Below are 284,154 nucleotides of genomic sequence, written 5' to 3'. Positions count from 1 at the left end.
TGATAGTAACAGAAATCAAACATTTCTACATAACACACGTGATTCTCATGTTCATTCTCTTATGCAGGCGCAGAGCAATCCTAGGAGGTGGATACTGCTGTTCTTTTGGAGGTTCAGAGGGGTTGAGGAATTTCCCGGAGGCCACGGAGCTCATAATGGGCAGGGCTGGGTTTCATTTTGGTGTGACTAGCACTGCCCCGTCTCTGATTTTGAACGCTACCTTTTCTTTTAAGATTTTATTTATTCATGAGGGACAGAGGCAGAGGCTGAAGGAGAAGCTGGGAAGCTGATGCGGGGCTCCATTCCACGACCCCATGACCTGAGCCGAAGGCAGACGCTTAACTGACTGAGCCACCCAGGTGCCCCAGTACCCTACTTTTTTCTACTTGGCATTATATCTGGACATGTTCCATGTCTCTAGAAAGCCCCTAAATCCTCGTTTTCAATCACTGTAACCATTTTCAAATCAATTTACTTACCCATTTCCAGTTTAACATTTAAATTTCCCGATTGGTGAGTGCGGTGCAGAGTCCCGCGCATACAGCTTTTTGCTTCTGCAGAATTATTTCCTCAGGGGGTTATTCCTATTTTCGTTGACTAAACTTCCTGGCAATGTGATAGAATGAAGAAAGCCAGCGACTAGAAATCAGAAGCGCTGGGTTCCAGTCTGAGCTTAGTGACTAAGTTGTTTGATCTTTCTTGGCCTCCGTACCCCCATCTGTCAAATGGGGTGGGTGTTGGGTTAAGTCTGTGGGGATCCTGAGATCTGGCTAGATTTTATCTTCTTGTTCCTTATATTTATGCCAAAAGAGAGGAGACCTGCCTAAAGGCAAGAATTCTTAATCAGATTTCTTCTCCTGTTTAATTGTTTTATTTATTGACTCTTGGTCTAGCCATATACAGAAGTAGAAAGGATCGCTCTCTGCCCCCTTTCCCCTAGGCAGTTATCACTTTCATTTGCATTTATTTATGTTGTAATCGGCATCAGATTATTGCTTTTTCAGATGGCGTCTGGCTCTTGAATAAGTACCTCTTGTCAGTCCCTTCCAAGTCTGAACTGTTGACTTGAGGATTTAAAAGTGTCTTCAGATCCAGCTTTCATTAGGGGCCTGGGTCCAGAGGAATTCTTGAGCTACTTCCCTGAGTCATGCATTGGCCTTTTACGATGCTTCTATTTTTTGTCATACTTACTATCGCAGATTGAAGTTGAGTTTTTGGTGAATAAATGCTAGAAAAGGAAGTCAATGTATATGTAACCGATTGTAATGTGGCAAAAGGACATGATAAAGCCATTTAAGGCAGTTCTGCGTGGGAAAAGCCCCCATAGCTAGTGAGAGCTCCAGTGACCAGCAGCGCGTGTGTCTTCACGGGCGGGCGTGGTTATCTATATATCATGGTGATAGTCTAAGATCCGGTCGACCTTGCTTCTACAGCTTAGCCCCACAGCTCTGACCTCCACTTCCTGTGAAGATGGGGATGTTGACCATGCCTTTGGTGTCTGAAGAGTGGTAACCTGCTCTCTGGTGAGGTGTTCGTTCATTAAACTGGGAAGACCCGCTGTTTCTCATCTCCCTTTTTCAGGGGTAGCCCAGGGCACTCTGTACATAATTCCTATTTTCCTCTGGGGTTTTCTGGTCTTTAGAGCAGTTTGCTTGGAATTTCTCCCTAGGACCCACTGTGCAGAGATAGGGCTGAATATTTTTTTGTATCTGAGAAGGAGGGTAGGTTTTGCTTCCAAAGAAGCGCTTTGCCTGAGATGGAGGCTTCACATTTTCTACCCAGGCTGGTTCTGGAATGTGATTTCCATGCAGGGAAACTGCGTGTCAGACAAGGTAGGCAGTGGGAAGGGGACAGCAAGGAAGGGGTAGAAAGTTGTGGGCAAGCCGGAAAGTTCGGACAGGTAGAGGGGTTAGAGACTGGAGACAGCACTCGACTTTTCAGGCGGGCGAGGGTGGTGGCGGTGATGGGCTTACACACTAGGCCCAGCCCGTCAGGAGAAGCATGATGGGTCCCAGCCAGCTCAGAAATGGTCTGTCGGGGCGCACCTTGGGTGAGCAGTCCTTGCAGTCACTTGAAGTTGCAAAAAATGAGAAGATGTAGCTGCTGAGGTCTGGCTGAGAAACAGAAGGGTCCTTAGAGAAAGACTTGAAGGGGAGGAGAAGGGCTGACTGGTTTGCCCTGCAAGGAGACCAGGAGAAGCCTGGGCTGGGGGGGCCTTTCCCAGGTCTCTCTGAGGGTGTGGAGCTTGTGTCCTGGGCCCAAGTGACCGCCGCTGCCTCCTGACCACAGAGTCTCCCTCTCATCTCATGATCGCTTTATCCTGGACAGGGCCTACATCTGTGGTAGAAATTCCTGACTCCTCCAATCCCATGTGGAATCAGAGTAAGTGCACTGGGGAGGGCACTGGGCTGGAGCAGTTCTGTGCTTGAGTCCCCTGTTCCCCTTCCAATCAAAGCAGAATCAGGAGTGGCTCCCTGCAGCCAGTAATCCTTTAATTGGCGTCCACTTACTCCAGCGCAGATGCGGCCACATCTCCGGTCCCTGGAGCGCCAGAGTGGCCTGCCCATCCCAGAGCGGTAGAACCTGGAGTCTCCACCCTCCAGGGTCCGGGCCTCAGACCCCCAAGCTGGGATCTGTGGGGGGCAGGTCAGGCGAGCACTTCAGAGCATTGCAGATTCCCTAGCAGGAAGGGCAGCTTGCAGCAGAAGGCAGTAGGTCTTCGTGGGGGAGGGGACAGTGGTGGGGGCAGGACCAGCGGAAATCTAGGGCTTTGTTGAGCTCGGGGCTGAGACTTTTAAACGAGTGCAATCAAAAGAAGGAAAAACAGAAGAAAATGGAGGAGTGGATGTGTGTTTGATTCACTTACCCTGCTACCAATGCCTTGCCCTGAGATTGGCCACAGGCCTGGGGCGCTTGCATGACCGGAGTTGAAGCTGATGTTGCTTCGTAAGGAGGATCTCACTGACCTCTGACCTCAGTTCCTACGCCTTCACTTGTGGAAGAGGCTACCTCAGTGTACGTCTACACAGGTACAAGAAGTCTGTCAACCAGAAGGGCATGGACGATATCCGTACTGTGCCCGGAAGAGCTCACAAGTGCCACGTGACGCTCACAGTCCAGCAGCTTACGGCGGGCACTGGCAAGGGGGACATGTTCCCAGGGGGAGCGTCCGGCCTGGTGTAGGGCTCTCCAGGCCATTCCACCCAAGGACCTACTGCAGGAACCTGATAATTCATCAGAAAAAGAGGTGTGTTCCCTGATCAGTATTTTCACAGCTTTCCAGGGCTTTTCTATCAAAAAGACCTCCACTCCAGACTTCCTCTGTGTGGCCTCGGAGGGCACAACAGAATAAGACTCAATAAAAGGAAAAAAGGACAAGCCTCCTGAAAACGAAATGGGCTGCCTGGAGGACCACTATTCCCAACGGAAGGTGGAGGGCATACCACGCATTGACGCATTGACCACGTCCCCTTCCTGCCAACCCCGAGCGGTCCCGCTGACCCCCCACCCCCGTTTCCTCCCTTCCACGTGTCCTTGCACTCGGACCTCTCCCTGCTCCAGGCCAGGGAGCCAGCCCTGACCCCCAGGAGCTCCACTGTAACACCCAGGGCCTGGCTTTTGGCCACTCTTGTTGGGCGGGCCTGGCTCTGACCTCCGCTTCAGCTCATTGGGCTGCTTCTGTCTTGTTCAGGAGGTCAAAGTTTGCCCTTTATAACCTAATTCCGGTAACTCATTACTGCCTGATAATGTGACTGGTTCCCTCTGAGCTCTTCTGAGAGCAGAGGTAGTGAGGGAAGGAAAAGAAGGGGTAAATATGTCAGGGAAAAGCAAACAATCCTCCTCCTAGGTCATGAGGAAGGAGGCTGGGTGGGGGAGGGCAGGGAGAGCTTACAGTAGGCGTTCGAGAACCTTCTAAAGAGCAATGTGCATTTTGAGGCAGAGGTTAGTAGGACTCCGAGATGCCAGCTGGCCTGCCCTCCTTCAAAGTGGAAGTTCTTATCCGATGGTCTCACGTTCCCCTATATTTTGGAGGAACTGTTGGCCACTGCAAGTCAGGAGAGCAAAGGGGACGTTGGAATCTTGTTTGGAGCCGTTGCTCTAGGGAAAGAAAAAGGTCAGCCTGGGGAGCCGGGAAAGGATTGCCAAGCTGCCCGAGACCGGATTGAGGTTAGAAACCAGTTAGCCAGCCTTGTCGCTAGAAGCCACAGCCAGGATTCCAGGTTAGGGACTGACAAGGCAAATTTAGTAGAAGGTCAGGGGCCCAGGGAGATGAGGCCTCTGAGAAGAGTACAGTTGTCGTCAGGGTCCTTGTCCTCCGTACACGGTGCCTGTGTCCAGACGGGGATGGGGGAGCAGTGGGTAAAGGAGCCAAGGAGAAACTCACGGGAGGGCAAGGTAGGGGTCTGGAGTTGCCTTAAAGCAGACAGCAGGCTGAGTAGGGGGAAAGAAAACAAAATGGCATTTTAGAGGTGGAGAAATTCCTCTGCTGAGGTTCAAGTGATGGGCATTTGATTGGGTTGCTACAGGGAAGTGGGGGTGAAGGTCTTCGAGAGGCTGAGGTCAGCGGACCTGCTGCCAGTGCGTTGGCTGAGTTACTAGAAAGGCAGAGCTGATGGCAGGGCCCCAGAGCCTGGTACACAGTGGCGCTCACTGTGCAGTGGCCTGAACTCAGTAAGTTCAGGGGGAGGATGGTGAGGCACGTGGAATGGTGTCCTGGCAGCTCGTAAATGTTGGGTGACGTCTGCTTCAAAGGAGAGCGGAAGGGGAAGAGATGAAACGAAGCTGGAACAGGAGGCGTGTTGGCCCTCACGTAGAGCGCAATGCGAGGGGCACAGTTGGGGGGGGGCAGGTGCCCCAGGAGCCACAGCCGTGCCTAGACAGGGACCAGCTTCCCCAGCCGAGCGACACATGTTAATGAACAGTAGCCTAAGACTTTCCTACCACAAGCGCCCAATTACTGCAGGGCCCTGGGAAGTTCAGAACAACCAGGAGAGGGGGTCCTGGCACCAGTAAGAAATTCCTACAATGCTTTATCAGTACGCGTATCTGATAGCAAACCGGGGACGATGGTTATTGCCAAATGCAGAATAGCATGAGCTTCTCCATAGTCTCCCAGCAGCTTGCACGAACTTCTCTCCGAGGCTGTCTTTCTTTCAGGCTGGAGAGGTGCAGATTATCACCTTCATTTCTCTACCCTCAGCACCTGGCATAATGCCCGGCACAGAGTCGTTAGCAATTATTTAATAAATATGTGCTGAAGGAACAGCCGCGACCTACAGGGTCGTAAAGGGAATGCTTCATTCCTCTTTCCGAAGGAGAAAGCTAAAACTTGGGGACGGGGAGCCATCTGCCCAAGGTCACACTCGGTGGGGAGGAGAATTAGAACCCAAGTGCCTAGACTCCCAGCCCAGGATTTGACAGCCCTCAACACGTCCTCCGTCTCCTGCTAGACTGAAAGCTTAGAGAGGAAAGAGATTGTGCCTTTCTGACCTCTCCATCCCCGAGTGCCTTGGCACCCCTTACTCAGCTCTGCCCCTGTCCTCCTGAAAGTCTGCTCCTGACGTCAGCACACCACGGGAAGCTGGAAGGATGGATCGTACACTAGCTGACAGGAGCAGAAATTACAAAGGTTTAGACAAGAAGGAAAGGGAGTGGGAGATTAGGAAGATGAGCTTTAACTAAAAAAAGGTACAAGTTTGCACTCGGGATTAAAAAAAGACTTTACAACCAGAAGTAGGGAAGACTTAGGTGAACAGTAGTTCGTGCTGAGCACGCACAGGCTCAAAATCGGTGAAATGATTTGGCTGCGAAAACACTGTTGCTAGCGAGCGGGGCCCAAACCCAGGGAGGCGTTAATTCATTTGTAGGCCGCTGTGGGGTGACCTCTGTGTGGGTCACTTTTTGAAAAGGAAATTCATCAATTAGAGGGTCACTTGGGTGATTAGTGATACCAAATCTGTGGTCATAGGGAGAGCTGGCCTCAAAGGGAGGTCTAGCTTCCTGGTGGAGCAGAAAAAACCTTCTAGATCCGGCCTAAATTGTCCATTTCCCCACCTCCTTCACATTTGAACAACATGCCCACCAGGCTCTTCTGTACCTCCATGCCTTTGCCCACTCTGTTTCTCTCCATCTGGAATATTCTGTCTGTCCTCTCCCCCTTGCCCCAGCAGTCTGCTTGGTGAGCTCCTATGTAATTTTCAAAATCCTTCTCAAGTTTACTGCCTTGTGAACTGTCCAAACCCAAACCCCGAGCAACCCACTCTTCTCTCTATACGTTCATGCTTCCTTACATACAGTTCTAAAACTACACATTTCATCTTCGCTGTGTTTTATTTATATGCCTGTTTTTCCGGTTGGACGAAAGTTTCTTGAAAGCACAGATCCCGTGACTCCTACCTGTAGCACACTGCCCTAGCACGATTCAGGGGTGTTCATACAACTTAAATGCACCAAAACTTCAAGCTTGCTTTCAAGGATTTGGATGTGGATGACTGAGGCGCTTTAACACATGCACCTCCAGAAAGCCAACAACAAGGGGACAGGGAGGCATGTGGTCAGGAGACAGATTTGGGCTCCCTGGGTGAAACTGTCTTCTTATTGGTCAAGACTCCCATTCTCCCAACAGAAGCCTGATTTGAAGCAGCTTGAGCAAAGAGAACTTTTTTAGTACACAGATTTGACGAACGGGTCAGACTGCCGACCTACAAGAAGGTCAGGGATAAAGCCAGATTTCAGGAACACCTGCAGAGATGGACCCGAAGCCATCAGGACTCTGAGCCCCCCGCTTTTGCTCCTCTTGTGGTCAGCTTCCTTCTTCCCCGCTGCAGACTGGCCTCCTCCATCAGGCAGGAAGCATGGCTGCTGAGAGCTGAGACCTCATAGCTCACCGCTCCCCAGCACAGAGAGGCCACTTTTCTCCCCCAGTTCCAGTTAAAAAACTTGGTGAAGGACTCCCACTGGCACAGCTTGGGGGTGATGCTTACCTCTGTGGTCAGGGAGCCCGGTACCACGATGAGCCTGGTGTGAGTCAGCTGCCAGCCAGCAGAGGCCAGGGATGGGGTCGTGTAGGAGTCAGGCGGTTGCCGGTGGGACCACACTGGGAGAGGGAGGGAAGAGCCATTTCCAAAACAAGGGGGAATGTACATGTGTGCAACTTCTGGGACCATAGTCACCCAGCTCCACACACTTTCTGGATGCTTCCAAGGATAAAGGAGAAAAAAAGAATGGATAAATATTGGTCACTCCCAATATTCAGAACCAGGATCAGGCAGTAGTGCTTACATTCTTTCTCTTGGAAATCGTTGCATGGTTGAATAGTTTTCTGAGCATTAGGACTCCACCATTTCCCACCAAGGTGCCCAGAAATGGAGGCTGTGTGGAATAGGAGGTCCGATCATTCTAGAAGGGTTTTCTGAGCCCTTCATCTATGCTAGATAATGGAAAGGGAACCCAAGACGCATCCAGAGGGGCTCCGTGGAGATGTGTGGGCTCGTCTAAGTCGTGGACCAACAGTCACTGGCAAGGCGAGGGCCAGCGGAGGCCGCCACCAGGAAGCAGGGACCCGGTCGCCGGCTGCCTCGGCGCCCACCGCGTGGAGTCCAGGCTCCAGGCGGCTCGATGTCCCCAGGCCTTCGCCCGACCGGCTCCACCAGCTCTCGGGGTTTCTGCACCTTCCACTGCGCTAAGGCCGCGGGGCCCGCGCTTCCCCAGCGGCGAAGGGGCCCCGGGAGCCAGGGAAGGAAGCTTGGCAGGAAGCCCGGGTCCTGGGGCCTGGAATTTGGGGCACAGCGGGAGGCCTCCCCAGGCTCTGGCCCGGATGCCCCGGCCGCTCCCGGGCGCATCGGGCCAGCGCTGCGGGGTCCCCGCCTCAGGCAAGGCCTGGAGGCGCCCCCCCCACCCCCGCGCCTCTGGAGGCCGCGCTCCTCGGCCGGGCCGGGGGAGGGACAGCAGCAGGTGACGACGGTCGGGCCGCGGGGCTATAAATAGGGGCGCGCGTCAGCCGCGGGCGGGAGCGGCGGCCGGCAGGGCAGGGGCCTGGGGAGCGCGGCCGGCGGCGGGATGGGGTCGCGCAGGGTCCCCGGGCGCGGCTGGGGCTCGGGCGGGCGGTCCGGGGCGGGGGGCGACGGCGAGGACGACGGGCCGGTGTGGATCCCCAGCCCGGCCAGCCGCAGCTACCTGCTCAGCGTGCGGCCCGAGACCAGGTGCGTGGCGCGCCCCCCGGGGCCGGGCTGGGGGCGGCGGGCGGCGGGCGGGGGCCGAGGCGACGCCCTCCTCCCGGGGAGTGGGGGGGGGGGCGGGCTACGACCTGAGGCGGTGGCCGGGGCGCGGTGGCCCTCTGGGCCGTCAAGGCTCGTCCTGACCCCTCCGGGCCTTCGGGGCCTCGGGCCTCTGGCAACGGGAGGCTCGAGAGCGGAGACGGGCGGTACTCTGGGGGCGATTTCACAAGGGCCCCCAAGGCCTGCCTTACCCCTACCTGGCTTCCGTTCCCCCTCGGCCCCTCGGCCCCCTCACCCCATACTCAGCTACTCCCTGGCCTCGGATTCCACAGTGAGCGATAAGGAAAGGCAGTGGTGAAATTCCTCCCTGGCTGGAAGGGAGGCGGGGAGCACACAGGGTAGGGCCCAGTGTCGGGGGGTTTAAGGAGGAGCATGAGGTGTGGGGTGGGAGGAGAGGCCCACCCTGCCTGAGGGCCACTTAGCTGGGGGGGGGGGTGCGGCGGTGGGGTTCACCGGGAAGAAATAAGTCCCTATTTCTGGGCAAATAAGATGTTCCTCGGAGCCCAGGGCTGGGTCTTCCCCCAGGATCTTCGTGGGGGCTGGGCAGGTACAGGGGTGGGTCGAGGTGCTGCTTGGCCGTGTCTGGAGAATCAGAGCTTGTGGTTCCAAGGGAGCCAAGCACCCTGCCGGTTTGCGGGAGTGGGATGCCAAGGGAGGGCTCCAGCTCATGAGCCCTGTCTGTACACTCCGCCAAGAATTAGGGGTGGGGTTTCTTTGTTTTAGGAGCTAGACTACCCACAGATAGAAAGACACACAGTCAACAGAGAGGCCTACAGGCACTCAGAGGCACCCAGACACCCAGGGACACGTGCCCTGCCACGGACATGGACATTTCCTGTCCGCCTCCGAGCAGCTCAGTTTCCCTCCAACACTGGAGCCCGTTTTCCGAAGGGAATTGTGATGCTTGGCTGTTAGGACAGTGGTTGTGTCCCAGCCCCAGAGCTTGGCTTCTTGTAGTTTATGCAGAAAACAGCCACTCATCTGAGAAGCTGTCTGGGGACCTCTTGTCCTCCGTTTCTAAAACAGCACAAAAACAGACATCAAGGACATTCAGGAAAAGTCCCAGGCACTTCCTCGTGAATTGGCTGAGTTCTGTTGACCTTGGAGTTGGAAAAGTTCAAATGTAACCGGAACCGGTTTCTGCATAAAACTCGTCAAATGGTGTCACATGTCTGGGGCAGGGCTGAGGGCTGGTGTTAGTGACTGAGTCAGACTGGACGAGGCCCCTGGCTGCCAGGAAAGAATGCCCCTTCCTCTGAACCCTTGGCTCTATGGAAAAACTGGAGTGAACCTCAGGCATTTGTTCCCATCTGTGGTGAAGCTGAGTGCCTTGTGGGAGCCTCACACTTGTCTCACACTTGTCACGGCGACTCGACTCGGCCATTCGCCTGGGCTTTGCCTCCAGCGTCTGGCCTTTGTCAACACCAGGAGAACCCACAGAAGCGAAGCCTGATGGAGGGAGGGGTGGCTTGAAAACCAGGCAGAACAGGGAAGGCAGTGGATCTGGACTGGCAGAGAGGACAGCTACCTCACTGAGCGGACATATGGTAGATGATTTTTAATTGCCTACCTGATGAGCAGAAGGCAGGGTCCCAGCCTGAGCACTGCAGGCAGGATGGAAGTGGCTGGTCCAAGTCACCTTGCACCTAAACATGAAAGTTCTTCAAAGGACAGTCTTTTCATCAGGCGTTTGGAGGAGGCTGGGCTGGGGCAGTGGGAGAGAGGGCTCTGTTTTGCCCCTGCTGGCTGGCTCTGGACCCCCACAGGTCCTCAGGGACAGGGAAGTCCAGATTTATCTCACCTCTGGAAAAGCCTCTGGCCAAAGAAGGGAGAATGGAACTGTGAATGGCTGTGTTGGGGTGGGGGGAGCGATGCCTAGGTCAAGGCCTGACTCTCACGTTAGAGCGGGCAACCCTGCGGTCTTCTGTCCCTCGCAATGGCCTGACTGCCTTTGGGAATGGGAAGAGGACCCAAGAGGTGAAGGAGAAAGAGGGTCCCTTGAGGACTTGGCCAGTTGTCCTTGGCTGCAGCCCCCAGATGAACCCTGACTATCCCAGAGTCCTGATGGAGAGGCAAGTTCTTCTCCACGCACTCTTGGCTCCAACATTTTCTGGGTCTATGTCCAGATCCACTGCCTTCCCTGTTCTGCCTGGAGCTCACGAGGCATCATTCTCAGGGGCCTAGTGAGGATGGGCTGCCTCTGGGAGCTGATGGACAGCTGGGCTGGGGGCTGGGCCACCAGAAGCCTTGGCCCAGGTCTAGAACCTGGCTCTCTGTGCCTATCTCCCCTCGCTTAACCCCACGGCCCTGAGGTGGTTTCCAGACTGTAGTCAGCTCAAGGGTATTTCCAGTGCCCACTAGGGTCAGAGGTCCACCATACAGGTAGTTCCTGTATCCCTGTAGGTCCAGCTTCATAGGACATCTGCCCTCTAGGACCTCATCCCTCTAGGAAGTGGGACATGGGGGACTACAGCAGGGTAAGGAGCTATATTCAGGTGGAGAGACACTCAGAAGTTTCAGAAATTCCTACCCCCTCATTTCTTGGATAGCCTGGTCCACCTGGGCTCAGAGGAGCCCTAGAACCTATATATGTTTACTACAGACAGCTTTGGAAGACCTCTTCTGTTCTACTTGGGTCAGGCAAGAGGGCTCAGCCCGAGTCATCAGGCTAGGATTTTCCAAGAGCCTTTTATGTCCCAGAATATGTAAAAGCCAGGATGAATGGGAGACCCTGGTTTCCATAGCCAGTCCTGGCTCCCTCCAGGCTCACGTTCTTGCTTTACCAAGAGAGCCTTCCTTCCTGGGCCCTGCATCGCCGTTCTACACAATGCAGGTGGCATTAAGAACTCATTAGGACTTTTTGCACCAATGTCCGATGCCCTTCGCGGTCAGTAAAAGGAGCCGTTCCTGCTTGGGTGAAGCCCCGAGCCTAGCTTTGGCCCCGTCGACAGGGCATATGCAGAGCTCCCACCCGCTGAAGATAAGGTGCCCCCGTGGCGCAGGACCCCTCCTGACCCGGCTAACAGCGGAAGGGCGAGGCCTAGAGAAAGCCGGTCGGGACAGAGCGGCTCTCTCTAGAGAGAGCCAGGGCGGGGTCTCTGTCCCAGCGCAGGGTCTTATCTGCTTGCAGGGGGCACCTTTCATTTTCCTCTTGGAATTAGAGAGCTGATTATCTCCCTCTCCTTCCCAGGGAAGAAATCCAGACCCAACAGAGGAGAAATCTCTCAATTACGAGGAGAAAGGCAAAGGAAGTTCATGGTCAGGAAAGGATGGAGTTGGCCAGTGTCTTGGAACCATGGGAGGTTCTGCCCACGCAGCCTCCAGAGGATTTTTAAAGCTCTGAGCAAAGGCGGCTGCGCCCTTGCTCTTCCCATCTTCTCTGGAGCAGCGGCTCCCTCTGGGGGGCAGCACCCTTCCTGTTTGAAAGATGCTCGTGCATACCCTCTCTCTTCCTTCTTTCTCTTTCTCTCTCTCTCTCCCTTCCACAAAAACAGCTGTTGAATGCCTGCTGTCTGCTGAGCACTGTGCTGGGAGCAGGAAAGCTACAGAAAGAGCTCGGTCTGGAAGGCAGGGCAGACAGGGTTTAGCGGAGCAGACGGAAGGAGGGAGGGCTTTCCAAGCAGGGAGAATGGACGTATGGGCTCAGAGGTCAGCAGTGGACATGTCCATGGCAGTTAGGGACAGGGCTGGTTCCCGTGGAACATGGGTGTTAGGAAGTAGAGAACTGTAGTGGTCATGGGGGTGTGAGCCGATCGGGGAGGACCTTAATTGCCCAATTAAGGAGTTGAGACTCAACAGGGGGGATTGTCACATCTTTTTCAGGGAAGTGGTGTGATATGGGGGGTGAAGGAGAAGGGGGCCGAGGTGGTCCTCAGAAATGGAGCTCTGGGGGGGTCTCGACCAGGACACGGCAGGAGTAGCGAAAAAAGGAGAAAGAAGGCCAAGCATTGTGGACCAGCTGCACTTGGAAGCTGGAGGAGAGGGAGGAGTCCAAACGGCAGATTTACAGTTGGGAGGATTCTGGAGGTGGCCGCAAACCCAGGAGCCCTGCAGGGGAAGCCGTGTTTTGGGGCAGAGGAGGAGTTCTGGGTGTTGGTTATAGAGGGACAGGCTGTCAGTGGAACATGCTGTAGTTGGAGACGTAGGGACAGCTGAAGGGGGCCAGTGTGGAGGGAATGGCCCCAAGGTCTCCCCAAGGGCCGTGGGACAGTGGCCCTAGACTCTCCCAGAGATGATCATATTAGGAAAGATGGAGAGGCAAGGCAAGTGTCCCTGTGTGGGTCCTCTGCCCCCAGTGGCCGACGTACCCCCCGGCCAGTGTCCACTTTGAGCTGCCCCGGGGTAGGAGGGCTGATAGGGCCTGTGGGCATCATCACGGGCCGTGTGCTGGTCTGACGGAGCTGGGTGCCTCCTGGTTCCCGCTGAATTAACTGCTTTGTCTTTCTCCTCTTCTTTTCTCTTCTAGCTGGTTTGCCTTGTGTGGCCCCTTTAACCATACTTTAACCTATTAATGGGTGTTCTTCCAAGCCACCTGTCTCCTTCTAGGAATGGGGGCTCTTCTCCCGCAAAGACCGAGGGTTGAAGCAGGAGCTGTCCCCCAAGGCTGGAGGGCTGCGGGGTACAGAAGCATGCCAGGCAGCCCTGAGCCCCTCTCTGGGGGCCAGGGACCCAAGTGCCTGGCACGCATTTTTCTCAAAGCGCAGCCCCAAGGAGCCTTCTTCCTGCCTAACCATCCCTCTGGACTCGGCTGCATTTAATGAGCTCTTGGTTTCAGATACACTGGTGTCTGGGGGTGGGGCCACTCGCTAACCAGAGCAGGCCAACTAAGACAGCTGGTCCCTTTTAATAGAAAGGCCTCTGGGCCCCAGATGGTGGCCAATTAATACTCCGCAGAATGTTGTTGGTGTCGCCTCCTTTCCTTGCTTTTTTGGCCTAATGATTCCATTTGCTGTTTTCGCTTAGCTTATCAAGCAACCGGTTGTCTCACCCCAGCTCTGGAAGGTAAACGCACATTGCATTACATTTCTCTGACTGCTTCTTTTTCTTGGGTCTGGGTGTTGAAGGGCCTCCGGGAGACAGCCTGTGCACTATCGGGGGAGGCTGCATGGGGCGAGGGGAGGGGTGGAGGGCGGCGGGCGGGGAGTGTGAGAGGGCACTCTTGTGAGCACGGAAGGGTCCCACGGGGGCCGGAGCTGATGCCTGCATGGGCCACTGAAAGGCATCTGGGGACCCAGAAATAGGCAAGGCTTCCGGAGGTGCCTGCTGCTATGTCTCTGTGCCCCCGGGAGAGGCACCACGGGGCTTGGACAGCGAGCCACCAGGCATGGGACCCACTTCCCAATCCAAGGTCCCCCCTGTGTTTGTCATGCCACATCTAGGTTGCACACCTTATTGCCGATCTTCTGACCATGGTTCCTGCCTTAAATGGTTTCCTCCTGAGTCCCTTAAGTTCTTCTACCGCCTCTTTCTCTTATTCCCTTCTCCCTTGGCTCTGTCCACCCCTGCAGGACCATGCACTCTTTGAGGGCAGGGAATACCGTGTTAGTGCATTACCGCTTTTGCTTGTTCCCAGAACCCGCTGCAGAAGTAGGGCAGGACCCAAGTGGGCCCACAGTCGGGGTTCACCCACAGAATGCCTGTCCTCTCTCTCCTCCCGAGCTGGGGACAGCTTTTTACCACTGGCTGAGCTGACTTTCATAAAGTGGGAACATTTCCTGGCTCTCTCCCACCAGTTGGGCCTCATCCCAGACTGTGGTAGATTTGGGGAGAGGTGCCTACACTTTCTGTACACAGAGAAATAGGCCTGCAGAGCCAGATGGTCCCCGACTAGCTAATAATGTCTACAGACACGCTTGGGACCTACCATGCATGTATCCTCTGCTGTAGGAGAGCCTTGCAGAACCTTGGTTCTTCGGTTGGTACAGGGTCTCGGTGGGTGGAAGAGAGGGCATCACAGCCAAATTCTAAGGGGAGTGCTAAGTGCTAAAAGAGAAAGGACCTTAGAAGTTAAAGCAAGGTAAAGAAGCTAATGTAAGGGCAGTATTAGGTTCCTCCGAACACCACAAAAGCCAGTGATGCTGGTGTTCCTTAGAAACACACGATTAGGCTGTGATCTCCTTATGAAGTCACAGAGTTGGAAAGGCTTGGAGGTGTCAGGGTGGGACCAGGCCATTGCCAGATGTGTGGACTTCTGGCTCTCCAGGACCCTGGAAGCAGCACATCCAGAGTCCGGCAGAGTGGTCCGGAGGAAGGGGACAGAAGGAAGGTGACATTCAGTGGACAGCTTATGCAGGAACTCCCCCGTCTCCTTGAATGCACCCCACACTTACCTCCCAGAGGGCTTTCGGCTAGCCATGCCTTTGAACAGTTAACGTGTGATTTTTCCACGCAAACATTTTCTATAATGTAGCTTAGAACCTAGTGTGGGAAGTTTGAGAAGATGAGTGTTCTTTCCTGTTCAAAATCAGTACGGACACAAAATAACTACTTGCTGCTGAATATTTAGCACAAGCACTGCCTCCGCAAATTTCCTCGAAGCAGACTTTCCCTGCTTTCTCACGGTAGCCCATTTCCGGTAGCTTATTTCCTTAGACTCGTCCAAGCAGCTCCATCCCTTGAGGCTAAGCTGGTATTAGATCCAGGCTCATGTTTACGAGTAAGATAGGATTCAGGTTCTGGAGGGGGGACAGAATGAGGGATGTTTTGAATTAGCTGCGACATCATGGAAGTCCAATTCCTTTGGGCACAGCAGTTTCCTTGGGCAGCTGTCGGTTGGGATTTGGTATGCCCCGAAGTCAGAAATTTGTCTTAGTGTGAGAGCAGCAAGAAACGCCTTCAGATGTTATGTTCCTGAGTGTCCAGGAGGTGAATTCCTGAATGGGTTAGAGAAGGAAAAGTTGCATATGAGAGAGGAGTTCTAGGTAAGGGTGTCCTAGGGAGTGTCCTAGAAGTTGGACTTCGGGCCCAGGTCAAGCATTCAGGGGTGTGAAGAGTTAGGGTCCCCTTTCTGGGTAGTGTTTGTCGGGGAGGGCTACTGTCAACTCCCTGGAGGCCCAGGCATCTGCATTCCCGTGGAGACCCCGTGGCTGGAGCACTTGTTGGTCCAGAAGTCTCACTGCTTCCAGATGTGTTTCCTGGGCTAGAACTTTTCTCCTCAACCTCAAGTCCAGAACGACAGCCACAGAAACGAGGAGTTGAGTGTGGAGGCTTCTCCCCACCAAGCACAGGGTCATAGCCCCTTGGTGCAGCGTTCCCACAGACCCCGCTGCCCCTGGTGGAAGGGGCTCGAGCAGACACGCATTGCCTGGGTGACCTCCCCTCCTCCGAGGCACAGAGAAAGGCAGACCCTCCTGCTTCTGATCACTTCTCCCCTCACCATCCTCACTGCTGCTCACAATGGGCTGTCTGAGTTGGGGGCGTGGGGAGGGCTGGGCACGGCTTGGGCACCAGATGACCTGGCTGTGTGGTTAACGCTTCACGCCTAGGGACGCATTGTGTCTCTGCTGGCCCGTGAGAGGGTTTGGCATGGTGGTTTGCTTCCCACGCCTGGGAAGGAGGGGACCTGATGGGATCAGCAGTGTTGGTGAGTCCACGCTGGACTCCCATGAGCCTGCAAATGCCCTTGAATTTGGGGAGGCAGACCGTCACAATGGAACTCAAAATCCTGGCTTTTGCAGGGGTGGGTCTTTTTATTTGGCAGTCCCGCTGGCTGGTCTCAGAGCTGGAAGCCATGTATCCACGCAAGCATGTGGCGTCCAGAGAGGGTCCAAGAGCAGACTCTCTTTCCTGACACCCCAATGAATGAGAGCCTACCCTTGGATCTGGACCCCGGGCATTGGCTGCCTTATTCGTTGTCTATTATGATCTATGCTCATACATGCGGGGGCATTTCTTCTGAGCCCAAACATTTGGAGAGGCCCCGGAACTGTGTCTCCTTGAGGGTTGAGTGGCTTTCCCTCTTTGGCATGGATGGAAGCCCTGCTGTGCTGGGGTCTTCATCTCCGAGGCTGGGCCTGTCCGAATGTGTGCCACCCCCATGCACGAGCTTTCCTGAAGATAAACGGTAGAGGGTAAAGCAAGGCCCTCTGACAAGGATGGGAAGGAGACGCCAGGGCTGGTGGTTCAGCATGCTTAGGAGCCTGGCCCATGGTCAGAAGCCTGCCTATTGGAATGGGTCTGGATCAGGATTCCATCCAGCCCCTCGGTTCCATCCCTGCCACCCGCCTGGCCAGGACATCTGGCTCCCTCGAAGAAAGACTTGCTCAGGTACTGGAGCCGTGGCCACGGGATGATGGATGGATATGGTAAGATCGAAGTTGCTTTTGGACAACACCAGCCTGAACTGGGCGATACCAGATATCTTGGTGGGGTGTAGGGGGAAGACCACTCTGAAAATTTCTTTGCCTCTCCTAGGAGCACCTTCTGCTCCATCATTGCTCAGCTAACAGAGGAGACCCAGCCGCTATTCGAGACCACGCTCAAGTCCCGGGCTGTGTCCCAGGACAGTGACGCCAAGTTCACCTGCATCGTCACAGGTAATGAAGCCCTCTGTAGGATGCACACCAGGGTCACTGCACACAGAAGGGTCCCGGGGGGCTGTGGGTCCAGGCACAGAAGGGGTTGGCTCTTTGCACAAAACTGGGCAAGTTCATATTAGTTTCCTTAGCTTTGTGTCCAGCTGAATCTCCCTGAGTGGGCTAGGGTCCCTTTCTCCTCCCATTCTGGAGCCACATAAACACCCCACGCTTCTTCAGAACCTATCTTCGGTAAAGGTTCTAAACCCTTGGGCAAACATAGACAACTAATGATTCTTAGTTGTAAGGGAAGAAGCTCTCCAGCTGAAAAAGGTTTTTGAGGTTATTTTCCCAAATATCCCCGTTTTAGAGTTGAGGGTGTTGAGGCTTGGGCGTGTCAAGCCTGGGAGACAGCGATGTCTAGTGCTTCTGGCTGCAGATCACCTGGCTGGAAGGCGCATCCGTCCCCTTTCCAGCTATGTGATACAGAAGAGGTTGCAGAACCTTGCACGACGTTGCAGTGCCTCATCTGCAAAGTGGGGATGATAACAGTAGGAACCTTATAGGATTATTGTGAGACCAATTGCATCAAACCTGCAAAGCATTTGGAATAGTGCCTGGTGTACAGTGAGTACCATGTAAGTGCTAGAGATGAAGACTACTATTACTCGCTTTTCCCTGAGCTCCACGGCCGGATTTGGCAGTACTGGAGGCAGAGTGATGGTCCTTGGGAAGGGAGGAGGGTGGGGTGGGTGTACCCGAAAGCTGGCCCTGAGTATGGCCTCCCCTCCAGACCTCCTGTCACACCAGCCTGACCTGTCTGTGGGCCTGCGGGTCTGCCCCTCCCAGCCGTGCAGCCATCAGACCAAGGGGCCCAGGTTAAGCGTCCCTCTGAGAGTCCCCCAGCTTCCCCAGTAAATCAAAGGCATTGGTGGTTTCCAGGTGTGACACACCCTGATTCTGGGGGACCTGTCTGCCCCAGCCATCTAAACAGCTTCTCTGGGACTGGGTTCCCCCAGGTAGTTCTCACCCTGACCCAGAAGCCTCTGAGCTCCAGGCAGAGAACCCCGTCTGTTCCAGGGGACTCAGACCTCTGCCAATATCCCTTACATTTGCGTGGCATGACCCGTCTTGCAACATTCATCTGTTTCCATTGTCCCTGGATTCTTACAAAACCCGGTGAAGTAAGTGCTATTGTTAGTCCAGGTTTACGGAGAACCCAAAATAGGTTAGGTGACTTGCCAAAGCCTGCGAAGTTGGTGAGAAGGAAATGCTAGTTCTGCTCTCGGTAGCATTTGGGGCTGCTTGCTTACGCCCGCTTTGTGACTTGTGGCGCTAACAGTTTTCTGGACAAACCTGGCTCTTTCACAGATGTATGCTTTCACGTCTGCTATGTTCCCTATATCGAAGGTCCTTCATTCTTCTTTTTAAAGGAAATTAATTTTTATGTAATCAAATGCATACATGCACATAACGCGCATCTTTAAATTACGCTAGCATCAAAGGACAGTGTTCACTCCTCCTACCGGTTTGTCTTTAGAAGCAACTGTTTTCCCCTTTTAGCTATTAGTGTATACGTTTAGCTATAAGGGTATACATTTCCACAATGCTGAGTGATAGTGTGACTGTTGCTAACTTTTGAGACTTCGGGTTTCTATGCTAGCTGATCTTCCTGTTACAGTAGATAGGAAATTAGCTCTGTCTTCATTTTCTCTGTTTCTCCTCACTTATCTTCTCAATGTAATGTAATGTCATAATTTTTGCTTAAATCAATATTTACTGTTTACCTTCTTTCTAGGCACTATTATTCATAACTCAAGATTGTAGTATACTACGATTACATTTCTTTCTTCTGTTCTTTACTTGTTAGTATTTCTTTAACTTTTCATTTAATTGTTTTGTTTTGTTGCTATCTATTGCTAGATTTTCTTATCCCATTCAGTAGCCTCTTAACTATAGTTTCCTACAAGGTGACTGTCTTCAGTATTCTTGTCAGCTGCTTTCCTTGGAGACCTCTCTCTTGGAGATCTCTGTTCTTCTGTTTCAACTGGTGGCCTTTTAGACCCAGACACAGGTTTTTTTTTTTTTTTTTTTAAGATTTTACTTATTTATTTGACACACAGAGAGAGATCACAAGTAGGCAGAAAGGCAGGCAGGGAGAGAGAAGGAAGCAGGCTCCCCGCTGAACAGAGAGCCTGACGCGGGGCTCGATCCCGGGACCCTGAGATCATGACCTGAGCCGAAGGCCACCCAGGTACACCAAGACACACAGCTGTTATCCTAAGTTTTCTCTTTGTCTTTCTCCTGGGTTTGATTCAGTTTCCTGGATCTCATATGTTCCTTTTTCCTGTTTTTTTTCTCTGGCTTTACTGAACTACATCCTTCAATAGTGTCATCACGTAAGAAGACATCCTACCAGAGATGGCACTACAACAGGAGGCGTGGTGATGACACACTTGTCACCTATCTCTCCTTCGAGCCTTTCAGCTCCAGTGTGACTCAGTTGCCTTCTGCACTTGATGCACACTTGGCACCCTGGGACCTCCCTTAACCATCATCCTGTATGTCCCTTTTACCTCTCTCCTGTGACAAATTTCCCAGTTTTTATAGTCCACATTTTTCTTTTTCTTGATTTACATTCTTGTTTTGGTAGCTTCTTAGAGTATGTGGGAAGTAAATGTTAGACAACTCCTGACTGAAAAAATGATTTTTTAAAATTTTTTATTTTACTCTTGATGGAGAGTTTGGCTGGGTATGGAATTATAGGATTCTAAGTTGAAAATCATTGTCCTTGAGCATTTTGAAAGACGTTGTTGCATTGTCTTCTTTCTCCCAACATTAATGTTCAGAGCAGGAAGATGGTTTAACTCCTCATTCTTGACAGGAGACTGGTTTTGTTTGTTTGTTGTTTCCTCTCCGGAAGCTTGTAAGAAGGTTCTGATGTGTCATAAGGATGTAACTTGATATGAGTGTCTTTTCAACCTGGGGCGTGCTTGGACTCTTTCAATCTAGTAATTGATGGCCTCTAGGTCTGGGAAATTTGAGATCGTTTTGATGTTGGCTTGTCCCTCCTGTTTTCTCTTGCTCCTTCCTTCTGGAACTCTCGTTACGTGGATATCTGCTCCCCTGGACTCATTCTCTCCTTTTCTTTTCCTTTCTTCTCCTTTTATCTATATGTCTTTTTGCTCTCTTTCTGGGAGATTTCCTCAGTGTTCTCTTTCTACTCTTCCACTGGGCTTTTAATTTCTAAGAAATTCTTAATTTTTTTCCTGTGGCATCCTGATCTTCATGAATGTACCATCTCCTCTTAGCTCTCTGACACTAGTAATGATAGTTTTCTAAAAGTTTCCTTCTCCCTGCATAGCTTGAGTTCCTTCCAATTAGCTTTTTTTTTTTTTTTTTTTTAATTTGTTTTCATCCTTAGTCTTCTATGTATAGGCTGTCTTCAGACGAGATCGGGCGCGTTCAGGGTGGTATGGCCGTAGACTATAGGCTGTCTTCAGACACCTGGCGATCCTTAGCTGTCAGATAATGGTTAAGAGTGGAGACCAAAAATCTGGTTGTTGGTTCTGAGGAAGCAGGAGGGTCCTGAAAACCTGGGGCTTCCTTGTAGGGAGATCTGGCAGCCACTGTGGGAAATGAGAAGGCAAGTTTCTTTAATCCCTTCATCTTGGGCTAGCTAGCATCCCTAGTGAATACTCTTCCCCTATCTTGCCTGGGGGGGCGGGTAAAGATTTTCCAGGAGCTTGCAGATTGTAGGGTTGGGTGGGCTCTCATCAGAGAGCATTCATTTTATGCACACAATTACTACATTTTCGTTTCCTACAGAGTAGCCGTGCTCTCAGCTGTGCTGGCTTACCCTCGGGGTAAACTTGTACCTTTCCAGATAATCATCCTCACCTTTGGCCATGGGGGTGGGAAGAAGTAGTTACCTAGCGGTACGGAGGGGGTGAGGGGATCCAGAGATCTGATGGTTTTTCTTGCACCTTATAACCTCTCCACCTTTCCCTTTCCCCCAAGTGATTGCTTGCGATTATGCCTTTCGGGGGCTTTTCCAGTGCTCAAAGGGTAGCTCTCTGTTCCCCCACTGCTACGTTAGGGTTCAGCTGTCCAGGCTCTGTAGAGCCCGTGTCCACTGTCCATCTGCTTTCCGACTTCCAGACTGTTGGTCTTCCTGTTGCTTGCCTCATCTGTTCTCCTCTTCCCTGTGGTTTTATGTCTTTTAATTAAAAAAATCTCGTTAGAGTACTCATAGTGGAGAGAGTGAAAACAGGGGATATGCTCATTCTGTCTTTTTACCTCAAAGCCTCCTCCTTTGCTGGAAAATTCCGTCTCATCTTTCAAAGCCCAGACCACATGGCTTATCCTCTAGGACATCATCCATCTCTAGCACTGCCACGGAAATCTCCTGCTGTATCTGTTTCTCTGCTCCTCCAGGAAAACTGTGAGATCTGTGAGGATAGAGTGCAAACCAGGCACACGCTGCCTTTCTGGAAAAAGCACAAAGAAGGCGCTCAGTACCTGTTGGCCAAATGCCTGTTCCTCTCGGTCGCAGCTGCTGCAGGGGACCTGGGCCGCCTGAGAGGGGCAGGCATCGGGGACGGGTCTCCCTTCTCTCCCTCTTCCTTTCTACCCTTCGCAGCCATGGACTCTGAGAGGGATGTTGGAGAAGCCAGACAGGAGTCTGATTTCCAGAATCTTGGGGCATTTTATTCAATACCCCCCATTGTCATTATGAAGCTTGGCCCTGTTTTATTTTATTTTATTATTTTTTTAAAATATTTTATTTATTTATTTGACAGAGAGAGATCACAAGTAGGCAGAGAGGCAGGCAGAGAGAGAGAGAGGGGAGGAAGCAGGCTCCCTGCTGAGCAGAGAGCCCGATGCGGGACTCGATCCCAGGACCCTGAGATCATGACCTGAGCCGAAGGCAGCGGCTTAACCCACTGAGCCACCCAGGCGCCCAAAGCTTGGCCCTGTTTTAAGCCCAACCCAAAGGAGCAAACCTTTATCCCCTCAGTTGAGATATCATCCATGTCTCATGATGGCCAACAAAGGCCACAGTCTTCTTTCTGCTCAGGAGCACCTGCCATGCCCAGGTCTCTAGCACTCCTATTTGGGGCTATAAGATTTCCAGAGCTCTAGGTATTGCTAACATTCATACCTTAGTCCCCTGTTGTCCCTAACTTCCTCCTCCCCACTCCTTGTCCCCCACACATAAAAAAAAATCTCAGGTCACTTGAGTTTTATGCAGTACATTAAGGAGGAGGTCTCTGTGATCGCCATAGTCCACCATCAATAAGCCTTTTCCAGTTAGCAAGGCAAGAATGTGGACTGGATGAGGAAGGAAGGGGGAGGGGGAAGCAGGATCCAGAAAAAGCAGAGAACAAAGGAGACAGGAGCTGAGTCTCCTGATCTGGAGAAGTAGATGGTAGATCGGTCTGTGGCTGAGACCGGCCTCCACGGGAGACTCACGTGGTGATCCCAGCTTGTGTCCGTGGAGATACAATGACCACCTGTGTCTGTCTTCCTCCCACCGTGCCGGAAGCATTCCTTCCTTAAACTGGACTGTGATGAGTCAGCCCCACCAGGGCCCCCTGCCAGCAGCAGGTGATGCTTTCTGGGGGGGTCAGAACCTAGACCGCATGAGGAAGAGGAGTCTGTGCCCCTTCTCCTGCTGGCTGAGCTCTGAAAGAAGTCCTTGTGGTCTTGGAGAAGGATTATACAACCCAGAGTCTCTCCCCTCTTGGAGTGGGGGATGGTAGACCTTGACTCTGCTTTCTGGCTGTCTCCCCCAGGGGCTCCCTTGGTCAGAAAGCTACTTTGATGTTGCCCATCTTTGTCCAGCATGGTGGCCCATTCCCCCACTCTCCTCAACTCTGTGGATTCTGTGTTGGTGTATGTGCCTGTAGGTGTGCATAGACATTGAGGCAGGAGGCGGAAGCAGCCAAAGACACTGGACAGTGACTGAGCCTTTAGACAGAACCAAGTTCCAGAGAAACACCTTTCTTAGAGAAATGAGTCTAATACAATGAATGCTGGGAATACAAACCTACATATTGGTCCCAGAATCCTCACCAGAAAGAGCATCAGTAAAGGGAAAAGGAAGCCAGGTGCCTTGTGACTCTGGCTGTCACTTTACTTCCCAGAGCCCTGTCTCACTTTTGTGTGAAACACAGATCAAACCCCCTGACTTGCCTGCTTTATAGAGAAGAGGGGTCTGAATTTGGTTATTCTGCATATCATTAGCTAGATGATCTTAGGCAGAAGTCTTCATTTCATGGGCCTTAAATTCCTCTTCTTTATTTTTTTATTTTTAAGATCTTATTTGTTTGACAGAGAGAGAGAGAGAAAGCTCAAGCAGCGGGAGCATCAGAGGGAGGGGGAGAAGCAGGCTGAGCAGGGAGCCTAACACGGGGCTCGATCTCAGGACCCTGGGATCATGGCCTGAGCCAAAGGCAGATGCTTAACCGACTGAGCCACCCAGGTGCCCTGAATTCCTCTTCTTAAATTGGGGATTAATAACAGTATATTCCTTGTAGGATTTTTGCGATGATTACATAATACAAGAAAAATGTTCAGCTCGGTACCTGGCCCGTAGTGAGTCCTTAGTAAGTGTGAAGAATCCTCACAGGATTGTGCGGAGGGCCAGACAGAACCGTTCGAAAGCTCTTTGAGAACTCCAACATGGGTTTCATCATTAATGATCCCTACCACCTGAGCTTCTCAAACTGGGGTTGGTTGGGACAAGGCTGCAAGTCTCCAGGTTGGGTTCGAGACTTAGGCCTGTCGCCTGTGAAGCAGAGGTCTCAGGGGGAAAGGGGGAGGGGGGACGCGGAAAGCCCCAGGCTGTGGGACCGCTGCGGGCTCTCCTGGCCAGAGCCGAACGTGTGTGCGTGCCCACTTGTGGACACACATGCATGGGCCGGAGTGTGTATGCAGCTGGGAGGGAAGGGCCGTTCCTGTTGTTTTGTGTGTTTTAGGATATAGTTCATATCATCCATGGCCCAAGGAAATGTTTTCTGTCCAGATAGAAGTGTTTCTAAAAACCCATGACTGCCACGGAGCCCCCAGCTGCCAGGTTGGCCACCGTTTTGTGAAGAGGCATCAGAGGACACCACGGGGGCTGCGAACTCAGCCTTGGGCTGGTGGGGTCCGTTCCGTATCTCCTTCCCTGTCCCAGCTTGATGGACTCAGATGCCCTGGAGGTTAAGGCCCTACTGGGCAGATCATGAGGCTGGAGGCTCTGAGCCCGGCCCTTGGAGGGATGAGGTCATCACACAGGATGGAGAGGACACCTGTGCTGGCCTCGGCCCCGCGCGGTGATGTAACCAGGGGCTTTAGCTCACAGTGGAAACATGGGGCTCGCTTTACAGTCAGGGCTGCCCAGAGTTTGTTCCTGGCCGACTGTAGCACAGCCTCCCCTCCTGTGCTCCCTGCTCCTGGACGCGGTCCCCCGGCATGTCCTTTCTCTCCCACCCCCACACGCTACTGCTACGGCTCCTGTGTGAGGCGCGCCGGCCCCATCTGTCTCCTGCTTGTTTGCTCTCTCACTCCTTCCCTCCCTCCTCCGTCAGGGTTTGGTAAGTGACCGCTCTGGGCCAGGCCCTGACTTAGGTGCCGGGGACACAACAGCAGGGAAGACAGAATTCCTGCGCACGTGGGACGTGGGTCTAGAAGAGATAGGCAGGGACACAGGGCACCACAGGGGCATGACTCCTGCCGTGAAGGGGGGGGCAGACGCCGAACTTGACATTTTCTGAAATTCCGCCCACCAGTTCCAGGGCCGCTCGCACCATAAAGCCTTTGCCATATTCCAGACATAGGTGTTTGTTTGGTCCCCTCTCGGCACCCAGAGCACTTCGTGTATTTGTCTATAAATATTTAATGCGCGTTGGTTCCAGACCAGGCACTATTCTAGGAACCGGGGACACAGCGGTGACTAACACAGATAAGTCACGAACCGATGTTCCCCTGGGGGTTGGCGAGGGTGTCCGCCACCTAACAAAGTCCTCTGTGTGTAACCTGTCAGCTGGCAATGGGTGCTACACACTAAACATAGTGAGAGGGGCAGAGGCGCGGGGGGCGAGGCTTCTGGGAGGGAGAGAAGGCCCCTCCGAGAAGGTAATGTGAGGACAGAAAGTGAGGGAATAGGGGTCCCTGGGTGGCTCAGTCTGTTAAGTGACTACCTTGGGCTCGTGTCATGATTCCAGAGTCCTGGGATCGAGCCCTGCGTCGGGCTTTCCGCTCAATGGGGAGTCTGCTTCTCCCTCTGCCTGCTGCTCTGCCTACTTGTACTCTCTGTCTGTCAAATAAATAAATAAAATCTTTTTAAAAAATTTTAAATTAAAAAAAAAAAAAGAAAGTGAGGGAATAGAGGTGGGTGGCTTGTGCTGTGTGTTAGAGGCGAGCCGGTCAGACCCTGTAGCTAGGGTTGGGGGGTGGGTAGCATCGAGCAAGGCCCAGAGTGGAAGAGTGGTGGGAAATGAGGCAGTGGGGTGGGGGGCACCGATCGGGAGAACCTGCGCTGAATGGGAGCTCCCGGGTGTTTGGAGCAGAGCAGTGCCACGACCTGACTTGACTTGCAAAGGCTCACTCTGGCTGCTGTGTAGATGGGGGTTGAACAGAAGCCAGAGCGGGAGCAGAGAGATCAGTGGGGGGTAATACGGAGACTGACCTGTGAGACGGGGCTGGGGACTGCTTGGTGGTGGGGAGTGGCGAGAAGGGACCAGGTGGTGGATATATTCTGAAGGAAGGGCCCGTAGGATTGTCTGATGGCATGGGTGTGAGAAAAAGAAAGGAATAAAGGAATGCCTCCAGATTTGGGGCCCAAATCAACTTAGAAGGATAAAGTCACTGGGTACCGAGCTATGTCACAACTGTCCTGGAGGGAGGCGCGAGGAGCTGGGCCCGGATGGTAAGTTCCGGACCTATCAGATCTCACAGGGGTGCTGTCAGACACATGTCAGAATCAGGAACCAGGAGTTCAGGGGGGAGGTCTGGGCTGGACGTACGAACGTGGCAGTGGCGAGCACACAGATCTTTAAAGCCCACCGGTCAGCCTCAGACCTCAGGTTATATGGAGAGAGAGCAGGAAGCGGTTCTGGGGCCCGAGCCCTGGGCACCTCCCGCTCACAGGCTCCGGTGTTGAGGGGGACGGATGAAGGAAATTAGAAAGAGTGGCCCATGAGGCAGGGAGAGCGCTCCAGGAGTGAGAAGGTCCCAGGGAGTGGGCATCGACGCCGACAGACTGAACAGATGAGGCATGAGAATTGCCAGGAAACTTGGCGACGTGCGAGTCAGGAGTGACCTCCACGGACAGGATTCTGGTGCTGTGTGCGCACAAAAGCCTGATGGGAGGGGAGGGAGGAAGACAGAGTGCAGAGAACGTTCTTGTAAAACTCATGCAGCAGGCTTGCGTGCCAGGGGTGGTGATGTCACAGAGGGGAACCGTTTGCTGATGCAGGCGAGAGCAGGAAAAATTGTTGGAGAGATGTCCTTGGCGAGGCAAGAGGAGATGGGGTCCAGTGAGGACAGCTTTGGAGAGGCGTGTGCGCTGCGGATCCATCCATGCAGGAAGGTGGAGCGGGTGTGCCCTGACTTAGGTTTCCTACTGGACCGTGGGTTCTCCAAGAGCAGACACCCTGCCGGCCAGGCTTCTGTAGGTGTAATAGCCCTCTCATGGCTCAGCACGTGCCTAATTGGAGGGAAGGCGAGCTAGGGGTCTTTGAATTCAGATCAACAGTGTAAATCATTTGGGAGTCGGCTAGAAGCAGAGTTCACTGGTAAGGCTGGGGGCTTCTTGTGGGACTGATAGGCAGGAAGTCCTCGGGGCCCAGGCAGGGAATGGAGCCAGTCTATGGAAGGATGTTGGGAGCATCTGTCTGTCTCCTATCTCGTATCCTGCCCTCAATATCCCCTTCATTCTTGCTTTTCACCGCAGGCCAGTCCGAGTGGAGGGGTTGGCCGCATCCCTCTGAAGTTCTAGCTCCAGGCCCAAGGCTAGACTGCTTCTAGGTCCTGATTGCTAAAACCTAGGTCAAATAACCAGACTCCGTGAGCTGATTGGGTGTCCATTCCTGGACCCACCAGGCGTGTGGGGAAGGAGGCAGGACAGGTGACTCTAACAGTTGGAAGTGCTCCTTGTGGCCAGAGCTGGACGTCCCCAGAGAAAAGGGGCCACAGCAGTGAATGAGTGGGTCGGGAAATGTGGATGGATGATGGATGGATGGATGTTCTGGTGTGTCAGCAAATGAGGCCAGCATTGCAGCAACCTAGGACAAAAGAAGGAGGTTTTCTCGGTGTTGGGGTACTGGGGGAGACCTTTGAGGATACAGCCGTTACCACAGTTGAGAATGCAGGTCAGGACACTGAAGGAAGGGGGCTTGTTACTACCAGCTGAGGTTCTCTGGAAACGTCTTGCTTCTCTGCTAGGAAGTTTCTCCTCCATATTTGCCTTCCAGCTGCTGAAGGGGAACAGTTTTCAGCCTTGACCTGGGCTAGCTTCTAAGAATAGGCAGAGCCAAATGATAGCCCTTTTCTTCCTGCGAGTGGGGCAGGTAGTCTGGGGAAGCCGTTCTCTCCTGCGGCATCCTGTTCTCTCCTCCCACTGTTTTGGACCTGGTCTTCCTGCAACCCAGTGCCCCGTTTCCTTCCTAGGATACCCAGAGCCGGAGGTGACCTGGTACAAAGATGACATAGAGCTGGACCGCTACTGTGGTTTGCCGAAGTACGAGATCACTCACCAGGGCAACCGCCACACGCTTCACATTTACAGGTGGGGGCACGCGACCTGTCCCGCTCTCTCTGCGCTCCTGGGGGCCTGTGGCCCCATCAGAGATGGGCTTGGCTGTGCGCTGATGGCCCAGGCGGGATCTAGGGGTGCAGGGCGGGTTTCTGCTGCTGAGTTGAACTTGCTGGCGAGCTGCCTGCCTGCCAGGGTCTGGGATCTCCAAAGGCCGGGGTGGGACGACTTCTGACAGCCGGAGATTAAAGCGCAAGCAGAGGAGGTCCCAACCCCCAGAAACATTTTCCATGAGGTCAGCTACCCAAAAAAGCTCCCGTGGTGTCCTTACTTCACAAGTAAGGACTGTGTGGCTGTGTGGGTCACCTGATTCTGCAGGGAGCACTCCTGGGCCTCACCTCTCATCCCTTCTGGAACAGCATGACCTGGGCCAGCTCCCTCCCTGTGGCCAGCCTCAGTTTCCCCAACTGCAATGCGGAGCGCTGTGGCGTCGGAGGTGGGGTGGGGTGCTCAGGGCGGGACTTTGGGGGGCGGGGCGGCATGCTCAGCTCTGGGAGACGCGGGCCGCGGGGGGCGGGGTGGGCCTCCCACCTGGCAGGAGGAGAGAGTGGGCATCTCGCGCCCCTCCCTTTAGGTGTCAAGAGGAAGACGCGGCCATCTACCAGGCCTCTGCCCGGAACACCAAGGGCATCGTGTCCTGCTCGGGGGTCTTGGAGGTCGGCACCATGACGGAGTACAAGATCCACCAGCGCTGGTTCGCCAAGCTGAAGCTCAAGGCTGCCGCAAAGATGCGGGAGATCGAGCAGAGCTGGAAGCCCCGGAAGGAGGTGGTGGGAGACGCCGACACTCTGCGCAAGCTCAGCCCCGACCGCTTCCAGCGCAAACGGCGGCTGAGCCGGGACGAGGCGTCCCTCCCCTCAGCCCCGGCCCGGGAGGCTGAGGACAGGACCCCAGCGGCGTGGCAGGAGGAAGAGGCTGAGCCCGCTCAGCACCCAGCTTTGGGCCTCCTCAACAGCTTCGCTCCTGGAGAAGTGACCACCAACGGGGAGGCGGCCCCCGAGAATGGGGAGGACGGGGAGCACCCCCTGCTGACGTACATCTGCGAGGCCATGGAGCTGGGGCCTCAGCGAGCCCCCAAAGCAGAGTCTGGGGCCAAGAAAAAGAAGAAAGATGAGGAACCTAAGCAGGGTCTCCAGAAGCCAGAGTCAGAGAAGGCGGCTCGAAGCCCAAGGTCTCCTGAAGGCCGTGCCCCTAGTTCAGACAAGTCCGGGATGCAGGGACCTGCGGACGTGGAGCAGGTCCAGACCCGGCGGGGAGGCAGGGCTGCACAGGGTCCGGGGTCCTCTGGAGCAGAGAGCACCAGGAAGCCCGCTCCGGCTGTGGGCGCTCAAGAGCAGGCCCGGGATGCCCCCATCCCAGGCCCAGACCAGCAAGTGTATTTCTCTCTAAAGGACATGTATCTGGAAAGTACCCTCGCAGGCACGCCGAAGGGGGAAGAGGGCTCCCAGACCCCAGGCGGCAGGGCACCTGGAGAGAGGCCCCCCGGGAAGGTACCCAGTGAGGCTGGAGGGGAAAGGGGGGCTGTTGCCCCTGCCCAGCCCACCGCCTCGGCCCCCCAGACAACTAGGCCTTTCAACAGGAAGAGATTTGCCCCTCCGAAGCCCAAAGGGGAGCCCACCGACGACAGCAAGCCCGATCATTCCCCGAGCCGAGCTCCAGAACCAGGGGCCCAGAGCTCAGGGAAGGCCCCATCTCAGGCCTCGGCCCCAGTGCCCACACCCCCTGCCCGGCGGAGACACGGCCCCCGGGACAGCCCCCTACAGGGTCCAGCTGGCCACAGGACTTCGGGAGAGGTAAGTGTGGGTGTTGGGTACCTGGAGGGCCTCTCTGGGAAGCTGAGCTCATGGAAACTCTTGCTCCCACAGCTCGGCAGCCAGTGAGCAGTGGGCTATTTATAGAAGGGGTGAGGTGGTGACCGAGTGCCAGCCGGGAGCAGAGGACCACAGGCCTGGCCTTTGCCCCAGCCAATCTCCAGACGGAGGTGGAGGGAAACTATGTCCTTTGGGGAGGAAAGAGCCAGTGGAGGGTTTTCCTGGGGTTCACTGAGGCAACAGTGTTTCATGGGGAGACTGAGGAGCAGGGGTGAGCTGTAGGGTGTGGTGGGTCTCAACCTGGATGCTTAGATTTCTACAAATATCAACTGTCCAGGAAATTCTGGTTTAATTTGGGTTTTTAATCTAAGATTTCAGAGTCAGGCGTACCTATTTGCAATTCTGACTTTGCTTAACATCTGGTGTTCGGGGCAAGTTGTAAAATCAGAATAAAAATGCTACGTACGTCGTAGGCTGCTGGGAGAGCCTGCTGGCTCAGCGGAGGGCCTGGTGCGTGTTAAGAACTAGTAAATGGCAGGAGGAGTAAGATGATTTCTACGGTGGGTGACAGGTGGGGGACTGAGGCCCCCTTTTTTATCTGGGAACAGGAAGGCCATCATTTCCAGGGGATCAGGTGGCCAATGGAGGGAAGGTAGGGATGGGGGTATCCACTGTTCAAAGAAGAGGTGGGCGACAGCACTGAGAAGTTCAGGGAGCAGAGAGGGAGGAACAGGATTGAGAAGAGTGACAGAGGGAAGTTTGTCCCCTTTGGTCAGTGCTGCATGTCTCAGGAGGCAAAGGGCAGACCGTATTTCATCTTTATTATTATTTTTAAAAATTTATTAGAGAGTGAGCAGGGCAGGAGCAGAGCCAGAGGGAGAAGCAGACTACCCCCCCATACAGAGCGGGGCTGGATCCCATGAACCTGAGTTCACAACCTGAGCCAAGATCAAGAGTCAGCCAGGCCCCCCAAAGGGGGAGGCAGACGGTGTTTCACAGGAGTTTTGGGGAGACAGTTTCACAGTGGGCAGAAAAAAGGCCATATTTCTTCTGAGTGGCAGAAAGGGAACGTGTTTCAAGAGGGAGGACAGACGGCAGAAGGGACAAGCTACCTGCCCCGGGACCTCGTGGGGGACAGAGCTTCATAGGCAAAGGGGGCACTGACCTTCCCACAGAAAGAACTTCTGGCATTTCAAGAGTGGTGCTGAGTTAGTCTGTGGGGACAGTAGGTTCAGAGGGCTTGGGAGGGGGCGGACCTCAAGCCAGACTCTTGGAGGTTGGTGACTCAGCGCTCACACTTGGTCTCTGGGGATGCTGGCAGCTGGTGGACTGAGTTCCTAGTGGCCCTGATGGCACTGCTCCGTGTGCCTGACCCAGCCCACAGGCAGGAGCCCCCAGGGAGCGCATTCGGGAAGTGACCAGGCCAGCAGCCAAGTCTGACGAAGGCGGCCTCCTTGCCCACAGTGGAGGGGACACCAGCGCCAGGCCACCTGCCCCCTCCCAGCAGGGCTCTCCTTGCCTCTCAGAGGAGTGGCAGGTGCAGGAGAGGCGGCCCGCCCTGGTTCCACGGTCCTTGCAAGATGTGTGTGTGACTTCTATTTTCTGTACTTAGAAAATTGTGACATAGATCGCACAGGTGAAAAATGCATTTAACGTCTAGGCGTACGCCAAACCTGCTGCTCTTTCGTGGCTGAATCTGATTGGTTTTTCATCTTCTCATCCTACCAAGTCTTTAAAAAATCTCTTGAAAGACACCCATGCTCGTGGTGACAAATATGGGGGGAACCCTTAAAAATTCAACGGGATAAATAACAGCTCACCTAGAATTCTACCATCGAGAAGCATCGTGATGTAGCTACCAATCTTTCTGTATATGCAGTACAAATTCAGTGTGTCCTGCTCTTCTGATTCAGTCATATCCTGCTTTCTTCCCCTCTCATTCTTTCTTTCTTTTTTAAAGATTTTACTTATTTATTTGACAGAGATCACAAGTAGGCAGGGAAGCAGGCAGAGAGAGATGGAGAAGCAGGCTCCCCGCTGAGCAGAAAGCCCGATGAGGGGCTCGATCCCAGGACCCTGAGATCATGACCTGACCCCAAGGCAGAGGCTTAACCCACTGAGCCACCCAGGCGCCCCTCCTTCTCATTATTTCATGAACATTTTCTCACGGTCCCTAAAAATTTTCTGGAAAACGCTGATGGTTATATAGGCTGCCATTTATTATTGAACCACCTCCCATGGTTTAAGTGTTCCTTCCCTATTCTGAGGTTAGTTGAGTATGAATCTACATTTTAAAAATAATTTTTGTTATTTGAATTTCTCCACTTGACTTTTAAATTAACTTGATGTTGATCTGAGTATGTAGATTCCTTAGATTCCAGACAAGATTGAAAATTTCAGAGAACTAGAAGTTATAAAAAGTGGGATAAACTTAAAAATCAACCAACTGGAAAACCAGAACTGAAAGATACAATAATCAGTATGAAGCTAGTTGTTATAACATTTCCAGTTCTGGATAAGATGGAGCAAACACTCACCCTATATTTCCCATTGAATGCAGCTAAAAAACTTGGGCAAAATGCTTGGTGCAGCTATTTGAGGACTTTGGTAAACAATAGTAGGCAGACTGGGGAAGACTGGACTTCAAAGTACCCTAGAACTAGCAGTGTTTTCCTGTTTGGTTTTTTGCCTTTTAAATCTAGTATTCTCTGTCCTGGTCTTAATTCAATCAGAAACTCAGAAGTAAGGATCAGCTTTACTTTAGGAGAAGCTCTCTACTGTACATCAAGCTTGAGGAATAGGAAAGGAATCTCCTGGTAGTGACAGTAATGGCAGAAGAGGCCACAGGTGTCAAACTTTGAGGGAGGGAATCTTTCTCTCTGTTCAGAGAAGCTGTGGTCTCCCAAAACAGTAGGATGAATCCCTGTTGCTTTTTTTTCCTCTCTCTCTTTTGGGTCTCTTTCTTGGCCTAGGACACAGGTTCATGTGTGAAAGTATATGATGAATAAATGAAGCCCCAGCTATCTGTTCAGAGGCTGAAAAAAAGGAGCCCTAAGGACCCAGAAATTACAGGAGAGATCTTGGAGAAGGAACATTTGAGAAAGTGACTTCATAAGCTGTTTATAAATTCTTGGGCTTGTCCCCAAGCTATTTATGCATGCATGGATCTGGTTCTGCATGCTGTATCAAAAACTTTGAGAATGGAACTAAAAGACCATCATCCAGGTCCCAGACTGGTCCCCAGTGGCATACACACTGGTTGGTCTGAATAGTACTGCGAAGGCATTGAAAAATGGAACTCTCACTGAAACTACAATCTCAACAGGCTGAATGAAACTTGCAGCCTGAACACAACCAAGTAGAGTATCTGCTAAGACACAAACATTAATATTATATTATCCGTAGGATTTATATAAGAACCAGGGTCTCATGATATTCGGAATGTCTAGGATATAATAAAAGTAACTTGGCATATGGAAAATCAAGAAATCTCAACTTGCATGGGAAAAGACAAAGAATGCCAGTGTCAAGATGGCAGAGATAATGAAATTATCTCAGTTAGTGTCAGCAACTATAAGAATATGACAAAATGTAAGGGTAAACATTCTGGAAATAAATAGAAACCTAGAACGGTCTCTGCAAAGAAATACAAGATATAAAGAACCAAATTTTAATTTTAGAACTGAAAAATACAATAATTGAAATAAAAACACTTTCTCACTGGGCACAATAGCAGAATGAAGATGGCAGGAAAATGTCAGTGAACTTGAAGATAGGTCGATAGATATTATTCAACTTGAATAACAGAGAAGGAAAATAAAAAGATAAGAAAGAGAAATAAACAGACCTTCAGGGACCTGTGGTACCATATCAAAACATCTAATGTTTGTGTTATTGGAGACCCAGGAGAGAAGGGTGTGGTACAGAAAAAATACCTGAATAAATAATGGCTGAACACTAGCCAAATTAGGCAAAAGACACAAACCTACACACAAGAAGTCCAGCAAATCCCAAATAAGATATGCCTACAGAATTCCATGCCAAGAAGCAATAAGCAAATTGCTGAGAACTAAAGACAACACAAAGTCTTGAAAGTAGTCAGTGAAAAACAACACATTATAGGGGAACAATGATTCAAATGACTGCAGATTTCTCATTGAAAACAATGGAGGTCAAAAGGAAGTGGAATAATAGACCTGCTAAAAGGAAGTGTCTTTATATTCGTAGATCTACATTCAGCAAAAAACATCTTTCAGTATTGAAGGTGAAATAAAGGCATTACCTGATAAAACTAAGATAATAAATCACTGGCAGACCTGTTCTGAAAGACTGCTAAAGTATGTTTTACCTATAGAAGGGAAATGATACTGGAATGGAACCTGTATCACAAGGAATGAAGGAAGAACTACAGAAATGGTAAATATTGGGGTAAACATGCAGCATAAAAGGGAGAGGACAAAGGGATCTATATGGTGATAAAATGACTACATTTCACTTGAAGAGTTAAATATTGATTCCAAATAGACTGTGGGAAGTATATATACTATAACCCTTAGAGCAAAAATTAAAATACTAAGTAAAAATCACAACATATAAATTGAAGGGGAATACTAAAAATGTTCAAATAATCTAAAAGAAGACAGGATAGGGGAAATGGAGGACAGAAAAAACAGAGGAAAGAAATGGAAAACAAATAATAAAATAATTGACCTAAATGCAAACATATAATTATATTAAATATAAGTGGTCTAAACACACAAATAAGAGAGATTGTGAGAATGGATCAAATAACATTCTCAAAGCTGGGATTTTTACAAGAAATTGACCTCAACTATAATATTACAGGTAGGCAAAAAATAAAATGATAGAAAATATACACTATGCAAACACTAATCTGTTGAGAACTGGAGTGACCCTGTTAATTTCAGGCAACGTAGACTCCAGGGCAAAATTGTGAATTATATAATGAGAAAAGGGTCCGCTCAAGAAAACATAATAAAAAAATGTGTTTGCCTCTAACAACAGAGCTTCAAAATATATGAAGAACAGGAAGGAGAAACAGAAAGATCAGGCATTATAGTTGGAGACTTTAAAGTTCTCTCAGTAATGTCTTGAGTTAATAAACTGAAAATCAGTATGAATAAGAATAGAAAAGAGCAACATTATCAACTGACTGGGTCTAACACATGCATAGGATACTCCATGTAACAACAGAATACTGTTCTTCTCAGGTGCGTGTAAAACAGTCACCCAAATAGATCATATCCTGGGTCATAAACAAACCTTAACAAATAGAAAATAATTGCAATAATACAAAGTATGTTTTCTGTGCAATAGGGACTTAAGCAACAGATCAATGACAGAAAAAGATAACAAGAAACTCTCAAAATGCTTTAAATATTTATGACGCACTCTCATGAGTCAAAGAGGAAGGTCTTAAGGGCAAATGGAAAATATTTTTAACTGAATGAAAGTGAAGATACAACACATGAAAAGTTTGGATAAATAAGTATTTTGAGGAAAATAAGAATTTTGAGGAAAATTTATAACATTAAAATATTTATATTAGAAAATAAGAAAGGTCTAAGTAATCTAAGCTCCCGTGTTGAGAAACTGGAAAAGGAAGAGGTAAATAAACCCAAAACAAAGAGAAGGAAGGAAAGAGTAAAAGAGCACTGGGCGTTATGTGCAACTAATGAATCATTGAACACTACATCAAAAAATTATGATGTTCTGTATGTTGGTTAACTGAACGCAATAAAAAAAAGAGCAGAGGGCGCCTAGGTGGCTCAGTGGGTTAAGCCGCTGCCTTCAGCTCAGGTCATGATCTCGGGGTCCTGGGATCGAGTCCCGCATCGGGCTCTCTGCTCAGCGGGGAGCCTGCTTCCTCCTCTCTCTCTCTCTCTGCCTGCCTCTCTGCCTACTTGTGATCTCTGTCTGTCAAATAAATAAATAAATAAAATCTTAAAAAAAAAAAAAAGAGCAGAAAACAATGACATTGGAAACAGAAAACTATGGAGAAAACAAACCGAAATCTGGTTATTTGGAAAAAATCAGTAATATTGATAAACCTCTAGCAAGACTCACAAAGGAAAAAAATGAGAAAAGACACAAATGACCAGCATTAAGGTAAAAGAAGGGCCTGATCATAGTGATCATTTCACAGGATAGGCATCCCAAAACATCAGGTGGTACACATTAAATTATACAGTCTTTGCCAATTATACCTCAATAAATTTTTAGGGGCACCAGGGTGGCTCAGGCAGTTGGATGTCTGATTCTTGGTCTCGGCTCAGGTCTTGATCTCTTGGTTCATGGGATTGAGCCCTGTGTCTGGCTCTGCACTCAGTGGGGAGTCTGATTGAAGATTCTCTCCCTCTGCCCCTCCCCACCACTCATGTTCTCTCTTTCCCTCTCTCTCTTTCAATCCCTCTAAAATAAATAAATCCTTAGAAAAAAGATTTTTTTTAAAAGGAGTGAAGGGTAATTTCTCTAGAGATCTTGCAAGTACTAAAAGGATAATCAAGGCCCATCATGAAAAACTCTGCACGTAGTTCAACAACTTAGATGAAATAGACCAACTCTTTAAAAACTACAAGCTATGAAACTCTTGCAAACAACGAGATAACTTGAATAATCCTATAATTGTTACAGAAATAAAATTTGTTGCTAAAAATCATCCAAATAGGAAGTCTTTTGGACCAGATAGTTTTCCTGGCAAATCTACCAAGCATTTAAAGATGTTAAAGCCTCAGTATCAGCCCTGGGTCTAGGTTTCAGAGGAAGGAGATTCCAGGTCCTAGACATTGCCCTCACCATTCCTGTTAAGCTCCTGGTTTAGTCCCTGCTTCCCCAAGCCAGCACTCTGGGACCATGTCCCACTCTGAGGGTTAGAAGCCATTGTATTGTCAATTAGTAGTTGATTCCAAAATCTCCTATGTGCTTGAGCCCATGCTGGGTGCAGAGGTGAAGCAGACTGCATCCCTAATCTCTGAGAATTTATGAGGAAGACAGTAGGTCCGGATGGATAATTAAACCTACTGCTCTTCCTTGTAGTGACAAAGCTCATACAGAACCAGCTGGGTTCACCCCTGCTCACACCATGGTTATTTTAAAGAATACATGGCAGTCCTTCTCATATCTCCACATGGTTCCAGATGTAGACGCACACACGCACACATACACCACAGTGTCTAAAGAGGTCATCCTTTGCAGAAGTGTACAGAAATTACTCAACTGATCCTTTACCATAGAGTTACCCAGCAGCCCCTCTAATCCAGGGTCTGTGCTGGGTCCATCTCTTTGGAAGGGAAGGGTTTACACATTAACAGTGCCACCTGGATGAAACCCTACCACACAGAATGAGGGAATCCCGATACAATCAGGTACATTTGCTGTGGGTACATAGCGTAGGGAGCCTCTATTGATTTTGGGGGGAGTACGCGGAAGAGGAGACTCAGAAGTCTTCCAAGAAGAGGGTCTTCTTTCAGGTGGGCAAGGAGAAGGCTGAGACTGTCCAGCAGAGAGAAAACACACCAAGTAGTAATAAAATAGCACAGTGGTCACTACCGTAACTTAGTGGTGTTGGGCAGAGGGACCCAAGAGATGAACCTGGAAGAGAGATCTGGGACACTTATGGAAGGATGGGCTTCGTTAGTCACGAGGTGTAATTGATTTGTTTTCACTTTAAATTGAACGTTGTTGGATATGTGCCCATGTGCATATGGTATAAAATTTAAAAAGTAGAACAGGTATATGGAGAATATTGTCGTCCTCAACTGGACTCCCCCCCCACCCAGTTTTTCTTCCTGAAGTCAGTCGCCAGAACGGGTTTGCTGAGCATACCTCCAGAACTATTTTCCCTGCATTTAAAAATATGTGTCAGTACATTTGCCACACAAAGGTTGCATATTGTCCTTTCTGTCCACACCTTGCTTTTCTACTTGGATATTTATTTTAGTTATTTGGAATATGGATGTACTGTAATTCACCGGGCTGGTTCTGTTGACGGAATTTAGGTCATCGCTAGTTTTGCCGTTATAAACTGTGCTGCAGTGAACATTTTTGTCCCTAAGTCCATTGACGCGTGGAAATACATCTATAGGACCTATTCTTCGTAACGGAACTGTTGGGTCCAAGAGCACAAGCGTTTTTAGTTTTATTAAATGATGCTAAGTGGCCGTCCATGGAGGCGGTGCTGACAGCCTCTTTCCCCAGACCGTGGCCAGCAGTGTTCTTAAACTTTTTGCTCCTTTAGGCTCGGGCTTTTTAGGCTTTATCCTGTGAGTGATGATGAGCCCTGGAGAGGTTTTTAAGCAGGACAGTGTCACAATCCGATCTGTATTTTGGCAAGATCACTTGGCTTGCAGTGAGGGTAAGTGTTGCGCAGAGGCAGAACACTAGAGTTGTGATTGCCAGTTGAGACTTGAAAGGGGTCCAGGCGAGACAGAATTGTTGGCAGCGTGGTTTCAGCAGTTGGCAGGGAAGACAGAGAAGGGAATGGGTATTGAGACCCTGAGGAAGTAGGTTTGACAGGACTCAGGGACTGATCAGGTTTGGGGATGGGGGGGAGAAGAGAGCTTTAATCAAAGGCTGTAGGGGCACCTGGTTGACTCAGTTAGTAGAGTGTGCGACTCTTGATCTCAGGGTTGTGAGTTTGAGCCCCATGTTGGGCATAAAATCTTGAAAAAAAAAATCAAAGAAACTCTGTTCCCATGAGACTTATTCAAAGTCAGCATTTTCTTTGTAAATTTATGGATTTTATGCCCGTGTTAATGCTTCCTAATCCTAGAATACCAGGAGTTAACAGAAAATTCTAATGTATTACTAACCTCTGTCTGTTGGCTCCAAGGGGTTTTTGTCTATTAGTCTCTTACTGGTTGTTGGAGAAGTTAGAGGAGCCTTTTTACAAAAATTCTTTGGCCACTGAGATTATTTGATGGCTTCTGAAAATCACCACACTCTTATTTTTCCCATATTTGAATGAATGGTATCATTCATTCAAAATCCCATATTCAGTAACTTTAAATTCTATACTTAATTCAAATGTAGTTTAATTATATATATTTTAAAGTCTTTCTTTATGCGATCTGTTTCCTTTGGTTTTGTGTGTGGTTCTTCTGATAACTAGAGATATTTGTATGTGGTAATATATAATGTCTATTTTATATTTTATATGATACCATTAAGAATTTCCTCTGTTCAGGGTCTTAATTGTTCATGACAGCTCTGATCATGTCATTTTTTCCCCATCATTTTCCGTCTCATACTAGCCCCACATCTTCTATCTAGGTGATTATCTCTGTATAGTTAGATATCCTATATTTCTGTTACCTGGTTTTTCCAGCTTTGGCTAAATCTTTGGTTCCTGGCTTGTATAGGTGATAGACTCCACTTATCACCTTCTTCCTCCTTCTACTTTTTGTACAAGTTGTATCATTTCTGCCTGCTCAGGGCATAGAACACTGACATTTTCCTCTGCCACTCTAAATCCCTTTGGGTGTGGTCTTGACTATGTAATTAATACATATTTAATGCTCAGCAAGAATTTTGCTGTGGTTCCCCTAAACATCTTCCAGCTGACCGGAGTATGTTCTCTGGTAGTGTGCTCAAGCGGGGCTCATGGGAATGATATTCCCTAAGTCCTCGTGTGTTCAAAGACAACCTTCCTATGCTTAGAGATTTTCAGGAATTTCCTTCAGAAGTGTGTTTTTTTGTGGGTGTTTTCTGAGATAGGCTTCCACCAGATCGTTCCACTCTCCTCTGCCTGTGTCCGCTGGACGTCAACCTTGGGTGTCTTCTGGGTGATTCCCACCCAGCTCTCGGCGACCCCACAGCTCTTGCTGGAGGGGGGCTCTGGCGCTCATCACAGCGGGAGGAGTCCTGTACCCACAGTAACTGCGCTTGGCGGCCGCTCTCTGAGCCCCACAGAACTCTTCACTCTCCGCCTGCCTGAGCTCTCTCACGGTTTCTTCTCAGCTACCTCCCTGCGGCAGCCCCTGCTCCGTTTTTCTTTTCTTTTACTTTTTGTTTGTTTGTTTGTTTGAGACTGTAAGTTTTATATGCCTCCAGTTTCACTCCTGATGAATTTTAATATTTTTTTCTTGTTTTTCTTGTTGCTTTTGATTATATTGGGGAGGAAAAGAGACAACTTGTCTCTTGTGCCGCTATGTTTAGACCAGAAGTCCTTTAATTATATTGGACGGGACGGCATTCTCCTGTATTCTCTCCAGCTTGAAGCGAGACATGGCCGGCTTCTGGGCTGACGTCTACCACTTCCTGTCTGATGGTGGACAATCACCTTCTCTTTTGGCCATTGGTGTGTTCCTACCTATTAGGTTTACTTTTTTTAAAGAAATTTTTAAAAAGATTTTTATTTTTCCATAATCTCTACACCCATTGTGGGGTCTGAACTCACAACCCCGAGTTCAAGAGTTGCGCGCTCTATCGTCTGAGTGACAATGGAGAGCGCTCACAACTACTTCACACCATGAGGAGTAAGTGAGGTTGTGCATGTGTAACGAATAGGGGCCTAGGATAGTGATTTGTAATTAAATAGGGCATTCGAAAGGGTAGTAGCATACACTTCATTGATTTCTCCGGCATAGCTGGTGTCCCGAGTGACGGTAACCTCTGTGTTCGGATGACATCACATGGGTACCACTTGCTCTATGGTAATGGCAGATGCTGCCATGGAGCGCGTTGTCAGGAGACCCTTCATCTCTCTCCGTTGTTGCCTGTAATTCTATCTGGTGGCAGTTAGTGCCAAAAAAGAGGGACAGATCAATTTGCTTAGAAGCCTTGGAAGGGGGACCCTCTCCTCCAAATGGCAGGGATGAGGGGTCTTTCAGGGAAGGCAGGTTTTTCTTCAGGGAGAGGTGGGAAGGGCCAGAGCTAGACCCGGATTCTGGACATTCCTTGGTCTAGACTCTGGGATCAGGGATCAGGATGGGGGTCTTGGGACTTGGCTTGGGACTTTGCCTCCAACCCCTAGCAGGCCTGGAAAACCAGTGGCAGGAATACGGTTGGGCTCATCTGGGTGAGGTCAGAGGAGGCTGGGAAGCCAGGCTGGGAGAGATCCTAAGGCTCACGTGGTCAAGCTCTTCCTCTCCTCCGCGTGTTCTCAGGTCCCGGAATCCCGGGCAAGCCCGGCTCCTACCGCGCTGGCCACCAACACCGCCGACATGGTCTCTGTGGGTTGCAGTGACCCCAGAAGCCGGGGCATCATTGAGCCCATGGACACAGACACCCAGGAAGCTGGGAGGACATCTGCTGACCAGAAACGTGGAGGCAAGAAGAATACAGAGGCTGATGGGAAGAGGCAGGTGGATGGAAGGACCCAGGGAGACAGGACACAGGCCACCCAGATGACACAGGCAGATAGGAAGAGCCGGGTGGACACTGGGCCACGAGAAAGTGAGAGGCCAGCATCCGCCAGGAGGTTCCAGGAGGATGTGGTGGCCCAGGGAGGGGCAGGGACGCAGGCGGAAAGGACACAGACAGGCAGGAGGATGCAGGAAGACAGAGGGACACGGTCCGAGGAGAGCACACCCACAGCCATGAAAGGTCAGTCCGAGAAGGGCTCCGTGAGCAGCCCCGGCCCACAGTCCAGTGAGTGTTTCGACCAGATCCCCGAAGGGCCCTCTGTCCCGGAAGAACCTGGTTTCGTGCTCAGATCTGAAGAAGTGGCAGTCACGGCCCCCGGGAGCTATGAGCCGGCATTGCTGGCTGCCTCAGGAGGCGGTCGCACGCTCCCAGTCCAGCGGCCTCCCCAGGGTGGTCTGGAGCAGCGGGGAGGGCCTGAGTGGCCGGGGCTGGTCAAGGACAAGCCAGAGGATGGCCTGATCCCAGGCCCCAAGGAGGAGCAGCCGAGGGAGGTGCCGTCCATGGATCTGGGTGGCTGTCCTCCAGCTGGCCGGAGCCCGGAGGCGCCCACTCTGCCCTCTCCTCCCAGGCGGGGCCTGACCACGAGCTCGCGGGAGGCTCTGCCCAGCACTCCGGCCCCTGAGCACACGAGTGCGGCTGCCTTCCCGCCGTCTGGGGACCAGGCCTTCCTGAGGCCCGCCCCCCCACTGTCCCTGGGGCCAGGGACCCCCACCCAGAGTCACCCGCCAGCAGCCATGTCCGCCAACACTGAGGGGTCCTGTGCCCCGGGGCCGGATGCGGAGGGGAGGCCCCCGGGTCCCCAGAGCTGCGACCCCGGCCTCATAGACTCCCTGAAGAACTACCTGCTTCTGCTGCTGAAGCTCTCCAGTGCAGAGCCAGGGGGCGGGGGCGCCGAGGCGCAAGGGGCAGCCGCCACTGGGGCTCCAGTGTCCTCGGCCACTCTGGTCCCTGATGTGGAGGTGGCCGGTCTGAGTCCTCGGACGTCCAGGCGCATCCTGGAGCGTGTGGAGAACAACCATCTAGTGCAGAGTGCCCAGAGCCTGGCGCTGAGCCCCTGCACCTCCCGCCGCCTCACCGGCCTCCTGGATCGCGAGGTGCAGGCTGGCCGTCAGGCCCTTGCAGCAGCTCAGGGCCCTGGCCTCAGCACCCTCACTGTCCCTGCCATCGTGGTAGGTGAGGAGGGGGGCCCTGGGCTGGCCTCCGAAGGATCCAGTGAGGGCGAGGGTGAGGGTCCCCCCAAGGGGCCTGGGCTCCCAGGGGCCTCCCCGGAGAGCGGTGCACGCAGGTTGCTGGGGGAGACGGGTGGGCAGACGGCCTCGGGTCCAGGAGCACTCCCAGCAGACAGAAGGGCCCAGGAGCCCTTCCAGGAGGAGGAGGCCCCCGGGGAGGCCCCGACAGGCCTCCCTGCAGCGACACCAGAGGAGCTAGCTTTGGGGGCCCGGAGGAAGAGGTTTCTCCCCAAGGTCAGAGCAGGAGGAGACAGGGAGGCAGCCAAGGCTGAAGAAAGGGAGAGCCCCACGGTTTCCCCTCGGGGGCCCAGGAAGGGCCTGACACCGGGGTCCCCGGGGACCCCAGGACGGGAGAAACGTTCCCCAACCCAGGGTAGAAAGGCAGGTATGCTGGAGGTGCCGCGGGCAGAGGACGAGCCGGCAGCAGGAGACCTGGGCTCCGGCCCCAAGGCCAGCAGTGCGGACACAGAGCAAGTCCTGGATGAAGGCAAGCAGGACGCTTCGGCCAAGTCCAAGAAAGCCAAAGACCTGCTCAAAGGTGAGCAATGGGGAGGGTGGGGAAGGGCTCCAGGGGAGAGGGTTGCACACTGCAGCAGCAGGGGCGCTGAGGGGGCACACCCGAGAGGGGTTTACAGCGCCCCTCCTACAACAGTCTCCTGGAACTAGACCCCCCAGGCTATGCCGTCGGAGGGCTGATTCTCATCCTGGCTCTGCCACGCAGGACGGGGCACAGTACAAACTGTGTGCCACCGAGGGTGAAGCGGGATGGAAGAAATCAGGTCCCGAGCACGGGGCTGCCTTCCCCAGGTGGTGCTAGGTCTGGCCCCTTTGTCCCCGCTGTCCCCTCTGCACAGACCTGTCCCCGGAGGACAGAGCAGGAGGGTCGGGATCCCGATGCAGGTTCCTCGAGTTAGGGCCTAGAACCCAAACTGGAGTCCTCTCTCTCTCTCTCGCTCTCCTGCCACAAGAGCCTTGCGTTTTATTTGAGGAGAAGCTTTATGTTTCATTGTTGTGTTTTCTTTGTTCTTTTAATGAACTCCGTTCCTTTAATAGATGTGAGGCCGCTTGCATTATCTGTTTACTCTTGGCTGGGCTTTCCTAGCCAGTACCATCCAGCGAGTTCTCTCTTTTCATCTATAAAACCAATGTCGGGGCTCATATTTGCCGCAGCGTCCTCTGTGATCCATTTCATACCTGAAGGTTCTGACACAACCTTGGGCATTTCTGATTCTGATCATTTGTGTTGCTGTTTCTTCTTCCCACTTAGGCATTTGATTTCTCATGGATTTTTGTTTTGTTTTGTTTTTAAATTTGAGTATAGTTGTTAATACCATGTATAAGAATGTGTGTATCTATAATATAATGTGTGTGTATAGAAATAACATGGTATCATTGAACACAATGTTACATTTGTGTCACAGTGATTCAGCTGTTACCTATGTCACACTGTGCTCCCCACAAGTGCAGCTGCCCTCTGTCCTCTCTTCTCTGCCATCTGGGTCCTGGGCTCCGAGGCTGTCCCAGGCCTGGGGTGGGGGCCCAGGAGTGGGGCCTTTCTAGCTAGGATGTGTGCTTTGGGGTCAGAGCCAACGGCTCAGAGATACACACGGGGTGAGGCTGGGGGCCGGGAAGGGTGGGTTGGTGCGGGGGCTTGAATCCTGTTTCCTCCCAGCCCGTCCCACTAAGCACATGCAGGGAAACAGGGGTGGGGCCAAGGTGGCGGGGAAGTGGCTTGTCCCTCTCAACTGAGCCCCTGCTCTCAGCCCCACAGGTGATCCGGAAGATTCGGGTGGAGCAGTTTCCTGATGCCTCGGGCAGCCTGAAGCTCTGGTGTCAGTTTTTCAACATTCTCAGTGACTCAGTCTTGACGTGGGCCAAGGATCAGCGCCCAGTGGGCGAGGTGGGCAGGAGGTAAGCCAGCCGGATACCACGCCCACCTGGCCTGGCTCCCCAAGTGCAGCGACAGTAATATGTAATACGTACAGTAATACGGGGCATGTTTCCCCCACTGTGGATCTATCCATCATGCAAGGCTCAGGGTAACCCTATGAGGGAGATGCTAGTATTTCCTTGGTAGGGAGGAGAAAGTTGAGGCTCGGTGGCATCAAATCACTTGCCAAGTCACACAGCTAGGGGGCATCAGGATAGCCACCCAGACCTGTGTGACCCAGGACTACCCCTTGACCATAGTACCTCTCACCCCCCTGCCCGAGCTCTCAGAGCCTGGGTCCACGGCAGCCTCGGAGGGCAGGGGGTGACCTTCCTCAGGACCGCAGTCCGGCCCCGGGCTGTGCACAGTGATGGACCTCACAGGGAGGGTCTCCCTTCTCTGCAGTGCCGGGGACGAGGGGCCCGCGGCCTTGGCCATCGTGCAGGCGTCTTCCGTTGACTGTGGCGTGTACCGATGCACCATCAACAATGAGCACGGTTCCGCCTCTACCGACTTCTGCCTCAGCCCTGAGGGTGAGCGGGCCCCCTCCCACGCTCTCTGTCCAGCCTGGCTCCGGGGCCGGTGGGGGGGCAGCGGTCTTCTGTGCAGAGGGTGCTCTCTCCACGCAGGCCAGCCTGAGGGCAGCCGCTTCCTCTTCTTTTTCTCCACACAGTGTTGTCGGGATTCATCTCCAGAGAAGAAGGTGAAGGTATGATGCCCATACGGGGGAGGGGCGGGGGGGCCCTCATCCCTACTCCTGCCGTCCTCGGGGAGGACCTGCTTCATCCATCCCAAGCGCTGTGTTTACCTCCACGCACAGCTACGCTGGGCCTCCTCGTTTAGGATAGGGCTCGGGATGGAGGATGGGGAGGAGTGCTATTTCCGAAGATTGTGGGAGAAGGAGTGGCCAAGAGGCCCTTCCACAAGAGGTTAATTCAGCCTTGTGCCCTTGGCCCATGTTGGAGCCCTTGACCAAGGGCAGGCCTGGCTACTAGAGCCTGCCTCACGCTGCCAGCTCCTTTCCCGGAGTTTCTCACCGTGCTCTGTGGGTCCCTGCCTCCAGTCCACACGGGGAGCTTGCTAGAAATGCAGTTTCCAGGGCCCTGCTGTTGATATCCTTAATCACAACATCTGGGGAAAGGGACCCAGAAAAGCAGCATCTTCAGCAGGTCTCTGGTGATTGTGATACCCCTAAATTATAAGGCATGTCCCTGAACATTAGAGCAAAAGTCTGGGCTGCTTCTGTAGGAAACACACTGAGAATCAGGACTGTGAAGGCAGCTGGGAATAAATTTTTAGAGCTTTGTTGCCAACAAATGCATTCATCCATTCATTCATTTGTTCATTCACTCATTTAATCCCTCAGTCATTCAACTAGCATCTTTGACCAGTTGTCAAGTGCAAGCAAAATCAGATGGAAGCTTACACCTACACACTTAGCAATAGAGCATTAACGTGCGCAAACGCTCAGTCCCACGTCCCCCGCTGTCTCGTCACGGCTGGCTTACCTGGGCTAGGAATCACTCATTGCTTCAGGCAGATCGATCTCATCTTTAACACATACCTGTTCTTGCTCATGGTTTTCCCTCTTTAGTTGTTGAAGTCGCTTGATGGGTAGGATTTCTTGCAATCTGGATTTTGATGGTTTAATCCCATTTAACATGTTCCTCTTCTCATGTGCTTCTCCTAAACTGGTAATTTGATGGGGAGGCTTGGTCAGATTCAAGTGCAGTTCTTTGTGGGGGTGGGGAGGGTCTGAGTGGGCAAGAACCCATCACAAGGTGCTCTGTCTGACCCTTAGCATCCTATCCGGAGGCACATGATGTCATTGGTTTACTCGAGTAACATTAAGATTGATCTCTGCATTCATTCCGCTGTCTCCTGCCCTCTCTATCCTGTGAAAAAGTTCAAGAACTGTATCTGATACTTGTTCCCCGGGGGTTCTAGCAGCTACCAATTATTGTCCGAATCCACGATTTTGTTTGGGTTTCCAACCAGAGTATTTTAATTCTGTCATTTCTACATCCATCCGTTGAGTTTCTTCTGTAAAGGAGAAATGGTCTTTTGTTGCCTTGAGTTGGTCCCTAGCGTCCTCCAAAGGTCACCATTGAGGTTTGGGGTTTTGTGTGTGTGGCGGGGGGGAGGAGTGAGTTTTTTCCAACTGCAATGATGACTGTGATTTTTGAAATATATTTGATATGTTCACCACATTGTAGAAATCATTCCTTTTGGTTGGTAAAGTTGATCTGCCCCCATGGAAGCCCCTTCCACGGCTCCTGTGTCCTTCTGACGAGCCCCCGGGGTCTTCGTGGCTTCTTCGCCTTCGGGTCAGAGAAGAGGTCCCAGATGCTTTGAGTTCATTTCCTGCCCGAGACCTGGACTCAGCCGTTTCTTGAGGGAGCTCGGGGTCCTTTTGCAGGGAGATGGCTTGTAGGAACCACAGTCTGAGCACTGAGGCAGCCCATGCTTCTGGACGGGTCCTGAAGCCTTTTGTAGTCAGATATGTTGTTTGAGATGGAGACATTTATTTATTTGATCCAAACACCTAACTCCCAAACAAAATCCACACCCGGGTGGCCGCTTCCCCAGAAAAGCTGTGCCTTGCACAGACACTGAGCACATCCTTGCCACGTGAGGGGCACGCTGAGTGCCATCAGACAGCGGGGCCTACATCAGACAGATCCACCGCTGGGAGCTCACGGGCTGGGTTGGGCCCCACGGTGTACGGGCCCCTGGAGAGGAGTCATGGGAGACAGTGAGCGAACCAGAGTCGGGGGACAGGGGACTGTTCCAGCTCTCCCTACCCCCCACACCCCCAACCTTGGTGGGGCAACAATGTCTAGTTTCCTGCACCTTCCCCCATTCCCTTGCAGTTGGAGAAGAGATTGAGATGACCCCCATGGTCTTTGCAAAGGGTCTGGCTGACTCTGGCTGCTGGGGGGACAAGCTCTTTGGACGCCTGGTGAGCGAAGAGCTACGAGGGGGTGGACATGGGTGTGGCCTGCGGAAGTCCTCCCAGGCCAAGGTCATCTACGGCCTGGAGCCCATCTTCGAGTCAGGCCGCACGTGCGTCATCAAGGTGTCCAGCCTGCTCGTGTTTGGACCCAGCAGCGAGACTTCTCTCCTGGGCAGAAACTACGACGTCACCATTCAGGTTCCGTGTGCCATCCCAGATCCCTTCTTCCCCTGTCACCTCCCCCCCTTCCTCACCTTGGGTCCCCTTGGAGGCAGAGGCTGACTGTGTGAATCCTCACGAGGCTGGGTCTGGAGATGAGCTTGGCTCTGTCTTTGGGGCCATGGTTTTCAAACCGTATTTTTCGTAGCAGAATCCTTTCTCGTGGCCTTCATGCATATCATCCTGGAGCCTCTGCTTGAGATCAAAAGAGTGACTGGGTGGGGGGGACAGTCTTGATGTCTCACTCCCCACAGGGTTTGGAAACCACTTTTGAAAACAAGCCCACAGCCTCTTGTTTTGCAAATGAGAAAACTAAGGTGCAGAGCAGGGAGCAGCAAAGGAGTGACCCCCACCTTTCCCAGGGCTGGAATCCCCCCCACCCCCACCCCACTGTCCTGCTGCAGCGGACCCTTCCCCTTAGAGCCGGACCTGATGGAGAGCAGTGGAGCGCCCTTGCTGACCAGACTTGGTTCTCTTTAATCTCCAGGGGTGCAAGATCCAGAACATGAGTCGGGAGTATTGCAAGATCTTTGCGGCTGAAGCCCAGGCGGCCACTGGCTTTGGGGAGGTGCCAGAGTGAGTGCTCACAAGGAGGGGGCGGATGCTGTGCAGACCTACAGACTTGAGCTTTGGCCCAGAGCAGTGATTTCAGGGCCCATTAGCAGCATCCTGAGTTACAGCCCATGCTCGGCTCAATGGTCCCCCAAAATCTAGAAACGAAGCCCTCAAGATTAACCGCCCACTTTAGAAAAGCCTCTGCCCTGGTCTTGGTCTCCTCCTGCTCACCCCAGGTCCCCACTCCTTCGCTTGCAGATGGCAAGATGCTGGGACTCTCCAAAAGGGATGGGGGGCTAGGCCGCTCTAGGCCAGTGGCTCAGGACTCTTCTCTGGCGGGCAGCCAGTGTCCGTGAAGGTTTTTGCAGGAGTCAACTATAAAGAGTCATTGTTTCCATGTTGAGATTGAGCTCTGACTCTCGAACCCTGGGGTCTGGTTGGCACGGAGCACGGTGTGGCTGCCTCCTCTCTAGAGGCCTTCCGTTCGGGTGGACGCATCCAGGTCTGCGTCCCTCGTCCAAGCTCAGGTCCTCCTGGGGCCACAGCACCATTCAGTTCTCATCCCATTGGGCTCAGGGCATGCACAGGACTCAGAAACCAATGGCCTCATTTCCTTCCCCAAGCTCAGGGTGGAGCTGGCCTCCCGCTCCGTCCTTTGGTCTCGGAGCCGAGAATGCTCTTTTGGAAGGACCCTCCTTTTCAACCCAAGAGTGTAGACTTGGTGAGGGGTGGGGGGGGCTCCTGGGCCCGCACTTCCCGCTCACAGCCGAGTGCAACTGTGTTCAGGATCCTCCCACTGTACCTCATCTACCGGCCAGCCAACAACATCCCCTACGCGACCCTGGAGGAGGACCTGGGCCAGCCCCTGCAGCCCTACTGCTCCCGGGAGTGGGGCAGTGCCGCGCCGGAGACGGCCGACGGCTCCGAGGTCAGGCAGAAATGCCAGACCTTCCAGCACTGGCTCTATCTGTGGACGAATGGCAGCTTCCTTGTCACGGATTTGGCAGGTAGGAGTCCGGGCGGGTGTGGGTGCATGTGTGCCCGAGAACGAGAGTGTGCAGAGGGGCAGAGCCGGGTCCCCTGTGCTCCCACATTTCCTCTCCTTTGCTTTCCCCGGGAACCTGGTCAAGGACATCGGCCTCAGCGGCCTCGTGCAGAACTGCTGTGGCATCCCCCGGGAGCACGTTCCAGGCTCCAGTTACAATTAAGAGGGAATTTAGTTCAAGGAACATGACATGGGAACTGATGAAGTTCTAGAACCTAGGTGAGGTTCGGTGGGCTGAGGTCCGGAGCCGATGACCAAGAAAGAATTCTTGAGACATCTTTGGTGCAAAATGGTGGTTTATTAAAGCACGGGGACAGGACCTGTGGGCAGGAAGAGCTGCTGCCCCGGGTTGTGAGGGATGGCAGGTTCTGTACCCTGCGGTTGGGGGAAGGGGAAGGGATGGGAGGTTTCAACAGAGTTTTCACATGCTAAAGAGGGCCGACAGGGTGCCAGGATACCAGAGGCCTTGCCCTTGTGGCTTGATCAATGTTGGCTTGATCAATGTCATCTTTAGGCCAGCCATTTACATCAAGTTGGGAGACTTTTTGGTGGGGTGTCATAATCCTGCTATCAATCGTCTTTTTTAGTGAGATTTAGGACATTTGTAAGCCAAGGGAGACTCCTGTCTAGCAGGATTGTGATCCCAGCAGGTTAACGATCTGCTTATTGTTCATGGCGGTCAGGGCTGCCTGAGGGATGCTACACGTATGGAGGGGAGCGGGTGAAGAGGGGGTGCAAGGCGCCAGCTTCTGCTCTGTCCTCAGCCAGCCTCCTGCTCCCTCATCAGGAACTAAGGAAACACCCGCACCCAAAGTCTTCTCAAAATCTCGCTTCCTCCCCTCCTGGCCTATCCGCTCTGGACGGTCCCCCTCTGCAGACTCGCCACTCTCCCATCCGAGCTCGCTGGCTTTCCTGCCCCTTCTCCTTCCTCCTCATCTCCTCCTCCTCCCCCTCCTCCTCCTCCACTTTTGTTAGCTTTTATTACAGGAATCATCTTAGTCTCGTGACTCCTTATTTCTATCTCCCCCATTCCTCAGAGTCAACCCTCCCCCCCCCATCAAAAGCCAAGAAGCACAGATCTTCCTTTCTCTGACCAGTCCCTCCCAGGCCCGTTCTCTAGCCTGAACCAGGCAGGGGAGAGGAAAGAAGAGTCCCTCCAGAGTGGGAAGAGAGGAACGCTGGGAATATCACCCACGACCTTACCGGGTTCCCCATGTGCATTAGTGGGAAAGCCAAGGGCCAGAGACAGAAAACGGGCTTAAATGTGGTTCTTGCTGGGGTCAAGCTGCACCGTAAACACGGTGCCCCCTGAGGGAGCTCTGTATGTTGAGGGGAGGCTGGTGGCCCGTTAAGCCGTTGCCATGCCTTCTGTTTGTTGCCTCCGACAATCCAACATTGAGCCACTGCTGGGAAGGGGAAAGGGGAATCGGGAACACTCATTGTCTTCCAGAAGCTGTGATAAATGTCCCGGGTTCTAGAAGGAGAGGATAACGTGATGCAGTAGGAAAACCTGGGACTCAGAGTATTCAGCTTTACTCCACATCTCCTGGCTTTCCAGCGGGTCTCTGTAGACCCAGGAGAAAGCCAAAGCTGAGACGGGGCGACCCCCCCAGTCTCCCCGAGCTTTGCCACCCTCTCCCTCCCAGGGAGTGGCGGTCCTTTCCCACCTCCCACACGGGCTGGGAGGACCGAGCGAGGCCACGGCTGTGAGCGATTTCACAAACCAGAATTCTGTGCACGCATCAGGGGCCATGGTTATTGGGGTGCAGCGTGGAAGGTGGCGACCCCCGCAGAGAAATGACAGGGACTAACGTCTACTGTCTGTGTGTGCCCCAGACACTAAGCTAGACACCCCCTGACGCTCTTACTCCCCTGCGAGGCCGGTGGCATCCGCTCCTCTGAGAGCTGTGGACCTAGGGATGGTTCTCGAAGCTCGCAGAGCTCGGAAATCAGCGCCCGTATGCCCTGACTCTCATCCGTCACACCCAGCCCCAGGCCCTGGCAGTGAAAGGCAGGTTCCCAGAAGGATATGACAGCACAGTTTGAAAGTGGGGAGAGGCTCCCCCTCTAATGCGTGGATGCTGGGATGCTGGGGTGGACCGGCCGGGCTGGACAGGCCACTCCCCAGAGCCCGTTCTGCCTGGCTGTGTTCTCCCAGTACCGTCCCCTCGTCTCGGCTTCCTGGGGTGCATGCTTGCTGCCTGTGTGAGTTGGTGGAAGCCAGTCTTCCCCACGCTTACTTTTCTGCCGGCCCAGCCCGGGTTATGTTCTCATTCCCACTTGCCCTCCCTTGCCCAGAGAGGCTAATCCCGGGCAGAAGAAGGGGCAGATGCTGGCTCAGAGCCAGAGGCCAGCCCCGCTTGTGGCCTGCAGTCGTGTGCTAGAGGCAGGATTGCACAGCTGGAAGGGCTTGGGGTCTAGGAGTAAGAACTGAGCCCGCACTCTGACTCACAGCGGCCGCTGCACACGGTCAGTGCACAGTTAGCAAACAGAAGAATGACTGTGACCTTGCTCCAGCCCCTGACCTCTGAGCCCGCCTCCTCACCTATGGGAAGGGGGCATCATTGCTACTAACAACACCTAGACGAGCACACTGCCTGTGAGCCCGGCTAGAAGTGATGGCACGCCCTGAGCCCTGGGACGCCCCCTTCCAGTGATAGACCTGTTTGGGGGGAGGGGGTCGAAACCAACCCGGGCTGCCCCAGCTTCCAGCTCTTTCTCTTTCCAGGGGTTGATTGGAAGATGACAGATGTGCAAATTGCAACCAAACTGCGAGGGTGAGTGACTGTCCGTGCCAGGAGGCCCTCTGAGAATCTTCTCGGGCTATGAAATTGTCCAGGGTCTTCTGGGTCTCCCTCCCTGAGGGGTGGCCTGTGGCCAGATGATCCCAGTTGTAAGGGTGGCCATGTAGCCACATCTTGGGGGCCGCCGCCCTGTACCCTCCATGCCCCTGACCTCAGGTCTGGAGCAACAGTATTGGGACCCCCCTCCCCCACCTGCAACCCTGGTCTCCTCTTCCTTCTGGCTAGAGAAAGCTCATCATGGTGCAGATGAGCCAGGGCCCTGGGAGCAAAGGGGGGACGCAGAGTTTGCTCTCGTCTGTACGAACAAGCAGATCCTCCGCACACCGGCAGTGTGGACGTGACAAACACCTGCACCACCGTGTAGTGGGGCCTCCGTGTGGGATGGAGGTTTGGGGTGCGTCCCCCCGCTGGACTTCCCAGCACCCCCAAAAGGGTGGGGCGTGACACCCTGGCCACGGCCACCCCGCCGCAGGCCCCTGGGGGTTCTCCCTGTGGCTGGGGCTCCCGCTCAGCTCTCACTGTTTGGCTGCAGATACCAAGGCCTCAAGGAGAGTTGCTTCCCTGCCCTGCTGGACCAGTTTGCCTCTTCCCACCAGTGCAACCCCTTCTGTGAGATGCTGGGGCTCCAGCCCCTCAAAGGCCCCGAGGCTGCCCACCCTCCGGGCAAGGCCAAAGGCTCCAAGAGCCCATCCACGGGCAGGAAGGGCGGCCAACTGAGTCCTCAGCCCCAGAAGAAAGGCCTCCCCAGTCCCCAGGGCACCCGGAAGAGTACGCCAAGCACCAAGGCCACCCCTCCAGCCTCAGGGGCACTCGCCACCCAGTTACTGGGACAGCCTCCCACCCAAGAGGGCAGCTCCAAGACCCAGGGCCTGCGGTAGCCCCCGCAGGAGGCTGGGGGCCTCTACCCGGCAGCAGACCAACAAGGAAGCAGCTTGAGGCGATGGAGACTTTCTGGAACTACGGAACTAACCAAAGAAGGTGTGCCGAGGAGGTGCCACAGGGGGCTCTCAGAGCAGCTGTTCTCGGTCCCCTCCTCAGTCTGCCCCTCATCGGACGGCTTTTGTGTGTGGTGGCACCCGGGGGCCCTTCCTGGGTCGCCGCCGGCCGGGGCCCCCAGGCCCCACTCCCAAGTGCCTGGCGGTCTAGCCCCTCCTTGAAGTTTACATGGGCCACTGCTGGAGGCTCCCGAGCCCTCTGCATGAGCTCTGCACCCAGCACCCCAGCCCAGACCCTGCCGTGAATGCCGTACTTTGGGGGCGCGCCGACCAGCGGTTACCCTCTACCTTTGCTTGGCCCCGATCTCTCCCCGTCCTCGGGGCTCCAGACTTCCTGCGCTGAGTCTGGCCTGGTGACTCTCAGGGAGCTTTCTCCTTCCAGCTGCTTGGCCTCTTGCCTCCCAGCGTGTCCTGCGACTAACCTGTCACTGGGCCCACGTGGGGCTCAGGGCCCTTCCAGAGCCTGTCTTGTTCTTGTGCGGTGGTCTTCGGTGATGCGTGTTCTTGGCCTTCCTCCCCACCCCCCCACCCCCCCCACCCTCGTGCTCAGGCACTCACGCACCTGCTTGCTGTGCTCCCTTGTCCCCAGCTCCCAGCCCCCTGCAGCCCACTGACTTTCCTCTGCTGCCTCTCTGCCTGCCCCCTTGCCCCGGTGCTTCCCCAGGCTGACTCTGCACACGGCACCCTGTCCGCCCCTCCCCTACCTCTCCCAGGCCCTCTGCCCATGAGGTAGAGGTGGCAGGGGTGGGGGGCGGGGGGGGGGTTGGGACAGCACCTGTGGCCAGAGGGCCATGTTGACTCGGAGGGATCTTGTGCTCCGTCCTGGAAGGAGGTGCAGTCGCAGCGCAGTTCTCATCCCCTCTAGAGCGGGGATGGAGGGCCAGGGCTGTTCTCCATAGGGGAGTGCCCAGGGCAGTTCTACGAAGGATGCAGTCCACCCACGTGCTGGGTTGAGGGCATCTCTGTGCCCAGGAATGAGGACGCCTGCCCCAGCCGTTAGCTCCTGATCACGGGGCTCCAGCTCTGGGGCTTCACCTATGGGCCCCCAAGGAATTTCTGTGCTCGGCCCAACCCCCCGGGGTCCTTCCTGAGAGCCCCTCCTAGAAGCCTGGGACAGGATGGGCCTGGTGCTAGCCTGCTCCACTTGGAATGCAATAAAGGCAGCCATTGTGCACCCTGCTCGCCCGCATCTGGTGTGGTTGTAGGCGTATGAGGTCAGGGTCCCCTCTCACCAGGTGGATGCTCTGAGGGCGCCCTGCAGCCCCTGGGCCGCTCGCAGCAATGAACCCAGGCTTCGGCTCCTGGATGGATGCGCAGTCTCAGCCTGTGGCCACAGCCGCACGGTCTGTGCTGCTTGTCCAGCTGGGCTGATGGGGATCTGGGGAACACAGAGGAAGGACCCCAGGAGGGAAGAGCAGGGCTGGAGGCATGGGGGCCTGCCTCCCCCGCTACAAGGCCACCCCGGGGACCAGCAGCATCTGCCTCTCAGCTGCTCACCGGCCGTCACCTGCTCCCTAAGCTGCTGAGGCTTCTTCGTCCCCAACAGCCCCAAGCTGCCAGCCGGGCCTTCCTTGCTTGACAGGTAGGCCTCTCGGTTTTGGCACTTCTGACTTCTCTACCTCCTCTCTGTGCTCAGGGGACTCTCCCCACTTGTTCCTCTTGCCCCCATGTGCTCCCGACCGCCGGTCTGCAGACCCGGATTGCCTCAGTGACCTGAGCTGGCGTGTGATCCATTCATGCGTCCGTCCGCTCGGCACACGTACACGCAGCACCTCCTCCGTGCCAGGCCCCCCGGGCTGACAGCCGTGGGAGGCACAGATACGTGAGGCGGTCTCAAAAGAGAAAGGGGTTTCATGGGAAGGGTGTTGGGGCAGCTCCCAGAGTAGCTGAATGATTGGGCTTGAGACGGTGGGAGCTGCTGCTGTGGGCGGATCGACACCAACCAGCCTGACTCCCTTCACTCGAGATTCGAATTCCTGTCCTAGAGCTCAGGGCACTGTGGAGAGGGACAGAGGCCGTCTTCCAAAGGACCAGGATTCTTACCAGGAGAATCGTGGAGAGGAGGAGGGTAGAAAGGACTTGGCGGCAACAGCAAAGATAACCCCCTCCCAACACACACACTATTCTTCCCCCCGACCTATTACGACTCTCCCACATAAAACCAAGGGCAAATTCCGCCCTGCCTGGGCGAGACTGTTCAAGGTCACGTCCGGTGACTAAGTCCAGGGGCTGCCATTCTCCAAATCCAGTATCAGAAGTGACACTCTTCCCTCTGCTATCACAACCCCATTTTGAAATTCTGCAACCTGGCGATAAAAATGAACCATAGTCAAGGCAAATTCTTGAACCCAGCAAAAGAGGCAGCACGGGTAAGGCCCGAGACCATTTCCAGAACAGGTCATGAGAATGAATGCCTCCTGACTAGGGAATTTTCCATCTGTTGGAGTGACCCCAAGCTTCCGTCCTGAAGTCCGGCTCCTTGGTGGTCCTGCCCTTGCGGCAGGTGTTTTTTTAGCACAGCATATGGAGGCCCAGGAAGCACTCTTAGACCCCCCCCCACCCCCACTGCCTCCATCTGTACTCCGGCCCCCTTCTAAGCAGCAGCAATCAAATTTTCCCTTGAAAGGGTTAATCACCCTACTACTCCCATGACCTCCGGCTGTGTGTCAAGCTCTAAGGAGCCTGTACTAGCTGGGTGTGCCTCAGTTTTCAATGCATGTATTGCTATGACATTTTGAGGATGTGTCTCCTTGGAGACCAAAACCTCTGCGCCAGACTTGTCCCCGACCTCAGGCATGGGCAAGGCATCAAGACAGAGCGAAGTCTCTCCCCTCTGCACCTGCTTCCCAGTGTGTGAGGGCCAATGAGCACCAGGAGATGCTCGCCAGTTCCGAGAGCTTGTGCTGCCTCCAGCGGGTCGGTCCCAACCACTCATCTGGCGCCCCGGCTGAGTTTCCCGCAAACCATCTCACCATCCGAGCAAGCTGACTGCTCCCGGACCGCAGGGATCCTGATCCCAAGAGTGAATGCCATCGGCCCCCACCCATTGCTTTACTTCTGCCATAGAGTGTGTCCTTTGGTTGGATGCCCTGTGTGGGGTGTCACAGTGATGTTTCCGGCATCTGATAATTCCATGGATATTGACAGTGGGAGAGGCATGATGGGGAAAAGCAAATCCGCATGCAGATAAAGGGCCCATAGTGGTCGAAACCGATTCCTGCTCTCTTGAAATGACAGACGTAGACTCGGGAGGTTCAGTGTAGAGCAGGAGGAGGGAGCATGGAAGGACATGGGCGGAATTTATGCACGTGGCCTACCTGTGGCGTCAGAGCCCTGTCCTAGAGCATCTCCTTGATGCTCTGAGTGCTTCTGGCCATGGCTCACTGTGGCTGGGTGGTCAGAGAACCCCAGCTCATGAGGGGCAGCACGGCCCCCCGCTATGCTGTAACCAAACATTTAGGCTCCCCCAGAGCCCAGTGGCAAGCCAGAGCACCACGTCTCTAAAGGGAATGGTTCCTTGTTGGCCAGAGAATCACTTGGTTCTGAACCCTGGGTTTCCCTGCCATTCTCTTCTTGTTAGGACTTGCCACAAGCTTCATTAGCCCTCTGTTATGCCACGGGCCCCACACGGCTCCCCAATATGCCACAGAGGGACATATCAAGCCCCCTGGGATCTGTTGGGTGATGGGGCTGGCAGGAGAACCATTCTCCCAGCTGGAGAACCTTCACTTGCTTTCGGCCCAGCCCAAAGCTGGTGGCCCTCTATGTCACTCAGTACATAGGTCAGAACAAGAGGCCCTAAACTGGCATTTTTAATGGAACTGGGTCTTCGTGTTAAGGGACACACAATGCGGTCATCTGTTCTATGTTGTGGAGGAAATATCCTGACCTCATCAGACCGCTCAACCCCTAGAAGCTTTACAAGACCTTTAGACCTTTTTTTTTTTTTTTTTCCATTTTCACATGATTTATCTCCCACCTCTGACTCACATACGTCTTATCAAGGCATCTAGGGAAACTGCTGACTCCAGGCTCTATCAGCACGATGTGGTCAGTGTGAGACAACACTGTGCCAGTAGGGGCAGTGTCCCTGGGGGCCAGGTGGTGGCCCGGAGTGGGTCAGCTAAGATATACTGCCCTCCTGCAGCCCAGCTGAAGATAATCGCCTTCTGAAGTTCTTTGTTCATCAAAATAGAAGAAAAATGAATTCACTAGATCAAAGGATTCGAACTGCACGTGAGGAGCTGGTATGAATTTGCTTGGCAAGAAGGCCATCTCTAGAAGGGCACCTGCCATGAGAGACGTCACTTTTAAAAGACGTCACTTTTTAAAGCTTACAGCAATCCAGAGACTTCCCCGTGTTTTGCGCTGACCAAGCGGAGCCGTGGTGGGAATCGCTAGGACTTCACTCTCGAGCCGTTGGTAGTTACACCGATTTCTACACCCCCCCCCCTGGAAGTAGAGTTCTACCTTTGATTACCGTTTTGGTAGGGAGGAGGATTCCAGTGGCCTGTGCTTGTCGTATCCTACTCTGGTCGCTCTTACCCCACTCATCAGAGCGCCATTGTGGGAGGGATGCTTCTTTCCAAGTCGATCCGTTTCAACCAGTCAGTCAAAACAACCAGTGGCCGGCTTTGAGATTCTTCTGTGTCTACCATGGTGCAAATTCAGTGCAACCATCCCCATGGGTTGGCAGACCGCATGCTTTTCTGTGCTGCCCAGAAACTGGACAGCTTAGAGCCAGTATCCTACGGAACTCCTCTCCCCAGGTTTGGGTATTTTCCTCTTCCTTTTATAGTTCCCAGATAAGTGGATGCAGATCACTTTGGGGAAGGCCAAGGAGGGTGGGCAATATGCATGAAGTGTTAAAGTAAGGTTTCCCTTCAACGATATTTGGCTTTCTCTCCATCGAAGATCTGGAAATTAGTGGAAGATTTTGACTCCATCTTGGCAGCTTGAGACAGACCTGTTTGCCCAACCGCAAGTCTTACGTTATTGGTATAACTAGATGATATATAAGGGACTGTCTGGTCTTCTCTCCTGGGACCCCAGGGTTGATTAGCCACAGCTGGAGGTCTGGTTTCCATGTCCATGACCATTGTGACAACGACTCTACTTTGTTCCTCGTATCCGTCTGAGAACAGGGTGCCCATTTCCATAGCAGCTCTTCCAACCAGCATTCCAGGCCTGGAGAGGAAAGCCAGCAGGGCCTCACCCACGTCTTTCTCATGGCAAGGAGCAAGACCATCTTCTGGGGCCTGTCTGAGGACAGGGAGAGGGTGCGTGGGCTGGATGCAGGCAAGGGACCCAATAAAGCGTTCTTTTCTCCTGAAATCTGTGAGCTCCTGTTTTCTTGGATAGTTGGTTTCTTTCATATAATGTAGCATTGGGTCAACATTTTGGTCCAGATTTGTGTTATCCAACCCCCCCCATGCTGCAATGGTTACAAACTGTATCTGCTGTTTGAGATTCTGCCTTAAATGTAGATTTCGCTGAGCAGACATATCAATAAATACAACCTGAAACAAAATTATATTCCACCTGTTTCGGTCCAGCAGCCTTTAAAAAGCTTCCATAAATTTTCCCTATAGTTTTTGACCAGGTGTATTAGCTATTTAATATAGTTTCTTCCAGGTGTAACTCTTCTTTTTCCTGCTCTGATTCTGCCTCTCATCCCCTGAGCTATGTTGAGTGTGGATTCTGGTTATTGGCCGATCAACAGTGTAGTAGGGGACAGGGTTGGGTCTCCATTTTATGACTCAATGGTGCCAGTACCCCGGCGCTGATAAAACTCAGCAAGGCTGTCTCATTCATTAAGCTTATGAGAAAATGGGATTTGTGCACCAAAAATCCATCTCATTGATTTTTAATGAGACGTTTAACCAACCAGGAAACCAGATACTTGCGTCGACCTGAGAAGCAAATTCTTCCCTTCTTTTTCCAAATGGAAAAGTTGTTAGGCGAGCTTAGAATGAGGGAGACAAACTCGAGTTCAGACCCAGCTTTCTTGGCCAGAGGAGTTGGAACCTGTTGCTTAAATCCCCTGAATTCTGCTGCCTCATCGTTGTTTAAATCCCTTTACTAGGACTTTCACAGACTGCCTATCGTATGTGACCATTATACATTCTGGGTACATAACAGTGAACAAAACAGACATAGACTCCTCCCCCAGGGAGCTTACAGTCTAGTGGGAGAGACAAACATTGAACAAACACACCAATAAACGTGTAATGGTGAATTGTGTGTTAAGTACTACACAGCAGAAGAATGGGGCTGTGTAGAATTAGACTGGGGCTCTCAGGAGCCAACCTGAAGGCGTTGATACATGAGCTGAGATCAGAAGGCTGTTGGTCAGAGGAACGGGAAGAGCGTCCCAGGCAGGGGAAACAATCCGGTCAAGGTTCTGTGTCCAGTTGTAGCAGAGGGGTGGAATGAAAACTTGTGTGGATAGTGCGCGGTCAGTAAGAACACTGTGGTATCGAAATACGAGGCTGAGAGACCAGTGGGGCTAGACATGGAAGGACATTGGCACTGAACCCCATGAGCAGTGGTGCCTCGGTAGGATCAGTGGTTACTGGAAATAGTAGAGAAGCCCTCCCATGGCAGTAGTGTTAAGCAAGACAGAGTTATTTCCTCCTCAGGAAGAGGTCTGTAGGCATTAGGAGATCTGGGCACGGCCCACGTAGGGCTGGCATGGTAGCTCTAGGATGTTGTCCAAGCCAGGGCTCCTCCGGGTCTCCTCCTTCCTGCCAACCCAAGCAGTAGCAACTGACCCCAAGTGCAACGTCATGAATAGAAGAACGAATACAACTGTCAAACAAGAGAGCTGAATTCTCGGAGTATATAGTCGAGTCAACAGAGAATGCCTAAAGTTGACAATAAAAAATAGTGTCTTTGTATTTTTATCTATCAATCATCTATCCATCCATTTATCTGTCATTCGCCTATTTTATTTCTGGAGTTGGCTGTCAGAAGTGAATATGAATAGACAGTCTTTCTGTAGGTCGGGTTGGGGGTGGGGCTGGTCTCTGGTTTTCCTGGTTCTTGTCTCTCTGAGACTGTCCAGGGGTGCGCTCCCTTTAAGTATCCTTTTTTGGTCATTTATGTGACTCTTACTTGAAACAAAAGTACCCACTTTGGGACCCCCAACTCCTTCTGCTTTAGGGACCACCTATCTGAGTCGTATCCCACTCAACCATGCAAATTGGAGCCTCATTGTTGAATTGCAGTGGCAAGGTCGAGGTTGATGGGACTCAGGCTCTAGGAGTCTCTGGGTTCAGGAGGCTGCGGCTGTATGGCTGGAGCCAGCTCAGGGAAGGGGGTCCTGGAACCCATGAGGCACTGTCCTCTGGCCTCAGAACTCATATGGTTCACAAATGGCTCTTATCTATTGTTTCCAAAGGGTAATGAGGAGTAGCAGCTGCTGTGCCCTCAGCCTCAGAGGACATGGCGCATGTGCAGACGGAGGGATGCTCCTGTCACTTTCCATACATCCCCGGGTGGCAGCGTTACGACAGGAGATGAGTCTGGGGATTCCCGGCCTGACGGAATGGTCTAGCCAACTGCTCTGGCCACTGGCTTTTTAATGACTTGTCTAGTACTTCCAAGTCCAGTATGGGATATGGCCTCCATGGTTCAACCGGCTGTTGTCATTTCCAACCAAACTAGACACCCTGGTTTCACACTAAACCACTTTGGTTCTACCAAACCCCCATGAGATTGGAACAAGGCTGCAGACAAAGCCAGGGTCATGTACGGGACCCCCTGAGGCAGGCAGAGGACTGATGGGAAAGACTCTGGGCATGGGCCCAGGCCTGGGGTAATCCTGCAGCCTGTGCCCTGCTTCCAGCAGCCTAGGAATGAGGGTGCCCTGCCCAGGCCCCTTTACTGGGGACCCATCCCCCAGGTGCTGTGAGTTAGTTAGCTCACAGCCGGCCCTTGTCTGAAGAATTGCCCTGAGTCAAATGGAGGCCTCTTAATCCCTCCCCAGTCCTTGGCCCATGACCGACTGGTCTGGCCTGGCCTCAAGGTGTGACTAACCTATGGGCAAGTTCGTGTTCCAGAGCTTTCCTGTGGAACCCAGCTAAAGCCAGATTCTAGTCAAGACCACACTTTTATTTTCACCCTTGCCTCATTCTATCCCTTCCTCCCCTTCTGCCAAGAGCACCCCGTCCCTTGCAAATCACTTGACCAGGAATCCCCACCTCAGGCTAAAGAATATACCTGAGACCATCAGGTGTCCTGTTGTGTGGACTCTGCCATTGGAAGAGAAATTTCACTGGGGCTCTTCTTTTCTTTCAGGACAAAATGTATGTGTTTGTAGCAGTTGGAGTCAGATTACTCAGGTTCAGTGGGTGATTGTCCAGCCTATCAGCCCCTGCAGAATTCTTGCTGGGTCTTAGGAAGTTGCTTAGAGACACAGTGTCCCAGATTTCACGGGGTCTGACCAGAGAACACAATTTAGAGCCATCAGCTTTAAGTGTGAGCCCAGAATCCAGGTGCCAAGCAGCTGGCGAGGTGGAAACATGGGGTGGGCAGTTTGAGTGCCCGACCCAGAGCTCCCAGATACAAACATGTAGCACGATTCCCCATGATTCTACTTGGGACTGTTCAACTTCTCCATGATGGCTCCATTTATGGCGGTGGTCCCCTCATCATCACACACCTGCATGGAGGACAGGTGGGGAGAAACAGTGGCAAATACCGACTTTCTTAGGTTATTATAATGGTTCATCAAGACCACACAGGTAGAGGCCATAGCCCAGCCTGGCATATGCCAAGCTTCTCCCATCTCTTGGAACTATAGAATCCATCTCGGGGCCACTCACATGCTGCTCTTCTCCAAGGTGTGAGACCCTAGTGTCTCTCCCTTCTCTCAAGATGGGGTGGTTGACACAGATCTCTACCCCTGCCCCTGAAAACCATCTTGTCAACACTCATCCTGTGGGAGACACTCAGCACGGCCTCCTGACCCACAAGGTGGCCAATGTTTAGCTCCTGGGATGGGCTCAGGCTCTCCACAAACCCCACGGCCATGGAGTGAAGGGGATTGGATCCAGCCTTTGGAATAAGAAACTTGCTTCTACAGGAAGAGTGAAATGGAAAGGAAATGTTTCAGAATGAGTCATGGTGTGTGACTGGCAGGTACTCACAGGAGGAACAGTTGGTACTAGTCAGAGGAGAGGCAGAGGCGAGGCTATGTCTTTCATTCCATGGCTCGATGTTATCGGTGGAACTCCACCCGGGTGGAGGGAAGCAAGCTACGCCTGGAAAGTTCCAATGTCTAGATGTGACACTCAGACGTGTTCATTTTTGTTCTAACAATTGTATGTAATTTGTGAAGCCCTACTGGTCAGTACCTTTTCCTATAGACACTACTAGTGGTAGATTCAGTTTATTGGCTGCTCCCAGGAGGCATAGGGTCCTCCTTTTGGAAACTTCTATAAAAATATCAGCCTTGGGGCTCCTGGGTGGCTCAAATCTGATTCCAACTTTTGATTTTGGCTCAGGTCATGGTCTCAGGGTACTGGGATGGTCAGTCTCTATGCTCAGAGGGCTGTCTGCTACTCCTTTCCTCTCCTTCTGCCTCTGCCCCTCCCCTCAGTCTCTCAAAAATAAATAAATGCAAAATCTTAAAAAAAAAAACAACAACAGGCTTTGCTCTAAAGCTCAGTGGGGGTCCCATGAGACCACTTCTCTGACAGAGGAGAGGAGGGAACAATGAAGGACTTGTTTTTGCCTATGTAATGAGCCAGCTTCTCAACTGTGACTCAGTGGGAGCTCTGGGCCAGCAAGGCCATGGGGATCCTAATTAGTAGCGCCCATGTCCCCTGCGGATGACTCGTGGAAAATGGTGCACCTCAGAGGGGGGTTACAGCCTTTGGTATAAAATCTGTCAAAGCTAGAGACGTCATCCTTGAAGCCAACGGGATGATGTGAATTACGACCTATCTTGGTTTGTAGAACATCTGAACTTGACCCAACTGAAAAGAAAACATGTCAGCCTCTCCTTACGTAAGAAGCTGACAGGAGGTGGAAGGGGCAGAGGGAGATGGAACAACAAGGGAAATGTTCAAGGAAATGAACCACGAGGGAAACAGACTTCACAAAATAGCAACCAGTGATCTCTTAACTGTTCGGGGAAACTTCCCCCTGCGTGGGCGTGGGACCAGGTGTCCTCCTTTGCCCAGCTGACATAGATGAGCCCCAGAGTCATCCTCTCGTTCTCTTTTGGGTAATGGCCATTTGTGCCCATCTGTTCCCAATGAATGAGCAGGGGTGAGGGGTGGACTCTATATCAGGGGACCCTTGGCGAGTCATGACAAGCCAGCTAGGGTGGTGGTGGGCTGGGGCAGGGGGTGGGGGAAGGCTTTGGACTGCTTCCTTCCCTTGTGAACACCTAGACATGTGGTAGAGTTGCTAGGAAGAATGCCATCCTCTAAGTCTTGGGAGAGTCCATTCCCCAAATTTATAAAATTTATATGAGTTACATTTTTTATACCAGAGGTTATAAAAACCTAAACTGTTTCTTCTGCTTTTGTAGTTTGCCCTGTGTATCTAGAATTTGTATGTGCCTTCGAGTTGGGAATATTTCTGCCACGACTATAGGAAGCCCATCTCTCAGCGCCCCGAGGACAGGAAACGTCGTATGGCATCACCGGCTGTCCTTTCCGTCAACCGGCTGAGGAGTAAGAGACAGAAGCAGGTTTAGGAGAGAAGGATGACAAGCTCCTGTTTATGGAATCTGACAGCGAGAGCCTCTCTTGTTGTGTACGGCCTGGACACGGGAAACGGTGCCACAGAAGGGCCTCGTCTGGGAAGAGCCGGAGTGTGAGCACAGTCATAAGATGAGAGACCGGGGAACACACCTTCTGGTAACGTCTGCCTCTGACCGTTCGGAACAGCTCACTCACCGGCCCTACGAACGTTCTCTTTCTTCTCTCAGAGCCTGGCAGGGAGAAGGATGCTCTCCCCGCTCTGGCCAAGAATTCCCCCGACACAGGAAGTGGCCCCAGGGAAAGAACACCAGAAACAGGTGTGTGGCTGCCTCTGACAGAGGGGTTGGGGGTGTGAGAGGCAGAGCAGGCTCTTCCGTGCAAATCCTTTCAAGTGCTGTTTTGTTTTGATTGGAAGGGAAAACACACACACACACACACACACACACACACACCACCGATATGGGAAAGTAGGTAGATAGAGACCGAGAGAGATGTGGTCCTTGCCTGTGCCCTGGACCCAGCGTCCTCAGCTCAGTCCCAGGCTTCCCTCCCCCATTGCTGACCCCATGAGGGGACAGACCTCCGAGACCACCTCCTCAGGAAGCAGGCATGCAGAGGGCCAGCTGAGGTCACTCAGCCAGAGGGTGGGGACAGCCAGGATGCCCAAGGTCCTCCAGCTCTGGGTTTTTCCCCGGGGATGTGGGAACTGCTCACCCCAACCTATCCAGCTTCCCAACCCCTAGCCTGGGGCTCTCGGCCAAATTCCACCTAAAAAAAGTATTTGACTTCTGGGATCCAGGATCACTTGAGGCGATCTGGGGTCACTCCTCCAGACTCTCTCAGCTTGGAGAAGGTAAGCAGTGTCAAGGCATCCCCGAGATGGACCCTGTGACAGTGGTGACACCCGCCAGCCTGATGGCACCAGGCTCTCTGCCAAACACCTCCCCTGCGTTAGCTCCTTGAAGCCCCATCAATATTTATTTCCGAGGTAGGTACTGTAACCCCCCATATTAACTTGAAAGAAACAAGTTAACTTTCAGAGTCTTTAGGGTCTAGCTCAGGATTCAAACCATGACACACTGCCTATGAAATCCGTGCTTTAGATCAGGGCACACAAAAATGTCAAGGGTTTTAGGTGCAGCATAGGGAATGTTTGGCAGCAAGCTTGGCTGCTGCTGGCTGAGCTCTACCCTGTGGCTTTCCTCTGGGCGCCAAGAGAAACCAAGAGAGAAGGGGGGAGGCGAAGAGGGAGGAGGAAGGGGGAGTTGGAGGGGAGGGGAGGGGGAAGAGGCTAGAAGCAGGCAGAAACAGAGAAGCAGGTGCAGCCTCACCGGGGCTTGACCAGGCCCTCTGCTGGGACGGCTCCAAGCCCTTCCCTGGGGGGCCGCCCACGGAGACGGGCGTCCTTTAGGATAAGCCAGGTGATGCCGTAGACACTGAGTTTACAATCAAGGCAACACAGGAGTCCCCAACAGAGTGGGGCAGGGTGTGGATCTCTGCCCCAGATGGCAAGAAAGCTGGTGTAGTCTCAGGCTCCTTTGAAAAAGCAATAACATAAAGGAAAAGTCTGGAGAACAACCCCACAGACTCCAGGTCACCTTCAGGGGGTTCAGCCTCAAGGGGTCTTTAACTGGCTGTTGTCTGTTTATCTCTACACAGTGTTCCATGAAGCACATGTAATGCTTTGGTAATCACAGCGATGGACAAAAAATGTTTTTAAAGACAAGGGGCACCTCCCCCCATCCATCACCCTCTCCAAACATCTAGAACAACCGGTGTACGCAGGTAACCCTCCAGCCTGTGTTACCAGGAAATGTTTATGCATTACATGGGGTTTGGTCCTGAGTGCACATTATTAATTATTAAAGACATGTCGTCCACCCTGTCAGAACAGTTTAATGTTTAGTTGGGGGACTGAAACATTAATGTGTTTGGCCCTTGACTTCACATACTTTTGCTTAGGTGTTGGCTAAAAAAACAAAAGAAGAAGAAGAAGAAAGAAAGAAATGATTACATGGCATGTTAACTAACTGGAATTTAAATAAAAATTTGAAAAAAAAAGAAAGAAAAAGAAACAAATTACTTATATGAGAAAGAAAGGAAAGAAAAGAAAGAAAGAAAGAGAGAGAGAGAAAGGGAGGGGTTGGGAAGGAGGAAAGAAGAAAGGCGGCCAAACTATGTCATTTCATTCCGTCGTCCGGCCGTTTTGGAGGCTTGGACATGAGCCGCCGTCGCTGTTTGTGACAGCAGCCTGGTTTCCTTACCTTTGAGCGCAGGGAAAGAGCTTGCTGTCAGAATCACTAATTCCGTGAGGAAGGGGCCCTGGGGAGATGTGAGATGACAAGCAAACACACATGATCCTCCAGCCTGGGTGACCTCGAGGGCCGGTGGAGAAGCAGGCCCCGGGCTGGGTGGGGGCGAACCTCAAAGAATGAGAATAGTGAAGACAGGCTTCCTGGAAGAGGTGGGCCCCTGTGGGACCCGGGGAGAGTAGACAGGAGGGCATCTCACAGGAGGAAGGCAGATGAAGTTTAAAAGCAGGAGCCCAGCAGGCCAGGCCCAGAGTGGGACCCACGGGCTCTGTGTCCCTTCTCTCTGAGAGCGGTTGGGGTCCCTGCCCTGGCCACCGCCCCGGGCTCTGGAGAGGGCACTGGACGGAGCTAGGTGGGAGGCCCAACTTCCAGGGTTCTGGACTCTGCCCAGGAACCGGGACTGAAAAGAGAAGACGGGCCGAAGTGCAAGCAGGTCAAAGTCATCTTGTCCCCGTGGAAATACACGCTCCTGTCCAGGCACGAAAGTAACTCGTTCACCACAAATACGTGAGTAGGACGGGGGTCCTGCCTGTCTCTGGTGGCTGTGCGTCTGCGTGTGTGCACTGGTAGCTAGGTACTCCTGGGCTCTGCCTGTCTGTGTGCTTGCACACGTCTCCTTGCTCGCGTGGGCACCCATGTGTATGTGCTTCTCACCGTGTGAGCTTAACCAGGCTGGGGTTTGGATCGAGTAGGGTGCTCCCCAAGGGGAAGAAACAGAGGGGAGACAGGAGTGGAGAGAGATGGGGCCTTAACTCGGGCTCTTATTCAGATGAGTAAAGCCTATGAACTTGAGGGGAAAAAAGGACTATGTTGGCTCTCAGAATTGAAAAGTCCAGTGGAAGGGCTAGTTTCAGGTCTGGTTGGATCCAGGTCCTGGAAGAGTCTTTGGGATATTATTTTTCCAGCTTTCAGAGAATGGAGAGCATAATATGGTGAAGCTATCCCTTAGTGACTGCTTTAGTCATTAACCTGCTGTGGGAGTGCTGAAAGCTAGAGCCTCTTTTACAGAATCCCTTCTTTGACCTCCCCATGAGATGGACAGAATTTGCAAGGGCTTGGGCCCCCCGGGTTCAGAAGCGAGTGCAGGAAGAGGCGCCTTCCTCTGGGGCGCCCCCAGGCACAAGGAGGGTTGAGCTCTGGGATGATCGAAGCAGCACCAGGTGTCCACTCCCCATTTCCATCCGTCTCCCATCCCCCTGCCTTCTCCAGGCCCCCTCCCTGGGTCCTGCCTCACCTTCTGCTTTCAGCTTTGGGTCCTGACTTTGTCTTTCAGCTAGAAGGTCTGACACATGGAAGACAAGACACCAAAACCAGGAGAGTCCATCTCGCTCACATCTGTGGCTAATGGTCTGGAGAACATGGGGGCTGAGTTCTTGGAAAGCCTGGTCTGTCTCCTTCCCCTTCCCTATTTTGGCTTGTGAGAGGGCCCTTTGCTCACCATCTTCCTTCACCCCTCCCCCACGTCTTTGTTTGAAAACTTGGGGAACCCCCCACAACATGTTGGCCTCCTCCACACCGAGCAGCCCCTTTATTTCGCTCATTGTGCCCTTGTGGTGTGCTGGGACTACCTGCCCTGGTTGGAAGGGAGGTTTGAGCAGTGAGCTAAGAAACAAGGAGAGACCATGTGATCAGAGGTGGGGTGGGGGTGGAGCTCTTTTGGGGCTACCGCCTTTGAAAAGCTGGCCATCTTGTCCTCGCTCTGGAATGGCCAAGTAGAGGCCCACCCCCCCAGAACTCTGGAGCTAAATATGGCACCCTTTTCCCACCCCCCACCATTCCCAACACATGCCCCTGCCCCTTCAGCACCATGTGCAGCCCCGGGGTGTTCCTTTCACACTGTCCTCTGTAAGAGGAGCCCTTCTACCCCCCAAAACACAACTCCGCAGACAAACGGAGGGCAGATGGCATCCTGGGGCCATGCCATGAGTTGGCCCCACCTGCGGCTTCCCCAACTGGCTGCCATTGAGCTTCCAGGGTCCCTCCTGCGTGCAGACTATGGGCTCCCTGAGGGAAGGATGTGTCTGATAATGAGCCCAGCCCACAGTAGGCAGTCAATGTGTGCTTTGCAGAATTTAATGAAGTTGTCCTCTAATGACTTCCTGTGTGAAAGCCCAGCCGCCACCCCAGCCCCCTCCTGAGGTGCCCATGGTCATGCAGGTACCAGCCAGGGTCTCTCTCTGCTCTCACTGGTCCCTCTCTGGTGGCTTTAGGAGGAAGGCCGGACCCCTGGCAACGTCTTAAGTCCTGCAGAGGGTGGGGACAGCTGGACGGAGGCCCGCCCGGAGCCCTTCTCAGGCTGGTAGGTGGTCTCCAGGAGGGACCCTGGCCTGGGGCGGAAGTCACTGTGGGGAGCAGGGACAGGAACCTGGTCTGCTTGACAATAGGGAGGGACTCCCAGAACCTTTGTCAAAGAAAGGAGCAAACATGCTTTAGCCAACCAATGAGCACTGTGGGCAGGGGTGACCCAGGCCAGGAGCTCCCAACCTGCCTTGAAGTGGCTGGAACAAAATCCCTGCAGGGACCTCAGTATATCCTGTGGGGCTGTTCTGACTGAAGCTGGCTGGGGGCCCGGAAGCAGCCTGACCCACCCCCAACCTCTCCATCTACCTGCTACCCCATTTAGTCTCTGGGGCATCGCTGGGAACCTCCAGGCTTGGTTTGAAACCCCCTGAACTGATCTGGTCCCCTCATTTCCCATGGGGTGGCTGAAGCCCTGAGAGGAAGAGAGACTGGCCCTGGTCACACAGGCACCAAGTGGGAGCCTAGAACTCGGTCTCTGGATGCCCAGGCTCGCACGGGTCCCCACTGGCCAGATCCTGAGCTGAGGAGAGCGGGAGGAGGAGGGTGGTGGAGGGGAGGTGGGGAAAGGCTGCTTCCCTTAGGAGGCTAGAGTTGGGGACAGGGACAAAAGGGGCGTCCCTAAAACAGCAGCTGGTGGCTGAAGTGAGCACCTCCTCCGTGCCCAGCCTGTGGGGCCCCAGAGGCCATCCCAGTGCCCGCCTTTCCTCCCAGGAATAGACAGGTGGCCCGGTGACCAGGCAAGGGCTGGCATTTGCACTGGGCCAGGAAGGTGGGTGCTGGGGGGCACTGCGGGCATGGAGCGGGCTTTCACAGGCTGCGAGGGGCTGCGACCCAGGTGGTGAGTCTCCCGTCCCCAGGAAGAATGCGGAGCTGGCAGCCTCCCCCACCAACCCCGGGCTCCGCAGACAGGTGGGTCCTGGTTCGCGCATGTCTGCAGCGGCCGATTCGCCTCAGCATCGGGGTCACATCCCTCCCGAGCCTGGGGGCCGTGTTCTGGGGTAGGCGGCGCGGCCGCTCCGGGCCATTCCTCAGTTGGCTCTGGGGTCCTGTGATGTCGAGGCCGGCGCCCCGCTTGGCCCACGCCTGCACCTCGCTGGGGGTGTGCCTGAGTGGCTTCTGCCTGAGGTGTTGGCAGGAGGGGTCTGGGGCCCCTGGCGGACCCTGCCGGTCCCCCCACAGGAGGAGCCTGTCGCCAGCCCTGAGGGCCCGACGCTTCTGCAGGGAGCACGCGCCGCTCTGTCGATGGATCTGCACCGGCCTGCTCTGTGCTGGTGAGCCTGGGGCCCCGCCCCACCTGGGAGACAGCCATACCCCTCCCCCCAGGCCCCCTACCAGCACCCACCACCCAGTCACCCATGTCCCAGTGCACCCACTTCTCCAATAATTCACCACCCCACACAGGGCCGGCTCCAGGCTAGAAGCTGGGATAGCGGAAGGAAGACAGATCAGGTCTTGTCCCCAAGGCCCTCTCTGCTCAGTCAGGGAGAGGGGAGCTAATATTTCCCCATGACGCAGCCAGCCAGCTTGGAACACCGAGGAGGGATGGGAGTGATCGGGGAGGACTTCCAGGAGGAGGTGACATTCAGGCCTCAGCAGTCGAACAGGAGCCAGCCAGGTGAAGCAGCCAGACGATAAGGGGTGAGGAAGCACTCCATGCAGGAGCCCCAGGAGCAGAGGCGAAGCCCGGCACAGTGCGGGCAGGCTGCTCGGGGACCTGAATGTTACCCCAGAGCCAGAGAGCGCCACTGAGAGATTGAACAGGCAGGCGTTGGGCAGGATCCACGCTGGGGAAGCCTGGGAGAGGCAGACAGGGAGGACGAGGAGGTGGTGAGGGCGGCCGTCCATGGGCGGGAAGACGGAGTGTAGGGGACGGGGAGGCCCTCGGGAATCTACTTCTCCAGCAAACCTGGGAGCCCAGCGAATGTGCAGGGTGAAGGACGCCCTGGAATCCGGGGTGCCTTGGCGTTCTACTCAGGCGGTCGGGTGCGTGATGGGACCTCCACAGCCGGGGAGCACGGGAGTAGGCAGCTTGGTCAGGTGGAGGGATGGCCAGTTGTTTGGAACAGGGTGCTGAAGGCACCACAGCCAGGCCTTGGAGGAAGGGAGGGGGTCCCCAGGGACGCCTGGAGAATGAATGGAGAAGCGCGCAGTCTGGGGACCAGCTGCACAGAGGGCGTTGGCAGAGGAGGGGGCAGAGCGAGCCTGGGGGGGTGTGGGGATGGGGGTGGGGGACGGGGGACCCAGGAGCCCCGGGGGTAGGGGTGGTCAGGAGAGGTGGAGGGCTCCTCTGCGGAAAGTGGGTCTGTGGGACAGGGACGGGGCGGTGGCCGGGGGATTTAGTGACCAAGCAGGTCACTCGGGGGCTGGATGGGAGTGAATGGGAGGTGACGCAGGGCGGACAGCAAGGACAGACATCTTTCCGAGGGATTCTTTACGAGGACAGGTGGGAATGTTAACAAGCAGGGTGTGACAGTGTCAGGGAAGGTGTGTGTTGGAGACACGAGACCCTTGGACCACGTTTGTGAGCTGAGGTGGGGGGAGGGGGCATAGAAAGAAGGGGAAGGGCGAGGAGACAGATGGCAGGTGGAGGGCAGCCCCCTAGACCTAGGGGAGGAGGGCAAGGGGCCCGCGTGGAGGGGCAGGTCACCTCGTCCTGCAGGTAGAAAGTGGAGAGGGTGTGGGTGTGGCGGCAGAGACCCCCGACAGGGGGCCAGGCAGGGAGAGGACGCAGAGCGCCATGATGGCCAGGGCCGGGGTCTCCGTGTTGGAAGTGAAAGCAGGGTTGTCTGCTGAGAGGGGCTGGTTCGTGGCCCCTCGGAGCTTCCTTCTAGAGATGCCTGAGACCGTGAAGTCTTCTTTCGGCAGGATCTGAGCCCGGCCTTCTCTGCCCGCTTGCTTCCACCCCCACTCAGACTCACACTGGCTTCTGCTGAAGAAATGATTGAAGTAGGAGCAGCTGGCGGCTCCGCCGGTTAAGCCTCCAGCCCAGGACTGAGGCTCAGATCCCGATGTCAGGGTCCAGAGCTCGAGACCCTCCCTGCTCAGCAGGGCGTCTGCTTGAACCTCTCTCCCTCTGCCCTCCCCCTCCTTGAATAAGTAAATAAATTCTTTTAAAAAGGAAAGAAATGATTGAGGAAGATCATGAAAATGACCTGTCTCACCCTCTCGCGCCTTTGTCGTGGCTGTCAGTCAGTAAATGGTCCTTTACAACGCCCGCTCTCGATTTTCTCCACATTGTCTCCCGCTGTTTGATAACTTGACCGAACGGGGTCTTTTCTGTTGAGGCCCTGTGCGTACTTTCTGGGCATAGGTGTGGCAGAGCTAGAAGGTTATGTTCTGTCACCGTGTGTCTGAGCTGTCGGGGTCCTCCCCTCGCGTGGGCTCTCTCTGTGGGTGTGGAGATAGCCCTGGCCGCTCACTGACAGAGGGCCTTGGGGTCCCCAGTCTCAGAAGAAGTCCCTCTTGCTGGCTAGGTCACCAGCGGTCTTTGATTGCATTGCGTGCCCCTCCCTGGGCTCCCACCGCTAAAGTGGGCTGGACATCACTGGACCACATGGGCTCAGAGTGAGAGCAGACGCGTCCTGTCCCCAGAGGGGTTTACAGACCCTAGAAGAACACAAACAACTCCGAGGACACATCTCTCCACGCCCCGTCCGGGGACTTGTCCATATCGCCCCCTCTCAGAGGCAGACGGACCTAGGTAGGAATTTAAGCTCAGTTCCCTGCGGGTGTAAGTCACCCTGCTTTGCTGGCCGCGTCTCTACCTGGGGATCAGCACAGACCTGGCTGCGGGTGGTTGGAGGCTGTGAGGTGCTGAGGGCGGCCCCCTCCCGCCCCAGCTGCCCCTCCCTCAACCTCCCACAACCTCCCTGGCCCTGCGTCCCAGCCCTGCCCTGCAGAGCCACACCAGAGTGCCCCCCGTGACACCTGTGTAGGTCGGAGGCCCAGGCCACAGGCCTCGGTGTGAGGGGTAGGGAGCTGGCTTTCTTAGAACTCGACTCCTGTTCCGTTTCGGTGATAGGAACTTAATTTCTAGCAATGTGGACTATCCCTTCACCCCTTTCCTCAGGGGTCCCCCAGGTCCTGACCTGCTGAGCTAGTCTGTCCTCCAACTGGTCTGCCCTCTGGCTAGTCTGCCCTCCAGCTAGTATCCTCTGACAAGTCTGGCAGCAGAGGGAGTAGGGTAAGACTTCTACTTAACACACACTCCAATTTTTACCCCGTGGAAGAACCGTAAGTCCTTTCCATTCTTCAGGGGCGCTGACTTCTGAAATCCGTAAGGCAGGGGAGACCTTTTTCCCTCTGCTCTGCTCTGCACTGTCCTATTCCTTTCTCGAGGCAGAGCACAGGTTGACTTAGTGACTCGAAGAGGAGAGGAGCGAGCAGGGTGCAGGAAATTCTAGGAGGAAAACCGTCCGTATTTTCAGAGTAGGATCCTGGCACACCTGAGTGAACTCCTCCCCGGAGTGACTGACCTGTCTGTCTCTGCTCGCCGTGGAACCTCGCTCGTGCGGTCTGGGACAGAGCAGGCCCTCGGAGCCCCCTCCTTACATACCCGCGTCCCTGGTAGCCAGTCAGCAGGTTCACAGCCCCTCCACACACCTTCCTCGGTGACTCCGGACCAACCCTCCAGCACAGCAGAGACGGCTGTCCCCAACTCCAGATGAGGCAGCTGAGGCTCAGAGGTCCTCTGTGCTCTGGGTGGGACAAAGTGGACCTGGGGGGTAGGGCGACCCGTGTCATTGTCATTGACCCCTCTCTCGTTCATTCCCCCGCTCCCAGCGTTTGCTGCCTTCCTGCTGATTGCCAGCCTCCTGGATTTCCAGAGGGCCCTGGCACTGTTCGTCCTCACCTGTGTGGGGCTCACTGTCCTCGCCCACGGCCTGCTGAACAGACTGCTGGGGCCCCCACTGCGGAGGTGTGTGGAGCCTCTGGGACGTGACCGCCTGGGCCTCTGGTTTGAGAGGTGAGTGAGCTCAGAGCCCCAGGCAGGGTGGGCGGGCCGTGGCCAAGGCCCCTGGGTCACCGCTGGCCTGGGTGAGGGGGCCTCGGTCCTTGCCCCACCTGGGTGTTCCTGGGCAATGGAGCACACACCACTCTGCTTGCCTCCCGGGAGCCTTAGTGAACCGCCAGGAGATTCTCATGCAGCCAGCTGTGTTCCTGGACAATAGTCTGAGATCCCCTGGTTTTCAAACTGGGTTCCTTAGAGGTCTAGAACTCTTGAAGGTGCCACATACAGTGGGAGAGATTGGAGGGGATAACATCAACCCCCCCCATCTCCATTTCAACTAGGAAGCACTATTTTATCTGTTTTATAAACTGAGGTTTGCAAAAAATAAAAGTAAAAATAAAAAGCTAGCCGGGAAAAAGGTTTGTGTGGCTTAAAAAAAAAAATCTGAAGCCCCCCAGTCCATTTTAGGACTCCCATTTTATTGGTAAAGAAACTGGTGCTCGGGGTGCCTGGGTGGCTTAGTTGGTTAAGCGACCACCTTCGGCTCTGGTCGTGATCATGGAGTCCCAGGATCGAGTCCCGCAACGGGCTCCCAGCTCCGTGGGAGTCTGCTTCTCCCCTCTCATGCTGTCTCCCACTCTCTCTTTCTCAAGTAAATAAACAAAATCTTCTTAAAAAATCCTCTTTAAAAAAAAAAAAAAGAAAACTGGTGCTCAAGCATGTCAGTGACTAAGCGAGGGAGGTACCACAGCAAAATCATTTGGGCTAGCCTGTGGATGAGCACATGTTTTTCATCTTATTTATATATAAATGTATAATAAATAATAATTATTATCCATAATCATAATTTTTCATAATTTTAAATGAATTAAAGTTTAAAATTAATGAATTACATAAACTGAGTAAAATTTTAAAAATTTATAATTTGTAATAATTAAGATAAATTCATAAATAGATTTTTTTTTTTTTACAATTGGACTTCTATTAAACTAGTACAGTTTTAGCTCTGATTGTGTTATGCTAAAGACACATGTTGTAATCTTTGGAGCAGCTAAAAAAAATTGGTAAAACACAAAAGGGTGTCAGTTGAATACTAATAAAAAAATTAAATAGTTTAATTTTTACTATTATTACTAGTAATATTTACTATTATTACTGTGTGAGAGGACTTATTTTTACAGTCACCTTAATTGTGACAAATCATTGATACTGGTTGTCTATTTGAAGTATAGAAATAAGGTTTTCTTTAAAAAGTACATGCAGGGCGCCTGGGTGGCTCAGTGGGTTAAGCTGCTGCCTTCGGCTCAGGTCATGATCTCAGGGTCCTGGGATCGAGTCCCGCATCGGGCTCTCTGCTCAGCAGGGAGCCTGCTTCTCTCTCTCTCTCTCTCTGCCTGCCTCTCTGCCTACTTGTGATCTCTCTCTGTCAAATAAATAAATAAAATCGTTAAAATAAATAAATAAATAAAAAATAAAAAGTACATGCAGATTAATTAGACATTATGAAAAGTAAAAGCCTTTTTATTCAAAGGATACCATCAGGAGAGTAAAAGGACAACCCATAGAAAGGTTTAAAATATTTGCAAATTAGGTATCTGATAAAGGACTTATATATAGAATTATAGCTCAGCAATAAAAAGACAACTCAACTGAAAAATGAGAAAAGGATTTGAATAGACATTTCTCCAAAGATATACAAATAGCCAGTGAGCACATGAAAAGGTGCTTATCATCAGCCATCAACAAAATGCAAACCAAAACCACATGAGATAACACTTCACATTTACTGAGAAGATAACAAAAAGACAGATGGTGACAAGTGTTGACCCAGTTATGGAAGCCCTGAACCCTTCACCCACTGCTGGTAGAAATGGGAATCCGCAGCTGCTTTAGAAAACATTAGTTCCAGGGGCACCGGGGTGGCTCAGTCAGTTAGGCGTCTGCCTTTGGTTAAGGTCCTGATCCTGGGGTCCTGGGATTGAGCCCCATGTCGGGCTCCCTGCTCAGGGGGAGTCTGCTCCTCCCTCTCCCTTTGCCCCTCCCCCTGTGCATATGTGCTCTTCCCCCTCAAAAAAATAAATAAAATCTTAAAAAAAAAAAAAAAGAAAGAAAGAGAACAGTTCCTCAAAATATTATGCATGGAGTTATATTGTAACTTGAGTTACCATATGTAACAATTCCACTCCTAGGTATATGCCTGACAATTGAAAACATATGTCTATTCAAAAACTTGTACACAGATGTTTATAGCAACATTATAATAGCCCAAAGGTAGAAACAAACCAGGTGTCCATCAACTGTCCAACTAGTCTGTCCTCTAGCTAGTCTGCCCTCCAGCTAGTCTGCCCTCCAGCTAGTCTGCCCTCCAGCTAGTCTGCCCTTCAGCTATTCTGTCTTCCAACTAGTCTGTCTTCCAGCTAGTCTGTGCTCCAGTTAGTCTGTCCTAGAACTAGTCTGCCTTCCAGCTGGCCTGCCCTCTGGCTAGTCTATCATCTAGCTAGTCTGCCATACATTCCAATATGTATATCCATATAATGGAATATTATTTGGCCACAGAAAGGGAAGCTGTTGGCAGTAATAATGACGAAGCTTGAAAACACTATGCGAAGTGAAAGAAACTAGTCACAAAGGACCATTTATATGAAGTGTCCAAATTAGAAAATCTATAGAGACAGAGAGTAGATTAGTGATCGACTAAGGTTGGAGGAGCGGATGGAAGGATTGGGCGTGATGGCTAGAGTGCTGGGTTTTTCTTTGGGCTGATGAAAATATTCTAAAATTGATCATAGTGATGGTCACACAACTCTGAATATACTGAGGGCTATTATATTATATAATTTATTTTATTTTTTTGAAAGATTTTATTTATTTTTTTGACAGAAAGAGACAAGGAGAGAGCACAAGCAGGGTGAGTGGCAGGCAGAGGGAGAAGGAGAAGCAGACTCCCAGCTGAGCAGGGATCCTGATGCAGGACTGGATCCCGGGACCCTGGGATCATGACCTGAGCCGAAGGCAGACGCTTAACCAACTGACCCACCCAGGCATCCCATACGTTGTATACTTTTAAATGGGCAAATTGTATGGTATGTGAATTTTGTCTCAATTTAAAAAACACATGTATTTGATGTATTGGCTTCCAGTCAAGATGGAGTAACAGAGACAACTAAAGAACTGGAACAAATATACGAAACAATAGCTCTTAAAATATTAAGACATTAATATTTTACATATTTTAACATCAGGCCGCAGAAGACAGTGATCCAGGAGAAACAGGAAACAAGGGAGATGCGCCCTATGATTGCCCCCCACTTACTGCATTGAGAGTTTCCAGGCCACGGTGCAGGGAAAGGGAACCAAGGTGGGCCAGCAGATTCCGTGGGTTGAGGATACAGGGCTGGGAAGCCAGGGAAGCCAAGGTGGTGGGAGCTCACGATACAGAGTATGAGAGAAGACAGTGGCACAGAGAGAAAACTCCAGAAATTCACAGAGGGTCCTCTCTGAGTATACAGCTGAGTTCTGATCAGTGAATGCATATGAGAAAACCATCCAAGGCCTAGGAAAGACCCATCAGAAAGGATTAGAGGGAACAGAGCCTGGAACGTGAAGCTGTGCTCATCAAGACAATATGGTATCAGCGTTAAAACAGACAGATACGTCAGTGGCACCGAATAGAGTCCAGAAATGGAGCCACATATATGTAGCCAATTGCCTTTTGAGAAGAATGGTAAGGCAATTCAGTGGAGAAGTAATCATTTCAACAAATTATGCTTCAACAATGGTATATTTATAGTCAAAAGGAAGAAGACGAGAAACGAAATAATAATTCATGCCCCCATCGTATATGGAAAATTAGCTGAAAACGGAGACAAAATGTAGATTGGAAACCTGGAACTATAAAACTTCTATAAGAAAATGTAGGAGAAAATCTTTGTGACCTTGAGTTAACATAAATTTCTTAGATACAAAACCCAAATCACAATCCATGAAAAAATGGGACAAAGGGAGTTTCATGAGAATTAAGAACTTCTGTTCAAAATCATGTCTAAGAGAATAAGAAGAGGCATGGCTATGAGAAAAGTTTTGCAAATCACACGTTTGACAAAGGACTTGTGTCCAGACTCTGTTAAGCTCTCTCAAAACTCGATAATAAGAAAAGCCACCCAATTAAAGAATGGACTCAAGCTGGGAGCAGACATTGCATTAAAGAAGAAATGTAAGTTGTAAATCACCACGTGAAAAGAGGCTCAACATCATTAGTTATGAGGAAAGTCCAAACCGCAAAGACATACTACTGCGTGTCTACTAAAATGACTAGAGTTTGAAAGATTGACCATCAGAAGTGACCAAAATATAGAGAAACTGGAACTGTTATTACATACTGCTGGTGGGGGGTGTAACATTGTGTGGTCAGTTTGGGAAACAGTTTGACAAACTCCCACAAAGTGAGGTCTCCTGTGTGATTCACCCGTTTCACTCCCCCAAGCATTACCCAAGTGGTACTGACCCAAGAAAAGTGAAAGCGTGCATCTGGGCAAAGACTTGCCCTGGAACGTCTGAAAGTTCATAGAAGCTTTATCGGCCACAGCCAAGCAGTGGAAACAACCTCAGCGTCCTTCAGCTGGGGAACAGATAAGCCAGTGGTGACGCACCCCCGCGATGGAAAACTGCTCAGCGATAAAAAGGAATGAGTCACTGATACCTGCAAAAACGTAGAGGAATCTCAAAATAGTTACACTGAGCAAAAGAAATCAGGTTAAAAAGGGATATGTATGGGATGATCCTGTTTATATAAAATCCTGGAAAATGCAAGCTAATCTAGTGACAGAGGACAGATCACTTGTTGCCTGGGGATGGAGGAGGAGGCCAGGAATGACAGAGGGGCGGAAGAACCTTTTGAGGGTAATGGGTATGGTAAGTTCACTCTCTTAATTGTGCTGATAGTCTCAAGGTCATACATAAACTCATCAAATTATATGCTTTTTTCTCTTTGAGAGAGAGAGTGTGTGTGTGTGCAAGTGGGAGGGGGTGGCAGGAGAGAGAATCTCAAGCAGACTCCCTGCTGAGTGTGGAGCCTGGCACAGAGCTTGATCTCCTGACCTTGAGAGCATGACCTGAGCCGAAATCTAGAGTCAGATGCTCAACCAACGGAGCCATCCAGGCGCCCTTCTTTGAAAAAATGTTTTAATTGTACTTTTCAATGTATTCTGTTTATCATATGCCAAATGTACCTCTGCAAAACTGTTAAAAACAAATGACAGCAACAAAAACCCAACCCCAAACACGCACTTGTTATTTTATTTTATTTTAAGTAGTCTCCACACCTAATGTGGGGCTTGAACTCATGACCCTGAGACTAAGAGTTGCGTGCTCTACAGACTGAGCCAGCCAGGTTCCCCTGTGCTTAAGTTTTTATAAAGCGATTTAGCATGAGGAGAAATAGTAAGGCAAGTGCACAGAGATGGGGCGAGAGCTGTGCATGTGGCCCCGGGGGTGTTAGGTGCTTGGAAACACGGGCAGAAGTGAGCAGTGAGCTCTGGCCATGGCCCGTGTGGGCTCTGGTCCTGTGTCTGCCTCTTACCAGCTGGTGGCTGTGCATAGATCTAATTAAGAGGACAGGCTTGCTTCCTGGTGCCTGGGTTAAAATCTCATGTCTGCTACCATTCAGATGGGCGGCTATGGCCAAGTCATTCAGACTCACTGTGCCTCAGTTTCTTCACCTCTAAAATGGGCAGGAAACATACCTCTCTCGACATCCGGTGTAGTTCCTGATATCCAGTAGGTGCTCCATGAACACTAGCCGCTCTCAGGGGTTCCGAGGGAGTTGATGACCAGGTGAGGGGCAGGTCTTGAGCTCCCCGTGCCCAGCCCTCCTGGACAAGCCATCTCCATCCAGGCACAGGGAGGAAAGCATGGCTGTGAAGGTTGCTTCTAGGCCTCGCGCTCAGGCGCTTGGCTCACCTGCCCAGACTGACATTATTGCCTCCGGAGAGCAGAGCCCACGGAGCCGACTGCCTTGTCCTGGGCCACACAGGCCCCCCGTCAGCCTGGCCAGGCTGGGCCGAGCATCATGGCGGCTGTGGGAGCTCCCGCCCCTTGCTGGAGCCCTGTGCTCGGCTCTGTGTGAAGCTCAGTCCCTGCACTCTCCTCTCTCGTCCTCTCAGCAGCCTGCAGATGTGCAGGTCTTTGGCTTCATCCCCCCAATTTCCAGAGAGGCCGGGCAGTCTGTGTGAGGTCACACAGCTTTCTCTCCTCCCATCAACTGTGAGCACACTTTCCCTGCAGCGCTGGGTGCTATCATGTGGGGGTGGGGAGATGCCGAGAGTGGTAGCTTTCTGCCTCTCCCCTGCAGGGGTCTGGCCCTCGCTGCTTGCCTGGGCTTGGTGTTGTGGCTGGTTCTGGACACTTCCCAGCGACCTGAGCAGCTAGTGTCCTTTGCAGGAATCTGCGTGTTCGTCAGCCTCCTCTTTGCCTGCTCCAAGCATCACCGCGCAGTGAGTGCTGAGCTGTCAGGCCCGGCCTGGGCTTCTCTCCCTGCCCTCCTGGGCCTTGCAGCCATCCCCGGCAGCCAGGACCCCTCCCTGGTTCACAGTGTGGCCAGCGTCCCCCTCAGCCTCCAGCCAAGCCTCCCAGAGATCCGCATGCACACCTGAGTTTGGGGACCAATACTAAGGATCATTAAATGCCGAGAGGCAGCAGCCGCCCTCCGGCAGAGGTGTGAGCATCGAGGGAATGGGATCAGGGCAGCCGGAAGCCCTGCCTGTGAAGCAGGGGTGGGGGAAGGTGTGACAGACGCCACAACTCCAGCTCTGCTCACCCAGTGATGAGCAGGCCCAGGGACCATGGCAGGCTGGAGCCTGCTCGCGTCTCGCATGTGTCCTCAGACCTCGCCTCATCCCTGACCACTGCCCCAGGCCCATGGCAGCTAAGAGTGTGGCCTGCTCTGACTCCAGGGTGGAGGTGACCATTGGCCACAGGCCCAGAGTTCTGGCTGGCTCCAGTCTCTGTCCTACAGACCAGCCAAACACCACGCTCTCTGGCCTTATCCCGTGCTGTTCCCTGCAGACACCCCACCCCCACCCCCGGACTGAGCTCACCAGGACCTTTCTGTTGGGTGGCAGGTGTCCTGGAGGGCTGTGTCCTGGGGCCTTGGGCTGCAGTTTGCACTCGGACTCTTCGTCATCAGAACGGAACCGGGATTTATCGCATTCCGGTGGATGGGCAACCAGATCCAGGTACGTAGACGGGGGCCCAGCGCCCTCTGAACATTGGGACACATCTTGAGCTGCCAGGAAATGGAGGAGAGGCTGCTCTGTTGGGGGATGCTGGGTGGTGAGGCCATAGGGAGGGATTGGGACCAGGCCCATGGGTGTGCCCCGGGGCCCAGACCACATGAGCAGCTGGGGTCTGAGCAGCACGGCAGCCACTCCCCTCGGGCCTGGCACCACCTGTGTGGACGGAGCTGTCCCTGCAGAGGCTGGTGTGATGTGGAAGGGTGTCTCCGGACAGGAAGCTTCTTAGGGAACCTGGGCACAAGGCACGTGGCTCTCGGCGGTCATGTGTGATAGGGAATTTATAACACTTAAAAGTGCAAAAAGAAAATTCCAGATGATTTCCTTTGTGTATGTGTGTGCCTATAAATAATGTTCAGTTTGCTGAAGTCCCATTTTTAAATTCCATTGTTTTTGTAGTAAATACACATACCACGAAATCTACCATTTTTGCCATCTTTAAGGGTCACGAAGCTCATTCACATCATTGTGTAACCATCATGAGCTACTCTTTTAAGTATAAAGTATCAGGGGCGCGTAGCTAACCTCACCCCAACCTCGCCGGCTTGGATTTCTCTGTGCCGTCTGGAGGGACTGGGGACATCGGTGTGATCTGGCACCAAGTGTGTCTGCCCGCGTGCCGTGGAGGAGGAGATGGAGCTGTTACCTTGGTCCCCACCGTTATTTTATAGACGGGACTCCTGAGGTCTGGGCAAGAGAACTGACTTGTCCCTGCAGTCACAATGCATGTTCAGGACCAAAAATCAGCTCTGCAGAAGGGTGGCCACCAGCCTGGGGTGGGGACAGGAGGGCGGCTGTGCCGTTGGTCAGAGGGGAGTAAGTAGGTACACAAGGCACCACCGAGGAGAGCCTTCCCCTACGTCTTCTTTGCTTTCCCAAAGCACACTGCCAGCTGGTGCCCCGGCCCCCGTGAGGCCCAGGAGGCCTGCCGTCCCTCCTCTACTGGACTGCCAGACAGGCCTGTGGCTGGCGAGGTCCCTCCAGCTCACCCAGCCCCGGCCTCCGGGCCACCGTTTCTCCCTCCTCACTTCCTGGCCTCCCTCCAGGCTTTTGCTTTGTTTTGTGTTTTGCTTTCAGATCTTCCTGAGCTACACGGACGTCGGCTCCAGCTTCGTGTTTGGGGAGGCGATGGTCAGGGGTGTCTTTGCCTTTCAGGTCAGCTCAACTCTTGGCCCACGAGGCCTTTAGCCACGGCTGCCGGGTGTGTGCAGCTAGCCAGAGTCTGGGCGAGCCGGTGGCCCAGGGGGAGGGGAGGCCACTTGCGGGTGGAGCGGTATCATGGGCAGCAAGAAGCGTGGGCCTCACGGCTGGGTAGGGCCCCTCCAATGTGCTCACCGGCTGGTGTGTTTTCAGTGTACATGGTAACATTTGCAAAGTAAGATAGGTCTGTATTCTTTTCCTTAAAAATGAACCCCCAGATGCTGGAATTGCGTGAAGCTGAGGACAAGAAGGGAGGGTAGGGACATGCTTTTGTAGGACAAGAAGGTAGGTAGGGACATGCTTATGCCAGGAGGGCTGGCACCTGCTTTTGCCTTAGCCGCCACCATGCTGGGGACCCGAGGCCTGTGAAGGACACTTTCCAGGAACCCTTAGTCGCAAACGACCCTCTAGGGCTGCTTCTACTTCAGGGCCCTTACGGGCCACCTCTGCAGGAAGCCAGCCCTGATCACCCGCAGCAGGCTAGGCCACCCTCCTCTGGACTCTCCTGGACCTACAGCCCCTCCCTCCCTCCTTCCCGCTGTTTATTGCATGCCTGCTGCCTGCACAGTATGACAGAGGAACCAGCGGGAAGACTCCAGGGCCTTGTTGTGCGTGGTAGAGCCCCGACCGTGCCTCCAAGCGGAACAGCCTGTGCTGCGTTTGCTGGTGCAACCACTCCCCTGTGCTGCCTGGAAATGTGTGTGTATTTCTGCTTTCTCCGATTGGCTGCCCGAGCACCAACTTGCCTCCTTCCCTAAGACCTCTGCTGGGGCTCCCCTCTGCCTGCCTGACCCCCGAGCTGTCTAAAGACCCTGAAGCCCCCTCCAGGCTTAAGTTCCACTTGTGATGCCAGCGGTGGGGTGGGGAGGGGGGACACTCTGCCATTGTTGCCACGACGCCACGGACGTGATCCCATGCTGTCTACACGCGTGTGCCCCAGACCACTGTCCGTGTGGTGCTGCCGAGTGGGCTTCACGCGTAGGGTTTAGAGGCTTCTGCTTTCTATTATTCTGGCCCTTGTTTCTAGATCCTCCCAGTGCTCAGTGCTAGGGTGGAGGGTGTTGGGCCCCGGAGGCTTCCGGCCTGAGCCATGGGCTTGGCTCTGCCCTGCTGGGCTGATGTTGAGTCAGCTGGTGAGTCTGGACATCTCCAGGTCGGCTTCCCCTGCCACTGGGTGGTGGTGAGGCTGTCTTGGCTTCACAGCGTCTGCTTCAGCCTGCAGCTCTCAGGGAGGTGTCCACTCTCGCCAAGGCGTTCTGATAATGTCAGTGCTGGGAGGAACCTGGTTCCTGTCCTCTCAGGAGTCTGGTGTGCCCTGGGACGAGCTGATCCATCACGTTTCTCGGAGACCAGCTCTGTGTGGAGAGGGGACGTGGAGGGGCAGCCTCTGGCGGCCCCCTCCAAAGGTCTCTGAACTCCATTCCTGTAGGGCAAGGCTCGCTTCACATTTGCATTTCCAAGTGGGGGCCTCCCAGGGCTGCAGCGACAGGCAGAGACTGGATGACTTACTGTGTTCACCAGACAGAGAGACAGCAGCCCGCATCCTCTCAGTCTTTTTTTTTTTTTTTTTTAAGATTTTATTTATTTATTTGACAGAGAGAGATCACAAGTAGGCAGAGAGGCAGGCAGAGAGAGAGGAGGAAGCAGGCTCCCTGCTGAGCAGAGAGCCCGATGCGGGGCTCGATCCCAGGACCCAGGGATCATGACCTGAGCCGAAGGCAGCGGCCCAACCCACTGAGCCACCCAGGCGCCCCTCCTCTCAGTCTTTAAAAGACAAATGTACAACACTCTGCAGCTTGACCTCCCCAGGAAGCCAGATTCAAGTGCAGTTGGCACAAGGAAAAATGCCCAGGCGGTCCATTTAGGGAGGGATGGCTTCCACCGGGGACAGTGAGGATGGCGCCCCCCAGAGGCGGTGTTTGCTGTGGAGCTGCAGGACAGGCAGGACAGGAGAGATCTGGATGGAAGTTCATGGGACAAGCACTGAGGGGAGAACCTGCAGGTGTGTCCCAAGTACAGCTGGAGTTCCATGTGACGGCTCGGGAGCTACTGGGAGGAAAGCATGGGCCAGGGCACAACGCGGACGTGTGGCAGGGCTGTACCTGGAAGGACCCGAAATGCCAGGCAGAGGCCCCTGGGTTTTGTCCCCAGGAAATGGGATCTATTGAAGGTTTTTGAGCAGGGAGGGACTTTTGTGGAGCTTTGGGACTGTTAATGTGTCAACAGTGGGTGGGAATGGATGTAGCCAGGATGCTCGCGATAGAGGACCAGAGGAGGCTGCCTCATCCCCACGTGGCGACCTGGGGCCACCAGGCTGCCACGGTGCAGGAGAGAGGTCACCGCGGGGAAGGGAGGCTGAGGGGGCCTGCAGGAAGCACGTCACTGCTGTTGTAGCCGTGTTTGCATTTAGCTACTGGAGGGCAAGGCCTGGGTCTTACTCCTCCTTGTGTCCCTTGACTGACCCTGAGCCCCACAAAGCCCTGCCCAGGTCCTGGACACTGCTCTTTGCTGAGCAAATGGTGGTTCTTCCCACCCACGGGGGGAATGCTATCCTCTTTTTCACAGATGAGGATACTGAGGTTCAGAGTGGCTGTTACTTGCACAGAGTCACAAAGCTGGTGACTGCTGGGATTAAGATTGGAACCCGGGTCCAAAGCTCCTTGTATTAGCTTCTGTGCCTTGATATCAAAGTGCTTTCCTTGGTAGGCAGTGGTGACAAAGGACCTGGATCTTAGGTGTTTGTTCTTCCCTTCGTTTGGAAGAAAAGAGTATTCACTTAAAAAAAAAAAAAAAAGGTTTTATTTATTTATTCACAAGAGACATAGAAAGAAAGAGAGAGGCAGGAGGCAGAGGGAGAAGCAGGCTCTCCGCTAAGCAGGGAGGCCGATGCGGGGCTCAATCCCAGGACCCCGGATCATGACCTGAGCCGAAGGCAGATGCTTAATGGACTGAGGGTCCCAGAAAAGAGTATTCTTGAGGAGTGTTTGGCTGCAAGGGACAGAGATCCATTTAAAACTTGCTTTAAAGGGAGGAGCGAAAGGAGGGCTGTTTCTGGCCTCACACGTGGGAAGGCGAGGTAGAGCAGGTCAGGCTGGACCCAGGCCAGTCAGGTTCATGGCCCTCAGCCCCACATTTCTGCTTATGCCAGGACATTGGCTTCACTTTCGCACTTTCGCTCACCAGATCCCCCCAGGGCCCCCAGCAACATCAAGGGCTCATTCTCACAGCAAGTAAGGGAGACTCTTCTCTGCCTGCCCAAAGCAAAAAATCCTGGGGCAGGCTTCAGACTGCTCTGCCTCGGGTTATGTGACCATTCCTGGACCAATCGCTAGGCCCAGGGCCTGAGATCCTACAGTGGCCCCAACTGGGACTTGTGCTCTGGCCCAAAGCCGGGAAGTGGGGTGCTCTGGCTGAGGGGACGCCACGCTGAGAAGCTCAACACTGCAAGGAACACAGCCCAGGGGAGCCGGTGCCATCCCTCTGGGACAGAAAGCAAGGCAGCCAGCTCCCTGTGGGGTCTGTTCTTTCAGGGAGCCCTTGTGTTCCACGGGGGTATTTGTGGCCTAATACAGGAGTAGGGCCCAGGTGAGAGCTAGCACACCTGCCTGGGAGAAGCAGCAGTGGCATTGACCCTTTGACCTATGTTCCTCTCAGCCGTATCGTGGGGACATTTGGGAGTCTAGGCTGTGCTGGCTGGGTTGGGTGCTTAGCTCCTGACTTAGTCAGTGGTAAGAGACAAAAACACAAATCAAAAGGGCTTAAGTCAAAAAAAGAAACAAAACAGAACTAAAAAAATCAAGATTGATTTCTGTAACTGAGAAGTCCAGGGGTCTCGGACCCTGCCAGATATGGGTACTGGGCGTCACCTGGGACCCACCTGGGCTGTGTCTTGGTTTTGTGTTCTTGGTGTTGGTTTTAGACTTAGTCTCAGGTAGGCTCCCTTGAAGTAGAGGCAAAGAGATACCAGGTTTATGTCCAACCAACTTAGCAACCTTACTTTGCAGGGAGAGAGAGAGAGGGCGCATGCCTGATTTCTGCTAGCTCTAGCAGGGAACCCAGGAGTGGGTTCTTCTTGGCCTGGCTTGGAGTATATGCCATCTTCAGATTATAGCCAGGGAGGATAAATAGCCTGGATCCATCAGATCTGGAGTCCACAGAGGGAGAGTGGAGGGGGGGGGTCTCAAAGTTTTGCTACCAAAAGCAGCAGGGGAAGGGGGACAGGGCCGGCCAAGAAGTCACTGTCCACTACCTTGCTTCTCTCCCAGTCTGGCACTGAAACGATCACCTGCCTGGTCTGCTGCTGTCTCCATCCGTTTTCCAGTGTTTTCTGTGTGCCCTCCCATCTCTTCTCCCTTTCTGGAAGAACATGTGCACATTGCTACTTGTCTGTCTCCCCAGTCACCCTGTACAACCATGGCTTCATCGACTGTCGGGCCGGAAGGGAGCTCATGGGTCTTTGGGCCCCCCTTAACATTACTGATGGCCAAACCACACCCCAGAAAGGAGTGGTCACCTGGGCACAGTCGCCCAGTGAGTTAGGGCAGAGCCGGGGCTAGAACGGGGTGACTGGACTGCCAGCCAAGTGCCAGTTTCTTCTCACCCTGTAAGGTGAAGTCAGGGCCATTGCATCTCCCTTCCAAATACAAAAAGCAACCTTAATGCTGATAATGTTAAATTTAAAACATATTAAATGGTTGCTAAAGACTTGGAGTTTGGATGTTCAGCCAAAAGAGAAAAAAACAAGGGAGGAGAGTTTATCATTAGCCAGACTCAGCGCTTCCCAGCAAACACTAACTGTTTTTTGGCTCCTGGGAAGCCCTGTCCTCTGGCCAAACTCGTGGTTAGTGGATTAGCCAGTGGCCTCCTTTGCTAAGACAGACCAGATCAGCAAGGATTTAAATGTTCCATGGCCATGGAATTCCCTTCTCCACAAGGTTCATTAATCATGACTTTTCACTTGCCCACCCCACCCCCTCCGTGCATTGGGCACACACACACACACACACACACACACACACACAGGCACAAGTACTTGCTAAACCCTGGGGCTAGTCCTCAAGGTGGGAGTGGTTTTGTTGGTGCTGAGTCGAATGGAAGTCTCGAGAGCTCTTCCTTTGCCTTCTTTCCATGGGTCATGGGACCGTGGTCCAAGGCCTTTGGCTCCTGATGGCCTGGGGAAGTCTTCTCTGAGCTCACTCAGATGTTCAGAATCCACGCTGTTTCCTGCTGGGCCACGGGCCAAGCTCATCACTTCTCCAGGAAGCTGAGCCTCAGCCCAGGCCTTCTGGGTCATCCCTCCACCTCCCCTGGCCTGGAGTCCAGCACCCGTCAACGTGGCAGCCTCCTCTTGGCTGTATCATCTTGATTAGTCATCCCACCTTGGCTCCATCTCCCTTCTGGTAATTTCCCACCCACACGGTCACCTCCCCCGAGGCTCCTGCTTCCTTCCTGGGTCTGGTGGACCCGGTCGTGCTTGCTCATTGGTTCCTACGCTATGGCTCCCGCCTCTGGAACATGCACCCACATGCCGAGCTCAGCAGTGCTGCTCACATGTTCTCCCTGAGGAATAGCTGGGGGAAAGAAAAACCAAGGGTTTTCATCTCCCGATGTAGCCTCGGCCATCCCCAGTGGTCGATGGTGCCACATCTGGCCAAAAATAAAATCGACTAAGAAATGGGCTAAAAAGCACCCACTGTGGTTGACCTCAGTGAGCGTGATTCTCGGGGGAGGGAGTGGAAAGTAAGTGGAAACTGGGGTCGGTGCTAGAAGGAAGGAGGTGGGATGACTGGACTGCGAAGAGCTTCTGAGAATCTGGTGTCTGCAAAGGTCGGGGAAGGAGACTCTGACGGGCAGTAGGGTATAAGGGAGCAGTGGTGAGGTCCTTCAGGGCAAGGGGCAGCGGGAGCAAGAGATCAGGAGGCATGTCCACTTTTTGTGACCATGGAGTAAGTGTCCTCTGCCCCTGTAAGGCATTGGGCCATCTCCTTCCCCAGGGGCATCATCTGGCTTTGCGTTACTGTGTGTGTATGTGGTTGGTGTGTGTGTGTGGTTCTCTTTTTTCTTTCCTTTCCTTCATTTTTTTTGAAGTGTAACTGACATAACACCCTATTCATTTCAGGTATATATTACAGAGCTTTGATATTTTTAGACATTATGACATGATCCCCATAATAACTCATCTTAGAAGTCATCCGTCACTGTACAAAGCTATTATGGTACTATCAACTGTATTCCCTAGCTGAGTATTGCAGCCCTGTGACTTATTTACTTTTAGAAATGTTTTTGTTTTATTTATTTATTTTAATTAAGTTCCACATCTAGCGTGGCACCCAACGCGAGGCCCCATCTCACAAACCTGAGATTATGACCTGAGCAGGGACTGATTAGATGAGCCACCCAGGCACCCCTCTTGGTTTTTTTTTTTTTTTTTAAGATTTTTTTTATTTATTTATCAGAGAGCGAGCACAGGCAGACAGAATGGCAGGCAGAGGCAGAGGGAGAAGCAGGCTCTGCTGAGCAAGGAGCCCGATGCGGGACTCGATCCCAGGACGACGGGATCATGACCTGAGCCGAAGGCAGCTGCTTAACCAACTGAGCCACCCAGGCGTCCCCCCTCTTGGTTTTTTTGATAGCCAATCTGACCAGCGTGAGGTGGTCTCTTGTTGTGGTTTCGATTTGCATTTTCCTGCTGACGAGTGATATTGAGCATCTTTTCGTGTGTCTGTTGGCCATCTGGGTGTCTTTGGGAAAGTATCTATTCAGGTTCTCTGCCCATTTTTTAATCAGGTTATTTTGGGAGGGTATTAAGTTAATTATGTAAGTTCTTTATCTGTTTTTTATATTAACACCTTAACAGATAAATGATCAGCAAATATCTTTTCCCATTCAGTAGGTTGCCTTTGTTTTATAGTTGACTTCCTTCATTGTGCAGAAACTTTTTTTTTTAATTTTTAAATTCTTTTAGGAGATTTTATTTATTTGACAGAGATCTCAAGTAGGAGGAAAGGCAGGCTGAGAGAGAGGGAAGCAGGCTCCCCGCTGAACAGAGAGCCCCATGTAGGGCTCTATCCCAGGACCCTTAGATCATGACCTGAGCGGAAGGCAGAGGCTTTAACCCATTGAGCCACCCAGGTGCCCCGTGCAGAAACTTTAATCGGATGTAATCACATTTGTTTATTTTCGCATTAGTTGCCCTTGCCTGAGGGGACCTCTCCAAAAACATCCCTCAGACAGCGGTCAGAGAGCTCACTGCCTCTGTTTTCTCCTAGGGGTTTACACTTTCAGGCCTTACATTCAAGTCTTTAATCCATTTTAGTTTATCTTTGTGTCTGGTGTAAGAAAGTTGTCCGGTTTCATTCTTCTGCATGTGGCTGTCCGTCTTCCCAGCACTATTTGTTGAAGAGACTGTCTTTTTCCCATTGGATATTTTGCCTCCTTGTTGTAGGTTAACTGACCACATAAACATGGGTTTGTTTCTGAGCTCTCTGTTCTATTCCATTGATCCACGTGTCTGTTTTCATGCCAGGACTGTACTGTTGTGACTACTATAGGCTTGTAGTGTAGCTTGAGATCAGGGAACGTGCTACCTCCAGCTCTGTTTTTCTTTCTCAAGATTCCCTTGGCTATTCAGGGTCTTCTGTGGTTCTAGACAAGTTTTTGTATTATTTGTTCTGTTCATGAAAAATGCCATTGGTATTTTGATGGATTGCATAGGATTTGTAGATAATTTGGGGTAGCGTGGGCATTTTGACAATATTAATTCTTCCAATCCATGTGTGTGGGATATCTTTACGTTTATTTGTGTCATCTTTAATTTCTTTCACAAGTGTCTTTTTTTTAAAGATCTTTTATTTATTTGAGAGAGAAAATTTATTTGAGTGAGCACGAGTGGTGGGGGAGGGGCAGAGGCAGAGGGAGAAGTAGACTCCCTATGGAGCAGGGAGCCTGACTCGGACTTGATCCCAGGACCCCGGAATCATGACCTGATTGGAAGGCAGATGCTTAACCGACTGACCCACCCACCCAGTCGACCAGTGTCTTATAATTTTTCTGATAGCTCGTTATTAGTGTATAGGAGCACAACTGATTTATGTGTGTTAAGTTTATATCCTGCAACTTCAGTGATTCATTTAGTAGTTCTAATGATTGTTTGGTGGAGTCTTTAGGGACATTTTAAATATATAGTATCATATTATCTGCAAATAGTGACAGTTTTACCCGTCCTTTCCAGTTTGGATACATTTTGTTTCTTTTTTCTTGACTGATTGCTCTGGCTAGGAGTTCTAGGTCAAATAGAAGTGGTGAGAGCGGACATCCTTGTCTTGCTCCTGATCTTAGAGCAAAAGCTCTCATCCTTCCACCACCAAGGACGATGCAGACTACGGGTGCATCATGTGTGGCCTTTATCATGTCGAGGTACGTTCCTTCCACATCCACTTTGCTGAGAGTTTTTATCAAGCACGGATGTTGGATTTTGTCAGATGCTTTTTCTGCCTCGGTTGAGAGGATCGTGTATTTTTATCCTTTGTTCTATTAATGGGATGTATCACGTTGATTGACTTGCTGATGTTGAACCACTCCTGCTTCCCTAGAATAAATCCCAAATACTGATGGTGTATGATCCTTTTAACATATTGTTGGGTGACTTTGGATTTTGTGGTTTGGGGTTTTTTGTGGATCTGGTGATAGGGCCCTATCTGTGTGCTTAGGCCTTTAGAGCTGGGGGTTTGGAGGTTCAAGCATCAGGAAGAGCAGTGGTTCTCAGACTGTGACCCCCTAGGCCAGCAGCACCAGCAGCATCTGGCAATGCTCATGTCCAGAACCTCAAGCCCACCCTAGACCTTCGGAATCTGAAACTCTGGGGGTGGCACTCAACATTGGCATTTCTAGCGAAATCTCAGTTGATACTGCTGGTTCGGGGACCATACTTTGAGAACCAGTGGCCTAAACCAGCTAGAAGTCCCCCTTCCTTCAGTGATGGGTGAGCCTCAGCACTAGACGGACCAGCTGGCTGTGGTCAGGACTCGCTCTTGGAGGAGATGAATGCTTCTATGGAGACACAGAAATGCGGATCCAGGACCCGCCCCAGGGAAACCACCTCAGGGTCACAGCAGGGCCTCAGCAACCTGCTGGAGACCAGGAAGGGCTCTGTCTTTTGCAGGTATGTGACCTTGGGCAGGTAACCCACATCTCACACTCTCAGTGTGTCCCCTGGGGAAGTGGATTTACATCTACCGCAGCTGGTGTGAGGACAGAAGAGTCACCACACCCTGGCCTAGGCAGGGCTGCGTGTGGACACACAGGAGGGCTGCGTGTACTTCCCCTCCCTGACCACAGCAACACCGGCTTCTGCTGCCTGTCCCCTCTCCTGGCTCCTCACACACGACATAGGCCGCAGAGTTGTTTCCCAGGCTGAGAGATCCATAGGCCTCAGGGACCTTACTGATTATGAAATGTCCCGCGTGAGAAATTTGGAGGCCACCTCTCTTCCATTGCATTTATCTCCCCTCCCAAGACAGTCACCGTGTAATGCAAAACACAGCCTCCCTTTCACCCCAAACTCCACGTCGCACGGGTAGAAAATGTCTCTCGCTTGCTGCCGGGGGAGAGTCCCAAATCTGCAGTTTGGTCCAGCCGGCCCAGGCTCTCTCCGCCCTGATGAGGGCCCTGCCTGCAGGCCTGCCAGGCTGTCGCCGCCGGGCAGTCCCTCTCATGATAAATTGGACAAGCGGTCTAGACACTACGTGATTGTCTCTGTGTCTGGCTGCGAGGGCGGGTGGATGACGTCAGCAGCCTCGTGCTGGGGGCGTGGCCGGCTCGGGGCAGCCAGGGCAGTCACGAGTCACCAGCAGGAGAAGGGCTCCTCCACGCACAGCCTGTGTTCCCTGTGGGATGACATCCCGCTGCAAAGAGGCTGGTGACGGGCTGCGGGGCGGGGGGGGGGTGCGTGGGCCGGTCCAGAGAAAACCGCAGCGTCCGTGTGGGCTGGGGCAGGGGAAACACCTCAGCTGGGGCCTGATTCTTGTCTCCAGTGGAGCTGCCTGGGATAGAGCCTCTGTCTTCCTCTGGGGCCCTTCTGCAGTCCCCATTCATCTTGAACCAGAGCCCGAGTGTGATTCCAAGACTCCCTTTATTAAAAACAAAACAGCTTCTCTTTTGTCCCTCACCTCTCCTCACAGCCTTTTCTCTGCACAGCTGAGCTTCTCGAAAGAGCGGCCTGTTCTTGCTGTCTCCACCAGGGACCCCTGGATTCCTAGCTGTCAAGGGTCCGGGTCACTCCTCACCTTTCTGGAATGCTCGGACGCATCTGGCAGACGTGACCGACTGTCCTGCTTGAAAAGCTGTCCTCAGTGTCCATCACAGCCCTGGCCTGGCCGTCCTCCAACCTCTCTGTTTGTTCTCTGCCCCCTCCCTGTGCCCCTCCTTCCCTCTCCCCCTTCTGTGAGGCTGACCCCAGTGCCCTGTCCTTCCTCAGTGCTCTCCTCCCTCAGGGCGATATCCTCGGGAAATTACATCTGTCCCGTGGCCTCAGTCTATACTCTTGGGCAAATAGGTCCAAACCAGGCCTGGCCCAGACCTTTCCTCTGAGCTCACGACACTCTTATCCACCTGCCCACTCCACACTCCCCTTGCTCTTTGCACAGGCGTCTCAAACCAGCATGTCCAGAACGCCGCTGATGAGCCTCTCCCCAAACCTCCCCTCTGCCCGTGCTCCCCTCCCTTGAGAGGTGTCTCCGTTTACAGAAAATGACAGGAGCAGATGAAAAATTGGAAATACAGAAAAAAGAAACCGCATTTCCCTAGTCCCAGCACACAGAGCAGCTACTTGCTGTTGGCATGTACTGACTTCCAGCCTTTCTACTATGCTTTTAAGATCTAGTTTCTCCACCTAACATTTTAGGGTAAGGATGCACCTGCTATTACCAATTCAGTGTAACTTATTTTAAAATTGTTCGGAGGGTCACCTGGGTGGCTCATTTGGTAAAGTGTCTGCCTTTGGCTCAGGTCCTGATCCGAGGGTCTTGGGATAGAGCCCCATATCAGGCTCCCTGCTCGGTGGGGAGTCTGCTTCCCCCCATCCCTCTGCTGCTCCCCTCCCCGGCTCGTGCATACACGTGTGTGCGCGCGCGCTCGCTCTCTCTCTGTCAAATAAATAGAATCTTTAAAATAAGAAAATATTAAAATGTTAAAAACAACAAAACTGTTTGCAACAACTAACATATTCTTTTTTTTTTTTAAAGATTTTATTTATTTATTTGACAGACAGAGATCCCAAGTAGGCAGAGAGGCAGGCAGAGAGAGAGGAAAGGAAGCAGGCTCCCCGCTGAGCAGAGAGTCCACACAGGGCTCAATCCCAGGACCCTGGGATCATGACCTGAGCTGAAGGCAGAGGCTTTAACCCACTGAGCCACCCAGGTGCCCCTAACATATTCTTAACAGTACAGAAGGGGACATAGTAAAACATAAGTCTGCCTCCCACCTGGACCCCTGCCTCCTGGTTCCCTCCCCAAGGCAACTGCCCACATTTGCATACCCTTTTAATGCTACTTGGTGCCCACACAGCGCCAATCACCCTTCCTGGCCCAGAGACCAGCACCGCGCACACCCTGTTGCCCTGTTGACACCTGCCCCTTTCCCGTTAAAAATGCTGTCTTGGAAATCATTCCCTGATGGCCCGTGGAGAGCCTCATTCCCATTCCCGCCCTCTCCGTGCACTGCTGCCTGGTCAGCCGTCCACTGACAGACGTCTGAGTGGTCGGCAGCTGCGGCTGTTCTCTGTCAGACTGGAGGGGACACGCGCTGGGATGGCGCCAGGCCCCCGGCGAGGAGGGAAGGGGTGTGAGGGCAGTTTTGAAGGAAGAATTGATGAGGCCTGGAGTAGGCAGAGAGGTGACAAGCCTGGTGACAGGGAGGCGGGTGACAGGACTGCAGGTCCGCCGTGACTCTAGTCCTGAGCTCGTTGGTCTTGATGGGGAGGGAATACTAGAGAGATGAGAGGCCTCTCCTTCAGGCCCCAGGCTCAGGAGGGCGGGTAAGCCCAGAGGCCCGGGCCTGGGACTGAGCTCACGCAGGAGCGGGCCAAGGTGCTGGGCCCTGAGCCCGTTCTTTGCTCCCCACAGCAATGCGGGAAATCGGCATTATCCCCACTTTACAGACGAGGGGATAAAAAGTGCAGGACTCGAGTCCTGCTTCCCCACCACGGCGCAGGCCTCCTCTGTGGGCGGGAGGGGACAGGGAGAGACGGCTAGGCCGGTTGGCAGCGGAGAGGACCGAGGTGCCTCCAAAGAGGCCCCATTTGTGACCTCAGGCACTGAATTCGGACCTTGTTCCTCGACCCGGTCAGGTGTCCGCGTGGCAAGGCCTTGGATCAAGTGGGCTGTCTGGGGTCTCCTAGGCCCTGGGTACCCTGCTGGCTTTCTGCCTCTCACCCCGGGACCTGTGCTCTCCCCTGATAGGTTCTGCCCATTGTCATCTTCTTCAGCTGTGTCATGTCCATGCTCTACCACGTGGGCCTCATGCAGTGGGTGATCCAGAAGGTGAGTTCCCAGTGCCATGGGCTGGGCTGTCCCGGGACCACCTACTCATGGGGCTCATGCTCTCCCAGAAGGGCTTGTACCCAGAGCCGAGACTGTTGCTCACTTCCCAGCTCGGAGAGCCTGAACCTTCCCAGAATCGGGCCCCACACCTTCCCAGAATCCTGCTCCCAGCGTCTATACCTGTCACTCAGAGTCTACTGTTAGTCAAACACCTTCCGCAGAGTCTCCTGTCATGATCCTAAGGAGAAATGGCACCAAGTCCAATGTGATCTTTGTGTGAAGAAAGTTTGCAGAATTGAGGCCACTTTGAGAAGAAGGGAAGGAAAAGAAATCATTTGTACTGAGAAGACCTTAAGAGATGGGAGCAGTGGGCCATGTGGGCCAGACTTAGATGGTGTAACAAAGCCTGTGCTTATGTTCATAAAATGTGCAGCACGGAACCAGGATATAGGAGGTGGTACTGGGCAGGCATTGGACCTGGTGATGAGGGCAGGTCTGAGGTTTTAGCCAATTGAGCTCAGGATAATCAGTCGCAGCAGGGGACCGCCAGAAAGGCAAAACCCACTTGCATTATGGTAGGAGTGCCCAGCTCGGGGCAGGAGGGAGGCAGGTCTCTCCAAATCTAGAGCATGTGTTCAGCCAAGGGGCTATGACACCTGAAGCCTCAGGGGCCAGTGATGGGCCTAATGTCATGCCCTCTACAGGATGGTGGCAAGAAGTAGGGCTGGTGAGCTCTGCTGGGCTGGAGAAGAGAAGCGTAGGGCAGGAGGAGGTGAGGGTAGGAGAGCTGTCTCCAAATACCTAGAGAAGAAAGGTTAGGGGAAGGGAAGCCAGGGAGGTTCCTGCAGTGGGAGAGATTCCAGGGAAGCAGACTTCATCTTGATTGAAAGGGAGAACATTCTTTTTTTTTTTTTTTTTTTTAAGATTTTATTTATTTATTTGACAGACACAGATCACAAGTAGGCAGAGAGGCAGGCAGAGAGAGAGGAGGAAGCAGGCTCCCTGCCGAGCAGGTAGCCCAATGGGGGGCTCCATCCCAGGACCGTGAGATCATGACCTGAGTGGAAGGCAGAGGCTTTAACCCACTGAGCCACCCAGGTCCCCAAAAGGGAGAACTTTCTAATACAATGTTTCCCAAAGGCTTCTTCACAAGACTCCAGCTCCATAGTGGGTTAACACATGTTACTAGGTAAAGGGATCCCACGGTCAAATACTTCTGTGAGGCTGGGGTAGACAAATTTGAACAAGTTTTTGTGCAGGACTTCTCAGAGCCTTTACTAACCTGGTATGTATTTGATAACCTCCAAGATGTGCAAGTACAGCAATTCTCAAGTACATTGGGCCACGGAATGCTTTTGTATAGAGACAGAGAACATGCATTTTAGAAGTGTTACTGTAGTGATTAGAGCTATCCTAAGGTGAAGTGGGGGGGGGGCTTCGGAAATGGTAAGCCCCCATGAGTGGAGGTGTGGAGGGAGAAATGGAGGAGAGGGTTTCCTACGCTGGGCTGGAAGTCAGAAGGAAGACTTATTAGGTGTGTCCACCTCACTCCTGACTCTCTCCTACTCGGGTCTGCGAGTGCCCGCCCGCCCACAAAGAGTGCTCTGCCTCCTAGATCAGCTGGCTGATGCAGGCCACCATGGGCACCACGGCCACGGAGACCCTGAGTGTGGCTGGAAACATCTTTGTAAGCCAGGTGGGTACTGCAGCCCCCTGCCCTCTTGGTCAGCGGCAGCATCCCCAGGGAAGGTGGGTGCCCTGGGTCCCCGGAGCTAGATTCAGTCAGTGGAAGAGGCTCTCAGACCTTCTCCCAGGGTCACCAAAGGCCACTGCCCTGGGGATTCTCCGTCTGGGGAGGCGCTCTTTCCCTGGGTCGCACCGGGGAGGATGGCCTCTATCTGGCACCTTCTACCACTCTAGGCCGCGGAGGTCTTCATCAGCTCAGAGACTCACAAATCGTATAGGTGGCATCCACCTTCCTCCCTTCCAGCAGAAAAAGGCTTGAGGGTGGGAACAGCTTGCCAGGACCCCGCAATGTAAGTCAGGACTTAGAACCCAGCTGCAGCCTTCCTGGGCAGCATTCCTTACAGGACATCATTTTGTCTTCTTTTCTCCCCTTTCTTTCTGAAATGCATTTTCCAAAGTAAGTGTGACTCTGAAAGCACCTGTCAGTCCCGAGCCCCTTTCAGAAGGCCCAACCCTCCTGAGGGTGAGACCCCAGAGCCGGTTCCAGGGACCCAGCCCATTGGACCAACTTTGGAGTCACCAAAAGACATACTTGCCACAGAATGCCATGTTTGAGTCTTTTGGCTGTAGTACCGGTGTGTTGATTTCAAAGGTTTTTTAAAACCCTGTAAGGACAGATGTGCTCCTGTTTCAAATCTCTTCAAAAAAAATTTTTTTTTAAGATTCTATTTATTTCTTTGACAGACAGAGATCACAAGTAGGCAGAGAGGCAGGCAGAGAGAGAGAGAGAGGAGGAAGCAGGCTCCCCGCTGAGCAGAGAGCCCGATTCAAGGCTCCATCCCAGGACCCTAGGATCATGACCTGAGCCGAAGGCAGAGGCTTTAACCCATTGAGCCACCCAGACGCACCCCCCCCTTTAAAATGTTTAAAATGAAGCAAAAATGAAAGAAATACGGAAACACAAAAGCAATTATTTAAATGAAATGTGGCAAATGTGCTCCATGGTTTTTGCTGACAAAATACAAGTTTTCAGGTGAATGGGTTTTGGGCGATGTGGCCGTCTTCTCAGGGCACACTCTGTCCTATAAGCCCCGTGGTTTAACTACTTCAATGTCACCCAGACCCAGCTCCAGTCTGACCCACCCAACTGCCCCTTGACCTTCCACTTAGATACCTAAAGTGCATCTCAAATTCACCACACTAAGTCCAAGTAGGCAGAACCCTGATTCCCGGGGCGTCTGGGTGGCTCAGTGGGTTGAGCCGCTGCCTTCGGCTCGGGTCATGATCTCGGGGTCCTGGGATCGAGTCCCGCATCGGGCTCTCTGCTCAGCGGGGAGCCTGCTTCTCTCTCTCTCTCTCTACCTGCCTCTCCATCTACTTGTGATCTCTCTCTGTCAAATAAATAAATAAAATCTTTAAAAAAAAAAAAAAAAAGAACCCTGATTCCCTCCTCAACACAGCTGCACACTTCCAAGCCTTTTCCTTCTCAGGAAAGGGTACCAGCATCTTCCACAAAGTTGTTCAGACAAAACTCAAGGAGTCTTCCTTCCTTCCTCAGCTTCCCAAGCTTCCAGAAGCCTCTGGCCCATTGGCAAATCCTGCCAGCTCGCCCCCAGACCCTGCCCCAGCCCTGCCCCACTGTCTCTGTCCTTCACCACTGGCTGCCCTCGTCTCTCCCACTAGACAAAGAATCCCTCCTACTCTACCTGTTTCCATTCCTGCCGCTACCCTTTGTCCTTCACGCACATGATAGAGCGACCCTTTAAAAACAGGAGCCAGACCATGCAACCCTGGCTTGCTCCCCTGCCCCTCCCCGCTCCCTGCCCCAGGGCCCTGGCTGTTCACTCCACCTGCAACGCTGTGCTACCAAACCCAGCTGATGGCACCTGTGGTCTCAGCTCTGATGTCATCTCCTTGGGATGGCCTTTGCTTGTTACTCAATTCTAAATACTCTGCACCCACTAGGCATTCGCCCGCACGTATCTCCGTAGCTTTTAGCATCGTCTATGAGACACTGTTTATCTCCTAGTTTCCTTGTTGGGTGTCCATTTCTTCCCATAGCCCACACTCCTCACTACTCCCAGGATAAAAGCTCCACGCGGTCAGGGCTCTATCTTGTTTAATCCCCATCCCTATTCTATGGAACAGTCTGGAACATAGGAGGTGCTCAGTAAGTGTTTATTAAGTGACTACATGAAGGACTCCAGGCTTCCCCAGATGCCCTGCGGTAAACACCACCAAATGCCCATCTCCTTTCTTTCTGGCAAACCCTATGGCTTCTTTAAAAGCTCGGGCCTGGAGTTCCGTCTGCTTCTGGCCCCTTGCATGAACAGAGGTAATTCTCTGAATCTGTCTGATTCTCTGAGTGCTCTCCTGGGAAAGGGGGATGACTACTTCTTTCTCAGAAGGTCATGAGTGACGCATGTAAGGTGCTTGTGGGATGCCAGGACCTAGTGGGCACTTGACCCAAGGGAGCAAACCAGGCCAAGAGGAAGGGCTGGGGGTCCTTCTAGAGAGCAAGGCCAATGCCGAGGTCCAGGGAGGCCCAGCCAAGCACAAACTATGGCCCCAACCCCGTCTCTGCCGCTGGGATCCCCAGGACCCACTGTGATGTCCCCACTCCCGGGGGGCAGAGGGAGGAGACACCCTGGGGTCCACACTGGCCTGGCCAGCTCTGGCTGTCTGACATCTCTCCTGTTTGCAGACCGAGGCTCCTCTGCTCATCCGGCCCTACCTGGCCGACATGACCCTCTCTGAGATCCACGCGGTCATGACCGGAGGCTACGCCACCATTGCCGGCAGCCTGCTGGGCGCCTACATCTCTTTTGGGGTATGTCGAGCTCTCCCTTTGCTTGCTGAAAACCTCAAGAACCTGAAACCTTCCTGGGTGGGAGCCCCACACTGCCCATGGCCAGAGCAACCTAGAGTCTTCTCTCATGGGCTGTGTCCAGAACCCGGGCTGCTGTGATGCCCCTGAATGAAAGTGGGCCAGGTGGGCTGGATCCTTCCAACTTCTCACGTGGCCATGGGGGGCAAGAGGTCCCAGTGTTCCTCCTACTGAGCACACTCACGTACCAGGCAAAGTGCTAGGTATCTTGACATCCCCATTTTACAGATGAGGAAGTTGAGGCCCAGAGACTAGGTGGGATGCCTCAGCCGGGATTCGAACCCACATCTGACTCTAAGACTCCTATACACGGTCCCTCACCTGGGCTGTCCCTGGAGATCTGTCCTACTCCCCCTGCCCTCTTCCCCACACCCTTGCTGGGCGCAAGTCCCTCATCTGCCCTTAAATTATTGCTTGTGCAGCTTTTGAGAGCAATGCATTTCTAGGTCAAATTCCAATGGTGTGACTCGAGCCCTCACCCCAGTCCCCATCCTGCGTGGCGAGCAGGCATGCATCTTTCCATACGTCCCTTACCAAGTGCCTGGTAATAGCCTCCTACATTTGTCCAACACTCTGTACTTCTTTGAGCTTTCACATGCAAATCTTTAAAGATCTTCATGTTTTTCTTAACCATCAAAGAAATTCTTGCTTCTTGCAGAAGCGAAGAAAGTAAAAAAAAAACTTCAAACCCACTTCTCAAGAGAACTGCTTTTACTAGATTAGAAGATTCCAGCAGCAGTTTGACTGGGAGCTTGTTAGAAATGCAAATTCTTGGGCCCCAGCCCAGACCTGCTGAATGAGAAACCCTGGGAATGGGGCTGCCATCCCGTATTATTACAAGCCTTCCAGATGACTCTAGTGCTCAATTTGAGAACCACTGACTTAAAATTCATCATTCCAGATCGGTCTGTGTCATCATTTAAGTATCTATACCTGAATATGCATATACTTGCTTTTTTTTTTTTTTTTTGGCTAAAAATGAGGTAATTCTACCCATGCTTTTCTGCAGTTTGATATTTTCTTGCAAAATCTGAGCATGATATGAAATCCAGAAGTATAAGGGAAAAGGCTGACAGAGCTACTAATAAAAATGAAAGGTGTCTGTATGGTGAAAGTCACAATGTTTAAAAAGTTTAAATGATTGATTAGGTGAAAATAATTCATAAATCATGAAAAGATCTTCCAGCTCACTGATGGACAAAGAAATTAAAACAATAGTAACCTCTGTTTCTTCTGGAAGATGTGTAGCATTTTATATGCCTCTACTTAAAAAAAAAAAAAAAAAACAAAAAAAAAAACCTTGATTTGCCAGAGAAAGAGGGAGCACAGGCAGGGGGAGCAGCAGGCAGAGGTAGAAGCAGACTCCCCACAGGGAGCCTGACTCGGGGCTCGGGCTCGATTCCAGGATGCTGAGGTCTGGACCTGAGCTGAAGGCAGACCCTCAGCAGACTGAGCCACCGAGAAATTCTTTATGTGCTTCTAACTGGCAAGACTATGGGACACTCTTAACAGGAGTGTAATTTGCTGTCACCTTTGGGAGAACATCTGTCAGTTCAAATACTCCTTCCCGGGTGCCTGGGTGGCTCAGTCAGTTAAGCGCCAACCTTGGGCTCAGGTCATGATCACGGGGTCCTGGGATGGGGGTCCCTGCTTGTTGGGGAGTCTGCTTCTCCCTCTCTCTTTGCTCCTCTCCCTCTGCCCCTCCCTGCTCCTGCTCTCTCGTGCTCTCTCTCTTTCAAATAAATAATTAAAATATTTTTAAAGATACTCTTTCCCTTTCATCCGGTTAGGACTATTATGATACAGAAATATTTTCATAAGCGGTTGAAAAATGCCAAATGCCAACATTATTTGTAATAACCAATAACCCCCCCCCCCAAAAAAAAGGGAAGGAAAGAAAGAAAGAGCTACAGCCTAAGTGTCGTCCCTGTCATGTGCTGGGCCTCCTGGTGCCCATGCAGGGGTGTGTGTGTGTGTGTGTGTGTGTGTGTGTAGGTGGAATGCTAGAATGACCCACCCTGTCCCCTCCTCTGGTCCCAGATTTCCCCTGTCTTTCTCATCTCCGTTCTTCCGATTGGGCAGGGCAATGGGCCAACCTGCCCTCAGGGCACAGGGGCCACAGAGGCCACACACACACACACACACACACACACACACCCCAGCAGAGCAGCGGCTGTGGGACTTTCCCAAAAGTCCCCCTGTGCTCTGGGGTTTGGTCTTCTGGGCTTGGCCCTCTTCCAGACCAGAATCTTAGAAATCGTCTGGTTCCCACTTGTATCACCGAGGCCCAGGAGAGCCCCCCTACCCTGAACTGATTTTGGAAGGAATTGGATGTTTCAAAAATGGAAACCCACAACTTCGTTTCTGAAACTTTTGTCATGGCAGCATGTTGTGGGGGGGGTGGTCAGCAAAAGAAGGGCATTCTTCCCACCGTGGGAGCCTTGCTGCCCTGACCGGTCCACTTCCCTTTAGCTCAACAGAATGTGCAGAGGCCGCCAGATCTCCTGCACAGGCCCGGGTAGGAGGCCCCAGCCCCGCCCCTAGCTGGCCCAGGTGGAAAGTGCCCCCCAGACCTTCCTTTCCTCCTTCCCTCCTGGCTCTGGAAGGGCCTCTAGTATGGTATAAGAGAAGCTCTCTTCTGCCCCCACCTGGCTCTTGGCTGCCACTGCAGCAGCCCCAGGGCGGACCCCCCCCCCCCCACACCACAGCAGGGACCTTACACACACACACCGCCCCCCCTTTCTCTCCCACCCCCAGGCAAATCCTCACTGTTTCTTTGACTCTGCCCTCAGCCCCTGAATTCCAGAAGGATCCCTCTCGCACACTCTTCCTTTCTCTCCCTTGCTATCCGAAACCCTGACCACTAGCCACACGTGGATACTGAGCTGCGAAATGTGGCTGGTCTGAGGTGAGGTGTGCTGTGAGACTTCATGCAGGACAAACGGATATATTTTATGGATAAGTTTTATATTGATTGTGTGAAGGGAAAGATAGTTTTAGATATGTTGGGTTTAGTAAAATGCGTTACCGAAAATAATTTTACCTGTTTCTCTTTACTTTTTTAATTGGCTACTAGAGAATTTAAAATCACAGACGTGGTTCTCATTGTATTTGTATTGGACGACACTGCTCTGAGGTCCCAGGGCTCCCTTGACTGAATTCTTTCATTGTGATCTTTTCATACATCTCCCTTTTCTTTTCTTTTCTTGTTTTTGTTTTTTTTTTAAGGGTTTTTCTTTATTTATTTATTTGTCAGAGAGAAAGAGAGCTCAAGCAGCGTGAGGGGCCGAGGGAGAAGCCATATGGGATTCGATCCCAGGACCCTGAGATCATGACCTGAGCCAAAGGCAGAGGCTTAACCTACTGAGCCATCCAGGTGCCCCAGTAAAGTTATTTTTGATGGAGGGCTCATACCCTCTCTCCCTCTCCACATAGGACACCTTTGGGTAGAGAAGAGAAAGCTTTGAGCAGAAGTAGGCCCTGGGATTCTGGAACAGGTGTTCCTGACGGGTTGCCTGCCGGCAGGACTGGAAATGTCACAGCCTGAGATGTCGCTGGCAGTGGGGAATCCGTGTGTGGACTGACCCAGTGCCCCAGGGAGGCCAGCTGGGGCAGAACTCAGCCCTTTCCAAGCTGAAATGACCAGCCGGAGCCCTTGAGGCTCTGGCCAGGCCTGGCCCACTCAGTTTCCAGGAATGTGACACCGGTAGGATGTGTACCCTGCTCAGGCTGGCAAGGAAGAGATGACCTCCAAAGCGCAGTAGGGAGAGGGTCCTGGCTGCTGGAGGGGAAAGCCCTAGATTCCGGTTTGGCACAGTCCCCATGGGATCTGGGCAGCCCCGTGGAGGCTGGTGATGTTCCAAAGCCCAGCCTGGAACGCGGAGAGAAGACCGCTGCCCCGAGGCTGGTCTCTTCCTGCAAAGAGCGGGCCCTGCACAGCCAGGGCCTAGGACAGGTGTGCAGGAGGTGGGCGTTGGTGCTGATACTTGGGTTAAGGGGTTTCTACTCCCCACTGAAAATAAATGAAGGGGGTTTAGAAGAACAGGAAGGAAGAGCCCCTGGGTGGTTCAGTCGGTTAAATGTCCGACTCTTGATGTCGGCTCAGGTCATGACCTCACACGGAGCCTCCCCGTGGCGGCTTGACAATGCTTAGCCGTTCCCTTGAGTTAGATGTTTGGGTTGGTTCTGGTTTTTCCACTTGGTAAATAATACAGTGTTGGAAAAACATCCCATGCATCTCTGGAGCGGAAAACAGGGAAGCAGGGGCTGGGGGGCTCACTCAGTTCAGCATCCGCCTCTGGGTCAGCTCATGATCTTGGGGTCCTGGGACTGAGCCCCATAGCAGGTTCCCTGCGCAGCAGGAAGTCTATTTCTCCATCTCCCTCTGCCCCTCCCCCCCAGCTCTTGCTCTCTCTCTCCAATAAATAAAGAAAACCTTAAAACACACACATACACTCACAGGAAAGGGAAGGGTTTGAGGCCAGAGTGAGGATAATAGCTCAGGAAGGACAAATCCCTGAGGCTCAGGTTGCTGGGCCATCGTGCTGGGCAGGAATTCCGTAGCGTGTCTCCTGTGGACAGACCCAGGGCCAAAGGGGGGCCACTTTGGTAGCTCTCTGACCACAGCAGTGGGTGTGACACGCTGCCTCGAAATGGTAAGCTCCCTTCCCAGTAAGTATTCAAGACAAGAATCCTATAGAGGAAGGACATTCCTCTATCATGAGGTCAAATTAGGTCACAGTTTGGATCCATCCCAACTCCTGTCCTCTGAGCTTTGTCTGAAACCCTCACAAAGCCTTCAGGCGATGGTGGACCAACCTTCAGATGAGTGCCCCAAGGGGGACAGCCCAGAAGGGAAGGAAGAACTCTGAACTTGGAACCAAAAGACATGAAGTTTCTAATTCCTTCTCTGTCTTCCTTCTGGGCAGGTCACATTTAGTGTTGGGGAGACCCCTCAGTTTCCTTGTCCAGACAGTGGGCGAACACTACTTGCTTGGCTCCACTGATGGAAGTCCTGCAGGGAACTAGCATGTTCCGAGAATACAGCCAGAAAAGTGTCCCTACTGTCACCACTGATGACAGCAGTACTGCCAGGATGACCCAATGAGGCAGAGCATCTGTGCACCCAGCTGCCCTGGGCTGCACTCCTGTCTCTCTCTGTCTCCCAGTAAGCCTCACTCCCAACCCTGCAGATCGATGCGGCCTCCCTGATTGCTGCCTCCGTGATGGCCGCCCCTTGTGCCTTGGCCCTCTCCAAGCTGGTCTACCCGGAGGTGGAGGAGTCCAAGTTTAAGGGCACGGAAGGGGTGAAACTGACTGCAGGGTGAGCACTGCGGGAGGGTGGCCTGGGGGGTGGTACGGGGGGCATGCCACGGTGTGGGGGGGAGAGGGAGGGAGGAGGAAGGTTCTGGGGGAGAGAGAGGAGGTTCTGGGAGAGGGGGAGGAGGGAGGGAGGGACAGCAGTGTCTGGTTCTCTCAGCCCAGCCCCAGGCCCTCTCCTTGTTCACAGCCCGGCTTGTGGCTTCACTCACAAAACACTTGGACTCTGTTCCTGCATCTTAACTTCCTGGCTGCGACCAGAGGGAAAGGACCAGCAGGTCCCATGGGAGAGCAGCCTGGTGGTGTGTGTGCTGGGGAGCATCCTGGAAAGCCCCCCCCAACCTGTTCCCCTTGCCTTGAGCCCCCCGACCAGGGGGACCACATACAGACTCAGCACCTCCCTGATTTCCCTCCCCTGCTAACACCTCTCATCACAGCCCAGCAACCACTGCGTAACATGGACTTTGTTAAAATTGTTGAGAAGGCCCTTTTGACCAGTGTGCTTGGGGACACGGCGGGCAGGTCTAGAGCAGTGCTGCCCCATGGAACTAGAGTGTGGGCCCCATCTGGAATGCTAAAGGCAAAAGAAACAAGTGATTTTAATAATATATTTAATAACATTTAATAACATAATCCAGTGTGTCTAAAATACTGTCATTTCGACATGTAATCAATATAAAACATTATTAATGAGCTATTTCATGGTTTGTTTGGGGATTTTTTCTGTCCTGAATCTCTGAAATCTTGTCTGTGTTTAGGCTTACAACACACCTCTGTGTTGACCAGCCTCCTTTCAAGTTCTCCAAAGCCCTAAGTGGCTGCTGGCAGTCCGGGCCTTTCCCTAGTGCTCGGACCAGCCCCTTCCTCCCCGCCGGGGTCTCAAAAACAAAACAAGGTCCCTCAGCTCCGAAATACTTTGTCCAGTTCCTCTCAGAGCCTACAGGATGAGGAGCCCCGCTGTGTGTGGGGACAGGCCCATCATGGTGGTTCTTGGTCCCCCAAACAGAGATGCTCAGAACCTCTTGGAAGCCGCCAGCAGCGGGGCCGCCATCTCCGTGAAGCTGGTTGGGAACATCGGAGCTAACCTGATTGCCTTCCTGGCGTTGTTGGCCTTCGTCAACGCGGCCCTCTCCTGGCTGGGAGCCATGGTGGGTGCCCAGGAGCTCAGCTTCCAGGTACCGCTTGGCTGCCCGCTTGGCCTGCAAGGGGCAGCCCAGGGCCGGGAGGGGGGCGGCCCTGAGGGACACCCGGCAGAGGCCCAGCCAGCCCTGGTCCCAGCAGCTGCCCTTGCCTTGTGTCTCAGCTCATCTGCTCCTACGCCCTGAGGCCCGTGGCCTTCTTGATGGGGGTGGCCTGGGAGGACTGCCCGGTGGTGGCAGAGCTGCTGGGGACCAAGCTGTTCCTGAACGAGTTCGTGGCCTACCAGGAACTGGCCCAGTACAAGCAGCGCCGCCTCGCGGGAGCAGAGGAGTGGGTCGGCACCAAGAAGCAGTGGATCTCCGTGAGTGTCCGGGCACCTCCCTGTGGCGGGGGCGTGATGCTGCTGCTCCCGGGCCCCGGGCAACAGCTGTCCCAGCTCCTGGACAGGCAGAGGACACCCGGAGGTGGTACCCAGCCGCCCAGTCCTAGTGCCCTGAGCGACAAGATGGCCTTGGGCTTTGCTGCCTCCTTCCGGAAGCCTCTTAGGAGGCTTCCGCCCTGTGTTGGAGCCGGCTTTTCCCACCCCAACTGTTAGAGGACAGAAACATCATTTCTGACAGATGCATTCTGACATATTTAACCAACCCCTTGCTGTTGGGCCCCTTGGGTTAATGGTCTCGTTTGGTGATTTTACGCAGTGCTAAAAGGAAGAGCTCTGTGCACCGAACTTCTCCCTCCTCTCAGCTCATTTCCTCCAGAGCTTTCCCAGATGTGGGACAACTGGACTGAATCATGTGGCATGAACCCTTCTGTGGTCGCTCCCAGTAACTTTCCCAAAGGGTGGCACCGACGGAAACCGCCCCCAGCTGGGCTGCAAGCTCTGATTTTACCGCACACCAAACAGCACCGAGCAGCCTCCTTAAAAAAAGTTGTGCTTACTTTAACAGGCAAATAATAGCTCATTGCTTTAATTTGCATCTCTGCAAGCACTTCGAAGGGGAAATATTTTTTCTTGTCTTTTAAATTATGATTTAATTTGTAAGGGAATGGAGCCTTCCGTTTAGTGAGACCACAAGCACAGATCTCCGCTTCCTCCTTATCCTTAACCCCTGTCCCCGTCTCTCTAGAGATAGTGGATGCGCTGCTCCTTTAGAACCTTTTTTTAGGAGCTTTGTTCCTCTAGCAAGTACTGGTTGAGACTGCTAGGGTACCAGGCACTCTGCTAGGCACCAGAAATTTAAAAAGGGGAAGTAGACAGATGTGGTCCTATTGTCATGGAATGTACATCTGGTGAAAAGCCCAAGGAAGCGAAGCAAAAAAAAGTAAACCACAATTTGAATGAAGTTCTACAAAGGAAACAAGAGGAGAAAACAGAAGGGTCTTCCTTGGCTGGGCTGGTCAGAAAAGCCCCCCCAAGGGTATAGCATTTAGGCCCAGACTTGGAGAGAGGCGAAGGGGCCAGGTAAAACTGGGAAGAGCATTCCAGACAAAGAAAAGACATGTGCAAAGGCCCTGGGGTTAAAAAGCATTTGTTTGGAGAACCGAAAGGAGAGAAGCACAGTTAGAGCAGGTGGTAATTGTAGCAGAGGTGGGCCGAGGAGCAGCAGAAAGTTCCTGAAGATTTGACATTTTACATTTTAAGATTCCACGAGCTGCTGTAGAGAGGGGTGATGGTAGGTGAGCAAGCAGGATGCAGGAGCCTTAATATTTTTCCATCCATTTGTGTAAACTCTTTATGTTACAAAGACATTAACCTTTTTCCATTTTATTTTATATGTATATATTTCCTAGTTTTTTCCCCCCTTATTTTTGCATTTGGGGATTTTTTCTTTTAACAGATTTTACACCAAAACTTTTCCTTTGTGATTTCTACTATAATTTCTAAACTTAGAAAGTTATCTCCATTCCAAAAATCTGGTAGGTGTTCTATTCCTGAGACAATGTAGTGAAATACCTAAAATCGTGAGTTTTGCAGCCAGACGGAAGTGAATTCCAGTTCTGACAGAGCCACCTTCTGGCTGTTTGAACTTCCCCAGTTACTTAAACTCTCTGAGTCTCAGTTTGCTCCTCTCCAAAATGAAAGTAATAATGCTACCTTGTAAGGACCATTATCATTTCCCTATATTTTCTATTATTTGCTGTTTAAGATATCCGTATATATCTGCTTCAGTGCTCTAGAATTGATTTTTTTTTAATATGGTGTGAGGTATGATCTAAGCTTTTTTTTTTTTTTTTTTTTTTTAAATTCCAAATCATTCCATTTGGCTCTTAACACCTCTTTCTGGGACATTAGATAACTGTTTCATTGGGAGGGGAAGGAGAATTACTTTGCTTAAATTCTGGTACTCCCCCCACACTGTGTGACCCCTACAACAGCCCTTCAGACAGGTGCTGTCATTCCCATGCTGCAGACAGAGCCAGCAAATCGTCAAGAGGCTACTGACTTGCTCAGTGTGGTCATAGGTGGGGACACGCGTAGAGCCCAGCCGGCTGGGCTCTCAGGGCCTCACTGTCTTCGGAAGCTACACTCCTTCCTCTCTCAGCCTGAAAGCACCTGCAGGAAGACAAACTCTTGTCTACAGGATTCGGAAAGCCAATTCACCAAGTGCCCCCGGGGCCCAGGACATAGTAGGGCCAAAGCCACAGGGCATGGCTACCCTGAATCGGACCCCGAAGGGCTGGCAATTAAGGGAACTAAAGGGCATGGGAAGGGGGCTATTTCTCAGGCAGTACGGCCTGAACGGACCTAGAGGCCAGTTTGCAAGGCCTGGGATTGGGGGTTGGCAAGCACTGTGGGCCGCAAAGATCAAAGACACACAGGGGTGGATGCAAGTAGGGCAGGGAGTCAGGGTGGGAGTCAGGGTGCTGTGGGGGTGTCCGGCCCCATGCGAGGGGCAAGGCCATCCTCACTGCTCTTCTGTTTTCTCAGGTCAGAGCAGAAATCCTCACGACCTTCGCCCTCTGTGGATTTGCCAACTTCAGTTCCATTGGGATCATGCTGGGAGGCCTGAGTGAGTCCTGGGGGCCTCCCGAGCACCCTGGGCGGTCGGGGCCCTGGCTCTGAGACAGCCTTCTGGGGGATCGTTAGGTCTCAGTCCTCCTGTGTGTCCAGGGTGGGGCCTGAGCAAGATGGTTGTGGAGGCTCCTCCCAGTCCCAGGAGACCTTTGTGGCCCCGGGACACCCCAGGGATTAGCACCTGGCTCAGGAGTCTGGGGAGGGAGGGAAGGTGCTGGGCTGGCCTGTCCCCTGAGGCTTTGGCCTGCCGGTTCCCATGGTTCCCATACCCGTGGTGGACAGGCAGCCTCGGTGAGACCTAGGGAGAGCCCTGCACGGTTCTGAGCAGCTCCACTCCTCACTGATCCCCTGCCCGGTGGTGTAACCATGCCATTTTACAGGGAAGGAAACTGGTCATGGAGAAGGGAAGTCATGGCCCCAGTCACTCAGCTCCTAGTGGCTGAGCCTGCATTGACTCCCAGCTCTGCCTGACCGAAAACTACATCTGCCTCTGATGTTGGCCGGTGTGGGGTGCTACCTGGGGGCCCAAGTCAGGCCAAGGAGGACTCCCGAACCCCATAGGCGGTCAGGAGGACGACATCTATCCCTCCGGCTGCCCAGAAGGGGAAAGGGAGCCAGCAGAGGCATCCAGAGGTGCAGACTGTGGGCCGAGGGCTTCCTGGCCCTCAACACCCATTTCCTCGCAGCCTCCATGGCTCCCCAGCGGAAGAGCGACTTCTCCCAGATAGTACTCCGGGCGCTCTGCACGGGGACCTGTGTGTCCCTGGTGAATGCCTGCGTGGCAGGTGAGTGCTGGTCTGTCCAGGGTGGGACACCGGGGCTCCAGCTCTCTGGAAGTTCCCGGCAGGAGTGGGGGTGGGGGGACAGACCCTGCCCACCAGCTGTCTTCCCTGCCCAGGGATCCTCTATGTGCCCCGGGGGGCGGCCGACTGCATGACCCTCCTGAACACAACCATCGGCAGCAGCAGCTTTGAGGTGTACCAGTGCTGCCGTGAGGCCTTCCAGAGGTGAGGCCTGGGCTGGGGGCTCTGGGGCCCTGACAGTGACGGGGTGCAGAGAGCCCAAGTGCCTCGGGGGTGCCTCTGGCTCTGGGGCGAGGTGTAGGAAGGCTCAGGCCGTGGCTGATGTGGGGCTTGAAGAGCGGACTTGGAGAGGAAGGGTGGACCAGAGGCATGAAGCAACTTTCCCAGGGTTGCACAGCCCTTTGTGGCCAGACGAGCCAGGCCTGGAGCCAAACCACAGCCTTTGCTTCTTTGCAGCCCCAGCCCAGCGGTCAGCCAAGAGGCCCTGGACGTCTGCTGCCGATTCTACAACGACACGATCTGCGTGTAGCGGGGACAGCCTGTTTTTGGCCTCCTGGGGGCTACTCTTCCCCATGACACGGCTGTCCCCACCTTTCTCTCTCCAGGACCCCCCTGGTGGAGGCCACGGGGCTGAGACTCCTCTGGGTCACATGGTTGGGAAGGAAGGATGGGGCGAGCGGGCTGGGACTGGGTGGTGTGGACATAGTGGTGGCTGCCCCCGGTCTTTGCCCCCTTCCTGCTCCCTCCCGAAATGCGAGTTCTCAGGGTCACCTCTGCCTCCTCTTCTCTCCCCTCCATATGCAAACAGCACCCTGGTAGTCTCTGTCTCCCCACTGTGCGTCTCTCCCATGCACCCTTCCCTCCAGGTATGGGGTCCGTCACCCTGAGCTTTGCACCCTCCCTCCTCTCACACTGGAATCTTCTGTGGCTTGCCCGGGCAGACGGGTTCTCCTGGGAACCCCTTCCTTTCTTTCAGAGGCTCCCCTGCTGCCTTTGCCCTAAGCATTCCCAAACTGGTGTCCGTGGAACACTGCCCCATGAGGTGTTCAGAAGGTTCCATGACACACCAGGCTTGGAAAACACCGGGCTAAATAAAGCTAGATGGGTTTTTCTTTAGGGTTTGTCTTTGTTTTACAGTGGACTCCCCAGTCTTGATCAAGATGTGATAGGAGACGTTTTCCAATTTTTTTTTTAACTCTAAGAACCTTTTGGACAGGAGCATCTCTTAGGGATCCCATGGAACACAATTAAATAGTGATTAATGTTCGACCTGCTTTACATAATCATGACCCTCTCAACTGTTTATGTGGTACTATGTGCCAGGTACTGTTCTGGGTGCTTCGTACATTCTCCGTCAACCTTAACAACAGCCTTAGGAAGTCAGGTACTATTATTATCCCTGGTTGAGGAATCAGAGGCCCAGAGAAGTTAAGTAACTTGCCCAAAGCAACACAGCTAAGAAGAGGAAGAGGCAAGATTTGACCACGGGCCTTCCAGCTTTCACAAGTGGTGTTTAATCCCTGGGCTAGGCTGCCGGCATCAAAGGAACTGGGCTGTGAGACTTGCCCCAGACCTCCTCCCCTGGCCCTTCCTCCTCAGCCCACGTCTGCCACTCCAGGCGCCCAGGCTTCGCACGTGTTACCTGCCTCTGAGCCTTTGTTCCTGGCATCCCCGTCATCCAGCAGGCCCTGTCCCTGTCCCTTTTGCCTGTGCTACTCCTGCCTCACCTCTCATCTCCCAGCGGCTTTGGCAGAGTGACCTGCGATGCCCCTGTCCCTTTGACCGCTGGGCTGCTGCTCCGTCACTCACCCGTGTCACCCCAGGCTTCCCCGTTGCAGGCAGCCCTGGGCCGAGGTGGGGAGAATACGTGTTCTCAGCTCAGCACTGCTCTGATCAAGGGGCAGGCCCAGAAGGGCTCCTCGGCCATTGGACTTTCCCTCCACCCCCATGCCCCTTGCTTCTCACTGGGCACCTGCAGAAGTCGGGGGCCCTTTGAGGGTAGGATGGCCAACCCCTGCTGGTGCCGGATATGTCTGAGGCGGCAGCTCTGATGCATTCCTACCCCATCAAGATTGGCACAACCCCCTCTACTGGCCCCTTCCACGGCCGTGACAGACATTGCTAATTGATCGCAGCACTCCCACACCGAGTCCAGCAGGACCTCCAGAATCCCCATCCGAGTGGGGCTGAAGGATTCCACCACCAAGGGATTCAGGGTGCCTTTTGGGGAGGCAGTAGAGAACCCGACAGTAGACAGTAGACAGTAAGAACCCGAGTTACCATTGATATTATGTCACTGGGCTGGGAAGGGCCGGGGTTCTTACGAAAGACTCTGGAAACAAAGGGTGTTGAAGCAGAGAAGGATCCTCGAAAAGAAGGAGACCTGTGTCCGGGATCTGTCTGCTCCAGGATTATGCACTGCTCGTTGATTCAGTCAGGGAATGTCCGTGGAGCGCCCGCCACAAGGTACGGCAGGCTGGGTGGCTTAAGCAGACTTTAGTTTTGTCCTCGTTTTGGAGGCTGGAAGCCCAAGTTCAGGGCATTGGCACGATCAGTGTCTACTGACGTCCCCTTGCTAACTTGCAGATGGCCTCCCGTGGCAGAGAGAGACAGGGAGACAGCAAGCTCTCGGTGTTTCTTCTTGTAAGGGCACCCATCCTACCACGGGACCACCACCCTCATGACCTCATGGGACCCCACTGTCATCCCCGAGGCCCCATCTCCAAACACCATCGCCTTGGAGGTGAGGGCCTCAGTACACCATTCAGTCTGTAACACCTAACAAGTGCAAGTTCTGAACTAGATGGGAACAGCAGAGAACCAAAAGCTGAGAAGCTGAAGAACCAGCTTCGAGAAGAAGTTGGCTGGGAAGGGTGCCCCCCAGACACAGGAGCTGACTCCCAGGAGGTAACCTTGAGAAGAGGGAGGGGAAAGATCTTCAGCGCCACTCCTCAGGTGTCCCCAGGTGGCGTGGCTGATGGCATTTTTCAAGGCTCTTAGTATATTGGAAAGTGAAAATACTACCAGAACAGGATTACACATACTATGATTTATACTGTCATATATTTGAACACAGAACACACTGTAATACTGGGTTATCCCCAAGGTAATGACAGGATTTATTTTCAGCTACAGCCCAACCAAAGAGTCTAAGAAGCCATTTTTATTAATCTCAAAAATCTCACTGTGATTGTCTGTTTTTAATACATTAGGTTTCTTGAAATCTGTAGGTTCTGTGCCTTTCTGTTTTTAGTGTAATGGCAAGCCCCATAGAAGATCTAATGATTAGGTTAAAGAAAGTCCTGGTGGGGTGGTCTGCTGATGAATTTTTTCAGCCAGCGTGACTATGTGAATGACCTAATTTGGAGATGTCAGCAGAGGTCTACATTGGAAAACAAAAAAGTCTATATGGGAAAGCCCGCGTGGAAGTGAGGCTCTGCCCGCTGCTGCTCCCCTGCATGTGCCCGGCCACGAGCGAAAGGAATCGAATGGGCTTCAGTCATGGAAAGGCCTGAGGCCTGGAACACGGTGAGAGCAGACCTCTCCCAACTGTCCAGGGAGCTGACAGCAGACTTGGGGGCGGGGAGGATGCTCTCCCCAGGGTGCCACCGAGGGGCTATCCAGCCTGGGGGGTGGGGGGGAGACGGGGCAGGAGGAATGCTCCATAGGGAGAGGTCACACCATGAGCTGGGGCCGGGGGCGGGGGGCAGTGAGGCCCCGGCCTCCGCCTCCCATGCAGGGGGACAAGCACATGTGGGTGTGAGTGAGGGGAAGGGAGAAGCCCCACGACCCAGACCCCATGTGAGGCGCGCACACAGTGTGGCCCACAGTCTGTGCTGAAGACCATTTCCCCCAATCCCGCCTTGAACTCCTCCTGTATAACAGACAACAGAAGTTAGCTACTAGGAAAATAGGACCTACAAGCCCCGGTTCTCTGTTGTCAGCTTCAGCAAACATTCAGTGCCTTGTCAAATTGTCCCGCATGTCAGCTTCTCTATTCATTTATTTATTTGAAAAATTTTTAATTAAATTTAAATTTTTTAAAAATTGCATAGACAGTAGAATCCCAAATAATTTATGCAAATACTTCCCTCAAGGGGTGGGGCAGAGGCTCCTAACCCTTAAAAGTGAGGTGGGCTTAGTGACTTGCTTCCGAAGACTACGGTAAAGAAATGGGGGGAGTAAGAAAGTAACTTTGCTGTGGAGAAAAATCTGGTAAACACTTCCTTAGCCAGGTGATTATGGTTAACATAATCAGTGACAAATCCAGGTGATAACACACATCCTTGATTTGCTGTGTTGAGAGCAACACTACACCTCTGTGGCCTTTCTCTTCAAAGCCCGTAACCCTGGTCTGAGCATGAGAAAAACATCAGACAAACTCAGCTTGAGAGACAGGCTACGAAACCTCGGACCAGGAATCCTCAAAGCAGTCAGGGTCATGAGAAGCAGAGAAAGTCTGAGAAACTGTCCCCTCCCAAGGAGCCTAAGAAACATGATGACTCCGTGTAATGTGGTATTACAGGGGGTGGACTGCATCCCCCTCCAAAAGATCTGCCCAAGTCCCAGCTCTCAGTACCTGTGGTTGTGACCTTAGGTGGAAATAGGGTCTTATAGACGTCATTAGGTTAAAAATCTCAAGAGGAGATTATTCTGAATTTAGGATGAGCCCTAAATCCAGTGACTGGTGTTTTTATAAGAGAAAGGAGAGGGAAATTTGAAATACACAAAGGAGGGGCGCCTGGGGGGCTCAGTCTTTAAGTGTCTGCCTTTGGCTCCGGTCCTGGTTCCTGGGTCCCGGGATCGAGCCCCGCATCGGGCTCCCTGCTCGGCGGGAGGCCTGCTTCTCCCTCTCCCACTCCCCCTGCTTGTGTTCCCTCTCTTGCTGTGTGTCTCTGTCGAATAATTTTAAATAAATAAATAAACAAGTAAATAAAATCAATCTTCGAAATACACCAAGGAGTCCATGTGAAGATGCAGGCGGAGAACGGAGTCATCCCTTGAAGACAGCCCCCACCGTGGCAATGAGCGGGGGAACAGCTGGAGCCACTCTCCCTTGGAGCCTGCGGAGGACTCGTGCCCTACAGGGTGAGGACTTCTGACCTCCAGAACCGTGAGCGCATGGTTTCCGGGTTTGTGGCGACTTGTGGTGGTGGCCCCGGGAAACAGATACAGGTGTCGTGGGTGGGATCCTGGCACAGAAAGAGGACGGTAGAGAAAAGCCAATGAAACCCCATTCAGGCACGGAGTTTAGATACAAATACATTAACCTCAGCTTGTTCCCTGTGACAATGTGCTACAGTAATGGAAGAGGTTAGCAAGAGGGGACCCTAGGGACCGGCTGTATGGGGGCCCCATGCTCTTTGTGCAGCCTCTTTCTCTATGCATCTAAAATTATTCGAGAAAATGAAGAGTTTATTTTAGAAACGGCATCAACACAAGTGCAAGGTGACTTGTAATTCAGCCTGGGGGCGGCTCTGATCTAGACTATGCGTGTCCCAGCAGGCAGCCCACCCGAGACTGCCAAGTGACCTTGAGCATTTCTTCCTTTTCCACCACTTCTCCCCGTGGCCCTGCTGTCACCTCTGCCACCCCCTCTCCATAGTTCCAGCTCGTGACTCCTGCTGAAGATGAATTAGTCCCGCCCTCCTTATGGCCACATAAAGAATATCATCTGCTTGAAATTACTTTTGACTCAGAATCAGTGAGTGCTGAGTTTGGACAGGACCCTCAAGATCAGTTGGGGAGTATCTGCCCTCCCAACTGTTCTGAGAACGTTAACATCCCCCTGCATGGTTGGTCTCTGTCAACAATGATTTTATGTTCGAATCATGAGACTCTACCCCCGCAACCGCCTGTGATCGAACCAGGACTGAACACCAGACTCGGGGGGAGCCAAACCCGGAGTCTTGCCAATGGCCCCTCAGATTCTCAGGAAAGAATGTGAACTAAAAAAATCTAGCAGCAGAGCTGGTAGCTGAGTCACCGCAGTGGGGTAGGCTCCGAGCTGATCTCATTCCTGTCCCTCCAGGAGCCTAGGGGCTCGGCTCAGCTCTCACTGTTGATGAGAGCTGAATTCTTTACAAAAATCCCCTCTAATCTGAGCTGATGCGAGAAGGTTCCTTTTGCTTTGCCATCAAAAGGATACTGCCCAGGCCAGCCACTTTGTTGAAACACTCATTCTGCTTGGAGTCAAGCGGTTATTATTGCTTGAATACCACCAAAACCAGACGCTCACTACCTGTCCGGGCAACCCAGTTCAGGTCGGACAGCTTCTTACAAGGTCCTTTTTGATTTTGTATCAAAAAGAGTTTCACTTTGATCTCAGTTTTGCCATTCTGGGCCATTTGGAACAAGGGCCACCTCATGGATGTATCTTTGTTTAAGTTTAGATTTATTTACCAAAGGGATGCTTGTTCGTGGGCTTTAAAAATCAAATCTTGCAGAAATCTTACAGACGTGCTCTCATCCCTTTTCCACCCGGCAGCTCTTCAACTGTTGGAAGATGGCACGGATCCAGGCTTCCCTTTTCTGAGTAGGACCCTTAGTCCTTTCCTTTGTCTCCGACACAGCACATAATGCTTTCAAAATTTGCCCCAGACCTGACTCTTAGCTGTTCTGCGTTCATATGCAGACAGTGCATGAGTCATGAGCGAGTTCCAGATTGATGCCAGAGCGCAGGGTGAGAAATATGATCTCATGGGTGAAACCAAGATGGTGTGATGGGATCAGAGCCTGGAGGTAGCCTAGGGAGGATATTTAGAAGAGGCAGACCTCTAAGGAGAGTGTAAGAAGCTACATGCCGGCTCCAGAAACACTCCACGCCACGGGCTGGCATGTTGAGGGTGAAATGTCCTGGGGGGAGGAGAGAATTGGAGAAAGTCCTGTCCCAGAGCACAAATGGGATGATTTCCATCCCCGGAGGTAAAGGGAGTCGCTGCTTTTTCTTTTTCTTTCTTCTTTTTTAAGATTTCTATTGTTACGTGATCTCTACACCCAACATGGGGCTCGAACTGATAATCCTGAGACCAAGAGTCGCTCGCTCTGCTGACTGAGCCAGCCAGGTCCTTGTCAGGACCAGGTTCTGACAAGGCGGTGGACGGATGGAGTGGGAGGAGCCAGGGTAGCAGAGACCTTGTGCCTGGAAGGGAAGGGGAGGTGGGCACGGCCGGGCCCTGAGTCACACTGAAGATAAAGGCCACCAGGAAGAAGACTCTGGGGGGACAGTCGGCTCTTGAATGGAACTCTGGCTGTGCTGCAGGAACAACCCCAGTGAGGAGCGCAGACAGAGACAACAGAAGAAATCAACAAGATTATGAATGAGTAGCAGGAACCTGGCTCAGAAGCTCAGAGTTGTAAAATAACAGGCATCAAGATCTGACCCAAGGACACATGACCCAGCGCAGGCAAGACAGCTGCTTGTCCTCCCAAAGTTCTTCTCCCCTTTCCCGTAGCCATCACGAAAGGTCTAGCGGGGGGAATGGCTGGCTGGCGTGAAGACCACATTTCCCAGTTTTCCTCGCAGCTGGGTGTGGCCATGGGACTAGGGTCCAGTCCTTGCCTGCTTCTGAGCAGCCCCCAGATCATGCCCTTGGGGAAGGGGATAGCAAGCTTTCTCTTAAAGGGCCAGATAGGAAATATTTTAGGCTTTGCGGTCTGTACTAACCCTTTTGCAACTACTCAGCTCTGTCCTCGTAGTATGAGAGCAACCTGCCGGCAATCCACAAATGAGAGCGGCTGTGCTCTGACCGAAGTCTGGAGTCGGCTGACCCCTGCCTGAGATGAAGGGGCTCATTGTCCCCGGTATGTTTCGGTGTTGCTCCATGCCATTTGGAATACGGATTGGAAGATGAACCCACTTAGATGGAAACAAATTCCACACCGTAGGGATGGGGCAACCACAGGTTAGGTGGAGCCTGGGCCTCTGGTGGCTTGGCTGAACAGGGTGCCGTGACAGTGCAGACCCCATGTGACCCAGCAATGCTGTTTCTCTTGTTTATGGCATCATCTGGTGTGTCTGTGACACATGCCCTGCCAACGGACAGGAACAAGACATGGCAGGAAAGAGCGGGTTGGCCTCTTCCCCGCGGGGGTCCTGATGAACAAATGGGAGACAGGACATGACTCCCCGGGTGCCTGGCATCCCTGGCATTCTTGATCCTCTGACGGTTTGGAGCTGGTGAATTCCACCGGAGCCCTAAATAGGACCGTTCCCTGTGACAAAGTCCAAATCTGGAATGTACCACCCACCTGCCACCAAGATTTAGATGGAAGAGCGGGCCCTGACACACGTGAGTGGGAATGTGGAGAGAGAGCCACGTGCCCAAACTGCAAAATTTTCCAAGTCAGCTTCGTTCCCCTTAAAAATAAAACTGCCAGTTATTTCACCAGGAAGAGAAGGGTTTATTCGAGAAGACCAGAGAATGGCAACCCAGAACACGCAAGAACAAAGGAGAGGTACGCTCTTGTGTAGAGGAAAGGCCATGGTAAACACGAGGTCCGTCAGCGTCCCCTGGGAGCGGATGCAGGGCGGCTTCTCATGGCGGGAGCGTCCGTCACTGGCTGGGCTGCGGTGGGGGGAGGAGGAGAGCCTTGCCTCCTCCTGATGCGGCAGCGAAGTTGAAACCACGTACAAGGTGAATGAGGTCCGTCTCCTCCTGTGGGATCTGCAGGAGAGCTCCCCTGTCCCCACCACCTCCCGACTCATTCTACTGAAGGCCCCCTCTCTGGATTTTCCCAGCTTCATGGCAGGAAAGCACCAGCAAGAGACAGAAGGAAAGAAGGGGCAAGGCAGGGTCCCCTCAGCTTCACTCCTCAGACCACAGATGCGGGGAACAGGAAGGAGGCTGACCAGTCAGGCAGAATGAGTTCAAGTACAATGACCCGGGCCACGCGTAGCCCAGCCCATAACGCAGCCTCTGCCCAGAGAGATCTTGGCCTCCTCCTCTTGGAGAACAGCGAGATGGAGCTAGAAGAAGGACCTTCCTTCCCAGTCCCCAGCCAGCTCCCCCCGCACACGCCACACGTTGCAAAGTGTAGTCGCAGCGTAAAAGAACAAGGAAAAGGTCATTCCAGAAAGACTAGAACACACCTCATGTCCTCCTGCAGGTTTATGTCACTCGCTCTGCCTTCTCTCCACACAGACACCTTCCCTGTCTTTCCACGACCCTGGCGTCTCGTCTGTAAGAGAGGCGGGGCACAACCACGGGTCACGGCTGTCCACGGTCTGGCACACAGAATGTCACCCATTCCAGGGTGTCAGGTGACAGCCGGAGCCCTCAGCCGCGGGGAAGCGAGCTCGGGGAGGCGGGGGCCCTCCAGCCGGCCACCCCGAATGACCAAAGACACAGTTTTCCCCAAGGAAACCGTTTCTGTTTTTCTTTCCATGAAAAAAAAGAAGTCATTTAGGGACGGGACGGGAAACTCACTTTATAAACTAAAGATGGCTTTTATCTCCGCAGCTTAGCTTCTGAATAAGATTCTTTTCTACTTTTAGAGACATCGTTTGTTTATGTTCTAACCAAACTATTTTTTCCCCCGAAGCCAACGCCTCAGTTAGAGGAGAGATGAACAGTACCGGAGCACATGGCTTTCAAGGGGTTTCTTCTCAGGCAGTGCCCAGAGGGCACGTGTGTCTAATCTCCAGTCTTCTTTTTCTGAGCCTGGAGTGGGGGGACAGGAGCCCTGGGCCCAGTGTAGCCGAACTGCAGGCTAGGCCCAAGGGTCATCTTGTTAGGACAGAACCTAGAGGCGAGAGAGCCTGACGACAGGTATGGAAAAGGGAGCCTCCCGAAGGGTTTCCTTGCCCAGAGCATCATGTTCAAGGACGGAAGCTGCAGAGACTTTCAGGAAACTCAAGTTCGCAGGCAACTCTCCACACTTGGGTCACTTTCGAGGTGTGTCAGAGTCATGCCCTTGTTTCCTTGGAGCAGCGAATGTACTGGACTTTATGGACAATTCACATTCCTAATAAAACAATGTGTAAGTCAGAGTAGTTAGTGACTCAGAATTCTTGTGGCTGCAAAGGAAGAAAACAATTCACAGGAAGGGACAGACTCTGTCACCAGAAAGGTTGCAGAAGGACAGCTGTGGGCACCCGGCCGTGGGACCTCGTGGTACCAGGACCCCCTGTGTACCTCCTGTTCCTGCTTCTCATGCTGTCTTCCTGCATGACGACCTCCTTTCGTTGAACTGGTTTCTCCATAAGTCTGGGATCGTGGCTATCCGAAAATCCTGGATTCGAGGGGCAGCTCGTGTCCCTCACAGGTAGTTGACAATAGAGGGGCAAAATCTCCAAGAAAGTGATCGACTCTCTGGGGTCATGCGCCCTTCTCCAGACCAGTCATGAAGGTGGGAGGCAGAATGTGATGACCCCAGTCCAGCTTTTTGGTCAGAAACTGGAGCAATCACTGGGACTGACTGGCAGAAGATGGCCACTCCCATTTGGACATGTTGGTTGGCCGCAGGGGGGATGAGCGGTTCCCCGAAAGAATGGGGGTGTTGTCCCCTGAAGAGAGACAGCTCTTCTTTCCCTATCTCTGTGAAGATGCGCCCCAGTAGCAAACCTTGGCAAGTCTGAGATAATAGAAATAATGGAAATTTAGCTTCTGAGGTAATGTAAGGAAAAGAGACTACCATTTTCTGAATGTCTCCTGTGGCCCAAGTTCTTCACATCTCCTGCCCTGTGTTATCCTCAAGAAAAAAAAACAAAAAAAAAACAACCCATACTCAAACCCAGTAAGGTAGATGTTATTATCCTCGTGTTGCCAGTGAGGAAACGGAGATGTGGAGAGGGGAAGTGTCTTGTTTCCAGACACACAGTCCAGTGGCTGAGCCAGTTTGAACTCAGTTCTGTTTGATTTTAACCTTAGACTCCTCTCTCTCTCTCTCTCTCTCTCTCTAAGAGACAGAGCGTGCATGAGTGGCAGGGTAGGGGGCAGAAGGAGAAGGAGAGAGAAAATTCTAAGCAGGCTCCATGCCCAGTGCAGAGCCCCATGCCGGGGGCCCCCCTCTCGACCCCGAGATCACGACCTGAGCCAAAATCAAGAGTCGGGCCCTCAACCACCTGAGCGACCCAGGTGCCCCTTAATCTTAGACTCTTAACCATCATAATATGTTGGCTTCCTCATTCATCTACCCAGTGTACACATATATGTGTAAAGTACCTTAAGGTAAATCTTTCTGATTCTGACAAATAGTATTGGGGGTTTGTGGTAGTTTTAAAAGATGGCTCCAAGTTCTGTAACGCTGCTCCCAGCCAGAAGCCAGTGTGTGTCCCCCCTCTCCTTTCTCAGACAGGCTCATGGCCACTCAGACCAACAGAGTCCTGTGGAAATGGCCTTCTGGGCCTTCTGTGGCTGGTGTCCCAGTCAACTCGGGCTACTGTCACAAAACACCACAGCCTGGGTGGTTGATTTCTCAGAGTTCTGGAGCTGGGAAGTCCCAGGTCAAGGGCTGGCAGATTTGGTATCTGGCGAGAGCTCTCTTCCTGGTTTGCAGATGACAGCCTTCTGGCTGTGTCCTCACATGGCAGAGAGAGAAAGCTCTGGTCTCTCTTTGTCTTCTTATGGGGGCACCAATGCCATCATGGGGGCCCCACTCTCATGACCTCATCTAAACCCAATTACTTCCCAGAGGCACCGGGGTGGCTCAGTCGGTCGAGCATCTGACTCGATTTCAGCTCAGGTCATAATCACGAGATGGAGCCCCAAGTCAGGCTCTGTGCTCAGCAGAGTCTGCTTGAGATTCTCTCTCTCTCTCTGCCCCTCCCCTTGTGCTGCTCTCTCTCTCTTTCTCTCAAAATAAATAAAGAAAATCTTTAAACCTAATTATCTCCCAGAGGCTTCACTACTAAATACCACCACATGGGAGATGAAGATTTCAACGCATGAACCTTGGGAAGACACAGACATCAGTCTGTCGCACTGGGTCAAAAAAGGCCAGGCAGCTTCGGCCTTGTTCGCTGGGATACCCACTCGACACCCTGACCCACCACGTAAGAGGCCTCCCCACTCTGAAGACGCACGAGCCCCACGGAGGGGCAGCCTGGAGGCCCCAAGCTCCCCCGCCTCCAGCCACCCCAGCCAAAATGCTCGATGTGCGCCGAGAAGCGTCCAGCTGGTCCCAGCCCCCCGGCCAGCTGAGTCTTCCCAGGCGCGGCTTCAGACATCATGGAGCGGAAACAACCCCCCCTGTGGTACCCCGTCCGAATTCTGGGCACACGGAATCTGGCAGCCTCACGGACGGTGGCAGTTTGAGGCAACCAGCTTGCGGATGGCTTACGACACAGCAGTGGACGACTGGAACAGCTCCAGGGTAGGGATCAAAGGCATCTGGTTATGGAGCATCCGAAGGAAGAGGAAGAGAAAATTGAAGACTGTCTTTTAGCCATAAAGTAGCAAAGCTGCGACTCTTCCCGACAGGGAGGCCCTGGCAAAAATCCAGATAGCCTCGGGCTGCAATCTCCCTTCCTCCACCAGGGGGGGCGGGTGCGTTGGTGGCTCCCTCTCAGCCCGGTCCCTGGGCCGCCTCGAGACCGGGTCCGCCGGCTCAGCACCGCCGCGGAGGACCCCAGCCCAGCCGGGATCCTGGGCTTGGAGGCTGCAGAGAGCGGAGCCCCGGGAGGGTCTGGGTGTAGCTGCTGCTGGGAGTCTCCTTCTCTGGAGGAGGACAATACCTCATTTCCGGGGAAGACCTAAAACAAAATCATCCTGGCTGGATCCACCATGCCCACCGCAGGAGGATGTCCTCTCCCTGCGTAATGGGTCCCCTTCCATATTGCTCACCTTCCCTTCACATTGGACTTGGGGAAGGGGCACCGCCCCCAACCCTCCTGATCAAGGGCTGGGATCCACGGAGGTTCCCCGATTCTCTGCCTCCCTCCCTCATTCACTTCCTTTTACTCCTTTCCCATCAACGTTCTACATATACATCATTTAAAAAAAAAAAAAAAACTTTTAAGATGTTATTTATTTATTTGACAAAGAGAGAGATCAGAAGTAGGCAGAGAGGCAGGCAGAGAGAGGGGAAAGCAGGCTCCCCGCTGAGCAGAGAGCCCGATGGGGCTTGATTCTAGGACCCTGAGACCATGACCTGAACAAAAGGCAGAGGCTTAACCCACTGAGCCACCCAGACACCCTTCTTTTTTTCTTTTCTTTTTTTTTTTTTTTTAATCCCAAACCCAGAGATCTAGTTTCTGGAGGGTCAAAGGCTCAGACGCTATGTCTAATTCACATTTTCCCTGGAGACATTCGTCCCAAAGCACACACACACACACACACACCCCCATTCTCCAACCCAGCCCACTGCACAGCTGCCCCCCGGGCCTCCCTGAACCTTTCTCCTGTGTGCGTCCAGTACTGCTGGATTCCTTATCTTTCTTTTTGGTTGACTTTCTTTGGAGGAGAGAGCAGACACAGGAGATAAAATTTTCCGAAGGATGGCATATCTGAAAATGTCTCTTTTCCATCACGACCCTGGCTTGCTGGTCTGTCAGGGAAGAGAATACATTCGGAATCATTTCTTCTGATAGTTCCGAACGTTATCCGTCTGCATTCTGGCTCTCGGTGTTGGCGTTGAGAAATCTGATGCCATTCATTCTAATTCTTGACGACTTGCTCATGGACAGCTTTTTCCTTCTTGGAAGCTTTTAGATAATTTCTTCAACCTTGGTGTTCTAATGCCATAATGGATTTTTTTTTTTTTTCCCTTCATCGTCTTGGGAATTAGGTGGGACTTTCAATTTGCAGTTCCATGCCGTGGAACTCTGGGAAGTTTTAGATCCTTTCTTGGGTCATTTCCTCTTCTCTCTTTCTGGAACTCTTATTGGAATGTTGGACCCTCTTGTACTTAACCTTTCTGTTCTGTGGTTTTGTTTGCTTTCTGGAAATTGTCCCTTAAGCTTATCTTCCAATTGCACTCTCCACTTTTTTCTCACCACCATAATTTAAATTTAAAAAGTTTTTTCCTTCTGATTAGACTGTCTTTGTAATCTTTCAGTTTCAGGGATATGATATCGTTGCCTCTGGCAAGTATGTGAATGGTTCTCAGGCATTTTTCTCTGCCCATCTACCTTGTCTCTGGGCCCTCCACTCTTTTCTGTTATGTTCTGCTTGTTTTTACTTCTGTGTTCTATATTGGGTGCTTTCTTCAGATATCCAGTGAGGCTTTGTTTTTCTTTCATTCATAACAAAGAGCTCTGAAGAGGGGCAGGGGCGTGAAGAGTTTACTGGGGGCTCGGGGGCTGGGGCTGGGGTGGGTCTGACTGTGGGGTCTCACATTTGGGAACACCCAAACAGCAGTACCTAGATATCAGAGGCTCTTTGTGCCTTTTGCAATAAACTTGACTCTTTTCGGAGACTCTGTGACCTATTCCGGAAAAAGGAAGAAAGGGTGGGCCTTGGAGAAGAGTAAGGAGAGAGAGGGAGAGGTTTTCACTGCAGAAGGGAAAGGGGCAGCATGTAACTCGAGAGGGAAGGGTGGGGACAGGTTTCATGCCTCATTCTAGGCAGTGTCCAGGCGGGGACAAGGCCTAGGAAGGCAGTGGCTGCCGGGTACACTCAGGGAGGTACTGAAATGCTGGGCTTCCCCCCCACACACAGTTCCCACGCCCCAAGGGCTGCTCCAAATCGACCCAAGCCCTAGAGCCTGAGGGCATGAGGGCTGGGAGGCTGGAGGGTCCCACAGTGGCTGTCTGACCGTGACCGAGGGGGCCACCCCCAGGCTCTGGTACTAAGACTCTGGGACTTTGACTAAACACTAAGGTTGGGGGAGGGAAGCTCAGTGATATGCCCGAGATTGAATTCTTGCTAGCTCAGTGGGATCGTGGCCTGGAGTCAGATTTCAATTGAATTAGAGAAAATAAAGAAATCTGCCAAACCACTAGAGCTTTGCAAGCCCTCCGGCAGCCCCTAACCACAGGGCTCCCTCCCATGCCTGCCAGCAAGCAAGCTGCTCCCAGCACTGGACGCTCCGTGTGACCCAGAGCCTGGGGATACATGCGTCCTCCGTCCGGGAGTGGGTGCCCACACGTTGTGTTCCCCTGGCCGTGGCCTCCCCGATCCTTCATCCCGAGGTTCCCACGGAATTGGCCATCAGAGCATTTCCTGAGCAGAGGGAGGTCAGGAAGCACGGACCTAGTTCTGGAAGCGGGGGAGGCGTGTGTACCCAATGGTGGGCATGTGGCATGGGCTGGGACACCCTTTCATGAGGTGGCCTGTCACCCCTCAGGGCAGTGGTAAGCAGGCTGGCTCATCTGCAGCTCCATCGTGGCCCGGCAGAACACCTTCCCTGGGACCCAGCTGTCCGTGCATCTCTCTCAGCCGCCACCGCACGCCAGGCCGGCTGATGGTGGGACCCGCCCAGCACCGCCCTGGATCCCAGCTGGGCTGGTTAAGAAACAGATGACCTAGTTGGTGCTCTTAGGTCAAGTGCCGGCTCCTCATCCCCGCTTATGAGGGTCCTAGTGATCTGGCCCCTGTTGGTACTCCTCATCTCATCTCTAGCCCCTTTCTAGCACATCCTCTCCCTGTCCCAGCTCCAACCCCACTGAACTGCTCCCAGGCCTTTGGAGGGTCCCCTTCTCTCCTGCCTGGGCCTCTTCTACAGGCTTATCCACAAACTCGAGCATTCCCCTTCTCACCTGGCTCAGTCTACTCATCCCTCAGGACCCAACTCCTACTCATCCCTCAGGACCCAGCTCTAGGAAGCCCTCTGAATCCCTGTCTGGACTGGGAATCTGTTCCAGGCTTTCCATAGCACCCTGATTTCCTATCTTGGTCCTCTGCCATATCTGTTGTATGAGATTGTTTGTCGCGTCCTTAGTCTGGACCGTAAGCCCTTGGACACAGGAATGATGTCCATTTCATTTATCATGGTGTCCTCGGGGCCTGGTGTCTGATGAGGGAGGACGGGAAGGGGAGGGAAGGGGAAAGGAGGGGAAGGGTGGGGAGGAGCATCTCTTTGAGTTGCCCACAAGCCTTGAGACTTCCTTGCCTTTGAAGCTCCTTAGTGAGGAAGGCTGGCGCCCCGCCGAGATGGCAGTTTGCTTGGGTGGCTAAGGGAGGTGCCTGCAGGGAAGCCATCCACGGATGCCTCCTCTTCTGGACTCAGGACAGGCTGGGGTGCAGATGCCCAGGAGAGTTCCACAGAGGGACCCTCTGGGGCTGCCTCCCGCACCCCTGCCCTGACCTGGGAGTCTGGGGGAGGTGCTGCCTCCCACCTCACCGAAGGCTTCAGTGGTTCCTGCTCTTGTTCCCCTTGATAAAATGATTCCCTTCCTGGAAGGCAATTTGAAGGCCAAGGGTTCTTAAAGGAACGGTGGCCGTCTGCCTCGGCCCCGGCTCGGCCCCTCCCCATCCCGGTTGTCTGGCCACTTCTCGCGAGCTTACATGTGAATCGCACAAAATCCGTTCAGACACAGACATGATAACGAACATCGGGTCCACAAAGAGAAAGGACATTCAATCCTAGAAAAAGTTGCATAAGCCTCACCCCAGGAGAAACCTGGCCCCAGGTGGTGTTGCTGGCAACAGCCGTGCGTGGGACTTGCTGCTACAGGGACTTCTCCGGGGCCACCTTGGGAAGGGAACCCACTCCCAGGGCTGTTGCATCATACCCCTGGTGACTTTGTTCCCAACAAAACATCCCTGTTCCTAGAAATACAGCCTTCAGGTGCACCTGTGCAGCCTGGTAACCGTCTGGGTCTGTGGATGAGACTTGGGGCTGGGTTGGCCGACCAGGGTGGAGGGCACGACCCAGGTTACGGGCAGATGTAGACTTACTGAACCTGGGAGTCTCAGGATCCCCCCCCACCCACCCATGCGTTCTGGGCCACGCATGGGTGATTCGGAAGCTGCTAGCAGAGAGGTGGCATAGAACGGGGAGTCTCTGAGGTCCACACCGGTTAGCGGTTAGCGGAGCCGGGCGGGCTTCCCCAGACTAATTCTTGAAGGGAGGGCTTTGTTGTCTCTTATCTTGGCCATGTCCTGTCTGTGCCTCAGTTTCCTCTTGTGCAGCTTGGGGAAATCATGACGCCTGCTTCACGGATGTGGTGAGAGGTAGGGCGCAAACACTCCGTCCCAGACCAACATTGATTTGGGGGCGGCTAAGCTGGCGTTCTGGCCAGGTTCTCTCTCGAGGTTGCAGTTAAGCTGTGGGTCTGGGCTGTACCCCTTTCAAGGCCCTTTCAAGGCTGATGGGGGCTGGCAGGTCTAGGTCCAATACAGCTCGTTCACGAGGCTTTGGCAAGAGGCCCCAGTGCTCTCCACACGGGTCTCTCTCTAGAGCTCTCTGAGTACTTTCCCCACATGGCAGCTGGCTCCGTCCAGAGTGAGTGATCGAGAGGGAGGACAAGGTGGAAGCCACCAGGACTTGCATGACCGAGCCTTGAAGTCCCCTGCTGTCACTCCTGCAGTATCTTAGCAGTTCCCCGGGCCAACCCTGTTTCACGCTGGAGGGACTACCGAGCTGGAGGGAGCGCTGGGGCCATGTTGGAAGCTGGTACCACAAGGACCTCACTGGGCTGCTAAACCCATCCTCAACGCCCCTGTAGCCTGGCTTCCTGTTATGTGAGCTAAGAAGTCCTATCAATAGTATACTACTCGTAGCCCAAAGTGTCCTGATATCCCTTCCCCAAAGTTCTTTTTTGGCTTGGGGGAGCCAGAGTTGGGCTCTGTGACTTGCAACCAAAGCCCTTGTCTGATAACAGAGAGGAAGCCTAGACCATCAGCCCGGTTTAGGGAAGAGGGAAAGGTGAGCTCCTGGGCTGGAGGCACCGCACAGATCAGACTTGGCCTTCCAGAGTCCGAGAACAAGAGTTGTGCCAGGAGAGAGAGCCTAGTGTTTATATGCCGAAATAGTCACAGTGGGTTAAAAATACAAAGGGAAATGCTTTGCTGTAACAGTACGACTTTGGTTCTGGCTCCTTCTCCAGCGAGCTCTGTGCCCGAGCCTCTGTGGAAGGACAGAATCCTTCTCCTCACCTTTCTCCGCGATGCCCTGCTGCTGAAGTTAGGCTTTGGGTTAACACCAACAGGGATGCCCGGCCTCTGGCCCTCGGATGGCCGGTGACCAGGAGACTCTCTGAAGTCGCCCCTGTGGGACAGGAGAACATTGAATCTACCCAAGTCTTGTCTCCTACCGAAGGTCGGTCAGAAATGAGGATTTCCTGCCCTCTTTGCTGCCTTCATGTGGGCAGTGGCAGGCTTTCACACTTCAGAAGGAAGAGGAGGCTTTTGGAATCCACCCCTTCTGGTCTCCTGGGTCAGCTGCAGCTGCCAGCATGGTAGTCGGCGGTGCGGGGGGGGGGGGGTGGCCACAGAAGCCGGCACGGACGTCATTGCCAAGCATGCTGATTCTGTGCTGTGGAGAGAGGCCTGCCCCCGTCGGACTCCGCATTCTGCCGGGTCCCAGGCACGCAGGTAGAGAAGGGAGGCTGCAGGGTGGGTGATTAGGCTCATCTTCACCCAATCCCCAACTCCCCTTCAACTCAGAGAAACGGGAGGCGAGTGGGACGTGGAATCACTTCTTAGAAACCAGCACTGTTTGGCGCTCCAGATCTCTGTCTGTACGTATGAAGGACTTGGCAAAGGGGTGGAGTGAGAAAGAACGCACAGACTGGGGGGTCCTCACGGCCGTAGGCTTGGGGGGTCCTCACGGCAGTAGGCTTGGGGGGTCCTCACGGCCGTAGGCTCGCAGGGTGACCTTGGCTAAGTCCCCTGCTCCCAAGTCATGGTTTCCTTTGAAAAGAGATGATACTGAATCCCAACGTGTTAGGTCTACAAAGCACAGGGAGATTCATCAGGGGGCCCAGCGTGTAAGGTAGAAGGCGTTTCCCAGAAGGCCCATCTAAAAATAGCATAAACAACAGAAATTTATTACGCCACCTAACAAGCAGTTCAGCTGCTGGGCGGGCCCAGAGTGGGCTAACTCAGCAGCCTGTGATCACGTAAACCCAGGACAGCAAGGACACGGGCTCTCTCCATCTTTCCACCCGCCGTCCTCAGGTGCTGGCAGCTTCCCTGCCTGCGGGCCAGGGGGCCGAAGCTTCTCCACGCACCCGGCCACTCCAGAGGCCGAAGGAGGTTAGCCACCTCTCTGTGGGTCCTTTTCTAGGCCAGGGGAGCTTTCCCAGAAGCCCTAGCCCCCGACCCCTGGCCACCCCAGTAGCTGATTGACCCAGTTGTGGCAAGCGTCCAGACGAAACCAAACCCCCGGGTCGGAAGGGAGTTCCCCAGATCGGCTGAAACCCGCCGTGCACCCCTGCAGCCGGGAAGGGGGGGTGCGGCCTGTGAAGGGGAGAGGAGGGCAGTGCCTAGGAAACCAGCCACGGCCGCCACAGCTTGCCTTCTCCTGTAGGTGGACCTGCGGGTGAGAGAGGTTTCCATGGGTCAAGCCACACAGAAAGTGGTGGCAGTCAGGGGGCGAACGCGGTTCTGACTCTCAGACTCGCTACTTCGTGACACCTGTTGCTTCGGACCTGGATGATCTCCAGTCTGGAGCCAAAACTCTGGCTGCCTGGGCAGGCTTGTCCCTCTACCACACCTTACGTCCGTGGCGGGTCTGCGACGGAATTCTCGAGAGCTTACCTGCGCCCTTGAGGTTTGCCTGCCTGCACCCCAGCAGAACCCTAAGGAGGGGCTGCTGTGGCTCTGAGTGTTCGAGGCAGACAGAAGCCAAGGTCAGATCCCACCGCTGCCTTCTCTGCTCTCCGTTGACCCCCATGGACCACCCTGGGCGGCAGCTGGCTGGTCCTAACAGCCCCTCCCATCGGTGACTGTGTCAGTCAGTGGCCAGCCAGGCAGGTGGAAACCACGGGGCATCGTTCAGGCAGAGCAGTTTTAAAGGAGGGGATTGGTCCCAAAGGTGTTGGAAGGCCTGGAGGAACAAGAGCATGACAAAAGTGTTTCCTGGGGACCAGGAAGCTGCCCCAGGAGCCCACACACCTCACTGCTGAGCTGCTGGAGCTGCTGTCCCCGTCCCCACCCCCAGCCCTGCCATCAACGACCCAGCTGTGGCCACTGCCGCTCAGAGCGTCTTTGTCCTTCCTTCTGCCTTCTGATTGCCCCAGCACCTCCACTGGCCAAACCCAGCTAGAAACCAGCTGCTCACAGTTGGGAGTTGGGCAGAGGGAGCAGACCAACATCCCAATGTCATATGTGGATCCACAGCATAGATTTCAGAGTCAGGGTTTATGTCCCTTTTCTGTGACAGTAGCCAAGTTCCCTTCCCTGTGTGGGCTTGAGTTCACTCACTGGTAAAAGAGGACTGATAACACATATATCCCAGAGCACTGGTGTGAAGGCTTAAAAGGAAATTATTATAAAAGAGCTTGAGCCCAGTGGTCAGAAGCCTAGAAGGGACTCGGTTCCTGAACATACCTTGCTTCTTCCTCTCCCTTCAGGGACTTTGCATTCTGCACTTTCTCTTACCTCTGCCTGGAATGTTCCTTCCTCTACTTTTTATCTCATTATTTCTGACTCATCCTCCTAGTCCAGATAGGACACTTTGTTGCAGGACACCAAAAACCAGACCCAAAGAAACTGAAGCAGAAAGCAGAAGTCTTTGGCTATCAAACCTGAGAAGTCCCAGCATAGTCCTAACTTCAGGTATGGCTTGATCAAGGGCTCAACCAATAACACTAATATTCATTAACTCTGGCATGGCTCATGTGCCAGTCCCTCAATCAATGTCTGTGGTCAGGGAAGTGGCACCTGCTAAATGTTCTACCCAAATAATCTGAGCTGATACTAGGCTAGGGGTGACCAGTTTCCCAGAGGAAATTTCAGTATAGTTACAGGAAGGGAGAATGGGTTCCAGGCACAAGAAGCAGCTCTTCAGTCATGTTTCCACTCAGGGAAAATGTCTTAGTGCTCACTCTCCTCTGTCCAAGATTAACTCATCTCCTACCATGATATACACTCACAGCTCCTTGCACATCACAGCATTCGTGAGCGAGTGATTACACTCTTGTGGAGCCGAATGATGCCTCCCACCTGCCCCAGATTGCTAGCTCTTTCCAGGGGGTGGGAGGGCTCTTTTGTCGTCATCGTATCCTCGGTATCCAGCCCAGTGCCCACACATGCTGGCCGGGTGCTCCTTAGAGTCTCTGCACATGAAGGGATGAATCGAAAACCCTGGTTATCATGAGGCCCGGCCTGTTACCTTGACTTTTTCCAGCTGCACACAGCTATTTGCACCAGAATATTCCCCCTTCAAAGTCTTCTCTCCCCTGCAAGCTGGCTCGGGAACACACAGGACGCCATTCTCCGGAGAAGAGAATGACAGTTTTCCCTTTGGGGGGCGGGGGTTAGACCCACAGTTCTGGAGGGTGATTCAGGCCAGCAGAAGCGGCTTGAAGCAGGAGAGGAGGCAGGGGACAAGGAGGGTTACTTTGGATTAAAAGCTTTAAGAAGAGTGATTCATGATCATTGCGGCTGACATTTAAAAAGCCCCAAATACTTTTGGTAACCAGTGTGCTGCCTTGCATTTAGTCTCGCGTTTATCCTGGGAAGGGAGCAGCCCCCAGTTGCTCTGGGGAATATTGTATTTCACTTTCAGCTTCTTAAGCATCAGGGATGTTTGGCTCCTCAGTTTCCCGTATGTAACTGGTTATTAGCAGACTTTATTTTCGTGGACGCTCTTGTCCAGGAGGGACACGTTGGCCTTTGGTGTCCCACAGGGCAGAGTTTGAAACCTGGTTGTCCCATGGGCTCTCTGTGTGACCTGGGACAAGTTACTTAACATCTCTGAGCCTCCATTTCTTTTCCACGACAGGAGGATGATCATGGCAACCTCGCAGGGCTTTGGGGACATTGAGATGGGAATGTTTCCATGTAGCGTGACGTGAGCTCAGGTTTAGCCTGAGCTGGGGCCAAATGGTGGGGGGGGGGGGAGGAGCATGTGTGCTATGTGCGGGAGGAGAAGGGGGGAAGCCCCAGGGCCCTGGTGTCTCTCTCCCTCCTGCCCAGAGTGGACACGAGTCTGAACACCCAAAAGACACACTGTGGACTGAAGGTGGAGGGGTTCCTTGCCCAGATATAAACTCTGGTTGATGCAGACGGGGGCTGCAGGGCCTACAAGCCAATGTGGTTTGCCTGGGACCGGGGGTTTCCCTGGATGCAAGACCTTCAGTGTTAACACTGAGAGGAGCTTAGGTGAGCTGAGACCTGGTTGGTCACCCTGGAAGTGTGCCTTTCCCTGCTCGCCCAGAGCCCTTCACACCCTGAGGACTCCAGGGCCTCAGCTTTCTAGCACCAGAGGTCAGTGCCAGGACCCCAGAGTCAGGGATAATGATGGGGTGACCTCCCAGAGGTCCTCAGGATGGAGCTTTGGAGGAGGCCTAAGGCCTGTATCGGCAGAGTGAGCTCATGAGGTGCATAGCAGAGAACCTCACACGGTCAGGCTGGCAGGTGTCACAGCCATCACAGGTCCCCTCTCAGGGATGTCTTGACACTAGGCCAGGAGAGCCTGCAGTTCTGCTCCCCCCCTGCTCCTCCCCTCAGGGAGGGGTGACCAACAGTGATCTCAGCCCCAGAAGCCAAATGCTCTTTTAAGTAGATTTTGGCTGAGAGCCTCAGGCTGGCGGTTGGGAGGCTGGATAAGTTGGGGTGAGCAGCTCCTACCCTCTCCCCCAGGGAAAGACCCAGAGCTGGAGGACCTTGGGACTGCTCTGCTGAGTGACCTCAGCCATCACCTCACCCTCCACTTGCCCACTTCCTGAGGAGATGGTCTCTGAGGTCTGTCCCACCCACAGAGGTGGCAGAGGGAGGCCCAGGCCTGAGCCAGGAGGTGGCGGGGAAGGCGGTGCCCACTGGGCTCAGAGGCGTGGCGGGCGAGGTCTGACACTCCAACCTAATGACATGGGCTGCAGGAGCAGAGTCTGTGAATGTCCCCTGGGGCACCACATTCTTCCACAGACTCCCCCATGCTTCCCTCCCCTACACACACCTGAAAAGTGCACTTAAAAAAAAAAAAAGATTGATTTATTTGAGAGAGAGAGAGTGAGAGAGTGAGAGAGAGAGAGAGAGAGCAGAGAGCAAGCACAAGCAGGGAAAGGGCAAAGGGAGAGAGAGAGAGACAGACTCCTTGCTGAGTAGGGAGCCTGACGTAGGGCTCCATCTCAAGACCCTGAGATCACAACCTGACTGAAACCAAGAGTTGGATGCTTAACTTACTGAGCCACCTAGGCAGCCCCAAAGTATAGTTTTTAGAAGTGTGCTTTTGGGTGGCCATGGGACCCAGTGCAAAGTGAAAATGTGGGGATCTTTGCTCAACAGTTATTAAGATGGTGACAGCTGAGCATTAAACCAAGAGTGGTGGTGGGGGGGCTTTCTAAGCATGGGGCCCTGTGATGCACAGCTCTGGAAGTAGGGATGGACCCCTGGGACACTCCGTATTAGGAACTTGTGGCAAGAACTTTCATGGTGCTGTGGACACCAACAGGGTAGTTATGGGGCGGTGAAAATGGAAGCCAGGGTTCCTGAGCCATGGCTCCAGCATCATGGCAAATGTTGTCTGGAAGGTCAAGGTATCAGGATTGAGAGCAGGTCCTGGTGACATCTGGGTCTGTGGTATCTGTGTCTTTGACGCTGAGCTTCTCTTGCCCTTCCTGTCTTTAGAAGAAATTAACCAATAAGTACCTACTTTTGTTAAGCTAGGCGGAGTTGGGTTTCTGATATTTACAATCAAATTTGGCAGTGTTAAAATTCTGGACTTTATCCGGTCGGTGGGAAAGGATCTGACCCCCTTGCCTAGTGGGAAAGGATGGACGGAGCCAAGGGACAGGGCACGAGGGGCATGTGGGTACTGGGGACAGACCCCTTTGTTGGAAACCAAGAAGCCCGAGATTCCAGGTCATTTTGAGGAAGGGAGTCAACATTGGGTTGTTAATCCCAGACTCTGGGTGAACTACAAGTACGAAGGTCTGGAGCTAAATAGGAGAGAAATGCAGGTGCACACCTGATTTCTGGATGTAGAGAACGGGGTGCTAGGGGCTTAGCCTTCCACGATTCTGGCCTCTAGGGGGCGCTCCTCCCTCCTAACAGTTCTGGCCCAAGAGAAACTCTCTTTTCGGAGAAAAGCTGCAACAATCAAACATACTTTACCGAAGGTGTGGGAATACGAAGAGAGAGAAAGATAAAGAGGCCAGTGAGTCTGGAGAAGATGTCCAGGAGAGGCCTTACATCTGGGGCTGGCTGGGTGCCCCCCTTATCCAGCAGCACAGGGGGTATCCAGGGAGTTCCTCTTCTCAGTCCTTCATGCCTGGCTGGGCTCTTCCTATGTTTTTCTTTTCTTTCTTAAAGATTTTATTTATTTGAGAGAGAGAGCACAAGAATAAGCATGAGCTGGGAGAGCGGGAGAGGGAGAGGGAGAAGCAGACTCCCCGCTGAGTAGGGAGCCCCACGTGGAGCTGGATTCCAGGACCCTGAGACCATGAGCCGAAGGCAGATGCATAATCGACTGAGCCACCCAGGCGCCTCTCTTTCTATCTTTTCATCCCTTCTGGAGCTGGCATAGTGTGGGATATAGCTTTTGACCAAGCAATTCAACTTCATGGAGTCCATCCTACAGAAAAAAATATATTCAAGGATATTCAGTGCAGCTCTGTTTGTGACACTATAACAGCTCTGCGTGTATGTGTGTGTGCTTGTGTGTGTGTATGTGTGTGTAATATATTACATTTAACGTAGAGACAGGTCGGGAAGCACGTGGTCCAAACTGTTAGCAATAGGGGAGCAATGGGGGTGCGGGAGGAAAACTTTCCTTTGGCTCTGAACACTTTATATACTCCTGCTTCATTTGATTTTTCAAAACTATTCTCCCACCATGTATTCATGTGTAAATTATAGAATGTGTAATTTTAAAATGACATTTTAAAAAAGTCACATGATGCAAAGTTTTGAAAGAGAAATTATCGTGATGAAGTCTGATGCACAGATTGGTAGGGGTGTCAATCCTCATGGTGATTTCCTGTCCTCCAGAGGTTTCCGCAGTGGGCTGGGCTCAGTAGTCGTTCTGGCCCTTTGACTTCAGTTAGTGTCTTTCATCCCGGTGAGACAGATATCACGAATACTGCATTCACAAGGGAGGAAAGCAGCTCTGAAAGGCGACATAGGCCAGTGCTGGGATTCAGACCCCAGGGCGCAGGAGCTCTCCCATTTGCTTTCAATGGGAAAGGCAAGGGGAAGAGTAGGGAACTGGGTGTCGGAGGCACAATCTTTGAAGTGCTCACCCCTGGGTGCAAAAGGCAGTAAAACCAGGAGAGAGAACTGACTTAGGAAGGATCAGCTTTAGTGGAAGAGGTGAGTAGATTCTGGTGTTAGATACACAAAGCTGTGTAGGAACCCACGTTGTCCTGTCTCTAATGGACAGCCTGCGGGGGAGGTAGGCTGTGAGCACCACCAGGTCTCCTGGGAATGACTGTGGTAGAGGGAGAGGCTGGGGCCAGGCATCTATCCTTTGGTTTGTCTTCTTTCCCAGCCCCACTGACCTTATGCTGATCCTAGAAATAAGAACTGAAGCAGACATTTAGCTACAACGCCGAGCCTTGCGGGGGTCCAGCCGCTCCGCCTGGGGTTGTGGGGGCACGCTGGGTGGAGTGTATTGGGCATGGTGGAAAGTCTATCTCCTCCAGCAGGATGCAGATTGTAAATGAGCTCCTTGGATACCTCCCAGTGCGGGATTCTTTGTAGGGGCCTGGGAGATCTGGGTGAACCGGTGGGTGGCACATGCCAGTGAAGTCTGCGTGACTTCTGTCAATGTGCCCCTTTTCTGTCCACTGTCACCGAGGCCTGAGGGGATGGGTTTCATAGAGTGAATAGTTCAGGGACCTCGGGGTGCAGGTTATGGCTGGGGGACGTGGGGACAGGGTGGAATTGACCGTTAGGGGCTTGAAGCTGAGCGGGGCAGGCTGTGACTTCCTGGAGCATCTCAGGCTGAGTTCCTGGGTGTGGAAAAAAGTGAGTGGGGTTTGCTCTCTGTAACCCCGGAAGAAGGCAGATGACTCCTTTCCTGTCTGCTCCTGCATCTTTTTTAGCTTTCCAGTAAGTCTAGGGTTCCCAAACTGCAGAGCTGGAAGTCAGTGAAAGCTGCTCCCCAGCAGGTCTCTCGGAACAGAGAGAGTAAATGACCAGCTTGCTAAGGCATAGGCAGCCAGGGGAGGCAGCAGGGCAGGGGCAGGGCAAAGCAACCCCACCCCCCTAATTAGCTCAGGGCTCAAGGATTTCCAAGGAAAGGTCAGGACACGAAGGTGCTGCCTGCGAAGGGAGGGACCAGTGAGAGTTGGAACAGCCTGGAACTGGAGAGGGCAAGGTCAATGCCCAGAGTCATCAAGGCCTGACTTCTTGGCCGGGCGGGGAGGACAGAGGACACGCGATAGACTTTCATGCACTCTGGTGGTTCAAAGCGTTTTCTTCATGAATAAGTCTTTATTTGGAAGGGTCCAGATTCTGCCCTGAAAATTGCCTTCTAAAATCTGCAGAACAAAGGCAGTAAACCCTCCACAATTTAGGTGGAATAACGGGTGATTATAAGAATCTTTTCCTGTTCTTTCAAGACATCGTCATTGAGCCGGTGGTACTTTTATAAGGTAGGGAGGCGTAAATGAAATTACTGCTTAACGTGCTTAAACTTGATAATGGAGTCACGTGCCAGTGGTTTGGGCCAGCTCGGCTAGTAGAGGGCGAATAGCACCCAGGCGCTCTCGGGTTACCCTGCCTTTCCGCTCCCCGCTGTCAGGAAACCGCCCGGTGGGCACCTCGGGCCCGGAAGATTGCGGCTGGAGCGGCGCCGAGGCTGCTTCCCGGCGCTCTGGCCGCACAGGCTAGCCGGCCCCTGAGCCCGTGCCGCAGTCCCAGCGCCAGGGCGGGGACTCCAGTCCGAAGTTCGCCTCCGGGCCTTCACAGTAGCCCGCCCGAGGCGCAAGCCGCGGCATCTCAGGGTCGCCGAAGGGCCGTGTTAGTTAAGGTGTGGACGGCCAGAGAGGAAAGGAGGGGTCGGCCTCGCCGGGGTCTCCCCGTCCCGGGAGTTGCAAGAAGGGCGGGAGTGCGGGCAGGCCCGAGGTGGGCCGCTTGCGGGGTATGCGGTGGACGCGCGGGGACGCCGTCTTCCATTTGACTGGGGCTGGAGCCTCAAGCACAGAGAGGCTGCGTGACTCGTCCAAGGTCGCACAGCGAGCTGCCGGTGTGTGTGTGCGGGGGTGCGGTTCTGACCGCGCCGAGCAGCCTCCCGGGCCCCACTTCGCAGGCGGACGCCGCGCTGTGGCCGCGGGCAAGGAGCCTCTGGGGCCCCGGGCTCCAGGTGAGCGGAGGGCAGCGCCCCCGCCTGCCCCGGGCAGGGCTCTTCCGCGCTGCCGCCGCGTCGCCTGCGCAGCCTGGCATTGGCGTTCCAGTCGTTGCGCGCGAGGGAGCGCACGGGGCACTGCAGCCGGGTTGGTAACGCCCGGAGCCCTCTCGCCCGGGACCCGGAGCGCGCGTGCGCTCCTTGCCCTGCCGCCAGTACCCCAAACGGAGGTCCGCCGGCCTCGTTCACGAATGAGAGGCTCAGCGAGAGTAACCCAAGTCACGCAGCTGCTGAACTACGGACTCGGGATTCGAACCCCGCGGTCCGGACTTTGGCGGCCTCCGGCCCGAGGCGGCTGTGTGTCCCTGGGCGAGTCCGTTCCCTCCTCCCCGCCGCCGGGCTGCGCGCCCCCTCCCGTCGTGGCCGCGCATGCCCAGTCTCCGGCGGCGCCGGGAGGTGGCGGCGGGCGCCCCAGCTGCTTTGCATTGACGCCAGCACCCGCTGGAGGTCACCGCTGGGGGCTGGGCGCGGCGTGCTGCCGGCAAGACCCGGCCCGGAGCTCGGAGCCGGAGCCGCGCCGCCCGCAGCTCCCCGGAGAGCGCAGCCGCCTCTGCGCTTCTCGACGGCGCGGCCCCAGACCCGGCCTGAGCCGGCGGCTCCGTCCCCACCGGGCTGGCTGTGGACTCGCAGCCCCGACGGGCGCCCTTCGACCCCCCCACCCCTCAACGGCAGGAGCGTCTAGGCCGGCCTTCCCCGCTGCCGGCGCTCGGGCCAGGGGCGTTTCTTCGCGCGGCGGCGGCCCAGCAGGCGGAGCGGCGCGGGCTGCGGGCCCGGGGAGGCGGCGGCGGGCGCGGCGGGGAGCGCACCTCCCCCGGGGGTCGCGCCGCCCCGCGGCCAGGGCGGCGTCGCTCGCGCGGCGCGGACTTGCCCGCGCCCGGGTGGGGAGAGCGCAAATCTCCTCCCCCGAAATTCCCCGGAAGCGCGGCGCGGCCAGGCGAGCGCGGCGATGTGAGGGAGGCGGCCGGCGGCTCCCGCCTCAGGAAGGGCATGTTCGGAGGGGCGGCCGCGGCGCGCCGCCCGCCCCAGCGCCCCCTCCCCAGCGCCGCCGCCGCCGCGCCCGCACCGCGATAAAAGGGGCGGCCGCACTTCCTGACGCGAGACCCGCGCTCGCCGCCGCCGCCGCCCGCCCGCCCAGGCGGCGATGACACGGCGCCCGCGGCGGCCCCGAGGCGCCGGGCGGGCCGTTTGCTGACCGGATCGCGGCTGCCCGCCAGCGTGTCTGCGCGCCGCCGCCAGCATGGGCTGCGCCCCGAGCATCCACATTTCCGAGGGCCGGGCGGTGTACCACGGCGGCAAGGAGGCCGAGGACGCGCCGGGAGCCGCCGCGCCGCTGCCGCCGCCCGCCGGCCCGAAGACCACCGCCTCGCCCGCGGCCCGCGGCGCCGGCCTCGCGGAGCCCGAGCCTCGCGACGGCAGCGGCAGGAAGGTAAAGGGGCGCCGGGCGGGCGGCCGGGGCTCGGGGGCTTGCGGTCCGCGGCGAAACTCGGGCCGGGCCGGGCCGGGCGGGGCTCCCTCGCGGGCGGCGCTGCCCTCTCGCCCGGCTTCGGGTGGCTCTGACGGGGCGCCGGCCCCCGCCTGCGGGGACAGCGGCCCGAGGGAAGCCCGAGCCGCGCGTCCTCCGACCCTCGTCGGTGGGGCTGCGAGCGGGACGCCCTGCGAGCCGCGCCGTCGGTTCCCGGGACCCAGCCGACGGGGCCCGCGGCGCACTTGCCCGGGGTCGCTCGAGTCCTTTCCCTCCCCAAGAGCGGGGAACCCCCAGGGTCCTGTGGCGCGCCCCCGAAACGGTAGATCCGCGTGAACTTTGTTCTTTGGGTTCTCGTGATGGAAAGGGAAGGGCGGCCAGCCGGGGGAAGCCGCGGCGCTGGGTCCTACCACCCTGTTTTGTTCTCCCTCCGTCGGCTTTGCACGCGCATGCGGTCGCAGTTCCCCAGTTTCTCTGGGACTATTAAAACGTAATCCGAAGCCCCATCAGCTCTGCTCCATTGCACATGGATTTGAGGTTCACGGTTATTGCCATACGTGTTGTTTTTAAAGCATATGTAATGAGAAAAGACCATCAGAACCGCGATTTTTGACGCATTCAGCAGAACAGAGTTAATTTTTTATTAAGTAGTTTGACCGGGAGGTTTTGTGGCTGCTTTTCACCGTTGGGTGTCTTCTCCAGCGCGCATCGCCTTGCCGTACGTTTTTGTGAAAGTTTCCGCGCTTAAGCTTCGTTAAGATTTCCTAAAGGGAAGATAACGGTGGGGGGAGTAAAAGGGAAAAGGTGTTCATTCAGGCACACAGCAACAGCTGTCCAGTTCTCTGATTTGAAATTGTAGAGCTGGATTTCATGCGTTTATGTTTTATTAAACTAGGAAAAGAAATTCTGGTGTGCATGGCCTCGGATTGTTGATCATCCCTCTCGTTGCTGCTGCTTTTTTAAAAAGTCATTTGTAAAATTGTTTGGATTTTCTGGCTTACCGGGGTTTGCTAGACCTCCCAAGTTTGATACCGTTTGTTCACTTTCTGTGTTAAATTTCTAGCAGTCATCCATGACGCCTTTTCTTTAGGAAAGTGAGAAAGACGGTAACCTAGATGAAGTGACTTCCCCACCCCTCAATACCCCGGTGAAAATCTAACTTTGTTGTGATGATCAGAAGTTGGATTCCTTCTACGGATTCTTGAAGAAACCTGTGATGGTTTTAGACTGTGAATCCCAGCTGTTCCTAATGTCAGGGTAGTGCTTAGACATTAAGCCCACCTAATTGGCTTTAAAAAAGCATCACACGGTGAAGTTGAATATGGAAGTGTTAACAGCTTTCAGGTTTTTGACCCATGTCTAATATTGGTTCTCTCTCATTAACTAATAATGAACTTTTAGGTCACCAAATTAGCCGTTTTAGAAAGAGGCCCTGTGTCTTGCCTTTTTGTGGTGGTGTCCGTGTCCTAAAATTCACCCCCCTGTCTTATAAGCATCTCTGGTGGAGCAGCTTGTTCCTCTGCGATCCATGGTGATTGTAGAGCCCCTGAGTTTTTAAGAGTCTTACATATTCTGTCCCATTGGCAGCCCATTGTCTTGAGTTGGGGCACAGAAAAAGACATTATTTAATTATTTACAGTTTTTAATGCATTGGCACACATATAGTAGCTGCTAAATGTTTGCTGAATTTGGCTCTTTGTTAACCGAAGGATGAAACTATAAAGTCACTGGAATTGACCCCATAAAACCTCCAATATAGGCTTTAAGGTAATATTAGTATTTCCAGAGGAGAAGTCAAATAACAACACCACAACCACAGAAATGCTTATTAATTACAGACTGTACATGTTGATACTGGATCTCCGTTACAGATACTTGTATGTGGGCATCTCCAGTAATAGGGCAGAGGTAAATATCAGCATTTTTAAAGCTATTCTTTCTTTAAGGGAAGGAGTCATTTCTTTTTCATTTTTAATTTTTTTTTTAAAGATTTTATTATTTGAGAGAGAAAAGAGGGAAGGGTGATGGGTAGAGGGAGAAGCAGACCCCCTGCCAAGCAGGGAGCCCCATGTGGGACTCAGTCCCGGGACCCCAGGATCATAACCTGAGCTGAAAGCAGGTGCTCAACCATCTGAGCCACCCAGGCACCCTTTTCTTCTTCTTTTTAAAAATATTTTAAGTAATCTGCACAACCATTGTGGGGGCTCCAGCTTAAAATCTCCAGATCAAGAGCTGCACGCTCCATCACCTGAGCCAGCCAGGCACCCTAAGGGAATGAATCTTTTAAAATTATCAAATACATTTCAGAAATCTAAAAATACATGGTTAGAGAAGATAAACGTCCAGTGATTTAGCAAAATCAAATTATTACAGAATTAATTTGAATTCTGATATGCCAAGAATTGATCAAGTATTGAATACTAATATACCAAGGTCCAGTTTTAGTTTATTAAAAATTATTTCTTCTTGGGGTGCCTGGGTGGCTCAGTCAGTTAAGCATCTGCCTTCAGCTTAGGTCATGATCCTAGAGTCCTGGGATGTAGCCCCACATGGGGCTTCCTGCTCAGCAGGGAGCCTGCTTCTCCCTCTTCTCCTGCCCCTCTCAAATAAAATGTTTAAAAAAATTTTTAAAATTTCTTCTTAAAAATACAATAAATCAGCATATCACTCAATGGATTTAAAAAAATTCATTGGGGAAGTTTTTGTATTTTGATAGTACATACAGAAAACACTAGTTCATCAAAATGCTTGGGAAACTGATAATTGCATTTTCAGATTAATTAGTGTTTTCCCCTACACTGCAGTGTATCCCCTGTGTGTTCCTTGAAGTAACTTGTTGACTGTTATTAAGTATTGAATGAAAAAAAGGAGCCATGTCAAAATAAGTTTGGGAAATACTGGCTCAGACTAAGTTTGGCAGATTTCTTTTATGCAGGATTTGTCAAAAAACTTAATTTCCTAAAATACACTGTGACTCTCCAAATGGTGTTTAGAGAGTGCAGCATTTCCCAGACTTGTTCGATTATGGAGCCTTTTTATAGAGTTATATCTTAGGTCGCATGTTAGGACATGATTCCTAACATGAGATACCAGTATTCAAAGTACAAGAAATATACTTAACAGTAGAACACAATAAACATAATTTGCTTCTTAATGATTCCAAAGGTATTTCAGGATCTTTTAATACATTAGGCTGGGTCATCATATATGAACTCGCTCGAGTGTTACTCAAAGTGTTCTGTTTATTCATTTCAGGAGTTATAGTCGGTGTGCTTACAGATAATGAATGCTGTGTTCATTTCGAACACTTAGAGTTTTGTTTTTAATCAGCTTGAGCTTTAACTGTAACATTTCAATATTTTCTTGTGAGTCTGGATTTACTGGGTCTTCTCTTTCCTTAACTTGGACTTGAGTTGCCCTTGAAAGATTTGAGTGTGGAGGCAGGAGTGTCAGAGGAGAGCCTATGGGCCCCCCCTCCTTTGTGCACACACCTGGTACATTGCTGTGACACCCCCCCCCCATTTGTCATTAAATAGCTCTGTGAGGCTGTACTCAAGTCTCTCTCTTTTACTGCTGCATATCTCCTCCCCCCCCCCCAACATAGCGGGCCTTCTACAGACATCTGTCGAATTAGAGAATTGTGTTAGCCAGGCTGGAGAAGTGGAAAATCCACCCAGCCCATAGAAAGGAAGTAGAAACCAGTTTTAACTGGAGCGGAGGCTGGAGGGTTAGATCTGGTTTTGTGGAAATCTCTGGTTATTGCCCTTTCAGAGCATTTATACTAGGGAATAATAGAGTTCTAGCCTGTTGAGCAGAGTAGATTTCCCTCCAAAGACTGAAGGATTAATTAGTGCAGCTGGACGAGCAGTGCATAACAGGTGACAGGTGGTAGCGGGCCACACTCTGACCTCTCACCGAGGGCTCTCGGCCTGAGCGCTCATAATCAACTCCTGCCCACCCCATCCTGTTGCTGGCCTTTGCTTCTGCCATTCTCTTCTCCCAATTTTCTCTTATTTTTTTTACCTCCTTCCTTTTCTTCTCTTCCTCCTCAAAACTGGTGGAACTAACCAGCTTGATGTCCCCCAAAGTTTAGTGGTTTCTTGGTGTTTCTTAGCTATGAAATAAAATTTCTTGCTTGCTTTTTTTTTTTTAAAGATTTTATTTTATTTATTTGACAGAGAGAGATCACAAGTAGGCAGAGAGGCAGAGAGAGAGAGGAGGAAGCAGGCTCCCTGCTGAGCAGAGAGCCCGATGCGGGACTCGATCCCAGGACCCTGAGATCATGACCTGAGCCGAAGGCAGCGGCTTAACCCACTGAGCCACCCAGGCGCCCCTCTTGCTTGCTTTTAATGTACAGAGTGGGCCAATCAGATTTTTATATTTCCGTTAACTAAAGCAAATTTCTCTCTGACTTGTCTGATCCCCGCCCCCCCCAACTAGGGGTCATTGACTCTGCATAGATTATGGAATTATTGAAAGTTTCCTTCTGAAAGTGTAGTTTACAAAATGAGACCTTTCTGTTCCTGAAAATGTGACTATAATTTACCTCTGCAGATATTGCTTTTTCATTTTCTTGAATTCGTCTTATATATAAAAAAATACTTTGCATTTATATTCTGTATCATTTTAGTGCTTAATATCAATTACCATCTTAACATGAAGTGTGGTTCTTCAGAGATGTTTTGAGTATCACAGCTCTATCAGCACAGACCTGCGCTGGGCTAGCCCAGACCCTCCTTGCTGAAGTGATGGTTGGAATGAGGCCTGTGGTCCCTTCTGACACAAATGTTTCCTGTGAAATGGTTTATGACACTGGTTTTTTTTTTTCCCCTTTCTACAGCTTGCCCATTTAGGATGGGCTCTTTAATAGGGGAAGTTTCATGATGTGGTCTACAGGGTGAGGCAGATGTCTCGGAATAACCTAAAATGCCTTAAAGCACAGAACTTTTTTTTTTTTTTTTAAGGTTTTATTTATTTATTTGACAGAGATCACAAGCAGGCAGAGAGAGGCAGGCAGAGAGAGAGGAGAAGCAAGCTCTCCGCCGAGCAGAGAGCCTGATGCGGGACTCGATCCCAGGACCCTGGGACCATGACCTGAGCTGAAGGCAGAGGCTTTAACCCACTGAGCCACCCAGGTGCCCCAGCACAGAACTTTTTAAAAATTAAAATTAAAAATCAAAGAAGAGAGGGCGAAGTTGCTTAGAGCATGAGTAATCCCTTGGTCTTGTCCAAGGTCAGTGGCTTCAGCCTGGTTTCTCAACACAGAGAGGTTCCTGGAGTGCAGACTATCCGTATTCATCATAGCCACCATTTCTGGGATGCTTTTGATGTTGCGGGCACTGTGCCCGAATGTCTTACAGATTAACGTTATCTCATCAAGTCCTTACAACTCTGTGAGAAGGCTGGTGTCATTTCCATTTTGCAGATAAGGCACCACAGGTTAGAAGCTCACCCACACTCACACCGCTAAGCCGTATTCAAACCCGTTGCTCCTGGACTGTTCTCTTTTAACTCCCTGTCTCCACTACATTTCCCATCCTCTGGCCGGCCTCTGGGTTGCAGCTGCAGCAGGTGCACCTGGCTTTTGAGCAGGCATCCTGAATCCACATTGTCAGGACTTTGTTAAGTCATGGCTGGCTGGGGGAGTTGGTTCCAGCCCTGCCGGAGCTCCCGAGTTTGGAGAGTTGCATCCATCTTTGGCCCTGCCCCCGTGAACCGAAGTCAGGCATCTGTGAGGCCCTCTCATTTGTTCTCTTTGCTCTCTGACATGAGTTGGCAGGCTCCCCTCAGGAGTCCTTTTCGCTCTCCCTTCCTCCTGCCCGGACTTCAGGTAGCCTTCCTTGGCCAGAAGGCCCCTTGAGGCTAGTTCTTCCCATCAGCCTTTGCCCAGAGCACGACACCCCCTACCCCAGCTCTGCATGTGTGCCTCTTCAAGGCCCAGCCCGAGTCTTTCTTGAGCCCCTGGTTGTACTTGCTCTCTCTTTTCTCTGCCCTTAGGATCTTCCCCTGTAGCCCTTGCAGGCCTAGGAGATCTGACAGGAGCCTCCTGCGGGATTAGAGGCCTCTTGAGGACAAGGACTATGTCCTAGATTCCTTACAGTTCCCAAAGCAGTTAGCACACTCCGTGAATGCCTGCATAGAGACCAGTCTCTAAGGCGGGGCGGGCTTTTATTCCTCTTATGTGGGGCTCACTCACCTTGTTTAAATTTCACAATTGGGGTGTGTTGTATGTGCTTTCACAAAAGCCAAAATCCCCGGAGCCAGTGATTACTGTGTGGGGTGATTGCTAAAGCTTTTGCCTTCAATTCTGGCCGAGTTAGGGTTGACCAATGTTCCTGGGTCCCCTCCTCCTGTTCTACTTTTGTTCGGCTTGGAAAGAAGAGTGGTGGCGTACCGTGCAGCGAAGTGTTTTGGCAAGTCTCTTAGCCGCAGGCACCGTGTGCATCTCTCCATCCACACAGACCGGAAGAAGGTCACAGATTTCCCTAAACTCTGAACATGGCCTCAAAGGTGGCGAGGAGTGGGGCTTGCCCTTGCTTTTGTGCCCGGTGGGTTTGAAGTAGACCTTGGGTCTGCTGAACTCGTGCTTTTTTCCTGTCTGCTTGCATCCTTCTCTCATGCGCTGCTGGGGACAGGAGCCTGCTTGGCTCCTCGAGCTCTGTGGGGGGACAGCCCAGAGCGCCTTGCCTGCAGCGGGTGGCGGGGTTGTGTGGCTCCCGGGTGAGGTGTGTTTGCATCACCACAGAGGAGCCGGGGAGAGACGTCCGTGTTGGGTCCAGCTCTGTCCAGCACCGGCTGTGTGGTGTTTGCCCAATTCCGATCCCGGTTTTCTCAAGCATAAAATGAGACTAGAATACCCAGGTTTTGGTGAGGATCACTTAAAATAATCTGTGTAGAAGTGTTTTACAAGCTCCAAGTCACCAGCACGGCTGAGGAATGAGGTTTTTCTTTCAGTCACCTCTCTTCAAAGGCAAACTTTGCTCCAATATATTCACTTATTTTTTAAAGTCAATCTCTTCCTCTTGAAAATGTTTTTGTCTTTTCTCTAATATTGTGAAAAATTTCAAGCAAACAGCAAAGTACCTGTCTCCCTCCCACCTAGATTCTGCGGGTAACATTTTCCCCCTGTGCTTCATCACCTCTTGCCATCCCATTGTCGCTCATAATGTTCTGTTTTTGCATGAAGTTCAAAGTTCCTGGGATCAGTGGACTTAACTCCTGAACACTTCAGTCTGCCCGTCACTTACCAGAGTTCAGAATTTGTTTCCTTTTTGTTTGACAGACGTATATACCATCGGAATAGATACAGAATGTTACCATCCCCCCGCAGAAAGTTCTCCTTGTTCCTTCCCCATTCCTAACCCCACCTGCCAGCAACCACTGTTGTGATTTTTATCCATTTTAAATTATTTTTGCCTCTGTTAGGTTTCATATCAATAGGATCTCAAAATACGTATTCTTTAGTATAAGACTTTTTGTACTCAGCTCAATGTTTTCGTAATTCACGTATGTTGCACGTGCTATTTGCATGTTTTCTCTTGCTAAGTATTATTCTGTTATGACTAGATCCCAGTCCACTTCTTCATTCTCTTGTCGGTGTATAACAGCAGTGTCTTTTCTAATTTTTGGCAATTAAGAATAAAGCTGCTACGAATAGTCTACTATAAATTATTTTGTGGCCATATGTTTTAATTTCTCTTAGGGAAGTACCAAGCGGAGTTGTTGATCAGAGGATAGCTGTACGTTTAGCTTTTTAAGAAGCTGTCTGACCTTTTCTGACACGGTTCTACAATTTCACACTCCTGCCAACAATGTATAATAAAAGTTCAGTAGACCCACATCCTTGCCGCTGTTTGGTGTTATCAGTTTCCTAATTTTAGCCATCCTGGTGGACATGTGGTGGTTTTTCATTGTGGTTTCGACTTACATTTCCTCGATGGCTAATAACTTTGAGGACCTTTTATGTGCCTATTGATTGCTTATGTAACTTCCTTTTTGAAGTTTATAACATTTTTTTCGTAAAAGGAAATATAAATCCTTTCATGACCCCTGGGTAAGGAAGGGCTTATTAAACAAGTTACACAAACCATTTGTCATAAAGGAAAAGGCTGACAAATTCAACTACCTTAAAATAAAGCACTCCTCATCAAAAGAGGGTGAAAAGGAAGGAAAGCCATAGTCTGGAAGAAGAAATTTGTAACACATAATACCAATAAAGGATTAGTATCCAGAATATATATAGAACAGCTGCACATCAATTAAGAAAAAGACAGCGCAGTTGAAAACAGCTAAAGACCAAGACCAGCCTGTTATTTAAGAGGAAACCAAATGGCTGATAAACACATGAAAAGATGTTTACCTCATTGGGGAAATGCAAATTAAAGCCACAATGAAATAACATTTTACACCCATGAATTGGCAAACATTTAAAAGCTTGACGTATTTTGAGGCAGTCCTCAATGCTGTATAGGTAGAAGTATTCATGCACTTGGGAAAACAATTGCCATTATCAGGTACAGATGAATGTGTGACCCTATGACCTAGAAGTTTCACTCTTAGAAACATTTACATGTGTGAACTAGAAAGATATACAAGATTGTCCATAACAGCAGTGCTTCTAATAGCAACCTTTTTATTAAACTCTATCAGCAATATAGTGGATACATAAGTTGTATATTCAAATATATTGAAAAGGGATACTTCACAGCTTTGAAAATGAATGGGTTATAGCTTCAGGTGTCAACATAGATCAATTTCAGTTGAGAGAAAGAGGTTATAGAAGAATTTACAAAGTAGAACTTTTTAAAGCATAATAGCTAAACAGTATATTATGTGGGAATAGATATATACATAGATACTAAAGCTACACAGAAAACCAAAGAAGTAATTGCTATGAAATTCATGTAGGCTAAGAAAGTTTAAGTACTAAAATGATTAACAGATGAATTTCCAGTGCCTTGTTTAGAGGATGTGGGAGGATTGTCCAGGCCCTGGCCTCCGGGCACAAGCAGTCGGCCCTCTCAGGAAAGGTGGGGCAGGCCTCTGAGCTGGAAGCGAGGCAAGTGCCTGAGGGGTGGAGAGGGCGTGTGGAAAACAGGCAGGAGCCTGGTCTGGATTGGTCCTAAGATGCAGAGAGAGCCCAGATCAAACCTCTCACCTCTGCCTAGGGAAGACTGGGAGGCCTGGATAGGTAGTGAATGGGGGGGGGGGTGTGTTATATGTGGGGGTGAGAGGTGTTGACTTGTTCTGCAGAATCTGGGGAGCCTGACCACAGGTAGGAGGGAGGGCCTGAAAACCCAGGGGCAGGAGTTTGTGAATTCCATGGAATGCCTTGTAGTCCTGTAAACTTCTGCAACTCCCAAAGGCTTTTCATTTTCAGCAGGGTAGTTACAGGGTAAACCTATTTAGTGAAGATTAAGTTTTTGGAGGAACTTTACAGAGGCTGGGATGAGGAAGAGCTGGAGGGGGCGCACTACCCAGCAGCCGGGGGCCGTGGTTCAGGTGTAGGGTGAGGCCAGGTAGAGGTAATGTGGCGTGATGGCTTGGGGAAGGAGTGAACGAGCGAAGGAAAAGCTGGCAGGCGGGGGTGGGGGGGCAGGTCAACGTGGGGGGTGGTGAGGGGCGAGGGCAGTGGAGGGTGACTCAGAGGTTGGGGTTTACCAGCTTAGAAGGACTGTGATAACATGTCCCCATTTGTATAGTGTTCTGTGGTTTACCAAGTGCTGTTTTTATACATCGTCTCATTTGGTGTTTCCCAAACTCCTGTGAGAGGAAGGAGGGATTTTATTGTTCCTAATAAAGACCTAAAGAAGTTAAAGCGATCAGATGACTTGCCCAAGTTTGCAGGGACACTTACAGGTTCACTATAACAGCATGGGGCAGAAGCCAGGCAAAGGAGAGGTGAGGTTTTTTTTTGTTTTTTTGGTTTTTTTTTAAATTTTTAATTTTTTAAAAGATTTTATTCATTGGAGAGAAAGCGTATGCATCCATGAGTTGCGGGGGCGGTGGGAGGGGGGAGTCCCTGCTGAGCAGAGAGCCCCATGTGGGGCTCAAACCCTGGGCTCTGGGATCATAACCTGAGCTGAAGGCAAATGCTTAACCAACTGAGCCACTCAGGTGCCCCAAGGTGGGAGTTTTTTTTTTAAAAGCCTCTCTTGTCCTTCGGGTCTGGATTTGTTTTATAAAAAGAAACTTTTACTTTTCCTCATTGTAAAAGTAACATTCATCGTAGACATCTTGAAAAATAGGGAAAGGAGCAAGGATCACTTAAGTTGCACAGTCACTGAAATTGCACAATCAGGAGCAGCTTCTCATAAAATGGTGGTGTGTTTCCTTACATCTATGTAGATTACTGCAAATAAGTGTAATTAAAACTATTTTTTGAATGGTTATGTTCTTTAGTTCTAGGAAACATTGAGCTATGATTTCTTCAGGTGTCCCTCTTCCGTGTGTTCATTTACCTTCTGTGGTTCCATCCAAATGGTGGGATCTAGATAGTCTGAATCTCCTTTTTCTCTGCTTTTCTTTCCCGTCTCTGTGCTCTAGTCAGGGAGGGCTGTGGAAGGCTGCGGAAGCTACTCCTGTAGCTCCGCCTCAGTCCTCAAGGTCTCTTCCTTCTCTAGCCTGTCGGGCTCTTCCATTGGATGGGTTTCGTGTTCAAGACCTGTGCTTTGTTCCCTTCCTTAGGCTTATTCGTGTGTTTTGGTTGCACCATACTCATTATTTTTTTGAGGCTATTAATTATATGCACTTTAAAGTCCTATTCTGATTTGTTTAAGACATTTTTTGAGGTACAGTCAGTGAAGTGTACAAAAAAGTGTACAGCTTGATACAAATTTTACCCTTTTGTACCACATATCACCACCATTCAGATTAAGATTGACCTTTTCTAGCACTGCAGAAGGCTTGCCTAATGGCTCCTCACTATTTTTTTTTCATATTTTTAATACTTTGTGATGAAAAATCTCAACTATACAGCATTTAAAAATACATATTTTATTTATTTATTTGACAGAGATCCCAAGTGGGCAGAGAGGCAGGCAGAGAGAGAGAGGGAGGGAGAAGCAGGCTCTCCACTGAGCAGAGGGCCCCGTGCGGGGCTCAGTCCCAGGACCCTGAGATCATGACCTGAGCCCAAGGCAGAGTCTTAACCCACTGAGCCACCCAGGCGCCCCTATACAGCATTTTTTAAAAAGAAACTGTATGTTTAATGTGGGGCTCCAACTCATGACCCAGAGAATAAGAGTCCCGTGCTCTACGGAAGGAGCCAGCTGGCTGCCCCCAATATACAGCGTTCTTGAAGGAGTTTATGGTGAGCACTTGCATACTCAGCTCCTGTGTTTTACATTAGCGCTGTGCTTGCTTTATCCCGTATATCCGTCTGCCCGTCCTTCTCTCCACCCACCTCCTTTTTCTGTGATGCATTTTAAAGTAATTGCCAACAGCAGTGCATTTCTCTGAAACACTGCAACATGAATATTAGAGTTCAATATTTTTTTCTTTTAAGATAGAATTTACATACTGTAATGATGCACAAATACTTACTGTATATTTGCTGCGTTTTGACAAACGCATACGTAGCTGTCTGGTCCCAACCTCTGTCAAGATACAAAACACAGTCCTCATCCCAGAAGCCCCGTCCCCACGGAACTCCATGGTATGTACTCTTGTACACTTTCACTCAGCACTTTGGTTTTGAGATTCATCTGTGTTTCCTGTATCAGTGGTTCATAGTATTGTAACTGTTTTAAAAGCACATGATACATAGGGTTAAATTGCCCTCCATAAGGATGTGATCAAATTTTAATATCACAGGAACATCTGAGAGTGCATTTTATACTTTCAACAATCTGATTGTGAGAGAATGGTATTGGTAATTTAATTTGAGTTTATTTCATTTACTTGATAAATGAAGTAAGTAATTGATAAGTGAAATAAATAAATGATACTTGCCTGTGTTGTTGTTTCCCTGTTCAAGTCTGTCGCCCATTTCTCTGTTTGGGCTTTAGAGAGTAAAAAAATTTTATTTGTAAGCTTTTTCAGTATGTTTGGGAGTTAAGTTGTTTTGTTTTGTTTTGTTTTTAGAGACTTTATTTATTTGACACAGAGAGAGAGAGAGAGACTGGGAGAGAGGGAACACAAGCACAGGGAGTGGGAGAGGGAGAAGCAGGCTTCCTGCAGAGCAGGGAGCCCGATGCGGGGCTCAATCCCAGGACCCTGGGATCATGACCTGAGGTGAAGGCAGATGCTCAATGACTGAGCCACCCAGGTGCCCCAGGAGTTAAGTTTTGATCTCATGCTTACTGCAGATCTTTTTCTGTAGCCTTTTCCTTTTTTATTGGGTGTGTTTTTAAAAAATTATAGACATTTTATAGTTTTATGAAATCAAATTTAGTGCTCATTTTTTTAATTGATTACTTTTGTTAACATATAATGTATTATTTGCCCCAGGGGTACAGGTCTGTGAATTGTCAGGTGTACACATTTCACAGCACTCACCATAGCACATACCTTCCCCAATGCCCATAACCCAACCACCCTCTCCTTACCCCCTCCCCTCCCGGCAACCCTCAGTTTGTCTTGTGAGATTAAGAGTCTCTTATGGTTTGTCTCCCTCCCGATCCCTTTGCATAACATCAGCTTTTACTACAGAAGTAGTAGGTGGTACAGGTATTGCAGAACATTGATAAATGTGGAAGAGCAGTTTTCACCACCTAGAGATCATTTAGCATGTGTCTTTCCGGATTTTTTCTGTTCATGTATGTGCATTTTTTCACTAAAATTAGGTCATATAGTGGTAATGCTGTTTTTTTAAAAATTGTGGTGAAGTATACTATAACATCAATTTACCATTTTAATAGTTGGTAAGTGTGTGGTTCAGTGGCATTAAGTGCAATCACATTGTTGTGCAAGCATCACCACCATCTAGCTCTAGAACCTTTACATCTTCCAAACCTGACACTTCATGCCCACTAAATACCAACTCCTCATTCCCTCCTCCCCTCCAGTTCCTGGCAACTACCATTCTACTTTGATTACTCCAGGCATCTGGTACACGGGGAATCATACAGTATTTGTACTTTTGTGACTGTCTTATTTCACTTGATATGTCTTTGAGATTGATCTGTGTTATAGCATGTGCCAGGATTTCGTTGTTTTTTTAAGGCTGAGTAACACTCCACTGTATGTATATGCCACATTTTGTTTGACCATCCATCCACAGATGGACGCTTGGGTTGTGTCTACCTTTTGATTACTGTGAATAATGCTGCTATGAACATGGGCATATAGATCTCTTAAGGTTCCCGCTTTCAATTCTTTGGAGTAAATATACACCCAGAAGTAGAGCTGATAAATTATATGCTAATTCTATTTTTAACTTTTTGAGGAACCATTCTAAGTGCATATGGTTTTGCAGTAGACTTTTTTTCAGCCAATAATGTGTACATTTTCATTTTACCACACTGATATCCTCTATGATCTCAGGTTTGTACCCTGCATCGTATCTGCTTGTTATGATCCTTACTTTTTTTTTTTTAACCTAGCACATCCCTTCCTTCTCCCCCCCCCCCCCCCCCCCCCGTTCTTTTGTTACACTGACTTGTTACAGAGACCTGACCACTTTGTCCTGACTTCCGGATTTGTCTGTTTTCTCATGGTGTCATTTAGCTATCCTTTCTGCTGTATTTCTTGCAGCTTAGAAGTTGTATCTAGAACGGATGAAAGTGGGCGCCTGGGTGGCTCAGTGGGTTAAGCCGCTGCCTTCGGCTCAGGTCATGATCTCAGAGTCCTGGGATCGAGCCCCACATCGGGCTCTCTGCTCAGCAGAGAGCCTGCTTCCCTCTCTCTCTGCCTGCCTCTCCATCTACTTGTGATTTCTCTCTGTCAAATAAATAAATAAAATCTTAAAAAAAAAATAAAATGGATGAAAGTTACATATTTTGGGTTAGAATACATCATTAATGATCCATGAATCAAGTGAGAAGACACAGAATATCTGACTGACCCACTATTATGGATGGTCAGATTGGCTACTGGATTAGGGTGATGAGAATCTGAGCCCTCCCTCTTGAATAAGGTTCCCCTCATAAGACCCGAAAATGATCTGTGTGGCCCTCAGCACTGTGTGAATGTTCATTTCACCAGAGGCTAGTCATCTGGGTTACCCCCCTCTTTTTTAGCACCAACTGATAATCCTTATTTATTTATTTATTTATTTATTTTTTTTTTAAGATTTTATTTATTTATTTGAGAGAGAGACAGTGAGAGAGAGCATGAGCGAGGAGAAGGTCAGAGGGAAAAGCAGACTCCCCGTGGAGCTGGGAGCCCGATGCGGGACTCGATCCCGGGACTCCGGGATCATGACCTGAGCCGAAAGCAGTCGTCCAACCAACTGAGCCACCCAGGCGTCCCGATAATCCTTATTTAAAGTAACAATTCTGATCCGGGTTAATGGGTGATGTTTCCTAATCTAGTTACATTTCTACCTGTAGTTAGTGTTCTCCACAAAGTGTATGTTTCTTTCATCAGTTGGGGCCATGGCTATTTGGTTACTATAAAATATAGTTCTTACAACAGGCAGGGTGAATTTTTCCCTTTAATTAACTGTTTTAATTGTTGAGGAGTTGCTGCCTTAAATGAGAATGAATATGTTGTTGGAGCTTTTTTTGTTTTTATAAAATATAATTGTGGACATAGGGATTTTCATTGGTTGGATGTGCTTGGATCCATATAGTCTTTTTCTTTCTTTTTTTTTTTTTGAACTGAAATGGTAAAACCTTTCGCCACTGGGGACTGCCTTCTGTGTTCTTTTGACATGATTCGGTTCATCTTTTGAAAGCACAACCAGTTGTCCCAGGCTTGGCTTAAACCTTGTTTGTCCCTGACCAGACCTGGGCCTTTTCTCCAAGGTGCCCTGATGCTCTTAGTGGGAAATGGAGTTGGAAGCTACAGATTAGGTGCTAAGAGTCCTCATTATTCCAGGAGAAAAATTATTTTAAAGCCATTTTAGTGGATAGGTCCAGAAAACACATCACTTAAAAAAAAAAAAAAAAAAAAAAAAACAAAACCAAACCCCAAGTTATGCAATTCATGTATACTTTCAGTTTAGTTTTTTCCTTTTCTTTTCTTTTCTTTCTTTCTTTTTCTTTCTTTTATTTTTTTAAGATTTTTCATTCATTTATTTGAGAGAGAGAGTGAGCAAGCATGAGCAGGGGAGAGGGGCAGAGGAAGAGAGAGAGAGGCAGACTCTAGACTGAGTGGGAAGCCCATGTAGGGCCCAGTTCCACGACCCCTGAGATCATGACCTGAGCTGAAAGCAGATGCTTAATTGACTGAGCCACCCAGACACCCCTCAGTTTATGTTTAATAATACAGTGCTTTATCTCCATTTACTTGATTTTTGTACTGCTTTTCTTTTACATTGACAATTCTGATTTTTCTTCGTTTTAAGCGTGTCCTTACTCATTCAGATACGGTTAAGTAATCATATGTCAAAATTTTTGTGTGTGTTTATTTAATTTCAAAATTTAGCTTTTTTTTAAGATTTTATTTATTTATCAGAGTGGGGGCGGAGAGAGCGAGCACAGGCAGACAGAATGGCAGGCAGAGGCAGAGGGAGAAGCAGGCTCCCTGCTGAGCAAGGAGTCAGATGTGGGACTCAATCCCAGGACGCTGGGATCATGACCTGAGCCGAAGGCAGCTGCTTAACCAACTGAGCCACCCAGGCGTCCCTCAAAATTTAGTTTTTTAAATCTGACATTTATTTTGGGTATTTGGGTATTTTGGCATGAGGTAAGGCTCTTAGTGCTTCAGAATAGCTGATTATTCTGGCACCCTTCATGTGCATAATTATTTTTATTCCCTTGTGGCTTATACTTTCACCTGTATCATATCTGTGGATTGTCTGTTTTGGTTATCTGTTCTTGCTGGTACTGTTACTGCACTGATTTCATTTTGATAGCTTTGTTTTCATAGTACCTGGTAATGCTAATCCTTTTTCTCACTATGTCCCATCAAAACAAAACAAAACAAAAACCTTCTTAACCCATTCTTATCTCTTTGTCCATGTCAGTAATTAGGATGATTTTGATCTACCCCCAAGCTTTGGGAGGAATTTGATTGTAGTAGAGTTCAGTCCACTGTAATTTGAGAAGAATTGGTAGCTTTATGGAATTCTTCTGTCCATGAACATGATATTTATGGTTTATTTTATTTTATGCATTTTCACATGGGTCTCACCTCTTTTTAGTTGGAGCCAGAATCCTTTTTCTTTTCTTTAAGATTTTATTTATTTATTTGACAGACAGAGATCACAAGTAGGCAGAGAGGCAGGCAGGGAGAGAGAGGGAAGCAGGCTTCCTGCCGAGCAGAGAGCCCGATGAGGGGCTCAATCCCAGGACCCTGGGACCCCGAACCCAGCCAAAGGCAGAGGCTTTAACCCACTGAGCCACCCAGGAGCCCCTTGAATCCTTTATCTGATTAAATCTTTTAGCTAATTATTTCAGTCAAATAAAATATGTTGATGTGGCTGAATTTTTCTAAATGTTCTGTAGTTCAGTTGATTTTTTTCATTTGTCCATGAAATAGATAAATCTTAAGTGCCTCGTGTCTTGGGCTCTGAGATAAGTGTTTAGGTTATTAGTTGATTGATGGTTTTGGGTTGTCCTTTCCCAAAGTAATGCTTTATAATCTGTTTCCTTATTGGATTACTTTCAGGTTTCAGAGCATTGTCAATAATAGTGATTTTAGCATGCATCTTTGTCTTATTCTGATTTTAATGGTCATATGTCCAGGTCTTCACTCTTAGGTGTGACCTTGGCTGTTGCTTTTCAGACAGTGTGCTTTTATATACTTTATTAAGGAAATAGCTTCTAGTCCCTGTTTTCTATGAGTGTTTTTAAAAATAACCAATGTTATTTTGTTATTTTCCCCCTGTCCTTGCTTTTTGTTTCATCTAATGAGATAATCACATGCTTTTTCTTGGAATTACTGATGTGACATGGCCTAATTGTATCTTTGATATTTTAAAAACTTTGCATTCCTAAAATAAATCCTGCTTGCGTGTTATAATTTTTTTTTTAAGATTTTATTTATTTATTTATTTGACAGAGAGAGAGAGAGAGAGATCACAAGTAGGCATAGAGGCAGGCAGAGAGAGAGAGGAGGAAGCAGGCTCCCTGCTGAGCAGAGAGCCCGATGTGGGACTCGATCCCAGGACCCTGAGATCATGACCTGAGCCGAACGAAGGCAGCGGCTTAACCCACTGAGCCACCCAGGCTCCCTATAATTTTTTTTTTTTAAAGTAAAAAAAATATACAGTTGAGCTTTGAACAAAGTGAGCATTAGGGGTGCTGAGTCTAAGAGTCCTCATATGAGTCCCCCAAAGCTAAGTACTGATAGTCTACTTTTGACTGGAAGTCTTGCCGATAGTTTACCTAAATAGTTGATTAACGCATATTTCAAAAAAATTTTTTTTGTAGGCTCCACTTCCAGTGTGGAGCCCAGCATGGGGCTTGAACTCAAAACCCTGAGATCGAGCCCTGAGCTGAGATCAAGAGTCGGCCACTTAACCAGCTGAGCTACCCAGATGCCCCTGATTAACACCTATTTTAGAGAAAAGAAAATGTAATTAAGAAAATAATAAGAGAAAATTCTTTTACATTATTGTAGTATATTCATTGAAAAATATTTGTGTATAAGTGGATTTGCAGTTTAAGCCCATGTTGTTTGGGGCGCCTGGGTGGCTTAGTCGGTAAGTGTCTCTCGGTTTTGGCTCAGATCATGATCTCAGGGTCATAAGATGGAGTCTCAAATCAGGCTCTGGGCTTAGCGGGGAGTCTGCTGAAGAGTCTCTCTCCCCCTCTCCCCTTGCCTGTGCATATGCTCTCGCTCTTTCATAAATAAACAAGTCTTTAAAAAATAGATAAACCCATATTGTTCAGGGGTCAGCTACTGTGAATTCAGTTTGTAGTAATTTAAAATTCAGTTTTCTTTTTCTGTATTCGTGAGTGAAAACAAAGTCATCTACAGTTTTACTTTATTTTTTAAGATTTTGTTTATTTGACAGACAGAGATCACAAGCAGGCAGAGAATCAGGCAGAGAGAGGGGGGAAGGGAAGCAGGCTCCTTGCTGAGCAGAGAGCCCGATGCGGGGTTCCGTCCCAGAACCCTGGGATCATGACCTGAGCTGAAGGCAGAGGCTTTAACCCGCTGAGCCCCAGTGGGGCACCCAGGCGCCCCAGTCATCTACAGTTTTATACCCTAAAAGAACCCTTATTAACATTTCATATTAATTTCTATAATACATATATTAATAACTCCTTGCATTCTTTTTTCCTGTGTATGTGTAGGAAATTTTAAATTTAAATGCTAAATGTAAGCTTTAAACAAATACTTCTATTTAGTTTTATATTCTGACTTCTAAATTTAATAATAAATTACAGCTGTCTTCCCATGTCAGTAAAATTTCTTCAAAACGTGATTTATATGATGATTCTAATTCTGCCACGTAGGTTCTTCTTATGTGTTTATGCATATCTTTGATCATAGCCTTAGATTCTATTTCTAAAATCAAGTCTTGATTTTTAAAAAAAAGTTCTGTTTGTGCAGACTTTAAAGTGTTTGGAGCAGTATATAATGAAAAAGTATTATATTCTAGCAAACATTTTTATTTATAAACTTGGCTCAGGTGAGTTACATTTTCATTATTCTTGGAATTTTATTCCTTATTGGGACCTTCAACTTTACCGTAACCGACTTTCTCATTTTATGGAGGAGGAAATTGAAGCCCCAAGGGATTTAAGAGACATGTCCAAGATCACACAGCAGGCATCGGCAAGGCTGGGACGGCTACCTGACCCTAGCACTTGCCCTTCATCCCCTGGTACCTTTTACACACGTAGGAAGCGGACCTCTGGGATTGCACGGAGCCGCCCAGGCGTCGGACTTTCTGCAGGACCGTTCAGTTCAGGTTTGCAGAGTGTGCTCTTGGCCAGTGGCTTTCTTGTGTAGAAGCAATAAAGAAATTGAACACCTAGAATTTCTGAGCTTGGATATCATTAGCGGAGTTGCCTGATTATTGTATAATGGTTCTGTTTTCCTTCTGTTTCCGTGTACGGATGTGTGTCTTCTTTTCTGTCTGTAACGTGGACGCTCGGAGTTGGGAGTTGGCCGCCAGTAAAAAGCCATGTTATTTACATCGCCAGTCACTACATTTGGGCAACCTCCTTTGCTGCCCTAATATTTTTAGATAAAAGCAGGAAGTCTTGTTGTTCCTTTTTCCTCCCTCAGCCTTTATGCCCTTTTTGTTATTCTAGTGTTAAGAAACCAGATCTTAAAAAGCCAAAGATTCCAAATGAGCTGAGCTGTAGTAAAGCCTTGCCTGGGGGTGAAGGCAGGCGTGGGGTTTGCCTGGCCCTGGGTCCAGCAGTATTTATGAAAGACGGCAGTATTTTGAAAGAATTTTCAACACTCTGTGGTGAAAATTGGTAATTGACAATATGAGCGAACTTACTTTAATATTGACAAAAATCAGTACTTCCATTAGACATTAATCTCTGCAGTGAGAGGAATTTTCGGAGAGTTAAGTGTGTTAGTGGCCGCCTTTCCAATCTCACTTGTCCCCCATGACAGGCATTCCTTCTGTTCTCTGTCTACAGAGAATACTCGTTTGGTAAGCTTGCACACGATTCTGCACACGTCTGTGTGGTGCTGGCCCGTGGGCCAGGAACTACACTCGGCATTTGCGGGTGAAGCGGAGATGAGTAAGCCAGAGCCTTCCTTTTCAGATGACACACTACTTAGAGAGTCAGCTGGCCTCCCGTTGTCTTTCTCTCTGATTGCGCAGTACTCGTTCAGAAATCTGAACATACAGTCAGAGAGGTCAGGGGAATTGGAATCAGAAGACTTGGGTTTCAGTTCTGGCTTTGGCACTTCACTGTGAGCTGGGGCACATCCGTCACTCGTCGGTGACCTGCGGTTCTTTGTATGTAGACCCAACACAGTGAGAGAAGGTGTGGGGGATGCCTTCTCATCTGTTACACATCATCGAAGTGGCATATGTTTTCTTGTTTCTCTTTGCTTGTTGATCAGAATAATGTTTTCTCACCAGTGGGTCAGAAGAGAAGGAAGCTCTGTTCCAGTCCCCTCAGTGCTGCCGAATATACTGATAATGGAAAAATAAACAGGGGTGCACTGATTTTTCTGGCCTGTAAACTAAAAAACAGTGTTCAGTGCCAAAAGCTGTGTTTGTCTTGAGAGGCAAGAATATTTCTGCAGTGTAGGACTGCTTCAGATCCCACGGTGAATCTCTGGGGTAATCACGGGGTTTGGGTTTGGGTTCCGTTGTTTGTAGGGCTAGCTTTGCTACAGGGTAGTTTGCTGCCCACTGTGCTCGCTTTCGGCCATAGTGTAATAACGTAGGCTTGGCTGGAGGCGTCTCTCTGGTCAGGGCTAACACGAACCAAACTTGTTCTTTCAGGCACTGGCCGGTTGGAGCAGGGTGCCATCCCATGGCCAGGTCCTAGAAAGCCCTCTGACCGTGACACTGACCCTGGGCCCTGGCTCTTCCCCACCAGATTTTTTTGGAGTCAGCTGAATGGTGGCATGAGAGCTTTGCCCCAGCCCTGTCCTTAGCCTTCTTTACTACTGCAGATCCAGCTTGCTGAAGTGGTCTATCTTCTTGTTATTTTCCCCTCATGGAAATTTTTTGGAATGTCTTCACGCTGCACTTCTCCCGGTCCCAGATAACCAGAACCCATATGCAGAGGGCCTGGGGGTCTCCCTGTAAGCAGAGGTTCAGAGAAGGGGCAGAGTAATCAAATGCTAGTCTGATTATGTCCTGCCCTGATTAAGACCCTCTGTGGCTCCCCAGTATCAAATTCAGACTCTTTTTTAACCTATGGGGCCCAGCCCGCATGGGCTCCCACCAGCTTCCAGCTTCGTCCCTGCCTTACGTGCTGAGCTCCTGTACTCACACTTGCAGGGACGGATGACCTCTGGACTTTTGACTGTGCACTTTCCTCACAAGTGCTCTGCTGAGAATTTCTCTCTGACTTAATCAGTAGAAGTAGTAAAAGAATGTTGGTGAAGGTGGAGCTCTAAGACGGAAGTCGGTAGGTAACTGTTGGAGGAAGTATTTTATGTCTGGAAGAAATGCCCTGAGATTTTTGTTGGTGGTATCCCATTAGAAGAGAGGGAAAGAGAAGATTAAGATAGGATTAAGGGTTCAAACTGCCAATGTTGTGTCTGCCCAGAGGATAGGGGGGTTCCTGTGGGCTGTTCTGGAACAGCGTTCGACCTGCTGGCTACTTCGCTGTGGCGCCGAGGACAGGGGAGCTGAAGAGAACCGCTGAGAATGGGTAGTCCTTGGGCTAGAGGAGCACGCTGGTACCTGACCCAGCGTGTTTTTGTTAAGTACCCGGGGGTTTGAGGCTACAGAAGTGGCCTTCCCTTGGTGGGCATGTGAGGAAATTACCCTTTTATTACAAATAAAAAGTGCTTCTGATCTGATGGTGTGCTGCTGAGTGTCAGGTTTGGTGGGATGAATGTGCTTTTCTATGATCAGTTTGATGCCTGTTTTGGTCTAGCTTGTTACACCTTAACTTACACATGGGTCACTAACCTGGAAATCAACTCAGACTGATGTAACATAACAATAAAGTCATCATGTCTTGGATGTTTACTACATACCCAGTACGGTTCTAAGTACTCTCTGTGCATTAACAGACGTAATCCTGATGAAAATCCTTGGGCATGGTGTTTCCTTAAAGGTTCCCCCTTCAGAGTAAGAGAGTCGAAGCAAGAGGGAGGTTGCACAGGATGCCCAGGATTGCACAGCTAGTGGTTGCAGTGCTTGGATTCTGACCTAGTGGCCTGGTGCCCGAGTACTAGACTTTGCAATTTCTGTAGTTTTCATTTTATTTTTTGAGGTTCTTGATGTCGTGATTTTTTGTTGTCTGTTTTTTCAGACCTTTTTCCTAATTATATTGGTCAAGATTCTTTTGACTGTGGGTGACATGAACCCAGTTGAAACCAGCTAAGGCCAGAAGTGAAACCTGTGGGCCACTAGAACCTGGCTTATAAAACCACACCACAGGGAGGATGGGGTATGCCACCTCTGGGACAGACAAAGCGAGGGCTCTCTCCCTCTCTCACGTCCTGTCCTCCTCGTTTTTGTGGGCTGTTTTTTCCTGCTTGGCAGGAAAAGTACCCACCAACTGCTTTTGGCCTCGCAGTTAACAGCTTCATCAGTGGAGCGGGACTGAGGCCCTGCCTTTAATTCCAGGATAGAAGTCCCGGGGAAGGACCAAAACGGGCCTGGCCAGGCACACCTGCAGCCAGTGGGCAGTTCCCTGAGGGCAGCTCTGGGAGGAAGTGCTGGGAGCAAAAGCTGCCCCTGCACCGGGTCCTGTCCAAACCCCTAGTGCTTTTCAGCTTAAGAATGAATATGACTTAGTACTGTGTAAGGAGAGTTATTGTTCCTAATTTTCATTCTGGGGCAGTTTGTGTTCTGAGTTATCAGAGAAACTTCCCATTCTGTTTGCTAAGAGAAGAATGGATAACAACTTTTGGGAAAATTTCAGCAAGTTTTGAAATAGAAAGGGCTTCCAGTTGGCCTTCTCCCTTGCTTGTACAGTCTGCCTATGAGATGTTCAAGGACTCCCTACTGCTCATTACTTCTCTTTCTGTCCAGTGGTTTCACAGTTAGGACATGTTCTCGGTTTTTGCCTTCGTTTTTGCCTTCCACCTGGAAGATCATTGCATCCCGTGTTTTTGTGTTTCTGTTTCATTGGCTAACTGTAACTTGGGGTAAGTCAGCCAACCTCGTGGGCCTTAATTTTTTCACCTGTTGGGATAGGCTGACAGTTGTAACAACCCCCCAAAATACAATAGTCTTAACCTTGATAGAAGTTTCTCAGTCATGTGAAATTTAAAATAGGTGTTTTTTTTTTTTAAATATTTTATTTATTTATTTGACAGACAGAGATCACAAGTAGGCAGAGAGGCAGGCAGAGAGAGAGAGGAGGAAGCAGGCTCCCTGCTGAGCAGAGAGCCCGATGCAGGACTCGATCCCAGGACCCTGAGATCATGACCTGAGCCGAAGGCAGCGGCTTAACCCACTGAGCCACCCAGGCGCCCTTAAAATAGGTATTTTTAAAGAGTGTTTTTAAACAGGTGTTTTAAAACGGTGGAAGACCCTCCTCAGAGTGGCGATTCAGGGACCAAGGCTCCTTCCATCTGTGACTTGGCCATCTTCCACACATTGGCTCCCAAGGTCACTGTGCGTGTTTGCATGGGCAGACTTGCAGAAGGGGGAGAGATGAAGGGTGGTGGTGGGTTCTTAGGTGCCAGACCTGGAAGGTGGTCCATGTTTGTTTTTCATATTCCATTGGCCGCTTGGCCACAGCTAACATCACTGAAAGCTGGGAAATAGGATCTATGTGCTTTGGGAGAAGAGGAACTGGGTTTGAGCAGTTTCTTGGTCTTTGTCATACCACTTTGGTAACATGTAATAGCATAGCAATTGGAAACTTTGTGTGGGATTGAGCCAACCCCGGTTCCAGGGTGGTCCCTGACAGCCTTCTTGTCCTAGTGACTGGGTCAGTATGAGATAGACAACCCAAGCCTACGTCATGGGATGCCTCTGGTCCCAGTGACTAGTTCTGGGGTAGACATGTGACCTAAATGGTCTCAATCAGACTGTGGAGTGGGTAGGAGCATCTCAGGCCCCACAGTGAGGACAAAGCCAGCTCCTGGGTGAGAACAGGCACAGGGAGCTGCAGAGTCACAGAGCTAGAGTCCTGTTGAACCTTGCCTGGAGTTCACAAGATTGCCCTCATGGACTCCGTTCATGCGAGCAATGAATCTATTCTATAATAATTTGACGTTAATTTTCTTTACTTAAAACCAAAAGCCTCCTAACAGATACAGCCTGTGAAATGAAAGGGGAACAGGGAGAGAGAAAGGTAGAGTTTGGATCTCTAAGTTCTGCTTCCTTTCGTTTCTAGCATGTCTGTGGTGTTTCTTCGAATACCTGAGCACCCAAGCAGGTCTGAGTTGGTGTTAGCTTCATCTGACTTCTCAATTTCCTGGAATTACAGCTGGGATAACTATGTTCTTTGAAATTTGAACAGTTTGTCAAATTTATTGATTCTGTGCACCTCCATCTTGAAAAAAATGCCGTTTTGTCTTCCTGAAAGAACGTTTTGAGAGAATGACATGGTATTCAATAAGAACCTATTAAGTATTTAGGAATTGTTGTGCAAGAAGCTAATTCACACAATCAGAAGCCATTAGCCCAGCACACAGACACCTCATAAAGCTGTGGTGGCAAGTGTAAACCGTGAAAGCCCAGCCCAACTCCTCCCTTTCAGGATATGGAGAACAGCGGAGGGCCAATGTGGTATCATTGGAGCTGCCCTATCTTGCTTTGTTTCAAAAGGATTGGAGGTGACTTAACACTTACAGTAAGATGCAAATGAACAGAAAAGGGAGTTGGGGCCAGTGGCACACCGCAGGGGGTGCTGATCTGTTAAGTCAGGAGGCAGGTCCTGTGTGGCAGTGCTTGCCTCAGAGACTTGCTGGTTGCTGGGGTGGGGGGTTCCACATTGGGCTCTGAGCTTCCACAGCCTCCACACATAGCAAACAGCCCCAGAATCCCCTGAGATTAGCATTAGCTAGCGCCTCAGGACAAGTATAGTTTCTGAGCTGAGGCCTAAAGAAATTACTCTTCTGGGCCCTTTTTAAGGGATGAGGATCTCAGCAGTGTTCACTACCAAACCTGGCAGCAAGTGTCCCTCAGTGGCAACCTGGGGGCAGAATGTTGAACATGGACTTCAGGTGGGGCCTGAGTAAGTGGGCCCGGCCCCGCTAGTATGTGTGATTCAGGAATTAGAATCGAGTCTGTCTGGGAGGATGTGGTATTATCAGTTTTTAATTTCGGCCAATTTTATTTACAGGTGGAGTTCAGTCTTTTCCCACATGTTAATCAAGCATTTTTGTAATTTCTCTTTTGTATACTCTCTGCTACTTTGGCCTTTTTATATTAGAGAATTGGATGGTTTTCAGTTGGGGATTTTTTTTAAGGACTATTCTTAATCCATTTGTCATTTGTAACAACTAGGTTTTTTTTTCTAGTTTGCCTTCTAAAGTTGCTTATTTTATTTTTTTAGGATTGCTCGCTGAAATAGGAGGGGTAAGTGTGCTGAGAGGGGGAGGTGGGCTGAGCTAGAGAGGGGGCATTGGGAATGCCCCTTTGAGAAGGGGAGAGACTGGTCGGGGCTCCGAAGGCTCCTGGCAGCCTGCCACTGGGGGACACCACGCATCCGCCAGCTGCTCTGCGTGGGGGAATCTTGTGCCTCAGTAGCGTGAGAGTGTGAAATGGGGGGACCTTGATCAGAAGTAGAGTTTTGCATCACTCGCAGTGCCCTCTGGCTTATGGGGCCGGTTCATGTGGGCTGCGGGCTGGGGTGCGGCCTGGGGGCGAGGAGAGCCGCTGAGAGCAGGCCTGGCAGCCTGGGGCCAGGGCACTGGGGTACCGGTGCGGAGATGAGCCCAGTGGCTGTGTGCAGGGCCGCTCTGCATGGGGGCTCTGACGGCAGTGAGGGCGCTGGAGTAAAGGCTGCAGGGGCCGGTGTGCCTGAAGACTGGCAGAATGAGTCACGCTGTGAGAGGCTGAGAAGGGCCACGGGGGCGTGGGGGCGTTTAGTGTGCTGGTAATGTGGCGTCCTGATCTGGGTGCTGCGTGCTTGTACAGGTGTGTTCTGTTTGTGAAAATGTATCTACTAATACATGGACATACTTTTCTCTGTCCCTTATAATATGTAACAAAATAAATGGGGCTGGGGGGGGGAGGAGTGAGAGTGCACATTTTGGTGCCAGACCACCCGTTTTCAAATCTCAGCTCTTTATAGCCAGTTTATAGCTGTGGGACCTTGGGAAAATTACTCAGCCTCTCTGTGCCTCAGATTTCAAATCCTGTAAAGTGAGAATAGTAATTACTCCTGTGTCTTAGCAGTGCTGTGAGGAGTAAATGAATTGATACGTGTCAAGCATGCTGAATCATGTTTAGCACATAGTAAACCCTCCCTAATGTTGCTTGTTATTAGTTATTTTTCTTAATAGTGGTTCTTATTATGAATGCGAATAGATACGAGGAAGACTTGATGCATCGGGCAGTTGTGGTTCATTGATTGCTGGTGGGCACTCTGCCAGATGAAGTCCTGAGTATAGCCAGGCCTCAGGGCCTGGAGTGGAGGGGGTGGGCTACAGGTCACTGTCACAGTAAAGCGGAGGAGCGGCGAGGTGTTCCCTATGAACCGTGGTACTGCCCGGGCTAATGGCGGGATTTGCAGTGGATGAGACTGAGCTTGAGGTTAAGGTCCTGTGGCCTTGCTGGATGGTGTGTGTCTCAGGCCCTGAGCTAGAGGGGCCGGCCGGCTGAGAGTGCCAGTGGGTGCATCAGAAGCAGCCTTCCTCTGGGGGAGGGCCCTGGGGGAGGTCAGCTGTGGCCTTGTGTGTCTTACTCAGGGCTTTCCCGGGAGTCTTGGTGCCTGTGCAGTTAGTGGCCCAGAAAGGTGTCCGAGCCAGGTGATACTGGCTGTGTTTGACAGTGAAACACAGGTTAGTTCTATCTGCTTTAGTGAATTTTCAGAATTCCACTCTCATTCTGCTAGTAGCTGTAGTGGTCTGCCTGGCTTCCTGTCACCACCCTCTCCTTGAACCTTGGTTAGGTTTGTCCCACCAGATCCCTCCTCTTCCTCACCGGGTAACCACCCCGACCCCTACCCCAGTTCAGTTGGAGGAAATGAAAGTCCCCCAAGTTCCACATTCTGGAACTCACTCCTGTTTCTTATACCTGGGCCTCGTTGCCGTGGACTTTTCCTGTCTTAAATCCCAGCCCCAGGTAGGGGTCTTGTTTCTCTCTCCCAGCCTGGCTACCTGCCAGGGGCCTGCTCTCCCCGCAGTGGAGGCCTCCTTTGCATTCATCCCGGATTTCAAGATGAGATCCTACCACCTGACATGGACTTCCTCTCCGACTGACTCGTCCGCCTGACTCGTCCGCCTGAATCTCTCGCTACCACGCTCACCCTACCCCACCCCATCCTGCCCTTGCTTGCTGAGCCGTCAGCCTGCTGCTGAATCTCCCTAAAGCAGCGTCTGCCAGCATTGTTTGCCGGGGATGCAGTGCTCTTCCTGACCCAGGGAGCCTCCCTCTCCCGGGGTCTGAGGAGCCAGGCACCTACTCCACCTTAGGCCCTGTGAGAGCGCTGGCCACCTCCTCCCGGGCTGGCCTGCCCTTTGTCTTCAGGGCTCCTGTTTTGACAATGGGCACATGGGAGGGACAGGTTTTGAGTCCTGTAAAAAGAAAAAGGAAGGAAGTGTCCTTCACACAATTTCTGCTCCCTTTTCCTCATTCTTCCTGGGGTGTCTGTGTGTTTGTGTATGATGTTTTCTTGTTTGGGGGTGGGGGTGTTCATAGTGGAGAAGGGTGGACGGGTTGAAGAGCAGTTTCTACTTTGTGCCTCGGCAAAGAAGTCTAAAAAGCCGGCCTGGAGAGCATTCTAGCACTCTGCTCTCTTTTGATATCATGCAAGTGGCATATAACAACTCAGCCTCTTCTGTAAGTGACTATTAGAAAGCCATCTGGGGCTGTAGGTGATCGAGAATATTTTATAATCAGACCAGAATATACTGTCCCTGTATGTTTTTTTTTTTTTCCCCATGACCTGAAAATAAGGATGTTACAGATCTCTTTATAATGGAATCTATTGTCTCAAGACTACCCATTCTAAAATTTAGGAATTAGGGGTGGTAAATGATGAAATTCACATACAGGAATATATGTGGGGAGTTCAGGCTGGAGAAGGGACTCTTGTCCTTGTTTTGTCATGGCCAGTTTTCTTCAAAAGTTTAGATTTTTTCTGGACTGTGATAGGTTATTCTGTCTTTTATGACAAAAACCAGCCAAACAAGAAACAAATGTCATATACTCTTAGGAGGAATGTAAATTGGTAAGATTGCTTTGGAAAATGGTCTGGCAATATTTACTAAAGTCCAACGAGGCATGTTCTGTCACCCACCAATTCTGCTAGGTGTACTGCACCCAACAGAGAGGGGTACCTGTGTTTGCCAGGGTCGTATACTAGAATGTTTGTAACAGTAGCATTCATAATGGCTAAAAACAAGAACTAACTCAAGTCCATCAAAAGAATAAGTTGTGGGAGAAGCATATCACAAAATACTCTGGCAGCAGAAATGGGAGAACTGTGGCCCCCCGTGGCAGCAGGGCTGTTTCGCAAGCTAAGTATTCAGTGAAAGAAGCCAGGCCGACAAGACTCCATCTGCTATATTATTTGATTCATACAAAGTTCAAAGTCAGAGATGCGGTTTTGGGAGTCAAAGTGGTGCTGACCTTAGGGGAAGAGGGCGGGATAGTGACTTGGAGAAGCCATAAGGGCTTCTATGTTTGGAAGTGTTCTATTTCTTGACCTGGATGGGTTCATTCTGTGACAGTTCACCAAGCTACATACTTAGGATTTTTATTCTTTTCTGTGAGTAGGTTAATCTTCAGTAAAAATTTGTATTAAAAACCTCAGTATATGTTCTGAAGGAGCCAGAATTTTCCTGAATGTGTCTGTCCTTCTGGTCCGCGGACTTGGCACGTACTTGTGCCTCAGTATGAAGTACTTTTTACTCCGTTTTCACTCAATTCTTGTTCCTCCTTTGGGTCTCCCTTCCCCACACACGCAGGGTGCAGATCCCCACTTGTATGCTCTGTTGGCACCCTGTTCTGGAGCACAGCTCGGATTGGTGAGTAGTTGATGGCCTCTCCCATTCTGCGAGCTCAGAGGCTGCGCCCATCTCTGCAGCCGTGTGTCCCCGGGGACGACCCAAGGCCCACACCTACTGGTAGCTGTCAACTGAATGAACCAAACGGACTAGTCGGAGGGAGCGGCCTTTTTCTGGACCCCTTTCCAGATTAGTTCAGGGAAGGGCGAGCTTGAAGGTGCTCTGGGGTTGGAGCCCCTCTGAAGTCACATGAAACATCGTTGAGACTGTGGGGACTTCCGCAGCCTCAAAGTGTGACCTGTAGGACAACTTCCCAGCTGAAAGAGCAGTGTTGGCTAATCAATCGATGTCCCTTAACCTAGTTTTGTGTTCTGTGCCCGCTAGTCATGTTCTTGAGAACAAACAGTTTATATATGATGACTTCATTTGTTCTGGCTTTTCTCATGACAATCCTAAGGTCAAGCCTATTTTAAGCCTGAGAAATATGTCCTGGAAGTTAGTTCCAGAGTCCCTATTTCCTTTTTCTTTCCTTAGCATGGAAATCTTGGCTGTCTTCCCCATCCCCGCCCCCCCGAACTGTTCTCAGAAACAACTTTGCAAGTAACGTAAATATGCTCTGTGTTGGTTGTGTGTGTGTGTGTGTGTGTGTGCACTTGAGTTTTCTTTTTTACCTGGATGTGGGGAAATAGCACGTTCTCATTTACCGTTCTGACCTGACAGAAGGAGGCCGAAAGCCATACTCAGATGGACCCAGAAAGAGGAAGAATTTAAGACCGTACATTTGCATTTAGGCTTTATTTGTTGGGTGATTTTTGTTGGGTATTTTCCTGTCGTGTAAAGTGGTTGGGAGCTGGGCTCTGGAGCCAGACACTCGGTCCCAATCCCAGCCCTGTCACTCCCTGCCTTTTGACCTTTGGTAAGTCACGTAACCTCTCTGGGCCCAAGCTTTTTCTTTGTAACATGGGGGATAGTCGTCAAGATTGGATTAAACTGTGAATGTAAAATAATCTGTTCAATGCTTAAAAAGTTGTAAACACTTAATAGAGTAGTTACCTAAAATGGAAGATTCAGTTTTGTTGTTTGAAAAAGAATGGTTTTAACAGAGTATCTATTAGACTCTTGAAAGTAGATTAGGGCTTTCTTTTTAAGAACATTTTTGGAAATTACTTTTGTGATTTATAAATGTCCATACGATTTACCCTTGGGAACCAAGAAGGAAATATGGTAGCATTACAGCGGTGTGTATATGTCCCCCCACTCCCTTTAACTCTGAAAACCCGTGAGAGGAGTTTGGAGAATTGGATTCACTGTTAACTCTAATGATCGTTTCCTGAAGGACAACCCCGTCCAGAGTCACACAGAAATCTGGGATAGGAGTGGGAGCTTTGAGCTCTTGTCATTTTCTTCCTTCAGCAGTTCCTGGTTGCTTTGCGTTAAGGGCTGTGCGAAATGACGCTGCGTTTGTTGGTGAGCACAAGGGAAGCAGAGAGGTGCGTTGGGAGGGATGGAAGACAGTATTTACATACAGAATTTGCAGATTACCAGCTTTGGTTCTGATGGGCTGGATGGAGAAGTTTCAAGGTCAGAAGGGTTTTGCGGTATGGTGGAAAGAACAGACTTTCCGTGTCCTGCTTCAACTGCTGTGCAACTTGAAAAAGTTGTTCCTTTGTTATTTTTCTCGATTTTCTTATTTGCAAAATAGGGATATTTCTCCCTGATAGTATTTTGAGAGGACTGAGATTACCTATTTTACCCTTTTCCTAAGAGACTGTGAGATAGGTGTAAAGGAGTTTTTATTTGCCTTTTCTTTTTCCATTTAACCTAGTGTCTGCTCTGACAAGAATAAAGGAGTTGTTTAGAGGATTCTCTCTAATTAGCTGACTTATTATTTTGGAATATTTTATTGTGGAGAATTTATGATATGTAAAAGGAAGAGAAAAGGGTGTTATTGTTGCATAACAAATCACCCCCAAATTATCTGGGTCAGAAATCCGAGAGCGGCTTGGGTTGGTGGTTCTGGTTCCTGGTCTCTTGGGAGGATGCAGCCAGCTGTTGGCTTAGGCTCCAGTCAGCCAAGGGCTTGCTGGGGCCAGAGGCTTCGCTTCCAAGGTGGTTCCCTCACGGCCGGCTGAGTGCCCCACGGCTTGGGGTGGACCCAGTTCCTCTTGATGTGGGTGGTCTTCACAGGGCTGTTCTGGTGTGCTGCGGACACAGTAGCTGGCTTCCCCCAGAGAAAGTGACGCTGTGCACCAACACAGACAATTACAGTGCCCCTTTTGACCTAGTCTGGGAACTTGTGTGTGTGTGATCAGTTCTGCTGTATTTTATTGGTTACATAATAAATCTGCCCTCAGTTGAGCTAAGGAGGAGACGGTGATCGTTGCATCTTTAATTCATTAAAGGTTACAGGTGGTAACATTCTATCATTCTTTCCTCATTTAATACTGAAATCCTTTTGAAAGAGAAACTTCTCCTCATTAACTATGTGACAGAATTTGAATAGCATCTGTAGGATAAATGCTTGTTTCTTGCCTCTCATTTACCAGTTTTCAGAATAAGGGTTTGGTTCTCTAGCATCCTTCCAAAGTGGACCAGTCAAATTTTATCTTTTTTTTTTTTTTGAGTCATTGTGGACTCAAGAATTTTAACATATTTGATGTGTTTCAGCCTTTTGCATTTAATCTGTTTTGATGTTCAGCTGTTGTGCCCCTGTTAGATAAGTAGCAGTACTAACCGTCTTCCTCTTTACCTTGCTTTGCTCACTTAACAGTATGTCCTTGGGATCATGCCATCATTGCATGGACAGGAATTCCTCTTCAAGAACTGAGATCTATGGGTGCCTGGGTGGCTCAGTGGGTTAAGCCTCTGCCTTCGGCTCAGGTCATGATCTCAGGGTCCTGGGATCCAGCCCCACATCGGGCTCTCTGCTCAGCAAATAAATCAAATAAATAAATAAAATCTTTAAAAAAATTTTTTTTTCAATTTATTTATTTTCAGAAAAACAGTATTAATAAATAAAATCTTAATTAGATCTCAATACTTTTTTTTTTAATCTAATTCATATACTCACCCCTTAAAAGTGTACAGTTCAGTGTTTGCGTAGTGGTAATGGTTGTACAACTTGCCAAATACTCTATCTGCCTAATTCTGGAATGTTTTCATCACAGAAACCTGTAGCCATTAGCAGTCAATCCCCATTTGCTCTGGTCCCTCCCACTAACATCCAAGCCCCTGGCAGACCCCAGTCTGCCTTCTGTCTCTTTGGATCTGCCCATTCTGGACATTTTATTTTATTTTTAAAGATTTTTTGTGTATTTGAGAGAGAGAGAGAACACAAGTGGGGATAGGAGCAGAGGGAGTGAGTGGTAGGAGCAGGCTCCCCACTGAGCAGGGCTCCCCATTCAGGGGTTGATCCCAGGACCCTGATATCATGACCTGTACTGAAGGCAGAGGTTTAACTGACTGAGCCTCCCAGGCACCTCTGGACATTTCATTGTAATGGAATCCTATGCTTTCTGGCCTTTGTGTCTGGCTCCTTTTATTTAGCCTCATGTTTTCCAGGTTCGTCCATGTTGTAGGTCCGCCCCCCCCTTCCCGCCCCATTCCTCCTCTTTGTCATGGCGCACTGCTCCTGGGCTGGTCCACCACACCTCACTTAGTCAAGCAGCCCATGTTGGTGAACAACCGGAATGTTTCTAGATTTATTATTAGATGGCTTTGTGCATATATCCTTTTTATTTATTATTATTGTTGTTATTATTGCTATTATTGTTATTTTGGGTTTTTTGGCCAGTGTACCCTTTGGACAGATTCCTACAAATGGGATTGCTGGGCTAGAGGATAATTGCAAATGTAATTTTGAAGGTTGCTGAATTCCCCCCTACAAGGGTTGTACTGTTTCACATTTTCACAAGCAGGGTCTCAGAAATTGTTTCCCTGCTGTTTTGTTTCAGTAGAATTTTGTGGTATCTCACTGTATTTTTGACTTTTTATTTGTACTTCTCATATAATGATTGAGGTTGATTGGACATTTATCTTTTCACATGTTTAAGGGTCATTTGTGTTCTTTTTTTCTGTGAATCACTGTTCCTGTTCCTCTGGAACACTTTTCCAAAGGATTGTCTTTTCCATTTTTGGATGCCATTTTTCTATTACACATATTTTAATCATTTTCCTTCTTACTTTGGTGAAGGCATCTTGTCATGCAAATTGTAAAATTTTTGTGTAATTCTAGTGATACTTTTTCTTATTGTGTCTGGAGTTTGAGTCATAGTGGGAAAGTTTCCCTCTGTATTTGCCCATGTACACATCCTGGTGTGTGAAGAATAGATCCCTCCCCCCCCCCCGCCAATACTGCTATTGAATTATTCCCAGCCCCATTTATTAAGAAGTCGGTTTTCCCCACTGTATTGATACACTATCCTTATGATAAATTTCATACAAAATTGGATCCATTTGTGGATTTCTTATTCTTTTCCATTAGTCTCTATGTCTAATTGTTTGCCATTGCTATGCTTTTAAAAAAAGTCTTTATTATTCTTTTCCATTAGTCTCTATGTCTAATTGTTTGCCATTGCTATGCTTTTAAAAAAAAAAGAGTATTTATTAGAGAGAGAGCTCAAGAGCACGAGTTGGGGGTAGGGGGTTGGGGGGGGAGGGAGAAGCAGATTCCCTTCTGAGCAGGGAGCCCAGTTGGGGCTCTATCCAAGGACCTTGGGATCATGACCTGAGCTGAAGGCAGATGCTTAACTGAGTCACCCACACCCCTGCTATGCTTTTTAAATATCTGGTAAGGCTAACCTTCCTCATTTATTTCCATTCTTATGTGTTACAGATGAATTTTATGATCTGCTTGTTTAGCTCTGGGGGGAAAAACTTGAAATTATTTTTATTGGGATTGTGTTAAATTTATAAATTAGTACAGGGAGAACAGACATCTTTATGATGTTGTTTATTCCTTGCCAAGAACATGGTATGTCTTTCCATTTGTTCAAATTTGTTGTTTTGGGTGGGGTGTGCAGTGCTTTTACAGCTCTCTTCAGAGGTTCTTCTTAAGTGTCTGCTTATTTTATTATTTTTTTGCTTTCATAAGCAGGGTTTTCTCCTCATTGTATTTTCTAACAGATTTTCCCTTTTATAAATGAAGCCTATTGATTTTGATACATTTATTGTATAGCCTTCTAAATCTCTGATTTGTAATACTTTATCAATTCTTTTGGGATTTCAGACATATCATTATATTATTTGTGAAGAGAATTTTACTTCTTTCCCAGTTCTTAGACCACTAATTGCAGGCTCCTGTCTAGTTGCATTGGAGAGCATCTCCAGGGCAGTGTTAGAAAGGTGAGAAGATAGCGTTTGGTTTTTATTACAGAGTAGTGTCTTGTTTCTAACTTTGGTGAGAAAGTTCTAATTTTTCTCCATTAAGATTCAGCAGACTTTTACATGTAATGAAAGGAGTAGAGGAAGGAAATTATGTGGAGAAAGCTTTTGTTTTTTTGTTTTGCTTTTTGTTTGTTTTGCTTTTTAAAGCATGTGTGAGATACACTCAACATTTGTAGTAAATGTGATTAGTTCTACTCCCAACTCTGTGGCACAGCGTCTTAATCATTTTATCCACAGCTGATGGAATTAGTTATTTTCAGCTATTTGACAAGGAAAATGCTTAACATATGCAAGGGACAAACACAGTGGAAAACTGTTACTGTAGAATTCTAATTTTGAGAAGAGTTGCATGGAAAAAAATATTAAAGGGTGTTTAAAAATGGAAACCTTAGTCTTGATCGTGTGATACCACTGTGTCAACATCTAGTTTTAGGGTTTGCTGTGGTGGGGGCAAAGATCCTTACACAGCTTCCGTGAAATGCCTCAGCGACACACGTCACTTCAGCTCACAATCTGTTGGGTAGAACGAGTCAGTGGCCTGACTGTTAGGGGTAGGAAGGGTAACCCTCCAGTGTGTCAAGAAAGAGGGGAACCAGATACAGGGAAGTATTTAAAAGTCTCTGCCACAGCTGAGAACCTCTTTTAGTGCAAATTTTTAGAAATTTTCAGCTTCTTCTATAGTGACTGGCCTGTTCTGGTTTTATTCTACTTTTATAAATTTATTTCCATAAAATTATTTCATTAAGATTTTAAACTATTTGCAACATCTTGAATAAGCATGGTTTGATGCTTATTTCAAAGCAATGAATTTGATGCTCATTTCAAAATGACAACTTTGATTATATCTCTGTAAGGCCGGGAATAAAATCATGGTGGCTGCTCTGAAAAATGGGTCACGGGCACAGAAGTCATGGCAGACTAACTGGATTTCCGCCACTGTGCAGGGGGACAGGTCGCCAGTCCACAGCAGCCGTGGGGATGGCGGGATGTGGGTGAACTCGGGATGTATTTTGGAGGTGGAATAGTGGCGGTACACGGAGGAGCAGGCGGGCTGTTTCTGTGTTTCGGGCAAGATGAGGTGTATGCCCGATGGAGATCACACCGGTTTCTTAAATGACACTGTCTTGCTGTCTACAATTTTTTTGGTGGTTAATTCACATTCTGGCTTAAACTGTTTCATCGTGGGCCAGTTACAGTTGGTCCGTGGGCCACACTGTCAGCAGTGTGTCCCAGTGTCTGCGGCTTCCATTGTAGGACATGCCGTGATTTGATTTAACCAGTCTCTTACTGGTGGACTTGTAGGTGGTTAGCACCTCTTGCCCCAACATCCCTGCCCCAAATCTTCTTTGACATTAGAAATAAGTCCTAATGCTATGAAATCCTTATTTATACAATCATGTATGCACTTTTTATGACCATGAAGGACTGTTCCTGGGGAAAAAAATAAAGATTTTTGAACATATGACAAACTGCTCTCCAGAAAACTTGTTACCCATTTACAGAGACAAATTTTTGCTATTCTTTTTTTCCTTCCAAAAAATCTTTGCTGTATTAGGTGACAAATAGCGTTATTTGAATATCTATTTCTTTGATTACTATTAAGATTGAATTTTTGTCATGTGTATTTTGAGGCTGATATTTCCCTTGCCAGTTCATTATGGTCCTTTTTTTAAAAAAACATTTTATTTATTGGAGAGAGCGTGCGTGCACACTCTCTGGCAGGCTGGGAAGGAGCAGTGGTTGAGGGAGAAGCAGCCTTCCTGCTTCCAGGGAGCCTGACCATGTAGGGGCTGATCCCAGGTGTCTGAGATTATGACCTGAGCCAAAGGCAGATGCTTAACCAACTGAGCCACCCAGGCGCTCTTTATGTTCTTGATTATTTTTATTTTGGGATAGAAGTACCCTTTATGAAGGGCATTTACTATTTGACCCTATAGTGGTAATATTTTTCACCATTTTTAAAGAGATTTTCTTTCTTTTTTTCTTTTGCTTCACATAGAAAGTTGTCCTTTTTGCAGCAGCTGCTAGCAGCGTCGTTCCTTGTGTGGGGGTGGCCAAGGCTTCTGGCTTCCTCGTCTCCAGAGGCTGCCCTCCATGGGCAGCACATTTGCTGGGAGTCCACCATGCTGGGGGGAGGAACTTGGGAATTCAAAGCTCTTGTGTCAAGGGAGTTGGCATGGGTGACAAGGGCTATTAAGGGATTATTTTTCACTTGTAGTAGAATTGTGGTTAGGAAGAAAAATCTATACATACACAGAAATATTTCAGGGTGAGGAATGTTAAGAGGGTTGCTTTAAAGTACTATGGCACTGTCTTTGCTGTGCCACATCTACTGTGAGAAAGAACGAAGGCCATTCTCAGCAGTCAGACTGGCCACATTCCAGAAAGTGTCGACATCGCTCTGAAGGGGCGCACTGATGTCGTGAAGGGCCCCAGAGGAACCCTGCGGAGGGACTTCCATCACTGCCCTGTAGAACTCTGTCTCCTCAGAAGAGCCTTTAAGTTGACAAGTGGTGGGGAAATAGTATGAACCGTACGTAGCTAGTTCTTTTCTGTCTGTAGTCATGCACAGAACCTGATTGAGGGCATGAAATTGGGCTTTCGTTGCAAGATGAGATCCATGTATGCTCCCTTCCCCACCAGTGTTGTTATTCGGGAGAATGGATCTCTTTTGAAATTCACAATTTCTCAGATGAAAGATACATCTGCAGGGGTTGGATGAGGCCAGTGTTGCTTGTTCAGTATCTCAAGACCAGGATGGTGAGTCAGTGCGTGAAGGAAATGACATTGAACTTGTATCAAACTCCGTTGCTTTGATTCAGTAAGCCACAACAGTTAAAAATAAGGATATCAGAGGGGCGCCTGGGTGGCTCAGTGGGTTGCGCCGCTGCCTTCGGCTCAGGTCATGATCTCAGGGTGCTGGGATCGAGTCCCGCATCGGGCTCTCTGCTCAGCGGGGAGCCCGCTTCCCTCTGTCTCTCTCTGCCTGCCTCTCCATCTACTTGTGATTTCTCTCTGTCAAATAAATAAATAAATAAAATCTTTAAAAAAAAAAAAAAGGATATCAGAAAATTTTGGATGGTGTTTATGTTTCTGAAGAAGGAAAGTTCAACAGGCTGATGAGTAAGATCTAAGTTGTCCCTCTATAGAAAACAGCAAGATGCCAGATGATTTTTCAGACTTATTTGTGGTATTTTATTATGAAAAATACTTTTTCATTTTACATTTATTTTAATAACACGGGCTCAAAGTGGCAGGTAAAGTATAAAATCTCCAGCTGCCTCCTTTTTTGTTTTTGTGCTTTATTTTCTTTCCATGTGTCTATTTAAATTCCAGTTAACATACAGTGTAATGTTAGTGCCGGTGTAGAAGTTAGTGATTCAGCACTTACATACGACACCTGATGCCCCTCACCACTAGTGCCCTCCTTCATCCTCATTATGTGTGATGTTTTAAAGCTACAATAAAAGCTGTATCAATTTGGGACTTTTTCTTTTTCTTTTTTTTTTTTTTTTTAAGATTTTATTTATTTATTTGACAGAGAGAGATCACAAGCAGGCAGAGAGGCAGGCAGAGAGAGAGGAGGAAGCAGGCTCCCGGCTGAGCAGAGAGCCCGATGCGGGACTCGATCCCAGGACCCTGAGATCATGACCTGAGCCGAAGGCAGTGGCTTAACCCACTGAGCCACCCAGGCGCCCCGTGGGACTTTTTCTTAACCAATAATTCTTCCCAACTATTTGACAGTAAACCATTCAGAAATCAAAACAAAACCCATGAAAACTATAACAAAAAAAAGGGTAGATGTAGCAAGTGCATCAAAACTTTAATAATTGAATCTGGGTGGGCATATGGGGGCTCTTTATACTTATTCTTAGTTTTTGTGTATGTTTGTGAACTTTCATTGTAAGACATTTTGAAAAAGCTCTTGAGTCTTTGGAGGGCTTGGTCAGGGGTGGTGGTTCTTCAGAGTCTTTGTGGCTGGGGTTCTCTTCGCCCCTCTCTCCTGGTACCCTGCAGGCGATGTGGTGGTTCACAACAGACACAGAGCCACCATTAAAGTCAGGAACGAGTCCAGGCAGGAGGCTCATTATTGCCTCTTTATTTAAATGTCCACAGTCATTTGCAAATAATACATATTCTCTCTCAGGTACAAAGTTCTAAGTATATCAGCTAAATTAAGCTTATTAATCTTCCAAATCCCGTCTGTGTTTATTTTGTACGCGCCCAGGCTGCCAAAGAAGGAGGGTCGCATTTAGAAGTCCTCGGCCACAGTTGTGGTTTGAGGCTGCTTTCTCTTTGTACGTCTCACAATTTGGGGCTTAAACAAAAATCTATTTTTAAATTTTGAAATAATTTCAGACTTACAGAAAAGTTGGAAAAAATGTAGTGCAAAGAATTCCTGGTAACTCCTCACCCTGATTGCCCAGATGTTCACGTTTTACTGTGTGCTGTTATGATTTATTCTCTGTATCGGTTGTAATTATTTTTGGAATCATTTGAAAGTAAGTTGCACAGATTATGTCCCTTTACCCCTGAATACTTCAGTACATATTTCCTCAAAATGGGAAGATTTTCTGTAATCAATACTGATAGCAAAACAATGAAATGAATATTGTTACAATACTGTTAACTCTTCTATAAACCTTACTCAAATTTCACCAGTTGTCTCACGAATTTCCTTTATAACAAGAGAAAAGTTTCATTATTATTATTTAATTTGACAGAGAGATCACAAGTAGGCAGAGAGGCAGGCAGAGAGAAGGAAGCAGGCTCCCCGCTGAGCAGAGAGCCCGATGCGGGGCTCGATCCCAAGACCCTGAGATCGTGACCTGAGCCAAAGGCAGTGGCTTAACCCACTGAGCCACCCAGTTGCCCTTACTTATTATTATTATTATTTTTAAAAGATTTGCCTACCCATTTGAGAGGGAGAAAGAGAGCATGGGTGGGCGGGACAAAGAAGAGAGGGAAAGAGAACCCTGTGGATGCCTCGCTGAGCGCGGAGCCCGATGTAGGACTTGATTCCACAACTCTGAGATCAGGACCCAAGCCTATGCACCATCCAGGTGCCCAAAGGAAAGTTATTTTTTAATCTAAGATCCAATCCAAGATCACCCATATAGTTGTCATGTCTCTTTAGTTTTTAATCAGAGAATGTCCCTTGGTGTTTATATTGGGATCTAGACATTTTGGAAGAGTTCAGCCCAGTTATTTGTAGAATTTTCATTATTTTAGGTTTGTCTGCTGTTTCCTGTGATCGATTCAGGTTAGGCATTTCAGGCAGGATATCAGAGATGTGACGTCACAGCCTTCCCAGCGCATCCTGTCGGAAGGCATGGTATTCCTGCTGCTGTCCACTGGGATTCCTTGATTGAGATGATGTCCTGTGGGTTTCCTCACTATTTTTCCCTTTGAAATCAGTGACTATCTTGTGGGCAGGTATTTTGAGTCTATGTAAATATCCTTTTTCTCACTAACTCTCATCAGCTAGCTGTATCATTTATTGGCGATTTTTGCCTGACACGTTTGTTACCATAATGGTTACTAGATGGTGCGTCTTCAGTTCTGGCTAGGCGTTATGACATGCTGCTTTGTTACTCAGCGACTTGCAGTCAGCCTCAGGACTTTGAGTTGAGATACACAGGACATTAGGGCAAAGAGCAGCTGTACTCCGGCATCAGGCTGGACACATGCCTGCGTGCTTCACGTTTCTCCTTAGGGAAGGCCTAGTTGGGTCCAGGTCTCCCCCTGGCCCTGGCTGTCCGCTGCCCTCTCAGCTCCAGCTCTCTGCCACAGCCCAGCAGTGACGTCTGGGTATGAGGAGTGGTTTTTCATGATGTCTGTGGCACAGAACGCAGTGTATCCACGAGGAGAAACCGGCTGAGGCTGCATTTTTCAGAAGATGTCTGTGGCACGGTAGCATGTCACGGATTTCCATCTAACGGGGTCTGGGGAAGATTGTTCGTTTTGTTAAACGGCAGATGGATGCCTGTGTTGACATGCTAAAGGGAAAGCGTCCATAGAGGAGAGATGGCCCCTTAGGACAGAGGAACTATTGTCGGGATTCTTGAAGAGGTGGGATTAGCTCTGGGCAGGAGGAAAGCCCGTTGTACATGGAATGGATGCAACCATTTTTGCAGGTTAAGAGTAAGCACAAGTTTTAAGCAGTTATTATTGCCTGAGTGCCTTATCTTTCTTTGTGAAATAGAAGCGTGGGCCTACCCTAAGAGTGAGGGGACACAAACCATGAACACATCATTGGATAGGGAAAGAGTTGTGGGGGGATAAGAGCTATCTGGGGCCTATAGAAAGCTCTCCAGGCAGCTGAGGGTGGACAGCATGCATGGTTGGTGGCCTCCGTCTACAAAGCTGTGTGATTTTCTCCAGGAGTGCCCAGCAGCCCAGTGAAGAAATGTAGGAAATGAACAGTTGTGTTGATTAGGGCACATAAGTTGCCCCACGTTGCATCAGCAAGGAGAGGGAGAGGGGAGAGCAGAAGGCGGGATGAGAGGGTAGCACTTGTCAGGAGAGGTGGTCAGTTGGGCAGAAAGTAGAAGAGCGAATGGACTGGAAGTCAGAATTTCCAGAAGAAGAAGGGTTCAGCTGAGCTGGTGGGATGGGTATTTTGGTCAGAAGGTAGGATACTGGAATGGAGCCTTTCCGTCGTTGGACGATTCTGGCAGATGGGGGCGCTGGAGCGGAGTGGGGCGGAGGAAAATCACAGGGTTGTAGCAGAACCTGTGCGAGCCGCTGGGTGGCTTATTTACATGGATGCTGACAGCTGGTCAATGGTAGGACACTGGTGGAGGGGGATGACCATGTTCTAGGTGTTCGGGGAGGTGCTGGAATCTTCAGAGAAGGAGGTGGAGGTGAGCAGGAGTGAAACATGATGTCGGCATTTTTGTCAGCCGGGCATCAGAACGCCTGGTGTGCAGGGATCCTGGGGCCAGCTGCCTGCAAGCCTCCAGATGTGCCTCGAAGCTAGTGGAGAGAGGTGTTCGTTCAGCTTTCCAGCAGAGGTTGGTCATCAGGTCTTTGCTGGTTATTTCTTCTTCCTGTAGCCCCATCCTCTGCCTGCTAACTCCCACTGTCCTTCAGGAACGACGTCGCTTCTTTCAAGAATCTTTCTCAACACTGTGGTCTGCGCTTACCTCTGACTTAGCAGGTAGCATACCCTGTCGTCATTGTCTGCTGCTGCTCTCCTCTCTAGACCGCGACTTCCCTGATGGAGGTAGGGACTGCATCTTGCACGGTGCCTGGCATCTGTTTGGTTGAGCTGTATGGAATTGCTACTTAGAAAGTGATTTGGTCTGGTTTGTTATGTCTCTCCCTAATGGGGGACTTTCCTTTGTCAGCTCATCTTGAATCTTTGTCTGAAGTCACACGGCCCTTTCTTAGTTTGGCCTTAGCCAGATGCCGCACCGATGAGCAGAGTTGTTTCATAGTGACCAACCCTGATTTCTGTGCAGGCCGCCGACCATCCTTTCACTCTGCTTAGGTTTTGGTTTATGTTTTGTTAACTTGGCTTTTCTGTAGAAGAGGTAAAAAGAAACTTGTTTGTATTCAGTTTTCCCCAGGTGCCAAGAATTTCTCAGCCTGTTTGTCCACGCATTTCATTCTTCTCTGGATTCTGACCGAGTACCCACAGACCAGGCCATGGTCAGGCCACGGGCTCGCTGTCCACTTGTGGGGTGGCCTGCGCTGCTGCTTGTGGCTTCAGCGCGCGAACGGGCGCGGCTGCTTTTTTGAACAGTGACTTCAGCTCACCAGTTGCCCCAGATAGTTTTTCAAAAACTTTTCATGACGTGTGTGCATCACACATTAAAGAACGCAGTGAAGAATAGATTCTCTGGGTTAAAAACAAAAGAAACACACAAACGGAACCAGGTTTATCTGGAGTAATCGTGAAACATTTTCCTTCATGGGTTAGGGAGAGACATGCTGTGCCTAAGTGGGTTAGCCTAGGGTCTTTGAATAGCTTCTGGTTCTTTTCACTTGATCTTTTCTTCTACTGTCTCCAACTCAGAGGTGTTTGTTCTTGCTTTCATGGGCACCGAGAATGTAATGGAGACTCGCTCTTCATCTCCCAAGGCCACCATGAGTGCTTGAAGTCAGCTGAATTCTGACTTGAGAGTTCCCCGAGGCTCCATTCCCATCTCCTCTCTGATCTGGACCAGATCCTTTCTAGGGGTACTCTCTTGAAGCCGGGTCCTTGAGATGAGCTCCTTGCATGAGGAGTGCTTGCTCAAAGAGCTTCCCTTCCTTTCGGGAAGTTTCCTTAGTGCTCCCTGGCTGTCCTTCCTGGGAGTCCTGTCTTCGTCATGAGTTTCCTGGTTTTTTGCCTCAGGACAAGGACTGTAATAACCTAACTAGTGACATTTAAAGAAAGAAACCAAAAGCCTGTTTAACCAATTCAAGTTCTCTGGCCCTGGCCTGCAGGACACTCTCCTTCCACCAAAAATGCATCTTACTCCCCCTGCCCCTCCCTTTTTTAAAAAGAATCTGCTAATCCTTAACAGATTAATCTGAGTTTATATTTAGATGAAGGTTACCCATTAACAGAAAAACCTGAAACTGTGGATAGGCTTGACAGTGTTGAGAGTGGATAAAAGTAAATAGCCTTTAGACCAAAAACATTTGGTGGGGCACGGGGACCTTAAGTATCTGTTTGGCAGGGTGTTACGCAGGGACCGCAGGGACGTGGGACCTCCCTTAGGTTAGGGACACCTTGAGACTCAGACCAGAACAGTGTGACCTTCCTGTGCTTCAGAATTTGGCTCCCATGAATCTCAAGACTTTTGATGCTGGCTCCTTCATATGGGGCCAAAACCCTACCTTCTCTACCTTATCTTACCCAGCCTATCTCCTTCATTCCCTTTTACAACCTGAGTATGCATAGACTCCCGGAGAACTTTGCAGGGCTGAATGCCAAGCCTCACATTCTAAGTTAGTGTCCTCTGAGCCAGTGTTGGTCAGATCGCCCACTGACGGGTCGTGACCTCAGGTGTGCAGGTCATGCCTGGCACTGTCGTTCCAGTCGTTACTTCTCTGTTTCAAACCACCCCAAACTTAGTGGCATTAAACAACAGGCATTTTATTATGCTTGTGGATTCTGGCCCAGGAATTTGGACAGGGCCTGGCAAGGAGTGTGAAATGAAGAGGGCATACTTCTCTTTGCAGATGATCAGAAAATATTTAAGGATCTGAAGGCTGAAGAATGAGCCAGAGCAGAGAGAAAGCCAGCCGCCTTCTCTGAGGAAGGTGGTTGGTGTGTGCAGTGCAGCAGTCTCGGGAGAAGTGTCCCACATCAGCATTGAAACCAAAATGAAAGACTGAGATTGGGGTCTGCTCAAACAGTCTGCCTCCTCTAGTTCCTCCCTCTTATTTCCACACTCACAGAAATGTGGAGAGATGACTAAGCAGTGGATTTGCTGTCCTCATAGAAAACATTGTATCACACGACAGCTTTTGTGGAATGGTGCCATAAAAAGACTAAAGTTGTACTCGAAAATCTTAGAAAATTTACATAATTCCATGTTACTTCTTAATGTGGAAGTTAAACACGTTCACTCTAGAAAACTAGAAAGTACAAATAAGCAAACCTAAAATAAAAATTTTCTGCTGTTTTATACCTAGTGAAAATCACTGATTTTGTTGTTGTTGTTGTTGTAGTTTGTCTGTCCTTCCTGTCATTTTTCTGAGGACATACCCATATTAACAAAACAGGGGTGCCTGAGTGGCTCAGTCGTTAAGTGTCTGCCTTTGGTCAGTTCATGATCCCAGAGTCCTGGTATCGAGCCGCACATCAGGCTCCCTGCTCAGAGGGGAAGCCTGCTTCTCCCTCTCCCACTCCCCCTGTCTGTATTCCTTCTCTCTCTCTTTGTCAAATAAATAAAATCTTTAAAACAATACAAAACAACAAATGATGAGCTCTTACAGTACATTTTTCTGAAACCTGGTTTTGAAACTTAGGTGGATGTGTTCCATGTCAATTAATGTACTTCATTGCCAGAAACACTTCATACTCTTACGTTTCATGGGGATAGTATTAACCATTTGCTGATGACATCTGTTACAAATGTTGTGAACATCCATGTAGCTAAATCATTTTTCCCCATTTTCTTAAATTGTTCCTAAGTTAACACAATTTTTTGAGTATGAACATATATATATACACACACACACACACACACACGATACAAAATACCATGATTTTTTTCCCATGATTTTTCTTTGAGACGTGCATGTAACTTGAACTGTTGAATCAAAGAACGTGAACATTTAAAAGCCTTGATATCCGTACCACTAAATTGTATTTTACGGACGTACCAGTCTACACTCCTCCCCAAGTGTTATCTGTTCCTGGTATTTGACAGTTGGACGGGGTAGGAACTCCTTCCTTGCTTGCTTTTAATTGTGTGGTGGTTGGGGTTGTCACTTCGTCTTAGCCTTTTTTGCCTCGCACCATCCTGCCTGCTCCTCAAGGCCCAGCTCAGCTCCCATCTCCTGCCGGGTCCCTCCCTTCTGCCCCGTCTTAGGGATTTGTTTCGTCCTTTTCAGTCAACTGTGGTTATCTTGAGAGTATTAAGTGCTGTGTCTTATTTTTAATCTTCTTTCGCATGAGGCTTATTTCAGTGCATGTCTCCAGAACTTGTAAATACGGAGTGAAATTTGAGTCTACCAAAAAGAACTGGTGATAGCCAACAGTAGTCTTTCCGAAGAGCGATGTAAGGAATAAAAATATTCATCAAACAGAAGACCATGCAGAGGTCTCTGGAGAGCATATAATTTTGGCACTTCATTTAGGCAGCCCAGCCTTGAAATTCTTTGTTAATAATAACTGACATATTTTGTCACTTTTCTTATTTTAACCATAGGTAGTAGGATCCCCTCCAGCCAGGATTTTTTTTTTTTTAATGACCAAACATCCATTAAAAGTTATTTTACCAAATTAATGTGGGCTATAGTCAGAAATTTACCTTTCCTATTTTTACTGTCTTTCCCTTCTTCCACATTGTCTTTGCTTCAGACTCCGTTAGAGCTATTCTGGTCTCTTGGGTCTTTTTTTTTTTTTTTTTTTTTTTTTTTTTAACTTTAAACTTCAGAGCATCATTCATAAATTTGCGGAGACCATTCTTTTTTTTTTTTTTTTTTTTTAACCAAAGGCTCTTTTCTGTACTTACAACATCCGTTACATTTCGCGTCTGTCCTTTATCTTCTCCCAGATGCACAGCATTTTATTTCCATGTATTCTTTTTTCCTCCACTTGAAGTGTTCTGGTGATGCTGAGTAAAATTGTGAGAAGGTCCGATGGTAACAGTCTATAAAATCCTGGGACAGAAACCTTTTCTCGTGCCAGCCTGGGCCTCGCAGTGTCCCTGCCAAGCCTTAGCCAGGCCCTTTCGTTGAAGCTTCCCCGGGCTGCCCCGTGCAGCTCAAGAGCTCCTGTCCTCAGGCGGCGGGTCTAGAGGCCAGAGGTCGTAGGACGGGGGATCCAGAAGCTCTGGGCAGCATGTCTGTGGTCGCCTGCACGGTAGCCGCCCTGTCCTCGGCATATGTCTCACGCTGCATGGTCACAGGGAGGAAGATGTTCCCCCTGAGGCCCCCTCCTGGGCTGACCCGTCACCTCAGGTCCCAGGCCCGGGGCTGGCAGGGGGAGACGCTGTGGGGACCGCAGCCTGCGGTGCCCTCTCCCCGCGGAGCCCCAGCCTCTGTCCCTTCCTCGCACCCGGTCTGGTTCCCCTCCTTGGAGCCCCCACCACCATTACTGCTCTCTTTTCTCGTGTGATGCCCTAGAGACAGTGGACGACGGCCGCATGGACTCTTCCCGAGTTTTGTCTTCTTGTGGAACCTCTTCGTTCCTCGTGGCACCTGGCCCCGTGGCCTCCACGGAGTCCTTCCCCATCTGGCAGGATCTCCCAGCCCCGGCCCACCTGCTCTCCTGCCGTGGACGTGGACGTGGCCACTCACTTCCAGAGCTGGCCCTGAGCGGGCTGCTGTTAGGTTTCCAGCTGGTGCTTGTGCCCGGCCCTCACCGTCTGCCCCCAGTCCCTCTGTGGCCTCATCGACTCACGAATCTTCCGTCTCAGTCACCCTTAGCCACGGGTTGTTCCTGAATGCCCTTTCCCCCTTCCTACCTGGCACAACCCTGCAGTTCCTTGAAGACTTACTTCGGCAGCGTCACTCTCTCTCTTGTGAAAACTTCTGTGACTGCCCCTGCCCCTGCCCCCCCAGGGGGAGTTAATCAGTCACTTCATACTCACACTCCGTGCAAGCATTTGTTGTTAAACATTCACGAAGTGTTGTAATTATTTGTTTGTATTTTTCTGTCCTTCTATGTTTAGTCTCTGGGAGGTAGGATCCATATTTTTATTTCTAGAACTTCAGCATTTGGTATAGGTTTAGTGCATCAAAAGTGTCCCTTAAATATTTAAGTGGAAGAATGAGTGACAATTTCATATCCATATCCATACCTGCTGATTGAACAGCTACTTCGTACCTTTTTTGCAAAGGAAATCTATATGAGAAGATTATAAATGATAAAATAGCACAAGATGCTATGACGTTACCGAAGCCTGAATCTGGTAGCGCATTACAGTTCTTACCTGGCGGACTGGACTGAGTCTCAGTGTGATGTGTCCAACCTAGAGCCGCATGATGATGAGGGGCAGAGCTGGGACTGGACTTCTGCCTGTGTCTCTCACATACCTCGTCTTCCAGTTTCTGTGACACTGTCTTGCCAGATGGACGAGAGGGGGTTATAATTAGCCCATCCGTGTGGCTGTCTAAGATTCTGCCTCTGTGTTCCTCGTCCGTGCCTGATTCTTGCCTTTGGGCCCTCCCTGCTCAAAACTACCTTGCCTTTTCCTGAATGTCTATAGCTGTGTAGCACGCGAGCCTGTGCAGTGCAGACACAAGCGTGGCCTTGGGGGTGTAGGTACTACACCCTCGCTTACTGGTTGTGTGGCTGACAAGTAGATTAGCCTTGCTGAGCCTGTTTCCCAATTGTGAATAATAACAGTTCTGCTTTATAGGATTGATTAGATAAGATTAGATACTCTTTGGTACACAGGAAACACCCAAACCTTATACGCAGTTATTGTTGGTAGCCAGTTATTGTTGGTAGCGGCTTGGTTACTATTAATCAATCACTGTGGCCTTCTTGAGCTGGAGTTCTCACGTCCGACTGCTTACTGAGTCGTGTTACCCCGTTTTATAGGGGTCATATCCAAACTTAAAGGCTGCACTCCAACACTTGCTGGAATGTGTTTGCGAGTAACATTCACTTATAGCCCGTTCTGGGCACACGCCAGTACTTAGCCATCTGGAGGTTTACGCATTTGTGTAGGGGATGTCTCGTTGAAAAAGTTGTTTCTGTGGTCTGCCGAGAGAAAGAACAGAATGTTTTCTATCTTCACAGCTACAAACAGCTTTGAGGTTCAGTGTTTGTGTAACTCTAAGTCTCTATTAATTAAGGAAGTGGATTAGGAAAGACAGTTTAATGAAAACTCACGTACTGCAGGCAATTTGCACAATTCCGGTGTTTGACACCCTCGTGCAAGCTCACCTCTGGTTGTCTGAGGAGCGGTCTGTAATTCTCTTGACCGTCTTCCTGATTTAATAACCTAGGGAGATTGTTCGTCCTTGGTATAAGGTTTGGATAATTTTGTTGTTTGGATTTTCTGTGTCTTGTAAATGAGAAACCAGGACAACACAGTGTATTAATTATACAAGGAACAAAGGTCGTGGAAACGGTAACTTTTCAAAAGAACCCTTAGTTACCTAGTTTTTAAAGACCTAGGACAGCTTGTTTTACTTCTCAAAGCCTGTGGAATAAACCCCTCATTTTCTCTGATTTACAAGGAAACTAAAATGTGGAAAATTTGATCTTGAGGGGACATGACTTCTGGTTTATGGGATTGTTTATTTTAAAGTTTAAACATTGCAGTGCCTCATGATACTCTTAGTTAAAAGGGAGTTCTTGTGACTGTCACATAGCTATAAAAATTATAATTCAGATCTATATTACTAAGAAAATACTCAATTTTAAGTGGGAAAAAAAGGCACAGGAAAAGGTAGATTTCTATGCAACAGGGTATGTGCTCCTGTGTTAATAGGAATTATTTTAGGCTAATGAGATTTCAGGTAATACATTTTTGTTTTCTTTTTCCTCTGCACCCTTTCTGTATTGTCTGGATTTTAGAGGCCATGTGTTACTTTACATTCAAAAAAATTATAAAGCCATTTTCTTTCTGTAGGAAGTAAAGTAGAACTTAAGATTTGAACATGCTAAAGTCATCCTCTCTCTATCCTCCTCCTGGCATTATCCCTGGCAACCAGGAGAAAAAGAAACAAAAATGAAGACTCTGTCTTTGAAGAAATTAGGAAATGCCTGAAACCCCCAAGCCAGAAAAGAAATGGAAAGGGTCTTTGGAAGATTGAATCAGGAGTATGAGAGGAAGTAGACAGAAGACACTTAGAGCTGTAGATCCGAGGAAAAGGAAAAACAAACAAACAGAAACCAAGTGGCAAATAACATTTTCCAAGGTGAGAAATACAACCTGGGTTCCAAAAGCGAAATGTTTTATTTGAACCAATGGAAAGGTAGACACAGGCAGGTGGCAGGAGCAGGCCTAGATCCCGTGTGATTCCAAGGTACAGGGGTTGGGGCTTGAGTGAGGACTTACAAAAGTGATGTGTGTGGGGAGCAGCCTGATCTGTGGTGGCGGAAGGAGAGGCGCTAAGCCCCTGCAGCCGCCTGCCCTTTTGGTTACGGGGAGAGAGAAGCTAGAGAACCTTCCCACACTCTGTATGCACACAGACACCATAGTCCTGCCATAAGAAGAAAGCTGTCTCCTGTTCCCTTCAGTATGGCTCTGGCCATTCTCCCAGATGAATCTTCTTCAAGTAACTGGTCCAGGAAAAATGGCCTTCAAAAATGTATGATCAAAGAACCGGCCAGTTTAGGATCTAGACAAACATGATTGCCAGAAAAAAATGATAAGGAGACATGAAAACAACAACAACAAAAAAATAATGAACAGCTCTCGCTAGAAAAACACTGACAGAGAACAGCTGAAAATTATGACTGAACCTTTCACAAATTAGAAAAAGTCAGTCCACCTTTATAAAGAACTAGAGCATGAAAAAGAACTACAGGACCTCAGGAAGAGCTGAGAAACCAATAGGAAAAGGCACCCGAGTCCAGGAATGACAGTGAAGGAGAAGAAGAAAACCATCAAGGTGAACATGCTGTGACACAATGTATGGAAAACTGGAATGGAGCAGGTGAGCGGAGTGAAATAGAACTAGTTACATAGAATTAGGGAGGGAATGGTAGATACACAAAATGGACAAAAATTGTCTACAGCAGGGGAAAGAAATGTGAAGGGTTTTTTTGGTTGTTGATTTTTTAGAAGATCTATTTATTTATTTTAGAGTGTGTGCCTACAGGGGAGGGGGCAGAAGGAGAGGGAGAGAGAGGATCCCAAGCAGACTCCCTGCTGAGCACAGAGCCTGAGCAGGGGACTGGTCCCAGGACCCTGAGATCATGACCTGAGCCGAGATCAAGAGTCGGCCACTTAACCGACTGAGCCACCCAGGCGCCCCAGAAATGTGAAGTTTTAGGCTGCAAATGTAAAGAATTATTTGGGCAGCCAGACCAAAAGCTTAACTCACTTGTGAGAGGGGAAATTGTGGCTGCTTTCTATCATCAGTCCACACAGGAGAACACTGACAGATTCCTTCAGAAGTGTTGACGACTCAACACTCAAGCATTTTATATTCAGTAAAATTGTTTAAAAAAGAGGTATTTTAACGTAAGCTGTTGAAAAGATTATTCTCATGAACCCTTCTTGAGGAGTCTAGTCAAAGACAAACTTCAGTCCCCCAAAAGAGCACTAGCGAAAAACTACAGCAAAAGAACTGGGAATAGGTGCAGAATCTGTTTAATTGTAGGATATTAAAACAAATTTAAAGAGCAGTGCAATATAATAGAATGTAGAAGTTATATAACCTGACAGTGGGAAACTAACCAGCCAAATCTGAGAGAAGAAAGGGAAAGTAGATGGGTGGTAAAGTAAGAATGTTCTCTTGTCTTTAATAGCTAGGGTTCAAAGAGCATCATTTAGAACTAATACATAAGCTGATAGAGGCGTAGGTGTATTTAAGAGTACAACGCTAAATGGGAAAAGAGGACATAATGGGCCAAAGGGTCGTGGAGGGTAGTGCAGGGGAAGAAAATATTGTAATTCCATCCTTTCTTATAGGGGTTTAAGTAGATAATGCCTAAAGAGATAAGGTTTACAAATATTAATAAACGTAACCACTACATAAAAATATAAACCGTCTTAAATATCAAAATAGACACACCCGAAGGAAAACAGTCTTTAAAAAGAAAACAAAAATAATTGATAGAATTAAGGCCAGTATCTGTCATATCAATAAATATAAATGGGAATTGGAGGTCACAAGATGGCATCCAGCAACTTGGTCATCAGAAAGTCAAGCCACATACTCCACGGATACAGAGACCCCTTAACAGAAGAGGCACCGCACCACAAGCTTCATATTCCAGAAGCGTCGAAGACACAGGAATTCCATCTCATACAGATTTGGCTCCGTTCAGCCAGCCAGGGAGGTGTATGGTTTAAGGTGATTACCTTCACTCCTTTGAAGAAATTAAAAGTCCCAAACCAATAAGTGAATGAAACTAAAAAAAAGCTGCAAAGTCATTTAACATGAATAGCATATTGGAGGTTTTGGTGAATCTCTTAAGAGCTGTCACTGGGGGGCGCCTGGGTGGCTCAGTGGGTTGGGCCTCTGCTTTCCGCTCGGGTCATGGTCTCGGGGTCCTGGGATCGAGCCCCGCATTGGGCTCTCTGCTCGGCGGGGAGCCTGCTTCTCCCTCTCTCTCTCTCTGCCTGCCTCTCTGTCTACTTGTGATCCCTGTCTGTCAAATAAATAAATAAAATCTTAAAAAAAAAAAAAAAAGAGCTGTCACTGGGCTGGGCGCCTGGGTGGCTCGGTTGAGCATCTAACTCTCGGTTCAGCTTCAGGCACTGTCTTGGGAGTTGTGGGACCAAACCCCACGCGGGGCTCCATGCGCGGTGCAGAGTTGGCCGGAGAGTCTCATCCTCCGCCCCTCCCCCTGCTCATGTGTGCGCTCTCACTCTTTCTAAATGGGTAAATAAAATTTTTTTATAAGATTTTATTTATTTATTTGACAGAGATCACAAGTAGGCAGAAAGGCAGGCAGGGAGAGAGGAGGAAGCAGGCTCCCCGTGGAGCAGAGAGCCCAATGTGGGCCTCGATCCCAGGACCCTGGGATCATGACCTGAGCTGAAGGCAGAGGCTTTAACCCACTGAGCCACCCAGGTGCCCCAGTAAATAAAATTTTTAAAGAAAAAGCTATCACTGGGATTTTGCAGCAGAACCAAAGCCTTATTATTTAATCTGTGGTTTTATGAAAATTGTGTCTGTGTGTGTACAGTGTAACTGTGGTGCACATGAGGATTCTGGTGTAGATGGCATTTAGCAGTCTGTAATACCACCCCCCAGATCTTCAGTTTGACTCCCCGAGGTCGAAAACTCCCAACACCGAAAGCAGGCTTAGGAGGCCACTTAGTACTAGAGTTTGTAGAGCTGATTGATGGGGCTGGATTGAACAGCGCACGTGCCATGCGACAGGAATGTCAGCCCTGCGGACGTGAAAGAGGAGAGGAAGAGCTGTTGCCTTCTTCGTGGTCTGCCTCCCGGTTTGCCTCGGTGGCCACCCAGATGGCTCTGTTGAACAGCAATCCTTTTCTCCCTCTGGCTTCCCATCGGCCCTTCATGCCACACATGCTCAGGTTCCTGCTTGTGGCACGCATCTGAGCATGGGGTGAGGATGCTTTCTTGCTTCAAGGCGCGTCTTAGGAACGGGGCCCTTAGGAAGGGCCCTGACGTTCAAGGACAAAGCACTCCTGTCATGCAGGCAGAGCCACCTCACCCGAAAGCACAGTGGGCTTGAACGTGAATATGTCAATTTTCCCTCCCACTCAGCAACACCCGAGTACTCGGGGTGCGGAGCTATGAGCACAACTTGGCTCTGGGCAGACGTGGGATCTGGTTAGCCTGTGGATGTCGGGTCATTCTCAAAGGTTTCCTGCCTAAGATGTTAGCTGCCCAGGCGGAGGGGACCCCTGCACTAAAGGCTGTGCCATCTACACTGGGGGAAGGAGTTGAGGGAGGATTGGGAAAAACCCGCTGGATGAGAGGCACTGCCCATCGGAAGTAGCGGCAGTGGGAGGGACACAGAAGGAGAATTTCCAAAGAAACCACAGATACGCTTCAAACGAGAAGAAGCTTTAAAATTCCAGCAGATTCCAAGAGTGAGAGATCATCTGATGGTACCAGGCAAGTGAGAACTTCTCTCTGGCCTTTTCCAATGCCCCCTGCCTCAAACAGCAGCTAGCAGGTGGGGGGAGGAAGCGAGGGAGAGAGAGGCAGCCACCCTCCTTCCCGGGGCGCGACGCCCCTGCTGGTGGAGTGAAGTCTTCTGCAGATGAGAACAGAAGTGCTGTTAGGATACTGGACAGATGCTTTCTTTTTAAAGTAAACGCTTTGGGGGAAAGTTAATACAGAAATCCTGAGTGTGCGACTTGATGAATTTTTGTAAATGTAACCACACAGATCAAGCAATAGAACATTCCAGGACCCTATAAGGCCTCCTTGTGTTCTCTCTCTGTCTCGCCCCCAACCCCCCCACCCAAGAATTACTGTAGTTTTGCCCAATTTGATCTTTACATAAAGGAAGTGGATTGATCATTTTTAATGATTGAACTGAGGCCATATGTGTGACTTAATGAGTGTACCGGGTTAAATAGTGCCCAAAATTAATGTCCCCTAGAACCTCAGAATGTGACCTTATTTAGAAATAGTCTTTGCAGATGGAATCAGTTAGGGTAAGGTCATCCTGGGTTAGGCTCAGCCCTGATCCAGTGACTGGTGTCCTTGTGAGAGGTCTGTGTGAGGACAGAGAATTTGGAGTGATGGAGCTACAAGCCGAGGACTGCTGGGGTTTCTGGAAACCACCAGAAGCTAGGGGAGAGGTGTGAAACAGCTGCTCTCTCCCTCAGAGCCTCCAGAATGAACCAGGCCTGCCTCCACCTTGATTTTGGACCTCTGCTCTCTTGAACTGTGAGAAAATAACTTTCTGGGTGTTTTGAACAACCTAGGTTGCAGTCATTTGTTATGGCAGCCTCGGGAAACTAACAAAATGCAACTCTGGGGCACTGTGTTAAAGAGTGGGTAGAAAATTTACCAGACTTGTCTCAGTTTAAAGATTGGAGGGAGTACTACTTCATTAAACTGGTTTAAAGTGGGAAAGAGACTTAAACATCACTTTTTTGGTTACCCTGCAAGAAGAGCCCTGCATCTTCAACCTACTAATTACAGAAGCAAGCCACTGGCTTTCTCGAATATCAGAATCTTAAGTGAACCGCAGGGCAGTGGAGGTGAAACCTTGTCCAGATTTATTTCATGCACTGTCGTTTACTACCAAGACCTTTTTCTCTGAGTCACATGTCCCCAAGCACATAAACCTCTCTCTCTGAGTGGGTTCTGCCGGGAAGTTCTGTGGTGACTCCTGATGGGGGCCTACCCTTAGACCCACCACTGTTTAGTTAGCCCAAGCAATTGCCCTAACCTAGAGTGAGTAGAGCTCATCAGAGTTAAGAGGTCATAAATGCAAAACCACATACTCAGGCTTCTTGTTCTTTCCCCCCGCTCGTCTGTCTTCAGGCCATGTATGATTTGGTAGAGTCAGCGAGCCCTGCGGACCTGCTCTGCTCTGTCCTTCTCTGGAGGAGATTTTAGTGTGCTGGGAGTCCATGTGTCCCCAGCCAGCTGTGTACTGGAAAGTATTTAGGGGAAATTAACATGTAGTAAGTGAAACCAGCCACTTGCAGAAGTGGCCTGCCCTCATTTCATTTTCTCAGGGTATAAATTATAATTTCATGTTTTAGATTTATTTCTTATCACTATCATGTATGTTTGATACTTTATTTCTAATAACTCTTTATTAGGAGAATTTTCATACATTTAAATCAGCATGACAATATTCAGGTTTCCTTTAGCTTAATATGTAAAGATATTTTAAATGTATTTAGATATCCAAATTTTATTATTAATCTCTACTTTTTTGCTTTTGTTATTGGTCTTCCAGGTTTTTTTCTACAAAATCACATGGTTATAGCCTGACATTTTTATATGAAAATTGTGCCTTTGGTTGAATTAGAAGTCTTGCTTCCTGTTTTTTGTGCCTCATGTTTTATTTTCAGACTCAGTTATGTATGCTCAAAACCAATACTGTTTTTCACTTCTCATTATATGTTATAATTTAAATGGAAAACAATTTTCCCCCCCAAAAAAGAGGTTAGATACTTTCTATGATAGCTAAAGAAAATGTGGTAAAAAATAGCAATCGATGAGGGGGAACTAAAATGCCCAGAGAAACAACAAGGCAAGAACCTACTCAAGCAGAGTTTTGAATATTTGGTTAATTGAGGATATACTCAATTGTAATGAAATTAAAGATTGTATCATTTCTGCGGAGGCTTTTGAGAGTGAGTTAGAATATCCATTCAACTGGAGAGATTTTTCAGTGAATTTAGAAAAGAACAGAATGATTTCTAACAGAAGCCAACAGGAAACCTAGTCATTTTTCTTTTTACACTGTCACCTGGGGTCGTTAGTCCTTTCTTCTTAGATAATTCTTTTAGGAAATCTTATTATCAAAGCCTGAGAAAATGTTGGGGTTTTCAATTATTCAGTAATTATTCAGCAGTTACCAAACACTGTATTTGTTTAGATTCCAGTTTTATGAAAGTGAATAGAACGTAAAAGCTCAGCCTGGCAAGGGAAGTGAGGGAATGAAATTCCGCTGTGATGAAGATAAGCCCAGAATAACCTGGGAACACCATAGGTTTGGCCCCTCATCCAGACAGAGGTTGGGGCCACAGGCATAGCATGTTTGAGTTTCGAAAGATGAGGAAGAGTTAGAGGAAAAGAGGAAGAAAGCGGGAGTGTGCTGTGCCCAGTGAGTCACATGACCATGGCACGGTAGTAAGAGACGTGGGCTCTCCAAGGGGTTCTAAGTCCTTCCGTCCGTGGAAGCTCAAGCTTCAAACACTGTAGGAGCCTTGAATGCCGACTCAGAATCCAGGCTTTATCTAGGGCAACGTGGATCCCCTGAAGGATTTTATGTGTACTCTGTTTATGCATCACATACATTGCAACTCCTTTTGAAACCAAACATTCTCATATTTTTGTGACTTTGGATTATTAATTTCCTGCATTCTTCACTCCTCCCACCCCATAGTACATAGTTCATCAGTTAAATTCAGTTAGTCGTGACCGAAGTCGACAGAAACGGCTCTTGTTCAGTCAATACAAGAGAATGGTGAAGTGTCGTAGTTGTGAAGTGAGTAGAAAGATACTTAAAAGTGTGAGCAGAAATATACTTTGAAGTGTTTTAGGTTCTTTATGGTCTGTGTTTTTGTACATCCTGTAGAAATATGTCATTCCCTGTATATTTTCAGGCACTTGTGAAGTTTTGGAGTATATGGATTCCTTTTAGGATTTGAGTAGATGTATTCTCATGATTAATTATTACTGAAGTAAAGAGGAAATGATATCAGCAGATGTGCGGAGCTTTTATTCGCACTGAATACACTATTCATTTAGACAAAAAGATCATTTCTCAATTCAAATCGGAATATTCTAATTTAAGGCCTAAATCAGTTGTGTCATGATCTCTATGGAAACAAAGCTTTCCACTGTGTAGTAGTTGCGTAAGTAACTCATTTCCCCCTTGTAGATACACAAATTGTAGATGCAGATGCTTCTTTTTCCCTCTTCTCTCAATAACTCTCTTAAAATAGAAGAGACTTTAGCCAGCAACATTTGTTTATATGTTTTATAAAATTTAAAATATCTGTTCAAATTCCCTGCTTACATGCATTCTTATAAAATTGCTGGAATTTAACAGTCACTGAAAAGCTGCTCGCTTTTCCTAGTTGAATTCTGACTCAGAGGGTAAATTATCCCACTCAGTTTTTAGCATATTTGTATCACCTGGCTGTGCAGAGCTCCCTTCGGTTGGGTTGTCTCCTTAATTTTTCTTGCTCTTCAGGCATTTTTATGTCATGGGTATGAGCCCTTTCCCGGTCATATGTTTTGCAAATACCTTCTCCCGTTCTGTGGCTGATCTTTTCATTCCCTTACTAGGGTCTTCTGGTGAACAGAGTTCTTAATTTTGAAATCTAATTTTCAGTCTTTTCCTTTTTACGTTTAAGAAATCCCTGCCTATCTCCTGAGGTTCCTCTTTTTTTGTGGTTTAGTGATCTTCATCTGATTCTGCACTCCCTTTCCCTCCCTGCCAACTAATCCTCATCATTCTGGTATGCTTAATGTTTATTATTTCACTTTTGTGTGTTGTTGTAGAGTATGTATTGTTGTTACATGCTTATACATTTTTAATTTTTGTAAGTGGTATTGTACTATAGATCTTAGTTATCTTTTTTCACTTTGCATCTGTGTTTAAGATTCATCATATTACTGGAGCACGTGGGTGGCTTAGTGGGTTAAGCGTCTACGTTGGCTCAGGTCATCATCCCAGGGTCCTGGGTTTGAGCACTGTGTTGGGCTCCCTGCTCAGTGGGAAACCTGCTTGCTTCTCCTCCTCCCCCTGCTTGTGGTCTCTCTTGCAAGCTCCAGTAAGTAAGTAAGTAAGTAAATGAATAAACAAATAAATAAAATCTTAAAAAAAAAAAAAAAAAGATTCGTCGTAGTAATGTGTCCCAGTTAGAGATACCCATATTGCCTTCAGCTCTGCTACTATGTATAACCCTGGACAAACATCATTGCACATAACCCCTTATAGATCTCTTTTTAATAGACCCCGAATTCTCACTTCTGGGTCATTGGATATGCAGGTACAGCATTTTTGGCTTAACCTCAGTAATTGGATCCTGAACATCCCATGGTCCAAGTGAAAATTTCAACTAGGAGCCATTACTTATTCTTTTAAATGGAAAAATTTTGTAGTTCATCATAAGTCAGTTCAAAACCCCGAACCTGTTTCCTGAAGCATAACTGAAATTTACTAAAGCCCTATAGGTAAGTAACATTCTAGCTTGTCAGGATGTAAAATGCTTTAAATTTCACTTTCTGGGACACGTGGGTGGCTCAGTCGGTTGGGTGGTTGCCTTTGGCTTGGGTACTGATTCCGGGGTCCTGGGATCGAGTTCCGCATCGGGATCTCTGTTCGGCGGGAAGCCTGCTTCTCCCTCTGTCTGCCTCTGTCTCTCTCTCTGACAAATAAATAGATAAAATCTTTTAAAAATATATCACTTCCTAATCACCAGATGTTCTGTAGTTATTGACAAGTGGTTGTGCCTGCGCAGTGCATCTCTTCTGCTGCGGGCTTGACTTAGTTCGCTGTGACGTGGCTAAACAGAATGCACCAGGAGGGGCGGAATCATCAGTAAATATGGGCCCCACTATGGTGCCTCCCTCAGGAAAATGAAGAAGATTGAAATGCGCCAGCATGCCAAGTACGCGCGCTAATTCTGTTGGCAAAACCAAGATGGAAAGATGAGCCGTGGGGATTGGGCACTATTTCTCCTGCAGGAAAATGGTAGCAGGTGGTGCCTGGACCAATAGAACCGCTTCTGCCATCACAGGGAAGTCAGCCTCAGATGACAGGAGGAGCGAAAGACCAGTAGAAGCTTTGCTGTATGAAATATTGCTAGCCTGTAGTAAATGGGCTAGTTTGTGGAACAGATTTGCTTTGGCTTGTCGTTAAATTTATGACTTAGGTTTCCAATTTTCGTTGCATTACTTTTGCTTTCTCAAAGGACTTGGAAATTAAAAATCCTTATTTTTTATGGGGCTAGGGGAGGAAACAAGTGTTTTCTCTGAATGCACTAACAAGAAGTTCGCCTGTCTTCCTGTAACTTCCAAGGGAAGGCATGGCCCGTGGAGGGTGGTGCCCGGATGCTGTCTCTGCACCAGCAGCTTTGGGAGCTGCCTGTCCCCTTTGAAACTCGTGCTTTCCGAAATGCTTATGCATAGGACTACTCGCTGTTCTAACAAGTGTATTTGGGCTGTAATTTAAGACTTCCTGCACATCATTTTGTTAAAAACATATTAGACTTCTAGTTTCTAGTTCTGTGTGTGAGGAGCTTGGAAATCAACACTCTGTCCTGACAATAAGTAAAAAGCTGAAGAGATTGAAAAATCAACAACTCTTAAATCCATAAGGGAAGACACAGTGCCCCCAAGGAGGGAGAGCCAGGCGAGTGCAGGAACTCATTGCGTACCAGAAACTGCGAGCAGAAGCCGTTCAGGAGTGCCTGGCCTAGGAAAAACTGAACTCTAATTGGCCATTACCAGAGGCTCAGTGAAGGTAACTCTCAGAGGATTAGAATGTTCCAAGGGACTGTGGTATGAGGGGGCCCACGGTATTGTGAGGTTTGCCTCCAGGAACTTGACAGGATTCGCACATGTTGTCTACGAGAAACTCACTTTAAACATAAAGGCACATAGGGACACCTGGGTTGGCTCAGTTGGTTCAGCGTCAGACTCTAAAGAGTATAAATATCGGCTCAGGTCATGATCTTAGGGTCCTGGGATCTGGCGCCCCATCAGCTCCGTGCTCAGCGGGGAGTCTGCTTGTCTCCCTCTCTCTGCCTCTCCCCACTGCTTGTGCCTACGCATGCTTGACCCTCTCTAAAATAAATCTTAAAAAAAAAAAAAAAAAGACCACTACGTTAAAAGTAAATGGTTAAAGACCTACCATGCTGACACTAATTAAAAACAAGCAAATGTAGCTATATTAATTTCAGAGCAGCCTTCAAAGTAAGGGAAGTTACCAGGGATACAGAAGGACACCACGTGATGATAAAGAGGTCAGCTCTTCAAGAAGACCTACCAGTCCTTTATGTGTATGCACCCAACAATATCAGCCTGCGTGAGACGAAAACCAACAGAACTGCAAGGAGAGAGAGAGGAGTTCGCTCTCACGGTAGGGGACCTCAACACCTTTCAGAGATGGACCTGTCCAGCATGCAGAAAGCCAGTAAGGACACGATGGAACACAATACCACTGTCAATCAAGTGGATATAATTGATATCCATAAATGACTTCACCCAATAGTAAAGTACACATGCCTCCCCCTCCTGCCAACTTCCTGTAGAACATTCACTAAGATAGACCACATTCTGTGTACAACACTTGAACAAATCTGAAAGAACAGAAATCATATAATGTCTGATTTTAGATCACAGTGGAAGTAAACTAGAAATCAGTAACAGACAACTGGAAAATCCCCAAATATGTGGAGATTAAACAACACACTTCTAAATAATACATGGGTTAAAGAAGAAATTTCAGAAGAATTTTAAAATACTTCGAGTAAATGAAGATGAAACACAACTTATAGAGATTTGTGAGATGCAGCAAAAACAGTGCTTAGAACACATAATTTAAAAAGGTTGATCGAAGATTGGTAATCTAAGTTACTACCTTAGAAAACTTGGGGGAAAGAAGAAGAGCAACCTAAATCCAAAGTAAGCAAAAGAAAAGAAATAATAGGAATTAAGGCAGAATTTAATGAAATTGAAAACAGGAAATCAGTAGAGAAAAATTGATGAAACCAAAAACTGGTTCTTTGAAAAGATCAGTAAAATCCGTAAGCCTCCAGCCAGGCTAGCTAAAAAAGAGCGGATACAAATTCTGAATATCAGAAATGAAAGAAGGAACTTCATTACAGATTCCGTGAAGTTAAAAGGCTAATATTATAAATAATTCTGTGCCCCCAGACTTGATAACCGAGATGAAATGGACCAGTTCCTTGAAAGACACAAACTGTCAAAACTCACGAGAATTTGATGATCTGAATAAGCTCATATCTAGTGAAGAAATTAAGCCAGTAATGAACAACCTTCCAAAACAAAGTACCAGGCCAGTATGGCTTCTCTGCTGAATTCTACTGGACATTTAAGGAAGAGACTTCACTAAGTCTGTACAGTCTCTCTCAGAAGGTAGAAGCAGAGGGAGCACCTCCTGCCTCATTCTGTGAAGCCAGCATTATCTTAACACCAAAACCAGATAAAGACTTTGCAGGAAAAGAAAACTACAAACCAGTATCTCTCATGAACATATAGGTAAAAATTCCCAACAAAGTACTAGTAAATCAAATAAAAACGGTATAAAAAGAATTTTGGGCCACTCCAAGTGGGCTTGATCCCAGGTAAGTGATGCTGGTGGTTCCGCAATAGAAAATCTACTAATGTAATCTATCACATCAACAGCCTAAAAAGGAAAAATCACATGATTATATCAGTAAATGCAGAAAAAGCATTTTTTAAAAAAAGATTTTATTTGAGAGAGAGAATGAAGAGAGTGAGCACTAGAAATGGAAGGTAGAGGGAGAAGCAGACTCCCTGCTGAACAGGGAGCCCAATCCGGGACTCGATCCTGGGACTCCAGGATCATGACTTAAACCGAAGGCGGTCACTTAGCCAACAGAGCCACCCAGGTGCCCCCAGAAAAAGCATTTGACAGAATCAAAAGCCCATTCATGATAAAAAACAAAACAAAACAAAAAACAAAAAAACCTCAGTAAATTAGGAATAGAAGGGAACTTCCTCAAATTGGTAAAGAATATCTACAGTAAGCCTGCAGCTAACATCATACTTCATGATGAGAAACTTGAAGCTTTCTTGCCAAGATCAGGTATGTGGCAGTAATGTGTCCCCTCTCACCACTGCTTTTCAGCATCACCCTGGCAACTTCTGCTAATGCACTGAGACAAGGAAAGGAAATAAAAGGTGTGCAGTTGGGAAGGAAGACTTAAAACTATTTTTGTTTACAGATGACATAATTTATGTAGAAAGTATAAAATAATCGACAGAAAAACTAACACTTGACAGAATTCATAACTGATTATAGTAAGGTTGCAGTACACAAGGTTAATATATGAAAGTCCTTGCATGGGGCACCCGGTGGCTCAGTCAGTTAAGCATCTGCCTTTGCCTCAGGTCGTGATCCCAGGATCCTGGGATCCACCCCTGCTTTGGGCTCCCTGTGCAGAGGGGAGCCTGTTTCTCCTTCTCCTCCCCATTTGTGCTCTCTCTTAGTATTTCTGTGTCTCTCACTTTCTCTCTCTCTCTCTCTCAAATAAAATCTTAAAAAAAGAATTAATTGATAAGATGAACTTCATTAAAATTGAAAACTTTTGCTCTGTGAAAGACAATGGAATATTAACCAGCATCAAAAAGAAATGAACTAATTATGAAGCCATGGAGGGTGTAGAGGAACCTTAAATGCATTTGCTAAGTGGAAGAAACCAACCTGAAAAGGCTCCGTACTTGGACGATTCCAACTCTAGGATAGTCTGGAAAAAAGCAAAACTGTGGAGACAATAAAAAGATATGTGGTTAAGTGGTTACCAGGGGTGGGAGGAGATAATCAGGCAGAACACGGAGGATTTTTAGGGCAGGGAAAATATTCCATATGAATATTTGGAATATTCAAAATATCCATCATTATGGATAATCATATAATGATGGATACATATAATTATACATTTCTTCAAGTCCATAGAGTGTACAAGGCCAAGAATGAAGCCCATGGTAAAATATGGATTTGGGATGATTATGTTCTGTCTCTATGAATTCATCTTTGGTAAAAAATGTACCATTCTGGTGAGCGAGGATAGTGATGGGGAGGGATATTCATGATGAGGGTAGAGGATAGCGGATATAAGGGAGATCTCTGCACCTGCTTTTTAGTTTGTTTTGTTTTAAGATTTTATTTATTTGACACAGAGAGAGAGATCACAAGTAGGCAGAGAGGCAGGAAGAGAGAGAAAGAAGGAAGCAGGCTCCCTGCTGAACAGAGAGCCCAATGCGGGGCTTGATTCCAGGACCCTGGGATCGTGACCTGAGCTGAAGGCAGAGGCTTTTACCCACTGAGCCTCCCAGGTGCCCCTCTAATAAATACAACCTTAAAAAGTTTATAAATACAATTCTAGGCAGAAAAAATGGGTAGCTGGCTATAGAAGCCAGCAACTCTAGACTATGTAACTTTGATTTTACTTTTAAATTAGAAATTTATTTTTTGTTTTAAAACTTTCAGTTACACATGTAGTTTTAAAGATTTCCAAATGTTGACCACTTACATCATTACCTTAAACTAAGACTTATTTATGTTAATCTTCCATAGGTAAGGGTTTTGTGAGGTTTACAGTAAAAATACACTGGTTTTAAAAAGTGACTTTAACTCTATATATCACAGTACATTTATTCAGTATTTTGATAAATTAAAAAATCATTTCAGTGATTAATGAGGCACAAACAAGAAAAAAGTCAGATGTAGCAAAAAATAGAATGTTATGCAATTTAAGCTGTTTTAAAAAAAATTATTTATTTGACATATTACAAGTAGGCAGAGAGGCAGGCAAAGAAAGGAGGAAGCAGGCTCCCTGCTGAGCAGAGAGCCCGATGCAGGGCTCAATCCCAGAACCCTGAGATCATGACTTGAGCCAAAGGCAGAGGCTTAACCCATTGAGCCACCCAGGTGCCCCTGCTTTTTAGTTTTGATAGAAACCTAAAACTGCTCTGAAAAAAATAATCTTATAAATGTATTTAGTTTGGAGGGTATAAATATGCATTTTTGCTATATAAATACCAGATAACTTCCTGTCAGGATTTTACCTTAAAACCCTTATGAAGCAGCAGCCTTGGGAGAGTACATCCTTCCAAGGAAGCCTCCAGCCTGGCCGTTGCTGCTACTTGCATTGAAGGGGGGCGGTGGCACCATCATCTAAAGCTTGGGACCAAGGCTCCAGCCCTCATCCCTGATATTCTGGATCCAAGGCCTCATCTGTCTTGGGGGGTTCTTCACACTCTCTGTTGATGTCAACTGTACCCCTGCTGTATACTTACATCTCTCCTCTGCGCTTTCTCCTCTGAAACCCAAACTTCAGTTTTCCTTGGGACATAAGAACTTCTTCCTTGATTTTTCAGAGCTGGTTGGTGGAAATTTAAAATTAGACATAATTAGTAGTGGAAGTATTACAAAAAAGAAGCTTTAAAGAAATCCGTGTTACTTATGAAAAACAGTGTAGGTCAGTGCGAAGACTTAGGTAGCCCTCATAAAACAGGGCTCGTAATAGACATGGTTTCCACAACAGAACCCCCAGCTGTGGACTGCGTCCCGAGGCTCTGATGGTTTAATGCAGGAAGGATCGGGGTGAGCAGTTGGACTCTGGCAGACTCTCTCAGAACATTCTGTCTGTTAGCTCCACACCTGGTGAGAATTTCCTCATTGCTCTAGAATGAAAGCAGGGGAGTCGTGAATGCTCGTGCGTCCCCCTCCACTAGTGGGGATGGCCACACATCACGACCCCTGTCATCACAGGCCCGGTGCGCTGCAGAGCCGCATGTCTGTCACTCTCCGAAGCTTGGCTGTCACTCTTCTCTAGAGACTGTCTTCTCAGGAGACACATGGGCTTTCAGGGGGGAAGGGTCGGAGTTTAAACCCCCATCTTTCCAGTCTCCAGAATCCTGGCTGTGGGAATTGTGGGGGTGATTCTGCATTATTTATTCTGCTGTGTGGGTCTTCATTCTTGGTGTGGTCCCTTTGGGCTTCATGAGCTAACCCAGTGCAATCTGGGCCGGCGTTCACGGTCAGGATGCTAGCAGCGGGCAGTTGACTAGCAGGCAGCCTTAGGAGCTCTGGAACAAGGCTCCGTGCTCTCCAAGTGTGCAGCGTGTGACCTCAACGTGCGCAGTAGCTGTACGGAGGCCTGGACTGAACTCCTCCCAGAGCGGGGCAGGACGCTCGTTTGTTAATTTATAGCTGGGAATCTTTCTTGTCGATATCCTGATGGTCTCTGCCTGCTGGATTCAGTGTTTCCCTGGAGGGAGCTCCGTGAACAGCGCCGAGCTCTCCCCTCCTGCTCTTCTCCCCTGGCAGCCTGTAGACCCTCCTCCTTCTGACAGGATGGTATGTGGTGATCCGCGGCCTCTTTTTTGAGGGTTTGGGGAGAGGCAGGTTCTAGTTATGTCATACTTCAGATTTCCGCCATTGGGATTCGAAGATTCTTAAATTTCAGTGACTCATTTAAAGCGAAGTTTAGGGATGGGTTTTCCTACGATGGGCTATTTTTTATGGCTCATTTTCTTGTCACCTTTAGAGGCAGTCTTCTTTGAGGGTTTCAGGAAAACCTTTATTTGTCCCTTGTACCAAATACATTAATATGATATTTAACAACTAGGTCCTGTTTTTTACACATGATATTTCAGGGTATCATGAAGTGGATGGTTCTTTGTGATTACCTTTGTGAATTCTAGAGTTTACCTTTGTGCTCTGGAAGAAATAGCTCTTTGGAAAAATAAAGTTTTAAAGATGCCTTAAAGTGTGTATGTGTAAAAAAAAAAAAGTGTGTATGTGTACATGTGTGTATAAGGTTGTTTCCTAGCAAAAGTTTCTTGGAAAATCTTTTCTGCACATACTTTAAAATTTATTGGGCATTTGCTCACAGTCAGGCATTGTGTTAAACTCTTTAAATGGTGCATTTAATCCAGACCCCATTTTATGCTCGACAATGTGAGTTTAGGGAAAAAAGGACAGACCAGTTTTACCCAAGCATGTGACTTGATTTTGGCATTCAGTTGGGGAAAAAGTCTCCTTGTAAATGTTTGCTGTTTAAATTGACTGAAGGGACAATCAGGAGCAGGTAAGGAGAGAAAAAAGAGATTGGACAGTGGGGATGGAGGTGGAGCATTTGGCCTGCTGGGAGAAGAACCCAGGAGAGCCTTAGCTTTGCCGCAGGGTAGATCTTGGTGCCATCTTGTGGGTGGATCTGGAAAGAACCAAGCGGACCCACACCAGCTTCCACTGGGACGCCTTGCAGAACCCCAAATTTCCATCAACACCTAAGTAAAACTAAGCCGGATATCAGAACTCCAGTCTAGAAACCAGTGGAACTGATTATGTCCTGTCCATCAGCAAGTCCTCATCACCCTGACTCCAGAATGCCCCAAAGCCATCTGCTCGTCTTCATGACAACCCCTGGGCTGCAGGGCCATCCTCTCTCACTTGGACTGCTATGGAAGCTTCCTCAGTGGTTTCCTTGCCTCTACTGTGCCTGTCCCACTGTCCATTCCCCAGCAGGGAGCCATTTAAAATATAAAGGGGATCTGTTTAAAGGGATCTATTTAAAAAATAAAAAGTAGATCCTATCACTTTCTTGTATAAAACTCTCCAGTGGCTTTTGATGAAATTTAGAATAAAACTCAAGTTTCTTGCTCTGGCTTAGAAAGCTTGGCATCTTACTGCCCCTTTCTAGCCATAACCTCATCTCCTGCCCTCCTCCCCCTTCCTTTCCTTGAATGCCCCATTCTCACCATAGGTCCCATGCGCCCCTGTTCCCTCACCTGGGGGCTCCTACTTCCGTTCCTTGTATGGCTGCCTTCTTCTCATTTAGATCTCGTCCTCCACGTTACTGCCTCAGAGAGGCCTTCCTGGACTCTGATTCAAAATAGCACCCTATTTAGTCTCCATCCCATCTCCCCCTGCTAGATAGAGATACTGTCTGTCCTGTTCTCTATTGGGTGTTGAATGCCTAGGAAACCAGTTAGCATACCGTGGGTGCCCAACAAAGATTGGTCAAGTGGGTGAATGCTGCTTTCTAGGTTCTCGGTCTTATTTCCGCTCAATATAGTGAGGGTCTCGTGATTTTAGGCCTTTCCAAATGGAGCATAAAAAGACCACAGGAATTCAGTTCCCCTTAGTTGGGTCTCACTCTCATCATTATCGTTTACCAACTGCCTAACCACCCTGCTCTGAGCGTCAGTCTTTTCATCAATAAAATGGAGTTAATGAGTTTACCTTACTCAGAGAGGGAGGGCTAAATTGGATTTAAGTATGGTTGGAAGAGTATTTAGCATATAATAGGCACCTCCTTTCTCTAGTAAAACTATCATGTCAGTGCAGACGTTTTCCCCTCCTGCACGGGGTTGGGCACTTTTTCCGCACTCCCTGGTACCTGGCCAGCTCTGTGCTTGGCTTAAAGCAGAGGAGTACATGGTCCACAGGTGGCTGGGCTAATTTTGACTCTTCCCACCCAGGAACTGGTGTCTCCTGTCTTGTTGAAGGTGTGTCCCTTTGCCCAAATTACCACTTTGTGTGGAGAGAAAGACAATAAGGATGTACAGGGAAAACCTGGAAGGGAAGGTTGGCTCAGGGCAAAATCTGATTTATGACTTTGCTAGAGTTCCTAGGTTTGTAAACAATTAATGTAAATTGATCCTAGCATAACTTTTGTTTCTAATAAAGGGGATGTAGGCAAAAGAATAGATCACATGATTCTTTTGTGGTTCCTAGAGTTGAGGCTTTCGTAAGAGTCCTTCCTTTATGTTCCTTCTTGAAATAAAGTAAATATGAAAACGTTCTGGAAAATGGGAGTACTGTATCACAAGTACATGTGTATGTAGAAACTAGTATGAGTATGATTTCTGGATAAACAAATGATTCCGAAAGATGAGCTCTTGAGTAAACACTGATTCAGAAATATTTCTTGAACGACTACCATGCCAGGGACTGTTTTGGATCTTGGAAATACCACAATGAATAAAGGAGATAAGTCCGTATCTTCATAGCACGGACATTCTTAGTGGGAGAGGCAGACAGTAAAGAAGATAAATAGTAAAATAGGCAATTTTGCAAATGATGACTGAGAGCTACAGAGAAAAAAACCAAAGCAGCCAAGAGATAGGGTTGGTTTGGGTGAACAGAGGTTTTAAATAGATTCGCACTCTGTATCTCTTTTCTCTCCCACCCCCACCCAGGATCCAGATTCATAACCCTGGTTTGGCCTTGTAGTGTCACTTCTAAATGTTAGGTCCATTAGGCAAACAAGAAATCTGATGCGTGGTTTGTCAAAGTTTCAATAGTAATTCATTTCATGTTTCTGTCAGCCATATTTACAAATATTACTTTACTAAAATACAGAAAGACTTTTTACAATCTCTCTTTAACAGTAAGTATTAATAAATACATATCTAAAAATCCAGAAGACTAAACTCAACAACTTGTATAATTACCAATATCCGTGAACATAGTGGTGTTTCTGTGTTGTCCAAAGATAGCAATTGCCTTTGAAGCTGAAAGATTACACCAAAGCTGTGATATTAAAATTAACTTAAGGAGGACTATCCTCTTTTAAATATTAATGTGCACAACCAGTTACTAAAAGGGCCATGACCTTGAAGCATTAGGTCAGTTTGATTCTGATTTTCATACACAAAGAAAGGAAGAATGCAAAAATTCTATAGTTCTGATCCCCTTTTCCAGAGCACTTGGGAAGTTGTTTACTCTTTGAGGGCCCACTGCTGACGTCCGCTCACTGAGTAATGTCATCAGATTTCCTGGTGGTGGTTATTTTGGGGGGGCAATGGTAAGTAGTTGTCCGGCTCTGCTGGGACACTGCTCGACAGAGGTCCTGAGAGCCGGATGTACCCCGTAGACAGGATGTGAGGTTCAAATGCAATCTAGTTAAGTAAATAAAGTAAGTGTTCGGTGGTAAATAGAGTTGTTGAAACATTAATGTTTTAAAATGATATCGTTAAAATTATACCAAGGTAAAATTAATAATTTTTTTAAAAAATCTGTAACTTCTTTTATTTCTTAAAATGAATGCAGTAGTGAGTTATTTTTGTAAGTTGAGATCATAAAGTTGTATTTTCCTTTGTCTGTGAAAGTTATTTCACCCACTTTTGGTGTGGACCGTGTGCTCAGATTGTGTTCCTGGGAGCGATAAGGCTTTGCCCTGATCTATTCATACTTTTATCTTGTCCCTCAGTTTATAATCAACACGATATATAACGTGTGTGTGTGCACACATGTACGTATTCTACAAACATCCTAGTTATCATTTTAAAATCATTTTAAACTTTATTTAAAAATAAAAATTTTAAATTATTACTTTTTCCCCCTCTCTGTTTCCTTAAGTTTGTGCTGTTGACTTTCTCAAACTTAGTGACTTGAAATCTTGGTAAATGTACCTCATTCTTGTTTGGTGACAAAAGGGTTTAAGGCTGTGAATCTTGTCTCTTGAGTAAAATTTAGCAGCATCCCATAAGTTTCGTTACATGATATTTTCATTTTTACTATTTTCCAGATAATCTTTAGGTATAATTTGCATTTCCCTCTCTGACCAGGCAACTGCAAGTTAGTATTTAAAAAATTTTCAGGGCAGTGGTGTTTGTTGATTTTGCTTAAGTTCATGTTTTTAATTTCTGGTTTAATGGCATTATGGTTGAAAAATAAAAATGGTACCATTTTTACTTTCAGCAAAGTGTTTTAAGGTTTTCTCTGTGACCTAGTGTATCAAATGTTTTTATACTATTCATAAGTATTTTTTGCTCCTTTGAGACCTTTTTATCTACTTGACCCTTCAGAGCCAATCACCTAAGAGTCCTCTGTCAGAGGCTGCGGCTCTCTGCTCACATGAGGGACCCCGGCGCTGGCTGGCTGCTGCCTTCTCTTGGGCTTCCCACTCCCGAGTCTTATGCTTTCTCCTACGAAACTGTCCCCCCGGTATAGAAAATTAGTGAAATGATTTTCCTTCTCTTTGTTCTCCTGTCATTTTCGTCCCCCTTTTCTTTCTCCTGAGTAGGTCACTGCATTCTCTAAGCAGTGAATCTGTATCCATCCTTGTATTTCCATTCGTTCTTTTAAACTTTGTTTATAAAAACCGACAGAAAACTTTGTTCAGATTAGTCTCTCACAGTGCCTCTCGCTTTCCTTCTGAGTGCACCGCGAGCGAATGATTGCGTAGACCAGACTCTCTTTGAAGACCCTCTTGGCCTTGGCCTCGCTGCAGCCAGCCTGCAGCTCCACAGCGCGGGGGGGGTTAGGTGGTGCTGGGGGAAGTCTGTCCTTCCAGCCTCCCGCCCTGTACAGCATCCTCCTCAGTCTTAGGTCTGGAATAGTAGTGGCCCTGGCTCTTCTTACGCCTTCCAAGAGATGAAATTGTCACAAAGAAGATCAGAAACTGAACTGGTGTCCCTTAGTTGGTAGACAGCAACTTCCAGCAGTGAGAAATAAACACAGACTTCCTCCATCCCAAACAGGCTTTGCTCCGTGTGTTTACTGTGGGGTAGATCGCTGCTTGAGGGGAGACATGGGAGGGGGGTGTCAGGTAGGAAATATCTTGTGGGAGAGCTTAGAGATCTAGGTCTTCTGCTGCAGATTTTTTTTTGGCCATGGAATCATACTACCACCCAGAGGCCTGTGGATCCCTTTAGTACTTAACAGTGTTTCTGGGAAAATTGCAGAAATGTGTCTGCTCCTCTGGGATCCACTCAGTGCCAGCATCCATCATTCAGGGCTATATTTCAGCCCCATAGTCTTCCTCCCCTGGGCTCCCTTATGCAGCGCACAGACTGCCCAAACCTTCCGGTGGTCCTGGGTTTGCAGTGAAATCCCAGCTACCACTTGCGGACTCTGTGGTCTTAAACAAGGTACTTGGAACCTCAGTTCTCCAACCGTAAACCTCACTGTGTTGCTGTAATGATTGAGCAAGATAACATATGTTCAGCAGTTAGCCTAGCGCCTAGTATACGCTCAGCCCCTCCGTTGGTGCTGTGATTTGATTATAACATTGCATTTACCTGTGTCATTTAGTGCTGAGTTCTCAGATAGATAAACAATTATTGATAAATACTATGCTGGTCTGTAAAATGAAACTGTTAGCACTCTCAGTGGGGCGTCCTTGGCTCTGATGTCGCATGATTCTAACTTCTGAATTTCATTATGAATGTGCCATGGGTTTTTCTTTAAAGATTTATTTATTTATTTATTTGACAGACAGAGATCACAAGTAGGCAGAGCGGCAGGTGGGGGGTGGGGGGTGGGAGCAGGCTTCCTGCCGAACAGAGAGCCCGATGCGGGGCTCGATCCCAGGACCTTGAGATCATGACCTAAGCCGAAGGCAGAGGCTTTAACCCACTGAGCCACCCAGGCACCCCTGCATGTGCCATTCTTCATGTAAGACTTCATTGTCCATCAGAAGAAAGATAGAAGCAATCAGTGTTCATTCAGTGTCTAATTTTCGGGGGCCCTTCATATTGTAAACTCATTTGATCTTTGTGACAAATGAGAAACTTAAGACTGAGGAAGGCTGAGTAGTTCGCTAAGGTCACACCCTGCGAGGAAAAGCAGAGCCAGGTCAGGCTCATTCCAGGTCTCCCTCCCTGCTCTGCATCTTCCCTGAGGGTTATAAGGAGATCCCTGGGATTCTGTGTATTAACGATTTAATTTATGTAATTTTTCTCTGGAGTAAAAAAATCTCACTTTCATCTGTGGCACTGATTAGAGAGAAATTTTAGAGTGATCTTATCTTTAAAAAAAATTCTTTTTTGAGCACACCTTTTTCTTACAGGTAGCAGTAGCTGACGTGCAGTTCGGCCCAATGAGATTTCATCCAGATCAGCTCCAGGTAATGATAAACCAATACTAAACCGTGCTGTAATTTTTACATGTTGATTTTCTTTAGGGGGACGGAGAGGGCCTAACAGTGAAAACAGTTTTCTATTTTAGTTAATAGTAGTGGATCAACATTAAATTCCTGAAGCTGATAATAATATTATAGTTAAACAAGAGAATGTATTTTTCTTGGACACACACGTGCGTACCTTACTTTGAAACGTTCAGCAATAAAGAAGAGAATGTGCATAATTGTTGGGGGGGCACGGAGAGCAAAGAGGGCAAAATCTTACCAGTTGACGAAGATAGAAGGGTCAACTAGCGTTCGGTACACTCACAGCTTTTCTGTAGGTTTGAAATTTTCCAGTACAAAAAAGCAAAAGCATGGTCTTTCCTGTGTTGCTGAATCAGCTCTTTCAGAAAATACTTAAATGAGCAGATCCAAAGTATTAGACAACATAAGCTGTTGAAATTGAGCTCCAGTGTTATTCGATGGTTCCTGCAGACCAGCCATGGTTACTGTTAGGACGGGCAGAGCTGTGCTCTCTTCATTCTTGGCATTTGTGGTGGACTTGCACTTGGGTAAACTCAGGAGGAGCTGAGCCTTTGGGGATAAGGTCTCCGGCAGCGTTGCGGTCCTTCTCGCAGGCTCCCTACCTCCACCTTACCACCGTTGTCCTCATGAGTCCATCCAGGTCTGAAGGGACAGAAGGAACAGTGCACTTCTGACCTAGACCTGGCCGGCGTGGCGGGGGTTGGGGGTGGCGGTGGCGGGTGCCTGGCTGTGGAGCGGAGACATGGCAGATGCAGGCCTCACCTGATCCAGGCCAGGCAAGGGGACAGCAAGCCGTCATCCTGGGCAGAGGCACAGGTGCCACCCCTTGGGCCTGGTGCTGTGCCTGTGTCACTTAACTGACGGTTTTCTTTATTTTGTCATTTGCTATTGATCAGAACTTTATTAATTGATTTTTATTGAAATGAAGACCTCTAACATTATATCGGTTTCAGGTGTACAACAGTCATTCAGCATTTATATACATTAGGAAGTGACCAGCACTATAATTCTGGCTACGTTGTGTCTATACTGTTCTATATATAATGTTCTATAATGTTCTATAATGTTCTATAATGTTCTATATAATGTTCTATACTGTTAACTGTAATTCCCCTCCCATGCATATATATTTTATGACTGGAAGCTTACCGTATTTATTTATTTATTTGAGAGCACAGGTGAAGGGGTTGTGGGGAGAGGAAGAGGAAGAGAGAGAATCACTGGGCCTGGAGCCTGACGTGGGGCTCGATCTCACAACCCTGAGATTCTGACCTGGGCCAAAATCAAGAGTCAGGTGCTTAACTGACTGAGCCACTTAGGCACCCCTGGAAGTTTACTCTTAATCCCTTGCCCTAAGACAAGTATCATGTGATTTAACTTATATGTGGAATTTAAAATAGTAAACCACCATCACCAACAACAAAAAGCAGAAGCAGACTTAGAACGATGTGGTGGTTTCCAGAGGGAAGGGAGGTTGAGGGATTGCCTGGACAGTTATGGGGTATTATATTTGGGTCTGCTTGAAATATCTTGTCATCAAAGTAATTTTTTTTTACGTTGGAGGAATTACATAAAAGCTTGAGTCAAAACATTTAAATACACTATTTAAAGTTTTAACTATTTGGGGTGCCTGGATGGCTCAGTGGGTTAAGACTCTGCCTTTGGCTCAGGTCATATCTCAGGGTCCTGGGATTGAGCCCCACGTCTGCTTCTCCATCACCCCCTGCCTCTGATCCCCCACTCAGGCTCCCACTCTCTCTCTCAAATAAATAAAATATTAAAAAGAAAAGTTTTAAGTATTCTAAAAGTTTGACTAAAATAGTTTCAGTTTTTGCCATCCAAGGAACTTGTCTAGTTAACTTACTATTAACTAAAATTAGTATTTGGGTGTTGTAGTTGAAATAGTTTCAAGATAAAATGCTTAAGCTTTTGTTGAGTTTGCCAGTGGGCTTATTAGCAAAAGAATATGACCCATGCACTTGGACATCCAGACAAGAGCAGATAAAATAGCACTAATTTGGGGGAGCTGAGTGCTAATGTCTGTGAGTTACGTGTAGGAGGATTTCTGTCAACAGATTGCTGTGTTCACATCTGTGTACTTGCCTTGAAAACACTTGGGAGTTTTCTGTGGCATGTTAAGAAATGACCAAACAATGACTTTTTTTATTCTTCTTAAAAAGTGCTCGTTCTTTTTTGATTCAGGTACTTTTAGTGTTTACCAAAGAAGATAACCAGTGTAATGGATTCTGCAGGGCATGTGAAAAAGCAGGGTTTAAGTGCACAGTTACCAAGGAGGCTCAGGCTGTTCTTGCCTGTTTCCTGGACAAGCACCATGACATCATCATCATCGACCACAGAAACCCCCGGCAGCTGGACGCAGAGGCGCTGTGCAGGTGAGTCTGGGACGCGGGCCTGAGTAGCCCCATTGGCTTGTGTGACAGAAAGAACAGCCCAGAAATACACCAAGTAAAATTCACTGTCTTCTAAGGTGCCTTCTGTGCACATAAAGTAAGTAAGACATAACGACATCATTATTTCTAGGACTGGCCTTCATCTGTTTTGTTTCACTTTGCTTTGCTTAAAACAGTTTAATACACACACACACACAAACACCATTAAGTGTTAAAATGAAACTCCGTCTGTGACTAACTACAACCATCACCCACAGATGATGGCAACAGGAGCTGATGAAATGTTCCAGATGTTTTTAAGTTATAAAAAATTGAAAATTGTCTTCTAATGTTAGGCAAATGTGCCTTGTTTAGAGCACTTGCAGAATATCAGAGTGTGTGAACTGGGTTGCTTCATAGGAGGTTTCAGAGAACCGTAGACTGTCATGTGTGCAGTCCTCGACTATGTTCCCGCCCCCGGTATCCCGTCTCTGTTGGGGTGGGATTCCCAAGGGGAAGCTCTGAGCAGCAGAAGTTCTTTCTTGCTGAGTCCAACTTAATCCATTCCAGCCTCCTGTGGTCCCTTCCAGGCGGTAGCCCTCGTAAGCGCAGCTCCAGAACCGAAAGTCTCAGCCAGGTTTGAATGGCCCGGTGAAGAGTAAGCAGGATGGCCATCTTCCCTGTGCTGTGCAGGGAGCGGATGAGGACGCATGCGGCCCCCGAGCATACTGCTTTCCTAAGGGCTGTGTCATGGTCCCGGCCAAGAAGCTCCGGTTTTTCTTGCTAGCTGTGTTCTGTCGTATCACCTCCACCTTGTGGCTGAGGGTGTGTGTCTGTTTTGGCTGGGGTGGGGGTGGTCCTTATGCCATAGTTAGTGAGTTTTCTACAGGCAAGAGTAGGCCCTAATTTAATTTCCTAAGTTACTTTCATCTTGATTCTGGCCATGCCTGGTTTAAAGGTCATCCTTTTAAAGGAACCTGCCCACTATGGAAGTTTCTTTCAATGAGTTATTCCTGGCTCTCCCTCCTGAACCTGTCCCTCTGCTGATGTATACAGCGCACGAGGTCTTACCCTGGCAGAGCTCTGTCCTTTCCTCCCTTTTCCTTTTGGGATACCTGATCAACACCACCGGTGAAGGGTTTTTCATCAGTTGCTGACTTACCTAAACAACTAGCATTCATCCATATCTCTCTACTGGGGACATTTGGAATTCCTTACACTCCTTATCAGCTGCCTTGATGAAGGCCAAATATTCTGTGTTTGTGATATTTCTAAATCCACCGGTTGAGGAGCCGTACTTTGCGAGTCTTCTTGGTTCTGGGCACTGTCTTTGGTACTAGAGCTCCACAGGCAAGTAAGATGCGTTCTTGCCTCCAGAGAGCTACCGTTCTAGTTGGCAGATGAGTGTCTCAGCATAGGCTCTAAGTGCCCACGAGGAACACATGCGAAGAGCTGCGGGGGACTGTGTCAGGGAGAGCCACACAGGACGTTGGGCCTGAGTTGTAAAGGGTGGGGAGGAGTAAGAAAGAGAGGTGCGAAAGACCTTGCAGGTGCAGGAGCAGCATGTGTCCGACCAGGCGGCTATACGGGGCTTCTCGGCTCAGTATGGATGGCTGCAGGGCTGGGCGGGCTGGGACGTGGCTGGGAGCAGGCAGGAGCCCCATCAGGAGGACCTTAGGTGCTGAGCAAAAGGCTTGCACATCAGCCTGTGGGCGGCTGGGACGCTGATGTGGCCAGTGCAGGGGCGCGTCGGGAGCCCGCGGAGGGTCTGCGGCTGCCAGCTGGAGCGCAGAGAAGCCGAGGCTGTTGGAGGCCGTCTTGTGCCTGGTTACAGGCGCTTCCTGTCAAGAGACCCATGAAGCTGACAGACGAGAGCTGGCCACAGCGGTTCAGAAGCCAGCGGTGGGCTGCTAGCCACCTCCGGAGCTGGGAGGGCTGGGGACGGCCGGGATTCCCACTGCGGCTGTCCGCTCTCATACCCTGGAGGCCGAGCCGCCCTCCGCACACTTGAGTCCTGAAGCTGAAGGACCAGCCGGACCCACGGGAAGGAGATGGGAAGGTGCTCCGCGTCACTGTCACGGTCGCACTAAGCCCGGGACGCTGGAGCTGTGCGGCCAGAGAAACCGACGCCTCTGCTGAGCCCCCGAGCCCTGCCCGCAGCAAACCACCCCCCCAGTCCCTGCTGCCTCTCTGGTCTTCACTCTCCGCATCTGCTGGGACCCCAAGACCTAGAGCGGAGGCAGAGACCTGGGTTTTTCTGCCACGTTGCGAGGAAGGACCAGAGCCTAAGGAGCGCGGGAATAGCCCTTGGTGTGTTGTGGCTTGGGGGGCGGCAGAGCACCCCGCTTCTCCGGAGCGGGTGGGGAGCGGGAGAGAGCAGCCGGCGGACTGTGCGGCTCACCTCTGCCTGCCCGGGGCTGCGGCGCTGAGCAGGGGCTCGCCTCTGCTGCCTCTGCTGCCCTAATCCACAGGCCCAGCCCCAGGGGAGGAGGGCCGCCAAGGGCCCAGCAGAGGCGAGCAAGAGAGGCTTCTGTGACCCTCTCCTTGGCAGGCAGGCTCCCGCCTGGCTGGATCCCACCTCCCTTCAAGGGTGAATGACGGGGATAAAGGCCTGTGAAGAGCCACCAGATAACGGAGGGGAAAGAACAGCCTTGAAGACAGAAAATGATTCACCACAAGAAACCGAAGAGCCTCTCAGAAGCCTGTGCTAGGATACTCAGGAGAGATGGAGAGCTGTTCCTTCGTGCGCCAGGAGCAGGGCTCTGCCGTGAAAGGGAGGACGGGAGGGCAGCCTGCCCGGGAGCCCGAGGGCACCTGCCTAGCAGGTGTGCGCCGCACGCGGGAGCAGGATTCCGCTCGGGTGCCGGACGCCTGGGACCACCTCTGGGTTCACTTCGGTCCATGGCTCCTTTTCACCATGGTCAATTCCAGTCTTTCCTATCCCAACTCACTCCCCACGGCCAAGGGAGCAGCAGCGATGTGTGAGTAATGGAGCTATTGTGAAAGTTAACTCACCAAAGGGCTTTGCCAGGCTCCCGCAGTCCGCCTCTGTGCCCCGGCCTTTCCTCCGGACTTGTGCTGAGACCATCACCAGATGTGGAAAATGGTGGTTGCCCCCCATGCCCACATCTACTCTTTCCTAGTAACAGAATTTCTAGTGTTTAGCGGGGCCTTTGGCCACCTAGAAAATGCACGCATTCCCCAGCTTTTCTTGCAGCTGGCCAGTGGGAGTGTCCTGTGCATCTTCGGGAAAGTATCCTGTTTCTAGAATGTGGGTGTCACAGCTCGAGTGTAGCCCCTGTCTCAGACCACGAGGAAAAAACCGTGTGGAGGCAAGAGTCAGGAAACCTGGCCCGAGCCCGGCTCCCAGTGCTGCTACTGCCACCGCCTCCAGCCACCTCCGCGCATCTTCTCTGTGGAGAACAGTCTTGCCTAAGCTGTTGTTTGGAGTTTTCTCCTATGCATTATCCCCTCAAGTCCTAGTGCTTCCCAGCACGCTCACCTGGTCTCTCAGAATCTTGTGCTAGAGATTCGCACCTTCTCTCTTCTCCGACTTCTTAGATCCTGTCTTCCTGACATCTGGGTGTACAATTTTGATGATGCTGAGTAATTTATTTATTCATTTTCCTGAATCCTAAACTAAAGGGTTGTGTTTTTTCGTTTATTTGTTTATCCCAACCCAGTTTCCTTACATTTCTATTTTCTAGTCCGTTCTTCCTCCTTACGGACCAGAAAAAGTCAGGAGTACCTCTGCCATTTCATACAGTGTTGGCCTCCTTTGCAGGTATCACCTTGCTTCTGGGTAAACGTGTCCTTCCTTTCTGCTTTGTCCTTAGTCCAGTGCCCGCCCTCCTTCCTGTGTCCTGAGCAAGTCATCCAGAACGACCTTGTGAGTGGATCTGCACAGTTACCTACTTGCTATTTATACCATTCAGGTCTCTGTTTTTCTTCTAAAAGGAGGAGCGCTGATTTGAGATAGCTGACTGCATACTTAAATTCGCCTTTTCTTTCTTGAAATCTTGGTGATACGATGGAAGTATGAACACAAGAATAAGTACATGCCCTCAGAAGTCACAGAAATACCACTCATGGGTGCCCATCTCTCCCTGGGTAGGATTCGTGCTGGGCTCAGTAGCAGCCCACAGTTTCAAGAAGTGAGCTGGCCTTGTCTGTGTGAGTGTCCACTGTGCCAGTCAACTTACACACTTGGACAGCCCTTCCTGCTGCTCCCGGCAGGTGAGCGTGGCTCTTTTCCAGGCAGGGAGACCCTGCTGGACCCGGGACAGGCACCTGGTCGGCAGACCCGCAGTGACCCGTCCAGGGGTTCTTCCAATTAAGTAGCCATGCGGCACCCTGGAGGTTGGCTTCCTCTGGCATCGACAGGCAGACGGGAACTGAGTGGACTGGACACTGGGAAAAGCAGAAGCACGGAGAGAGAGGTGTGAGCCGTTCGGCCCACGAGAGCCGACTGGCTCGTCCCTAGAGCTGCATGTCCGTCCCTGAGCAACTTCCGTACCCCACATCCAGTCTGTGTCTGTCATTAGACTCAGCCTTGAGAACATGAAGCCTCCATGCTGTGAGGCAGGGCTGTGCTGGGTGACATGGCCATGCCGCTCGTTTAGGCATCCACTGTGACTGCTTTCACGCGACAGTGGCAGAGTGGAATGGCTGTGACAGTCGGCCCGGCTCACGAAGCCTGGAACACTTGCCATCCAACCCTTTACAGAAAAAGTTTGCCAAATGGAGGTATCCGTCGTGTGTGCTGAGTTGATGTCCTCGGATGCGTCTGGAAAGGCTACGTTCTGTAGCATCCTTGGGAGAATTGGGAAAGAATCACGCAGATGGTTTTCTGTGCTCTGTGACTCAGGAGTGGTTCTGGTTCTTGAACTAACAGAACAGAGGTCATGCAGTAAGTCTTGGCTGTTCTCTGTCCCATCCCGGACGCTTGTCTGGGAGGCCAGCACACTTCTGACACGGCTGGGAACGGTCGCTCCGTTCTGCTGAAGCCAGTCCCGTGTGAGTGACTTCCTGTCAGCCCAGGGCTGCCTTCCCCCTTCCTGTGGCGGGGCTCCGCATCTGCCCCGGTGTCCCGCCTGCCTCCCTGCCCTCCTGTCAAAGTGTAGGGTGAGCTCTTGTCCATCCCCAGCGGACCCGTTGCTCCACCCCCTCCTAATCTCCCGGGTCACGTTGATTTCTGCCCTGTCTGATTGGCTGCGTTTTTGTTCCTGGGAAGCGGCTTCTCCAGAAAGGGTGAATGTACTCCGTGGGGAGCCTTGTACTCCACGGGTTAGTGGGGGCCGCGACCCCCGTGTCTCCTCCCCAGTCCTCCATTCTTCCTCTTTCTGTCAGGTGGCGATTCTCTGCTTTCTGACGAATTAGAACATCTTGCATTTCCTAGTTTTGAATTTCTGTTGCTACGGCTTTTGCCTACCTAGGAGCTCTTTGTTTGTACTGCTTAGGGTGCTGACCTTTGGGCTTTGTCCCCACTGTAACCGCGGCCATCAGCTTGCGGTAACACACATGTACTCGCATTTCCCTTTGGCAGGGAGAGACCGATAACCCCAGTCATGTAAGCCCAAGTGTGGGGAGCGTTCTCCCCCTGGGCCGCTTGGATTAACAAAGGCCAGAAGGAGGAGCAGGCCATTAGGGTGACTTGTCTGCTGAGTGCGGCCTGTGCCCTAGAGGGAGGAAGATCAAATAGCCAAGAAGGTAAAGCTAGAGTGTGACTTGCTCCCTCTTCTTCCTCTCCCCAACTGTAATCATTCTACTGAGATTCAGTGTATTTATTTATTTTTTTTAAGAATTGCTTTACATTTATTTTAAAATTTGTTTTCTTTAAAGGTCTATTAGATCATCAAAACTCTCTGAAAACACAATTATTATTGGTGTAGTACGCAGGTAAGCTTTCATTTTTTTTGAGGTTGAAGTTCAGGTATCTGTGTCGTGTTGGCCTTTAGCAGGGGCCTAAGTGCCCATGGTCTATGACAGGTGTGACTCTTTTTAGTGGCATTGTGTTCTTTCTTATTTTCTTCCACTTCACCAGTTAACTCCCTGATGGGAGTTTCTGCTCTCGAGTGAGCTTTTGTGATTCTGGACTGCCGTTCACTTTAGAAACAGAAAAACTACGAGAGACTTCCCATTCCTAAAAGTAGGAATTTTATCCAGGGACACCTCCCAAGGGCTTTCTGACTCCCAAGTATCTACGAAGTTTTGATTCATATGTAAAGGGGGAAGTCTTTTATTTCATCCTGAAATTGGAGGTAAGGAAGAATAGAAATATGTTAGGAGAAGGGCAGTATTCAAATAAATGTTATTTAGCTTAAATACTTTTGTAGATAGAAGAAAGGATTCTTTGTTCTTTAAACTTTTTCCCAGAGTGTTTAGGGGAGAAGAGTTTTTTTTTTTTTTTTTTTTTTTAAAAACTTCAAGTAGAAGAAAATGGGGAAGAATTTGAATTAAAATTCTTACATATCAAGTAGATATGTGGTTACTTCTGTATCCTGGCCATTAGTGCAGAGTCTCTGTAATTCAAGCGTTGTCAGAAAGTGACAAACACAACTAAAACAGAAAACTATTTTCAATTTTATGCTTCTGATTGGTATATTAATTTAATTTCATCGAAAAGTATTTAACATATGACAGTCCTAGTATTATGTAAATTAGTGAATAAAGAGGTGAGCTGTAATTGATAAAAATGGTCTCTAACCCTTTCCTGTGTTCTTCTGAAGGACGGATAGAGAAGAATCATCTGTGATGCCCCTCATTGCTGCTGGCTTTACGAGGGTATGTACCCACTTCCTTGTTATGCGAGTATAATTCAGCATGAGAAATTGAATTTTATCTCCATTGAGAGCCAGCAAAAGTTTTGAATTCATTTGAAGACAAACGTTTGCTGTCCTTGTGCTGTTACAGTTTGGTTTAACTTTTCTAAAGTTCTACTTGGTAATCTTAAAAATCTACAACACGTTACGTTTCTGTGCTCTCTAACTTATGCCTGCTAAAGTCGTCTAAACATCATAACATCTCCTGTAATGGCATACTGACTCAGAGTTATGTCATACGATGTGTTGTTACAATGCTGACGTGTATGGGTGCAACTTGAAAAGCAGTTCAAGGATTCTGGAAATGAGGCAGCCCACACACGACCCCTCCACTCTCGGCGCTCATCTTTTGGGTTTCCCTAAGCCAGAAGACTTCTAAAGGCTTTGGTCAGTTGCCAGTGAGCCTTGGGAATCATGATGGAGAGAACTTATGTAAGCTGATTCTGGGACACATTTATGACCTAAATTTATATGTGGGAGGTAGTCCAGACGCCCCAAGCCACAAATTAAGATTAAAGTTGGGGGTGCCTGGGTGGCTCAGTGGGTTAAAGCCTCTGCCTTCGGCTCAGGTCGTGATCCCAGGGTCCTGGGATCGAGTCCCACATCAGGCTCTCTGCTCAGCAGGGAGCCTGCTTCCTCCTCTCTCTCTGCCTGCCTCTCTGCCTACTTGTAATCTCTCTCTGTCAAATAAATAAATAAAGCCTTTAAAAAAAAAAAAAAGACTAAAGTGGAACTAGCTGGTGGGTCATATTCCTGGGTACCGGCAGAAGCAAATGCAGATCCTCTCTAGAGCAAGACACCGTCATCTCTGGCCTCAGAGAATCTCTGCAAGTAATTGTTCGAAGGCAACTGGCCGCATTCCACAGAAGCGGACCAGTCCACAGGCGATGAGGCATTGCGAGGGAGATCTAGCGGGGGAAAGACAGCAGAAACAGACCCTCACGGCCCATACACACCAGAATTATCAGACTCAAATCATAAAGGAATTATGCTTATTATATGTACAGAATAAAAGACACGCTTGCAAATGTCTGCAAGAAATAGGAGAACTATAAAAAGTGACACAGCACATTCTAAGCAGAACATAATTGAATTTTGGAGAAGTGAACACATCATAACTGAAAAATTTAAAACGTAGTGGGTCTGAAGAAATTATCTAGCATGTAGCACAGAGATTCGATAATAGAAGGTAAGTTAGGGAGGTTAAGAAGTGTGGAGGATAGAGTGGATGGTTTAGCGAATACGTAACTGGAGTTCTAGGAGGACAGGAAAGAGAATGGGGCAGAGGTGATATTTGAAGATAATTTTCCAGAACTGATGAAAGACTGTAGTCCACAGACGCAGAAATTCCAACAAATCCAAAGAAGAGTAAATAAAAAGAAGACCCATCATAGTGAAAATCTCACCAGAAAAAAAAGATGACCTTCAGAAGAATGATGACTTAACAGCTAGCTTCTCAGCAGTGATAAAAGGAAAATAGAAAATAGTGGGATGTTACTTCCAACGGGATGAAACTACTGCTACCCGGAGCGGTAACCCAGCAGAGGGCTTCCTACGAAGAGGCTGACACAGAGTCAGCCCTATGGAAATGGGGAGAGTTTGTACGGGGTCTGCTTCAAGCCGAAGGAGGTGATTGCCAAGCGGAAGTCTTGAAGCGCAAGAAGGAATGAAGCCAGAAATGCTGACTCTGGGGGTAAACATAAGCCCCCATGACTGTATAAAAGAGTCATAGTAATGTCTCATCGGATTAGAGCTGACAGCGGGAGAAGGATGCCTAGCCGAATCCTTGTTCGCCTTACAGGGCATAAAATTCAGAGTCCTGTTTCCCCAAGTGCCCTGTCGGAGGCAAAGGATTGCGAAAGGACTCCACTGCTACCACAGATGAACTCGAACAGAAACTTGAAGAGGAGGGAGGAGGGATGAAGTGGAGGGAAGTGGGGAGCAGTGAACCTGCCGCGCGCCCGCCTCCCACGGCCCCGCCTCTGCGGCTCTCCCTCCTCCCCCTGCGCATGCGCGCACACAGGTGTGCGAGTGCATGAACAACCTGCCGTAGACCTTTATTTGTGGTTAGAGAACATATGAAATGTAAGTAGAATATGATCTGTCATGTTAGACCTAAAAGGAAAAACACAGACTGGAAGGTTTAATACTCTTCCAACCGAGGGGATGTGCCAAAAGAAAAATTTGAACAATAGGTCAGTCTCTAAATTCTAGACTATCTTAGCAAAAACGTAGGCGTTTTCAAGGTTTGTGGGGAGGAGATGGAGGTAAAAGCGTTCTCAGGGCTTTATCTAGCCAACATGGGTGGGGGGAGCGGGTGGTGAAAGTATTCTGACATTTTCTTCTGGGAAATGCGCAGACTAGAACATTCGTTCTCTGGGAGATAGTCGATTCTGGGGGTGATTGGCATTTTGTTTGCGAATAGTAGTAAAGAAATCTGTGTCATCCTTTGAGATCAGGAGAAGGAAGGAACCATTAATAGAAACGTTTAACAAACCTTCCAAATTCACGAGAGGAAATAAGAACTTTATAGCAACTTGGTCAGACTGGCTGACAAGGAGAAGGAAGCAACAGTGTGAAACCAGTCATGAAGACACAGTAAGACAGGAGTAAAATCAAGTGTATGCGAACAGACTAATTTCTCCCCATTTTTTTTTTTTTTAAAAAGATATGCTGCCAGACTGGTTTATTAAGTAGGTTATATGACATTTCTAAAACAAAATGAGGGACGCCTGGGTGGCTCAGTTGGTTAAGCGGCTGCCTTTGGCTCAGGTCATGATCCCAGCGTCCTGGGATCGAGTCCCACATCGGGCTCCTTGCTCCGCAGGGAGCCTGCTTCTCCCTCTGCCTCTGCCTTCCACTCTGTCTGCCTGTGCTCGCTCTCGCTCTCTCTCTCTGACAAATAAATAAATAAATAAATAATCTTAAAACAAAATGATAAAAGCTTAGTAACAAATGAACAAAGGTAGAAAGTAAATGCAGACAAAAAAGAACACAGATTCCAATACTAACATCCAGTAATATGGAACTTAAGATTTTATTTTATACAACACAATTTTATATAAAAAGCACACATTAGATTATTGTTAGTTTGATGGTTCCCCCCCCCTTTTTGGGGGGGCAACCCCCAGAACATACACCGATCTCAGCACCTGCCCGCATTGCCTCACCTCCAGGAATCCATACTAAGTTGTCTGAGAAAAACCCAGGACAGCCAGTGGGAAGGTCAGTGTTCCTGTAAGTACAGAATCCGGGGTGGAGAGCTGTGGAACCTTCTCGCTGGTGGATCCCAGATCGTGCCGCACTCCAGCCTGCTGGGCAGAGCACTCCCACAAGGACAGAAACTGGCCCAACTAACTCTGCAGAACTTTATGTTACTACTCTTGGGCTTCCGAACTGGCTTTATTTATCTGTCTGTCTGTCTATCTATGGCTATGGCAAGGACCTCTGAAGCTTCCACTTTCTAGTGAAACTTGGGGATAGATGATGTGACCTGGCCGTTTGCTTCCAACGGCCCCCAGAAGTCCTGAAGCTTTATATTCGTAGGAAGTCTCTTTGAAAGGGCATAGATGCGTGTTGGGAATGTGTGTGTTTGAAATTCCCCGCAAGGCAGCGCCCTGGCAGAGCTGTGTGGACTGGAGAGAGCGTCCTGGGAGAAGGGCTAGCACATCTCAGCCCCTCTATTTCCTTAGTGTAATCGAGCTGTCATGAAGCTAACTTGAAAGTGCCAGAGCGGCCGACGCACACATTCTCCCCCATCTCACCCTCACACTTGGTCAAGGGGTCCCCTGAAACCTTTGCTAGGATCATCTCGGTACACGTCCCCACGCACAGAAGCTTGAAAGTAGCCATTGTAGAGGTACGTGACCTGGTAGGCGAGGCAGCAGCAGGCTCTCCCGTTAGGTGGATGAGGAATTCAGGTGGATGGCCAGTCCTCGGGGACCACAAGTGAAGATGAGTCTTGCTTTAAGCAGGATCCTGTACCTTCACGAACAACGGGATACTGAGCTGACACAGGGCACGGTGACCGCCAAGTCCCATGGCTGGTAGGCAGCGGTGCCAACACTTGACTCAGCACTAGACCTGACAGACAGCCCTGCAGTGAGGTCTCTCTGGTCTTCAAGGGGTCAGTCAGTTCTTTTATGGGTTCACGCCGTCATTCAGGATTTCAGGATGGATGGAGACCTGCTTGTTTCCTCAGTCGGGCATTTGCTGTCTAACATGTGAAAAGTTCAGGCTTTTCAGGTTGTGTGTGAGAGTCCCTGGAAGAGCTTCCCTGGAGAGGCCCTTCGGGTGGTGTTGGGGGCCCGCACACTGGCGTTAGTCTGTAAGATTGCAGGTCATTCTAATAGCGCTGGGGCTGAGAACCACTGAGTGGGGCCCAGCGAGGGGGGTGTGGAAAAAGGCTCTGAAAAAGCGAGGGTGAGTCAGCTCAGATCCCTAGGATCTGTGGCCGGGCCCCTCTGGTGGGATGGGGTAGGGGGCGGAGGCCAACTGCTGTTGAAGGTGCAGGAGCAGCGGCCTGTTTCCCAGGCGTCCTGGACCCAGTGCCCTTCTCTGGAACTGGAACTCGTGGAACCTTTGAAACATACGTGGAAGTTGGAGAAAGGCTGGGAAGACTGGATATGTGCATTCACACCCAGTGAAGAATTTGGTTGCGTGCCTGGGAGGCCATTTATAAGCTCACATGTCTGCACGTCCCACGATCTCACCGGCAGAGCAAGTGAAGCCAGCCGTGCCCTTGGACAGCTCCGGTCCCCACCCCATCTGTTGGCAGTGGCACAAGCACTGTGCCCAGGACTCTTTTCCCTGTTCCTGGCGAGTCAACAGTAGGTGCCTATGCAGGTGGATGGCCTTCTCCGGGGTTCTGTGGAGTCAGGGCTGACCAAGAGCAGATGGCGCGTCAAGCGCCGTCCTCTCTAAGCTGTGAGAGCTGGGAGCCACAGCACCTCTCTGACTTCTGTGAGTGAGAAGGGCTAGGTTTTGACCTGTGGATTAGGGACCACCATGCCCACGGCTGGCCTTGCCGCTTCCCAGAGACAGCAGTCACCATACTCTCTGGTCACTGTGCAGTTTGAGCTGTTCCCCGTGGCCTCACTTGGTGCTTGTGGTCATCCGGAGCGGCTGTGAGCAGGATGGTTTTGTTCTGCAGGTGAGGAAGCCGGCCCAGGAGAGTGGGGACCTCAGTTAGGGTCATACCGTTTACAAGGCATGAACCTGGGGCTGATCATTAGCTGCTTGACACTCAGGCAAGACCCTGATCACTGTTTAAATGGGAGACTGGTCCCCTTGCCTGTGGCAGAGCCAGGAACTCTTTGAGGGGCCCATGTTCCAGATGGGTCTGGCCTTGGCTCGGAGGTGTGACTTGCAGAGCCCTGGCCTGCCTCTTAGGCCTCAGCCTCCTCCTCACCGGCAGAGGATCAGCCGTGCATTGAGCCGGGTCATAGAAATAGGGGTAAGTAACTGTTCGCAAATATTTCTGCTACCTCGATGGAACTATGTGACAGAACACAGTGACTTCTAAGAGGTCTTCATGGAATACAGAATTTGGTGGTGGAATGGGTCCACGCTTCTTGAACTGTGTCGTTTGCTGTGTGGTGAGATGCTTCCATTACATAAATGCTCTTACACAAGGTCGTCACTGTCCAGGGCAGTAAGGGCCATGGGAGAAAGCCCTGGAGGGCCAGCCTTTGGTGGCTTGGTTGAGCCGTGGTTCAAGGTGAGCGTAGGAAGGTGTCGCCCGAGTGAAATTATCTTTGTGAAATCCTGGGGCAAAGAGAAGCACAAGCGTGTGTTTGCTTCCTGTGAGCCTGAACGGTTGTAACGAGGATGCGGACTGTGCTCGGGGAAGGGAGTGTGCTCCGGCAGTTAATGGAAGTAGGACTTGAGTTAAATAGATTTCTTTCTCCCATGTATTCTAGGCTCTGATAGCGACATGGAGACATCCAAAATCCTCTCACCTCAAACAAAGCCTTTGTCGGCGCTCCTCTGGTACCACAGGTTTCCTCTCTCAGTTCCTGTTCATCACTAAAGATGCAGATTTTAGGTTCCCGTTCCCCGCTGGAGAAGTCTGCTGAAGAGGTGTTTTTGTCGACGGACACACTGACTTCGGAGACACACTGCTTTATCCACGTGTCCTTTCTCTTCACAGAGGTATGTGGAGAACCCCAGCCTCATGGCCTGCTACAACGAGCTGCTCCAGCTGGAGTTCGGAGAGGTGCGGTCCCAGCTCAAACTCAGGTAATCAGTCCCTCCCCGGCTGGGATGCCCGCGCCACAGCGTGCAGGGGGCTCGGCCGGGGAGGTCTGGGCTATGGCTCTTTGGGCTCTAACCAACCTCCTGCTGAGGTGGGAGCGGGCAGCGACCGGGGGACTCTCCTCACACAGCCTCTTGGCATCCACCTGGGCGTCCCTCGAGTGGTCCTGTTAGTGATGGAGACTCGCACTTAGAGGTGGGGCTCCGAAAGAATGTAGGCAGAGAAAGCAGGCTGGAAATAGAAATACAGAATTATGATTAGTTTTTTACAAAAATAAAAAATAACTTGTTTACACCCAACCTACCAGTACTAATTATCTTTGCTAGGTGACATGTTTTCTTCTCTGCAGATAATCATTTTGTAATTTGCTCCTGAGCAATAGATTTTTTTTTTAAGTTAATTGAATAGAAACCTAGTTCCTTGTACGATTGGAAAAGCAAAAAATTCTTAAAATTATATGAGTTTGATAGAAGGAGGAAAAAGTCAGCAGCTCTTTGTCATCCTGGGTTTCTTCCTTGGGTGGTCTGTTCTTGCACATTTCCAGGGACCAAGGGGAGAAGGAGGTGACTGTGTGTGTAGGTGCCTAGGGCAGAGGTAAGGGGGTCGGGTCTTGAGGAAGGGAGATGAGTGGGGACAGTGCTGGCTTCCACGTGCAGGAAGCAGAAGTACTTCCCAGACCAAAGGAAATGAAGCTTGAGGTAGCAGAGAAGTTCTGACGAGCAGACGTGTTTCAAGGCTAGTAAAGTGTCCAGAAGAGCTTTGTTGCCAGGTTTTGTCAGGAAGCTGAGGTGGATGGCTGCCGCGATGGCTGCCTCGAGGCCTGTTCCTCCCTCCCTTGGGATGCAGGCCGGCTGCAGCATCCCCACAGCAAGTGAGGCTGCCGGCCTGAGAGGAACGCGTCCTCCTCAGTCGCTGATACTAGACCTTATCTGGTCGGGTCAGGGTGCAGCAGTGACCCCCCGGGGATGAAGTGAGGTAGATCTGAGACCTCAGAAGCAGCACGCAGCACAGGGAATTCCTCTGGGTGTGATCAGCCTTTCCCAACCTGCAGTCATTGTCCTTCACCCCTAAATCTGACTGTAACCTCTGACCTTCCTTCCTGCATCCCTTAGCTCAGTGAACACAGCATCACCTCCCCTGTGGCCCTAGACTTGAAACCACTGGGTCTCCTTCACGCATCCCCAACGCCTGTCACTGACCCAGTCCTGTCGGTTTTGCTTCCTGAATATCTGTGGAATGTGCCCACTTACCTTCCGCTTTAGGCACCTCTTTCCTCTTACTGGACTATTGAGCTATCGGTCAGTCTCCCTGCATCCGTCTTGACTCCTGTCATTCTCCACACCACAGTGACATGCAGTTCCACTCGTGAGTGGGCTTTCCACCTCCCCATTGCCTTTAGGATGAAGTCCAGGCTCTCGGATATGGCCTGCACAGCTCTCTGTGGTCCGTCTTCTGCTTACCTCTCTGTCCCCATCTGCCGTCGTGCCCTGCTTTGTTCTCTGCCCCAGCTGGCAACCAAGGGAGAAGTCCGTAGTGAAGGGAAGGGAAGATCTGAAGGGAAGGGGGTGATGTGGGCTAGAGACCTGGGAGAAATCCAGACTTGTTTTGCTGGATGCTCAAATGCGCTAACAAGCTATATAACAAGCACCTTTGTGTTGCCGCTAGATCAGTAAACTGGAATGTAAAGTGTAGAAATAGACTTGAGTATATTTACGAATTTAGCATATGAGCAACATGGCAGCTTAAATCAACATGGAAAAGGGCAGACTTTTCAGTGAATAAAATTGTGACAACTTGTTAACTGTTTGGAAGGAAAATTAAGTTACATCTTGATCTCACACCCAACCCCAAAATAAATTCCAGAGACTTGATGTTAAAAGTGGGGCTACATGACTACTAAAAATGTAAGCGAACATATGTAATTGGATGATGAAGTCTTTTTAAATTCGGCATGGCATAAAAGCCAGATTGGGTAAACAAATAGAGTCAGATTAAACACTGTAAAAATGTTAAGCTTGTCTACAGTTTTTTTTTAAAAAAAAACCTTAAATAATGTTACATTTTTATTTTTATTTTATTTTAAAGATGTATTTATTTATTTGAGAGAGAGCGTGCACACATGAATGGGAGGGGCAGAGAGGGGGGAGAGAGAATCTTAAGCAGAATTCCCTGCTGGGCATGGACCCTGATGGGGGGGGATCAATCTCAGGATCCTGAGATCACAACCTGAGCCGAAACTGAGAGACACTTAGCTGACTCTGCCACCCAGGCACCCCAATATTGTTACATTTTTAGATAAATAACATGGGGGAGAATATATCTGTAGCATATAGGACAGACAGTTTAAAACCCAATAGTGTAAAGAGCTTTGATGGATCATTGAAAAATGGAAACATCCAGTAGAAAAAATTGAAAAGGCCATGATCAGGCAGTTCACAGGAGATATTAATGGCCAGTTGATGTGAAAAGACAGATATCTGCTTCACTAGTAATCAAAGAAATGAAAATGAGAACGATATACTATTTTTTATTTATCAAATCTGCAACAATTTTAAAAAGTATGATAAAACCGAGTAGAGCTTCTCACAGATCCATCTACTCTAAGCTTGATATATCAGAGTTGGGAACTTCTTGCTCATTGTTTATTTGTTTATTTTTTAAATAATAGTTTCATTGATATATAATTCACATTTCATCACTTGATTTTTATATACCCAAGAAATAAAAGCTCATTTCTGTTGTCTAGGCTGCTTTGTTTTGTTTAGTGAGATAGTTTGTTAATACCAGGAATAATGTAAAAGCTTTGCTATTGTTAGTTTCCTTAATATTGTCTTTGCATTTTATGAACAAGCAGGCAGTTGCTTTCTTTTTTTCCGTCTTCTGAGGCATATAAGAGAACTAAATTGGAAGCTAAATAAATGTCCAATCATGGGAGATTTGTTGAGTAGATTATGGTATAACTTTAAATAGAACAGTGCCATTTCTTTCAGCTTAAAGAACTCCCTTTAACATTTCTTGTAAAGCTGATTAGTGGTGATGAACTTTAGCTTTTGCTTATCTGGAAAACTCTTGGTCTCTTTGGATGGCAGTCTTGTCAGTTAGAGTATTCTTGGTCGCAGGGTTTTTACCATCAGCACCTTGAGTAAGTCATGGCACTTCCTTCTGACCTGCAAAATTTCTGCTAAGAAAATTACTGATTTTCGGGACGCCTGGGTGGCTCAGTTGGTTCAGCAGCTGCCTTTGGCTCAGGTCGTGATCCCAGCGTCCTAGGATCGTGTCCCACGTCAGGCTCCTTGCTCAGCAGGGAGCCTGCTTCTCCCTCTGCCTCTGCCTGCCATTCTGTCTGCCTGTGCTCTCTCTCTCCCCCTCTCTCTCTCTGATAAATAAATAAAATCTTAAAAAAAAAAAAAAGAAAATTACTGATTTCTTCCAGCTGAAAAGAAATGGCACTAATTAATAACAAGAAAATACGTGAAAGTAAAAAATGTCCCTGGAAAAGGTAAATCTATAGTAAAGGTAGCAGATTCATCACTTATAAAGCCAGCTACAATAACTGTTACACATAAAATAGTGTAAAATGTGACACTAAAAACAAAACGAGGGGTTAGTAAAAATATGTTTTTGAACTATGTTCAAATTTAAGCTGTGACCAACTTAAAATAGACTGTTCAATATATAGGACAATATATGTGAACTTCATGGTAACCACAAAGCAAAACTTACAGCAAATACACAAAAGAGAATGAGAAAGAAATGTAAGCATAACACTAAGGAAAGTTATCAAACCAGAAAGAAAGAAAGAGAAGAAAGGAACAGAGAGAAACTATGGAAACATCCACAAAACAGTGAACAAAAATGGCAGAAATACCCAATAATTACGTTAAGTGTAAATAGATTAAATTATCTAATCAAAAAGCACGATACTGGAATCAAAAATTAATAATTTTCAAAAAGACTCATCTGTGTGCCTGCCTACAAGAGGCTGACTTCAGAAGTAAGGATACACACAGAATGAAAGGAAGGGATGGAAAGTGATATTCCATACGGGAAACAAAAAGAAAGTTGGTATAGCTATATTCATATGAGATAAAATAGACCTTAAAACAAAGGCTGTAATAAAAGAAGGGCATTACATAATGATAAAGAGGTCAACCTCAGAAGGAAATACAACATTTTAAAATATATATCCATCCATCATGGAAGCACCAGAATATATATAAAGCAAATATTAAGAAGCATAAAGGGAGAAATTGACAATATAATTGTAGTAGGGGACTTAGCCCACTTAAATCAGTGGATAGATCATCCAGATAGGAAATAAATAATGGAACATTGGCCTTAAACAGCACAGTAGACCAGATGAACTTAATAGATACATACAAAACATTTCATGCAAAAGCAGCAAGGTGCATAATCTTAAATGCACATGCAGCATTCTCCAGGATAGATCATGTTAGGCCACAAAAGAAGTCTCAGTACTTTCAAGAAGATTGAAATCATAGCAAGCATCTTTTCTGACCACAGTGGTATGAAACTAGAAGTGAATTACAAGAAGAATACTGGAAAAACCAGAAAAATGTGGAGAATAAGACAATATGCTACTGCACAACCAAAGGGCTATCAAAGAAATCAAAGAGGAATTTTTAAAAATGCTTAGAAACAAATGAAAAAAGGAATATAACACACTAAAATCTGTGAGATTGCAGCAAAAGTGGCTCTAAAAGGGAAGTTCGTAGCAATACAAGCCTACTTGAAGAAAAAGAAAAATCTTAAACAATAACTTTACACCTAAAGCAACTACAAAAAGAAGAACAAACAAAGCTTCAAAGTTAGTAGAAGGAAGGAAATACGATCAGGGTAGAAATAAATGAAATAGAGACAAAAAAGATCAGTGGAACTAAGAGCTGGTTCACTGAAAGATAAAACTGACACCCTTTGGCTGGACTCACCAAGGAGAAAATAAGAGGGCTCAAATAAATAAAATCAGAAATGAAAGGGAACTTAGGATACCACAGAAATATTAAGAATCGCAAGAGACAACTTTGTACAATTGTGTGCCAGCAATTAGAAATGGATAAATTCCTAGACACATACAATCTTTTAAGACTGAATCGTGAAGAGACAGAAAATATGAACAGACAAATTACTAGTAAGGAGATTGAATCAGTAATCAAAAACCTCCCAACAACAGAGTCTAGGACCAGATGAAATCTACCAAACATTCAAATAATTAATACCAGTTCTTCTTAGACTCTTCCAAAAAAAAAAAAAAGGAATTCTTCCAAACTCAATTTATGAGGAGAGATTTACCCTGATGCCAAAAGCAGATGAGGATGCCACAAAGTGGTAAAATGACAGGCCACTATCCCTGATGAACATAGATGCAAAAATCCTCAACAAATTATTAGCAAACTGAATTCAGCAATACATTAAAAGGATCATATAGGATCTTTTATTTGGGGGGGGGGATACAAGGGTGGTTCAACCTACACAAATCAAATCGACATGATATACCATATTAACAAAATGAAAACTAAAAAAATCTATGATCATCTCAATAGATGTAGAAAAAACATTTGACAGAGTGTAACATCCATTCATAATAAAAGCACTCCACCAAGTGGGTATGGGAGAACATATCTCAATGTAAGAAGGGCCACGTGTGACACTCACAGATAACACCATATTCTGTAGTGAAAAGCTGAAAGCTTTTCTTCTAAGATCAGAAGCAAGTCAAGAATCTCCCCCCCCACACACACACACACATATATTTCTTAACGTAGTACTGGAAGTCCTAGCCAGAGCAGTTAGCAAGAAAAAGAAATAAAAGGCATCCAAATTGGAAATGAAAAGGTGAAACTGTCACGATTTGCAGATAAAATGATACTCTATGATGAAAACCCTAAAGATGCCACTAAAAAGCTACTAGAGCTAATAAACGATTCACTAAGGTTCCAGGATACAAAATCAATATACAAAATTCCTTTGTATTTCTATACACTAATAGTGACCTATCTAAAAGAAAAATAAATCCCATTTAAAATTGCTTCAAAAAGAATAAAATGCCTAGGAATAAATGATCAAGGAGGTAAGAAACCTGTACACTGAAAACTATAAGACATTGACAAAAGGAATTGGAGACTACATAAATAAACAGGAAGATACACCAAGCTCATGGATTGGAATAATTAATATTGTTAAAATGTCCATACTGTGCAAAGCAATCCGCACAGTTAATGTAATCCCTATCAAAATTCCATTGACATTCTTCACAGAAGTAGAACAAATAATCCCCAAAATCTGTATGAAACCACAGAAGACCCCGAATAGCCAATGGAATCTTGAGAAAGAAGAACAGAGCTGGAGGTAGCACGCTCCCTGATCTCAGACTACACTGCCAGCCTACAGTAATCAGAACAGTACGGTCTGGCCTGAAAACAGACACATGGATCAATGGAATAGAACAGAGAGCTCAGAAACAAACCCATGTTTATGTGGTCAGTTAACCTACAACAAAAGAGGCTAGAATATACAACGGCGAAAGGACAGTTTTTAAAATTGTTGTAAGGAAAACTGGACCATTACGTTAACCTTATACAAATGTTAGCTCAGAATGCATTAAAGACTTACATGTAAGACCTGAAACTATAAAACTCTTAGAAGAAAAATAAGTAGCAAGCTCCTTGACACTGGTTTTAATGATTTTTGGGGGGGGGGGGGCTCAAACTCCAAAGACAAGGGCACAAAAGCAAAAATAAATGAGACTACAACAAACTAAAAAGCTTCTGCACAGTAAAGGAGGCCACAACAAAGTGAAAAGTCAGCCTCCTGAACGGGAGAAGATATTTGCTAATCATCTAGCCTCTAAGAGTTAATATCCAATATATGTAAAGAATTTATACAACTAAATAACAAATGACAAAGAAATGGGTAAAGAAAATATATATAATATATATAAGTATAAAGAAATAATAAAGAAAATATATAGAGATATAAAATATAAAGATAAATGATAAAGAAATAGATATTCTGTTGAAAGAAGACAGATGGCCAACAGGCATGTGAGAATGATGCTCAAGATCGCTAATCCTCAAGGAAATTCAAGTCAAAATCCCAGTGAGAGATCACGTTATACCTGCCAGAATAACTAAAACAAAACCCACAAGATCCAGGGGTGCCTGGGTGGCTCAGTGGGTTGAGCCTCTGCCTTTGGCTCAGGTCATGATTCCAGGGTACTGGGATCGAGCCCCGCATCAGGCTCTCTGCTCAGCAGGGAGGCTGCTTCCCCCTCTCGCTCTGCCTGCCTCTCTGCCTACTTGTGATCTCTGTCTGCCAAATGAATAGATAAAATCTTTAAAACACACACACGCACACACACACACACACACACGATACAGTGTTGATGAGGACGTGGAGGGAAAGGAACCTTCATGCACTGTTGGTAGGAATGCAAACAGGTGTGGCACTGTGGAAGACAGAAGTTTCCTCCAAAAGGTTAAAAATAGAATTACCATATGAGCCAGTAAGTCTACTACTGGTATTTACCCAAAGAATACAAAAACACTAACTCCCAAAGGTAGTAGGCACTTCTGGGTTTACTGCAGCATTATTTACAATAGCCAGTTACAGAAGTAATCCGAGTATCCATCAGTGGGTAAGTGGCTAAAAAAAGATGTTTTACATATATATATATATATTCATTCTGTAATGTGTGCGTGTATATACACACACACACATATATAATGGAATATTATGCAGCCATAAAAAGAATGAAATCTTGCCCTCAGAGAAAGATAATTAAGTGAAATCTGAACAACAAAGCCAAACCAAACCTAGAGTCGTAAATACAGAGAACAGAGTGGTGGCTACCAGAGGGAAGGGGGTTTGGGCCGGAGCCACAGGGGATCCTGAGGCACAGAACTACGGTTAGAAGTACTCAGGTGGGTGCAGTGTACATTGTGGGGAACAGAGTCGAGTAATACAGTCAGCCCTGGAACCATGCAGGGCTGGGAGTACTGACCCTCCTTGCAGTTGAAAAATCCGTGTATAACTCCCGACTCCGCAGAAGCTTATGTACTAACAGCTACTGTAGACTGGAAGCCTTATCCATAACATAACCAGTCAGTTAACAGAGATTTTGTATGACATGTGTATTACATACTATGTCCTCACAACAAAGTAAGCCAGGGAGAAGAAAATACTACTAAAAAGAATATAAGGAAGAGAAAATACATTTACAGTACTGTATGTATTAGAGAAAATCCACGTATAAGTGAACCCTGCAGTTTGAACCTGTGTGTTCAAGGGTGAGCTGTATTGTAGTAATTTTGCATGGTGATGGATGATGCCTAGACTTGCTGTGGTGATCACTTGCAATGTGTACAAATGTCGAGTCACTATGTTTTACACCTGAAGCTAATAGAATCTTATATGTCAACAGTATTTCATTTGAAAAGACTGAATTATCTTTCTGGTAACTGAATTATCTTTCTGGTAACTGTGAAATTATGTTGTGATAGGAATAGGCATCAAAGATTATACTGCCGGGTATATACGGAAACTGTTCTATAGATATGTGTCAGGTAGTTTGTTAATAAAATTACGGTTGACCCTTGAACAACATGGATTTGAACTGCGCAGGTTCACTTATATGTGGATTCTATTTACTAAATACCTATAAATGTATTTTCACTTCCTTGTGATCTGTTTACTAGCATTTTCTTTTCTCAAGCTTACTTTATTGTGAGAAGCAGTGTATGTATGTATGTATGTGTATTTATATATATGGCATATAACATACAAAATCTGTGTTAATTGACTGGTTATATTATGGATAAAGCTTCCGGTCTACAGTAGGTGTAGTCTACTAGTATTTAAGTTTCTGGCGAGTCCAAAGTTACATGCAGATTTTTTTGACTGCACAGGGGGTCGGCACTCTTAACCCTGCCTTATTCAAGTTAACTGTATGGATTAAGGTTAAGGTTGACTTTTCTGGATTTGGTGATGATTATTATCTTTTTAAGTTTATAATTTGTTATGATTTCTTTCCTCTTTCCAGATACATATACTTCTTTACATTAAAAAAAAAAAAAAAAAAGAATAACAAGTGACTGACAGCCTCCTTTCTGTTGGGCTCTATGCAGGATTCTTGATTCTCTTCTCTCCTGTAGTCATCAGGAGACGAGGGAAATGGGGAGAAGGAAGGCTCGAGAGGTTCAGTCCCGTGCGCAGGGGCACAGAGCGGGAGAAGGGCTGTGATCTGGCCTGGCGTGTGTCCCACCCTGTCCTCACCTGGAAGTTGGGGGGGGCATCCGTTGTGCGGAGTCATGGTCGCAAGTAGCATGGTTGTGGAACATTTTTCTTTTTTAATATTTCCCTCCTTTTTCTTGAGTTAGTATTTATTACTCTTATCCTCAAATGAAAAACACATTTAAATAAGTCAATAATGCAATAACCCAAGATTGTATTATATTTTTTGTAGTATTTACATTAATTAGTCCCCCCCCCCTTTTTTTTCCTACCCATTAAGGGCTTGTAACTCAGTATTCACTGCATTAGAGAAAAGTCAAGAAGCAATTGAAATTACAAGTGAAGACCGCGTTATACAGGTTTGTCATTTGGGAAGTTTGTTTTTCTGAATTTCTGGTATTGTTTCTTGTTTTAGGATTGAACCTCTCCAGTATGATCTTTTTTTTTTTTTCTTCTTGAAGTTAAGGAGACCAAGTTTTCCTTAGAGGATTATGAGAACAAAATCTAAAAATACATAATTATAATTTAAAGTTCCTGATAGATAAGAAAAATTACTAATAATCACTTAAGGTGCTAGAAAACATTCTGTGGAAATGCCACATTTGCATTTATTACTGCTCACCTTTCCATTTGCTTATTTAGCAAGAGGAGACTCTTATCCAGAGGGATTACCACTGCGGTCTGCAAGCTCTGGCCTTTCTCACTATTTTTGAAGAGAGCTTACACCTATAGAAATTTATTAGAAACTACTCAGAATTATCAGAATAACCTAGTAGTTGCTGAACAAAAGCGGCTTCATAGAAGCGGCTTGAGATAACATGGCTTGTACTTTTAGAGAGCAGAAGAGGGCTTGTGCTGAGGAAACGCTCTTCCTGTCCCCCCGGAGCAGGCCCGCTCTTCACTGTAACTTGCGACTCGCTCAGGAGAGAGAGGCAGCCTGGCGGGTGCTGGGGGCGCGGGCTGGGGGCAGGCTGGTGGGGGGTTTGCAGACAGCCACCAGGCCGACCTAGCTGGGCGAGGTCAGGCGGGCCGCTTCGTCTCCCAGCTGTGCAGACGGCAGTGGGAGTCATGCTCCCAGCAGCCTGCCTTCTGTCAGGAGGTTCTCAGTGGGTGCGTGTGTGCCGAGGGCTCCCTGCCATGTCTAGCAAGGAACACAGACCTTAAGTGCTGTCAGTTACTGCTTTATCAGGCACAACTTCCCTGTACGTTTTCTTCTAGTCGTCTGGTTCTCCCTGAAATCCAGCCACACGGCCTGACCTCTGTGAACACTTCCCAGTTTGCAGCCTGCTTTCCCAGCACATTCCTCGTGTGTATCACATGAGAGAGGCCACCTAGAGGTTTCCTTCCCATTAAACAGATGCACAGACTGAGACTTACAGGCTTAGGTGACTTGCTGGAGTCACCTTGGTGCTTCATTCTACTGCATTGTCACCCAAAAAATCCTTCTGTAGCTCCTTGGGCCTGTCCCCACGTGGCTTCTTTCCTCTGTTGGTGTTCAAGGGGGATGGGGCCAGCTCCTCTCTCTGGGGCCCCAGGGCCCAGAGCAGACCAGCCAGGTGTCCCCAGAACAGAGGCTTCTCTGGACTCCAGGGATCTCCTGGGGCTATGCTTTTATGGCTTTCAAACTGTCATGGTTAAGCTCCCAGGCCCCTGAGCTTTTGGGGCAGAAAATGTGAGAGCTTGGGTGAATGCCCTTGGTAGTCCTCTTTTCAAATTCTCTTTTAATTTGCTCAATGTTGTTTCTCTTGTCTCCCCCCAGTATGCAAATCCTGCATTTGAAACAACCATGGGCTATCAGTCAGGTGAATTAATAGGAAAGGAGTTAGCAGAAGTGCCTATAAATGAAAAAAAGGCTGATTTGCTCGATACTATAAACTCGTGCATCAGGATAGGCAAGGTAAGTAAGAGGTCAGTACCTTTTTTACTTTCACGTAACAAAGAGGAAGAGTGTGGCATGTGCCAGGTAATGTGAGTCTCACTCTTCCCTGGAGCCCGGGGAGGTACCAGTGGTGGTGTCCCTGCTACTCCCATTTTGCAGATGAGGAAACGAATATCAGGGAAGTGTAGGGTATAATTAGCTGTTATGCAGAGTAACTTTGATTGACACTTGAAATCAGTGTCTTTTTCTCTGTAATAAGTAAATTGATCTTGCTAATAATGGATGGTCCCAGTGGTAGATGTTGGCACGTGCGTTTGGGCAGAGGATTGCCAGTGAGGTCCCAGAGTCTCAGAACACATCTGAGCCCAACAATTCTCTGAGCCTCGTGCATGTGTTCAGCCGTTTCTGGAGTGCCTCCTGCGGGCTGGCGCTCTGCTAGGTTCTGGTCTAGAAAGAAGAGGGAACATAAACTGCTGCCTTAGAGAACTCCTGTTCCAGACCGTGAACATGACAGGTCACTTTATTGTGGTGCTGGAGGGTCAGGCGGGAGGAAGGCAGGCTCGGTTTGCAAGGGTATTTCTCAGAGCACTGGCTTCTGCTAGCCCGTCACAGTTACTAGGTTTTCATGTGTGATGACAAGAAAAAGGCTACTGCTTTTCAGAGTCCTTCTTGCTGGGCTCTAAAAAACTTATTGAAGTTGAGAGACTGTTGATCTGATTACGCAAAACACTTGAACACTAGTGACCTGCTGTCTGGCCTGCTGTCCTGTGGCATCCAGCCAACACCTTCCCCGTAGCCCAGCAGAGCAGTCTGCCATAGAGAGGGCAGAAGGGCTCTGCAGAGCCTGTACCCCACTGTACCTGGGCTCTTGAGATGCTGTTCGTGGGCTTGTGTCCTTTTGGTCTCCTCTGGCCCTGAGCGCACCAATTTGTCTTGTAGTGAAAACAAGGAGAGCGCAGGCTGGCTGTGAGGGCCCAGTGACACACTCCCAGGAGAACAACGGAAGTGGGCACTAGCCGAACCCCATTCTGTCAAGGATGATGATTTTCTTGCAAGAGAGAGTAGCAGGTCCTCTGGAAAGTGCACTGAAGGATGAGATGGATGAAGAGCCCATCGGGGGGGCTCAGGCACCCCGGGTTCCCTCGCTCACTGAGAAGGGGCATTCTCAGAAGGCAGTGACCAGACAGCAGTCTCGCACCCAAAAGCCGTGGGGGGCTTTCCCATGGCCTTCCCAGTCCTGCTAGAGAAGGGGTCAGCCGGTGGTTTTGTTGTGAGGGCCAGCTGGGCAGGAGCCAGAGAGGACAGCCCTCCTGCGCCTTGATCTGACCACAAGAACACTGGGGCATCCCACCATCATGGGAGGAGAGCGAGGGGAGAGGGGAGGGGGTGGTCAGGGGCACGTGAGGCCGTGGGATGCAGCCAGATCCCTGTGAAGAGCGTCTCGCCTACTAAGTAATATGCCTGGCACCAGTACAAAGGGCCTCAAGCTTGAACAGCAGGAGACCTGTTCTATAAAATCCATGTTTGTTGTGAGCAGAGAATCTGAAAGATTATCGTATTACTGACTTCCATATCTCTTGATTTCAAAAAGGAGCCTGCTTATTGATTTGGCATATCTTGGAGTTCCTAGGGTAAAAGAGCAGCCAGTGGCCTTTGGCGGCGCCCTGCTGGTTCGTGGCAACCCTGCAACAGGACTGGCCGCTTGGTTGGGCCCGGTTTTGGAAATGAAAGAATATGGGGCCTTTCTGATTGAGTCTCCCAAGGGAGGGAGAAGCAGGGCGACTCTGGCCCTGGGCTCAGTGGGGAGAGCCCAGAGGTGCCCTGGGAACAGGAATGGGGACTCAGGAAGTGGTTAGCCCCTTTGGCGGGGCTTCGGAGGGTCAGAGTCCAGGGGGGCAGAGAAGAAGTCCGACGCTGCTCCAGTGGAGAGCCCACAAACAGACTCTGCACGGCCCCTCCAGCTGGTGCTCTCAGCCAGGGGCTCCTCTCCAGTGAGGCATCGCTGCCATCAAGTGACCTTGGTTTTCGGCCTCCACGCTCGTATGCTTCTTTGCATCACCGTGTACATCCTTCCCGATGGCCTCCCTTTCCTCGTCCCGAAGACTTCCCTGGCAGGGCTCTAGAACCCATGCTCTCCTCTCCTCACGCACCTGAGCCTTCCGGGGGCTCTTCCCTTGGACACTGTGTCTTGCAGGTGCTGGGGGAATGTCAGGGCTCGACACCGGCCTGCACCTGAAGCGTGGCTGCAGAGGCGAGTGTTTGGAAACTTGGAGTTCCCATGGTTCCTCTGCTTTCCTCCCTCGTAGGCTCCCCGCTTCTCCGGACTCTTCTTCCCGTTTCCTCCCAGGTGTACAGGGTTCTTTGTCCCTGCTCTGCCCAGAAAGCTCCTTGTTCGGTGAGGCCCCTTGGCTGCTCTGCAGGAGTGGCCTGCTCCTCCCCACTCCGAGCTGCAGCAACTCTCCAGGGTCATGAGCAGCTTCCCACTGCCATCCTGAAATTGCCTTGTCTAACAGCAGTTTCCCCTCGTCCCCCCAATAAAAAACCCATCCTCTCCAGCCTCTGTGGTCTCTGCTTGTCGGCCTCCTGTCCCTGAACTCTTCCCTGGACTCTGTTCCTGGAGTGGTTTTGCTTCCTCTCTACCCTTCAGTGTCCATTTCATCCCTGAGCTGTGGTGTCTGTTAAACCTGCATCTGAGTGACGGCCGCCTGGGCCTGACCTTCACGGGGCCTCTTCCCGCCTCCGGACGGTGCTGGCTGAATCCAGTCCGCGCACGCGGCGCTCCGGAGTGGTCAGTCTGATCTGGTGCAGAGTTCCCGTCCCTCGGCCTGGCTGCAGGGATTCTACGCTCTGACCTTGGCCTACCTTTTCCATTCAGGGAACCGAAGCCCCAGTGACCTTGACGGTTGACTGTGTGCAGGCCCTGCACCAGCCCTGGGGCCAGAGCAGCCCGTTGATTGGGCGCCCAGAGGGGGTTGTCGCAGCGGTCGGAGGAGCCCAGCTCGGTCGGAGGAGCCCAGCTCGGTGTTAGCCTGCCCTGGGACAGAAGCGGGGTGTGGGTCTTAGTACAGTTCCGGCGGGAGCCCGGCCCAGGGAGGCCTGTGCAAAACCACCTGGGCTGGAAACAGGCCATTTACTGAATGTTTGCCACATGTCAGGCTTTGCTGACTTTCTGTGCCTTACCAGATGGAATCTTCCATCATTGCATTCTAAGGCAGTACTGTATTATTCTCAAGATCTGAAACTCATATATTTATGAGAGGTCAATATCAATCTTTTTTTAAAGATTTTATTTATTTATTTGACAGATCACAAGTAGGCAGAGAGGCAGGCAGAGAGACAGAGGGAAGCAGGCTCCCCGCGGAGCAAAGAGCCCGATGGAGGGCTCGACCCCAGGATTCTGAGACCATGTCCTGAGCCAAAGGCAGAGGCTTTAACCTATTGAGCCACCCAGGTGACCCGAGAGGTCAATATTTTTGATAAGAAGTAGGATCTGTGCTAAGTAACTATTTTTTATTTCTGTTAGTGACTGGAGAACTTAGAGGCGAAGCTGTTCTCCAAGCAGAGGCCCTGGCTCGCTTGCCCAGTTCCTCAGCCAGAACACAGAGCTCTGGTTCTATCGGCTTATTCCTCTGCTTGGGATCTGGTGGCTGCTCACGTCTCTTCAGAAAGGATTAGAGGAGAAAGCCGTGCAGATAGACTTTAAAGTGCTAATTGATGGATGGATTGAATTGGTCTCCCATTTTTCTCCCTCTCATTTATGTAACAGCTCTATTGAGAGAATTCACGTACTATACAACTCACCCATTTAAAGTCTATAGTTTAGACTTTAAACTACGGTGTTGGGTCTATTCACAGAGTTTTGCAAACATCACTACAGTCAGTTTCCCCCATTTTTCTCGATAGTGAGCTTCAGAAGTAAGTCTTGTACCTGTCTGCTGCAGCCTCCCGCAGTGGGTACGTGGGCTATGGATACGGAAGGCCAGCGGTAGCTTCCAGTCTCGGGACCCCTGTTTAGCCCTTGCCTGCCACAGGCCATTCTCCTCTCAGAACTGTAGTGCGTCAGACCCTCACCTCCCTTCTGTCCCGGGGCCAGTAAGCATGGAGCTGGGCTCTCGGGCTGTCTCTTACTTCAGTCCTTCCTTGGCGCACAGTGTTTTACAAGTATACTGGGGCGGGGGGAGCACCAGGAACCCTCCTTTGCTTCTGTCAGAATGTCCTGGTTTCTGCTGAATCCACTTTCTCAGAGGAGCCTGAAGAGGAGATCTCTTGTGGGCATTTGCGTGGAGGTTGCCGGGCTGTAAGCATGGAAGGTTCTAGAATGGACCCTGTGTGAGTGTTTGGACAGGACAGTTGAGCTAGGCCACCAAGGCTGCCATGGTGGTCTGCTTCCTGCCTCAGTCAGCACCAGATCCTAAGGGATCTAGAAAGTCCGGAATATTAGAGAACACCCTAAGAGGAGTGTCCTGTAGTGGATTTTAGGGCTCTTCTTAGCTTAAGGAACTTGGTAACCCTTGGAGGAATTCAGAACATTTTAGGTGGTGACAAAATCCAGCTCCATCCCAGTCTTCTCCACTCTGCCCCAAGAGTAGGCGCCACCCACAGCGCCCGTTCTCACTGTGGTCTTGGCGCGTGCACGCCGCCTCTGTGGTTTCACTCTAGGATCCGTGCATATTCTGTCTGATCGTGAGAGCACAGCTGGTGTAGCTGTGTCCCCGGCTTTTAAGGTTTCTGATTTCTTCTACCTGAGCCTGGACCTGGCTGAGCTCCCCCTCCACCTCCTTCCGAGGGACAGAAACCCTCACACGTCCCAGAGGGCAGTAGCCAGCCACCATGCAGGTGGCGGCAGAGGTGGCCCCTTCTCTGCCCCAGTCCCAAGGTTCACCCCCTCCCAGATGTTGGGGGAGCTCAGAGAGTCTGAGGAGTCTGGGTGCTGCAGCCGGGCAGCGTGCTTCCCTCTTGGGCCCAGGCCCTCTTTTGCCAACAGATAGCCCCTAGAGACCCGTGACCACTCACACCGTGGCGGGCTGGTGTTTGTTGGCAACTCCGGAGGGGATGGACTTGGGGGGAATGGTCAGATACCCAAAACTGTGGGGTTGGGATAATTTCTTTATAATCCTAATTGCTGTAACCCTGATAAGTGAGTCAGAACCTGAAGTGGAAGCTGTTCTTGTGTTTGTTTTGAACAGACAGTCGATTCATGTTTACGTTCCATTTATAGGAATGGCAAGGGATCTACCACGCCAAGAAGAAAAATGGAGATAACGTGCAACAAAATGTGAAGATCATACCTGTCGTCGGACAGGGAGGGTAAGTGGAACAACAAGGTACTCCAGTCAGCGGGCCATGTTTGGCTTAGTGCAAAATTGGCTCTGAGTGCTTCAGTAAGTTAAGAACCACATGCAGAAATTTAAAAGAAAGATGTGTCACAAGGTCAGGTGTCATCAAAGAATGGCCTTCCAGGACACAGCGTCCTTGGGGCTACAGCCTGACCCCCAGCTTGGGACCCAGAGCCACCAGGCTCCAGACGGGCTTGCTTCAGCTGCGTGGACGTGAGAGAGATCCAAGTGTTCCCATTAGAATGTCACGTTACTAAAATGGGTGGTAAGAACACTAATGGGCCGACTCCCTAGATTTTAAAAGATTGTTAGCTAATTTGAAAGCCTGTGTGTTATTCCTGCATAGACCTATCAAGCTGGATAAAGGTATTTAAAATACTCCCATTTATAGCAACTCTTGTATAAAACAGATGTGACTACATATTGCAAAGTATTATATATCACGAGCCTGAAAATTTCCTATGGTTTGTCTCAGAATCTATCTTAGTATGGACAGTGGGAAATTAAGAACATGAATTGTAGGACGCCCAACAGTTAAAATGAAGCCATTAGAAATGACGATCATAGAAAATTAAGTGGTAAGGGGAAATGCTTAAGATAAACACAAAAATCGAACCGCAAAATTATACTTAGTTTGTGATCTCTGCCCAGGGAATGAGGGAAAGAAAACACAGATGAGATGTGGTCATGGTGGCAACAGCAGCTGCTGAGGTTTCTCAAGCCCGTCCCTCTGTGGGCAGGTTCTCAGTGCCTGGGAGACGTCATTTCGTGCCTTCTCTGGCACCCGCTGTGGCGTCCGTGATCATCTCCATTTTCCAGATGAGGAAACTGAGGCAGGAGGTTTCCGGCCCAGGGTCCAGCAGACTGCCAGACTAACCGCAGAGGCTTCTGGCCCAGGGCCGCCGTGCTGACTGCCGGGCTCCCATGCCTGGGCGCCTGGCTGTGCTGCCCGTTGGGACTGCCTCAGGGAGGTGGGTCTGTGTGGGCTCTCTGTTCTGATCTTGGCCTTTTTTTGTCCTCCACATTTTTTTTTTGTGGTTAGGAGAAGGGTTTGACACTCCAGGGGGAGATGTGGAAAGGTGGCACGCCCAGTAAGTTAAGTGAGGAGTTCAGTCCACAGTGCTTGGCTGTAGACCCCAGTTAGGGAGCTCCGTGTGGCCTGTGGCACCGCCCCGATGGCTGTGAGCTCAGGGCTCGCTGGAATCTGAGGCCAAACGGCCATGCAAAGGGCTGTGAGGATAAAACGTGCCAAGGAATTAAAGGCTTTTGGTTGGTTTATATTGTAGTCCATTGTTTAAAACACCGGTGTTTTTTATTGCATGTTGTGAAGACTTGGATGAATTGTGGTGTTTTTACTGAAGAGTCCACTTCTTCTCTGCACAGACTCCAGAGGATGCTTATAGACTCTGGACTGGTTATTGGTGGCCTTGGCCTCAAACAATAGAAATGTTCCCTTCAGAGCATTTTGTGGTTGTGAACGAGATGCTCTTTCATAATACAAATCTGCTGCATACCCGTCAGACTAGAGAGCCAGGAGAGAAATAATGCCTTGTTTTCTACTTGCAGAAAAATTAGACACTATGTGTCCATTATCAGAGTGTGCAATGGCAGCAATAAGGTATGTAAGGGGAGCCCTCGGGGCCACAGGGGTGCCCAGCAAGACCCCCCGATCGCGTGCGTAGACGTTCAGAACTAATGGCTTCTACATTCACTTTTAGGCTGAGAAAATAACTGAATGTGTTCAGTCTGACCCTCATACAGGTATGGTGCTCCACGTTCATTCTTAGGGGTCCTTAGACTTGTGAAACAGATAACAACAGACCCTTACTCTGCTGAGCTGTCCTCGTGCCCAGGGGGACTGTGGCTTCCTGGCACCGCGGCACTGGGTCTCTCCTAACTCCCCAGGCTGGTTTCTGAGCCGAAGGGCCTGAGCACTTGTAGGCATTCTGACACGTGTCCTGGGGAGGGTCTCAGCCTGTGGGGAGAGAACTGGTCCCCTCAGATGCACGAACTTAGGTGAAGAGTGTTAGTGAATAGTGACTTATGGGCTTCCCCTGCGCTGTACAAGGCCACAGTGTTGGGTGTCAGACCACAGACGGCCCTCGAGCAGGGACATCTGCGTCTCCTGACAAGAGCCCCTCTAGCCGAGGGGGAGGTCGCTGGACCCCGTCAGATTGGCTCTCCTGTCCCCTGTCGTGCCTCGGATACCACCCACTCATCCCCATGTCATGTTCCTGCACCTGTTTTTTGCTGGCCTGGAATGTGCCCAGCATATGCTGGGGCCTCAGCAAGCCACCTTCCTCTTTGGGCGGTCCCCGGTGACAGGCCAGGCTGTGACGGGGCCCAGCTCCCGCAGCTCCACACCAAGGCTGCGTGTCATACCCGAGGCGGTTTGACAGCTGCCTGCTGGGGCCGGGTGGCACTGGGGTCACCTAGCTTCCCTGTAGGAGCGTCCGCCCCTTAGCTGTTCTGCAGCACCAGAGCATTCATTCATTCATTCCAGGACTGCGTCCCTTGTGTTTTTCTGAGCGTTTACTCTGCACAAAACCCCCTGCACAAAATGTCAACGTATTTAATTGAAGCCTTGCAGTGAGCCAGTGGGTAGACAGTTTGTGGATGAAGTTCCCTTTGGGCTAAATGATTTGCCCAAGGATAGTCCATCTAGGACATGGTAGAGCTGGCACTGGAATCCTGATGGCCCGCTCCCTCCAGGGCCAGGCAGGGCTTTCACCTGGAAAGAGGAGAGACCTGTCGATAGTCAGGGGAAGAGCAATGATAAAGAGTGCTGAGTAGTGGGTGGGAAAGGGCTAGTGGTGCCATGGTGACCCCGAGGAGGAGGCGAAAACTCCAGTGAGGGGACGTAGACTCAAATAAGGAGAGGGGTGCGAAAGGAAAAGCATCCCAGAAGTAAAAACAGTTCTAGAAGAGGGAAAAGTCAGAGCATGTTCGAGAAAGAGCAGGACTAAATTTTCACCAGTCAGCATGGAAAGGGGAATTGGGGTTATGAAGGATCCCTGGATGCCAGGTAGGAGAAGAGGTTTTTTGTCTGTAGGCAGTGGGAGTCTGAGGGATTTTGAGCAGGATGAGTGATGGCATCTGAGCTCTAAGAACCTCTTAGAACAAGTATGGAGCAGAGACAGGAATCCCAGCAGAGCCATAGGCTGGAGGGGAGAAGGCACTGGCCACGGCATAAGAAGTGGATACCAGGAGGGAAAGGGCAGAGGCCACATGGTGGTGGGATCAGAGAGAGGAAGGCAGGAAGGAGTCGTGGGAGCAGCAGTTTGTGGGTCTGGAGATAGAACGTGTGGCCCCAGGGCTGGGCAGGATGGATGTGGAAAGTGTTCCTCCCGAGGTCCCGGGTTTGTGCTCTTTCTGCCACTTTCTGTTGTGTACCAGCACCCTTACTCCTGGGTTCTCCAGAGAGGTGGGGACCAGAGACGTAAACTCTGGCCCGCGAAGCAATTGCAAGTGTTTCAGGTGTGGAAGTGACTAGGTGGTGCCTGGGAGGGGGGAGGGGGAAGAAGAGAGGGCAGGACGGGGTGGGGAGGGGGCAGTGTTTGGAGGGAGTTACCAAGGTTGGGGGAGGGGAGAACGGGGAAGCTTGGAGCACATAGAGACGGAGGGAGGGGTACAGAGGCAGAGAGGCACCTTGGCTTCTGCATCCCAGAACACACTTAGGACCCGCAGAAGTGTGGGGTCAGGAGGGCAGTGAGGGCAGATGCCAAACTGCAGGGCTGCAGGCACCAGGATGGAGGCCGCCACGATCGTAGGCCTCTGCCAGGAAAGTGACTCTTCATACTGCAAGGTCACGGGGTGCCTTGACTTGGATTTTTTCCCTCTCTCTCAGAAGAGCTCTGTGAGGTAGGCATGGCTGTTATTAACACCCCTTTATTACAGAGAGAGAAACTAAGGGTCAGAAGGGCTGAATGCCACTTCTGTTGGGCAGGCAGGAAACGGCAGAGCAGGGAATGGACGGCGGAGTCAGTGACACAGTCCTCCGTGTTACACAAGGGGAGCCTTCATGCTGGGCTGTTGTGTCACGCCACTGGTCGGTGCCCACTTTGGAGTCTTCCCCATCACACCCTGAGGAGCTGGGTGGCTGTCAGGTCTCCCTCCCCCAGCAGTGTACACACCTTGATGTCCCAAAGACTTCCAAATATCTTGCCTTGGGAAGGCAGTGACGCTCCCGTAGACCGTGGACCAGCCAGGACCCCTGGTTCCACACAGCATAAGCACTTCTAAAGCAGAAAAGGAGTTACTGGACAGAAATTGGTGATTCCCACATTAGACAAAAAAGCTTAAGAATCTGTCTGAGAAGAGCAGGAACAGCAGGAAGCTGGGCAACCCTCCCTGCTGTGAAAAGCTTGCCGCCGAGCACCACGCTGCGCCACTGAGGCTCTGCTGGTGTCCAGGCACCACGTTGCCGCCGGCACTGTGGCAGTGTGTCCCTCCCAGCCCTGCTTTCCTGTCCCACCTGCTGTCCTCCGGACTCTGGTAGAAGCAGTCCTTTGGCCGGCCTAGGTCACTTGCTGCCGTGTTGCTGACACTGAATGGAGTAAGGGAGTCTCTTGCCATCCCCCTTCTGTAGTGGGAGTCATGGGAAAGGGGGCTCAGATCTTGGGTGTCCAGGAAACGGATACATTCCCAGCTCACGGCCCCTTTTTCCTGGCCTGTGTATCGTTTTTACATGATAACCGTGTCTCAGCAAAGACACTAAATGTGGCACCGTCCAGTTTCTAAACCTGAAGGTGGTCTGGACCGCGCCCAGAGCCTGGCTTTAGGCACACAGAGATGAACGGAGAGTTTGCTGTCGGGCAGACGGAAGCAGTAATTTGAATGGACCGTGCTTTGTACTGCAGCAGGGGTGAATGGGGAGGCACTTCCCAGCAGGGATGACATAGTGGTAGAGCCTGTGTCTGGGACAGAGGGGGGGCTCAGCCCAAGGACAGGAAGAGCATTCCTAGAGGGACAGGCTGCTCGCACAAAGCTGTCAGGACAGGCAAGGCTGGGTCAGGCCAGCTTGGATTGCATCCTGTAAGCAGAGGAGGGCCGAGGAGTCTCCCTTAAATAGGTGCATGAAAAGGGGACCCTTCTGGGAAAGATAGTCATGGTGATGTAGTGGAGAAAGTGAAGTACCTGCCGAGGTACTTCAGGATAACCCGTAGTACGACGGATGAAGGGAGAAAACTAGAGACGGTCCCCACGACTTCTAACTTGACCACTGCCTGACGTGAATGGAACTGAGAAGTGAGAGAGAAAGAGCGGGTTTGTGCGGGGAGAGCTCAGCAAGTTAGGTTTCCGCTTGGTCCACTGGGGTGCATGGAACAGCCCCATGGAGATGTGCGGTGGCTTCGAAGTGGCCAGAGCCTTGGGGCACAGTACTCCTGGCGGGGGGGGGGGGGGGGTGGCGAGGAAACTGAGCGCTGTGGGTAGGAGCCCCGCAGTAGCAGACAGTGAGGGGCATGGAAGTCATTCATGCAACCAGGGTTCCGCACACAGCCCTCGTGTGCCAGGCAGCACGAGTCTGTGCTGGCGGGAACCTGCCCCCCCCCCCCCAGTCTCACGGGTCAGCGGTGGGGTAGCGCAGAGGCTGCGGCAAGGGGCGGGGAAGGCCTCCCTTTCCGGTGACGGGTGGTGGCCCCGCAGCATAGCATGGGACCTGAGCGTCTCTTCCGGGTGTTCTGGGCTGCTGCCGGCGTCGGGCCCATGGCCACAGGCTGCCTCTGCCGCTGGCAGGACTCAGGGTCCAGCCTGCATCTGGGGGCAGGCAGTCTGTCTCCGGTGGAGGAGGCGGAGAGGCCACGGGGAAGGAGAGCTGACCAGCGCAGCCTTTGCAGGGGTCCGTGGGCCCAGGGCAGAGCAAGCATTCCCCAAATGCTCAAACTGTTGAGAGGGTCCCAGAGAGTTCTCTGAAAGTCTACTATGTTTCCGGCAAGTGCTGCCGGACACTGGTTCTTGGCCTCCTGGTGTCCCAGGTGGAGCTCCCCCTGCCGTGGGAGCGAGGTGGCCGCTGTTCACACACATTGCTGCTGCCCTTGCCACTGCTCCGTGGGGCCCTGGCTTGCCTGCTCATGCCGTGGGGCAGTGTGGATGAATCGTGCTTCCTGGCAAGGGAGACCCGCAGGCAGAGAGCTGAGTCACAGGCGGTGCTGAGCCCGTGCCCTGGTTTCTGGAGGCCTGCTTAGGCTTTTGTCCGCTCGTCAGCCCGGTGCCTTGAGCCCTTGGTGTTTGGGGTGTGTTCACTAGGTGAGGGGCCTGGATTCGTGCTCCTTTGGGGCTTGTGGCCTGGCTGTGAATCACGCATTCTTCCCCGCAGTGGTCCCCAAATCAGCTTCTGAGAGCCGCCTGCCCCCGCCCCTCGCAGATGCAAGTCGCTTGAGCTTGGTCTGCGCGGTACTGTTGGACCCCGGCGGCCAGCAGGGACCTGAGTGCGGCGTTGAGAGCAGGAAGATCAAGTAACTGAAATGTTCAGTACAAGCGAAAGCCTGCTTCTCTCCGTCCACTTTTGCCACATTCCTGTCCTTGGTGCGCACGGTGCGTTTTCCTTCTCCGTAGCCACACTCTGCTCCGGAGGCATGAGCAGCTTCCTCCTCCTGGCAATGCCTCCTCCTCTGCTTGGCCGCATCTACAAACCTACCTCTGCTCACCCGCCCTTCCCAGAGGAGGACCTGCCTTTCCTCCTCGGGACTCCTTCCGCCCTTCAGAGCGGGTACTGCGCCTCCGTCCTTGGCTTCCCTCCATCCCAGCCTGACGGCGGACCTGGGCCGGACCTTACTTGTCTTTGCAGCCCTGATGCCTGGCGTAGGGCCCAGCACAGGGGAGGCGCCCAGTGGATGTGCATGCAGGAGCGCCCTTAGTACGTTCCCAGCCGGCTCCTGGGGGGTGTGGGGGGCAGCGCTCAGGAAGAAGACAGGCCAGGCTCTGTGTCTGGCTGGCGGGGGTGGGGGCTGTTCCAGTTTTAGGGAGTAAGCATCTGGAGAGATTACAGCAGGAGAGGTGAGCAGCAGGCCGTGACGAACGGCCTGTCTTGTCCTTGACCTCCAGCCGACAAGCGCAGGGGCCGTCCGTGCACGGGGAGGTGCAGGTGTCTGTCGAGTGGCTGCTGCTTGCGAGGCAGAGCCACTCCCCCGGAAGAAAGGAAGGAGAGGAAGGCTGTTTCTGCCCTCGTGTCCTCTCTAGCTGGTGAGGAAGGTAGACAGGAAAGGAGCAGGCTGCTGGGAGGCATTAGGGGAACGCTCCCAAAGGTTACGGTACCCACACCGCATCTTCACTGCTTCCTCGGAGAGGAGGGAGCGTTCACCGGTGGAGGCGGCGTGGGAGGGGTGCGTTCCCGGTGGAGGTAAGGAGTCGGTACCAAGGCACAGCAGGTGGCGAGACAAACTAGCGTGAATAGTTGGGTGGCCGGAGAGAGGAGGTGCCGGTGCCCAGGGTCGGGCGCACTGGGGAGTTCAAGTTGTAGCCTCAAAATGATGATGAGCCATTGATTGGTCTTCACTGGGACCGTGCTCTGGTCGGATTTTTGGTTTAGGAGGATCACCTTGAGGACGGCGGGACCAGTGAGGGAGGCTGTCATCCTGAGGAGGATGGCGAGTGTCTGAGCTAGGACAGGGACGGAGCAGGGGTAGATTGAAGGCGTATATTTTGCTGAGGAGTTGAGGGAGAGGAAGGGAGAAGGCTACGACTTGTTTCCAACTTAAGCGGATCTGGGGGCCGGTGATGAGTGCACCGGAAGTGCCGAGGGGTGTCCGACGGCTGCGGCTGGTGGTCGGTGGCCGGCTGAGGTGTGAGTCTGGCTCTCAGGAGAAGCTTGGGACAAGAGAGCATCGCAGGAGCTGGTTGAAGGAGGAAGTGAGCTCTCCAGAGGAGACGTGTAGTCTGGGAAGACAAGAAGGGCTACAGACAGAACCTCGGGATCAAGGAAGAGGGAACCATGAGGAAAGGGGCTGAAGACAGGAAAATTAGGGAGGAAGAGTAAAGGGACAGAAAACCAGGAGAGTGTGGATTTACACAAACCAGGAATTTCCAGAAAGACTGGCCAGTGTGTGTAGTACATACATAGTCAAGTCAGGTGGTTCTTCAGCATCAAGGAGGTGACAAGTGACTTGACAAGTGACAAGGTCACTGTCAGTGCCCACATAGAAGAGAATGTAGCAAATACCAGTGAAGTCGCTGCTTGTTGGGGGGAGGTATATGGAGGGGCGGGGGGCGGCCCTGTTCAGATCCTATTGCTGAGCAGGGGCGCCGGGGGAAGGCAGGGAAGATGCAGCCTGGAGCTCGGTGCTCACTCCTCAGCAGGGCAGCTCCCGGTTTCCTCGTCTGTGAAATGGGGACAGGTTGGAGGGGCTCAGCACCATGTGTAACCCCAGCAGGTGCCCAGAGGAGGGGACTGGGAGAGAGGTCAGCTCTGCCTTGTCGTTGATTGGCATGGGGTCGGGGCGGGGGGCGAGTCAAAGACAGCCCCTCTTGAGCCTGGAAAACCAGTGGCACCACTCACAGAAGTAGGCGCAGTGGGGAGAGAGAGAAGCTGTCATTTGAAGCAGGTCCCAAATAGTGCTTCCTGTAGTACAGTTTCCTATGGCTTGAAAAGAGAGGTATGGTCTTCCCTGGGATATTTTTATAAAACACGTGCTGTAAAAAAAAAAATTTTTTTCCCTTTGGGTAAGGATGGGTGAGAATCAATTTTTTTTTTTTAAATCATTTCAGTCGATTATATGTAAGTGTAATAGGAAAAATTTTCCCAAGTTAATTTCTTCGAGTTTTCAGTTTACATCCAGAATTCTATAATGATGTAATCTGGAAGCTGTAAAGCCTTTGCTCATGACTGTACCAGGTGGGACATTTTGAGAAAGTCACCCCCTCCACCCCCACTTAAAACTTCATGGGTCAAAATCTTCATCTCTGGGCATTTTCTTGACTTTGTGACTTCTTAATTGGTGTTCTAATTCCTAAATTTTATTACTGAAAATTTTTAGATCTGTAATTTGTAATTTGTTGTTAAAATCCTTTCAAAGAGGTGATTTATAGTGTAATTGTTTCCACAGATAATCAGTCAGGCAAACACAAAGACAGAAGGAAGAGCTCGCTAGATGTCAGAACTCTTGCTTCTCGAGCAAGTGAAGGTAGGTGACAAAGACAAGAGGAGAAAATGTTGGACACGTGAATACCTGACATTCGTCCCCAGTCTCCTCTCTGGGTCACTGCCCCCTGCAGGTCAGGACAGGGGAGGGGACCACTCTAGCAGCCTGTGTCCGTTTCCCCTTCTTCAGACGCCCGGCATTGGGCTCCGTTCTCAGCCTTTTGATGGGACTTCGGGAATAAAGGAAAACACAGCTGTTGTACAGTCGATTTTCTAAACTGTCACCAGCACAGGCTGTCCGTGTGTCTGCTGTGATTGTGTGGGGAACCCAAAATGCATTTGGAAATTCTTCATATACTCCATTATGGGTGGCACTTTGCCGTGGAAACACCTTTTGGTGGGGAGGTGAGCGGCCTCTGGGCATGTGACAGACTCTTACTAAACAGACACTATTTAACTTTTAAGTGGAATATAATTTTTTAAGATTACAGAGATATGTGATCTGAACTAATACAGTGTGCTGCTGGGTGTGTGCTGTCTTGGACCCAGAGAGGAATGGGGAAGCACATGGTGTTGGTCCGTAGGAGGGAAAAGCCACAGCTTTCCAGGGAGGTAGCAACTCGGATTCCACCTTGGAGACCAGTGCCCTCAGGTTTGTCCTGAGGCTCAGAAAACACAGCCCCACCCTGCTGCCAGGGGAGCCATGTGGTGTCACCGGCCAAAGTGTGGGCTTTGGCCTCAGAATGACCTTGATTCCAGTTCCAAGGTCATCTCCTTTGTGTGCTTTCATTTCCTCACCGTGAAATGGGGACAGTTTTATGCTGCCCATGGAGGGCTGTGTGACGGTTACATGAGGGTGCCTGGCAAGGGAGGGGGCGGTAGCTGCCACCACCTTCTTCATTATGGCCCTCACTTGTGCCCCCCCATGGCTCTTGGGTCATCCCCACCCACAGCAGTCTTCCTCCCATGTTCTTCCTAATATTCGTGCTCAGGATGACTTGGTCTGTTTCTGTATTTTTAAGAGTTAAACAGTTTATTTTAGTATTTTGGGTTTTGTGGGTGTTTTTTTTTTTTTTGGTTTTTGGTTAAGATTATTTGTTTGAGACAGGGGGGAGGGGACTGGAGCAGGAGGGTGGCAGAGGGAGAAGGAGAGAATCCACAAGCAGACTCCACAGCTGAGGGCAGAGCCCCGCTTGGGGCTCAACCCCAGGACCCTAAGATCATGACCTGAGCCAAAATCAAGAGTGGGCCACCCAACCGACAGAGCCACCCCCAGTTTCTGGTTTTTAATCACTACTCGTTTTAACTGAGTTACAGTTTGCACAGTGAAATTCAGGTATTAAGTGGTTCCATGAGTTTTGACAGTTCCATACACTTGAGTAACCACCTCACAAAGCAGATACAGAAAACACACACCTTGTACCACACCGAGGCAGCCGACAAGCGCCCGCCTCTTCTTGTGCTTCAAAGAGATGGGATTGTTCGGCCTGCGCACCGGCCTCTGGCTTCTTTGCCTCCGTATGGTTAGACGGGCCAAGAGTTGGTCCTTTCTGCTGTGCCACAGAGCTCTGTTGGAGGGAGGGGTTGCTGTTGATCCTTTCTCATTCGCGGGCATGTGTTCTCTTCCCACTGGTAAGAATAAGGCTGCGCGGATGTTCTAGGCGTTCCTGTCCTAGCTGGAAGTGGAATTGCTGGGCGTCTGGGCAGCTGCAGCCGTCTCTCCACGATGTGCGGTCCCACGTTCTGCCCACTGCTGACGTGTATGCGTGGTCCCGTTGCTCTGAGACCTACCAGACTTGGTTACCTCGGCATTTCATGTTTTAGCCATTCTGGTGGATATGGTTTCAGTTTTAATTTTCCTGATGACGAATGAGGTGGGGTACCCCTTTCATACGCTTACAGACCATTTTGACATTCTCTTGTGAAGTGCTGTTCGCATATCTTGCCTGTTTTTATAGTTGGATTATCTCGCTGGTTGGTAGGAATTCTTCATTCTAGATGTGGGTCTGTTGGATTCTGTGTAGCACAAGTATATTTTGTTAGTCCGTGGTTTGCCTTTTCACTCTCTTGATGGCCCTTAATGTGAACAGGAGTTATTAGTTTTAGTGAAGCTTATTTTATCATTTTCTATTCTAGCCGGTGCTTTTCTGTGTCCTGTTCTAGAAATCTTCCTCTAGCCCAAGGTCATGAAGATACTCTTTCATGTTTTCTTGTAGAAGCTTTATGGTTTTATCTCTCAGCTTAGGTCTGTGATTCATTTCAAATTAATTCTTATATCTGGTGAGCATAGGGATCAAGGATGAATTTTCCCCCCACACGGAAATCCATCACCATATGGAAAAAAACATCTTTTGCAGCAGTGCCATTATTGTAATTAGATGACTATAAATATATGGTCATTTTCTGGACTCCTCAGTTTTCCTTGTTCTGTCGATCTGCAGGTGCCCTGATTCCACCATCGATAGCTGTGGCTCCAGTAGGAGTTCTTGTTGCTCGAGGTTGTCTTGGCTTGCGAGGCCCTCTGTGTTTCCATTCCCAGTTAGCGTCAGCTTGTGAGTTTACACACTCACCGCCTCCTGGGGTTGTATCTGGGAGAGTCTCAAATCTGTAGATCAATTTAGGGAAAGAGGTAATTTCAGTGATATTGAGTCTTTCAAACCTCGGATGCCTTCTGTGTCTCCCTTCAGGTCGCTTTTATTTTTTCTCAGTAGCGTTTTGTGTTTTCAGTGTGTAAATCCTACATGTCTTGTCTTACATATATTCCTAAATATTGGTGGGTTTTGATGATTTCATATTGGTGTTTTCTATTTCAATTTCTAATGGTTTGTTGCTAGTGTGGAACTAGAATTGACTGTTGTCTACTAGACTGTTGCCTTTCCCAGGAACCTCAATAAACTTGGTCACCAGTTGTTGGAGTAATGTTTGCAGATTCATTTGGACTTTCTGCACAGTCAGAGCAGACTCTGTGCCCCGAAATTCTCCTCACTTTATTCATACTGTTGTTTCATTTTTATAAGCCTATGTCACTTTCATGATGGTTTTAAATGAGACCAGCTCCTTTCATGATGCAGCGATAAAACAGTGGTTTTTATTTTTGGTTCGATGACCTTACCAGGTAGAACAGAAAACTGGCCACCACATGCTGGTCACCAAAATGAGAGGTAAGCAGTGATGTGGGTCCCCAGGTTGAAAGCACTTCAGAGCCCCGAGTGGGCGAACTGTGCTCTCCACTGCTGCTTACACCTCGGTTTGGGGAACCGAGGCTGACACATCAGGCCATGGGGCTGCGTGTGGTAAACAGCATGTGGCCGGACAGTGGGCCTTTCAGGCAGACACACAGAACTCTATGTGTGTGTTTTCTTCCTGCCTGGACAGTGCCTGGCCTTTGCTTTACCCCGGAGGAGCTGTGTCTGGACGGGAGCACCAGAACATGAGCACACTCAGAGCCTCAGGCTGGCCGCCTATCTCCAGTAGATTAAGCATCACTGAGAAAAGCACCAAAAGGTGCCTTGAGAAATTTAAACAACAACTCCTGTATTTCAGTTAATGGGAAATTGTGTTTATTGCTCCTGCCATGTATGAAACAAAGAGCCTGTGTGGCATTGTCTTCCAGAACCTTTTCGCTCCTGGATAGCGGCAAGCTGAATATTAAAAGCCTTATTGTTATAAATGCAGAAAGAGGCTAACTGTTTGGCCTTGACTTGCTAGATTGTTTCCTCTGTTTTTCCTCTGGCCTGTGACATCAGAAGTTCAGTCTGGGCCGGGGCACGTGCATCCTAGTGCCTAGGACTGAAGGAAGCACAGTTGGTTCTGCCAGAACCCCAGACTTGCTGGGATGGGCCAGCTGCTGTTCTGGACACGCAGTTCCGGTCCTGCCCCTTGATCATGCAGCTGGGTCCACGGAGTCTTGGGGGGGCGGGGGCAGGGGGGAGCCAGGGAGGGCCCAGAGCCCTCAGCGGTCAGCAAACAGGCGCCTGGGCCATACATACCCTGATCTGTGTGCGTCATGTGGTCTCTCCTCAGGTGGCAGCCAGAGACGACACTCCTCCATGGCCCGGATACATTCCATGACGATCGAGGCGCCCATCACCAAGGTGGGGCAGTTGGTGGGCACTCTCCCCCGAGCCCGCACGGAAGGCCTGTGTGAGGGTTGAGGGTTTCTCATGAGAGGAAGCAGGCCCGCAGCCATAATAATGCCCCCCCAGTTGTAGGGAGTGGGCTTCTCTAAGGAGAGGGGCTGTGGGGCATGAACACTGAGGCCAGTCCCAAGTTAGCCTGAGCACCGCCCCGCCTGCCCCTCCGGGTTACTGTCACACTGTTCGTGAGGTTACGAAATTCACGTCTTTTCTCCCCCGTGTAGGTCATCAACATTATCAATGCTGCCCAGGAGAGCAGTCCCGTGCCTGTGACGGAAGCCTTGGACCGTGTGCTGGAAATTCTGAGAACCACTGAGTTATACTCACCGCAGTTTGGTGCTAAGGATGACGATCCCCATGCCAACGACCTCGTTGGGGGCTTGGTGTCTGTAAGTACAGTTGCCGGCTGCCGGCTAGAGCCTCCTGGTGTCATCTGTGTTCCCAGGGGTCATCTGGGTACCGTCGGACCTGCACAGAGCGTTGTGGGCAGGGCACGGCCGAGGCCCAAACCTGCCCTCAACCAGAGCCCCTGCTCGCCTACCTGTGGCCTGCTGCCCAGGGAGATCCCAGCTCGAAGCAGAGAAGGGAGGAGCATGTTCTAGACAGTCTGCTGGGCTGGGCGCTCCATTTTTGCTTAGGGCCCCTAGGAGGAAATTAAGTAAAACTTCATTATTTTAAAGATTTTGAAAACTAGGGCAGAAGAAATATGAATGTAAAATGTTCCATACCAAACAACAAAACAGAAAGACCACGTATGCGTAAAGGGGCCCCAGGGGGTAGGGTCTGGTTTCTTTCCAGAACACCCTATGTGGATTTGGTGGCTTTGGACCATGGGCTCTCAGAGGTCCTGGAGGCCTCCAGCCCATCCAGCAGAGTGGTCTGCTTTGTGGGAAAAAGATCATTCTGTTGCTGTCTGTCACCTCTTGTCTTGGTCTGAAGGAAGATTCACCTCCTCACTAGCACCAAAAAAAACCCAAAACCAACTCCTCTCTCCTCCCAGTGTCTGCTTTCGGAAGCTCACTTGACTTCTTAAAAACAAGGTTGTAGACAGTGAGCTGTGGTGTAGTGGTTCCAGGGACGGTCATGTCTAACCATGGCCTTGCCAGCACCTCCAGCCCGTAGGTGAGGGATGAAAGTGACGGGGGGGTGGAGTGCGATCATGTCACGGGGTGAGGGGGAAGAGACGACAGGTGGGAGGGCTCTCAGCCCGAGAAGCAGCGAGGGGGCTCGGTGAGTGTACAAGGCCTAGAAGAATCCACTTTGCCAGAGGACGCGGATGTCCCGGGTGGTAAGGAGGGTGGCAAGAAGTGGCGGGGGAGGCTGGAGGGCAGAGGCCTGTTGTCCGGGAGACACTGGAGCAGAGACCTGAGGGCCGCCAGCAATGCTGGGCTCTGGGGCCTCGCCCAAGCTCACCTTGCTGCTGCGGCCCCTGAGCTTAGCCGGTTTTCCTGGCATCGGGTGACCGAGTCCTGTCCCCACAGGGGAGCTCCGGGCACCGGGGTGGAGAGGCTGCCCTCCGCTCTCCTCGGGAGCCAACTGTCCCGCTGTTCTCAAGAAGTAAAGAGCAGTTATGACTTCTGTCTTGTTTCCTTGATTTTTATCAGGATGGTTTGCGAAGACTGTCCGGGAATGAGTATGTTCTCTCAACAAAAAGTAAGTTTTAACTTCTTAACTTTCTGGAGCACTGCTAATACTATAGTGACACTGAAATAATGAGATTATCCAGTCAGTTTTCAGTTAGTTCTTCTCATTAGCAACAAGTTTCTCAGTGTGTCCTACGGACCGCAGGAATGAAGCAGCTGCCCTCGGAGCGGCAATTCCTGTAAAGCCTGTTAACTCTGTCCCCAAACCACGTCCCCGTGCAGGCCTTCAGCAGCTGCCTAGCGGTGTGATAACCCCCATCTCCCTTCACGACATCCCCCCGCGGATCGCACGGGCCATGGAGAACGAGGAGTACTGGGACTTCGATATTTTTGAACTGGAGGCCGCCACACATAAGAGGTGAGTCTGCCCGCAGACACACAGCATGGATCCAAGGGCCTCTGTGGAGAAAGCCGTCCAAGGAGTGTGGTTCTTCCAGAGCCGAAGCGTCAGAGGCGGGGGTTCTGGAAAGAGGAGCTGGGCAGCGGGTGCCCCTGATGGCCTGGGCCTCCGTGGGATCAGGGAGGGCAGCCGGGTCACGACTCCCACAGAGACAGCAGATTCAGGTCAGGTGACCTACCCTCTCCAAGTGGCACAGGTTTCTCCTGTGAAATACGGGTATTAGTTTTCCTGTACGCGGTGATGTGCTGAGGAAGCAGCACAGAGTCCCACTCAGAGGCTAGAACTCAGTAAGAAACACAGAGACACATTTGCTAAGAGCTGTCCCCAGATCGCAGTTGCTGTGTTGGTGACAGTCCCAGAGACACACCCAGAATTCCAGTCGTCCTGATGCAGGTGTGCTCACAGGGAGTCGGGGTGCGACTGGATTTTTACCTTCTGATTTGTACCGAGCTGGAAAAGAGCAGTTGGCCCTAGGGGTGTTGTTGACTTGGCACACAGGGAAGGCTGCCCTGTCAGGTGGTGGGGCCCTGAACCTGGCCAGGCCCAGAGGGCAGCCACGGGAGAGGTGTGTTCTGTTGGGCCACAGGATAGCTAACTCTTCAGATCTCCTTCCGCTCTGTCCCAGAGACTGTCCCCAAGACAGCCGTGCCCTTCCCTTGTGCTCACCAGGAGTCAGCCTGGTATATCGTTCCCGTGTACCCCACATGGGCAATGACAGTAGAAAGGATAGTAAACGAATCTTTGAGCACCTGGCCCCACAGGCTGTGACATTGCATTCATGGGATTCAGGCCACAGCAGGTCGGTCGGTTCAAACCGTGTGAGCCTGCTGGCCTCAGGACCCTGCCTCAGTAGAGCCGTTCCTGGACCTTCCAAGCTGAAGGCCAGATGCTGGATTGAGGTAACTTCTCAAGGAAGGGTGCGACTTGGTGGCCTGTGGGTCACCTTCTCAGGGAAGACCTCCTCACACTGTGGGCCCCCCTCTAGATTATTGAGACCGCTCCATGGCAGGTGACCATACCGCCTTTAGAAAGTGCTACTTGCTTCTAGAAGGACCTCTGGCCAATAATACGGGTCCAGCAAGAACAAGGGCGACGCTAGGGTTCAAGCCTGGCATCACATTGATTTTGAGGAGTCTGCTGGTGCAAGCGGAAGTCTGAATGAGGAAGGGGGCAGTGAGCACACCTCACCCCAGCCCGTGGGGAGCACGGATGGAGAGCTGGGCCTGGGCGCCAGCCGCGGTTGGCAGCTGCTGGGAGAAAGGGCACCCCGGTCCCGCGCCGCTCGGGCGAGCCCCCCCTCGCTGCATGCACGCGCACCGAAGGCTGGCTCCTCTCCGCAGGTTGGGTCTCAACCTCTTCAGGGCTCCCAACACTTGGCCTGTTCCTTTGTTTTAAGGCCAGGCATGTTTTACTCTGCAGGCCTTTGATTTATCTTGGTCTCAAAATGTTTGCTCGCTTCGGAATCTGTGAATTCTTGAACTGCTCCGAGACGACGCTGCGATCGTGGTTGCAGGTTATTGAAGCCAATTACCACTCTTCCAACCCCTACCACAACTCGACACACTCTGCTGACGTGCTTCACGCCACTGCCTACTTCCTGTGCAAAGAGAGGATAAAGGTGAGCTGTGTGGGTGTACCGGGCTTGGAGGGCTGGGGCAGCGGCCGGGGCCTCCACCTCCCTGGGGTGCTCTCTGGGGGGGCAGTGCCCCAGGGATCCCCACCTGTCTGCCCCCTCCGCCGGCCCTGGGAAGTCGGCCAGCAGGCTGCACTGTGGCTCGCGGATTTGAAGGGTTAACTCGTGACGTGAGCCCATTTCTTTGGTGAGAGTTGAGCAGTGGATGGATGGGTCCCTGGGGAGGAAACCTGCCAGAATGGTTAGTTGGCAGCAATGTGTCTGCAGGTGCCCCATGAGGCCGCAGACCTTAGGCACCCCCAGCCCATCCCTCTGTGTCAGTGGGGTTGGAGGCCAAGTTCATCCTCGCCCAGCGCTGCTCCCACCTGGGCTTGCTGGCCCGGGCCGGAGTTCCATCAGCCAAGGACACACAGGTCAGAAACCTGGAAGCATTTTCTGTTCTCTCCTCTCCCCAAGCCCATGTCATCCAGTAGGTCCGTGCCCTTGTCACCCGGAGCCCACCTTGTGACGCCCCGGCTGCTGTCCTAGCGAGGGCCCTGCTTTCTCCTCTCCCCGGGAGCCCTCCTGCCCAGGCCTCCCATGGAACTCCCCCCACACCGCTGCCGGCACAGCGGACCATGCTGTTCCCAGCGGTGGCTCTCTCCCTCCTGCAGGATGGAAACAGTAGGGTTGGTCAAGGCTTCCGACACCCAGGCCCCTCGTAGACCACACTAAACCCCTGCGGTTCCCGACACTCCTGCCCTGGCCGTGCTGTTCCCTTGGCTGCTCCAGGCTCCCTGTGTCCCAGCTGCCCTTCAGGGATTCATCCCAGCCTTTGTTTCTCCAGGGAGCCTTCCTGGACTGTCCCCCCGCCCCGGTACTGATCTCGATGCCCCTTTTCCGTGTGCCCCTCGCGTGGGGCTGCTCCAGGGACAGCTGTGTCAGGGTACTTGGACTTCTGCTAACTGGTCCAGGTGCTGCATTGCACAGCTGGTCTGTCCTGCTCCACTGAGTCAGTGCAGGGGCCACTGGCCCCTACTGGTGGCTGGTCACCTGGCTCGGAACCCCCCGCACCGGGGCGCTGTCTGGCAGCTAGAGCCCCAGCTTTGAGGCAGCAAGAAAAAGAGGGATGAGAAGAGTTTCACAGAAGGAAGGTTTTCGTTGTGGAATGGGACTGTCCACCCCCAAAGCGAGCTCCTGAGAAAGCTCTCCATGTCGTAAGTGACTTCACTGGGGAGATTTACAAAGCAGCAGCCGACTTGCACAGATCTTCCGAAATACTCGTGCCTCCTCCATCCACACGCTTCCGAAGTGGGTCAGAGGTCCAGGGAGCGCCGTGGCGTCATTTCACTTTCAGAAGAACTCGAGAGTAGAAGGATCCAGCCACGGGTTTCATGTCTGAGAACAGGGCTTCTTGATGGGGGAGACGGCACTGTGTCATTGCCTGGTGTCTTGGCATCTGGGGACAGCCCCACAGAGCCACCGTCAGGCAGAGAGAGGGCACACGTCTGCTGCTCCCATTTTGTCCCCTTTCATCCTCTGCGACAGGGGACTAGTGTGGGGGAAAGGACAGCATGAAGGGTGACAGCACAAGGACACACGGAGCAGCGAAGTCCGGGCCCCAGCGGTTAGACGAGCTGGATCTTTCACGTGCCATTTCGCTGCTCCCTCTAGTTTTAAAAGGAAAGTTCAGGACCAACACTGCAGGCAGAATTGGGAGTCCAGAGAGGACTGGTTACAGAGCACAAAAACAAATTTGGGGGCTATCTGTGTCAATATGGATCAGAATATAAAGACAGCCCGATTTTTTAATAATTGTTTTGAACTACTATAACATGCAAATATGCACTTAGGAAGCTAACTGAAACAGCATTTATCAAGCTATAAGTCATACACAGTTCACTAATATAAAGTTAAAACTACGGAATTTCAATTTAAATAAATACAGATTTATACATATATCTTCAAGTGTCCGTAGCATATTTCCAAAAATGAGCTTCTAGGACACAACAAATGTCATGATAAACGTCAGAATTTCATAGGTACATTTTCTAACCTTCACAGATCAAAACTAGAATTTAGTAACTGAAGGTTAAATTAAAACGTGTCACCCACGAGGTGCCTGGGCAGCAAATCCATTAAACGCCTGCCTTAAAAAGACTTGAAAATGATGGAGAGCTTCCAGCTAATTTTACCAAACTCACAAAAGGCTGACCTCATCCTGACAGCACCAGCGGGGGGCCAGGATCTCAGACTTTTTGTGATGGGTCTAGAGCTAGGCTGGCTGAGGAGGTGACCCATGTGCGGATGATATCTCGGAGTCGGTAAGTGTGTAACGTGTGTGAGACCAGGAATCAGTGATGGTCCCTAATTTACAAGTACAAACATGCAGCCGCTGCTCAGGGGAGGTAGGGACACAGGATTTGCTTAACCGTGTGCTTTTCTCAGAAATCGGGGATATTTTTCCCTTCAAGTGGTAGGGCAGTAGGAAGACTCTCCAGAAGGCTTCCCTGCTTCCAGGGCCATGCCCCCGTTCCTAAAAGGACTCTCCTTTGCAGCAAACTCTAGATCCAGTGGACGAGGTCGCGGCCCTCATCGCAGCCACCATCCACGACGTGGACCACCCCGGGAGAACCAACTCGTTCCTGTGCAATGCTGGAAGCGAGCTGGCCATTTTGTATAATGACACTGCTGTGCTGGAGAGCCACCACGCGGCCTTGGCCTTCCAGCTGACCACCCGAGATGACAAATGCAATATCTTCAAGAACATGGAGAGGTGAGAGCACTGGGCGGGGAGCATGCTGGTCCCCGAGGTACGGGTCGCATAGTCTAGAGTTCTCTCCTTCCGCGTGTGCAGTGGCTGTCAGGATAGTCCCAGTTATGCAGCCGTCATCCCAGTCAACTTAGGCCTCCCCAGAAAGCACCTCAGACTCGTTGGCAGTCACTTCCCGGGTCCCGCTCCAGTCCCCCAAGCCGCAGGCACCCACGGAGGCACCTTCTGTCTCCGTGGATCGGCCAGTTCCACACATGTCCGAATTAACAGAAGTGCCCCCGATGTGTGGTCTCTTGTGACTGGCTCCTTTCTCCTAGCATGATGCTTTCAAGGTTCAGCTTTTTTATGTCTTGACATTTCAAGATGGCAAAGTACGATGCTGACATCTTGAGCTTCTCGAGACTCAGAGAAGCCGTCCTCTTCCGTCTCTGCTCCGAGCGCTCCACTCTGCCCTCCTGGGCCTGGCACTCTTCCCGGCGCTGTCAGTGTTCACGTGTTACCTTGAGGAAGTCTTCCCCGTACGGCCGCCCTAGCCACTGCCCTTCACTCCTCTCTGTACCCTCCGTGTCCGGCACGGTCTGGCGGAGGGACTTCCTAAATACCAGGTCGAAGACATTCATTTGGATTGGTAAGAAACGTTTTATAGGGAGATTTTTAAAAAGATTCCTGATTTTACAGAACTCTTTTTGCCATGTTCTGGAGTTGCAGGAGGCTTTATTCATGGTTGCTGGTACAGACATCAGTTAGCTCCAGAATAATACACAGGACCCACTCACCTGGGTGGTGTCCCGGGAAAGCAAGTGGGTGGCTGGAGAAAAGGGGTTGAACAGAGCTAAATGTCACAAAATGACTAAATGGAAACAAGGGCTGGAGGGAGAGGGCCGCAACTCTTGCCATCGACCCTCTCAGCGTCTGGGCGCCGCAGGTGCTGGATCTCCAGGTCCCTCTCGGTACATTCGTACATTCGTCATAGCCACCGACGTCTGTCCTTGTTCACACCACTGTGTTCTCCTGCTTTAAGAGCTATGTGCCTTATGCTCCAGAAGGACGAACGTCGCACCGTAAAGTCGTGATTCTAACCTCCGCTCAGGTTCCCCTTGCTAATGATCTTGCTTTCAAGTGTGCCCCGGGACTTCCTGCCGCGCTAGAATTTCAGCACAGCGGGTGCTGTCCGGGATACCGACTGTTGGGAGGAGCATCTGTCTGGCCTGAACAAGTCCCCTGTAGCTCCCTCTCGTTTGTCGTCTGAAACAGGAACGACTACCGGACGCTGCGCCAGGGGATCATCGACATGGTCTTAGCCACAGAAATGACAAAGCACTTCGAGCACGTCAACAAATTTGTCAACAGCATCAACAAGCCCCTGGCAGCGCTCGAAGCAGATGGGGTAAGGAGGAGAGTCTGTGTGGGTCCCTCGTCCCCGTGTGTTGTGGGGAGACGGAGTGGAAGAGGTGATGAGCTGTGGAAGGGCTCCCCAGTAGGTCCCTTGGATTTAATTTCCAGTGGTTGAAAAAGTATACAAGCTTGTCAGGAAAAAAGACCTCCAAAAGTAGACATGGAAACTCTAGGTGGAGGGGACCGTGCACAAGCGCATTTTCACACTCGCCCCCCCCGCCCTCCTTGGGCATTCCGGGGTCAGTTGGAGCTCTTGAGGTCTCCCCTCAACCCTCGCTGTGCACCCGCTGTGGCAGCATCCACTCTCCCCTGCTGGTCTCCATAATGCTGGGGCGGGGGGTGTGGGTGTTGAGAAAGACCCTATACTTTGGTCCCAAGGGTGACGGTATTGTTAGACATCATTTCTGGACTTGAGGCCTAGAGTCCACAAAAACTGCCCAGCGAGGGCGACCTGAAACCTCTGGCCCGGCAGGAGACCACAGCCAAGGAAGCAGCCAGAGGAGTCCCCCATCCCAGTTGTGCTTCCCCATTTCCTTGGCTGTAGAATGGGCGGAGTGAAGCTGAGGGCACAGGACAGGTGGGCATGGGACAAGGTGGGCCCTGAGTATGTGGTGAGATCCGCACCTGCAGCATCTGTTTTCACGAACCCTCTTCCTTCCTTCGAGGCCCTGCCACCTACCCCACAGCCACCGAACACCTTGGCCCCAGCTCCTGGTCTTCTCCAGGGCCCTCCTCTCCCCTCCTGTCACCGTCCTGAGTCTGACCAGGCACAGGGGTGGTTTATCCTGTGAGGCCAGGATCACCAGTCCTTGAATTCTGACCCCACCTGATTCCTGCAACTCATCTGGTTATGGCCTTTGTCCCCAGCTTTCTAGCTTATTACCCCCTTCACACTGGTTCCTCTTCAACCCGATGTGAAACCCACGGGGAACTCTGCTTCCTTCTCCTGCCCCTGTCCTCCAGCTCTGCTTCTGACTTCGCTTCCTTCCCACAGTCTTCCAGTGCGGCAGCACTGCCACCAACCTCTTTTAGTGGCTCCTGCCATCCTGGATAGCATGTCAACCAGGCTACTGCTCTGGGCCAGGTCGGGGTAGGCCCCAGGTTCCAGCTGAATATTCTGTTCTAGCTCTCCTCCGTTAGGACTTGGGGTTAGTTCTGAGACTGGAAATGAACCTGGTGAGCAGGCAGAGGAGGGACAGAGCCCTAGGAAAGAAAGTTTACAGCTGCGAGGACTGAACCATAGTCACACAGCTGGAGAGAGAAGGGTCAACACGAAGTGGCTGGTGCTGGGAAACTGGGGGCAGCCTTGGCCATGTGCACTGTGGCACTCTCCAGGGGAACAGGCAGCCTGGGCTCTGGATGGGCATCTTAATGGCATATCTGTTCCCATCAGGCCTTTTTATTTTTATTTATTTATTTTTTAGAAAGATTTTTATTTATTTATTTAATAGATAAGAGATCACAAGTAGGCAGAGAGAGAGGAGGAAGCAGACTCCCTGCTGAGCAGAGAGCCCGATGTGGGGCTCGATACGAGGACCCTGAGATCACGACCTGAGCCGAAGGCAGAGGCTTTAACCCACTGAGCCACCCAGACGCCCCCCATCAGGCCTTTTTAGACCATCCTCGTTACTCACTGAAATCACATGGCTAAGCTCTCTGGCAAGCATAAGGAGACTAGCTGGTCGCTGTCTCTGACCGTGCTCTTTGCCCTAATGCTCCCTCTTCCAACCTGAATTTGCTTCGGGGGCCTTAGTCACCTGGCCATTAGACCACAGGTTCAGAATCCATGCCCATGGTGTTCCTTTAACCCAGACAGCATGTGATACTATGGACAGACAGAGCCCAGAACTAAAGGTAGACCTGAAGTTCTTATCCTGGGTTAGCTGGGTAGTTCTAGACAAGTCTCTTCGCCTCTCTGGATCCCAGTGTCCTCATCTATAAAACACAATAGTAAATGATACTGCTTTTCATGCCAACTGTAAGTTTTTATGAGTGAAGATCAGAAGAGAATGACAATTATTAGGTAACACTGCATCCGACAGTCTTGATAGACTGATTCTCGGCTACAGCGAATTCTTGCGATCCCCGCTCTCACGGGCTGGGAGGGGGTTGGGTCGTGCAGGGGAGCCTGGTGCGCTGCAGGTCCCTTCTGGTGAGAGGGCAGGGAAACCTTTAATGTTTACAGTTCACTTCTTTTATTAAGGCGGCATAATAAATGCTCCTGTTCCACGGGGGAGCAGTAGAGCTAGAACAAATAAGTTTTTCACTATCTGTGGTGGGAAGGAGAGAAGAGCCCGGAAGGGGGAGGGCTACAAAGACCGACCACCGGGGCTACCCTCTACACTCGGGCCTTAGTTTCCCTTTTTGTCAAGTGAGGGGCTGAGCTCAAGGCTCAGATTATACTCCTTACTCGTCCATGAAGCATTTCACTTGTCGATTCTGGTCAGGGCCTTCCAGTGTGTGGGGCCACACCTGTAAGACAGGGCTTGGTACCAGGGAACCCACTTTGATCGTGTTCTCCCATGTTTCAGGAAGTGGCTAAAGACGAAGAAGCCGTGAACACCATGCTCAGGACCCCAGAGAACCGGACTCTTGTTAAGCGGATGCTGATCAAGTGCGCGGATGTGTCCAATCCCTGCCGGCCCCTGGAGCAGTGCATTGAGTGGGCCGCACGCATCTCCGAAGAATACTTTTCTCAGGTGAGACGCAGCCTCTTATAAGTTCCTTGAGAGAGAAACACAGTAAGACCATTAGAGGCAAGGGACTGACCACCAGGAAGTAGAGAGCTAAGTGAAATTCTGTCCTTGGGGAGCATGGCTTGCATTATAGGCCTACCAGTAATTCGATCAGCTTCCCTTATCTGAAAATGCCTTTGCCTGCCTTCCTGCAGAAAGTTTTCACTGGCTATAGAATCCTGGGCTAACGACTTTGTCTTAACAGCTTTTACACTGTGGTCTGCCATTCATATTCTCTCTGGGTAGAAAAAATTCTTGTAGGGCAGAAAAAAAAAATACAATGGCTAGAAGTTTTGCGAATTTATTGAAAGCATATACATCCGTGCCACATCCGAGAGGGTAGGGAGAGACACAGCAGACACAGAGAGGGGAGCAGACCCCACACCAGGAAGACAAATCCCCATAACACTTGGCTTTAACCCAGAACTTGAAAAATCAGTGGGCTTAGGGGTACCTGGGTGGCACCACCCCAAAGTGACTCCTGCCCTAGGGAGAGGGAAAGGAAACCACACATACCAGTTCAGCTGTGGCCTCAGCCGTAGTGTGGTCTGACCCAACTCAAGCCCTGGACAGACCCACTCCCAACGTAGACCAAACTCTGCCCACAACAGGCAGAGAGCGCCATTTCAGACGCCTGGACTGAAGGCAAACACAGCAGCACCCCCAGGAGATACCCCACAGCACCAGGTTCTTGTGTACCAGTACTGCACAGCCACAGCTTTTAAGAGCAGAGACGTAGCTGAATTTCCAAACACAGAGACAAAATGAGGAGGTAGAGGAGCATGTCCCAAATGAAAGAACAGGACAGAATCCTAACGAGATCTAAGTGGAAAAGAGGATATAACAAGCTTGATGGAGAATTTAAAATAAGGGCAATAAAGATACTAACTGGACTTGAGAAAAGAGTGGGAGCCCACAGGGAAACCCTCAGCAAAGAGAAACAAAGAACCAACCAGTGATAACTCAGTAACTAAAATTAAAAATTCACTAAAGGGAATAAAAAGAGGAAGAACAGATCAGTGACCTGGAGAACAGAGTCATGGCAAGCAGTCAAGATCAAGAGGGATAAAAAAATAAAACTACTGAGAATAAGCTGAGGGAACTCAGTGACACCATCAAGTATAATAAACATTTCATGGGAACCCAGAAGAGAAAGAGAAAGAAAAGGGGCCAGAAAATTTCTTTGAAGAAATAGCAGAAAAACTTCCTAAATCTGGGGAAGGAAACAGAAATCCAGATCCAGGGGCACCTGGGTGGCTCAGTGGGTTAAGCCTCTGCCTTCGGTTCAGGTCCTGATCTCAGGGTCCTGGGATGGAGCCCTGCATCAGGCTCTCTGCCTACTTGTGATCTCTGTCAAATAAATAAATAAAATCTTTTAAGAAAAAGAAAGAAATCCAGATCCAGGAGGCAGAGAGAGGCCCCAGCAAAATCAACTGAAGGATGCCCATACCAAGACACACGGTAATTAAAATACCACGAAGAGCATTTTTACAGCAGCAAAAGAAAACGGTTATATAAAAGGGAACCCCCGAAAGGCTACCAGTTGATTTTTCAGTAGAAAGTTGTAGGCCACAAGGGTGTGGCATGATACATTCATAGTGCTGAAAGGGAAAAAACCTGCAACCAAGAATATCCAGCAAGGCTGCTATTCAGAATAGAAGCAGAGGTAGACTTTCCCAGACCCACAAAAGAATTCATCTCCGTTAAAGCAGCCCTACAAGAAATGCGAAAGGGGATTCCTTGATTAGAAGGAAAGACCATAAGCAGGAGTCAGAAAAGTAGGAAACACAAGAGCAGTAATATTAAGTATATGTACAAAAACCTGTCAATGGATTCCACAAAATAAAAGGATATTTAGCGTGACAACATCTACCTAAAATTTAGGGACAAGAGGAATAAAAATTTAATAAAGAATTCTGTATGCATAATGTGTTATATACCTAATGGCAATGACAAATCAGAAACTTGTAATAAGCAAAAAAAAAAAAGTAAAGCCAATTAATGTGGGAGAAGAGAACAAGGGAAGAAAGGAACAGAAAAACTGCAAAGGAACAGAAAAACAACAAAATGGCCACGAATGCATACCTATCAACAATTATTTTGAATGTAAATAGACTAAACAATGAGAAGACAAAGGGTGGCAGATGAGATAAAAAATTAAGACCCATTAGATTCATTTCAGACCTAAAGATACGCAGACTGAGAGTGAAGAGATGGAAAAGCATTTATCATGCAAATAGGTGTGGACAGAAAGCTGGGGTAGCAATACTTGTATAAGACAAAATAGACTTTAAAACAGAAGACTGTGACAAGAAACAGAGTCATAAAGGAAACAATCCAACAAGCTATAACGATTGTAACTATTTGTGCACCAAACTGTGGGAATGTAAAGCAGCTAATTAACAAATGTAAAGGAAGTAATCAGTGGTAATACAGTAAGAGTAGAGGACTTGACCTTGCACTCACAGCAATGATCCATCATCCACACGAAAATCAGCAATAAAACAGTGGCTGTAAATGACACATTAGACCAGGCCAATCCATGACCAATATATCAAGAACATCCTAAAACAATATGTGTTCAAGTGCACATGGAACATTCTCTAGGATAGATCACATATTAGACCAAAAAACTCAAAGAATTGAAATAAAACCGTGCATCTTTTTCCAACTCACAAAGCAATGACACTAGAAGTCAACCACAGGAGAAACTCCGGGAAAGAACAAATACACGGAGGTTGACTGACATGCTACTGAACAATGACTGGGCCAACCAGGAAATCAAAGAGGAAATAACAATACATGGAGACAAATGAAAGTGAAACACAATGAACCAAAATCTTTGGGATGCACCAAAATTTGCTCTAGGAGGAAAGTTTATAGCAATACAGGCCTGCCCCAGGAACCAAGAAAAATCGCAACCTAACCTTACCTCTGAAGGAGCAAGAGAAAAAAGAAAAAACAAAACCCCAAACCAGCAGAAGAAAGGAAATAGTAAAGATTAGAGCAGAAACGAACAAAATAAAAACAAAAACCAATAAAACCTATCAATGAAATCAGGTTCTTTGAAAAGATCCACAGCCCGTTAGCCAGGCTCATTAGAGAGGGGGCACCTGGGCGGCTCACCCCACTGAGTGTCTGCCTTCAGCTCCGGTCATGATCTCTGGGGTCCTGGGATCGAGCCCTGCGTCAGGCTCCCTGCTCAGCGGGGAGTCTGCTTCTCCCTTTACCTCCCCTCTACCCACTCATCTTTTCTCTCTAAAAAAAAAAAAAAGGTATATAAAATCAGAAATAAAAGAGAAATACCAACCAATGCCGCAGATCCATAATATACATAGTATAAAGCATTATGAGACTCTTACAAAAAATTACATGCCGACAGACTGGACAATCTAGAAAAAATAGGTAAGTTCCTAGACACACAAAGCCTCCCATGACTAAACCAGGAAAAATAGAAAAATTTAACAGACCAATGACCAGCAATTAAATTGAATTCTGAAAAAACAGCAGTCCAGGTCAGACAGCTTCACAGGTGAATTCTACCGAACATTTCAAGAACAAATATCCATTCTCCCCAAACTATTCCAAAAATAGAAGAGGAAAAAAAGCAATTCATTCTTTGAGGCCAGCATTACCCTGACACCAAAACTAGATAAAGACACTACAAAGAAAAAGAACTGTAGGTCAGTATCTCAATGAACATAGATGCAAAAACCCTCAATAAAATATTAGCAAGTGAAATCTAACAATATATTAAAAATTAATTCACCACCATCAAGTAGGACTTATTCCTGGGATACAAGGGTGATTCCATATTTGCAAATCGATCAGTGTGATAGATCACGTCCAAAAGAGAAAAAATAAAAACCATATGATCGTTTCAGTAGATGCAGAAAAAGCATTCAGCAAAGTACAACATCCGTTCATGATTAAAAACCCTTTGCAAAGGTTTAGAGGGAACAAACCTCAACATAATAAGGCCATCTATGAAAACTCCACAGCTGGGGCTCCTGGGCGGTCAGTTGGTAAAGCGTCCAACTCTTGGCTTGGGCTTAGGTCACGATCTCAGGGTCGTGAGATCAAGCCCCACATCACAGCTCCACACTGAGCACTAAGTCTCCTGGAGAGTCTCTCCCCCTCTCCCTCTGCCTCTCCCACTTGTGCCCAGTCTCTCTCTCAAATAAGTAAATCTTTAAAAAAAACAAACACAGAACCAACTTCATACTAAGTGGTGAAAAACTAAAAGCTTTTCCCCTAAGATCAGGAATAAGACAAGGGTGTCCACTCTAACCACTTTAATTCGACATAACCAGAAGTCCTAGCCACAACAAACAGACAAGATGAAGAAATAAAAGGCATCCAGATTGGTGGGAAGTAACTAAAAACTTTCACTATCTGCAGATGACATTATACTACATACAGAAAACCCTTAAGACTCCGCCAAGGGGGCCTGGGTAGCTCAGGTCATGATACCAGGGTCCTGGCTGCTTCTCCCTCTCCCCCCTGCTCATGCTCTCTCTTGCTGTCTCTCTAAAATAAGATCTTTTCAAAAAGACTCCACTCAGGGCGCATGGGTGGCTCAGTTGGCTAAGCATCTGCCTTTGGCTCAGGTCTTGATCCTGTGGTCCTAGGATCGATGTGGTCCCCGCATCAGGCTCCTTGCTCAGTGGGGAGTCTGCTTCTCCCTCTGACCCTCTCCCCCTCTTATGCTTTCTCTAATAAATAAAATCTTTATTAAAAAAAAAAACTAGACATGATAAATAAATTCAGTAAGGTCGCTGGATACAAAGTCAATGTACAGAAATCCGTTGTGATTCTGAACCCTAAATAGTGAAGTAGCAAAGAGAGAAATTAAGAAAATCTTATTTACAATTACACCAAAAGTATTAAAATACCAGGAACAAAGTTAACCAAAGAGATGAGAAACCTGTATTCGGAAGGCTACAGAACACTGATGTAAGAAATTGAAGATAACACAAATGGAGAAGTATTTCATGCTCTTGCGTATAGAAACAATTGTTACAATGTCCACACTACCCAAAGCAATCCACGGACTTAATGCAGCCCCTATCAAAGTACCAGCAGCATTGCTCACAGAACTAGACAAATAAGCCTACAATGTGTATGGAACCATAAAATACCCAGAGTAGCCAAAGCAGTCTTGAAAAAGAAGAACAAAACTGGGAGATATCACAACCGCAGATTGCAAGATACACTACAATGCTACAGGAATTGAAACAGTATAGTACTAGGACAAAAAGAGACATATAGATCAATAGAACAGAATTGGGAACCAGAAATAAACCCAAACCTATACAGACAATCTTCAACAAAGGAGGCAAGAATAAGCAATGGGAAAAAGTCTCTTCAACAATTAGTGCTGGTAAAAAAAAGAACGCTACATGCAAAAGAATTCAATTAGACCACTGCTTACACTACACACAAAAGTAAACCCGAAAGAGGTTAAAGATCTAAACGTGAGAATTAAAGCCATAAAAATCCTAGAAGAGAGTCCAGGCAGTAATTTCTCTGACATCAGCTATTAACATTCTTCTAGGTATGTGTCCTACAAAACAAACAAAATATACTATTGGGACTACTCAAAATTAAAAGCTTCCGCACAGCAAAGGAAACAATAAAAGACAACCTATGGAATGGGAGAGACTATTTGCAAATGACCTCCCATAAAGGGTTAATATCCAGAATATATTTTTAAAAAGCTGTATAGCTCAACATCAAGGAAAAAAACTAATCCAATTTAAAAATGGGCAGAAGACACGAATGAACATTTCTCCAAAGACCTCCAGACGACGAAGAGACACAGAGGAGATTCTCCGCATGACTCATCAGGGAAATGCAGGTCCGAACTGCAGGGAGGCGTCACCTCCCACCTGTCAGATCGGCTACAATGAAGAACACGGCAAGTGCTGGTGAGGCTGTGGAGCAAAGGGAACTCCCTGCGCTGTGGGTGGGAACGCAAACAGGTGCCGCCCTGGTGGAGAACAGTGTGGAGGCCCCTCAGAAAATTACAAACAGAACTACCATAGGATCCAGTCATTCCGGTACTAGGTATTTACCCCAAAAAAATCAAAGACACTAATTTGAAAAGATAAATCCACTTCTCAGTTTACTGCAGCATTATTTACAATAACCAAAATACAGAAGCAACTCAAGCATCCATCAGTACGTGAATGGATAAAGCAGTGTACACACACACACACACAATGTATATATAATGGAGTAATACTTAGCCTTAAAAAAGAATGAAATCTTGGGGCACCTGGGTGGCTCAGTCGGCTAAGCCTCTGCCTTCAGTGTAAGTCATGATCTCAGGATCCTGGGATTGAGCCCCACATCGTGATCTGTCTGTCAAATAAATAAATAAAATCTTAAAAAAAAAGAAAGAAAGATAGAAATCTTGCCATTTGTGATAACATGGATGGACCTTGAGGGCATTATCTTAAGTGAAATTAGATCAGAGAAAGACAAGTACTATGATCTCACTTATGTTTGGAATCTTAAAAACAAACTCATAGATACAATAGATTACTCGTTGCGGAGGCGGGGGTGTGTGAAATGGATGGAAGGAGTCAAAAGGTACAAGCTTCCAGCTGTAAAATCAGTACAGTGTACAGTGTGGCTGTATAATTAACACTGTATTGTATATTTGAAGTTGCTAAGAGAGTAGATCTTCACAATTCTTATCACAAGAAAAAAATTCTGCATGTGTGGAGGATATTGACTTACTGTGTTGAGCATTTCACCATATGAACAAGGATGGAATCATGTATATCAGTTACACTGCAATTAAAAAAGGAAACACTTTGGATGCATGGGCCGCTCAGTCAGTTAAGTGTCGGAGTGTTGATCTCAGCTCAGATCTTGGTATCAGGGTCATGAGTTCAAGCCCCTTAAAAAAAGAAAGAAAAAGAAACACTTTATAAAATGGTAAATATATAAATATATAATATATATATTATTATATATTATATAAAACAGTAACTACAAGGGTTTTTTCTCTTTAAAAAAAAGTCCTATGTATTTAGAGAAATTAAGATTTTATTTATTTAATCAGAGAGAGAGAGGGAGAGAGCGAGCATAGGCAGACAGAATGGCAGGCAGAGGCAGAGGGAGAAGCAGGCTCCCTGCCGAGCAAGGAGCCCAATGTGGGACTCGATCCCAGGACGCTGGGATCATGACCTGAGCCGAAGGCAGCTGCTTAACCAACTGAACCACCCAGGCGTCCCAATACATAGGACTATTTTAAGCAAGTCGTAAGACTGCATTGTAGAGTATGTATAAAGGATAGGGCAAAAGGAAAAGTACATGAGAGCAAGGTTTTTACACCTTACATGAAGCGCTAGTTATAAAAATTAGCTCAATAGACTGAAAAGTCACGGATATATAGGGTAATCTGTAGAGCACCTTGTGTTGTTTAAAAGTTAGTAGGCATTATAATGGAACGCTAAGATATATTAAAATAGACAAAAGTGGCAGAAAGGAGAAACAGGAAGCAAACAAGGGGAAAAAAGGTAAAATGCGAACTCTACCACTAATCACACTAAGACTTAACATTAAATGTTAGTGGACTAAACGCTAATTAAATAGGAGATCATCAGGTTGGATTTTTTTTAAACCAACTACGTGCAGTCCACAAAAAAGACACAAAATATAAGGAACAGATACATACAAAGACAGAAATGGATGGAGAAAGATTTATCACGCAAGTTGTAAATATAAAAAGACTGGAGTGGTTACATTGATCTCAAATGTCAAGATAGAAAATGTTACGAGAGAGAAACTGGGCCCTTCAGATGATAAAGGGTCAGTTCTATAGGAGAACACAGTAATCATAATGTGCATGCACTTGATAACACACCTCATAAATGAAGCCAAACTGACAGAGAAGTAGCCAATTCTGTAGTCATGGGTAGATATTTCAACGCCCTCTTTCAGTAACTGATGGGATGTCCAGATTGAAATACTGGTAAGAACAGACAATCCAGACACTATCTGTCACCTTCCCGGAGTTAAATGTTCACTACACCCTAAGTGGCAGAACGCCTACTAAGCACATCATGTGCTGGGGACACAAATTACTCAGTAAATTTAAAAGACCCGAAATCATACAGAATATATTCTGTAGCTATGGTGGAATGAAATCAGAGCTCAGTAATAATAAGATATCTAGGTCAATGCCAAATATTTGTAAATTGAATGACACACTTCTTAATAATCCCTGGGTCAGATAACAAAACAGTCCCATTTACAAACGCACTAACAACAACATCTAGGAATAAATTTAACCAAAGAGGTGAAAGACCTGTACCCTGGAAACTATACAACACTGGTGAAAGAAATTCAAGATGACACAAAGAAATGGAAAGACACTCCATGAACATAAATTAGAACAAATATTGTTAAAATGTCTGTACTACCCAAAGCAATCTACAGATTTAAGGCAATCCCCATCCCATTATCACAGCATTTTTCATAGAACCAGAACCACCAACCCTAAAGTTCGTATGGACCCACAAAAGATCCTGAGTAGCCAAAGCAGTCTTGAAAAAGGAAGAACTGAATGTGTCATGGTTCTAAATTTCAAGTTCTAGTACAAAGTGATAGTAATTAAAACAGAATGGTATTGCAGTAAAAAGGACACATAGATCAATGGAAGAGAGCAGAAAACCCAGAAGTCAGTTACTCTTCAAAGGATTGAAGATACAATGGGACAAAGTCTCTAACAAAAGTTGTTGGGAAAACTGGACAGCCACAAGCCAAAGAATGAAACTGGACCACTTTCCTTCACTATACACAAAAAATAAAACTCAAAATGAATTAGAGAACTAAATGTGAGACCTGAAACCGTAAAAATCCTTGAAGAGAGCATAGGCAGTAATCTGATATCATCCATAGAAATATTTTCCTTGCTATATCTCCTGAGGCATTAAAATAAAATGTCTCTACACAGGAAAGGAAACAATAAAACTAAAAGATAGCCTACAGAATGGGAGAAGATACTTGCAAATGACTACGTATCTGACAAAGGGTTAGTATCCAAAATACATAAAAATCTGATACAACTCAATACCCCCAAAAGTCAAATAATACAGTTTGAAAATGGCCAGAAGACATGAATAGACATTTCTCCAGAGATGACATAAAGACACAGCCAGGGCACAGGAGAAGAGGCTCAACGTCACACATCACCAGGGAAATGCAGATCAAACCTCACCCCTGTCAGAATGGCTGAAATCAGGGGCACCTGGATGGCTCAGTGGGTTAAGCCTCTGTCTTCGACTCAGGTCATGATCTCAGGGTCCTGGGATCGAGCCCCGCATCGGGCTCTCTGCTCAGCAGGGAGCCTGCTTCCTTTCCTCTTTCTCTCTGCCTACTTGTGATCTCTGTCTGTCAAATAAATAAATAAAATATTTTAAAAAAAAAAAAAAGAATGGCTAAAATCAGAACACAAGAAACCATAAACGTCGGTGAGGGAGTGAAGGACAAGGGTGCCTCGTGCACATGGGTGCGCGCACGGACTGGTGCAGGCTCTGCGGAGAACAGTCCGAGGGCCCGCAAAAAAATGAAGAACAGAACTTCTTCCCAATCCAGGAGTTGCACTACTGGATATTTACCCTTAAAACACAAAAACGCTGATTTAAAAGGATACTTGCACCTCTGTGTTTGTAGCAGCATTCTCTACAGTAGCCGAACGATGGAAGCAGCTTGGGTGTCGGTCGACGGACCTGGATAAAGATGTGCTGTACACGATGGAATATTACTCAGCCATAAAAAATGAAATCTTACCATTTGCAACAGTATGGAAAGAGCTAGAGAGTATAGTGCTGAGTAAAATAAGACGGCCAGATGAAGACAGATATCATATATCTCACTCATATGTGGAATTTAAGAAACGAATGAGCAGAGGGATAAAAAAGAGTAAGAGACAAACCAAGAAACAGACACTTGACTATAAAGAACAAACTGATGGTTAGCAAAGGGGAGGCGGGCGGGGGAAATAGGGGGTTGAGGATTAAAAACTACACTTAAGGGGCGCCTGGGTGGCCCAGTGGGTTAAGCCTCTGCCTTCGGCTCAGGTCATGATCCCAGGGTCCTGGGATTGAGCCCCACATTGGGCTTTCTGCTCAGTGGGGAGCCTGCTTCCCCTTCTCTCTGTCTGCCTCTCTGCCTACTTGTGATCTCTGTCAAATAAATAAAATCTTTAAAAAAAAAAAAACTACACTTAAAATGATGACAAAAATAAAATGAAAATAGAGAAGAAAAACCCTAAAGTTAATGACTTAGATTTCACTTTAAGAAACTAGAAAAAACAAAGCATATATAAAAGATAATATTTAAGAGCAAAAAATGAGAAAATGGAGAAAACAAATTAACACAGCCAAAAGTTGATTGAGAAAATTAATAAAATTTTCCAATATCTAACTAGAATTATCAAGAAAAAAGAACACTAATTACCAATATTAGTAATGAAAGAGGTATTGTCATAATAAATCTTACAGATATTAGAAGTATAGTTTTTTAAGGTACCAACAAATTTGACAACTTAATGTCTTAAAAACTACAGTTTACCCAAACCAACAAAACAAGCACCTGAGAAGTCCTGTATTAAATTATTTATCAAAATTTATTCTGAAAGATTTTCCCACAAAGTAAATTTTAGGGCCAAATGGTTTCACTGAGGAATTCTATCAAACATTTAAGGCAGAAATAACACCAGTCTTATAAAATTGTATCAAAATACAGAGGCAGGGACAGTGAGGGTACCTGGCTATTTCACTCAGTAGAGCATGCAACTCTCGAGCCTCAGAGTCATGAGTTCAAGTCCCACATTGGGTGTGACATCTACTTAAAAAAAAAAAAAAACAGGGAGTAGAAACACTTCCCAACTTATTTTATGAATCCATTATCATTCTGATATCTAAATCTGATAAAGACAATACCAGAGCACATTACAGTCTATTGTCTTCATGAACATAGATGCAGAGATACTTAATTGAATAGTATATAAAAAAGATATTATCTTATCATAAATTAGAGGTTTTTTCCCCCAAGAATGCAAGGTCAGTTCAATATCAGAAAAATCAAGAATTATAATCCCCATCCCCAATTAAAAGAAAAGAGAAAAAACACGATTATTTCAGTAGCTACAGAAAAACCATTTGATGAAATTCAACATTCATTCATCAAAAACACACTTAGCAAGTCAGGAATAGAAGGGAACTTACTTTAAAGGGACATCTACAAAAACTTCCATCTGACATTATATTTAATGGTAAAATATTGAATACATTCTCAAGACTGGAAACAAGGGAAGGGTACCACCACTGTTGAACCTTGGAATTGGCTGTCCTAGCCATTGCAATAAAGAGGAAAAAAGTACAAAGAAGATAATTATTTTTCATCTTTGCAGATGACATGGTTTTTTATATGGAAAGCTCCAAGGCATGTGCAAAATGATAGCATTCGCGAGGGTTTTAGTTAGCAAGGCCCTAAGACAGAAGGTCCTAAGACACAAAAATACAATATTTTATATTGTGAAAAAAAATATTTCTGTACTAGCCGAAACCAACTGGAAAATTAAAAACCTAATCCTATTTACATAGCTATAAAAAAATCCAGGAACAAATTAATAAAAAGAAGTCTAGTCCTTTACACTGAAAACCATAAATATTGCTGAGAGATTAAAGAAACACTTGAACATCTGCAGAGGTGTACCAGTTCTCCGGACTTGCAAGGCTTCCAAGGCTCACTCCCTTCCAAGGCTCACTGCTGTTAAGGTACAGTTTTCTCCGAATTGATGTGTACATCAGTGCAGTTACAGTCAAAATCCCAGCGGGGTGGTTTTGTTGTTGGGGGAGGGAGGCGGCTAGGAGTTCTGGGTTGTTGGGTTTTTTTGTAGAAATTGACAAATGGATTCCAGAATTTATATGGAAAGGAGAAGGACCTTGAAAAAGCAAAGCAAACTTGAAAAAAAGTTGGAAAATTCACACTATTCGTCTTTAGAACTTAAAATAAATCACGCCGGTGCAGTGCTCGCATAAGGAGGTCAGGGACATGGATGGAGAATATAGAGGTCTCAGGAGTGGACCGCGTCCACACAATCAGCGCGGAAAGGAAAAGGGTTTTCAGCAAGTGGTATCGGAATACGTAGATATTTCTACCCAACAAAAGAACCACAACTCGGGCGCCTGGGTGGCTCAGTGGTTTGGGCTGCTGCCTTCGGCTCGGGTCATGATCTCAGGGTCCTGGGATCGAGCCCCACATCGGGCTCCCTGCTCCGCAGGAAGCCTGCTTCCTCCTCTCTCTCTCTCTCTCTCTCTCTCTCTCTCTGCCTGCCTCTCTGCTTACTTGTGATCTCTGTCTTTCAAATAAATAAATAAAATCTTTAAAAAAAAAAAAGAACCACAACTTCTACCTCATACCGGAGGAATATTGTTTCACCGTGAATCGTGGATCTAAATATAAAGCCTCAAACCTCAAGCTTTTGAAGAAAAACACAGGAGACTATCCTAATTTGGTCATTTAGAAATGGACACATATTTTGTAGTTACAAAAAACCACCACCATAAAAAGAAAATTTGGGAAATGAGAATCAAAACTCCGGAACTGCGCTCATCTGCACACAGCAAGCCTCTGTAGGAAAATACCCACAAGTCCCGGCCAACGGCTAAGTCAGGATGTATGAGAAATGACCGCTCATTAATAAAAAGACAAACCACCTCATTTAAAATGGCCAAGTATTTTAACACACACGTTACAAAAGGAGATGTACGAACAGTCAAGAAGCTTATGACAAGTGCTGAACATCATTAAGTCATCAGGGAAACATGCTAGAACCACAGGGAAAACCACTACACCCACTAGAGTGTCCAGAAGTTTCAAAGACTGACAACACCGAGTTCCTAAGGATGTGAGGCACCTGGGATTCATCATCAGTAACAGGTGTACAGAGGCTACAACCTCCTTGGAAGCAGTTTAGCAGGAGGTGTGTGTGTGCGCGCACGCATGTGGTAAAACACACATAAGATTTAACATTTTCAGTGGTCATGTGTTTGTTTTCCTTCACTGTTCTAACGTGGTGTATCACCTCAGCTGATTGTAGATGCTGAGCGTCCTCGCGTTGCTGGGCTCTACCGCATGTAGTCACGGCGCATGATCCTTCCATGTGCTGCTGGATTCTGTGTGCGATCTTGCTGAGGATTGTTCTATCAGATACTGGTCTGTGGTTTTCTTGCCGTGCCTTTGCCAAGCTTTCGTACTGGTAACGCTCCCCTTCTCAGCTGAATTAGGAAGTGTCCTCTTCTCTTCAATTTTTTGGAAGAGTTTAAGAAGGATTGGTCTAAATTCTGTTTAAGAGTTTGGTAGAATTCACCAGTGAAGCTATCTAGTTCGGGGTTTTCCTTTGTTGGGAGGTTTTTCATTAGTGGGTTGAATGTCCTTACTAGTTACAGATCTACTCAGCTTCTCATTCCTTCATAATTGAGTCTTAGAAGGTTGTAGGTTTTGAAGAATGTTAATTTCATCTACGTTATCCATTCTGTTGCGGTACAATTATTTACAGTATCCCCTTACAGTCTTTTATTTCTGTAAAATAGATAGTTATGTCCCCCTTCTTTCCCTTGTTATTTTGTCCCACTTTTACTTCTGATTTTAGTGATTTGAACCTTTTTTTTCCCTTAGTCTGTCTAGTAAAGATTTTTCAGTTGTGTTATAATCTTTTGAGAGACCTGGCTTTTGGTTTTGTTGATTTTGTTTTTCTTTTCTCTGTTTTACTTACCTCTGCTCTAGCCTGTGATTTCTTTACTTGTGTGGGCTTTGAGTTTCGTGTAATCTTTTTCAAGTAAGGTGTAAAATTAGTTGTTGAATTGAGAGTTTTCTTTTTAATGTAGGTACTTATAGCCATAAATTTCCCTGTCAGCCCTACTTTTATCTCATCCCATAACTTTCTAGATGTTGTGTTTTCATTTCCATTTGCCTCAAGGTATTTTACCATTTTCCTTGTGATTTCTTCTTTGGCCCCTTGGTTAAGAGTATTTGATTCCCACGTATTTGTGAATTTTCCAGGTTACTTCCTATTGATTTCCAGTTGCATTCCAAGTAGAATAAGTACTTTGTATTAAGATTGATCTTTGTAAAGATTATTCTAATCTTTAAAATATTTATTAGGGTTTGTTTTGTGGCTGAACCTACATTTTATCTTGGAGAATGTTCCACTTACGCTTGAGAAAAATTACGTATCCAAATTGTTGCTAGATGAATGTTCTCTTAATGGGAGGTCCCATTGGTTTGTATTATTCGAGTCCTCGATCCCTTATTGATCTGTTATATCCATCGTCAAATGCGTGGTATTGAAGTCTTCAACTATTATTACAGGAGGGTCTGTTTCTCCCGCCAGCTCCATCCGTGTTTTCTTCCTGTAGTTTGGACTCTGATGTTTGGTGTAGATAGGCTTACAATTGTTGCATCTTCTTGGTAAATTAACCTGTTTTTTCAATACATAGTATCTTAATCTGTTTTAGACTTAAAAATCTATTTTGTCTGATAGCAGCATAACTCCTCAGTTCCCTATTGGTTTTTTCTTGGAATACCTTTTTCCATCCTTTCAACCTACCTGTGTCTTTATCGGAGAGAAAGCCTTTGGTAGACAGAATATAGTTGGGTCAGGTTTTTGTCCTTCCTGCCAGCTATGCCTTTTGATTGGGGAGGACTGACTTTTGCCATTTGTTTTCTTGATGTCTTAAGCTCTTTGGTTTTCTTTTCTTTTCTTTTTTTGTCTTTCCTGTTCCCCATTACTGCCTGCCCTTGTGTTTGATTTTGTTTGTAGTGACACCTTTGCTTTCCTCACTTCCTCCTATGTGTAAGTATTCTGGATTTTTGCAGTTAGCATGGTACATAGAATATCTTAAAGTGAAGCAATTTATTTTAAATTGATACCAACTTAGTCATACATACAAACTCTTATACATCTGTCCCCCACCCTACTTTGATGTCATAGGTTGATATATTGCTATATTACATATCCATTAATGAGGGTGATTCTTATGCATGTCTTTTAAATCCTGTAGAAAAATAGTCTAACCGGGGGCACCTGGGTGGCTTGGTTGGGCAGCTGCCTTCAGCTCCGGTCATGATCCTGGAGTTCCGGGATCAAGTCCCACATCAGGCTTCCTGCTCAGCCGGGAGTCGGCTTCTTCCTCTGACCTTCTCCCCTCTCATGCTCTCTCCCTCTCACACTCTAAGAAGTAAGTAAAATCTTTTTAAGAGAATGAAAAAGAAAATAGTGGAATTACAAACCAAAATTATAGTAATATTGCTTTGTATGTTTGTGCATTTGCCTGTGTGTTTACCTTTACTGGAGCCTGTTAGACCTTCACAGGACCCAGAGTTACTGTCCAGCTTCTTCACTCCCTCCAGCATTTTCTGTAAGCCAGACCCAGTACTAATCCGTCCTCTCCACTTGCTATCTAGGAGCGCCTGCACTTCCATCTCGTTTTTGAAGAACAGCTTTGCCAGATAAAGAATGCTCAGTTGATGACAGCTCTGTCTGCTTCACATCATTTCTTCCCTGCCTACAGGCGTCCCAGGCTTCTCCTGAGAAGTCGGCTCAGCATCTTACGGAGAATTTCTCGTAACAAGTCATTTTTCTCTTGCTGCTGTTAAGATTCTTTGTTTCTGGCTGACAGTTCGGCTGTAACGTGTAGCGATGAGGTTCTTCGGGCTTTTATCTGGAGTTGTCTGGCTTCTTGGTGTCACAGGTGTAGGCCTTCCCTCCCGTGGTGGCAGTTTGGGGCTGTCGCTTCTGATGGCCGCTGCTGCGACTGTCTTGGCCGAACTCTGATAATGCAGGTATCAATCCATTTGATATGTCCCGTAAGTCCCTCAGACTCTTGTCACTCCTCTTCATATCTTTTTGCTTCTCCTCCTCACACTCAGGAACTTCAAATGCACTGTCTTCCGACTTGACGCTGTTCCCACGCCCCCCACAGCTGCTGGTGGATCGCTCCCATGGATTTTTCAAATCTTTGCATTTTTTAGCTTCCAGAATGTGTTTAGGTGCTTTTTATAACTTCTTTCTCTTTGTTGCTGTTCTTATGCGGCTCACACATCATTTTCCTAATTTCCTTTAGTCCTTTGTCTTGGTTTCCTTTAGCTCTTTGAGCAGATGTAGGATGGTTGTTTTAAAATCAGCAACTTCTGGGGAGCAGACCGGGGCCTGGGACCGGTTCCGAGGGTAAGAGTGGCAGGGGCGGGGCACCAGGGTGGCTCAGTGGGTTAAGCCTCTGCCTTCAGCTCCGGTCATGATCCCAGGGTCCTGGGATCGAGCCCCGCATCGGGCTCTCTGCTCAGCAGGGAGCCTGCTTCTCCCTCTCTCTCTGTCTGCCTCTCTGCCTACTTGTGATTTTTCTGTCAAATAAATAAAATCTTTAAGAAAAAAAAAAAAAAAAACAGTGGCAGGGGGTGGGGACCAGCTCCCTGGCCTGAGAGGAGTTTTCCTTTGGTCTTGCTGAACCTGGGACCTGCCTCCTCTGCCTGGAACAGCCCTGCCCCCAAGCCCAGCCCCTGCCCCAGCCTGACCAAGCCCCTTCCCACGCCCCCCTGATGTCTCTCCCCCGTGCTCTCCTTCCTCGCCTGCCCCGGGCCACCTGCACCCCCAGCCCGGCGAGCTGCTCAGATGGTCGGTTAGGATGATCTGGTGCCAGAGCCTGGCTCCCCGGGACCCCAGTGCCTTCGGTCACCACCCGCCTCACGGTTCCTTTTGGGTGGCCCACCGAGCCGGTGCCCGCCCTACTTACCCTCGCGTCCCCTGCCCCTCATGTGACCGGGGACCTTCAGGGGCTCCAGGAAGCCGTCCTGTGTCCCCACGGACATCCCCTCACCGTTTTCTCCAGGACGCTGTGGTGAAAGCAAGACCTTCGTTCAGAAAAGGAGCTCCCTTCTCTCTTTCAGGATAAAATTAAGATCTTGGGGAGAAAGGCAGGTTTATTTTCATTTTTTTGCAAATCTCTGGAATCCTAAAGATGGTCTGCAAGAGTCTGACGCACACAAACGTGCTCATCTGAGTTGTTTCTTCCCTTAGGGGTCCTCGGGGGGTTTTCAGAACTTTTTCAAATAAAACAACGGACCTGAGGAGAGCAGCAGCCCCTCGATCCTTCTTTGCGAGGGCGGCTTCTTTCCCAGCGCCATGGGCCTGGCTCCGGCTGCACAGAGCCGGGGAGGCGGCCCGTGTGCGCCCCTCCCCCACCCCGTATGCACCTGCTGCACCGGGCTCTGGGGCTCACGAGCCGCTTGGGCGAGGAGCTTCCCGGGGGCGGGAAGAAGAGCTGAGCAAGGGAACTGCTGGCCGCAGGTTCCCACTCTGGGACCCCTGCTCTCTGGCTCGAGCCCCGGTCCCTGCTCCCCACGAGCTCTGGGGCCACTCCTGAGGGAGCGGAGCCAGACCCTGGAGTCTCCTAATTCGGGCGTTTTCTGCTTTCCAGACGGATGAGGAGAAGCGGCAGGACTTGCCCGTGGTGATGCCGGTTTTTGACAGAAACACCTGCAGCATCCCCAAGTCCCAGATCTCCTTCATCGACTACTTCATCACGGACATGTTTGATGCTTGGGACGGTAAGAGCTCCGCGGCTGGCGCCTTCCACAGGCGCATGGGCCCAGGGCGCGGCTGGCCCCGGAATGGGTGTGGGGCTTAGACTCTCAGGAGGACGGAGGAGGAGAACCGTGCCTTCTCCGAGGACCCCGGAGGCCTGGGTGCTCCTCCCACCCCTCCCCTGCTCAGGGCAGCAGCCCCGCGAGGGCGGGGGAGGTGGGGGGGTGGACCAGAGCCGGGGTCCGGAGAGACTGACAGGGTCATGGGTCTGGGGTTCCGCTGCCTTCCTAACCGCCCCCCCCAGCCCCCGGGAGCTGATGAAAGGCTTCAGCAGATTCCATCCCCTCTGGGGCCCCTGCCGGAGCTGTCACCTCCGGGTGTGGGTGGAGCAGCTGGGCAGAGGTGATGCACCTGCCCGCTGCCCCCTGCCCCTTAGCCCGAAGTCCCCTGAGGCTGGGAAGGAGACCACATCCCTGTCCTTTTCTCCAGCCTTTGTAGACCTGCCTGAGTTAATGCAGCATCTTGACAACAACTTTAAATACTGGAAAGGACTGGATGAAATGAAGCTGCGGAGCCTCCGGCCGCCCCCTGAATAGCACGCAGCACCGCCCGGGCCCCGGAGCTTTGGCCCTCGGCTCGTTCGGAATTCCTGAGGCAGCCGGAGGCCCCGGGCCCTTGCAGTATTAGGCCGAACAGTGCCAGGTCTGCAGAGCCCGTGAGAGCACCTGGGGCCGTCGGCGACCTTCTGCAGCCACCAAGCAGTGCCGCTGCCACCAAGTGCGACCCGGTCCGCCCTGTGGGGCCTGCAGCAGGGGCTCTTCGGACAGTGCCAGGAGAGCCGGCCAGCGCGGACTTTGCTCCCCGCGAGCTCAGAGGGACCCTCTCCAAAGGATGGGGAGGGGTTTGCTGCCGCTGACGGAGATGTCCTGTTGCAGACCCTGTCTCCACCCGCCTCCAGCACTTAAAAGCCGCGCTCGGAGCTTGAGGCCCTCCCCGCGGCGAGAAGGTGCAGTTGCCGGCCGGGAACACTACTGAAGGTGACTGCGCTCGCACACTGAGCAGCAACTGAAAAACACAGAAGAAATTTTGAAGTTGATTATTAAGTACAAAGAAATTTTGAAGTTGATTAATATCAGTTATTAAAATGTTTTATTTATTTTATTAGAAGTTCAATATTTTCTATGAATTCTGAAATACTTCAAAGCCAAAGCCAACGTTAAACGCCATGACCAAATTTACATGATTCATATTCATTAAATATGTATTACTTGGTGTACAGACTTATTTTCATAATGCAAATTAAAACTATAAAATGACACCTTTTTACTGCACTACAGAAATATTTGTGTATGTTAGACTCTTCTGATTGATGCTCACTGGGAAAAGCGGTCTTGGGGGAGAGCCTGAGTCTGAAGCCCTCGAGGAGAGCAGCTCCTCCGTACAGAAAGCAGAGCCCTGGGACTCTCTGGTCATCTGATGGGCTTTGCAGGTGACTCCCCAAAGTCAGCGAAATTAAGACCTAACACTTTTTCCCTAAAATTTTATAATTGAATTCCCATAAATCTGCCTTATTTTATAGTACATTTCTACAAGATATTCCCTATGAAAGAACAAAAATGGAGTATTTAGTGAACTGACATTTTATACCAATCTGTTTTCATCTGAAGTGGGAGTCTTTGATTCCAGAAATTTATAAAAGGTTCTGTATCTTCACATTTTGAGTAAGTGTAGTACCATAAAAAATGACACAGGATGACAATGTCAAAGTGCTTGTCATTTTATTTTAAAGTTGTATTTTTTCCCCCGACAAAAATGAAATTAAACTATTTGTTTTTAAGAAATCATGTGTCGCCTTTTCTCTGGAGTCTGATTATACTTAAAATAAGACACCTTTATATTACAGAGAAGATTAAACGTTAAATGACTTCTTCAGGGTCACAAAAGGACAGATGAATATGTTGAAAACTTCTCACCACTTGGCTCCCATTCAAAGCTATTGGGGCTGGCACCTCAGAAGTCCCTTTACAGACTGCTTTTCCCATGCGAAGACATTTGACCTAGGTTGGTAATTGGGGACCGAGGTGGGAGAGGCCTCCCCTCTCCTCCCCTCTAAGTGCCGGGAATGACTTCCCCGAGCAACTCAACCATCAGGAAGTAGAGCAGTGCGTGCGACACCGCCCGAGCTCCACCATGACCTGAAAGAGACTAAAAGGAGTGTGCTTGATGCGTTTCAAGGGAGAAAAGCAGCAATAGAAACCATAAGGTAAACCAAGGTAGTTTTAAAAATAGGTAGATTTGAGGAAGAACCTAATGGACATTCTAGATAAGGAAGAATATAGTCATTGAAACAAACAGAAAAGTTCTGCACAGATTTACCAGAAGGCCAGCCACAACTGAAGAGCAAAGGAGCACACTGGAAGACTTGGAAGTTACAACCCACGCAGCACAGAGGTTTTAAATTAAAGCAAAATTAAAATACGGAAGGTTAAGTGAAATGCTTCAAAATACATCTGAATTAGATCAGTGGGAGAGGCACTAACTAAAGAAAGCCCGAGAGTCCCTCAGACTTAAAGGGTGCTCTGAACCCCAAGTAGG

General features: G+C 49.4%; 3 protein-coding genes and 1 pseudogene across 7 annotated transcripts; all 4 read left to right on the top strand.

The window, feature by feature from the left end:
• Positions 1-8,041: 8,041 nt before the first annotated feature.
• On the top strand, positions 8,042-57,856 carry ALPK3 (alpha kinase 3). Of its 3 annotated transcripts, XM_045067300.1 has the most exons (14): positions 8,042-8,201; positions 13,239-13,277; positions 16,689-16,810; positions 27,449-27,566; positions 28,168-29,386; positions 40,531-42,556; positions 43,782-43,929; positions 44,354-44,481; positions 44,622-44,657; positions 46,822-47,102; positions 47,611-47,699; positions 48,465-48,685; positions 51,452-51,500; positions 52,060-57,856. In XM_045067300.1, exons 1-14 carry the CDS (start codon positions 8,059-8,061, stop codon positions 52,403-52,405), a joined length of 4,965 nt encoding a protein of 1,654 aa, XP_044923235.1. In that variant the 5' UTR covers positions 8,042-8,058; the 3' UTR covers positions 52,406-57,856. The 3 variants fall into 3 exon arrangements, with proteins under 3 accessions (XP_044923235.1, XP_044923236.1, XP_012917491.1); XM_045067301.1 differs by lacking the exon at positions 13,239-13,277; XM_013062037.2 differs by lacking the exons at positions 8,042-8,201; positions 13,239-13,277 and adding an exon at positions 13,296-16,579.
• A 7,050-nt stretch (positions 57,857-64,906) lies between these two features.
• On the top strand, positions 64,907-109,796 carry SLC28A1 (solute carrier family 28 member 1). 3 transcript variants are annotated; one of them, XM_004763688.3, is made up of 19 exons: positions 64,907-65,025; positions 65,944-66,059; positions 66,826-66,937; positions 67,763-67,851; positions 69,033-69,124; positions 72,636-72,819; positions 79,154-79,295; positions 79,923-80,036; positions 81,171-81,248; positions 93,749-93,829; positions 95,445-95,525; positions 98,220-98,345; positions 103,595-103,725; positions 104,728-104,896; positions 105,025-105,222; positions 107,791-107,872; positions 108,564-108,662; positions 108,776-108,884; positions 109,137-109,796. In XM_004763688.3, the coding sequence occupies exons 3-19, from the start codon at positions 66,842-66,844 to the stop codon at positions 109,207-109,209; spliced, it is 1,944 nt and encodes a 647-aa protein (XP_004763745.1). In that variant the 5' UTR covers positions 64,907-65,025; positions 65,944-66,059; positions 66,826-66,841; the 3' UTR covers positions 109,210-109,796. The 3 variants fall into 3 exon arrangements, with proteins under 3 accessions (XP_004763745.1, XP_044923194.1, XP_012917493.1); XM_045067259.1 differs by lacking the exon at positions 64,907-65,025 and having other exon boundaries at positions 65,504-66,059; XM_013062039.2 differs by lacking the exons at positions 64,907-65,025; positions 65,944-66,059; positions 66,826-66,937 and adding an exon at positions 68,071-68,762.
• A 27,271-nt stretch (positions 109,797-137,067) lies between these two features.
• On the top strand, positions 137,068-283,400 carry PDE8A (phosphodiesterase 8A). Its single transcript, XM_045067284.1, has 22 exons — positions 137,068-137,445; positions 208,155-208,211; positions 210,456-210,646; positions 216,485-216,541; positions 217,372-217,426; positions 223,616-223,704; positions 233,250-233,328; positions 234,729-234,866; positions 240,067-240,155; positions 241,751-241,802; positions 241,903-241,945; positions 249,226-249,303; positions 253,284-253,354; positions 253,621-253,785; positions 255,001-255,049; positions 255,262-255,397; positions 256,859-257,057; positions 259,610-259,827; positions 261,079-261,211; positions 263,751-263,918; positions 281,453-281,582; positions 282,049-283,400. Exons 1-22 carry the CDS (start codon positions 137,257-137,259, stop codon positions 282,153-282,155), a joined length of 2,493 nt encoding a protein of 830 aa, XP_044923219.1. The 5' UTR covers positions 137,068-137,256; the 3' UTR covers positions 282,156-283,400.
• On the top strand, positions 167,722-175,149 carry LOC106006948 (annotated as a pseudogene).
• Positions 283,401-284,154: the final 754 nt, after the last annotated feature.

This window comes from Mustela putorius, unplaced genomic scaffold (assembly GCF_011764305.1).
Source record: "Mustela putorius furo isolate JIRA1106 unplaced genomic scaffold, ASM1176430v1.1 tig00003875_pilon_pilon_pilon, whole genome shotgun sequence".
Lineage (NCBI taxonomy): Eukaryota > Metazoa > Chordata > Mammalia > Carnivora > Mustelidae > Mustela > Mustela putorius.
The sequence above is the reverse complement of the archived record's forward strand: the minus strand, read 5'-3'. Positions and strand labels throughout refer to the sequence as shown.

Excerpts from the sequence above, each read along its gene's own strand:
- ALPK3 (XM_045067300.1), top strand. The coding sequence starts at position 8,059 with ATGGGGTCGCGCAGGGTCCCCGGGCGCGGCTGGGGCTCGGGCGGGCGG. Across the intron at positions 16,811-27,448 it reads GTTCACCTGCATCGTCACAG|GATACCCAGAGCCGGAGGTG; the intron begins GTAATGAAGCCC and ends TTTCCTTCCTAG. Across the intron at positions 47,700-48,464 it reads GGCTTTGGGGAGGTGCCAGA|GATCCTCCCACTGTACCTCA; the intron begins GTGAGTGCTCAC and ends AACTGTGTTCAG.
- SLC28A1 (XM_004763688.3), top strand. The coding sequence starts at position 66,842 with ATGGAAGACAAGACACCAAAACCAGGAGAGTCCATCTCGCTCACATCT. Across the intron at positions 95,526-98,219 it reads GAAACATCTTTGTAAGCCAG|ACCGAGGCTCCTCTGCTCAT; the intron begins GTGGGTACTGCA and ends TCCTGTTTGCAG. Across the intron at positions 108,885-109,136 it reads TGCCGTGAGGCCTTCCAGAG|CCCCAGCCCAGCGGTCAGCC; the intron begins GTGAGGCCTGGG and ends GCTTCTTTGCAG.
- PDE8A (XM_045067284.1), top strand. The coding sequence starts at position 137,257 with ATGGGCTGCGCCCCGAGCATCCACATTTCCGAGGGCCGGGCGGTGTAC. Across the intron at positions 233,329-234,728 it reads GTGAAGACCGCGTTATACAG|TATGCAAATCCTGCATTTGA; the intron begins GTTTGTCATTTG and ends GTCTCCCCCCAG. Across the intron at positions 281,583-282,048 it reads CATGTTTGATGCTTGGGACG|CCTTTGTAGACCTGCCTGAG; the intron begins GTAAGAGCTCCG and ends CCTTTTCTCCAG.